The sequence below is a fragment of the Trichosurus vulpecula genome, chromosome 3 (assembly GCF_011100635.1).
Source record: "Trichosurus vulpecula isolate mTriVul1 chromosome 3, mTriVul1.pri, whole genome shotgun sequence".
NCBI classification, from domain to species: domain Eukaryota; kingdom Metazoa; phylum Chordata; class Mammalia; order Diprotodontia; family Phalangeridae; genus Trichosurus; species Trichosurus vulpecula.
The window spans coordinates 397,754,809-398,037,439 of NC_050575.1; the positions used below are offsets into that span (position 1 = coordinate 397,754,809).

The 282,631-nt window shown below is 45.9% G+C and overlaps 13 protein-coding genes, 1 non-coding gene and 4 pseudogenes across 15 annotated transcripts; 7 read left to right on the forward strand and 11 right to left on the reverse strand.

The window, feature by feature from the left end:
• Positions 1-12,690: 12,690 nt before the first annotated feature.
• Positions 12,691-20,393, reverse strand: LOC118841435 (fibulin-7-like). The gene is made up of 8 exons (XM_036748834.1): positions 20,328-20,393; positions 18,837-18,993; positions 17,588-17,758; positions 17,097-17,222; positions 16,253-16,375; positions 15,120-15,257; positions 13,928-14,066; positions 12,691-13,051 (listed from the first exon to the last, which is right to left on the reverse strand). Exons 1-8 carry the CDS (start codon positions 20,391-20,393, stop codon positions 12,691-12,693), a joined length of 1,281 nt encoding a protein of 426 aa, XP_036604729.1.
• A 4,588-nt stretch (positions 20,394-24,981) lies between these two features.
• CLEC18B (C-type lectin domain family 18 member B) lies at positions 24,982-47,844 on the forward strand. 2 transcript variants are annotated; one of them, XM_036751435.1, is made up of 12 exons: positions 24,982-25,099; positions 26,619-26,710; positions 33,809-34,042; positions 36,299-36,396; positions 37,029-37,150; positions 37,426-37,533; positions 40,849-40,941; positions 41,603-41,709; positions 43,732-43,861; positions 44,431-44,527; positions 46,556-46,647; positions 47,172-47,844. In XM_036751435.1, the coding sequence occupies exons 1-12, from the start codon at positions 24,982-24,984 to the stop codon at positions 47,207-47,209; spliced, it is 1,329 nt and encodes a 442-aa protein (XP_036607330.1). In that variant the 3' UTR covers positions 47,210-47,844. The 2 variants fall into 2 exon arrangements, with proteins under 2 accessions (XP_036607330.1, XP_036607331.1); XM_036751436.1 differs by lacking the exon at positions 33,809-34,042.
• A 5,527-nt stretch (positions 47,845-53,371) lies between these two features.
• LOC118842679 (heterogeneous nuclear ribonucleoprotein C-like) lies at positions 53,372-76,274 on the forward strand. Its single transcript, XM_036750074.1, has 7 exons — positions 53,372-53,765; positions 64,691-64,769; positions 71,983-72,033; positions 72,209-72,354; positions 72,792-72,905; positions 73,816-73,979; positions 75,064-76,274. Exons 1-7 carry the CDS (start codon positions 53,372-53,374, stop codon positions 75,100-75,102), a joined length of 987 nt encoding a protein of 328 aa, XP_036605969.1. The 3' UTR covers positions 75,103-76,274.
• TRNAG-GCC lies at positions 67,900-67,970 on the reverse strand. Its single transcript has one exon. It is a non-coding gene; the product is annotated as a tRNA-Gly (tRNA).
• A 1,106-nt stretch (positions 76,275-77,380) lies between the features above and the next one.
• On the reverse strand, positions 77,381-78,920 carry EXOSC6 (exosome component 6). The gene has a single exon (XM_036748065.1). It carries the CDS (start codon positions 78,881-78,883, stop codon positions 77,906-77,908), a length of 978 nt encoding a protein of 325 aa, XP_036603960.1. The 5' UTR covers positions 78,884-78,920; the 3' UTR covers positions 77,381-77,905.
• Positions 78,921-82,189: 3,269 nt separating this feature from the next.
• AARS1 (alanyl-tRNA synthetase 1) lies at positions 82,190-105,527 on the reverse strand. Its single transcript, XM_036748066.1, has 22 exons — positions 105,283-105,527; positions 104,766-104,850; positions 104,002-104,165; positions 102,746-102,934; positions 102,357-102,502; positions 97,821-98,012; positions 96,844-96,988; positions 95,992-96,137; positions 94,041-94,149; positions 93,075-93,225; positions 92,647-92,771; positions 92,367-92,511; positions 90,444-90,622; positions 90,022-90,135; positions 88,776-88,982; positions 88,243-88,427; positions 85,241-85,349; positions 84,615-84,728; positions 84,030-84,149; positions 83,814-83,900; positions 83,037-83,150; positions 82,190-82,747 (listed from the first exon to the last, which is right to left on the reverse strand). Exons 3-22 carry the CDS (start codon positions 104,143-104,145, stop codon positions 82,562-82,564), a joined length of 2,907 nt encoding a protein of 968 aa, XP_036603961.1. The 5' UTR covers positions 104,146-104,165; positions 104,766-104,850; positions 105,283-105,527; the 3' UTR covers positions 82,190-82,561.
• An 11,522-nt stretch (positions 105,528-117,049) lies between these two features.
• Positions 117,050-147,876, forward strand: LOC118842980 (ATP-dependent RNA helicase DDX19B). The gene is made up of 12 exons (XM_036750338.1): positions 117,050-117,288; positions 126,498-126,546; positions 128,394-128,447; positions 130,441-130,576; positions 130,919-131,011; positions 136,177-136,279; positions 136,968-137,082; positions 138,925-139,102; positions 140,469-140,706; positions 141,122-141,284; positions 141,992-142,183; positions 142,579-147,876. Exons 1-12 carry the CDS (start codon positions 117,160-117,162, stop codon positions 142,638-142,640), a joined length of 1,512 nt encoding a protein of 503 aa, XP_036606233.1. The 5' UTR covers positions 117,050-117,159; the 3' UTR covers positions 142,641-147,876.
• A 2,284-nt stretch (positions 147,877-150,160) lies between these two features.
• On the forward strand, positions 150,161-193,559 carry LOC118842981 (ATP-dependent RNA helicase DDX19B-like). Its single transcript, XM_036750339.1, has 12 exons — positions 150,161-150,362; positions 169,551-169,599; positions 171,398-171,448; positions 172,379-172,514; positions 177,208-177,300; positions 179,869-179,971; positions 180,498-180,612; positions 185,918-186,095; positions 188,041-188,278; positions 189,093-189,255; positions 189,962-190,153; positions 190,549-193,559. The coding sequence occupies exons 1-12, from the start codon at positions 150,306-150,308 to the stop codon at positions 190,608-190,610; spliced, it is 1,437 nt and encodes a 478-aa protein (XP_036606234.1). The 5' UTR covers positions 150,161-150,305; the 3' UTR covers positions 190,611-193,559.
• Positions 193,560-206,468: 12,909 nt separating this feature from the next.
• LOC118844136 (probable ATP-dependent RNA helicase DDX41) lies at positions 206,469-208,658 on the reverse strand. The gene is given in 4 exon segments (XM_036751971.1): positions 206,469-206,689; positions 206,692-206,792; positions 206,794-207,117; positions 207,119-208,658. Coding segments are annotated over 4 exon segments (2,172 nt in total). The 5' UTR covers positions 208,651-208,658; the 3' UTR covers positions 206,469-206,474.
• Positions 208,659-219,569: 10,911 nt separating this feature from the next.
• LOC118842680 lies at positions 219,570-220,627 on the reverse strand (annotated as a pseudogene).
• Positions 220,628-221,312: 685 nt separating this feature from the next.
• Positions 221,313-223,315, reverse strand: LOC118842681 (annotated as a pseudogene).
• A 25-nt stretch (positions 223,316-223,340) lies between these two features.
• LOC118843361 (microfibrillar-associated protein 1-like) lies at positions 223,341-224,651 on the reverse strand. The gene has a single exon (XM_036750970.1). It carries the CDS (start codon positions 224,649-224,651, stop codon positions 223,341-223,343), a length of 1,311 nt encoding a protein of 436 aa, XP_036606865.1.
• A 15,272-nt stretch (positions 224,652-239,923) lies between these two features.
• Positions 239,924-241,420, reverse strand: LOC118844644 (nuclear respiratory factor 1-like). The gene has a single exon (XM_036752582.1). It carries the CDS (start codon positions 241,418-241,420, stop codon positions 239,924-239,926), a length of 1,497 nt encoding a protein of 498 aa, XP_036608477.1.
• An 8,901-nt stretch (positions 241,421-250,321) lies between these two features.
• Positions 250,322-260,627, forward strand: LOC118843543 (cyclin-dependent kinase 12-like). Its single transcript, XM_036751222.1, is given in 5 exon segments — positions 250,322-253,514; positions 257,582-257,596; positions 259,397-259,625; positions 259,627-259,747; positions 259,749-260,627. Coding segments are annotated over 5 exon segments (4,437 nt in total).
• Positions 260,628-261,495: 868 nt separating this feature from the next.
• Positions 261,496-262,194, forward strand: LOC118844634 (annotated as a pseudogene).
• Positions 262,195-262,379: 185 nt separating this feature from the next.
• Positions 262,380-263,515, forward strand: LOC118842682 (annotated as a pseudogene).
• A 7,724-nt stretch (positions 263,516-271,239) lies between these two features.
• On the reverse strand, positions 271,240-279,220 carry LOC118842683 (glutamine synthetase-like). Its single transcript, XM_036750076.1, has 2 exons — positions 279,173-279,220; positions 271,240-272,106 (listed from the first exon to the last, which is right to left on the reverse strand). The coding sequence occupies exons 1-2, from the start codon at positions 279,218-279,220 to the stop codon at positions 271,240-271,242; spliced, it is 915 nt and encodes a 304-aa protein (XP_036605971.1).
• Positions 279,221-280,496: 1,276 nt separating this feature from the next.
• LOC118844653 (mediator of RNA polymerase II transcription subunit 7-like) lies at positions 280,497-281,195 on the reverse strand. The gene has a single exon (XM_036752593.1). It carries the CDS (start codon positions 281,193-281,195, stop codon positions 280,497-280,499), a length of 699 nt encoding a protein of 232 aa, XP_036608488.1.
• Between the last annotated feature and the right edge of the window lie 1,436 nt (positions 281,196-282,631).

The following is a 282,631-nucleotide window of genomic DNA, read 5'->3' on the forward strand; positions in this document are numbered from 1 at the left end:
TGTGGTTGTTACTGTGTACAGTGTTCTGCTCCATAGCTCTTTCTCTGGATGTGTATAGCATCTCATGAGTCTTTTGGAATTATGGAGTCTGAATACAGAGTGAAGCATATTACTTTTCACTTTTTTTTTGTTTTTTCTTTCTTGTGGTTTCTCCCTTTTGTTCTGATTCTTCTTTCACAACATGACTAATGTGGAAATATGTTTAACATGATTGTATATGTATAGCCTATATCAGATTGCTTACCGTCTTGGGGAGGGAGGAGGGAAGGAAGTGAGGGAGAAAAATTTGGAACTCAGAATCATAAGAAAAAAAGTGAATGTTGAAGACTGTCTTTACATGTAATTGGAAAAAATACTGTTATACCAAAAAAAAAAAAGAGGATGAGGATGACAGAAAGGGAGAAGACCATGGAATGGGATCCCTTGTCCAGATAGAGGGATTAGCCTTGGTCAGGAGTAAGGCCACTTCATCAAGTGAGAAAGGGGTGAAGGAGGAGAGAGTGGCAGATGGCACCTGAGTGATCAGAAATGAGGAAGAGGAGAAAAGAGGGAGCTTACCATGAATGACTTCAATTTTTCTTTTAAAATATGAAGCAAGGTTCACACCTGGGAGAGTGGGGGGACAGGGAGGGTTTGAGGAGGAATAAGAGGGTTCAGAGGAGCTGCTGTGGAGACTGGGAAAGTCAGTTGATAAGGGAGGTAAAGTAGGATGGCCGAACAGTAGAGAGGGCCCAGTTGAGGTCATGTAACCTAAATTTGTAGGTTAGTGATTTGCTCCACCTTTGTTCAGCTGCCTGTGTGTAGTAGGCAAGAAGGTGGTCAGGGCAGAAGCACAGCCTGTGCCTCTTTCTAGCTGCCACCCAAGATGTTCCTGAAAGTAGGATTTGTTGCCAGTTTAATCATGGGAAGAGCAGAGGTAAATGAGCTGTAACTTGAATAAGCCAAGATTTTCCTGTGCTAGGGTGGATACCTCTTTCACAGCCCTGCAGGAGACTCCCCCTCCCCCTCTCCCCGCTTCTGTGTACCATCTGACTTTCTAGGGTACAGAATGTGTAGCCTCATGTTTTCTGTTCCCCCTGGGCAACCATGCACACTCTGCCTGCTGTGGTCTCTGAGCTGTCTCCATGAGCAGAGCTGATTAAACACCCTCCCTTTCTTCCTGTAAGTCTGAGATGGTCAAGACACAAAGCAGCTATACAGGGGTGAACTGGACCTGCCTCCTGAATCCTGGTTTGGCTCGGACATCTCAGGAACTGAGGCTTAACTTGCTCTGGCACTCAGCCTTTCTCTGGCTGGGCACCAAGAGATGCTGGCTGTTGCCAGATTTGAGGATCAAGAGAAGCCACCCTCCTTGCATGGTTAGTGAATGAGGCTTGCTGTTTCTTGAGCCCAGGAAGATTTTTGCCCTAGTAGCAGGCGCTACCTTTGCAATAATCTTCATCTTTCTCCTACCCCTCCCACTCAAATGGCTAAATTATTTCATCTTAGCCACAAAGCATGGTTGAGAGGGACCCAAATGTCAGCTCCACCCTCTAGAGGGCCTGGTTAGAAGTGGGAGTGTGTGGGGGAAGGAACATTTCCCAAAGCTCTTTCCTTCCCACCCAAACCGGCTTACCTCCTTTCAAATCCCCTCTCTCCTTTCTCAGTTCCCCAATAGGTCCCTAGGATAGGATAGGACAGCAAGATCAGGAGTGGCAAAAGACCGAGCGGGTGCTTCCAAAATACATGGAGAGCAGAAGGAATTTTGGAGTGACCCACAGAATGAACAATGCATTATGTCTTTTTTCTATGGTCAAGTAAGGGTTATCTATAATCAAATAACTTTATACTGTTATTCAGTTGTGTCCAACTCTTCATGCCCATCCTTCACACGGTTGCCAAATTGATATTTCTAAAATTCAAGAGTCGGTTCTTTTTAGACGACTCTGACCTTTTTGAATGCTCATATACTCCTATCTGTTATATCATGCCCATGTCAGTATTGTAGCTAATAGGAAAAGTATGGATTTTGCATCCCTAAAATGTTGGTGCCCAGCTGGTAAATTAGACTGATTGCCTTAGTGTGAGATCCTTAAGAACTGCCGGTCTTTAGGGCAAAGTTTGCCTGCTTGCCCAGAAATCCCAGACAGTCCACCTTAGATACCGAATCCTTCTCGCTAGAAGCCCCGCACTTGTTCAGGGCTGAATTGGTCCTATTTTCTTTACCCTTTAATTGAGCCTAGTTGTCCTATTGTTGAGTGAGGTTAAATTGCATGACGATTATCCTTGGAGTGGCATGGGTTCATTCAGAAATTCCAGGTGCCCTTTGGTATAGGGACCCAGAAGAAAATTCCCTAGAACTCCAAGGAGGTTACCTATGGTACAAGGACTCCTAAAAGGATTTGAATGTGCCCTGCATGGAAAAAACCACCTAGAGATTTTGTTTGGACTTTCAGTTGGATTTCCTACATATTTTTGAGATCTCTGGAGAAACTTGGGCTTCACCTATGTTTTTCAGGGACCCAGAGGAATTTTACAGCATTAACCCTACACTGTGAGTTTGAGGATCCAGAGCAAACAGGGTCCTGCTCTTAATACGGGGCTTCTTAACCATTTTTGTGCCATAAGTCCCCTTGGCTCTCTGAGTAAGGCCAGCTGGACCATGCAATCCCTTCTCAGAATAATGTTTTTTAACACATGAAACACATAGCATAAAGAAAACCAGTTACATCGAAATACAGTTTTCAAAATATGTTTTAGAAATAAGTTCATGGAGCTCAGCTTAAGAATTCCTGTCTTGGTGGAATAGAGAAAGGGTGAAGAGTCCCAGCTCCTCCCCCTCATCCCCATTCCACAAGAGTGGCAGCCAAATTTGCTTGGTTTACCACCTGAAGATAAGGAGGTGACTCCTAGGAGAGCCTGGCCCCCTTATTGCGCACAGAACTCCCCTGATCTGGGGAGCCCTCTAGGGAGTGGGTTTTCCTTAGGAAATAGGAAGTTCCTTTTCTTTTGAAGTTGGTTAGTTATTAGATCCAGCCTGTTTGGGGCAGGGGCTTCTAGAATAGATAGGCCTCTTTTGAGGGAAAAGGAGAGGACAAAGTATCCCAGTGCTCCCTAGACCCAGCACTGGTTTTGTGGTAGCACTTGGTGCCTGACGGAGATCAGAGTAGAGGAAAAGGGCAGGGGCGAGGACCTCAGTCCCACCTGGAGTCAGGGGACCCGTGTTGCTAATGAGCACCAAGCAAAACTGGTTTGATTTCTCACCTGAAGGAAAAGGTGGCGATTCCGTTTGAGGCAGATTTAGGAAGGCAAATTCACAGCTCTACAGGGAACACAGCAAAGAAGCAACAGAGGAGGGGAGAACTCAGTGAGAGGAGGAAGAGAACTAATTGAGTTCCTCACAAAGGAGAGAACAGAGTTCCCAGAAACCAGGAGGTGTGAGTTACCCCCCTTTGCTGTATCATGTGGCTCTAAACTTGAACTCTCTTTACCTGTGGTGCTTGTGGAAGAGACTTCCTGCCTGCATCCCTTCCTCCCTCCCTTCCTTCCCTCCCTCCTTCCTTCCTTCCTTCCTTCCTTCTTTCCTTTCCTCCCTCCCTTCCTTTCCTCCTTCCCTTGTCCCTCCCTCCCTCCCTCCCTCCTTCCTTCCTTCTTCCCCCTCCCTACTTCTTCCTTGTCCAGTCTTTCATATCAGTTCTTCATGCATTCTTCATTCCACTCAATCTGTCCTGCTGGTTGCTCTCCATAGATACCATTCCATCTCTCCCCTTTATGTAGGCCTGTGCTTCTTTCTCCCTTCCACCTCAGAATCCCTCACTTTCTTCCAAGCCCAGCTCAGGTGGCACCTCCTACCCCAACTCTCCCTTTGGAAACTTCCCCGTATTATTTTTTACATGCTTTGTATTTGCTTGCATACAAGTTGTGTCTTCCCAATAATGGAAGCTCTTTGGGGTTGAGGTTATTTTCATTTTTGTCTTTGCATTACTGGTGGGCAGCCCTGAGCAGACATTTAATAAATGCTTGGTGACTGATTGACAAGGATGAACCTTCTATGAGCTCAGGAGTTCATCTTGGCCAACTTTGATCTCCAGAGTCATTAAGGAATGGATTCCCATCCAAAAGTTACCGTCTTGGGGAAGACTTGCTTTTCTCTCTTTTTCCCCCTCCCCACCCCTTAAAAAACAAAAATGATGCCTGATGGCAGGTATCCTGAGAGAGTGTTTTTAAACTAGTCTCTTCCCAGCACGAGGCCATATGGAATGAGTTTTGGCCTGGGAGTGAGGACACTTCTGTTCTAATCCTAAACTGACCACTAAGTAGCAGCGTGGGCAAATCCCTTCACCTCTCAGCTTTCTCTTCTGTAAAAATAAGACAGTTGGCTGAGATGATCTCTGAGCTACCTTCCAGCCCTAACAGTGTCTGCTTCCCCTTTCCTCCCAGGAGCCCCAGAGGCCTCGTGGGGGCTGGCAGGAGACGCCAGCTGGACTGTGCAAACTCTGCAGCTCTTGGGCCCAGGCCCTTGGAACGGTTTACTGCTCCATAAGGCAGCCTTTGTAACTCGTGCTCCCCCTCCCCTTGCTTCACCCCTGCTGCTCACATCTTCCTTTCCAGGTGGACAAGGGCAGCTCTGTGTGAAGGGCAGAACCGAGCGGGGTGAAGTGAAGGTGAAGGAGGTTATGCTTATTAGGGTCAGAGCAAGGAGCTGAGGGGACACCCGCAAGGGTGGAACTGTAGGGGTTCTAGGTGGTGAAAGGCAACAGTTGTAGGGTCATAAGAGCTGGGAGGGACCTTCGAGCTCATCTTATCCAGTGGTTTTATTTTATAGATGAAAAGCAGAGGCTCAGAGGGGCACAGTGATTTGTCTAAACTACCAAGCATTCAAACTGTACCCCAGAGAGTGCAACTCCGATGGGCTGGCCACGTTGTTCAAAGGCCAAATATACACTTGCCAACGAGGCAAGCGCTTATATGGTGGTCTGAGGAAGCGACACAAGGACATTCTCGATTGTGTGACATGGAGACACTGGCACAGGATGGCCCAGCCTGGTGTGTCCTCATCAGGAAAGGTGCTGTGCTCTATAAGCAAAGCAGAACTGAAGCAGCTCAAAAGAAACATGAGATGCACAGATTTAGAGAATGCACCCCAAATGTTCACGCAGACTATTTGTGCCCGACCCGCGGTAGAGCCTTCTGAGCTTGTATTGGTCTGATCAGCCATGGTCGGACACACTGTAACTTGACTCTAACATAGTAGTGATGTCACTTTGGTCCTCTTCATTACAAAGGACAACAACCAACCAACGAACCAACCGACTTACCTAAATGATGTCACACAGTGGTTTATTTCTTCTCCCTAATACGATTTGTCCACAGCTATTCTTAACACAGTCATCACTTAGGACCTACTTATTCTAATCCCTCCCCTCTTCAGCCCGGTCAAAGTCCTACCCCTGGGCTGGGTAGGGATCTTCAAAAGTGCTGATATTAGTGATGTGTATTGCTGACTGTCTGTGTTCCCCATCTCCCTAAATCTTTTCATTTCTCTCCTTTTTCCTATATTCCCCCACTTAAGAGGCTATAGTCTAATCCTGGGTGAATCAAACTCCCTCTTCTAGTCTAAAACCTGGGCTGATGTTTAGGAAGGGGATGTCATCTTCTTCTCCCAACCCCCAACCTGGTCAGGTTTTAAGTGTTGGATTTTCCCCATGGGCATCTCATAATTGTCATTAATGTTCATTTTGACAGTTGATCATATTCTGTGTTGCATTTTATTTTATGATGAACTGCCTTGTGTTCTACTATAATTGTTTCTCATGTGTTAGATTATAAAATTAAGTATTTTAAAGCATTGGGCACTTTAGAGACATTTAATAAATATTTACTAGATAGATTCGTTTGTTAAACAAGGAGAGGCTATTGGTTAGTGGGAAGAGTGATGAACTTGGCAGATCTGCTTATCCAGCACTACCCTCTGTGCTGACCTCCAGTCTCGAATCTCCCACTGCCTGTTAGATATCTTGAACTGGATGTACCATAGACAGCTTAAATTCAGCATGTCCAAACCTGAACTCGTGCTCTTTCTTTCTAAACCCTCCTCTCTTCCAAACTTCTCTGTTACTGTCCAGAGCCCCACCATCCTCACAGGCTTACAACCTAGGGGTCCTCCTCTGCTCTTCGCTCTCTCTCTAACTGCCCCCCATATCCAAGCTGTCACCAAAGCCTGTTGATTTAGCTTTGCAGCATCTCCCACATGTGCTCCCTTCTCTCCTCTGACACTGCCACCTCATCAGTGCTGTAGCTGTGGGTGGGTCTGCCTGCCTCAGGTTTCTCCCCACTCTAGTCCATCTTCCCTTTGGCCACTAACGTGATTTTCCTAATCCTATCACCCCCCTACTCAGTAAATTCTGGTGGCTCCCAGGATCAAATACAAAATGCTCTGTTTGACTTTAAGACTTTTATAACCTAGCACCTCATGCCCATCACACACACACACACACACACACACACACTCACATACACCTCTTTCCAGTTTTATTACACCTTACATTCTCTTCTATTCAGTGTTGATGGTTTCTTTCCGGTTCTTTGAACAAGACTCTCCATCTCTCAACTCCGGGCATGTTCTCTGGCTGTCTCCCATGCCTGGAATCCTCTCCCCCTTCATCTTCTGGCTTCCTTCACTTCCTTCAAGTTCCAACTAAAACCCTACCTTCTATGGGACACCTTTCCCAATGCCTCTTCATTCTAGTGCCTCCCTCCCCTCCGTTAACTATTTCCTAGTTATCCCACCTATGGCTTGTTTGGACATAGTTGTTTGCATGCCGTCTCCCCCATTAGACTGGGGGGGCAATGATCATCTTTTGTCTTTTCCTTGTATCCCTAGCACTAGGCACACAGTGCCTAGACCACGGCAGGTGTGGTAAAGAGAGCTCTGGGCCTGGGGTCAGGAAGACCTGAGTTCAATTACGGCCTCAGACACTTATTAGCTGTGACTGTCAATTTACCTGTTTGCCTCAATTTCCTCAACTACAAAGCGGAGATTATAATAGCATCCTCACAGGGTTTTGTGATGATCAAAGAGGTAATATTTGTAAAAATATTACATGTTATAAATATCTTTTGTTGTTCAGTCGCTTTTCAGTCCCATCTGACTCTTTTTGACCCCATTTGGGGTTTTCTTGGTGAAGATCCTGGAGTGGTTTGCCATTTCCTTCTCCAATGTTATAAATATTACATATTATTTCTAAAATGCTTGGTGCCTGGCATTATTTAAATTCTTATTCTCTTCCCTGCCCCAGATAAGTGCATGTTGACTCGCCGACTCTAAACGAGCTGGGTTTGGCTATTGGCTCGGCCGCTTTCTAGCTGAGTGACCTTGGACAAATGATTTAACATTTCAAGCTTCAGTTTCATCTTGGAGGTCATCTAGTTAGATGGGACCTGTCTCACCAGCTTCTCCCCTCCCCTCTCCCGTCCATCCTCCTATGGCACAGGTCCGATCATGTCTCTGCCTGCTTAGGAAGCTTTTTTTAATGGTTCTCTATGGCTTCTAGGATAAAATATTGACTCTTCCATTTGGCATTTAAAACCGTTTGCGATCTGGTGTTGCCCTCTGTTCCCAAGTTAATTACATATTAATCACCATCATGTACTTAGATTGGCATGCATTATACTCTATCTTCTCTCTCCGTTTCTTTGCTAAGTAGTGAATGGCTCCTCACCACCATCTTTTAGAATCTTTGGCTCATTTTGGGTACCATCTCCTTAGGAGGCCCTTCTTTTTTTTTTTTCTTTTTTGGAGGGGGAAGGCAAGGCAATTGGGGTGTGTTAAGTGTCTGAGACTGGATTTGAACTCAGGTCCTCAGTACTCCAGGGCCGGTACTCACTGTGCCACCTACCTGCTCCATTTAGGAGCCCTTCTGGATATCCCCATATACTCCATATCCCTCCATTTAAAAAATTTTTCTAGTACTTTCTAGAAAATTTTATAATACGTTTGCTTATCTTGTATATTCTGTTTCCTTCCAGAAGAATGAAAGCCTCTTGAGAACAGGGATATTGTCCATTTTTGTGTCCCCAGTCCCTAGAATAGTGCCTGGCACAAAACAGACACTTAGGAAATGTTGGTCAGATTGAACTGAAAGGCTGGTCAGCTGCTACGTGGGCCCTCAAGTGCTAGACCACGGACAAAGGGGACTTTGGTGGCTGTGAACCAGGCTTGTCATATGTCCTTAGGAAATTCTGGGTTTTGATATTAACATAATTTATAATCTAAATTATATTCCCTGAGGATGAGCTGGGAGTCTGTCTCCTTAAATCTCCTTAAATCTAGAATCCGGTTGGCATAATATAGAGAATGTTAGTGCCTAGTGATAGGGGAGTAACCATCCTATGGGAGTGTCGTGTGAATTCAATGAACAAACAGAGAGAAAAACCCTTTACAAACTGCAAAGACCATAGAGAAGTGAGGGCTGAGGATGTGGACGGCTACAGTTAGGTTCTGGCAGTGAGGAGATGTGAAAGATGGGGTAGATGTGGCCGTGGTCTCTCCCTCATCCAGTAGTGAAGGGGGACCATCCTCTATCAGACTTCTGTTCAAAGGATGGACCGGGTCAGGCTTGACCCTCTGACCCTCCAGTGCCTAGGGATAGGCAGGTGCCTACTAAAGGCAGGCAGACGGCCCAGTGAATAGAACACTGCATCTAGAGTCGAGAAGACCAGAATTCAAATCTGGCCTCAGATACTTACTACCTTCCTGACCGTAGGCAAGTCACTTAATTTCTGCCTGCCACAGTTTTCCGGTCTGTAAAAAGGGGATTATGAAGCTCAAATGAGATGTTTGTAAGGCATTTTACAAACCTCAAAGCTCTATATCAATATTAGCTCTTATTACTATCATTACTGTGGTGGAGCCCCGGGGGAAAGTTCCTTCAGAGGATCCTAGTGGGAGCAAGGAACAGAAGATTCCCCAGGGATACACTGAATCTGGTGAGCGGAGTGGTCTGCCTGACACACAGTCACGGGGCGGGAGCGGAAGAGGCAGTCACTCTGGTCCCAGGCAAATATTCAGTTTCCACGTCTGGGCTTCTGGCGAGGGGGAGATAAGGGAAGACTTCCAGGAAGAGAGAAACAAGGCAGGGCAGGCCTGTTCCTTTTGTCTCAGAGACTTTCATTCCTCTCACACCCTGGTTTATGACCTTGGGATCATCCTCCATCCTCATTCTCTATCATCCCACAGATCAAAATCATTGCCAAATCTAAGTTCTTTCTCCATGACAGCTCTCCTATGTCTCCTTCTCTCCTCTCATGTAACCACACCATAGTTCAGGCCTTCATTGCCTCTTGCCTGGATTACTGCCCGGGTAATAAATTTTTCGTAATGTATTTCTCCTTGGCAATAATTTTATCGATCCCTTTTGTTTTTTCTTATTGTCATAATTTAATTACTTTATTCTTTATCTTTTTTGAGTTTCTTTTTTATAGTTTATTTATTTTTAGCTTTCAACATTCACTTCCATAAGATTTCGAGTTTTAAATTTCTCTCCCTTCCTTCCCCCCCTCCCCAAGATGGTGTGCAATCTGATAAAGGCTCTACTGATACATTCATATTAAACATATTTTCACATTAGTCATGAACCAGTGGGAGGAACCATGAGAAAGAAGAAACAAAATAAAACAATGAAAAAGAGGAGAGCAAACAGTATGCTTCCATCTGCATTCAGACTCCATAGATCTTTCTCTGGCTGTGGATGGCATTTTCCATCAGGGGTCTTTTGGAGTTGTCTTAGACCTTTCATTGCTGAGAAGAGATGTCTATCAGAGTCAGTCATGGCACAATGTGGCTGTTACTGTGTACAATATTCTCCTGGTTCTGTCCATTTTATTGATCCCTTTTGTAATAAATTTTATTGATGTCTTTTTTCACATGTCTAAATTTCCCCTTGTATCTTGCACCCACCCACCAAGACATAATAGTTTTCTACTTGGTTTCTCTGCCTCAAATATGTCCCCATTCCAACTTATCCTTCACAGAACTGCCAGAGTGATTTTCCTGAAGCGCAAGTCGGGCCGTGTCCCTCCCCTGCTCCCTACCCTCCAGTGGCTCCCTATCACCTCCAAGGTCAAATATATACTCCTCTACTTGATGTTTCAAGCCCTTTGCATCCTGCTCCTCCTTACTTTTCTGTTTCCTCTATGGTCCTGAAAGCTCTATATCAGTATTAGCTCTTATCACCATAGTGGAGCCCATCTATCTATCTATCCATATGTATGTGTGTGTGCATGTTATTTCAATTAATGAAATGTAAAGTCCTTGAGGGCCAGCATGATTTCACTTTTGTCTTTATCTTAGCACCCAGCACAGTGTTTGGCACTTAATAGGTGTTTAATACTTGATTTTCAGATGCTCAGTGTGGTTTGGTGGGTGGAGGTGAGAAGAAGTGGGCACGATGGAAACTTATGTTTGAGATGGAGAAGTTCATTCAGGATATGAAAGCTTGGGGAGCCCACCAGGCCTGTGCCTAACAAAGAGGAGGTAGAGACACATAGATGGGAGGCACTTTTGGACTGACTCTATCCCCTTCCTGAAGATCCTGCCCCAATCTAGAACTCAGTGACTCAAAAGGATGAGGCAGGGAAGAGTTCTATCAGTCCTGGTAAAGACTTTGCCTGAGACATCCCTGTTTAGGCTAAGATGGAGGAGTGGTGGGTTTTACCTTCCAAAGAGTAATGTGTGGGTTTCAGATGTGGCAGCCTGGGTTAGGGGACACAGCATCAGCCCACCGATGGGAAGACTTTGTTAGAGTCTGAATGCACAGGAGGTTAGGAGCTGGGGATGGGGTCCAGGGCTTGGGGTAGGCTTCCTTCTTTGCCAGAGCAGCATGAGGGAATATGGGATTGAACCAAACAAGGGAATGACAGAAGCTGCCTGAACCTTCCTATGGTGGCTGGGTTTCCCAGGGCTTATGGGCATCATTTCCCCGGCTCTCCCTCCGGACCCCATTGCCCTCTTTAGCCTCAGGAGATATGGACAGGTTTGGAGAAATATCGTGGTCCTGACTGGTGACAGAAAGAGGCTCTGTCTGGGTGGGAAAGGCAAGGCCGGATTCCAGGCCGGGTGATGTCACCTTGGGAAAGTCATGTCTTCCCACTGGTTCTCAGTTTCTCCCTTTGTGAATAAGGAGAATGATCTTTGCTTGACTTCTCTGTCCTTCCCTTCCATGATGCAGAGGGATGACAGGAAGACAAGATACAAGGGACTCTGGGCCACAAAGGTTCAAGATAAACTGAACAAGGATGTTTCCTAGGTTTTTGCAAGGGGGATGATGACAGGTCCCAGACACTGGGGCCTGAGATACTGGGCAGCACCAGTCTGGTCCATGTGTCCGATCGTTTTGGGAAATCCCTGTGCTCCCCTGGAATGTTGAGCTGAGATTGCATTGGCTGAGATCTACAGAGGCCGCCGTATTGGCATGCCCTGCGCTGGGGCCACACAAAGTACCTGGATCAATTCTGGAGTTCAGGGAACAGTGACCTAGGATTGAGCTTGTAAAGACAGGGAGGATGAGGATGATGTTGGTGATGAGAACTGGTGTTGGCAAATTGATTTAAGGTTTGCAAAACACTTTACATGAATAATTTCATGACTCTTGCAACACCCCTGTACGGTAGGCCTTATAGGAATTAGGACCCTCCCCCGTTTTACAGTTAAAGAAACTGAGGCTCAGAGAGGTTATATGATTTACCCTTGGTCCAACAGCTAGTGAGTGTCAGAAGCAGGATTTGAACCCACCCACATCTGGAGTCAAAGTCCAGAGCTCTACCAGGAGGTGGGGTACCCAAAGTAATAAGGGCTTGGTTTGGGGAGGGGGAATAGAGAGACGTGGAGGAACAACAGCAGGACATATAGAGGATGCTGGGAGAAGGTACCTGGATGAGAAAAAATTGCATATTGTATATAGTGGGGGACAAATAATTAGGTTGTGTGGGAGGCAATGAGTGGGGGCATATATTGATGTCGGCCATCCTGACTCCCAGTGATGGCTGTATGACTTCATATTCTCTTTTTCTTTTGTGATCTGGCCTCGGAAGGCCAGAATGACATCACTGGACTCCTTGCTCTCCTGGGATGGGTAGAAGGGATTCTGGTCCCTGTCCCAGAGGCTTTTAGTTTCCATAGTAACAGATGCATAGATCAGACATCCTCTTAACTCCGGGGTTATATCTTTGGGGGTTAAGGCCAACAAGCGATAGGTTCCTCCAGGCCTCTCAGTCCATTTTCAGAAATAATTGGTGTTTACCACTGGACCTTCTAATGGTCTGGAGGCTGGTTTTTCCTGGTGTGTTTTGGGTGAGGGTGGTGAGGGAAGCCAATAATATTTCTTCTGCAGAACCTGAATTATTTTAGGCTTTTATTTTCTTAGAAGCAGACAGGACCTAATTTTGTCTAATACTAGATGGGGAAACTGAGGCCCAGGGTAGGGGGAAGTGACTTTCTCAGGCTCCTACACGTCACAAATGGCAGTGAGCTCCGGAGAACCCAGGTGTTCACGGTTGTTGTCTTTCCCCTACCCTCCCTAGCATCCCAGCCCTGTGGTTCATGGCAAAGAGGAAGGAAGCAGGAACAGCAGCCGCTGCTTCTGTCTGTGGGTCTTAGCCCCAGCCTGGCATGAAGCAGCTGCGGACACGGGGAGGGCCCCCACCGCCGGCGAGCTAGAACTCGTAGGGGGAGATGAAAGCGGTGATCCTGAAGACGTGCTTGCCCAGCAGAACCTTCTTGGAGAGCTCGCTCATCTCCAGCTGCACCTCCAGCGTGGCGGGGCCCGGCACGGGGCTGGTCAGCACCAGCTCGCCCGTGTGCCGGTCTGAGCGCTGCACGGCGAAGGCCCCGAGGCCCCGGCCGCCCGTGATGGCGAAGCGCAGGCTGTCTCCGAGGAAGCGCGTGGTGGACATCCTGAAGAGCACGCGGGGCACCGTGCGGTTGGACGGCAGCGGCAGGTAGTGGAAGGAGATGGAGTTGGCCGCCTGGCGGCAGGCCTGGCTGTCCACCGGGCACGGGTTCCGCTCGCACTGGCTGGAGAGGGGCGGAGGGAGAGGGAGAGGCTGAGGGTCCCCTCCCCTCAGCCCCTCCTTCCTGGTGGTCTAGGGGCGGCCGGGAGGCCGGGCGGGGCCCCCTCTGCAACGGGGATAATAGCTACCTAGCATGTGCGTGCCCTTTAAAGTTGGCAAAGTGCTTTCCAAACATCCCCATTTTATCTTCGCCTTTCTTTGTATTCCTGGCACTTAGTAGGATTTTAAGAAATGAAAACCATCCTGGGGGGTAAGTGCTATCATAATCCTCGTTTTTACAGATAAGGAAACCCGGGCAGAGTGAAGAAAGTAAGTGATTTGAGCAGGGAAAGGGAAAGAGGGAAGAAGCATTTATTAAGCACCTACTATGTGCTAAGCACCTACTGTGTGCTTCGCACTCGACAGACATCTCATTTGTTAGACAGCTAGGAATCAGTCACTCGATAGGAGCTTAATACATCATTCCCTTTCCCTTGATCCTCACAACAGTCCTATAAGACATGCCATCAGTTATCTTCATTTTGCAGTTGAGGAAACCCCAAGCCGACAGTGATTAAGGTTTAAGCCCCAGCTAAAAGCCCAGGCTCCCCTGCAACGCTAGTGCTTTCCCCCTCGGATCGGCTCGCATTTGTCCCCCAGGCAGCCTCTTGGTATCTGTTTTTTCAACACGGTTTTTTCCTTTTCAGAGTATGAGCTCCTTGAGGGCAGAGACCTTTTCCCCTCCCTTTTCTTTGTATCCACGGTGCTTAGCACAGTGCCTGGCACATAGTAAGACTTGGATGATGGGCACCTCCCAAGACAGTGAAGTTGGGGGGGTAGGAGATGGAGGTGGGAGAGGGGAAGGGGGGAGCAAGACAGAAAGGTCCAGGAAGTCACTCACAAGGCTGATGTCTTCACGTAGCTGGTGTTGTGCCGGGGCCGGGGGCATTCTGGTCGCACGCACTGGAAGCCCCCAAAGACATTGATGCACAGCTCGCCCCGGCTACAGTTGTGCTGCTGGTCTGCACACTCATCCACATCTGGCCAAAAGGCAAGACAAACATTTCTTACCCCTCCTTAAGTCTTCCTCCCCTCCCCTCCACTTCCCTTCCCTCCCTTCCCACCTCATTCCCCCTCTCCCCTCCATTCCCCTCCCCTCCCCTCTCCTCTTCTCTCTCTCTCATTCCCTCCCTCCCTCTCTCTCTCTCCTTCTCCCTCCCCTCCCTCCCTTCCCTCCCTTCCCTCCTTCCCTCCTTCTCTCCCTCTCTTTTTCTCTTTCTTCCTTTTTGCTCTCTCTGTCTTTCTGTCTCTCCCCCTTTCCCTCTTTCTTCTGTCTCTCACACCACACACACACACACACATGTTTGGGGCTTATAGAGGACAAGAGAAGGTAGAAAGAAATATGGTACAATGGAAAGAGCTCTGAATTTTTGTATCCAAGGATCTGGGTTTGAATCTTGACTCTGCCGCTTGCTGCTATGGGACTTTGGACAAATCACTTGACTTTGCTGGTCTCCAGTTTCCTCATCTGTAAGATGAGGGGCCTCTATGGTCCCTTCGAGCTCTAACTCTATCCTCTGTTGATCCTCAGGATAACCCAGTCCTGCTGGATGGGCTGGATCTCCAAACAAGACCTTCTGATCCTTCTCAGCAAAGGCTTCCCAGCTCAGCCTTTCCTTGTGTCCAAGGTAAATTCACAGGGATAAGGGGAGAGGTCTCAGAGCAAGAACTAAGACTCCTGAGTTCTCATCCTAGATCACTCAATGCCCTACCCCCTCACCTCCATTTTCCCTTCTATACTGGGAGTAGGGAGCACAAAAGTCATTACCAAGCTCTTTGGGATATGGGGAAAGCCAACAAGAGACTGTCTCTGAGCCCTAAGGAGAGTTAGAGTGTACCATGTGATGTGCAGGATTACTCTCTAGAACAAGGAGTGAGAGGAGGGAAGGGAAGGAGATGGCACAGAGGGAAAGCCATGATGAAACAAGGCTCCCATAGAGGAAGTGCCTGAGGATCAAGGGTGCTCTCCCCACCTCCCACTCTGCTCCAATATCCCTTGGGGAGGAGAGTGGCACCTGGACAGAAGTACTCACCTTCACATGTGTTTTGGTCAGGGTTGAGCAGGTAGCCCTGGGGGCAGATACAACGGTAGGACCCAGGTAGGTTGACACAGCTGTGGACACAGATTCTGTTCTGGTGGTTCAACTGGAACATCTGGCACTCATCGACATCTGAGAAGGTGAGCAGCAGAGGGTTCAGATGACAAGGCAGCCCAAGAGCGCCTGCCTTCCTTCCCACCCCCTCCCACAAGACTGAAGCATCCCTGTGGCTGGTCACATCAGAGCCTCTAAAGCTGGAAGGGACCTTAGATAGACTAGAGTCCAACCCCTTCCATTTAAAAAATGAGGAACTGCAGCCCAGAGATATTGAGTTATCCAAGGTCAATCAATAAACAGCAGAGCTGAGATTTGAACGCAGGTCCTGAGACTCTTCATGGCTCTTTCCACTACATGCCATTGCTCAGAGCCATGGGTCTCCAAGATCCTGGCTAGAAGAGGTAGGACATGGTTGGGTTCTTTGTCTAGAATCCTATATGAAGCTTAGTTCCTCTGTTCCCCTTTCCCTCCTCCTAGGCTTCCCAGGCAGTGATGGTGCAATGGAGGGAGTATTAGGCTGGGGAAACCTGGAGACCCAGGTTCCAGTCCCAGGAATCCACTTGAGCAAGAATAAATCTGGAGGATGCTCCAGATGGTGGGGACACAACCAGATAGGCCAGTGCCTATGACTTTATTGGTATAGGCAACTCCCTGCCCTCGAGATACTTACTTTCTACTAAAGGGTTACAACTTGTGAATGTAAATGTAGGTAGGATAATTTGAGAGGAGAGAGAACCCTGACAACTTTTCTCAAAACCCTGGAGTCAACAAGTCAAGGGATTCCAGAGCTGGAGATGAGGAGGGAGGCGTTGCAGGCAGAGGGGCCCGTGCACAGGCATGAAAGAAAGGGATAGAGGGCCAAGGTATAGTTTGGCTCTGAACTGACTCGCTAAGGGACCTGGGGCAGGGCAGGGCCGGCCCCACTTCTGGGGACTCTGGTTTTGTTTTGTTTTTTCTATGAAATGACACTCTGTTGTCCTTTCTAGGACTAATGTCCTCTGACTCTCCAATCCTCTCCTTTCATTGAGGAGACACCCCTGTCCTCTGGGGGCATGTTTGGCCTTCCTCACCTTGACATAAGCCTCCAGCACGCATCTGGAAGCCGATGTCACAGCTGCACTGACGGGCACCCTGCCCATTCTCGGCACAGCGGGGCTGGCGGCTGAAGGACGAATTGCTCAGAGACACCCAGTCTGTGAGGAGTTGGGGGGGGGGGCAGGCAGAAGAGGTTACAGTCAGAGAGGGCAGCCTCCCCAGGGCCCCCTGCTCTGCATGGCTGAGCACAATGCCCAAGGGGGCTCGGCATGGGCCCTTGGGAGAAGGCTACACAAAGGGCCCCAGATTCAAGTTCTCTCTCAAGCCACCTAGGTCTTTCTAGGTTGGATGGTCAAAGTCCCCAAAGCATTATACTTGAAGAGGGAGATGCTGAGGGTCAGAGACCTCAGTGAGGGGAGGCCTAGGAATACGGGGTGCTGTAAGTCAAGACAGAGATCCTAGAGATTAGGATAAGGGGTATGTGTGCCCGTGTAAGATATGTTTGTCCACAGGGGCTCATGGAGAGCATGACTAGATGCCCAGCTTCCTTCAGGCCAGCATCCTGGGCTGTAACTTCTCAGGATCCCCCATGGTGCTTAGCACCAGACCAAGCATGGAGGATTCCCTCAGCTGATCCCTGTTGGATGGCTAAATATAGGAGAATCCCTTCCCAGCTCTGCCTGCAACTCCCATGCTTTCTCAGTTCCCCCTCAAATGACCTACTGTGGGGCCTGGTCTCTCTCTTGCCCCAGCCTTGGTATCAAGAACAGCATTGCCTCAAGGAGACAGAAGCTGCTTCTTGTCCCCTCTTGGAGGACTGGCAGTGAACCAGTTCCCTGTGGATGGTCCTGCAGGTGCAGGGGAGGCAGGGGCACTCACAGGAGGTGGCTGGGGTCTGGCAGTTGCTTCCGGTCCAGCCACTTGGACAGAGGCAGACGTATCGCTGCACATCATCCACACAGGTGCCCCCATTGGTGCAGGGCTGGCTGGCACAGTCATCAATACCTGGGGGCCAGGAGACAGAGTGGATTCTTTATCTCATGCCTATTCCTGCCCCAGAGAGCAGTTGGTATATCCTGGCCAAAAAACTGATCCCTGAAGTCTGATTTGTTCCTGGGATAGTCTAGTGGTAGGGACCTTGAAGGGAGGGATCTGTGCCTGGCGCCTGGGGATCGGGGTGAGGGGCGTGATCATCTGGAACCCATTCACTGGGGCCAAACCAAGAGCCTGGATCAGATGTAGCATTTAGGGCTGGGAGCCTATGCTCCCTTCATAGATCCAATATTCTCCAGCATTCATTTGCCCTGTGGTGACCCTTTTCACCACCCTCCAACACACCTGCCCATCCCTTATTGCTTTGAATACGTTACTCTTGCAAAAAGGCTGCTGTCCGCTCCATGTTCGGTTCTCCTGACACAACCGAGTCTCGGAGCCCACCAGCTGGAAGCCGGCATCACACAAGAAATGCACCTCATGTCCTATGCCCACTTTCTTCCCTAGCTTCCTGCCGTGTATTGGCATAGCCAGGTGGGGGCATGTCTCTGGGGTGAGGGGAAAATAAAAAAAAATTCACATTTATGCAACACTTTATTGCTGACAATTCTCCCAGCAACCTAATGAGTCAAGGTATTGCATATATACCATCCCATTTTATGGACGATGAAATGGAGGCACTTACCCAGGATGACTTACCCAGGGTCCCACAGTTAGGATTCAAACCCAAATGATGACTCAAAATCCAGAAATCATTCCGCTAGGTTGGAGAGGCTGTTAATATATTTTCTGTCCAAGCTTTGCTTCCTCTTGCCCTTGCAGAGGGTGCTTGGTCACAAAGGGCCAAGGTCTGAGGTTAGGAGGGCCCAGGTTTGGAGCCCACTTCAGACACTAATTGTGTGACCCTAAGCTAGTCACATAACCTCTCTGGGGCACAGTGCATCATCTGTAAAATGGGAGGGCTGACTTATTAACTTTGGCTGCAGCTCCAAGGTTGTGATTCCTCTGGCAAAGCATATGGGGGAGTGTGTGTGCAGGTATGGGGGGGCCAGGGGAGGGGACTAGATGCAGGCAAAAGGGGAGGAAATCCTTATTTTTTCAATTTTAAGAGTTATTGTTAGAGGAAAATCAGAACAGAATGGAAGCATGCTATATGGTCAGTTATCTACATCTATGGGAAACTTGTCCGGCCAAAGCAGAGGAGATTTCAAAATTGTGAATGACCTTAAAGGTCATCCATGCCAGCGCCACCCCCCAATTTACAGATAATGAAACTGAGGTCCTAAGATCAGAAGTGACTTCCCCAAGGTCATCATCCAGGCACTTCTAGTCAGCTTACCCAAATGGGAAGCAGTCCTCTTCCATTCACTTACATCTGCACCCCAACAGCCCCACCGATGCCCAAAACCTGGGGCCACAGAGAACAACTTAGTTCCATGTGGATGGTGTAGGCCACAAAAGGGCCTTTTGGGACCTGATAGCTGAGCAGCCGGGGCAGATCCACCCAGCCTCTAGCACCATTCAGGGCTCCCAATCCCCCTGGAAACCAAAGCCTCTCCCAGGTCAGTGCCAAGGCAGGCCCAGCCCCCTCCAGTGGCAGCTCACACCAGGGCCAAGCCTCGTTACCGTTCCTCCGTGTGGCCTGTTTGTGGACGTTCCCCTGGAGCATGGTGAGCTGCTTCCTGAGGCTACGCAGGCCCTGGAGCTGGGCAGCTTCCTGGGTGGACAGCAGTTTCTGCATCTGGCGGATAGTGGCCAGCACTGATCGCTTGCTCAGGCAGCCCTGGGGGATGGACGGTAGGAAGAGGGACACAGAAGCCACCGTCTGCCCTCTGGAAAGGACCACAGACGTCTAGAGGAGGGCTGCAGAGCTCCCTGGTGGAGGATCTGCTCCTTTGGGTCAAGGCAGTGCCCACCTCCTGTGGGCAGCTCAAAGGGTTCCGGGGCTTCTCCTTAACGGGACAAAACCCTGCCCCTCTGCTCCTAGTGTGCCCCCAAGTCCCTTCCTTCCCAGAGTTCCTCAGCCCTCTGGGGCCAAACTGGACCCTCTTCTCAACCTACTGCCCAGGTCAGAGGATCTCGAGGGAACTTAGAAGTCATCTGGTCCATTCCGCTCATTTCGCAAACGAGAAAACTGAGGCCCAAAGTCGAGAGGCAGCTAGGGGGCGCCACAGTGCATAGAATGCTGGACCTGGAGTCTAGAAGACCTGAGTTCAAATGCAGCCTCAGACTCTTCCTAGATATATGTCTCTGATGAGTCACTAAACCTTTGTCTGCCTCAGTTTCTTCATCTGTAAAATGGGGTTTTCTGACTCCAAGTTCCTTCAACCAATCCTTGTACAGCATGACCCAGTCCCTCTCTATTCTGGGTAACCTCCTCTGCACACACAACCATCTGGGGGGACTTTCAGCTAAGTCCACAGCTTTCCTAAAATGTGCCACCGAAGGCCAACTATCCAGTGATCCTCCAGAGCAGAGGACAGCAGACATCCCTCTCGTTTTCTGCATTTTGGACACCACTGTTGACTCACATTGTGCCTCAAGAGAGGCTCTCTGTCGCAAGATGGTAGAGCAGTAGATAGAGCGTGGGACTTGGGACTCAAGAAGATCTGAGTTTGAATCCTGCGCCAGACACTCCCTAGCTGTGTGGCCCTGAGCAAGTCATATAAACTCTCTTATTTTTATTTTCCTCCTCTGTAGAATGGGGATAATCATAGCATCTACCTCATAGGGATCGTTGTTAGGATCAAATGAGATAATGTGTAGGATACTTTGCAAATCTCAAGGTGCCATATGAGTGAGTGCTGGCTGTTATTATTAATATTATTGTCAAAGAGGGATAAACACATGAATGTCCATCTAACCTCTTCAGGACAAAGGTATCAGAGACCAATGGAAAAGAGCCTGGTCACGTTCAAGAAATCTGCATACCAGGTTTGATTCTTCACATTGACCTCTCGGTGCCTTGATGTGACCATTTGGAAAATGGGTGTGCTCGTTCAGTTCAGGATGTGCACCTTTGGGTGGGATCTGCCCAGATGCTGCTGCCTGATTGCTCCCCTGGGGGATGATTGATAAGAAGTCTTGGGGTAAAATGAGTGAAGGGTCTCCCCTTACCTGCCCATCACTGACAGGGACCTTCAGGAGGCTCAGGGTTATGAGAACCAGCAACCCAAACATCATTGTGTCTGGAGAGGTTCAGTGGGAGAGAGCCAATGTCTAGGTAGCCTGGAGGAGAGAAGAGAGAACACCCAGGGCCAGAGCATGGTTAGGGGTAGAGTATGAGGGTGGGGGCTAGTGGAGCCTTCTCCCAGAACTCTTACTTCATTCTGAAGCACAGAAGGCTGCCCCTTACTGGCAGGAGTTGGGGAAAAAGAAGGGAGTTGGGGGGTGGGGGTGGGGTGAGGAGCATAGCCAATGCTGGAATCCTCTCCCCAGGACCCGTCAGAGCAGCCTCCTGAATATCTGTGGTAAGGAGATGGTCACTGGTTTCAGAGAGCTTCTCCCAGGATTGCTTGAAATCCACTACCCTACCCTAAAGCTGGCAACTCTTTGCTTCTGCCTCCTGGAGGCATCTCCTGTGGGGTGTCCTTGGCTGGTCTCCAAAATGGGCATCTTCTGGCCCTCTCTGTACAGTCATCCTGCCTGACTCCAGTCTCATGGGGTCTAGTTAGGTGTCCCTCTCAGGCTGGGCTTCCCCAGGATCAGAACCTTGGAGCACATTCATTTTACACACAAGAGGTCCAAGATTCCTAGGCTCTCCTTCTCCCCCAAGGGCCCTCCCTCTCCCAAACAACTTACTGTGGTGAACCAGGCTGTATCCTGCCTGGGGGGCACAGCTGTGACCTGGGGGTCCCTGGGTGCTGTCCCCTCCTGCTGGTTGGCTGGTCCTTTGGTCTGCTCTGGAAGATGTTGCCACCTCTCTCGCTCTGATTTTCCAACTTGAGGGGGCGGGGTTGGGGAGGGGCTGCCGCCTTCCCCCTCCAGGGTCCCCCCACCTACCACCAGAGATCTGCCTGTAAGGGAGGGGCTTGTGGGCAGGCCAGACTCCAAGGGGCCTGGGAGCCTTCTATAGTGTGTGTGTATTTGTGCCTGCATGGGAGGGGGGACCCTGAATTTTCTCCCCCACCACCCCAGAAACTTGTCCTCTCCTTCTTCCTGCCTGCATCAAGGGAGAAGGTGAGGCAGAGAGCAGAGAAGCCACAAGCTTGTTTGGGTTAAGGTCTCTCCCTGAGTCCTTGGCCTGGCACCAGGCTCTTACTCCTGTGGCTATGATGGAGAAGGGCAAGAGGGATCCTGGAGGCTGGTCTCATCCATTAGCATATGCTTATGGAGTCCTACTATGTGCAGCACCCTGGGCCAAGCTCTGCGGGGAATACAAAGAAAAATGAGAATCAGGGGAGCTGAGAAGTAACAATATTCAAGACAGTGTGTGCTGAGTGAGTGAGGAACAGACTGAGATCAGAGAAGGAAGAAGATGAGAAAGGCCCCCATGAACCCCCAAAAGGTGGAACCCCAGGACGTGGGGCTGGCATGGGAATGGTGAAGGGTTAGGGAATCCTTCCCGTCCTTCTGCCAGCAAGGCAGCGCCATGGACTCTCCGTGGAGGCTTTTAATGGCAGCTAGTCCTCGGGAGGCTGGCGTGGAACATTCCCATGTTGGAAAGAAAACCTGAGGGGAATTCCAGAAGGATGAGGAATCCCCGGGGTCCTACTGAGCTACCAAGGTCCTACTGAGGTGGCCAGTCATTGTCTAGACTCACCATCTCCATCTGTCAGGCCAGTGTTCCTTCCACCACCGGCAGGCACAGAGACTAACCCAAACCATCTGGATTCAGAATTCTCACCATGTTCCTCCCCTCCCTACTCAGGATGATTAGGGGCTGGGCATACACAGAATAAACCAATACCCCCTCTCAATTAGGCCACTCGATGGTTCAGTGGGGAGAGCACTAGATTTGCCCAGTCAGAAAGGACCAAGTTCAAAGTCTGCCTCAAACACCCATTAGCTACATGACCCTGGCCAGGAGACTCCCCCTGTCTTAGCTGGTTCCTCTATTGGCCCCTACCCCCCAGTGTTGTGTGCATCAGATAAGATTATGTAATATTCTACAAACCTCAACATCCTGTTAGTCTTATGATCAGAGAAGACGATATGTACATTTGTAAGGATATAAAGATAAATACAAATTGATGGGGACAGAGAAGAAACCCTGGTTTCATCTTGCCCTCGTCCGCCTTTCAGCATTTGTACATTGTCCTAACTCCAGCCCCCCGCCCCCACCCCCATCTCTTCCGTATGTATCTTGTATGCATACAGTTGCTTATGTGCTGTATGCTCCATTAGACTGTAAACTCCTTGAAGGCAGGGACTGTTTTTGCTTTTCATTGTATTCTCAGGGCTTAGCCCAGTGCTTGGTATGCAGTAAGCATTTAATAAATGCTTGTTAACTGACTGACTGAAGTGTGGGTTGGAGTAGCTAGCAATTGAGGCTCCTTCTAACTCTGAGATGTCAGGGTTCTGTGATCTTTGAACCTCGGGCTTGTTCCCGAGAGCCCTGACATGGAGGACAGTTGCCCTAGAAAGGGTCATTAGCATCTGGGGCCCCGGTGCTCTGGCCCTGGGCCTGTCAGCCTGGAAGGGAGAGGAGCTGGCAAGGGACTGAGTGAGAGGCTTGCGGCTGTTGCTTCTGCCAAGTCTGCCCAGCCCCACACACTGTGCCCATTCAAAGGAAAAGAATCACCCATTCACACCCAGTGGGGGAACTGCTGGCAATGCCACTTCTCTATCAGAGAGGGAATGGTGCTCTCTGCTGGTGAGAGGTGGGAGTGGCTGCGTCTCCCTGGGACACACACCTGGTGCTCATCCTTCCTGATTCTGAGCCACAAGGTCAGCAGGTCCTAGATGCAGAACTGGAGAATACCTCAGGTGACCTTAGACACCTAGTCCAACCCTATCATTTTAGAGATAAGGACCCCAAAGCCCACAGTCAGTGTGTCAGGATTTGAACTCAGGTCCTTGGACTGGACCACCTCTCCAAGGCTCCAGGTGAATGGAGGAGCAAATCTCCCCTTGGACAATGATGCAGAAATCCCCAATATAATTTCCTTTTAGAAATTATTATGTTACTGTGAACAGAATGGTACCATAAATTTCATTCAAAAATTTCATAACATCCATAAGATCTCGAAAGAGCTTTTAAGTAGTTTTGGTAATTAATATGAAAGAATTTTTTGGGGCGAGGCAAAGAATATTAAATTCTGACCTTGCCAGGAGCTAAAAACTAGAGGAGAGAAGTAACTTTCTTGTTACTTAGTGGCAAGGCTGTTTGTCACTGCCTGCTTTGGGTGTTGCAGCATGGATATATAATCTACCCACTTCCCCACTCCCTACCCCCACCCCAACTGCAGAGCAGAGAGCTCTGGGCCGGGAGTCCTTGCCTGCAAGGAGATTCATTGATCACCCTCCCTTTGGGAAGAAGGATGCAGGGGAGAGCCCACCTCCCACCATTACTGGGCTGTCCCACACTGACATTTTGGGCCCCAGGAAGGGGAAAGGAAAGAAGTGACAAGCATTTATTAGGCCCCTTCCCCGACAAGTAGCATCTCATTTGGGAGCAATCCCCCTACGGTCGGACTAGCCCAGAGGGGATTTGTGGCCTGGGGCCTATGGGGCCCAGGTGTCCCTTCCACCCCAGCAACATCCCCCAGGTCATCTGTCCCCAGCCCCTAGAAGCACCAAAGAAACCTGGCCACCCAGCCTGGCTTGGTGCAATCGTGCCTGAAACAGCTCTTTGTTGGACTCAGCTCTGACTTTACCTGTCTTTTTCTCCTGTTCCTCTTAACCAAGACTTTTTTCTTGCTACCTCCCAGGGGCACCACATCACAGAATTGGACTGGGATCCAGCTCCCTTCCTCTGTGGCCTCGACAGCCTAGATTCACATGAGAGCTGAAGCAGCCCCTCTGCTCCCGCCTCAGATGCCCCTTGGCATCAGTACAATCCTGACCCTGCTCCCCTCTGCCCCATTCTCCCACCTCCACTATTCCCTTCCCAGCCCTCCCAGGAGCTGGGTCCTTCCAACCTTGGGAAGGGAGCTGCCTGCCCCTTTCAGATGGCACATGGTGTGCTGTTACCTTCTGCCCATGTTTAATTCATGGCAAGGTTGGGGCGAGCTTCCTGGGAAAGAGAACTCCCTTGGGGTCTTGCCCAGCCCTTCCAATCTCCCACCGTAACTGGCCCTCCTAATCCCCAATATTCTTCTCTTTGACCTGGAGGGGGTTAAGGGGTACCCCTTGGCAGGAGCGGGTGAATGGGCTCAGATGCTATAGCAAGCACCCCTAGCCCTGCGATCCATTCATTAATCCTCTGCCTTGGAATGTCTTCCAGCCAATCAGCAGGGGCCTCTGGGACTCCCCAGCATTCTAATAATGCTCCAATGATTAGCAGGGGCCGGGTCAGTGCACACTGGGCTGGGTGGCCAGGCGGGGAGGACAGAGGGGTTTCTGCAGGCTCTCTCTGTCTCAATTTTGCCTCTCTCCTTTCAAGAAGCCAGCAACTGTTGGACAGAGTGATTACTCAACAGTCTCTCCCTTTTGTCCCTCCCTGCCCAGCCCAGACTGTCTAAAGTTTTGAATAGACTTTAGTGCTTGGGAACCTGCTCTGGGAAAAGGGACAAGAAAACAGAGACAGGCATAGCTCAGAGCCCCAGTGACGCTCTCGCTGCCCAGCCCTGTACCAATACATCCAGTGCCCAAGTGAGAGCTGCCTCACATGCAGGGACCATGGGGGTTGCGCCAGAGGCTCCTGACCTTGCTCCTGAGTTTTCTTCACTTTACCTGGGCAGAAATCCAAACGCCCCAGCTGCAGAAGGAGGTTCCTCTATATCAAGGTAATAGGGGTTGGGGAGAAGGGAGGTATGGGATCTTTGGAAGTCTGGCTTGTGGAGGAAGAGGGTGGGAGATGTTGCAAGCCCCACAGGATGGGATGCAGGGACCAGAGAGAGCCCTTCTCTCTCCCAGGGCACAGGTCTGATCCCCTAGGGACCACTTCGTGGGATTTCCCTGAAGCAGAGCCCTGAATGGAGGTTAGAGGCCAGAGGGTCTGGGAAGGATCAGGACAGGATGGTGGCCCACCACCTTTTCTCTTGGCTGTGCTCTGAGTGCCCACCAGATGCTTCCTCCTGTGACCTCTGAAGCCCAGAGGTACTTGGACCCATTTCAAGGCTGGGCTCAATTCAGTTTAGCTTTCTGACCTAAAATGAACAACCAGAAGACCAGGGCAGACCCTGGGGCTCAAGGGGAGACAAGTGCGAGAAGTGTGGCTCCACTGAGGGCTGAGGACTAAGCTTCCAAGGGTCCCCCTCCCTCTTGTTCTGGGCAGGCTGTTTCCACACTCCCTGCCCCACTCCCGCAGCCTCCACCTTCAGGTGGAAGGAGATGGTCCAAGAAGAGGAAAACCTTCAAGAATATGGGTTGGGGTAGTGGGGGTAGAAACATTTCAATCCATGGGATCGTAGATTTAGAGGCAAGAAGGCACTTTTGAGACCAGCTGCCCTGTGCCCTCTCCCATTTTTCAGAGGAAGCAGAAGCTTAAAGGTTAAATGACTTGCCCGAAGTCACAGAGGTGAAAAAGCCAGGATTTGAACATACTTTAAAATCCAGTTTTTTTTTCCCCACTGAAAGCTGCTGGGGAAGTCGGCCAGATCTATGCAAATCAGATCCCACTCTATGGAAATTTCTGGGGAGTTGGGTTGGGGGATTTCATGTGTTCAGACATGGGGTCTCTTAATCTGGAAGCATTCCTACCATCTCCCACGGCCTGCAGCCTGGATTCCTCATCTTCCCTGCTTCCTAGATTGTTTCTATGGGGCCTCCCCGGTCCATGTGTGGGCTGGGAGGAGGGGCAGGGAGTGGTACTAAGAATCCGTGTATCCTTGGGGTTCCAGGAGGAGCCACTTGTCATCTCTTTCTTCCTGCCTATGGGTCCTCATGTGGACAGTCTTTTGGGCTTTCCTGTATTCCTTCCTGGCATTCCTCAGGTCCTTGGGGACGATGTACCCTATTTCTTCTGACCCATTCCCCTCTGCTATCCCCTGAGTGCTCCCCCAGAAAGAAATGCCCTCGCAGCCTCAGCCTCTGGCCCCCCTCTCTGTCTCTGTCCCTTTGTGTCCTGCTTCCAATGAGAGGTTGATCTTCCCCACCCCTTCCTCCTCCCTGTCTCCCCCTTCCCCATCACCATGGAGATCTGCCTGCCTCCTGTTGCAATCTGGGAGACAAGTGTCGAGGCCCTGCTGCTCCAGGAGACCCGCTGGGTTCCGGGCTTTGAATCAGCCTCCCTGCTTCCTTGACTGACTCTGGCCTTTCTGTCTGTCTGTCTGTCTCCCTTTGCTCCACCACTGCCCATCCCAGCCCTGAGCTTGAAGGAAAGTTTCTTGCTTCTTGCCCTACACAACAGACTTCGGAGCAAGGTCCACCCCCCGGCTGCCAACATGCAGAGAATGGTGAGTAGTCAGAATAATTAATAATGATGATGACGATGACGATAGCTAGCATTTACATAGCTATGTCCTGGATCAGTGTAAATTTCTGACTCACCTTGAAGTGAGAGCATGCATTCAAATTCACACTATTTAAAGTTATAATTATATAAAATATGGCTATTGGTTCCAGCTCAACACAGTGACATACGCAGTGAAAATTCAAACAATGCAATGACTTGACCTCCGGTTATTTGCACTAATCAGGACTTGGATGTTTTTTCATATCATAATCATGAATGCATAACTTTTTTCCTGCCTCCCTACTGCACTAGCGAAAGGCTTCACCGTCCCACCCCACTCTCCCTAGCCTCCAGAATTGACCTGAAAGGGCTGGAAAAAGGCAGTGAGGATGACCCAAGGTGTTGTAAAATAGAAGCCCAGCATGAGGAAAGGCTAAAGGAATTGAGAATGTTTGTTTACTGGTAGAGAGAAAGCTGAATTCCATCCAATTCAGTAAAGATTTAACCAAACACCTACTGTGTAGAGGTCAGTCAAAAGCTGGCTAAGTCATGGAGGAGAAGCAAAATGTAGCTAAAACATAGTCTCTGCCCTCAGGGAACCTACAGTCTAGAAAGGATAGTCTGTAATCTGTCAACAAGCATTTATTTAGGCATCGTGGGAGGTTCTGAATTTACTAGGAAAAAGCAAAAAAAGGTCCTCGTCTTCAAGGATCTTACGTTCTAACATGAACGGGGACAATGTTTGCATGTAGAAATGAATGTGTATATTATACAGATATGTAATATATACACATATATACATATGTACATGTATATGCATGTGTGTGCACACACATACACTATGTAAACAAAATGAATGCAGGGTTGTTTGGGGAGGGAGTGCATCAACTGCTGGGTGGATCAGGAAGCCAAGCATGGTATCTTAACTGACTCATCTGTCCCCCGGGCCATTAGGGGCTCTCTGCACACAGTAGATACTGAATGTTTACTGAATGAATAATAAATGTAAAATATCGTGTAAGTGCTTTGGAGGAACTCAAACAAAGGCTATGTGAGAAAGAGTGAGGGTGGCTATGGGATCTATCAATGCCCTCTCCCTGTTCCTCAGTTGAACTTAAGGTGTTAGCAGTCTTTAATTCCACTGAGGCTGGGCTGGCATTGAAGCAGGCAGCTTTCCCACAAAGGAGGTCTGTTGAACTTGTTACTGAGGGGAGCACACAGATCTTCTCTCCTTGGGGAGGGTTGGGGTGAGCCTATCTGTCTGCTTGTCTGCCCCAGTCCTGCCTAGAGTCAGGGGGAATGGACTGGGGTCTCACCCCCACCTCCTGTGAACTGGGGCAGTGAGTGGCCTGGTGATCCTGGCCAAGATATGCAGGTGATGAGGCCATATATTCTCCTGGAGAGATCCAGGATCCCTATACTCTGGGGAGGTGATGGAGATCATGCTCAGCTTTGCTAGAGGCCAGGCCTAGGGCCCCAGAATTGTTTCTCCCTCTTCCCACTCCCTGGTGGCTGAGCTCTCCGTGCTTAGCTCCAGACCTCATGCTTCATCGACCCTGTCAGAATTAGTTCCAGCTAGGGGAGTGTGTGTGTGTGTGTGTGTGTGTGTGTGTGTGTGTGTGGTGGGAAGAGTGGGAGAGGGGGCATCTGAAACTCTCAGGAGGACTGGATCCTTCCTGCCCCTGTAGCAAATAAAAATAGCTAGCATTTATATAACTAGCTTTTTAAGGTTGGCAAAGCACTGTATATGTATTATCTCATCTGATCCTCATAACACCCCTTCCCAGATACAACCTCCTATCTGGAGCCAGATGAAGGCTTGGACAAACTGCTGAGCTAGGGATGGGTATGGAGGTGTGAGAGAGAGAGTAGGGTCTAAATCTCCACATGGGAACCACATATATATATATATATATATATATATATATATATATATATATATATACACACACACACACACATATATATATACACACATACACACACACACACACACACACACACACACACACACACATATATATATATATATATATATATATATATATATATATATATATATATATATATATATATCTATATATATGTCCAGGGAGGAAGCTGTGGCAAGGTCTTTGGGTGGGACTGACTTCTTGAGGTTCTCTTCCTGAACAAATCATCCTGGGGATCTCTCATATGATCCTAGAAGCCCACACCCAGCTTATTTGTCTATCTTGACCGTCACTTGGCTCCAGAGATGGGGTGTCAGTAAATGATGAAAGTAAGGATGGTCCAGTGGGCGGGGGACCTAACTTAGGGAACTATGGAGGAATCTAGTTGCTGTAAACAGCCCAGGGAGGGCTTGGTCAAGGGGACCAGGGATAGTTGGATCTATCTCATACATCAGCCAGGAGCTTCTGAAGTGGGAGCACCCCCACAGCTTCCTGTCTCCATAGTTTGCTCTCTTCTTGGAAGATTTCCTAAGAGTGTCTGTGTCTACCTGGGCTTCCAGGCTGAGGATTTTTCCTCCTACAAGGGCTGGGAGGGAAGAAACTGTATCGCCTCCTGTTTTCCCTTGTACTGGGAGGAGGGGAGGCATTCAACTACAATTTCAGATGAGGGAGACTCTAGGCAAGGGTACCTGAAGCCCACCCTGGCTTGATCTATGGGGGAGATGCCCAGAAAATGTGTCACCTCCAGGCTCTAGTCCCAAAGAGACCTCCCATCTGACTCAGGGTGAGTAAAGGCAGGGGCATGGCCCCAGGGTTCTTGCTCCTGGGCCCTGGTACAATGGTTAACTAGGCCCTGGGTATGGGGAGCTCCCAAAGGGTGGGAGGGGTTCTCCCTAGCTGCTTCCCTAGGGAGTGAGCATTCAAAGTCACCATCCAGCTGGCTAGTTCAGCCCCCAGCTGTGGAGGCTGGGAGACAGGCCATAAATGCCTTCCCAGCTCAGCGATGACCTTGAATGCCTGGAGGTGAAGTTCCCAGGAGGTGGGGGTGGGAGAATCCTGTCTCCTTAGTTCCCAGGTCTTCACTCCCTCTCATGTTGCTAAGCTCACTTGAGACTCCTTGGTGTATATAGTCCCAGAATCAGGGTCACCACCAAGGTCAAAGAACCTGGAGCTGTCCATGGTAGAACATGTCCACTACTGTGGACCACCAGAAACACCTATTAACCTTCATGTGCACACACTCAAAGCACCCTCCCCCCGCCCCCAGTGCCATTAGTATTCGAACCCCCCACATAACCTACGTCCTCCTGCAAACTCCTGTAAATACTCACAAGCCCTACCACCTATATATATGCATATACACAAATACATTCCTCCTTACCTCCATAAACCGTCTCCACATACACATTCTGCCCACTCACAAACCCATACACATACTTACTTCATTTTATTTTATTTCCAGTTCCAAATTATCTCCCTCCTTTCTCCTCTCCCCCACCCATGGAAAAAGCAAGAAAAGCAAAAGCCTTTGCAAACATGTATAGTCACGCAAAATAAATTCCTGTACTAGCCATGTCAAGAAAAAGAAGAAGAAGAAGAAAAGAAAAAAAGATAGAAAAATATATTTCAATCTGCACTCTGAGCCTATCAGTTCTCTATCTGGAGGTGGATAATGTGTTTCATCATGAGTCCTTTGAAATTGGGGTTGGTTGTTATGTTGATCAAAGATACCAAGTCTTTCAGAATTGATGACCATAAATTGTTCTTCTGGTTCTGCTTAATTCATTTTGTGTCAGTTCATACGGGTCCCCCCAGGTTTTTTCTGAAACTATCCATTCATCATTTCTTATAGCATAATACTATTCCATTGCATTCCTATACCATAACTTGTTCAACCATTCCCTGACTGATGGACATCTCCTCAGTTTCCAATTCTTTGCCACCACAAAAAAGAGCTGCCATAAATATTTCTGTGCATATGGATTCTTTCCCTCTATCTTTGATCTCTTTGGGGGTACAGACTTAGTAGTGGAATTGCTGGGTCAAAGAATATGCAGAGTTTAATAGCTTTTGGGGACTAGTTCTAAATTATTTTCCAGAATGCTTGGACTAGTTCATAGCTCCATAATCCATGCATTAGTGTCCTTGTTTTCTCATAGCCAATCCAGCATTTATCATTTTTCTTTTTTTGTTATCTTAGTCAATCTGATGGGTAATATGGTGGTGCCTCAGAGTTGTTCTAATTTGCATTTTTCTAATTATTAGTAATTTAGAGTATTTTTTCATATGGCAATTGAGATTTTGGATTTCTTGCTTTGAAAACTGCCTATTTATATCCTTTGACCATTTGTCAATTAAAGAATGGCTTTTCTTCTTTTAAATTTGAATCAGTTCCCTCTATATCTTAGAAATTTATCAGAGAACTTACTACAAAGATTTTTACCCCCAAAATTTCCTTATTTTCTTTTAATTTTAGCTACTTTGATTTTGATCTCTTCTGGGGCTAAATTTTTAATTTTATGCAATCAAAATTATACTTTTTGTTTTTTGTGGACCTCTATTTGGTCACAAATTCTTCTTCTATCCATAGATCTGCCAGGTAATTTCTTCAACTCTGCACTCCAACTCTCCAATTTGCTTATGATGTTATCTTTTTTTTTACTAAATCATATAGCCATTTTGAGCTGTGAGATGTTGGTCTATACCTTACCTCTGTCCGACTACTTTCCAATTTTCCCCATAGTTTTTGTTAAATAGCTAGGATCTTTGGGTTTATCAAGTAGTAGGTACTTGTGCTCACTTGCTTCTGCCTATTGAAAACCTAATCTGCTCTGCTGATCAGTCTCTGTATTTCTTACCCAGTGCCAAATGGCTTTGATGATTACAGCTTTGTAGTATAGTTTGAGATCTGATACTGCTAGGTCACCTACCTTACCATTTTAAAAATTGATTCCTTTGATATTCTTGACCTTTTGTTCTTCTAGATGAGTTTTATTATTTTTTTCTAGCTCTATAAAATAATTCTTTAAGGGAAGTTTGATTGGCATGGTACTGAATAAGTAAATTTATTTAGGTAATGTAATTTGTATTATGTTGGCCCATGCACAGTGAATATTTCTCCAGTTATTTAGATCCATCTTTATCTGTCTTGGCAAGTAGACTCCCAAGTACTTTATACTGTCTGTAGTTATTTTAAATGGCATTCCTCTTTCTAATTCTTCCTACTAGATATTGTTGGTAATACACAGAAATATGGATGATTTGTGGGTTTATTTTATATCTTGCAACTTTGTTGAAGTTGGTAAGTGTTTTGATTAGTTTTTTTAGTTGACTCTCTAGGGTTCTCTAAGTAAACCATCTTACCATCTGCCAAAAAACACATACTTCATAAAAAATTATTTTGAACTGAAGCAGTGCCAAATAAAAGGAACATTTCCATAGTCATAGTAGAACAGAAAAATGAGGGTTGCACATGGATTTGTGACTATTATATACAGCTGGCTTTTCTTTTCAAGTGTAGGACAGGCTCTGGGGTTATTATCCCAAACCTTCATTTATACTGGCAGGTGGGGTCCCCAGAGGGAAGTTGCTCCTTCTCCCCTCTAGGTGTCTCTGATTTAGAGAGGATGGTTTTCTAATGCTTTTGCTCACAAGCTCTCAACAGTATGCTTCCCCCATTGAATATCCTTTGATATAAACTGGCCAACCAGATGCTACTAGCTTTTAGAACTGTGTATTTACTAAAGTGCTATAGTAAGTAAGAGCAGTTAGTATAAAAATCCACCCCCCAAAAGTCTGGGACCTATTCTTCAGCAAGTGTATACAGGGTCCAAGGGAAAGTGGGTTCAAACTTATAGCACACATAGCAAACAGGTTAACTCTTCTTTTCTTCATGGAGCCTTCTTAATGTTCCCCCTTAGCCAGGCATGATGCTAAATGCTGGAATGAGTCTTCGCTCTGAGGGTCAGAACAAAACTTCATTGATGGTAATGTAGATATTATTCATATAGGTTCTGTCACAATCATTTTAGAATCACAGTAAGAAAAAAGGAAGAGCCCCTAGAGGTCATTCAGTACTTAGGTGGAAACAGTTCTGTTTCTCATTCTGCAAAGTCCAGAGAGCCCTGGTCACTTTCCGGGTGAGGCAGCTACCAAGAACATCAGAACTTCTCTGTGTGGTGAATATGTAGCTGAACAGGGGTTAGCTCTGGGGGAGCTGACAGAGACAGTTCTAGGACACACAGCATGAAAGTCACCCTCAAATGAACTTTTAAAGACAAATTCAGTTGTGTGTTTTGGGTGGGGAGGAAACTGCCTTCTGGTTCCTATTTTAACTGGTGATCCTTGCTAATTAGTTAGTAAGCCGAGTTGTTGACGAAGTCCACATTTCGTCACTCCTCTCATAATCTGGGGATTGATGTAAATACAAAAGGCATCTATAAACATTCATTTAAAAATTATTTCATTTTAATGAAATTTAACTTCATTTAAAAAAGAAATAAATAAAATGGATTTCTGTGCCCTGAGCCGAAGACCTGTTTGCTCCACCTTAGCTGTGGCCCTCTTTGGAGGTCTCAGCCTTTCTGGGTATTTATTTTCCATTTACTCCCTAGGGAATATGAATCCTTTCTCCTCATCTATCTTAAGGAGGCAGTGTTGTGTGTGTGTGTGTGTGTGTGTGTGTGTGTGTGTGTGTGTGTTAGATGGAGTTGGGGAGGGTGTAAGGTCAATGAAGAACAACTGCTATCATTTTATGTGCAAGAAGGAGCATATGCCTGGGAGAGGAGAAAAAAGTCTATCTCCGGGACTAGTGGATACTTACAAAGCAGGAAACCAAATTAATTAAATTTAATTATTTTAATTAATTCAATTGAATTAATTAAAGCTAGTTTAAAAGGTTCAGGGGTTTTGTGATATATGGTAACTCAATTCTGGAACTGGATCGAAGGTACATGGTCTATGGGGAATGTAACATAGATGTGAATTTGTGATCTTTTCTAGTAGAACAATGATCCTACTGAGACCTTGAACTCTGTGCAGCCTGAATAGGTTGACAGGGAGAGTCTGGGTGCTAGACCCATGTGTCTCTCCTCTCCTTGCACTCCCCCTCACCACTAGAACTCCAAGGGGCCTGCTGTCTGAGTCCTCTGTCTCTGCCTCTTTTGCAGGATTGGAGTGATCAGCTGGCCAGGCTGGCCCAGGAGCAGGCAGCCCAGTGTTCAGCCCAGGCTTTGCTCCCTGCCCGGGTCCAGGCCCTGCAGGTAGGCTGGAATGTGCAGCTCCTGCCGGCTGGGGCTGCCTCCTTCACCGATGTGATCACTTCGTGGTTTCGAGAGGGGCAACGGTACACCTACTCGGCTGCTCAGTGTGCCAGCAACTTGACCTGTGCTCACTACACTCAGGTAGGTGCCCACTTGGGACCCAATGGCCTGTTTTCCCAGGGATTCAATTCAAACACCAACTCAAGGTCACAGGGTAAATAGACCCAGAGCTGGAAAAGACCTCAGAGGCCATCTAATCCAGGTCCCTTATTTTACTGAAGGGGAAATCGAGGCTCAGACAAATGAAGTGACTAGCCCAGAGTCACACAGATAAAATTTGAATCCAGGTCCCCTGAATTCAGAATCTTTGCTCTTTCCACTTCATTGCCTCTCATTGGTGGGTGGACTTTTTAATCTATAATGAATACTTCTTATAGTAAGAGGCAGGGCAGCTGGGTGGTACAGTGAATAGAGTGTTGGGCCAGGAGTCAGGAGGATCTGAGTTCAAATCTGGGCCTCAGACACTTCCTTGCTGTATGACCCTGGGCAAGCCACTTAACTCTGTTTGCCTCAGTTTCCTCATCTGTAAAATGAACTGGAGAAGGAAATGGCAAACCACTCCAGGATCTCTGCCAAGAAAACCCCAAATGGAATTACAAAGAGTCCAACATGACTGAAGAACATATAAAATGTAATAGTAAGAGGCAGCATAGCATAGTGGCTAGAAAGCCTCCTCTAGAGTTTGGAAGACCTGAGTTTAAGTCTGTCTTCAGACATATTCTGAGTAATTGACTTTGGGGCAAGTTAACCTCTCATAGCCCTAATCATCTTTCTAAGACTATAGCACTAATTAACTTATTTTTAACATTCATTTAAAAAAAATTGAGTTCCAAATTCTCTCCCTCCTTCCTGCCCCCACCCCAGCCTGTGAGAAAGCAAGTGATAGTTTATCAGTTATACAGACAGTCTTAGAGTAGCTGCTGATCAACACTGGTATAGGGAGTTGCCTTATCTGGAGTTTCCTACACCAAAAATATCACTAGTCCAGACAGATGATGATGATGGTGATGATGATGATGATGATGGTGATGGTGGTGGTGATGGTGGTGATGATGATGGTGGTGGTGGTGGTGATGATGGTGGTGGTGGTGATGATGATGGTGGTGATGATGGTGATGGTGGTGATGGTGGTGGTGATGGTGGTGATGATGATGGTGGTGGTGGTGGTGATGATGGTGGTGATGATGGTGGTGATGGTGGTGGTGATGATGATGATGGTGGTGATGGTGATGATGATGGTGGTGATGATGGTGATGGTGGTGATGGTGGTGGTGGTGGTGATGATGATGATGATGATGATAGCTAAGAGCACAGGGTGCTGGACTTGGATTCAAGAAGACCTGAGTTAAAAAAAATTAAAAAAAGAAGACCTGAGTTCAAATCCTGCCTCTAACACTTACTAGCTATGCGACCCTGAGCAAATCACTTAATTTCTCTGGGCTTCAGTTTCTTCGTCTGTAAAATGGGGATAATATCAGCTTCGATTTCCCAGTGCTGTGAGAGTCAAACGACATAGTAGATGTAAGGTGCTTTGCAAACCTTCAAGTGCTAGATAAATACTAGCCATTATTTATAAGTAATAATAACTTATAATAAATAATATATGTATCTTACGTGTCTGTATAATTTATAATATATAATATTATTTAAGATTAAATTAAGAACACAACTTCATTCAGCTCAATTAACATTTAGTAAGCATCTACTCTCCTGACTACCTTTTTTTTTTGGAGGCAATAGGGGTTAAGTGACTTGCCCAGAGTCACACAGCTAGTTAAGTGTCTGAGGCTGGATTTGAACTCAGATCCTCCTGACTCCAGGGCCAGTGCTCTACCCACTACACCCCCTAGCATACCATCTTACTTTCATGACTTTGAGCAAGTCACTTTAACTCTATGGGCCTCAGTTTCCTCATCTATAAAATGGAAAAGCTGGACTAGAACATCTCTGCTCTAAATTCATGCTGTGCAGAGCACCCTGGTCTTCCTAGCCTCTCATGCTCCCTGCCTGCCTGGGTCACCCCACGCCACCTTTTCTACCCATTGCTGTCCCTCTCTTCTTTCAAATTTCAACTCCAGACTCATTTAGTTCCCTCAGGAAGTTTTCCCTGACAAGCTCTACCCAAATCTGTGTGTTGGGGATGAGGAGGGGAGGGATATGGAAGTTGAGATGTGCTCTTCTTTCTGGTTGCCTTTGTGTGGTTCCAGCTTGAAAGACCCTCAGCATATCTTCTCTGGGGGGCAGATTGGGACACGCCCAGGAGGGGCAGAGAATGGGGATGGGGAGTGGACCAAGTCCAGTGACTCTAAGCCTGTGGACCCTCTCTTTCTCCGGCAGCTTGTGTGGGCCACCTCAAGCCAGCTGGGCTGTGCGAAACACCTGTGCACTGTGGGCCTCATGGAGATGGAAGCATTTGCTTGTGCCTATTCTCCTGGGTAAGGTCTCCCCATATCTGGGCCTGGCGGTGGTGTTGTTCATCCCCCGTCCATTCTTCTGGGACTGTCTGTCCTTGTGGGCATCAGACAAAAGGGACTTGTACCTTTTGCAATTTTCCAGTTGTTGGTGGGGAGGAGGGGAAGAGTCAGCCCACAATGAATGTTCTCTACTTGTCCCCCGCCCTCCCATCCAGGTCACCAGATCCTTCATAGCATCATAGATCTAGACATAGAAGGGCCCACAGGGACTAGCTAGTCGACTGTCATATCCCCTTGGGCATTAGTCTGCTGAAGCCCATGGACCCCTTCGCAGAATCCTGTTTTTAAATGATAAAATAAAATACAAAAGATTACAAGGGAACCAATTTTATTGGAATGTAGTTATAATATTTCAAAAAACAAATTCACAGACCCCCCAGAAATGTATCCATAGGACCTCAGGTTAAGGATCCTTGATTCTAATCCAACTTTCTCATTTTAGTTGAGGAAATTAGGCCCCAGACATAGTTAATGACTTGACCACAGTCACACACGGTACATGGTACATGGTAGAAGGGTCAGAGAATGAGAATATATGGCTTTGAATCCAGAGCTCTTTCAATGCCCCTGAGCCGCTGTGCTCTCTCATGTAGGGGCAACTGGGAGATGAATGGGAAGACCATCGTCCCATACAAAAAAGGGGCCTGGTGTTCGCTCTGCACTGCTGGTGTTTCAGGCTGTTTCAAAGCCTGGGATCATGGTGGCGGGCTCTGTGGTGAGTCTTCCCCCAGCTCTTTCTGCCCCTCTTCTTACTCCCCCCTGATGACCCAGAGGAAGCTAAATCTTCCGGATGGAAGTGATGTGCCCATTCAGATGAGTAGCCAGTGATTTCTACCCTTGTCTTTCCTCTGTTGATATCACCTAGGATGCCATCAGTCCCCAGAAATGTCACCCTGACAATATTGGCATCTTTGGAGTTGGCCTAGTCTGGTGGGGTTATATGCTGTGCCTAAGCCCCACCCATTCATTCCCTGTGCCCTCTCTGATCAGAGGTACCCAGAAACCCGTGTCGGATGAGTTGCCGGAACAATGGACATCTCAATGTCAGCACCTGTCACTGTGACTGCCCCTCAGGTTACACTGGCAGGTACTGCCAAGGTGAGGAGGGTCCTTGATGTCTGTGGGTAGTACATGGTCTAGACTGAACAAAGATGGCGGGGCACAGAGAGCCTAGGACTCAGTGTACAGGGGGCATCCATGGGTAATGGAACTATGTGGTATGGGAGCCAACTCAACTCAACAGTATGTAACTGGCAGATGTGGGACACAAAACAAAATGGAAAATGGTTCCTGTCCTTGAGGAGCTTCCATACTACTGGCAGGATGCAACATTCACCCAAATAGGAGGGACAGAGACAGAGAGACAGACAGAGAGAGACGGAGAGACAAAGATAGAAAGACAGACACAGAGAGACACACAGACAGAGACAAAGACAGCAAGAGGGACGGGGACAGAGATACACAGACATAGAGAGACAAGAAGATAGAGAGACAGGGAGAGAAGGAAGGGCAGAAGGAGGGAGGGATGGAGGGACAGACAAAGAGAGAGAGAGGAAGAAAAAGAGACAGAGATAGATGTACAGAGAGGAACAGAGAGAGAAGAAGAGAGGAGAGAGAGAAGGAGAGAGAGAAAGAGGAGGGATACAGAGAGAGAAGGGTGGAGGAAAGGAGGGACAGACAGAGAGAGGGAGAGAGGGAGGGAGGGAGAGAGAGGAAAAGAGAGAGGGAGGGAGGGAGAAAGAGACAGAGAGGGAGGGAGGAAGGAGGGGGAGGAAGAAGAGAGAGAGAGAGAGAGAGAGAGAGAGAGAGAGAGAGAGAGAGCGCACCAGAGAGTAGTCTTAAAGGAAGCTAAGGATTCTTAGAGACCAAGATTATCCAAGTCTCTCTAAGGAAATAGAGTTGTAACTAGATTTTCTTTTCACTTGGGGCAAACACAGAGGGCTTCTTGTTGTCGGTGGTAGTAGTGGTATTTCTTTTTGGAGATGGCATAGCCACAGAGGAAAGTCTGACTACGTGTGAATACTAGGAGACAGAGGGTCTGGAGAGATAGCTGGACCCAGGGGAAGGAGAGCCCAGGGACCAGACCCCGGGGTTGGTTGCTGTGCTGTCTAAAACATCCCAATAAGGCACAGAGACAGTGGTCACTGTGGGGAGGATGCAGATGTTCCTGGGGAGGGAACCCAAGGGACGAAGTGACTCCTCCAGATGTTGATGCTTGGGGCAAAGCTTCACTTGCTCTGGGAGGAAGGGTGTTCTAGGCATATTCTAGGGAAGAACTTGTTCAAAACCATGGAGTTAGGAGACGGAATGCAAAGTTTGGGGAAAATATGTTGGCCAGTTTGACTGGACCATAGAATGCATAAAAGGGGATAATGTGAAATGAGTATAGAAAAATACACTGAATCTTGATTGTGAAAGACTTAAAGGCAAAGCTAAAGGATTTATATTTTATCCTAACGGTAATAGGGAGCTACTGAAATTCTTGAAGAGGAGAGTCCCATGATCAGATCTTGTCCTTTAGGGTTATTTTGACAGCTATGTGGACAAGAGAGATGGGAAGTAGGAAGTCTAATTAGAAGACTTTTGCAATAGTTTAGGCAAGAGCCAAAAAAGGGAATAGGCTGGAGAGATTTTATGGAAGTAGAATTAATAAGACTTGGCAAAGGGAGAGGGAAGCATCAAGAATGGGCGACTGGAAAGATGGTGGTGTCCTTGGAAGAAAGAAGCAAGCTTGGAGACAGAACAGGTTTCGGTCAAAGATAATGAGTTCTGTTTGGGGCATGATGAGTTGGAGATGTCAATGGTATATTGAGATGGAGATGTCTTGCAGGCACTTGACTGTGCGGAGCTGGCATTCAATAAATGTTTACCAAATGCCTACTATGTGCCAGGCAGGCAGCTAGGTGGTACAGTGGATAGACTTCCAGGCCTATAGTCAGGAAGACTCATCTTTGTGAATTCAAATCTGACCTCTGGCATTTGCTAACTGTGTGACCCTGGGCAAGTCACTTAACTTTGCTTGCCTCAGTTTCCTCAACTGCAAAATGAGCTGGAGAAGGAAATGGCAGACCACTCCAGTATCTTTGCCAAGAAAACCCCAAATGGGGTCAAGAAGAGTCAGACAGGACTGAAAAATGTGAGGCACTGTGCTTCTAGGAAGGCACTAGAATTAGTGTTCGAGAGAGAAGAAATTAGGGTTGGATATATAGATTGTATGGCTGTGATAATTTAATAATTGTATGGGCACTGGACCTTAAGTTAGGAGTTCAAATTCTGCTTCAGACACTTATTTGTGGTGTGACCTTTGGCAACATCTGTCTGCCTCAGTTTCCTCCTGTGTAAAATGGGGATAATAATACCTCCCAGGGTTGTTGTGAGGATCAAATAGATATTTGTAAAGGATTTTGCTAACCTTGAAGTGAGAGCTAATATGATTATTATAAGAGGTTCTAGGACAAAACACAGAAAGCCCCCCACCCCGTGATCAGAGGGTGGGATATAAATAATGATCCAGCAAAGAACAAGAAGGTGTGGCCAGACAGGTAGGAGAAGGACCAAGAGAGAGAAATGTCATGGAAGCCAAGGGAGGAGAGGATGTTCAGAAGGAAATGGTTGTTATATATATCTTCGAATGCTGACAGAAGTCCAAAAGGATGACAGCTGAGAAAAGACCATTGGCTTTATCAATTAAGAGACAATTGGTCACTTTGCAGAAGAGCAGTTTCAGTCTAGGGGTGTAGTGGGCTTCCAGATTGAAAAAGGTTGAAAATTGAGTACGAGGTGAGGAAGGGGGCGGGGTGGGGGAGGAATGCACTAAGCTGTAACTGGTAATTTCAGCACCTGGGACAACTACCGCCCTGGGCAAGGAATACCAACGGGGGCAAGCAGCAGGAAATGAGCCCTCAAATTCACTTTGCCATTCATGATGTGAAAGAATTCAGTTGAGTTGGAGGGAAGAATTAATTACTCAGGTGACTCAGAGTTGGAAGGCACCCCTTAAGGTCATGGGATTCCCTACTTTCTTCTCACCAAAGTGGCTTCCCTCCCACACAACCTATGGGAGGGGAGATAGAATTGGGATCCATACTCACCCGAAAATTGGATGCTGTCCTCTGTACCCTTCACTAGCCTTGTCCAATGTTTGAGGGGTCCTACTCCCCCATCTCCTTCTAGCCTGCCTGAGGAGGATGCAGCTGTTGAATTTTTCACTCTTCTCAATTTTCCACCCTGGGCTGGATAGGGCTTTGGGAAGTAATGAGGGTGGACTTTTTAGGGAGATCAGGGTGGGGTTAATACTGACACAAACAAAACGATGTTCTATGGGTGTTTGAGCTTTGGAGGCAGGGGTCAGGGATGGGGGTGCAGACTGGCCTGGGTCAGGGCCAGCTTGTCCATGCTTTGGGTACTTTACAGTGCGGTGCAGTGTCCAGTGTCAACATGGCCGGTTCCGGGAAGAAGAGTGCTCCTGTCTCTGCGATGTTGGCTATGGTGGAGCTGAGTGTGCAAGTGAGTGTGGCTTTCCAAATCCTTCTCTCTAAAGCCAGATCAAGCCTGGGTCTCTGGATCCTCTCTCAGAAATCAAGGAAAGCAGGACTTGCCTGCTGAAACTTTTCCAGGACTCTCTATGTACGTAGCTTCCTGATCATGGGGGAAAGCTTCCCTTTCCAGCCTCATTAATGCCTTTTCCCCCTTCTCACACTCAGTGGTTCAGCCAAACTGTCCCTCTGGCTGTTCCTTATATGTAGCACTTAATTTTCTGTCTCCCAGCCTTTCCGCTGGCTGTACCCTGTGCCTGGAATGCACTCTCTCTTCACTTCTCAGAGAATCCTTCTCACTTCAATTACCACCTTCTACATGAAGCTTTCCCTGATTCCTCCCAATTGCCTCCCAGACAACCTCATGTCTATTTTGTATTTATTATTCTTTGTGTATTGATACATGGACATGTGGTCTCCCTTGAAATAGAATGGAAACTCCTTGAGAGCAGGGACTGTTCCACTTTTGTCTCTTTGGCCCTAGAGCCTGCCGCAGTGCCTGGCATATAGTAAGTGCTTACTAAATGCTTGTCAGTGGACTGACATAGCCCTCAGAGCAGCCCAGGTGCTCCCTGTCCTGACCTCACATCAAGGCATATGTGCACACAAGGGCCCACACTCTTTTTTCTCAGTCAAGGTCCAGTTCCCCTTCCATGCCTGTGACCTTTGGATAGATGGCAGCTGCTTCATGATCTCCCCTGAGGCAGACACATACTATGGGTCCAAGAATAAATGTCAGGTAAAGCTTGTTCTGGTGGGCCCTCTAGGGTGGGGGTAAGGTCCTGGGCTTTTCTGGGGCCTGAAGGAAAGGAAAGGTGGGTTTGCAGCCCCTAGCAAAATGCCTCTTACAGAGTGGATACTTAATAAATATTTTCTGAATGTGAATCTGAATCCTCTGGGGAGAAGCTAAAGCCTCTAAACTGCTGATGTCATGGAATTAAGCCCCAAGAGAATGAACAACAAGCCCTTTGGTGTGATGGCAGGGTCTTCTCCAGTGCCAGACCTTATTCAGGTGCTTCTATCTATTTAGAATGGAGTTGGCCTATTTCCTCAGGCTAGGGTGTGGCTCATGGAGGCCAGTGTGATACAGGGGGAAGAAGGCTGGATTTGGAGTCAGAGTCCTGGCTCTGTCAATTAATACCATTGGGACCCTGGGCAAGGCACTTAACCCGTTTGCCTCAGTTTCTTTAACTGTAAAGTGGGGATAATAGCACTTACCTTGAAGGGTTATCGTGAGGACCAAATGAGATTTGGTACGTAAAGTGCTTAGCACAGTGCCTGGCACATAGTAGGTCTTATAGAAATGCTTATTCCTCCCCTTATTCTCTTGATTACCGGTCCCAGAGGGCCAACATCAAGGAAGCTACTTTAGCCAATCAGCTTTTAGGAGATTTGAGGAGATGCAGCCTCTGATCTTAAAGAATTCAACAGTCCCATAGAAGAGACAAGCTGTCTAACTCAATTTAATTCAACCAATATAAATTACTACCTGCCAAGCACTGTGCCAAGTGCTGGGGATACAAAGATGAATCAGTCCTTGCCCTGGAGAAGCTGACATTTTCCCTGCCAATGTCTGTGTAACCGATTCTGTCGGTGCTCGGATTGCAGGATTATGTTGAGTAATTGGGGGATGTATTGATCAGTTGACAAACAGGCCCTTTAAAGGTGGAGAGAGAGAAGACAACCGTCAGGACAGTGTGTGTATTCTGCTGGGACCTGCACCTGTGTTAGGAAGACTCAGGGGAGAAAGACCTCTCCTCACACTCTAATTGTCTAAAATCCAGCTTCAGGGCAAATGGAAAGGCCTGGAAGTCCTAAGGGTGCAGCAGTGGGGAGGATGCGATGCCCAGGGGTCATTAATTAACTCAAGTAGGCCAGACCACCGCTCTGGGGGACGATAGGGTTGGGAGGTAGGACACATGGTTAAAGCCTGGAGGACCTTAGGAGGCAATGACAGGAGACACGCTAAACCCTGGTGGTCCTTCATCTCACTGGAAGGAATAGAATTGTTGACTCCCATCCCATCCAAGGAGTGATGAGTCAAGCAGCCTAGATGCAGGACAGGGGGTGGAGCCCCTGGTGGTGATGCTTCATGGCATCCCCATGAGCAGACATTGGATTTAGATACATGGTTGGCCCTTACTGACTGCCTGGTCCCAGGGGCTCTGGGAGGGGGGAGGTAACTTCTTAACAATAACAAACTACAATAATAATATCCAGCATTTATATGGAGCTTTAAGTTTTGCAAAGTGCTCTACAAATATTCCATTTGATCCTCCCCAAAATCATGGGAGGGAGGTTCTCTCATTATCTTTGCTTTATAGATGAGGAAGCTGAGGCAGGCAGAGGTTAACTGACTTGCCTAGGGTGGCTTAGCTAGCAAGTGTCTGTTCTCAAAGAGGGACAGGACATCAAGGAGGCGATGCTGTGACTTGTAAGTGAATTGGATTTCAGTGAGTGAGAGCTGTGCAAAGTCACCAGCCTCACTTGTCTCCTCCAGAGCCATCTGGGTCTGGTGGCCAGATATAGATCAGGATGACTGGAGATGGCCCCCAGCAAGTGTCTGAGACAAGATTTGAATTCAAGTCTTCTTGACTCCAGGTCTAGCACCACATATTTGGGGAAATCCACTGAAATTTTTTTGATCTTTTTGAGGGTGGATAATGGATGGGGTCTCTTGGGGTCTTTCTAAGGAGAAGCCCAGAGACACCTTGGGTTCCCTGGGTAAGATGATACCAGTGACAGGGTTAGTAACTTGTAGGAGAAGGGTGGAATGCTGGCTCAGATTGAGAATCAAAAAGTCCAGGACATCCTTGCCTTCTACCTGGGACGCCTGGAAACCACCAACGAGGTGACAGATGCTGACTTTGAGACCAGGAACTTCTGGATTGGTGAGCATGGTGGCTGGAAATGACGGGGTAGGAATTGGGCCTTGGAGACTCCCCCAAATCACTCCTGCCCACTTAGGGTTCTGTAATTACACTTAGGGATGCTGGAATAGGGGTGAGTGGATCCTACAATTCTAGCCATGTGGAGATGAGATGGGGATTAAGAGCAAGAGATGAGGGAAGGGTTAGAACAAGGAGATTAGGAATCTGGCCAGCTGTTGGGTCAATAACCTTCACTGGGAAGGGCTGAGAGGAGAAGAAGAAATGTCTTCCAGCCGAGATCAGGCAGGTTGACAAAGGGTACAAAGAGGGGGAGAGGGAAGGAGGGGAGCCAGTGAGTGTGAGTGGGAGAGGTTCAGGGGCTTCAGCAGTGGCCAAGAGCCCTTCAAAGAAGACATGTAAAGAGAATAGTGAAGGAAAAGGGGACATGGGGCCCATAGACTCAAGACAATAGAGCAGTCCCTCCTAATCCCTTCCTTCAGTATTGATTTAGGGTGGAGGTAGAGGCAAAAATAGGGACCCCAAGAGTGACATGTGGTACAACTGACCTGATGGTGTTGTGCTTATTCTAGGACTGACCTACAAGACCTCCAAGGACTCTTTCCGTTGGGCCACGGGAGAGCGTTACTCCTTCACCAGCTTTGCCTTTGGCCAGCCAGACAACCAGGGGTAAGAAAGTATGGGGTAGGGGCCGGGGTGTGCTGGTAAATGTTTAACAATCAGCTTTCCAGGGGAAGAAAAGTATGTGTGTGTTTGTGTGTGTGTATATATAAAACACTATCCTACAATCAGCTCTCAATTCCTTGTTTTGTTCATTGTTTGGACTTAAAAAAGTGATGGAGAAAATGCCAATAATGTTGTGTGTGTATGTGTGTGTGTATTTATGATATTATACATAGTTATATATGATATATAATATATAAATTTTTAAGTTTCATATGTTAACTTATTATTAACTTAAGTTATTAACTTAAAAGTGTGTCAGGGATAGATCTCTCTCACATTAATAGATGATAGATAATATACATTAGACATACACATGTATGCATTATGATATACATTATATCTATATCCACAGACACACACACACACATACATGTGATATATAATATATAAACTTTTAAGTTTAATCTGCATCATTAACATTTCCTCCACGACTTCCTCAAGTCCAGACAATCAACAAACCATGAATCAAGAGTGAATGTGTAGGGCAGTTTCAAAGGCCCATCCTGCTAATGGATTAGCTTCTGTAAGGAGGGGTGTCCCAGGGCCAGGGGCTATTCCAAGTTAGGCGGTGGTCAAAATCTCTACGCTGTCTACTGTCCGGTCTTTGTCCCGCCTACCCTCACACCATTGGGTAATTGGCCGATATTGCCACTAAGATGCATGTATGATACAGTCCCTGCCCTGAGAGATTTCTCCATTTAACTAGAAAACAAAACCAGAAAACCAGGATACAATTAGAAAACAAGACAAAATAATATTTCATTCAATTTGATTCAACAAATGTTAACTATGTACAAGACACCGTGCTAGGTTGCAAGCAAAAATGAAAGTCTATGCCCTCAAGGACTTTACATTCTCCTGGGGATACACCTCATATATGGAGCAGTAAAATTTGAGGAGGATGAGAATACCAGCACCTTGGGGAATTAGGAAAGGCTTCACAGAGATTCCAAGACTTCAGGGAAGATACGGATTTTGACCGGTAGAGATGAGGGGGAGTGCACTCTGGGCACAGGAAGCTCTGTGTACATTTAGAGACAGAACATGAAAGGTTGGGTCTGGAGAAGTAGTGGTCCCGTGGTCAGAATGTGGAGCTGGTTCATAGATGATATTTACAATGTGCCTGCTTCGTGGATAGGCCCATACTAGGGACCATCTGTCTCCAAACTTGCTGTGGTCTCCACATCATCTGGGGGCCTGAGAGTTGGGGAGAGGAAGGAGGCAGAACAGGGGTTTCAAGAGCCCCATCCCCAGCCCTGCTTCCTCTCTAAGTTTACCTTCCCATGTTCCTTTTCCCCATTAGAATACTGAGCTCCTTGAGGGCAGAGACTGTGTTTTTGCCTTTCTTTGAATCTCCATTGCTTAGCATAGTGCTTGACGCCAGGTAATACCTTCATCGATGTCCAGACCATCCATTCCCTTGGGCACAGGGTCTTGGTTCTAATGGCTAGCTAGTATTTCTACTGGGCAGTATGCAGAACCCTTTACATGGGTTATCTCACTTGGTTCCTCTGTCCCTTTCTCTCATCCTGTCACCACTTTCCCCACAAGGCAGGAGGAGACCTTGTCAGCATGGCTAAACATTGGAGGAGGTGATGGTGGAATAGGGGTGCTTTGTTGCCTGAAATTTTTTTTTTGGAAATTCTTTTTACAAAATGGATGAGAATTTTTCCAGAGCCCTCCCTGAATCCTCTGAAAACAGCTTTGAATGTTCTCAGGCCTGGGGTGGTGTGGTAGGAGGCTAGAGACAGGCTTGCTGCGGGCTGGCAACTTTCAGTAACTAGCAGGGTTCTTCCCTCCCTGCTCCTGCACTGGCTAGCCCTATGGATCTTAGCAGAGGCAGCATCTTCTGCATTGCAGACCACTTAGTCCCCTATAGATCCATAATCTGAGAATTGGAAGGTTTCCCAAATCTCCACCCAGATCACTCCCCATGGGACGATTCTCAGTTCCCTGTCTGGGACCCTACAGGTTTGGGAACTGTGTGGAGCTGCAGGCATCTGCTGCATTCAATTGGAATGACCAGCGCTGCAAAACCCGAAACCGCTATATCTGCCAGTTTGGTGAGTGGCCCCTTGACCCCCAAGCTGTCCTAGGTCTCCCTCCTCCATTGGCTGATCCTAGAATTCCTCCCTGGACCTTCCTCCTTCCTTCCCTCTGATTCTCACTGTGAAGGCTCTTCTGGGTAGACAGCTAGGCCCCCTTGGTTCTTCTTAGTTCTCTAGGTCTAGCAGGGTTATCAGAGATTATAGGGAGGTGGGAGAATCCCTAGGTCAGTTCAGGCATAGAAATGATCTTCTCTGTGCCCTGGGCTGACAGTCTGAAATGATTCTGTTATGAGAGCATGAAGCATCCGTAGCAGGTAAAAGTCGCAGTCTAGGGGCAACATTGGGTCCCTTGGCTAGAACACACCCCTCCTTACAGGGGGGGCCTCCATTTCCTCTTTCCTATGTCTCCTGATGGACGTGACTTTCCCACTGTGAACCTCACTAAATGCACCCTGCCTTTTAGCCTGGTCTGTTTGAAATGGGCTCCCCAAGTGAGTTCCAAGTGGATCCTTGACACTTGGCTCTGGTATCTTGCACAGCCCAGGAGCACATTTCCCAGTGGGACGTGAAGCCCTGAGGTGGGAGCTCCCGTCATTTCTGCCAGCCTCCAGCCCATCCCTCCTTCCCTTGCCCCAAGCCCTTGGCACCCATCTGGAAGAAGATGATTCAGGCAGCTCAGAAGATGATTCTGGAACAAGGATACCCCGCCCCCGACATCTGCCGTGCTCATTTGGCATCTTTGTATCTCCTTGAAAGAGAAATGGGGCCCAGGGAATGAGGCAGAAGACTCACTGACCACCAGGGAAGGGGTGTGTGTGAGAGGAGGGCTGAGTGAAGCTGGTATAGGGCAGGTGGAAATAACCATTAGAGGCTCCTAGTCACTAACCACCCCACCCTCCCTCTCCCCTCTTGAACACAGGGTAAGAGGGGTTTCTGGGCCAGGTCTTTCTCTTAATGTTTTCTGTTGTGGTATCCTACCTTTTGCTTCTACTGGTTTATAGGGAGAGCCAAGAAATATGTGCCAGGCGCAGCCCTGGCCATCCCGGAAGGATCTGCCGCACACCATAAACACTGCTCTTTAGATCATTCAATGCTCTTGACAGGAAGCATGGGCAGAGAGACCACTCCCCAACCCCCTCTGTTTGTGTGATAGTAAGTCTAGGTACTAGGACCTGGCTAGTCATGGTATTGGGCAAGGAATATAGCAAAGCAGCATCCGTGGGCACTTAGAATGTACTTTGTGAAGTAATAAACTAATTTATGCCTAAACTGATGGTGTTTTCTTTGCTCTTGGGGCTCGCTTGTCTCTGGGCCTGAAGAACTGAATCATTTACAGGCTTTGGAATGGGGCCACTTACTTCTCTTCCACACCCACACAACTGAAGGAGTCACTGGGGGTTAAGAGAGAAACATAGAGACAGGTCAGGATGAGAGATGGGAGGGGGGAGTCTTAGCCTGATGACAAGAGCAGCCACATCTGAGAGCTACATCTAGCTCTGGAGCAGCGGAGTGTGTGTGTGTGTCTGTGTGTGTCTGTGTGTGTCTGTGTGTGTGTGTGTGTCTGTATGTGTGTGTTTGTGTCTGTGTGTGTGTGTCTGTGTGTGTGTGTGTCTGTTTGTGTGTGTGTGTGTGTGTGTGTGTGTGTGTGTGTGTATGAGAGAGAGTGTGTGTGTGTGTGATGGTCCCCTTTGGCAGTCATCATGGGGACGCCTCAGGACCCTTCCTCTCAATGATGCATTGCAATTCACAATATAAAATACACAGGAGTACAAAGGAAACCAATTATATTGAGATGATTTTTTTTCCATCCAGGCTCGTAGACACCCTGAAGTCTATTGACAGACGCAGGCTAAAAACCTTTGCTCTTGAGCCAGGAGAGACCTTAGAGATCAGCTGTTTCCACTTGAAGAATCTCGGGGCTGAGCAGTTAAAGGACTCCTTTAACAAAGCACTTTGAATCTAGGTCCTGTCATGCAATAGAAAGAGTACTTGGTTTGTAGTCTGTGACTTTGAGTTCTAATTCTGACTCTGCCACTCACTACCTAACTGACTTTAGGTGAATCAATCAAGTAAGCATTTGTTTAAACAAAAAACAAACAAACTGTGAGCCAAGCAAGGCACTAGGTGCTGGAAATACAAAGACAAAGATGAAAAAGGTGACAAGCGTCCTCATGAAAGGGAGACAACATGTAATCATAGTCACAAAATAAATACAAGGCAATTGGTGGGGGAGAGGCCCCAGGCCAGGCTCCACGGAGCAGGTGGTATGAACTGAGCTTTGAGGGATGCTAGAGAGCCTCAGAGGTGAAAGGAGGAGGGAGGCATTCCAGGCATGGGGGACTGCCTGTGCCAAGGCATGATGGAATAGTGTGTGAGGAACAAGAACAAGCATTTATTAAGTGCCCACTGTATACCTAGATGCTAGGGATACAAAGAAAGGCAAAAAACATGGTCTTGGCCATCAAGGAACTCCCGATCAAACAATATATCTAATGACAAACAATACATCAATCAAACCAATGACTAATAACTATATACGAGCAAGACATGGAGATTGAGCTGGAGATCACCCAAGAGGGAGGGCCCTAGCACTGAAGAAAAGGCTCCTTGAGGGAGGTGGGATTTTGGTTAAAGCTTAAAGGAGGCCAGGGAACCTAGGAACTGGAGATGAGGACGGGCAGCAGTGCAGGAGTGGGGGACAGCCAGAGACAGCGCCTGCAGCTGAATGATGGGGTAGCTCATTTGAAGAACGAGGTCATTGGATCATAGGGTATATGGATGGGGAGGAAGGTAAGGAGGGCTTGCAAAGCCAGACAACAAAGAACAGCAGGAAAGCCTTTGTTTGAAGTGTGAAAAGCAGATTAATAAGAGCAGAAAGGTAGAGAGCCAAATCCTCAAGGTCTCTAAATGCTAGATAAAGGGGTTTGCATTTGAGTTTTAGAAGCAGTGGGGAGCCACCCGGGTTTATTGAGAGGGCCAGCAACACAGTCAGCCCTGTACTTTAGGGAAATCATCTTGGCAGCTTTGTGGAGGGATCGATGGGGGATGGGAGAGATGAGGCAGGGAAACCAGTTAGGAGGCTGTGCCAATAGTAGAGGCAAGAGGGCCTCAACTAGCGTGATGTGAGTGGAAAAGAAATGGATTTGAGAGATGCTATGGAGGTAGAATCGATAAGACTCATCATCACCATCATCCTCATCATACCTAACACTTACACACAGCTCTCATCTGCCCTGGGAGCTAGGCGCTATTATTATATGCTGGAGGAAACAGAGAAGCCCAGGGGTTAAGTGACTTGCCCAATGTCACACAGCTAGTATCTGAAGTAAAATTTGAACTCGGGTCTTCCTGACCCCAAGCCCAGCACTCACAGTCACTCTGACACCTAGCTGACAACCGATAGGCTATGTGGAGTGAAGTGGATTAAATTAGATGACCTTGAAGGGTCAGCCCTCACAGCTGTAATTCTCTGCAGCCAATTCTGTGTCCCTTGACTCTTGTCCCAAAGTATGGCTGGCAAATAAGGGAGTATGTGACTTAAGGGGTGTCTTTGAAGAGGAGCAGGGTTGAGTCTGTCCCTTTGGGATAAGTAGCGGGAGAACCTGCAGGTAGCTAGGTCGGGGGTCTGATTCTGGGGCTCCCTGAGTAAGTGAATGGCTCAAGGTGCCAACCTCTGATTCTGTAGAACCAATGATTATCTCAAGGACGCTAGAGGGCACCCCAGGCTCTTAGTAACCCCAGCAAAGGCCCTGGGAGTTGCCCTCTCCATCACCTACACACCTGGTTGTTAATGAAACAGTGCACAAATATCTGTTGAGCCCCAGAGTGCTTGGCACAGGGCCAGGCGCCAGGCAGGGTATATGAACACGAGAGTAAGAAAAATTGTTACTTGTGTGTCCTCAGGCAAGTCACCATGCCTCTTTGGGCCTTGGTTTCCAAATTTGTAAAATGATGAGGTCCCTTCTACCTGTAAAATTTATAATCCTTATGATAAACCACAAAACTGGAAAGAGACCTTGGAGATCTACTTCATCCTGCCCTCCCCTTCAATATCTTCCCCAGCTATAATTTTTCTGATGGCTGAAAGCAAGGAAACGTTAGTGGCAGTCATCAGAATCTACACCTTCCCTCCCTCCAAGTGCTTCAAAGCACTTTCTCTTTTGACCCTTACATAACCATCCTGTGACAGAGATTAGGGATGGTGTAATGATCTCCACTTATAGTTGCAAAAAACAGACTCAGGAAGGTTAGATCATTCCCCCAAGGTCACACATTTCCCAGTGTTGAAGTGTGGGCTATAATTTGGATTTTCTGTCTCCTAGTTGGAGGGTCTTTCCAGTATGAGAAATGTAGCCAGGTAGAGAGCTTTAAGCATCTTTTTTGGGGACCCCCCCACTGCTTCCTAATTTATTTGCCCAGTCAATCACGGTTTTTACACGTGTGTGTCCTTGCTGGCATATGTTTGAGCACTCATTCCTTATTTTAAAAAATTTTTAAATCTGAATTTAAATACCCAAAAAGAGTATTTCCATAGACATAGCAGAACACATCAGATGATTCTATATAAAATTTTGAATTTCCATTTCATATGGCTTGATTTTTTAAAAGCACATAAATTCTACATATTATTTCCAAATTTGTTCTGCTTATCTGTGCTTCCTCCTAATTTGATTATTCATTTTTGCAGTGACAGGAGGAGAGTGGAGGGAAGGGGCGTATTTGACCCTAATATTCCAACCCTTCTTTCCTGCTCATCCCAAGTCCTAACAGAGTCTCCATCCAATCTCCCCTAGAGGAAACCTATATCTCATCTTCTCAAGGTGTTGTCACCAGTACAGTGGAGCATCTCTGCTCCCAAGGTGAATGATCCTTTTTTCCAAAACCTTAACAAACCCACCACATGCAGTTATCTGGTCTGGTGGGCTCAGCAATGTTGCCTGGTCTGTGAAATACCTTAAACTTTGTGAAGGGGGAGAGTATATATTTTCCTCCTCCCGCCTCTTTTGATTTCTCCTCTGTTCTCCTATCGACCTCACTTCTTCCTTCCATTCCTCCTCCCTCCCCCCACAGAAAGCCAAGGCATGACGGATAGTTGTTGGCCTTAATCTGGAGGATGCCTTATGAAGATGGATGTGTAGGCCACTGGTTCCTCTTTGTCAGGCTTCAGTAACTTTTAATTTATTCTCCTCACCCCCATGTTTTCAATCTTCTTCCTGTCTCAATCAGTTTAAGCTGTGATGTTTCCCCCCACCCAGTCCATACCCAGTCCATGGGTTCACATGTTCACACGTATGAAAGGCTGCATGCACTCGTATTGACATATCCACATCTGGGCGAAAACCACCCATCTAATTGCAACAGAAACAATGTCACAGGGTGTTTGTTGCATAGATGAGGCTGAGCCCCAGCACCCAGCACCTAGTAGGTGCTTAATAAATGTTTGTTGATCAATTGATCCCTTGACAAACAGAGGAGCATTGGAAAAAAAATAGGAAAACCATCCTGAGAGACCAAGGGTGCTCCGTGGTTGGAAGGTCAGAATTCAGAGCCCATTTTTAAGCTAATCCCCACATTGTTCAGAAACTGGGACCTAGGGAGATTAGATGAATTGTCCAAAGAGACACGGCTAATTAGTGGCAGTCCCAGGACAGGGGTCCAGGTCCCCTGACGGGTCCCCTATTCCTTCCACAATCTTCCCCCACCCATGGCAAGACAACAGCGGTGGGGCGGGGGGCACCAATAGAGGCAGGGGGCGGACATTGACTACGGGGGAGGGGTGGAAATTGATTCCTTCCGCACGTCACTTATTCCACCCCGTCTGTAACCTGGGATTGACTCTGCAATTCAGAGCAGCTGACCTTCATCAGGGCCGTGGTCTTTTCAAGGTGCGAAGTATGTTCACTGACCGGAGATGGAGAGATGGAGAATCACTCCCTGCCTGCCCATCTCCCTCGAGCCCAGCCAGCAAAAAGGGGAGGAGCCCTCCAAGCTCTGTCTTCTCTGACTCATCCGAGTCTTTGCTAGGGAAGCAGGCCCAACAGTGGCTAACGGCTGGGGCCTCCTGATTCTCGTCTATTCCGGTAGAAACCCGGCACAGGTGGGCATGAGGTTTGGGTAATGTGCGTGAGGTGCTCCGCAAACCCGAGAGGCTAGCTAGACGTCAGCTAATCGAATTGTTTTTTTATTGCATTCACACCAAGATTAACATCCTTCCCACCCGGACGAAATAGCCAGGGAAATGCATGTGGATTCATAACGGGGACACGCTTGTGCACTCCTGGGTGTGCAGGGCTGCGCCTGGGGGCGTCGCGTCGAGAAGCAGACATGCACGCGTGTGAATATGCACGCGTGGCTCCAGAGCCAGGGCTCACGCATGCAGCACACTTAGAGGGACGGTGGTGCCCAGGACGCACGCATGCATGCACGCGCGGGTCTCTCGGGAGGCACGGCTGAGCACGCACGCACGCACAGGTGAGTGCTCGCAGGTGTCTGCACGAGGGAGGCCGCGGACCGCTCGGCCCCCTCCCGCCCGCCCGCTCCTCGCGGGCAGCCCCGCCTTCCCCGGGAGCTGGCGCCCGGCCCCGCCCCCTTCCCCCGAGCTCCGCCAGCCCCGCCCCTCGGGCCGAGCCTCGGCCGCCGCCGCCGCGGGGGAGGGGAGGCGAAGAGGGGGAGGAGGAGGGGGAGGAGGGAGGCCGCCCGCCGCCCCCGCCCTCCCTGCGCGCTCCTCCGCGGCGGCCCCATGTCCCCGGGCCCGAAACCCCGCGGCGGGCGGCCCCCCCCGCGCGCGGCCGAGGTGGGGCGCCTCGTGTCCCCGCCCCGCGCCGCCGCGCTCCCCCGCGCCCGCCGGGGACATGGTACGTTCCAGTGGCCCCGCGCTCAGCCCCGCCGGGGGGGCTTCGGCGGCGGCGGGGAGGACGCGGCGGCGGCGGCGGCGGACGAGGGGCCCGGGCTGGGGCTGGCGAGCCGGGGCCGAGGGCGCAGCAGCGAGCCGAGAGCCGCCCCTCCGCCTCCCCGGGCCACGGCCACGGCCGGCAGCAGCAGCGGCGGCGGCGGCCTCGCCCCTCGCTGGCACCCGGCGGGCCCCCCGCGGGCTGGCATGACTCTGTTCGGCAGCGAAGAAGCGTGTCGGAGATGTGAGTGCCGCGCGTGGGCGGGCGCGTGGGCGCGGGCGGGGGGCGCGGGCCGGGAGCGCGCGGCGCGGCCCCCTCCCGGGACGGAAGGCCGCAGCATGCGGGAGCGCGCGGTGCGCCCCTCCCCCTCCTGGCCGGCCCCACGCGCGAGCTCCGCGGGGCCTTTGTTCGCGGGGCGGGGGCCCCGCCGGGACCGTTGGGGGGCGGCGGTTAGCGGGGCCGGGCCCGTGGGGGTGGGCCGGGAGGACCGCCCCGCCCCCTCGCCCTGCCCCGGCCGTCTCCTCCCCCCGCATCTCCTTGAAGTTCGTCCTTTCCCCGGGGAAACTGAGGCCGCGGGGGCCCGGGTGCGGCGCGTGCCCCGGGCCTTCGAGTCCGGACCATGGCCCACGTGCGGGACTCGCGGGTGACCTTGGGCGGGACCCTCGCCGGCCCGTCCGTAGAACGGGCTTCCGAAGGACGAGGCCGGGGTCCTGGGCGGTGAGACCCTCGGCTTTCCGTGAGGACCCCCCCCCCCCAGCTCAGCGTGGGGTTGAGGCACCGAGGACAGAGGAGGGAGTGAGCATGCTGGAGCCCAGGAGGGGAGGGAGGGCCCCTGGTCCCGCCTCGGCCCATCCTTGACCCAGGATAACAAGTGGGTCCGAGCCGTGTCCATCGGGCCAAAAACAGCGCGTTCGGTTGGTAGAGGTGGCACATTAATGGGCTCGGATGGGCCTCAGCTTCTACATCTGTAAAATGGGTCGATGACTTGACCAGCAGCAGGCCCCTTCCAGCTCTGACTCTGTGATCCAGTATGGACCAAGCAGAAGCTAACCGGCCCGGTGTGTAACAGCAGCCTCGTCATGGTCTCCACTCGATCAGGCCTTTTTACACCCGTTGGTACAAATGCATCTCTGAGTCTTCCTGAGTGTATTTAATTTCAAGAAAACTCCTCACTGTGTGGAAATCAGAACTTGAAAACACGTACACTCCGGGGCCCTGACTGCCTGCACGAAGGGACGAATTCGCAGCAGACAGCTGCCCTCCTGCACGTGAAATGGTTAGCAGAAACACAGAGTCAATCCTCAGCTTCTCCCCTCCGAAGGAAGGACGGACAGACGGATGCTTGTCCCTCGCTGCTTGTCCTTGCCTCCCTTCCCCGTGGTGCTAGGTGAGAGGGTGTCTCACGCAGCTGTTACCTGGTTCTGAGGCCGCTGTCCACAGGCCCCCATGGGCAGTTTGGCCGGTGAACAAACAACTTCCCCGAGGGACAGGAACAGTCGAGATCAGCCAAGCGTGTTTGATGCTGACTTGCCCTTGTTAGAGGTCTGGGGTTCCCCAGCCTCTGAGCACTGGAGGAAGCCAGGCCCACAAGAGACATGAAGAATACATTGGCTCCATTTTGTTCTTGCCGTGGTTAAAGGTGAAAACCGGCTCCTTTTGTAGTCGACTTAGTTTGGACTGCCCACTGTGGGGGGTCTTTCCTCAGAGAGGGCTCTCTGCGGCTCATTAGTTTGTAATCTTTTATCTGTTGTGCTGGGCTTTCTGCCCCAACTGCCGGGGAAAACCCGTGCTCTGCAGCCAACTTTTCATCTAAAACATTCCATCCTTTGTCCGCCTCGCCTTCCTCCTCACATTTTTCACCCCTCTTGCTCATCCTTATTCTTGGAGTTGTGTGCCCTCTCATCTCTGCACCAGGCAGGATGTCTGGCCCAAGTTTCTCACATCTTTCTTAGACTCCCCCCTCTGCTTTTGTAGGGCTGGGGGATGGGATTTGGTGGGGAGAGGAAATCTGCAGGAATCCGTGATAGACGAGGTGTCCCTGAGCTATGCCTCCAGCAAGGGAATGGTTGGTGCTGAGTTACGGCATTTCTTTGGCCATGGATGATAAGGATGTGGCAGAGTCATAGGGTGGGCCTCGAGTTCCAGTCCCATCTCTGCTCCTTGTTACCCAGGTGCTGCTGAGCAAGCTTGGGGCCTTCATTGTCCAATAGATTAAGCACCTCCAGATCAGACCCCATGCTCCTACGCTTGTAGCATCTGGGCAGAGGGAAGGAAGCTAAGCGGCCGGTCGGTGCAACTGGGAGGGTAAGTCAAGAATGAGAAGAAGCTGGTGGGAAGAATGACCAATTAGGAGCCCATAAGCCCAGGCTCTGGCATTCACTGTCCCTGGGGTCTGACCTTTAGCATTTGGTATAGCCTCTGATTGTCCCTCTTTTGAAGGCAATTGCAGACTCTCAGAGTTAGAAGGACCTGATGCAGAGTGCCCTCTGTGGCACCCCTTAGAGGGGTCATCCAGGCTTCCCTGGAAGGCCCTCCCTGTGAGAGGGAACCCAGCACTTCCTGAGGCACACCACTCTACCTTTCAGTTTAGCAAAGAGTGCCTGTTGTAGGCAAGGTAAGGAGCTTGTGTGGCCTAGTGGATAGAGGGCTGCTCTGGGTGTCAGGAAGGCCCAGGGTCAAATCCTGCCTCTGACCCAGATTAGCTCTGTGGCCATGGGCAAGTCAGCCTCTTGTCCACCCCAGGCAGACAAGCTCCAGACTACAAAGTATAGAAGGGCTGCAGCTCTGTATTGGTGAAGGGAGTCCCCACCCCAGGAGCCCCTCCCCAGATGCAATCAGGGTTCAGCCAGGTGCTAGGGATCACAGAGGCCTTCCTTGTCTTCTGGGAGCTTACTTACACATAGTGCTTAACAAATCCTTTCTCAGTCAGTTCATTCGTTCCCTGGAGGGATAAGCTGTGGATGTAATTATTAGGAAGGCGGTCTAGTATCAGACCCAAAGTTGCCCTTTGCCAGCCTCCTCTTCGTTCTAGATCTGCACTTTTGAGAGGAGCAGCCAGCCTAATCTTCCACATTCAAATACTGGATGACAGTGGCCAGTGCCTCCCCGAATCTCCAACATGCAACCACTACCAGGGCTGAGGAACCTGCAGCAGGTGGAAAGCCTGTGTCTCTGTGGTGGGGCTAATGCTTTCCTCCTTTCATAGCAATATTGTGAAAATTCATGATAGTATGCAACATTCCTTGAGTTCTTCAGAAGAAAAATAATGGCCAAGAAATTCTGGTTCGAATTATGGCTGGGTGCTTTAGCTCTGGAGCCTTGTCCTGCAGGACCCCTTGCCTTAAGTTCTTTTACCCTCGGTGGCAGGAGTTTTTCGCTCAGGATCTTTGGACCCCCCCTCTACCCCATCCCAGATGGAGGTCTGTGAACCTGGGGGAAATGACACCTTATTTTCTCTAATCTCTAAATGAAATGAGCATTACCTTTAAATATTTAAATATGACTGAGAAGGAGCCCTCTGGCTTCACCAGCCTTCCAAAAGTTGAGGTGAAATGTTCCTGCTCTAGGGTCCTTTTTGCTTTGCCCCCTTACCTGTCTGTCTTGCTGCTCTTCATATCTCACTGTCACACTCCTCTTCCTTAGCTATTCCCTACAGTGTCTACCCCTTGGGGAGTCCCAGAGGGGCGGGGCCAGCTACCGGCTTCTGCCTGTTTCACAGGTTGCCCCTAGGGTCCTTTTGGCTCTTTGGCCTGGCTGGACCTGCAGGTTCAGTCTTTGACAGAATTGTTCTCAGGGAAGTGGATCAGCCCATCTCGGGATTTAACCTATGGCCTCATTAGCCCCCTCCTTCACCTAGCTGACCTAACTCACCAGTTCAGTGTATTCAACCTGCTATATATAAAATAGATATTTGTCATAGAGGGGTCAGGGAGAGTTTGAAGTTCACAGACAATAAAAACATTAATATTACTTTAGTTTTACTAAGTTACTAATTTCAGCCTCTGGTTTTAAAAGGACCGATGTGGACCCAGGATTGTCCTCCTGTGTGGGGCACTGCACAGGGAAGGACCAAGGCTCCTGCTGATATTTACAAGCAGAGGAACTGGACAGATGTGGAAATCAGACCCAAGTGTAAGAGACTACTGGCAGGGAGGTGTTTGGCCCGTCAGCACCTGTGTGGCACAGATTGCCATGGCTTCCTCAGTGTGGGGTCTCCCTCCACAGATACCAATTACAGCCCCTCTCCAGCTGGTTAATTGTCTTAAAAAGTTGCCAGGGTCCAAAAATTGATCCCACCATGTACAGCTAAGGCATGGTGAGTCTTTCCAACTGGGCTCAGATAACATAGTTTGTCCTGGGGCCTGTGCTCATAAATTTAGAGCTGGAGAGTGTCTTACCTTCTAGTTCAACCACCTGCCTCATTTTACAGGTGAGGAAACTGAGGAAGGTGATGTTCAGTGACTTAATCAAGACCTCGAAGCTAGCAGGTGTTGGAGTTAGAATTTGAACACGAGTCTTCCTGACTGCTTATAGTGTTCTGGCCACTGCATCCTGCTGACTCTCAAGGGAGGGGTGAAAGTCTGGTCCATAGCTTACAGAGTTAATCTAGACTCTCTTTTCTCATCCATTGCTTACACCAGGCAGATCTAGGGTCAGGCAGCGAATGTCAGCGGAAGGATGGTCGAGGAATGCAGGGCACAGATAAATCCCTAACTGAGGCAGCCAGCGCCCAGGGAGTCGAATGTGATTCTGTCTGTGTGCCTGCCCTGTGCTTTCTGTCCCAGCCCTTTTCTATTGGGGTCTAGACCCTGTTCCCCTTGAAGTGTCAGAAAAGGAGGGAGCACCGCAAGCAGGGATGTCAGGCCAACCTGAAGTAGCTGTTTGTGCTTAAGTGAGGCCAGCTGGGCTCAGAAGGGCACACAGCTCCCGTGCGTTCTCTGGCCTTCGGTGGCCAGCAGCAGAGACCGCAGGCTTTTTGTGCCGAGCTTTCAGATTTGTTACGGGGATACTACTAAGGAAAGCTGACATGGAATGTGCAGGATGTTGGAGAGGAACAGGGGGAGAGTAGGCCTTTGGTATGATCACTGGTAGAAATACTAATGATGATAGCATCCCTTATGTATTGCTTTAAGGTTTGCAAAGCATTTTACCGATATTCTCTCATTGGATCCTCACAACAACTCTGCGAGGTAGGTGGATTATCCCCATTTTACAGATGAGGAAACCAAGGCAGGCAGAGGTTAAGTGATTTGCCCAGGGTCACTTGAAGCTAGTGTCTGAGGCCAGATTTGAACTCAAGAATTAATAATCCCAGGTCCAGTGTTGTACCATCTAGCTGCCAGGACCTAGGCAGCTAAGACTGAACCATGCAGGTGGGACCTTGAGAAAGTGAGTCAGTAAGCATTCATTAAGCACCCATTATGTGCCAGGCATTGTACAAAGAAAGCCCTCAAGTTCACAATCTATGTAGAAGACAACAAGCAAACGTGGACAAAAGCTCTTGATAGGATAAAGAGGAAATCCCTAACAAAGAGAAGGCACTAGAATTAAGAGGGGGTAGAAAAGGGGCTCTACTTACTTCACAGGGTGGTTGGGATCACCTAGCATGAGACGGTGGCTATGGAAGTATTTGGCCAATAGGAGGTACTTAGCAATGCCCGTTGACATGTTTACCTATGAAGATAGAAGAAAGGACCCTTCATTCCCCAAAGGGAACTGAAGCTTGGCTTCTTCCTGATACCTCTTGTCCTCCCTTCCCCTCCCCTGCCCCAAGCCCCCCAATCAGTGAGGTGTCTCATTGAGAAGCACAGTTTTTGAGGCTGGATTCAACCAGTGAACTTTGAAAGCCAGCAGAAGAAAAGATGATGGAATGATTAGGACCAGAGCGTGCTTTGAAAGGCCAGTTGTATAAGAAGTGACATTGAGGGTGGGAAGAAGCCACTGAATAGGAGAAATTCCTTCTAGGAAGAGAGGTAGGAAAGCAGTGAGCTTTCTGTTATGATGCTTGTCCAGCCTGGGACTGTAGATGGACAGACAGACACAGAAGAGCTCCAAAATGTTGGAGAATAGGTTTCTCTAAATTAATGGCTTTCTCATCCAAGGTGAGAAAGATAGACAAAGTCAAAGATACACAAGGTCAGAGGATAGAAGCAATTTTCAAAATTTCCATAAACAGCCATGTGAAAGATCAGTCTAGATTAAAAAGACGCACATTAAGAAAATTTTGAGGCTTTAGACTCATACTCAACAAATTGTCAAAGATGATAAACTGAAAATAAGTATCAGAGGGGCTGTGGAAAGTCAAGACACTCAGATGTTGGTGAAGCTGTGAAGTGGCCCAACTGTTCTTGAAAACAGTTTGAATTATGTGAGAAAAGGCTCTAAACTGTTCCCATCCTTGGTTACTTCAGGGCCACATTTCAAGGCAGTCAAAGACAGAAAGCCCCAATATATACATGCTTATTAAAAGCAGCACTTTGTAAAGACTAGAAACAAAGTGGGTACCCATCAATTGGGGAAAAACAGAACAAATTGTCAAATTTGGAATGGAATGGGTTAATATTGTGCCATAAGAGGTGGCAGCTAATTCACTTAGACGGTAAGTTACAGAACAGTTGCAGATCTCCATTGGTAGTGGGACTTTCTCACCTGAGTGTCACAGATTCGGCCATTTCCCTCCTCCAAAAATGAACTCTATGGCAAACACCAAATTATCAGTATAGCCTGGGTGTTGACAGACTTCTCGGTCTCTCTGGGCTCTTGTCCCCTCTAGGCTCAGTCCCTCTGCATCTCATACTGATATTCACACTTGAAGGTTGGGGTCCCCTAGAAGGGTGTCTGCTACTTTGGGTTCTAGAGCTAACCCTTATGGGCAGCCAACCTCCTGAGCCCCCAGCAGTGTGCTTACACAAGAAATTTAGAGAAATATGGAAAAGTCTGTACGTGAAGTAAGAGGAGCCAGGAGAACAGTAACCACAATTACAGAAAAAAAAGACTATAAAAGGAAGCCCAATTGAGTGATCTTGTGGTCCCTGGGAGCAGAGGATGAAACATCCGTCCTTTCTTTTGGCAGAGAGGTAGAGAACTCTTTGTGTGTCATGTGCATGGTCCCTGTGTGTCCAGTGCTGGGGGAGTGTATTTGGAAATGATGAATATGAGAACAAAAGGCATCAGGAAAAAAAATTTTAAGTAAGGTGCCCAAGAAGTGCTCATGCAGCCTTTTCTTAAAGACTTCTGTTGAGGGGAGACCTGCCACCTGCCAAGGCAGCTGATTCCACTTTGGAATAGTCTCAATGATCAGGAAGTCTTCCCTTATGCCAAGCCTCACTTTGCCCCTTGACACTTCCATTTTTGGCTGCCACTTTTGCTGTCTGGTCCCTCTACTCCATGCTGGCTGCTCAGGTATCTGAAGTCGAGGGAGGGTCAGCATTGAAAGGCTTGCTTCAAGGAGATGCGTTTCACTGGTGTGAGTGCTGCCTCCACTAACAAAGATAGCACCACCTTGTCGCCTGAGCCACAGATCTTGAGTTGCAGTGGCTGCAGAATTAATCACCCACCACCCGGCTGGTTCTCTCCCCTTTCCCCATTGGTTCATTCGTCGGACTGGATGTCAAAGCTGTACCAAATCATTATTAGGTCAGATGTGGAAGGTAATTGGAGTGTTCCCTAGACAACTTGGTTTCTCTCCAGGGTTAAGTTCAAGAGCTGCTGTGACTATGAACAAGTAAATTAGCAGAAGACTCACCTTCCTAAGCCACCCAAGAAGGGATGGAGCTGGAATTCCAGGGAAGAAGTGATGACAGCTCGGGTGATCCTGGATTTGAAAGGAGGCCTGCAGAGATGTCGATGGCTTCCTCGGCTCTCCATTCGCCGCCCACTCTGTATTCCTTCTGTCTCCACCTGCAGAGTGTGTGTTATCTCTCCACCGTTGTAAGCTCCTTTGTCTTTGCTGAGTGCTTGTGAATGATCACCTGACTCCCAAAACAGCCTGGAGGATCTCTATGAGGAGTGTGGTCTTATGACCCTCAGGAGACATGTGGAAGAGATCTTGTGGATGTAGATTGAAGACTGGAAAGGCTGGAAGCTCTTGGTTCCCATGTGACATACCGTTAAGTGATGATGATGGCTTAGGGGCTCTGTGGAAGTGATGTCTCCCTTTGGCCCACCAGTCAGTGCTCAGGCCCCAATGACAGTACTGTGCGGGTTCGGAAGACGTGATATCCAGGGAAGAGTCTACTGAGTGCCCAGTGAAGGGTGGGGAGGGCTGCTCCCACCTTTGGAGGGGCCAGGCTCCTTGTTGACTCCTTGTTGAGACCTGTCTTCTGGGGGTCACCTAACTGGCGCTCTGCAGAGCTTTCTCCCCTTACACAGTGCTTTTCACACATAGGAGGCTCTGCAAAGATGTTAACTGAATGGAATCTTTGGTTGGTGTCTGGTGTGGCTTCACTCCCCACTTCCTGGAGCAGTGCCTCACACTTGATAAATGGTGGTGCATTTAGTGGACTTTATGCCCCAATCCGGAGAAACCTTCACATCTGTTCTTATTAGCAACCTGCTTAGGTACAGGTAGGACTTTAAGGATGGGTCTTGGCATCCTGCTCAAGCCCTAATTCTGGATTGGGTTCGTCAGCAGCCTGCCCTCTCCTTCTGCAAGGTATACTGGATGTCCTATAGATACCTCAAACTCAGCAGGTTCCCTCCAGACCCTCCCCCTGTTTCTATAGAAGGCATTACTTGGGGCCTCCCTGGGCCCACTTCTCCCCCCACACAGCCACCACCCTGGTGCAGACTCTGGACCAGGGCTCTCCCCTGAGGATACCCTTCACAATGACCTTTACAGGCTTCTCATGCTGCACTTGCAATCCAGCAACCCCAGCCTTCTTGCTGTTTCTTGATGCCCCAGCTCCGTCTCCAGACCTTTGCATTGGCTGCTCTCCATGCCTGGAATGCTCCCTCCTTACCTCTTCATCCTTCTAACTTCTCTGGTTTCCTTCAAAATTCAGCTCGGGCCCTTCCTTATCATGAGGCCTTTCTGGGTCACTTCTTCTTCAGACCACTCCCCCTTCCATTTACACTGTACAGATCTCGTACTTACTGCTAGAATGAGAGCTCCTTGAGGGCCAGAACTTAATTTTTTCCCTTCTTTGTATCCTGTTTTTAGGACTGCCTGGAATGTGGTAAGTGTTTAACAGATGATTATTGACTGATGGATAGCTGAAACTATCCATGGAAAACTGTTTTTTCTTTACTTCATAACCAGTTTACATCATGCCAGTAATCCTGTTTTTTGTCTATTAAAACAACTCTTGCTATGACAGTTCTCCGAGTTAAAGTGGTTTTAAGTATAAAGTGAATTGTTTCGTGGAGAGAACTGAAGTTAGATCTGGGTTCAAATCACAGCTCTGATCAAAGAGGGAAGAAAAGGACCCATGTGTACCAACATATTTATGGCAGGTCTTTTTGTGGTGGCAAAGAATTGGAAATAGAGGGGATGCCCATCACTGGGGAATGGCTGAACAAGTTGTGGTATGTGATTGTGATGGAGTGCTACTGTGCTGTAAGAAATGAAGAAGGGAATGGTTTCCTGAGAAACCTGGGAAGACTTGTATGAACTGATGCAGAGTGAAGTGACCAGAACTAGAAGAACAATGGGTACACAATTTCAACAACATTGTAAAGACAGACAGTGGTGAAAAGGATTCCTGGTGAAACATGCTGCCACTTCCTGACCGAGGTGACAGCTAGGAGGTGGGGTGGGGCTCAGGGAATATTTGGCCTGTGTGGGAATGTGTTTTTTTCTTGACTACATTTTTGTAAGTTTCATTTGTATTGTTTTTTCAATGGATGAGAAGGGTGGAGGTGGGAGGGAGAGAATTCTGAATAAAAATAAAATAAATTTGAATTACAAACGAATCACAGCCCTGTTACTAAATTCTGTGACATTGGACAAGCCCCTGCATCTTTTTGTGTCTTAATTCCCATCTGTAAAGTAAAGGAGTTGGATTAGATAATCCCTAAAGTCGTTTACAGCTCTAAACCTGTGGATGATCTCAATCTTAAACTGGTTTAAAAAAAATCCGAATTATTTTGGGGCTTCTGACTTGTCTTGTTAGTTTGTTGAATTTACAGGGTATTCCTAAAGTCTGGACACATAGGCAATTGACGGCATTGTGGAGTGACTGCATTGAGTTCACGTGAATCTTGCAAAGCATATCAACCTTTGCATCACAAATGATGGAAATCATATTGAAGATGTTATTTGTTAATATTCCAATTAAATAAAAATTTCATTCATTTCATTTCTTGAAAATACGCATTTTTGCCTATGTGTCCAGACTTTAGGAACACCCTATATTTCAGTAAAAACCAGGAAGGCAACCCCCTCCAATGTGTCCTCCGGCTCCTTTTTCAGAGAAACCCAAGCTTCAGTGTCTGGGTCCATCTGCACTTCTCAAATGGATGGTGGGACCCTCTGTGAGCTGATTGAGCCTCACACCTACAGCAGGATGCCCCCAGACACTGGGGTTGTTGCCTGTCCTGCACATTTGGGGCTTGGGAGGTTTCAAGCCCTCTTCTATTCAGCCCAGGAACTGCTTGGAGGGGGATGGGTGCCCAGGCCTGCCCCTGGAATGGGCAGGGCAGGGCAGGGGTGTGTGCTTCTCCAGCTCCACGATCTCCTGAGAGGAGCAACTCCTGAGCCTCTCCCTTTTTCAGCCTTTGCATTCTTTTCCGCCCAGAGCAGAAAAGGCGTAGATGGCGATTCTCACCTGCCCTTTGGTTCCTGGGCCTAGGAGAGGAGAGATGCAGGTCACTGACCTTAGGTTCGGGAGGAAACACCTATCTTTTCTCCTGGCAGTTTTCTTTTCTGAACTAAGCTTTTCCTGAAGGGCCAGTTGAGGTAGTTGTGGGTCTCAGATCCCAGAACCTAAAAGTCCTTTTGATTTGGGGAGGCCCTGGCCCGTGATCCCCAGAGAGGACTTAGAGATGCAACACAGCTTTGAGCTGAAGCCTCCAGCCACCTCCGATGTCATTAGGCATTTTTTACAAATTTCAGTTTCTTTGCTGAGCTCCTTCTCCTCCCCTCCCTAAAAGACCTGCCCACCCACCCTGCTAGCCTGCTTTCTCACGCTTCTGATTTGCTCTTTCTCCCTCCTTTTCTCTCTTTCTAGATTTAGACATGGCCAGAGACCCCAAGGGGAGCCGGGCCCGGCCTGGCCAGAAGCGACAGCACAGCGCTACCCTCTACCAGTGAGTGTCTTTCAGAGCTTTGGGGGCAAGCTGACTGAGGGGCCCAAGGAGAGCGGGGTGGGGAGGCCAGGGTGCTCTTCATTCCACTGTGTCTGGGGGCCCAGAGGCTACTCATTCCATATTCTTGACCCAGGGCAGAATCTCCCCCTCACCCCATGGCTGTTGATGCAACACAAAGCAGGGTTCTTCACCTCCCTCCCTGTTACCTCTGCTTCTAGGGCACATGAAGGAGTATGTGCTAGCCAGAAAGAGAGCTCTGAACCAGGTGGGACTGACTGGGAATGAAATTTTGGGGCTGATGGTTTTGAAGTGTTGTTCTGGCTGGATTCATGAAGCCAGGCAGGCTTTCCCCTCCAACTCCCCTGGAGATGTCTCCTTAGCTCTCTCCCATTGTCCCCCCACTTGACTCAGCCTATCCTGGGAAGGTGGGCAGAGGTGTCACCACCCTCCATGACCACCTGTGGCATTCATGAGTCTGCTTGGTTACTCAGTCTTCATTAGCCTTGGGGTAGGGAGTTGAGAAATCTTCTGATGGGGAAACAAATGGATGGTGGTGAGCCCAGCATGAAGTGAGAGCAGGCTTCCTTTTCATTAGGCTGCTGTGGAATGGGGAGGGGGAGGGAAGGGGAAGGAAGGGAGAAACTACCAAATGAAATCCGGCTGAGAGCCTTCTTGTGAGGGACAGCAGGGTTGGGCACATAGGCAGAGAGCCCAGGATGCCCATCTGGGCACTGTGAGTGTGAGCGGCTAACCTCCTGGGGCTCATTGCTTTGCTTGTTGCCATGGGGATGGCCCAGGCAGGGAGAGATCTGCTTTCTTTTTAATAGCCTCTTTTGCTGGCAGCTTTTTTTTCCTTGGTCAGTGATGGGAGCCAGCTCCAGCCAGTTAGATCCGTACACCTTCCCTCATTGGTCTGTTCTGTTGAGCGCTGCTGTCGGTCGTTCTTCATCGACCACACCTGTCCACCCCAATGTTCCCCCATCATTTCCATCTCCTGTCCTTCTGTTTGCCCATGTTTTTCTCCACACTGCCCTTCCTTCGAGGTGCTCCCCTCAGAGGGCTGCTGACTTGAACATTCATCGCTTGCCCTGTGGGATCAGATTGGGATGGGCAGGCAGAGGCAATTAGAGAAATGAAGGGAGAGGGAATGAAGGTGATTGTGGGTAGGTACTCTTGGCAATCACTCCAGAGTTTGTGGTGAGGAGGGTATGCTAGGTTTTCTGCTGGGGGCGTGGGGGGAAACGGACGCACGACGATGGACCTGTCACTGGTTCTGAGGGGAGACATCTCTGCAGGGGGAGGCATGTTGGGCTTTCTACCTTGGCATTGGTGAAGACCTCTTGACTGCTTGGTGATTGCATTTTGGTATTCTCTCATTCATCCCTCCATTGTTTATTAAGTGCCTACTGTGTATAGGGCACTGTATCATTGGGAGAGCTTCAGATTTTAGGTAAGTCATGATCCCCACCTTTGTGGAGCTTATAGTCTTTACCAAAGTAGGATTAAAGGAAAAAAATGAGATGATTTAAGGCTCAGTGAAAGATGGAATAGATTGTCCTACTATCTGTTCATGTATCTTTATTTCTCTTTCTTCCTTTTTATTCCTTTCCTCTTCTTGGGAAATCAGCAGCCCTGTATCAGATTAGGTTCAGCAATGCGAAGAATGTTATCAACACCCATCTATATCATAGCAGGCCCCCACACTGAAGTCAGAGACATGCCGAGCCATGGACCCAGACCTCTTATAGACGGGCCAAGAACAGGGCCATTGCTCGAGTAGTGCGTGCTGCTTCCTGAAGCACACATTTAATTAGCATCTCCTCCTTGATGATTCTCAAATCTACTTGTCCTGCCCCAATCTCTCTGCTGACCTCTGACCCCCCATCTCCAGCTGCCTTTCCGACATCTCACACTGGATGTCAGGTAGTCATCTTACATCACTATCTTTCCCCCTAAGCTCTCCGCCTTCCCACCTTCCCTATTCCTGTGGAGGGCAACACTATCCTCCCATCTCCCAGGCTCGCAAACTGGGAGTCCCCCAGGACTCCTGACTGTCTCTCACCCCTGTTTAGTACCCAAACTGTCACTTCACCTTTGGCATCTCCCAGATGTGCTCCCTTCTCTCCTCTGATACTGCCATCACTAGTATAGGCCCTGGTCACCTCACATCTGGACAACTGCACCAGCCTGCTGGGTGGCTCTGCCCATTACCAGTCTCTCCCTGCTCCAGTACATCCTCCTGTTAGCCACCAAAGTGTTTTCCTCAAGGTGTGCCTATGTCACCTCCCCCCACTCTTTAACTCAGTGAACTCCAGTGGCTCCCTCTCATTCTAGGATCAAACACAAAATCCTCTGGTTGTCGAAGCTCTTCATAACCTAGTCCCCTCCTACCTTTCCAGTCTTCTTATACTTCATTCCCCATTACGTTCTCTTCCATACAGTGACACTGGCTTCCTGGGTGAATTTCCCCCAAACAGAATGCTCTCCCCTTCCTCATTTCCCTGGCTTCCTTCAAGTCTCAATTAAAATCCATCTTTTACCAGAAATCTTTCCCAGCCCTTCTTAATTCTAGTGCCTTCCCTCTTTTCATGATTTCCTAGTTCTCCTGTACATAGTTTGTGTATATTGGCTTTACTTATTCTCTCCCATTAGACTGTGAGCTCCTTGAGGGCAGATACTGTCTTTTGCTTCTTTTTGTGTCCCCAGTAGGCTTAGCACAGTGCCTGGCATGTGGTAGATGCTTAAATGTTGATTGCCTGACTGACTACAGTGCTGAATCCTTGGCTAGTGTGTCCACACTGCTTTTCTTTTTTATTTGCTATGCTGCTGGCCCTGGGCTAAGTAGGGAAAGGTAGGAGCACACACATAAATGACTGGGGAGGAGGGGCGTCCTGCCCCAGGCCCTCTAAGAAATCCAAAGGGAAAGTCGTCACTGTTCCTGCTGATTGCTGTCAACTGGACCCTATTCTGGATGGGGCCCTTTCTTGCATGGTCTTTGGAACTGCTCCTTTTGGCAAAAACTCGCCTTCTCTGGGTGGCAGATTTAAGGGAGTGATGCTTTTAGCTTAGAACTCCAGAGACCAAATTTGAGAATGGAATGAGTGAAAAAAGCCTAAAAACTTCCAGCCCTTGCATTGGCCGGGAATCGAACCCGGGCCTCCCGCGTGGCAGGCGAGAATTCTACCACTGAACCACCAATGCTCCAGCTGTAGGGAAGCCTGCTCCCAGCTGCCCAAGTAGTTCGCCTGAGGCCCCCTGGTGCACAGCTGTGTGTCTGCAGCGGTAACTGCCCTGGAAGCGTCAGCGAGGGTTGGGGGAAGACCCTGGGGAGGGAACCAGCCTTCTGAGCGAGCTTTCAGCTTTCACGATCCTGAGCCCTGGGAAGAGCCCTAGCAAAGGGGTCACCAACTTTTCTTGTCCAGGTTTAGGTCCAGCCTTCAGTGCTTTTTGGGGCAGCTGGGATGGCCCCATTAGGTTGACTTCCCATTTCCCCAGGCTCCCACCCAGCTGTCACCTATCGTTCCTCCTGCTTTCCCACCCAAATTTCCTCCATCCAAAAGGCTTCCACAGTGACATTCTTCTAGTCCGCCCTCCCCAGGATTGGGCTGGCATTTGTCCCTGGTGAGAGAGGCTGCATGGACTTCTGTTTTTTCTCCCCTAGCTTCTTAAAAGCAGGGAAGATACCTTGAGCTTGCTTATTCTCGACTCTTTGAGCCCCCGAGGCAGCCTTGGAGAAAAGTTTAGGGAGCTCCCTCTGCTAATATGGGTCCTTCTTTGCTGTTATACCAGGGCCCTTTTCGTTTATTTGATTCCCGGAGCCCAACAGCCTTGACTAGATGGGGAGCCATCCTGAATCCCCCCAGGTGATCTCAGAGGTTCCCCATCAGATGACAGCCCCCCCCCCCGGCACGCCTCTTTTGGGGCTCCTAGTATCTCCGATACTGGTGCTTGGGGCTGGCTCTCCTTCCAAGACGATTTCTTGTAAGCCAGAATAAAAGAGAGGGGGGGAAAGCTCAGCAGAAGCTAACCAGGGCATCAGCTGAACTGGACAGCATTTTACCTGGCTCCCCGCCCCTGCACTAGAGCTGGCCATAGCGTGTAAGGGTGTCATTGGGTTTTGTAGTGTTTCTGTTCTTTCCATTTACGTGGTTGTCGGCATGTGTATTATTTACCTGCTCGACTTTCCATCGGTTCTGAAGCTTTCCCATGCTTCTCTGTATCCTTCACGTGAGAACAAATCATTTCTATAAAAATGCCCCATCCTGTGGTCCCCTTAACCAGGCTGGAAGCCACCTTTGGGGGAGGAGGCTGAAACAGGGCTGCCATTCAGCCAACCCTGAGGCTGCTCCTCTGCATTGGTGTGGGCCTCTGGGCCCCAGAGCCGAGAAGGAAGATGCCCCTGCCGCTCCAGATTCTGTTCTCCTGGGTAGTGGTTCTGTAGTTTGGTACCGACAGGATCTCTCTCATCAGTGACGTCAGGGAATCCAAGCCAATACAGCCGTCTTCTTCCATCCCTCTGTTGCTCGGGTCCAGCTGTTCTGTTCTCTCACTGCTAGGATGCATTTCTGTGGTGGGAGCAAACATCAGTTCTGCCAGTAGACTCTGGGATCAGAGATGATTAGCCCCAATGGGAATCCTGATGATGGCCCTGCTCCACCCAGGGTCCAGGTATGCTGTGGTTGAGCCATTTTGCCTTAGGGATCACTTTTCCCCCCTGAAAGTTGATTAGAAGTAATTAGTCTCTGGCCCTGGCCCCTCAAGCTGGCCCTCCAAGGGAGGAGATGGGGCTCCTTCTCTGACCCCTCGCTATTCCTGCAAGGCTCCACTTCATTGTTAAAATATGCAAACAGCCTCTTTATCTTGGACCCTCTACTGGCTTTGCTGTGTTTAAACGAACAATTTAGTTGTTTTTTTCAAATGTGTCTGACTCTCCGTGACCCCATTTGGGGTTTTCTTGGCAAAGATACTGGAGTAGTTTGCCATTTCCTTCTCCAGCTCATTTTACGGATGAAGAAACTGAGGCAAACAAAGTTAAGTGACTTGCCCAGAGTCACACAGCTAAGAAGGGTCTTCCTGACTCTAGGCTGCGCGCTCTGTGCGTGCACTCTGGCGCCACCTAGCGGCTAGTTTAATCAGAAGCCACACACTAAATACCAGTACAAAGGACTACATTTACAGAATAACTCCCTACATTAAATTAACTAGTGCCCATTCCTAAAGCACCAGAACACCTTTGCAGTTTCTCTCTGCCCCTCCGCTGCTTTTCTCCTTCTCTCAGTCCGGTTCTGCTTTTTTCACTTTTCATTAATTCACAAAGACCTTCCCAGTTTCTCTGTAATCCACACACTGGTCATTCGGCCTTACTTGCTTTTAGTTTTCCTTTGTGTCAGCGGACCCCAGTTTATTTAACTGTTGCCCTAGTGCCGGACGTTCAGATTAATTCCTGTCCTTTTCTAATGATAAAAATAACAGCAAGGAACAGCTGGGTGGTGCAGTGGGTAGAGTGCTGGAGTTGGGAGGACCTGAGTTCAAGTCCAGCCTCAGATACTTGGTAGCTGTGTGACCCTGGCCAAGTCACTTAACTCTGATTACATGTACCAGTTCACTTGAGTTAGAATCTGGGCCCTCCTTTTCCTCCATAGCAGGAGTGTTGCCAGCCTCCTTTTCCCAAGTCCCAGAGAATGGATCTTGGTCAGTAGTGAACATACACCACCTTTTCTCGTTCAGCCTGAATGATGGTGAGAGGTTTCGAATTCAAACTGAAGATTGCATGGAGATTGTCCGTCTCTACCCAAATTCAGTCAGTCTAGCTGTGAGCTTGGGTGGTCAGTGAAAGCCCCTGTCTCTGGGCACTGCCCTTCAGCTGAGATAGGGATCATTTTCTTTCTGTCCCTTCCTTCCAGCCCTCAGAGACTGGAACTAGCTGTGCTTTTTGAAAGAATCTTTGTCTTTCCAACCCGTAACCTAGTCATCCTGAAAACCATTTCCTCCTCTGGAGGTAGAGCCCAAAGCCCCAGCCCCAGAGCCGCCTCTCCCTGGTCTCACCTTAAACTGGGCTGTGTGTCACCAGATTTCTGACATAGGACTTAAAATCCTACTTCAACATCTGACAGGCTGGAGAGCGTAGATACCGACCCCTCTTAGCCCAGCGGCAGGGCCTCCTGATTCTCCCCGATCCCTGTCATGTCTTTGAGCAGTGAGATCACTTTGTACCCTTCTAGCCACAAGGCCTGGCCTCGTCTGGGCCTCAGCCTCTCAGCGTCCCCTGTCCTTTCATCTCAGACCAGAGTCACAGCTTTGGGGGAGCCTGGGCCCGGCGAGGACACTATACATGGGACGAGTCCACCCTCTTGAGTTAAGTTTGCAGCTCAGCCTCTGATTGTCTCTGTCCCTTTGCTGCTGAGTTTCACATTGGGGAGCTTGGCTTCTGCTCTTTGTTTGGTAGATAGCTTGGTCTCTGAGAAGCGGCATTGCTTGCATCGAGGGGGTTATCCGCTGTTGACTAACTCCTTCGCACAGCTCCCCCGTCCCTCCCTGTGCCCTGATGCCCCAGACTTTATCCCCACTTCCTTCCTTGCCTTGCCTTTCAGTCTGGGGTCTGCTGTCCTGCTGTGCTCCCCACAAAGAGGAAACAGCCTGACAGAGACAGGCAGGCAGCCTGCGTGGCATTGGGTGAAATGCAGGCTGTCTGGGGTGGGGGAGGTTCCCTCAAAGGCCTGTCCTGGCCCAGGTGGGTGAGAAGGAATGGAAGGTAGCCAGCCGCCCTCTGGGATAGGAGAGAATTGGAAACGAAGTCGGTGCCCATCGCCAAGACTGTAGGCCAGCCCGGATAGGGGTGCCGTGGAGGATTGAAATGATCAGGGTCCCCGACAACATGAGATGAAAAGATTACTAAGTTAGAAGGAAGCCGGACTCAGGCCATAGGAGAGACCCACGAAGATCCCAGAGAGCCCCCTCTCTCCTGTCTGAGGGGGCAGGGCTTGGACAGAGCTCCAGGGAGCACCCCTTGATGGGGGGGGGTTAAAGATCAAGGGCGCCTATAAAACTTTTTAAAAACGGAAGGCGCGGCCAGTTAGTTCCGAGTCTCTGAGCTATGACCTCGCTCCCCAGGTGCCTTCTCTTTCCCCTGATGTCACTAACTTCGGGGCCAGGTTAGGGGGCGTTTCTCTGGTGCTAGATGGTGACCTCCTTGTTTGGTCTGTTTCCTCTGCAGCAGTAACTGTGACCTGAACTATGAGCTGTATCGGGAAGACTTCCCCTACAGGTGGGTCCTCCCCCCCTCTCAGCTCACAGCGCCCCTTCCTGAGGCGAGGCGCTGCTGGAGGAGGAGCGCTCCCTCAGCCTGATGGCTTTCTAGGGAAAACAGGGTTGTGTGGCAGGCACCTGATCCTGTGCTGAGGCTTGAACTCCATCCAGGGAGCCTCCGCTGTGTTTTTTAGGGTGTATGAGTATCAGAGGATCCCCCCACTTATCAACCGAGCACCTGTCAAGAGCAGACGGACCCACATGGGCACAGGAGGCAAGAGTGGCCTCAACCCCCACATCCCTCCACGAAACAACAACCCACCCCCTGTCCGAACAAAGTGTAAGTGGGGAGCCTGAAGGCCCCGGGGTGGGGGATGTTCCCCGGGCGAGGAGTTAGGTGTCCCCAGAATCTGCCTGTGTGACTGTTTCCCCATAGTCAGGGAATATCCTCTGTTTCTTAGTCTGCTTCTCTAGGCGACCTGGATGACCTTCCCTTCCCCTCTGCTGCCACCCCCTAGAAGCCCTCCCCACTTAGAGTGGAACCGCAAGAGATTAGACGCTGAGGAAGAGGCCCAGACTTGATCCCATAGGACTATCTGTGTCCTAGCCTGAAAGCAGGAAGAGAGTTTGGCCCCTCTGGGACCCTCCCTCTCCCATCTCAGTTGGCTCCAGGCTCCAGGGACCTCCTCTGGGATCCTGGTGAGAAATCCCTGGTGCCTCAGCCTCAAGTTGAGCTCTGGGCCACATTTCTGAGCCTAAGCCACTGTTCTCCCACAGTAAGAGCTGAGGAGCTGCACTCCATCAAGGGGGAGCTGAGCCAGATCAAAGCCCAGGTGGACAGTCTGCTTGAGAGCCTGGAGCGAATGGATCAGCGGCGAGACCGGCTGGGAGGTAAAGGATCCTGAGAGGGTCCCTGAGTTGGGTGTCTGTCCTGCTGCCCTGCCCTGTACACGCCGGGGGCATCTGGTCCTGCACATGTACTCCCACTTCCCTGGTCTAGACTTTCTCCCCAGTACTTTTCTCCCTTCAGTCTGTCCTACAAATGTCCCCAGGCAATGCTTCCAGCAAGGTGCTGCCTTCTCTAAACAACTGGATAGAGAACTGGAGAAATTCCAGTCTTCTGTGGTTCATCTCAATAAATGGAATGCCTTCAGGCTTTACCCATGTCTCCTCTGATCCTCACAACAACCCTGGGCAGTCAGGGCTCTCACCATCTCCATTTTACAGATGGGAGGGCAGGCAGAGGTGGGGGGACTCGCCCAGTCATACAACTAGTAGGGGTCAGAAGCTCCATCTGAACCGTCCACAGCCCACCAAGCTGCAAAGATGCTACCTGAGTCTGGTTATAGTTTGGCTCCAACCTCATTTACTATTTCTTCCCAGCATGAATCCCACTCCAGGCCAGACTGGTTCCATTTTTTCACCAGAAACGCCAGTGCTGCATGTAGGGGGCAGGACCACAAGATGGGGCCCAATTTACCTGATCTGTATTTCCTTGACTACTTAACTACATTAATCTAGATTGACTTGCATAAGCAATGCAGAACAGGCTGTTTTTATGTTCGTGTTCTTTCCCAATTTGACTGTTGGTGGCAGGGATGGTGTAGACACCTGTGTATGCCTAGCATGGAGCAGTGATGACGGAGACGGTCCAGCTGCCAGTGTGCTAGTGCCGATGGGGCCCACATACCCAGGCATTGTGAGGAGTGGTAGAGACTGGTGGGGGACCAGGCACTGGTAACATTGCCCCAAAGCTGGGGGAGGCCTGATCCTTCTGATGAAGTTGGTTCTTTTTGCACAGGGCCCCAAGACAGTGAGAAGAAGGCAGCCTCAGCCGGTGGGGAATCTTCCAGTGCTTCGGCAGAGGCCCAGCGGGAGCCTCGGAGCAAAGAGAGCCCTGAGCCCCGAGCCCGTAGCCGAAGGGATGCTGACAGCGCCGAAGAGAGCACAGATACGGAGGAGGCGGTGAGGGTCTGTGCCCTTTGAATTCATTTCCCACCACACAATTGGTAGAGAACTGGGGCCAGACCCTTGGCTCACCAGTGACCCCAGGGACCTCAGGCATTCCTTAAAGGTCAAGGAACTGCACCAGCAGGACCTTGTTCCTCCCTAAATGTCCCAGCCAGAGCAGATTAGACTGGGGCTGCTCCCTCCCCACCCTCCCTATGGCCCCTGGGCTGGGGCGGGGAGGCAGTTAGCTCCTCCTGGAAGTACCATTTTCTCTTAGAACTGGAGGAGACAAGAAAATAAGAACATCCTCCTTCAGGGGGTGCCAGGTTTGGCTGGAGCTCCCTGTGACGGCCACATGAGGTTGATTTAGTATTTAAAAGCCTAAATTGTTCATGACTCTGTGAGCTGAGACACCCAAGGGCCAACCCAGAACAGGAAGGAGGCCAAGGTTGGGGGGGAGGGGGCGGTGCACAAAGCCAGGCCTGGAAGAACTCTTAATGGAGAGCCAAGCCCGTCATCCTTCCCAAGCTGCTTTTGAGAGAGACAGGTCAGCTTTCGGGCTCACTCAGGTCTGACTTAGAAGACACCTTAAGAGATGAGTTAGTTCAGATCTCCTCAGTTGAGAAGGTCTCCCCTCCCACCAGCTGGTTCAGTCAGACCTTTTATTGGGGTGGGGTGGGGAGGGGAGATAACATCGAACTGCCTGGAAGCTGAGGTTCTCGGGGGCTCAGCATGGCAGACCTATGATAGAATAGGGACTTGGCATGTGGTTGGACACAGATCCCTGTCTCCCATTCTGGTCTGTTCAGTTTCCTGTGGTTCCCCATTACACTGTGGGCCCTTTGCCCAGTGAAGGTCACCTTACTAGAGACATTTTCATTGTGGCTCATGAGACCAGTCTCTTCAAAAACTCTGAGTTAGACCTAAGATAGACTTTGGGGTCTTCTTGGAAGCAAGTTTTTAGAAGCCCATATCTGACTTAATTTTTTTTTTCCATACATTTGACTCTAAATAGCTCCTCCAAACCCTTGACTCAGGTTCTCTGAAAACAGCTGAGAACCCTGGGAAAGTGTAACTAAACTTTTTTTTCCCCTTACAGATGAAAAATCACACCTCAGACCCTGATGGGAGCCAGTAGAAGCCCTGGGGCCCCTGCTTTGGCCTCCCCAGCTCGGATCCTTTCCTTTTCCTGTATTTGTATTTCTTTGAGGCCTCCCAGCCAGTGCCACATGTCTTCTGCCCTCCAGTCTCCCTGCTGTTACAGTAGAGCTGGTTCCTCAGCCAGCCTTGTCTGCTCCTGACCATAGGAGCCTGCTGGGTGTCCTGCGTCTTCTACAGAACCCCGGGCAGAAGTCCCTGAGGTGCAGGCCTACGAGTATGGGTCTGGGGAGGCAGGAAAATCCAGCAGGTCTAGAATTTCCCTTTGAAAAAAACCAACCCTTCTTTCCTCTGTGCTGTTTTCCCCCATCCCATGAAAAAGGGGTTCCCTTGGTAGTACGACTTGGCAGGACAAGGCCATTTGGGGGCAGAGTCTAGGCAAACTCCTAGATTCCAAATTTTTCCTTCTTTTCCCTCACAAAGATGCTCCATGATGATTTTCGGTTCCCCACCCCTCCTGGGTACCCACTCATCATCTCTCCTTGGGGAAACATTCCTACTGGTGCCATCCCAGCTCCTTGATCTCTGGCAGTCGGCTTGTAACAGTATTGGCTCTTTTCCTGGGCCCAGCATAAAGTGGTTCCTTTAAGACGTCACCCAGGTTCTGCTCCCATTGTCAGCCATTTAATATACAACCCCCATGTTCCTTTGGGGGCTCCCTCAGCGTGAGGAGATGGGATCCATATTGTTCTGTACTGCCTCCAGTCCCCAAGAATGCCGGCCAAACCAAATGATGGACAGCTCTATCTCAGCTGCCTGGGCTTCACCAAGGTTTCCCCTTTTTCCAGGATCATGTGGCTTCAATGTTTTGCACTACTAGCCTTCATGTGACCCCTTTCTCTCCCCAGTTCCTGCAGAATTCCATACCCACAGTGGTGCATGGGAAATGAGTTGACAGGTGCATTTCTGCTCCGTAGAAGATAACAGTCGGGTCCTTGGTTGGTGTTGCCCTGGTTAACCCTGTGATTTCCCCACCCTCTTTCCCCCCATGCTGTCCTTTCAGAACAGGTGTAGTTCATTCTTATGTCCAGTTTCTAGCTTGTCTTTTTGCTGGTATGATACTGTGTCTGTATTTCAAATCTGCTCTGGAAAAGTGTATTGTGTTAAAAGGAAAAAAAAATTAAAAGTTTGTATTTCTTTTCTCTGGTTAAATGGGTGTTGGATGTGTTCCTTCTCTACCTCCCCGCCAACCATATTGTGGCCCAAGTGAATGGAAGCCTGTGGGCTCCCAAATCTCCTTTAATTATGTGCTGTAGAATTTGAAGATGTTACTGTTGAAAATCTCAGAGCCAGGCTCCCCTGTTAGTTCCCTGGGACTGCTCCAGAGTGTGAATCCTCAGGAGTAGGTCCAAATTAAGAACAGACAACTCTTGACAGCCTTAGAATTTTTGGAGATGCCAACATCTTTTGTCTGAGGGGGTAGGGAGAGTCTTCCCAGAAAGAGGTAAAATAGAAAAGCCTTTAGTGAGTAAAGTCAGCCCTGCAGAAATCCAGACCAACTAGGTGGGTAAAGCTGCTTCTTAGAAGGTTTTAGCTCCTTCAGACAGATAAGCTCATCTCATTAAAGCAGCACCGACCTCAAGCCATGTTACCCTTAAATTCGTTACAGGTTTGTCTCACCGCCACACTTAGCAATGCACAGTCTTGCTCTGGGTTCACCATCTGTCTGAGCAGGGACCAGGCTGGCAGTTCTAAAATCCCATTTCAAAGTGACTAAAGTAGAGCCTTCCTGCCTTTAGATACCTTCTCAGCGGTGCCTCAGTAAACTCAAAGGTGGCACTCTCTAGAGTCACACCTAACAACTGTGACCACCTGGGGATAAAAAGAGGTGACTTCAGTGAAACTAAATTTGGCCTCCGGGTGGTCCCAAGAACATTGGAGCAGGGCTGCTGCTGGCCTGCGAAAGATCTCTAGCAGGCTGCAGGTTGTGCAGTCCTGGTGTAGGTGGACAGGTGGTCCTTAGGCAGGTCTCACCATCTATGTGCCCTGCCTCAAGTCCTCCAGCACCCTTAGGGCTGCCAGGCTGGGCCTGGGCCCTGCAGTCAGGTGTGCCCCATTAGAGCACTAGCTCCTCCAGGGCGTTTTCCTCCCTTTTACCTATGCTTGGCACAGAGCAGCAATCCCTTAACTCTAATTTAGTCCAATCGGCCCTCAGAGGGGTAAAAGAGGAGAGGGTGCAGGTGACAGGCACCTCTTAGCCAGCCCCTGAAAACGAATTGAGAACCTCTCTGGCCCCAAGGAAGGCAGCAGAAAGCAGCTTGGAAAATACCAAACAATCTTTTAATCAACACGAACACAAAAAAACCGGCTTAGTGGCTCCAAAGTGCAATGTCCCGTCCCTGTGGTGCTCAGCCCCACGGCAGGCACGTGTGCAGTGGGATCCTGAAGGCTGCTGCAGGGCTGGAAGATGGTGGTGGGGTCTGGTCCCACCCTCCTGCCCACTCCACGAGATCAGCAGCCAGGGCTCTAGGTGTGGGCGGGGATCCCCGGGGGTAGTGAGGGTGCTGATGGTGGGGGGAGGGGGTCCTGGTCGCTGCCCTCCCACAAAGGCCACGGGGTCAGCGGCGTCTGGAGTCCCGATCCTGGATCCTGAGGCTGCTGCAGGGCTGGTGGTAGCTGAGAGGCAGGGGTCCCGGGGGTGGTGGTGCGGGGTCTGGTCCCCGTCCTCCGGCTCAGGCCACGGGGTCAGCAGCGTTGGGAGTCTAGATCCTGAGGCTGCTGCAGGGCTGGTGGTAGCTGAGGGATAGGAGGAGGGGGCGAGGGTCCGGTCCCAGTCCTCCGGCTCAGGCCACGGGGTCAGCGGGGTCGGTGGCCGCGTCGGGGGTCTGGCAGTCGGCAGCAGGGGCAGCATCCGCATCAGGCGCAACGGCGGCACCCTGGGGGGCCGCGGCGGCCACCTTCTCGTTGTCAGCTGGGGTACCTGGGCCCGCGCCCCCCCGGCGTCGGGCCGCCTTGAGCAGGCACTGCTGCAGCACCGGGTAGAGGCGCTGGCAGCCCTCCAGGCCCAGGCGCACGGCGTCCGCCCAGCTCTCGGCCGCGCAGGCCTCGCCGCTGCCCAGCAGGCCTGCCACCTGGTTGAGCACGGGCATGAGCGCCACGGTGAGGCTGGCGGCAGCGCGCTCCTCCTCGCGGCGCGTCGGGTCCAGCTGCCAGGCGGCGTCGGCGCCCGGCCCGCGGCTCAGCGCGCAGCCCACCACCAGGTCGTACATCTCGACGCCCGCGTCGGCCAGCGCTAGGCCCGCGGCCGTGAGCGCGGCGGCCAGCGCCGAGCCGCCGTCCTCCAGCAGCAGCGCGGACACCTCGAGCTGCGCGCGCGGGTAGCGGCCCAGGCGCACGGCAGGTTCCAGCGCCTCCTGCATGGCCAGCGCCAGCTCGCGCTCCTCCGCCCCGCCGCCGCCGCCCCCCGCCGCGCCCGCCGGCCGCCGCCGCCGCGGGCCCGAGAAGGGCGCCCGCCGGAAGTCGCACAGCAGGCGGCCGCCCGCGCTGCCCGCCGCCGCCGCGCGCTCCCCCTCCACCGGCCGCGGCCCGGACACGGCGCACAGCACCTTGGTGCGGCCTGCCTCCAGGTAGGCCGAGCCCTTGGCCTGGCTCAGCAGCCCGGCGCGCGCGTACACCGGCCGCAGCCGCGAGGGGTCCCGGGGCCCCGCCGCTCCCCCCTCCCCGTCATCGTCGTCGTCGTCGTCGGGCCCGGACCGCACCACGTACAGCGAGGGCGGCTGCGACTCCTCGGGCCCGCGGATGCGCCGGTGGTCCCCCGGCATGGCTGCGGCGCGTTGCTGCCGCCGCGTCCGAGGCCGCCGGCCGCTTCCGCTTCCGCTCGCCGCCGGCGTGGAGCCCTCGCTGCTTCCTCCCGCTTCGGAGAGCGCTGCTGCCCCCTGCTGCCCGGGGGATGGAGAGCTGCAGCGGGCTCCGAGTGCGCAGGCGCTTAGGGCCCGAGACGGCCACTCACGTGCACCTCCGAGGGCAACAACCGCGGACGCTCATGCACCCTGCGGGGAGGCAGCCAGGGCAACTGGGGGCTTTAATTGGTGGTAGCTGAGGGGCAGGAGGAGGGGGCAGGGGTCCCGGGGGTGCTAAAAAAGCCAATGCTTTTAGAATTGATGAGACTAGGCAAGCGGGACCCCTGACTGCCCTGTGGTAGCTGTTTCCCTCCACTTTAGAGTGGTATGTGTGGTGAGAAGCCAAGGATGTGGTTTGAACATCACAGACTGGAAGGATAACGGTGCCCGCCCAAGGCAGACATGCTCAGAGTTTGGAACAAGGACCAGTGTTCTGCTGGAGGGTCCCTCCCACTGGACACTTGTGTCCCTTCTCCACCCCCCACAATTTAGTCTCCCCTCAGTCCAGTGGAACTCGTGGTTTTCTTTGAGAGTCAGCCTGAGCATGGGCTGTGGATGGTGGCCTTCCCATCCCAGGTTGACTCGTCTGATCTTTTGTGTGGAAGGTTCTTGAGGGCCTTGTGAGGCTTGTCCAGCTTGTGGGCTTAATATTAAATGTTTGCTGTTTGGTAGCGCACAAACTCCTTGAAGGCAGGGACCGCACCCCAGCGATTTGTGTGGTGACTTGTACATAGTAGGTATTTCCTACTTTTTATTTCATTCATTCGTTCATTTGACTATCCCCGCAACCGCTGTCATGTATTTTCAGATCTCCCTTCTAAAGCCTCAGGGGTGCTGCATTATCATAGGCTTAACTCCCTAAGATGAGGATCCTGCTGCAGTCTCCTCACAAGAGCACACGCTGCAAGGTCAGCGACATGCAGACGTTAAAAGCAATCCATAAACATGCGCTCTCTCATCGCTGCAATGACCTTACCCACTTAACGCCCCCCAGGCATTTCTGCACAGAGGACAAGATGCTCGCACTGGACACCGAACATGTGCCTCCTGCTTTCCTGGCTGTTCATTGTGGGCCTCCCGATGCCCGCCATCCAAAACCTCCTGTCTTCCCATCCTCTTCACTTTAGGCCGAGGAAGCTGTGGCTGCTGAAGTCAGGCCCTCAGTCCCATTTGCCCTGTGACCCTGAGAGTCACTGATGATTCTCTTTCTCGTTTTCTGTCTTTCCCCATCCATTGGCTCCACCAGTATAATCTATAAACATCTCCCCCTCTTCCTAAGAAACCTAGACTTGACTGAAGGGGGTAAATAGTATCACCGAGAAATGGGAACAAGTTCACATTGACCAAATAACGTAAAGGAGAAAAACGCTGAAAGACGTCAGAACTCAGAACAAGGCAGTGACCGGTCATGGCATCAGACTGATGCAGGGTCCCCCCTTTTCCTTTTAGCAGACAGGGAGGTGATGGAGTCGATTGCAGGGTGAGGCATGCATTCCATCAATGTGCTTTGCTACAAGGAAGGACCTTTGTTTGAGGGGGAAGTGAGGGATAGGGAGTTGGTGAGTGAGAGTAAGGAAAAAATAACAGAAAAGCTCAGGAGTGGAAAACAATCAGGCAGGTTCATTATTATATTAAATTTAGTATACACTTTAAAGTTAAACTAACAGCTTTAGTTTCACACGCCTCTTTCCTGTTGTCTACTGAAATGTTCATTGTTGATCTTTTAAGTTCATAATTAAAAATATAAAGGTGATATTGAAACAAGATATGGATAATTTTTATTTTAAAGAATTGACTTGCCTAGTGTGGGCAGATAACCATTAGCTGCCCTTTGACGCTATGACTTGGAGGGCATGAGCTCTCTCGGGAAATCCCCCAAACGATCTTGGCCTTCAAACATGTGGCTCATTCTGGCCAGGCCTTGGAGTTAGTTCTGGGGAAGAATTTCCGATTTTCCTAGGAAGACGTGTATGAGCTAAAGAAATGGAACCAAAAGAGCAACATGCCACCGCCACTAGTGAACACACTAAGCCACAGTATTCGGGTTGATAACCTCATTTTGAATGATTCCGTTGCACAGACTACTAGACAAACTGGCTGCCTCTTCCCCTCCCTGACAGCTGAGCTCTTCTGCTTGGGGGCCTGTAACTCCACCCCACCCCACCCTTCTTCCATCTCTCATTTTCAGGACTCAGCCTGGTTGCATCTGTTCTCGGATCCCTTTTCTCGTACATGTTGTGTCCCTGGGAAGCATCTCTGGTCTGTGAAGGCAGTCATGAGCCTAGTGCTGCCACTTTGCTGAACACAATGGCTCCTCCTCATGGCTAGTTTCAGATTGAGACCAGGCTTATCCTAAGCTGCTTCTTAATTCTAAAGGAAGCTCAGCTGCTGCTTCTCCCCAGGATCAACTTGAGCCAAAAATCCAGGTGGTTGTATTCTCCTGGTGAACACAGGCTATGGAGGGCACAGCTTCAGACTGTCCAGGACTGAGAACATGCATCTCTGAGGACAGTTGGGTCAACAGAGCCCTGTTTTTTGGTTGCCATTCAGATGGCCCAGGTCCTACTTACCAGAAGGGGCTTAATCTCTTAAGAGAACACAATGCTCACCCCCAATCCCAGGCAGGAATTAGCCCAGGGAGGGCATTCCCTCTACTAGCATAGATCAGAGGCCAGCATCGACTCAGTTCATCATCTTAATGAGCTGCTGTGTGGGGCTGAAGGCAGTCAGTGACATGCCCAGGGTCACCTAGCATGTGCCAGAGGAGGGACCAGAGGCTATCCTTCCTGCCTCTGAAGTTTGTTCTCCCATTTAGTATGTGTGCCAGGGCTCTCTCAGCCAATGAGCTTTAAGAGAAGGCCTGGTGCCACAAGGACCCCCTCCTCTCCCCATCCCCTCTGCTACTATTGCTGGGATTCACAAGGTTTGGTTCAAGTTCTTTCCTTTCCTAGCCTAGAGAAGGAGCCCAGGGACAGAAGCAGGCCCTGGGAGCAGTAGCTTAGAGAAGAGGCTTTAGACCAGGGCCATTTTAAAAAGTCCCACCCACCCTGAGTTTCCCACAGGCACCTCCCCATCTCCTTTCTCTCCAGAAAGTTCCCTGGGACAACCAAATGGCTCTGGGGTCCCAGACTGTTTCCTGGAGGAGGCCTCATACCCAGTCCCTTCAACTAGCCCCTGAGACGAAGTATGTTGTAAAAGGCCAGCTTCAGACCATGAGCACAAGACATCAACATTCAATGCACGTGGTTCTTTAATTCTGGTACAGCCCTTTCTATGTCTACTCCCAGAGGAATGGTTCTGCTGGGATGGACACTCAGTGGCTGAGTCATGTTTGACAGCAGTCTGGGGGCTGGGAGGTGGAGGGGAGATAGCAGCAGCGTAGCCCAGGCTCCCAGGCAGAAGTAGTGTTCCAGGGCCCACGGGCTGAACATTTGGCCCTGAGGCAGAGACTGCTGGCTCCTGGGTCATGCTCCAGTTCTTGTTAGGGTGGCAGACGGTAGAGACAAAGGCATTACTTAAGATGTCTGAAGCTTTCCAATGCCACTGGCTGTGGTGAAGTGAGACCCCTGCCGGAGGACATGGGTGACTGCGCACGCCTGCTCAGTTCTTCAGGTCTCCCAGCCGAAGGTGGGCGAAGGATGTCGCGAGCCTCAGGGCCTCCTGCAGGCAGCCCACGTTCTTGCCTGTGGCCTGTGCCGACACGTCTTTGCCACCACCTTTGCCATCCATCAATCCTGACACCTGCTGCACCCACTCACTGGCCTTCAGGCCCCTGTTGGCTGCATTCTAGAAGAAAAAAAGGGGACTCGGGTGCTGTACTGCAGCAACGGAGATGCTGAGCTAAACACGGCAGGATGAAGAACCCATAGTCCTAGCACGACACCTGCCCCAAGAGACGTGCAAGCAGCACCCACCCACCCTCCCAATCTGCCCACCACAGACCAGGACAGTAGTCAAAGTTAGGATGCGAGGTCTAGCTGGGCCTTGGCCATGCAAACAGTTCCCATCTGCCTCAGGGGAGAATGAGTACAGGGCACTTCTGGCAGGGCCTGGTGAAGAAGGAACAACTTCATACCTGAGGAACTTGGCATAAACAAATGATCCTGTTAGCTTCATTATCCACAGTAAAGAGCATAGCAGAGGTCTCTGGGGAATGTGTCTTGAAAAGCTTCAGCGCTTCATTCAGGGCCTACAGAGACAAGAGCAGCTCAGGTGGTGGGAAGGTGAGCCGCCCAGGGCAGCCACTTTCTGCTAGAAGAGTTCTGAACCAGCAATATCGCCTCCCCGCCCTCCCCCCGCCAGTGGCCTCATGGGCTCTGGCTCTTCCAGGGCGACCCTGTCCTTGGCACTTCCTGGCTGCAGCACATTGTATTTCTACTGTACTTCCACATGGTAGGCACTAGAGGGATTTGCTACAATTTACTGGACTGGCAGCTCTTTTGGGGCACACCTGTCATAATGAAGACAGTTCCTGTTGAAGGCTGAACAATAAATCTGTTAATTAAATACTTATCTGTCTCCCCTCTCAGCCCTGGCAGCAGCTCCCTCTGCTCCAGAATGCCCCCTGTTGGTCCCACAGAGCAGGCTGTCAGATGCAAGTCTCTGCTCAGTTGCCCTTCAGTTTGGGTGTGGCCAAAGTCCAGAGCTAGTGTCCAGACTCCTACCCTGCCAAGGGCTGCTGTGTCCTGGAGCTCAGCAGAGCAGCAGGAAAGGAGAAAGGCTCCCTTTGGGCACATGAGCACAAGGGAAGGACACTGGACAAGCCTCTGCGCCCACATGAAGAAGGCTGGCCTGTGGCAATAGCTTCCTAGCTCGGGCATTCCCAACCATGAAATCAGTATGAATGAGTTGCCTTGGCTGAAGCACCGCTCTCCATCTCCATGATGACCAGGGGCTGATTGGGCTGACTTTCAATGAGCTGTTTGGTTCTCTCCAGCACCTGCAGATCAAACACAAAGACCAGCCTCAGGAGGCCGCAGAGTAGATGCATGTGGACCGCCACATCAGATGTGCAGGCTCTGTGCAGGCTGTCTCTTGCCTTTCTCCCATCTCCAGAGCCTAGACTCACCCTTTTCTGCACATCTGCTTTGTTGGCCCGGTCAAGGTCATCCATGACCTTCTTCAGTGTTTTGAGATTCTCTCTCAATTCATCCTTCTGCCACTGGGGAACAACGGTGGTGGCCAGCAGCTGAAACAAAGGCAGTCAGGATCAAGACCAGAGCGGGCTTCATGAATTCTGATGGCTTCACCCACCATGATCCTTAAGTTTTCCTCCAAGGAGGAGAAAAGGAGTAAGGACAGACATACTGATCCTGAAGCTAGCAGAGAATTCCCAAGAAAGATACTAATTTTCATGCAATCAGGAGTCAGTTACACAGAGAAAGAAGCAAAGAAAGAAAAAAATGCTGGAAGATTTGAGCTGCTACATGAAGGTGAATTTATGCAATAGGAAAAGTCCCATGGGGTGGGATTCGGAGTATCCCCGATGTTAAGAGAATGGTGGTCGGGTCAAGCAGCAGGCTGTATGCCCTCGGCGGCACGTGCCAGCCCTTCCCACACCTGGCTGCTGAGGACCCCTGACAGACCACTCCCACTTACTGATAGCCTGGGACTTTGCCAAAGAGAAGGCAGGAGAGGACAGGCTGAGCCATACCTCACCGAAGTCAGCAATCTCCCTCTGGATGTCCTTGTTTGGAGCTGTCTGGGCCTTCACTTTAGCTTCCAACTCAGACAAAGATGTCTTCAAGCTGTCTGCTTTTCTGAGTGCCTAGGACAGGTGAGGGAGACTTCAGGGAGAGAGGCTACAGAATCTAACAGACATTTCCCACCTTCAGCCCCACCACCTTCCAAATTTTTAGGTTATGACTGTACATAAACACCCATAATCGTACACCAGTGGGGAGGCTACCATCGCATACTACAAAGAAACACCCACAGGAACCATGAGCTCATGGTCAACACCACCTGCTCCTGAGGAAGAGGCCGCCATGTGCCTCTGCAGATGTCAGAGGAGCCCCACAAGCATGAGAATTACAAGGCCCGTTTAACCATCTTTGAAATTCACCATAGCAGCCAGTATTTCATAGGGCTTTGCACGTATGATCTTATTTGATTGGCATCGCAACCACCCTATGAGGTCAGTACTGTTATGCCCATTTTCTGGATGACACTGAGGCAGACAGTTCAGTGACCTGCCCAGGGTCGCTCAGCTAGTAAGCATCCCAAGCAGGATTTGAACTCAGGTCTAAAGGATTCCAGGCTCAGGCCCCTCCCACTCACCTTCTGAGCCTCAATGCCAGTGACGGCCACGATCCTGCGGATGCCCTTGGCAATGGCTTCTTCACTCACAATCACCAGGGCTCCGGCATGACTTGAATTCTGCAAGTGCCTAAAAGCAACCAAAACCTGGAATGAGGGACGAGCACGCAGGCACGTCTCTCTACCCTCCCCCCCCACCACCTTGGCCATTACACAGGACGTGCTTCATGCACACAGCTGCTCTGCCCACTCAAGGCCATGCCCACCTGGGATGGCCTCCTCCAGACGCCCATTGATCCAGCTCCACTCTGACCCACCAGCCCACAGTCAAGCATAAAGCCCAAGGAGGTCAAAGAGAGAAGGGCCCACGCACACCAAAGCAATCACTCATAGCAACACTTTCTCTACGAGCAAAGAACTGGAAACAAGGCAGATGTCCGTCAACTGGGAAACCGGTCAATGAGCGGAGGAGCACAAATGAAATGATTACCGTGCCATAAGGAACGATGAAGACAAAGAATGCAGCGTCACGCAAAGTCTCAGACACTGATTCAGAAACAACATAATGTGAGTGGAAAGAACAATCCAAAAGAAACAAAGCAACATGCTTATAACGACCACCCTTTGCCCCAAAGAAGGAAGGAGAAAATGCGCTTCCCTAGCTTCTCTGCGCTGGCAGAGAAGGATCCCCACCCCACTCTCTCTTCCCTCTTTGCTACCAGGATGGGGAGGGTGAAAAACCTGGAAACTAAGCTTACTGAACACCAAAAGAAATCAACTTTAAAAAAAGGCATCTGCTAGGTAAGTAGTGATAAAGTAGAAGCAGAAGAGTTGGAAATGAGAATGATGGGAGTCAGCAGCACAGGGGAGCAGGGAAAGCAGCAGGTTTAGACTCATTAGACCCGGGAGCTGATTCCAGCTCTGGGACCTCAGCTCTGCTGTCCCTCGGGAGGCCTACATACACCTTCCTCCTCTGTAAATAACTGGGCTCGTTTCTCTGCAAGTGCTGTGGTTGGTGAGCAGGTGGCAGTTCTGCCTGTGAACCCCAATTTTGGGTCTTCCAACTTGTTTATATAAAGTTCCTACCGTCTGAAACACGACAGTTCTCTGGCCATCAAGATGGCCATTTTGTGGGCTGCTCTGGGGATGTCTCTAGTTTTCTACATAATCCTAGAATGCTGAATTTGAAAGGGACCTGAGAAGTAATTTCATCCCATCTCATTACTTTACAGAAAACACTGTGGTCCCATCAGGGGAGCTAGTATGTGGCAGAAGTCAGATCCAACTCCAGATCTTCCACATCCAAGACCTTCCAAGCTAAGAAACAATTCAACCTTCACTAGTAAACATTTAAATGCTTCCCACAGGTAATGCACTGCACCAGCTCTTGAGAAGCTACAAACATAGGTAGAAGTCTGTACTCACTGTACCCATCAAGCATTCTATTAAGAATGCCTTGAATACATAAGCAGGTTATCACCCAGGAGAGAAGCATCCTGAGAATTATTCTGATGGCCCTCCTGGGAGGAAGGGGCCAGCAGCAGCACTAGGGTGGGGGGGTTTTAGTTTCTCTAAACTCCCCAGAAGGCTCAAAGCTGCCCCACTGAAGCAGAGGCAGGTAGAGAACAGAAATCTCAGAGAGATCTGGGCTCTGGCCAAGAGGCTTCCCCAAGCCTTTGTGAATAGAGGAAAGAACATCCCGTCATCAGGGCTATATAAATGAAAACAATCCAGAGGTATCACCACCTCCTACCCATCAAATTACCAGAGACAGGAAAATACCATGTTCAAGGGCTCTGGATAACAAGCATACTGCACTATTGGCAGGGCTATGAAGTGTTTCAATTTAGCTTTCTAAATTGAACTGTTTGCACCGTTTGTCCCAGAAACTCATAGTATGGGATTCCACTCCAATGTGGAAAATAAAAGGAAAAAAGACTACATGCAGAAACATTCATAGCAACGTTTTTTTTGGTAACAGAAAGAGGAAAATAAAATATATCCTCAATGAATGGGGAATAGCTGAACTTTGGTATATGAATGTAACAAGCTTTACTGTGCTATAAAAGCAGGCAGTGAGACTACTGGTGGTGTTCAGTCATTTTTCAGTTGTCTGACTCCTTGTGACCCCGTTTAGGATTTTCTTGACAAAGATACTGGAGGGGTTGGCCATTTCCTTCTCCAACTGATTTTACAGATGAGGAAGCTGAGGCAAACAAGCTGAGTGACTTGTCCAGGGTCACATAGCTAGTAAGTGTTTGAGGCCATATCTGAACTCAGGTCTTCCTGATTCCCAGCCCTGCATCCTATGCGCTATGGCACCACCGAGCTGCCCAGTAAGGCTATTACTTTACAAGTAACATGAACCTAATTAACAATCATTCATCACACACACACACACACACACACACACACACACACACACACACAAAAAACTATTAGGTGTCCTTTGGCATTTCTAATACATTAAAAGTTTGCTGAACTTTTTACAGGAATGTACTTTATACGGCGCTTGCTGGCTGTTACGTGAAACTAAACCAACCTGAAGAGTGAATGAATCCCCAGGTATTTTGCATCCTCCCCCGTCCCCCCAACCCTGCTCCAATTCTTAGTGGTCTCCAATCACTTCATAATGTAGCTCATAGTTCCTTTTACTAATTGGGTCTCCATAAAACTGAAATAGCTGCGCCATGTGAGCCGTGGTTAGAACTCTGATGAGCTGGTTCCACAGTGTACATGGGGTCTCAGAGACACCAGAGGCAGGTGGAGCTTTCTAAGGGCATTAGCTGGAGGTCAGGGAAGAGTATCCAGGACTTGGACAATAACTTCCAACTCTTCTAAGAAATAGCATTAGGTCTATTTTCAGTCACAGAGAAAGTGGCCAAGAGACCAAGTGGGTTCTGGATGTTAGGCCTGTGAGCCTCCTGTGACAATTACTGCTTCCCCCCAGAGGACCCTAAAACCCCACCAATTAACAGCGTTCATCCCCACCCATCACTCATACTGACTCCCAGAGCACTCACGTTCCCCCACAGAACTCCACTGAAGTGAGGGAGCCAGCGGGGCCCGAAGGGTCATCCAGAAGCGTGGCCACAGGAATGCCGATGGAGACAACACGCACAGGATCAGGATAGGTTTCATCAAAAACAGCCCGCAGCCCTTGGATGGCTTTGGCTGCTGCCAGAGGACAATTTTGGGCGTACACAGGCTACGAAGGGGAAGAAGCAGGTAGAGAGGGGGACATGAGAATGTGAAAGGTGTTCTGGGGGCGCAACAGTGTTCATGAAGGCAAGGTGAGAATGGAAGATAGGCTCCTCTAAATCTCCAAACCCATTTCTATTGATGGCTTTCCCTGTCTGGGCCTCCCAATTAAATAAAGAGGCCATCTAAGCTGCAGAAAATGATGGATAGGGAAATCTTTGGGTGGGGAGGAATTTATAGACTAGGGAGCCCAGGGGCCTGATTAGCTCCTGAGGCCAGGAGATGGCAAGGGAAAGGACGGTGGAGGCACAGGTCAAGGCCTGAGGGGCTGAAGTGCAAGAACCAACACACAAACCATGGCGGCCTCTATCAGTGCATTAACAATCTTTTCCGTCTCCTTGATCTGCTGGGTGGACATGGCTCCCTTGGCAGTGAAGTCAAAGCGCAGTCGGTCTGGTGCAACCAGGGAGCCCTTCTGGTCCGCCTTGCCTAGCACAGAGCGCAAGGCAAAGTTCAGGATGTGGGTGGCGGTGTGGTTGCTCATGACAGGCCTTCGTCGGGGCTGTTGGGGAAAGAGGTCGTAGGAATCACAGCACAGTGCTAACACAGGGTGGAGTTCCAGGGTTTGTCAGGGGTAACTGAGATTAAGAGAATAAAAGTGTCAAGGGTCCTATCCTCTCCCCGACCCCAAACCAGGAAGAAGTCATTACAAAAATGAGAAAATAACTCTGTAGGATTTACTTCAGGGTAAAGACTTAGTAAACCTCTGTTATTTCTCTTTTTTTTGTTTGTTTTGTCTTTTTTGGAAGGGGGAAGGCAGAGCAATTGGGGTTAAGTGACTTGCCCAAGGTCACACAGCTAGTAAGTGTGTCAATTATATGAGGCTGGATTTGAACTCAGGTCCTCCTGACTCCAGGGCCGGTGCTTACTCACTGTGACCTAGCTGCCCCAACCTCTGTTATTTCATTAATTACAATTAGCAATACCTACTGTAATGGATTGCAATTAATTGCAATTAATCAATAAACATTTATAAACTACCTAATAATTCACTGGTAGCACAGTGCATAGAGGAATGGTCCTGGAGTCAGGAGTTCAAATCTAGCCTGACACATACTAGGGATAACAACAGCACCTGCCTCTTGGCGGTTGTTACAAGGATCAAACAAGGCAGTATCTGTAAAGTGCTGAGTACAGGGCCTGACTCCAAGGAGGAGTCCCTTTCTCCCCTCCCTCCCTCTCTTCCTGACGGTGTGCCAGGCGCTGTGGGTACAAAGAAGCAAAGGCAAGCACGGCCTCAAAGGACCTTCCATTCTAATGGCAGACCACATCCCTCAAGCTGGCAGATAACAGAACAGACAGAACATACCAAAGGAAGCCTTGGGAGGGGAGGTGCTGAATGCTGCCAGAGAAGTCACCTCCCCTTGTTTTTGGTGGGGCCCCGTGGGGGAACACTGTACATAGTGACCAACAGGTTTAATACCTCAGCTGGCTGTCCTGAACCCTTTTCTGTCTTCTTTTTATTATGAGAGATGGCTCTCAGGGAGGGGGCTGAGAGACGGATATAGTGGGAAATGTAAGTGATGTGAAAAACAACTCACCTCGTCAATGAAAAGCCGGACGTGATCGCCCACTCTCAGACTCCCATAGACTGTTCCTATGTGGAGCACGTATCCTCCTCGAACCTGAACATCTTTGACTGTGAACTCAGTTTTCTAAAAGGAGCAAAGAGTGAGTTTTAACAAAACAGACCAATAACTGATCCATCGGCATCCATAGTCAATCATCGTAAGTGGAAAAGGGAATACACTAGACTTGAGGGAGCACCTGAGAAACTGGCATGAATTACCTTCCTCTCAATGTGTGTAGAACCTCGGTCTGGTGTCTAGCACCACGGCCCCTGCCCCCAGCCCAGCAGCACCCTCGGGACCACCACCCCAGACGTCCACCTTGCTCGCTTGCTTCAGCAGGACAGAGCTGGCCTCTCAGGAGCTGCCTCTGTCCGCCTGACAGGCCCACTTACGTCCTCACTGCTGTCATCCTCCTTCACCATGAAGCCCTCATCATAGATCTGCCCTCCTTGCTCAGCATAGAAACAGGTCTTATCTAGCACCACGCCACACTCTTGGCCAGTGGACACTTCATCCACAAACATCTTCTCCCTGCGCAGGGCCTGCACCGTGGCCACTGGACTCTCAAACTCTACAGTACAAGAGGGGAAAGTCTGTAACTTGGCTGTCACACGTCAGGCTGTGTCTGTGCCCTCATTATCCCATTTACGGCACGAGCTCCTGGAGCTCCCTAAGAGTGCCTGCCATTCTCAGTACCGCCCCATTTCTAAGCAGAAGCTGGTTAGGCATGGAACAGAACAAAGGGCACTGGGAGCCAGGCCTCCTGAGTACTAATCTCAGCTCTGCCATCAACCAGTCAGGTGACTGCAGGCAAGCTACCTCCCCTTTTTAGGTCGGTTTCCCCATTTGTAAGATGATGGAGAGGAGGTACAGATTTCCACAGATTTCTTCCAACTAGAATTCTAGACTTGGGGTCTTTGGTACAATCTGAGATTGGAGAATGGCTAAACAAATTGTGGTATATGAATGTAATGGAATACTGTTGTGCTATAAGAAATGAGGAACAGACGGACTTCATAAGAACTTGGAGAGTCTTATATGATCTGATGCTGAGTGAGGCGAGCAGAACCAGGAGAACATTAAATGTGATTAGAGACACACGGTATCTGTAAAGACTAACTTTGATAGACTTGGCTGTTGTCATCAATGCAAGGTTCTAAGACAGCTCTAAAAGACTCATGATGGAAAAAGCTGTGCACATCCGGAGGAAGAATTACAGAGTCTGAGTGCAGATTGAAGCAAACTATTTGTCCTTTTTTTTTTAAAACTTTATTTTCTTTTTGGTTTTGTTACATCTTTCTCATGGTTCATTTCATTGGTTATAATTCTTCTTTACAATTTGATTATTGGGAAAAGAAGTTTAATGTGAAAGTATATGTAGAACCTATATCAGATTACATGCTGTCTGGGGCAGGGGGAGAGAAAATTTGGAACTCAAAAACTCATGGAATTGAATGTTGTAAACCAAAAAAAAAAAAAAAAAACTAATTAAAAATACCATGAGGGCAGCTAGGTGGCACAGTGAGTAGAGCACTGGCCCTGCAGTCAGGAGGACCTGAGTTCAAATCTGGCCTCAGACACTTGACATGTGTACTAGCTGTGTGACCTTGGGCAAGTCACTTAACCCCAATTGCCCTGCCCCCCCCCAACCCAGATTTTATATGCCATCTTGGAAATAGGGGGGAGGATAGAAATGGGGAGAAAATTTGTAACTCAAAATCTTGTGGAAATCAATGTTGAAAACTAAAATATTAAATAAAATCACTAATACATAAAAAAAATCATGAGAAACCTCAAAAAAAGTGCTTAATAGGTTTTATTGATTTATTTATTGACAGGTTAACAACTTCAACATTTGTTGAGAGTTGGCTTAAGCAAGGCACTGTGCTAGGCCCTGCTAAGGCATTTATATTGTGTCAGGTTATCTCCCACTTTCAGTCACTATATGGGGGATATAACAGAGACTGTTAAGGACCTAGTTTAAGCTATAGGAAAAAAATATAGCAAAATTCAACTACAGCCTAATAAATTAAAACAAAATTAAAAAAACCAAACAACTCCACAAAGTGTCTATAAACATAGAGGTTCTCACTGCCACCTATATTCTTCTCAATTTGTGCCCATTATCCTAATTGTTAGGATTAATAGCCAAGTGTATACTGAAGGCTAAAACCAGAGCATCCATGCTGGTTCTAGCAGATGCAGCTAACCCTGCCATACAAGAAACAAAGAAATGGAGTTCAACGAAGTCAGATCATTCGGAAGACCAGCAATGAAGTCAAAGGGATAGAAGGGGCATAAACAGAGCAACATACCGTAAGTGCCGCTGGAGTCTGACTGGTAATTATACTTCAGTGAGTCATCCGTGACTTCAAGACCTTTGACTCGAAGCTCTTCAATGGCATAAATGTCCAGCATGATGTGATCTTCTCCTCCAGCTCCCTTGCTCTGGGACTTTAGCTGACAATGACAATAAGAAGTATGGGCCACACATACAGCTTTGCACCGATTCAAGCTCCCTCAGGAAGCCCAGGGAGAGCAGGTGGGGCCTTGCAAAGGGATGGGGGTGGGGCACACCCGCTCGTTGCCATCTACCTGGGCCAGTTTCCTCTCCTCCTCAAAGCCATCCATATCCACAACCAGGCCCTTCTCCTCAGCGATCAGTCCAGTGAGATCCACCGGAAAACCATACGTATCATAGAGTAGCCACGCTGTGTCGCCTGTGAGGAACATGGGCCCAAACAGAAAGTGGACGTTGCAGCAGGAAGAACTGATGAGCTGGCTCCTCTTTTACCCAGAGGAAGTGGGAAGTGATAAAAGGGAAGGAAGACTGGCATATCAGAGTGTGATCACCATCAGGTCTATTGAATTCTCTGGAATCTTTCTTCCTGGGAAGGATTCCCCAACTTACCCAATGGGTACTTTAACCAAGCTGAAACTGAACTCTTAGTGGTCATAGCAGCCAGCAGTCACTGGTTTGAAAGTGAGGCTTGGATAGGAAAGCTAAGAAAATGGGTCCTTACCGGGAATTGTCTTGCCTTCTCCCAGACTCTGTATCTTCCTGTCCAGAATGCGCCGCCCTCTGCTCAGGGTCTTCAAAAACTGTCCCTCTTCTTCATTAATGATGTCCTTCACCATATCTGGGTCCTTCTTTAGCTCAGGAAAGGCATCACCCTGTTGTAGGAGAAACAAAGAGGTGGTGTCTGGGGAAGCCACAGAGCCCATGATGACTGTTGGCCAACACGGCCCCACTCGGAGCACCATATTTCCCCACGTATAAGATGTACCCTTTTTCAAAAAATTTGGGGTCTAAATACTGGGTGCGTCTTATACAGTGGTTGTGAATTTTTTTTTACTTGCATTTCCCGCTTTTTTGTGCTTGTTGTCTTTGCGCTCATTGTTTCACATGTTACTGGTATACGAAGTTACGTTCTGCCACGTTCTGCCCAGAAATGGCTCAGAAAAGATTTTTGTATGGTGCTGAATTCAAGTTAAAAGTGATCTAGTTTGCAAAAGTGAATGGAAATTGTGCTGCTGAACTAAGTTTGATCCTCCTCCAACTGAGAAAACACTCTGAGACTGGCTACGGGAAGAAGAAACCCTACTGAAGACCCCAAGGAAGAAGGCCAAGAGAGGCAAGTCAGCAAAATGACCTGATTTAGAGAGGGAATTGAAGATATGGATTGAAGAGCAAAGGGCAACTGGAAGTCCTGTGTCCACAAAGATGGCTCGGCATGAGGCAAGAAGAACTGCTGATGAAAAAGAAGTTACTGATTTCAAAGGAGACACAATTGGTGCTTCAGGTTCATGAAACAGAATGGACTAAGCATGCAGACTTGCCCAAAAGATGCCTGAAAGCTACGAGCAGATGAATAAAACTTGAGTTCAATAACTATGTAATACATTTTTTTTCAAATTTCAGGCCCCAAAACTAAGGTGTGTCTTATACATGGGGAAATATGGTACTTGCTTTAGGAGAAGAGACATACCAGTGACTGGATAACTACATCCACGAGTGTAGCAAAGAAACCCCTTTTGGCATTGAGTTTCTCGTGGGAGTATCGAATTGCTCGCCGGAGAATCCGCCTCAGCACATACCTGGGAGGAGAGAGGGCTCGGTCAAGTACTGAGAGATGCTCCAAGCCAGATTCTTTCTAGCTCTTCCGGAAACTCACCTCAACAATTCAAATAAACTTTTTGTTCCCTTTCCTTTTAGAAGGCTTTTTTTCACCCATTCTATGATATTTTCCCAGGTCATCCCTACTGCTTCTAGCACAGTGACATTTATAAATAAACCCAAAAGGTTCAAAGCCATGCAACAATGGCCACCTTGTCTCCATGTCAAGTGCACTCTAATGAACACTGAGGGAAGATCAGAAAGTGCAGGCAATACCACACCTATATTACACCAGCACGTCCTGGTCCTGCAAGGAAACTTTCCATGACCTCAAGTCCTTTAGGCCCAATTCCTCTGGTTTTCAAGCACTAGCACCACATATAGGGTTTTCTCCCATAGCTAAAAATCTATATTCTATATACTTTATGTTGATGATTCTCAGAATTACTTATCCAGCCTTCACCCCTCTCCTAACTTCCAGAACTGCACCATAGACATAGAATCGTCCCACAGATGTCTTAAACTCAACGTGGCCAAAAGAATTCATGTCTTTCCTCCTAAACCCTCCCCATTTCCAAGGACACCACCGTCTTCTCAAGGTTCACAAGCTAGGCTATGCCACCCTCAGCAACTCATTCTCTCTCACCCCCAAGTTCAAGCTGTTGCCAAAGCCTGTCAACCTGACTTTTATAACAATCTCTGGTATGCGCCCCCTTCACTGCTCTGACATGGCTGCCACCCTGGTAAAGGCCATCATTGATTTATACTTGTATCACTCCAATAGCCACTGGCTGGTCTGCTTGCCAAGTCTCTCCCCACTCCTGTCCATCTTCCACTCAGCTGCCAAAATGATCCTAAAATACGGCTCTGACCTCGTCACTCTCCTACTCAGTAAACCCCAGTGACTCCCTATCACCTCAAGGATCACAGATGAAATCCTGTTTCAGTGTCCTTCCAAACCTGATTCTTCTCTTACCTTTCCAGTCATATACACCTTATTTCTCCTCTTCATATACACTGTGACCCCATGACATGGGCTTCCCTGCTGTTCTTCTCACAAGACCTATACCTGGAATGCTCTCCCCCTCACCTCTGTCTCTTAGCTTCCTTCGGATCCTGGCTAAAATGTCAGCATCTGTGAGAAGCCTCTCCTGATCCCCCTTCCTCTGCTGATTAGCTCTAATTTATCCTGCCTATACCTGGTTTGCTCAGAGTTGTTTGCATGATGTCCCCTCCTTTAGATTGTGATCTCCTGGAGGGTAAAGACTGCTTTTGTCATTCTTTGTAAACCCAGGGTGGTGGCTCTGGAGGAGAAAGTGAGGCTGGTGACCTTGCACAGCCCTCCCTCTCAAATCAAAGACAACTGCAAGTCATGTCATCCTCTCTGTGATGTCATGGTCCTCTTCAAGAATGAAGGATAAGCACAACAATAATCCCCAGGGTTTAGTACAGTGCCTGGCACCTAGCAGATGCTCAATATCCTTAACTGCATAGAAGTAACTGGTTTTTAGATTTCTTAACTTTAGTTTTTCAGTATATTTCACATAGATGACAAAAACTGGCTTAAAGGAAAAAACGACCTTTCTTATCAGAAATGCTTTCTCCATACTATACTAGGTTGGCATAAACAGATAAACAAAGGAACAAACAAATAAATGAAATCCTATTACTTTGTACTTAAGAGGGATCTAAATGGCAGGGAATCTTTGGAGACTTGCTGAAATTCTTCTCCCTTAGCCCATGATCAGGCACAGAATTCCCCCTCCCTGTAGCATCCAAACATCAGCCTGGTAAGGAGCTGTTCAGGCCACCTTTATGCTTACCCTCGGCCCGTATTGTCAGGTCTGCCCCCATCGGTCAGAGCCACTGTGATGGTACGTGCATGGTCAGCTAACACACGGTATGCCATGTCTATCCCGTCCACATCATCAGCACCAACACACCCTGTGTATGGCCGAACCCCAGTGCCCTGTAAGATAAATACAGCCAAGTACTTCAGGATCAGTGCCCAGAGAAGAATCGGGAGGAATGATGGTTTCCTTCAAGCATTTGCTGAATAGAAGATGAATTAGGTTTATTTTGTTTGGCTCAGAGGACAGACCCAGGACCAAGGGGGAATGCTGCAAAGAAGCTGTCCCCGGGGGGTCTGCCCTCTTTAGAGGTCTTCAAGCAGAGGCAGGATGGACGTCTCTCTGGTATGTTCCAGCCATGTCTGACTCTGTGACCCCATTTGGGTGTCTGAGGCCGCATCTGAACCTGAGTCAAGGCCTGGCGCTCTTTGCACTACGGTGCTGCTTAGCTGCCCTGCTTTAGGACACAGCTTAGATGAAATGGCTGCTAAGGACCCCTCCAAGTCACACATGCTTAATGATGCTCCTGAATCACGCCCTAAGTCATCAGCAAGGGAGGTGTCAAAGGACTGCTTGGAAAAGGACCCCGTGGCCCTGGCTACACAGCAGTGTGGAGGGCACACAGTATGAGGCTCTTCAAGAGCAGAGATTGTGCTGGAGTCACGCTCTTCTGCCCCACCTCACAGCACAGTGATCTGCATACAGTAGGAGCTTAACAAATTGTTGATGAATGAATGACTCTTTGGCCACACTGCTGAGCCTGAGGAAAAAAGGAACCACCATCTATTTTGGCCGAGCCAGTAGGGATGGGATGCAGCCTCCTACCTTCTGAATGGCTTCAAAGTAGGGGACGAACAGGTCTGTATCGTAGTTGGACATCTTGTTCTGTAACACGGATACCAGGCGCTCCAGGCCCATTCCTGTATCAATGCTTTTCTTGGGAAGAGGTTTCAGGCTGCCGTCAGTTTCCCTGCATGATTCAGAAAAGGTCAAAGATGAGACAGGGGATTCAGGCTGCTGTCATCCAAGTCCCAGCCTTTGAAATACAAACTGTGATCATTTGTTTTTCCATGACAGGAACAGAGCTGAGGTAAAATGAGCTTCTAAAAAGTTAGCTTTAAAATAGCAAGCTTAAGTCAAAATGAGACTTCAGGGGAAACTTTATGACCTAAAACAGAATTTGGTTAAGATGATAGGTAGCCATCATTTGAGATGAGAACATTCCAATTAAAAAAACAAACCTGACCTTATTTTTTGGGGTGGGGGTGGGGAAGTAGGGCAGAAAAACATAATAAAATGAAAAGCCCCTCCTCCAATGGGATGATTCCATTCCTTTAGTATTTTCCCCATTTTAGCAGCAATATCCACAAAGGGAAAGCTTCAGCTCAGGATAGCTCCCAGATGGTAAGATGGGAGAACCATCTCAGCTACCAATCTCATATTTCTAGCTTTGTTTTTCCTTTTCTTGGTGGAGTCTGAAAGATCCTACATCTAGTAAAATTGTGGGCCAGACTTTTGATTTTTTGCTATGGGGCACTTCTAGGATGGAACCTCCTTCTCCCAACGCAGATCACTATATGCCCTGCAACTTCCAGTCTTAGAGAGATACTTGGGGTAGTGAGAAGCAAAGTGATTTTGCCCAGGGCCACAAAGTCTATATGTAAGAAGCAGGATTTGAACCCAGATTTCCAAGTGAGGCTGGCCCTCTCCATCTACACCTTCATGCCATGCACTGGTTGTCTCACAGCAAACATTTGGAATTTCTGAAATGCTCCCATGAGTGAAACAAGGCAGCACATCACCTGTTGAACTGGATAAACACCAGATTCCAAATCTCCAGCACATAAGGGTCATCCTGATTGACGAGATGTGAGGCGTCCCGGCCACCAATCCGGTCATAGTGGATTTCACTGCAGGGTCCGCAGGGGCCCGTGTCACCCATTTCCCAGAAGTTATCCTTCATGTTGCCAGGAAGAATCTTGCCATGATCCAGCCTGCCCAAAGAGATCCAGGATCAAAGAAATAGAACCACACCAACCTAATTCAGGTCTGGGCAATGACTAACAGGAAGGGACTCCATCTTAGGCAGATGAAATCTGTAAAGCCAGCTATAAACAACAGATGCTCACGATGACATTGCTGGGGGAGGGGGGGAGGGAGGGTGAACTGGCACACTGGTTTTAAAATAGGGCTTTATACAGTAAGAGCCACCAAATGGTGCCTATCCTCAGACAAACATTTGCTAAGGCCCTAACACGGGCTGAGGGCTGTGGGAGACACTTTGATTTGTGTGAGCCGGGAACCACACTGCAGAGACACAGCTATCTAAAAAAGAGAGAGCACACTGCCCCCTGAGGGGGTCAGGCAAGGCTTCACAGAAATGGCCATGCCTAAGTCCTGAATGAAGTCTCTGGAAGGGCACAGATGAGGAGGGAGTGAATTCCAGGCCTGGGGAAAGGTACAGTGGTAAGAGAGAAGATGGCTAGTTTGGGGCAGCAGTGTGAGTGTGCAGAGGGAAATGGTGTGAAGCGATAAAGAAATGTGGGTAGGAGCCAGACTGGGGAGACCTGCCATGGTACGCTGAGGAACCCAGGGTTTTTCCTGGATAAAATACACACTACCACTCAAGAGTTTGGAGCATCAGACCTGTGATTGAGGAAGGTGACTTTGAAACCTGGGTGGAGGATGAACGAGAGAGGGCTGAGAGTGGAAGCAGAAAAGAACGGTGAGAGGTTATTATAATAGGCCAGAGGGGATGGGATGAGAGCCCAAGCTAAGGTTTTAACAGTGTAGTAAATACAAGAGGGTCGTGAGAGGGAAGGGGGAGAACATAAATGAAAAACAAAAACATTTTAAAAAAGAGAATCAAGACTTTGACTCTCTTTTTAATGACTTTGCCATGATTTCTCTACATTGAGGATTCCCAAATCACCTCCAGCCTTGACCTCTCAACTGTGCTTCAGTTCTGCATTTCTACTTAAATGTTCCATAGTCACCTCAAATTTAACATCCCTAGAACTAAAATAATCCTTATCTCGCCACCCCAAACTAGCTTTCTCTCTCAGCTTCTCCACTGGACATACTATCACTGTTTAAGTCTCTCAGGCTATAAAACTCCAGAAGTGATTACTTTGCCATCTATACCATCCTCTATATCCAATTTTAAAAAAATCCTATTGTTTCTTCATCATATCTGCTGGCTTCACTTTTTCCTCTTAATTCCCACTGCCTGCTCTTTAGTTTGAGACTTCATCACATCAGTCTTCCATTGAGTCTTAGTTGGTCTCTTTCTTCTTCTATTCCATTTCCTCTTTCTCTTCTGAATAACAGTTCCAGGAGAAAATTTTTGTAAACCCCCTTTCCACCACTTCACTCCCCTGCTGAAGACAAAATGACTACCACATCAAATCTAAATTCCTCTACCCAGCTTCCAAGATCTTCCATAACCTGTCTTATCCTCCTTATCCTAAATATAAGAACTTTTAAAATAATTGCATAGTGCTTTATATTTTCCAAAGCACATCAAATTCACCATTTCATTTAGGACTTAAAGCCCTGTATGACAGGGTGGGAATATCTGATAAACAGACAGAGGTTGACTGCCTCCTCCAAGATCATGCAGCTCAGAAATGAGGGGCTCAGGACTAGAACTCTTGTCTATCTCAACCTCACCTCATCACACATGGGATCTGACTCAACGAGACCTTCCATCTGTTCATGCTGCTGACCATGTTCTCCCGTACGTGGGATGCCTTTCCTCTTCTTCAAATGCTATCAATGCTTCAAAACCAATTTGAATCACACCCACTCCACAATCATGCTTCTCTTTTTCTGAGCCCTCATAGAAATTACAGCCTGCACAACAGTTTAGTCCTTAACAATATGCTCTCTTCTATGGTTCTCCAGCTGCTTCATGAACGCTTATTCTCTCCCCAACGAGATTATAGTTTTCCGACATTTCATCTCTTCATTCTAGTCCTGAGCTTGTTCAATAAATGCTGCTTGATTGACTAAAGTCACTCTGATGATCTGTCACTTTCTGCTTCTTTCAGCATGGGCTCTTTCATCTTCCTCCTAAAGAGCTTCAAATTCCCTCACAACAGCCATAGAGGGTAGCAATCTCACAGGGACACAGTATCCTTTCCCTACTCTTGGTTCCTAATCACCAAACTATGTCTTCCCATCAAAGGAATTCTATCCATTGAAAAAGAATGAGAGTGGGGTAGGGTGGGGTGGGGCAATTAAAGAAACAATCAGGCCTGATGGAAATCCCTCCTTTTGTCACCTCTCCCTCAGAGAAGCAAAGTGGTTACTACAAGGATATTCAAAGACAGAACATGGTTCGGGTTTCTTGGGAAAGGAGAAGTACAGATTTGCCCCATTAGTTAGGTTGCTACTTTTTCATCCAGATGTGTGGTCTATGAAAGCTGCTAACATTGATACAGCACTGCTTATGTGCTAGGCACTGTGTTAAGTGCTTTATAATTATGATCTCCTCTGATGCTCACAAAGAACTGCAGGACTCAGACACTTGATTCATTTTGCTCCTTTGATTTGGACCCTCCAAAGTTTGAATTGCTTTTGTCACCATCTCAGCTCACAGACCAGTGATTTTAATGCTTTTGCAGTAACAGCTGCTAATCCCAGCCTCTATCCCATTCTGAAAATTGTTAGAGCTCCTATTTGGTTCTAAGTTAAAGAAAGTTACCAAATTTGCGGAGTTTTATTTCTCCAAAGGAGGACTTTTTGCAGTATTCTGAATTGTGTGAAAATAGGATCATAGACTTAGAGCTTAGAGGGACCATATAAGCCATCTAGTCTAAAACCTCCAACTTTCAGCTGAGGAAACTTAAGACTGGAGAGGTTAAGTTCTGGGAAGGGCTGTTGTGCCCAGTGTTGTGGGCCAAGACATAGGTAGAATTAGAGAGAGAAGTTACCTCTCCACATCCTCCTACCACATTGGATGGGATTGTTGGAAGCAAGGAAGTTGTGGCACAGATTTGGGCCAGTACTTTTGGCTTTGATCTGTTTTACTCCCCAAACTACTTTTAACTCCCTTGGGAAATGTCTCTACCTGAAGGCACTGGAATGTTTTCAATAAAAGGGCTGTTTGAACCCTTGGGCTCTGAGTGATCCATAGGTGCAAAAGGAGAAGTGGGCCACCCTTCCTGCCAGAGCATAAGGGTCCTCCTGCCCTGAAAGCCACTAGAAAGTCTGAGGGTGTGAGGGATGGAGGAAAGTAGGAAAGGGGACTGAGGACAGCCTTCCCAAACCTCTTGGCTTCTTGGTACTTCTGTTCCTAATGGTAAAATGAAAGGAACACCCCTCTCTCTCTCCTTACCAGACCATTGTGAGGACAAAGGAGAGAATATGGTACTCTTCAGAAGAGAGAAACTAACACCGAGAGAAGCAGAAAGTGGGACATTAGGACTTCACAGGTAGGTAAGTGAGTGAATGTATGTGACAGAGTGAGAGAGTGAGAGAGAGACTGTGTGTGTGTCTGTCTGTCTGTCTGTACACAGAATAGCTGCAGCTCTGCCCTGAGTCCCACCTCAGGGGAAGTTCCTGCACCGATGAAATCAGAGGCCTAGACAAAAGAAGCACATACACATACATCTTCATCAAGTGCTCAGCCCTTGACAACCAGGTTGTTGTTGACTATTTAGACACAGGCTTAGAAAGTTAAGGAAACACAGGGCTTCAATGCGAAGATATATCGGATTCCATGCCATCTTGGGGAGGGAAGGGGGGAGGGGAGGGAGGGAAGAAAATCTGGAACTCAAAATTATGTAGAACTGAGTGTTGTAAACTATAAAATAAAAAAAAATCATCAAAATAGAACAACAAAAAAAGGAAACACAGGGCTTAATTATAAGCTGTGGTTTTCTGGAAGTTACAGTATGTTTTCTTTTTAAAGGGGGAAGGCAGGGCAATTGGGTTTAAGTGACTTGCCCAAGGCCACACACCAAGTGTCTGGATTTGAACTCAGGTCCTCCTGACTCCAGAGCTGGTGATGTATTTACTGCGCCACCTAGTTGCCCCTACAGTATGTTTTAAAGGCATTTTTTGGGTCCTCTTACTTTCTTTCCCTGTCCCTCCTTGGTACCTTTACGTTTCCACACAGGACAAATTGGTCTCATATCAAAAACTAACAAGAGAGTGTTGCGCAAGAAGCAGGCAAGGTGTGTACCAAGGGACAAAGACAAATTCCCCAAAACATGAAACTGACAATGATGATGCAAGAGAAATGGCACAAACACCAAGAGAAATAGCCATTCTCTGGGTGAAAAGACACTTCGCGCTCATTTATATTTTCAGTGGCTTGGACACATTCTTACCCCAAATTTTGCCAGATCTGCTTGCATTCTAAGTCTGGTTCTAAACCAGCTGCTTCATTTCCTCCGAAGTAGGTGACATACAGTCTATCAAGGGGGATGCCAAACTCTTGGGTAAGAAGCTCCAAAGCCAACTTACAGGCAAGTTCCTGCATAAAGGACAAGGAAAGTGAATGGAACTAATCATTTTGTGCTGATACCGCACACCCCCCCCCCCCCCGGGGCAGAGATCGAAAGTCATTGATGTTCAGGGAAGAACATTATAAGAAACTCATGTGGGAAACCAGGAGTTATCCAAGTATAGGTTCCCTGAGATGCTTTTTTCTATTGCAAAAACTAACAAGGTGACTCTCTCAATCCACATGGCCATACTGTTCAAAAGAATAGTTTACCTTAAAATAATCCCCAAAAGACCATGAGCCCAACATCTCGAAGAAGGTGTGGTGATAAACATCCTTCCCCACGTCATCCAGGTCGTTGTGCTTGCCCCCTGCTCGGATACACTTCTGGGTGTTGGCAGCTCTGCTCAACTTGGCCATAGGGTGAGAGGGATCAATTGTGTTGAGGAAGATGGGTTTGTACTAGAGGGAAAAAGGGGAGAAATTGCAACTTCAGAAACTACTTAAAATCTGTGTCTCAAAAGTAGGGTTATACACATCAGGCTCACACACACACGCTTGAAAATGCTACTCTTTATCCAGGTTTCCAAAGGCTATGATAAAAGAAAAAATTGTGGAGACACTCAGATAATAGAAAATGTTTCTATAAGGTTGGGGCAGTTTTCACTGCCCTTCTACTTCTGATGAAGAATGGTCTGGGGAGAAAGAAAATTCCAGCCTGTCCTACAGCAAAGATGCCAGAGAAACATGAATCTCATTACTGATATTTAACAAACTCTCTCCAGACAAAAACTAGTTCATCTGTCTAGAAAGTACCCAAGGGTACCAGTATGAGAAATTATGGAATTCTTTGAATATACCTGGTAACAGGAACAGCATTTAAAGAAAATTTATTCCCAAAGATCTGTTATTAAAACATATTCCTCAAAACAGTGAGGCATAATCAAAGACTGCAACTCAAAGAACTTTCAAGCTAGAAGGGAGTCAGGCCCATCTCCTCATCTAAGGCCCGAAGGGGGAAAGGCGCTAGTTCCCACAGCCAGGCAATCAATCATGGAGCTGAAACTCCAGGATCAGTCCACATGACCACAATTCCTCTTCTTAAATGAGATATACAATAATTCAGAAGGACAAGGTTAGAAGCACAAGGTATGGCAGAAAGAGCACTGGCTTGTGTAGTTAGAGGTGCCAGGGTCAGATCCCATTTACACGTCTTAGCTATATGAGAAATGCTTTTGGTCAAATGACCTAACCTCTCCAGTCTGTTTCCTCAACAAAGTTGGAGATTTTGGACTTATATGGTCTCTCCAAGCTCTAAATCTATGACCTTCCTTTGGAGAAACAAAACCTCCAAATTTTGGTAACTTTCTTTAACTTAGAACCAAATGGGAACTATAAGAATATTCAGAATGAGATGTAGTAATGAGACTAGTAATAATCATGTCTCTTCTCCTCCCGTTATTTTTGTAGATGAAACATCTTAAGAAAAGCAAATAATCACAGAACTCCCCATCCTGTGGGAAGCCTACCTGGTTCATACCAGCATTGGTAAAAAGAAGGGTGGGATCGTCCAATGGAATTGTGGAAGATGAGTGGACGTAGGTGTGTTGGTTTCTCTTGAAGAAATCAATAAATCGCTGCCGTATTTCATTGGCAGTTAATGTCGACTCCATCTTGGCAGTATTACCCAAAGCTGACCAGAGAGACAGAGGAACTGAATGTTAACAGGACTGGGAGCTATTAAAGGACCACTTTACACGAGGTTCTGGGATCTCAAGCCAAGTCAAATCAGGACATAGAAAATTATACTATTCAATCCCAGAACTGCTGAAGAGCCCCAAATGGCAATCTTTGCAATCAGTCGTGGAATTATTTTCTGACTACCAATGACTCTAAGTTTTATTCCTCTTTCCCCCCTAAACAAGAATGACGTGAAGGCTGGGCCCCAGAGCACTTGGGGACAGGCTTGAAGACAGCACGCCCCCATGTTAGGCCTCTAAGCTCCGCAGAGAGATAAACAGCAGAAAAAAGGCAAACTTTCCTTCAGAGACAAGCTTGTGGAAAGGTTCTGGAGGCACCACGGGGGGAATCGTGGTATGAAAAGAGCCAGGGCTGGGGGAACCCGAGCGGTCATTCAGCTCGCTGGGCAGGGGAGGGATTTATTTAGACATGAAGGTGACACAAAGCCCAAGGCTATCCACTGACACGGCGCCATCTCCCTTAGCCTCCCGGCTAGTGACCACTGCCTATTTCTCGGCCCTCACATTGGCTCTTACCCGGGGCGCAAACCCACCTTCTGCCCAGCGCCCTGGACCAGCCGAGAAAGCCTACGGGCTCCTTCCCCGGATACTGGGTTTAAATGCACCAACCAGCTGCAACTGTAAAAGAAACCGATCCGATTGCCAACAGTTGTAGACGCCGGCCCCAGGCTGGGGGATGGGGGGGGGGCCTCGAGGCCAGGCGCGCTAAAGCCAAGTGACGCTGCTGGTGTAGACGCTCCTCCAGGTAGCGTCCCCCTCTCTCCTCCCCTCCCCGTAAGCCCTTGCGGAGAACGGAGCGCGGCCTAAGGAAAGGGCCTCGGAGGCCGAAAGAAGCCTGGCCTTCCACGCCGCGGCCCCGACCCGGCTGCTCGGGCGCCGAACCCCGGCCGCCGCTGCTTCCACTCCCCAGCCCACGGGCTCCTCGGACCCGGCTCCCTGTCCCCGGGGGGCGCTGCGGGGCCCGCGTCTCTCCTCCACACCGGCCCAGCAGCCCAGTCCCGGCCCGCTCCCACCGCCCCTGCCACCCTCCGGCAGACTCGAGGCCGTTACCGAGGCAGGACCAGGAATCTCGTATCCTTCAGCTACAGCGCCCACCGACCCCACACAAGCCGCGCCGGCCTCCCTGCCCGTCCTCCAATCCGAGCGACAAGACGAGAGCGAAGGGGCGGCTCCCCTAGCCACAGCGAGCGCCGATTGGGTCTCTGCCTCGCCAATCAATCCCGGCATCCACTTCTGCTCGTACTGCGGCATGCGCGGACGCATCGCTAGCCGGCTGATGCAATGGCGCCGAAAGTGGCGGGGCGGGGCCTGTCACGTGACGCTGACGCCCGGTGGCGCCGAGACCGAGGCCGCCATTTTCCTTTGCGGAGAGATGGGGCTCCTAGAGCTTTGGCTTCGGCCGGTACGGGTGACTGGTGCCTTAAGTTCAGTAATTGGACAGAATACGGCCGCCTCGACCTCGCGTGGTTATGACTTAGGGCCACCAGGGAGGATCGAGGGATGAAGGCCCCGAGCTGAGGCCAGGAAAGGGCGCCAGTTTGAGGTCTCGGGCCTGACCTCGAGGCCCAGGCGGGGAAAGGCTCCCGGAGCAGCCAGATCCTCATGTGAAGGCCCGAGGGGCTAAGTCTCCCCCCTTCCGAGCCCCCCAATGTCCGCCGGCAGCCCTAGGGCTTGGGGAGGGGCCTTGGGTCACTGCTGGGCCTCAGGGAAAACCCAGCTCCCCCCCCCTCCCTTTCTCCTCCCCTCACCTACCAATCCCCAGTCCTCACTCCCCTCTCCCTCCCCTTCGCGTACCTCTCACCTCCTCCCTCCCCTCCCTATCCCTTCCCCCTCTCCCTCCCCGCTCTGGCCCTCCCTTCCAAGCCCAGAACCTGACACTTACAGATGAGATGCGAGGGGCTCTCGGAGAGAAGGGGAGGCCGAAGTGGGGAGCAGGAGCATTTCAGGCCCGAGAGACAGGGTAAAGGCCCGGAGGCTGGAGGTGGAGCTAGTACAGCCAGAAGGAGGGCACAACCAACGTAATCCTGGTACAGAAAAGGTATGAAAGGGTTCTCAGAAGCAGATCTTAAGATCACCGAGCCAGGGCTGGTTCCAGGTTGTTTTTTTACTGAGGGGGAATAAAGTGAAACAAGACAGGGAAGGTGGGAAGCGGCAAGGTTTGGAAGGATTTTATCTTTGATTCTGGAGGTAAATGGGAGCCATTGAAGTTCAGTGCGTTTGGGAATGACATGAAGTCGAAGACTTGGGCTTGAGATCCCTTTGGCAGCTGAATGGAAGCTGGATTGGAAGGGGGGGGGGAGGCAGAGACAGAGACAGACAGACACGGAGACCAGCCCGAAGGCTACTGGAATAGCTCAGGTGTGAAGTAAAAGAAGTAATGTTGTTTTCAGTCTGCCTGTAAGTTGTTTTTCCTCAGTCCAACATGAGCTCCTTGAGATCAGGGACTCTTCCATTAGGCTTTGAATCCCAGGTGCCAAGCATGGTCTTGGCACAAAACAAACGGTAAAACGTACAGCAGTTATGCAAAGGTAAATCCTATTTTCTTGGCTTCCAGTTCTGCTTTCAGAAAGAACATTAATTCTTTCAGTGGTCATAGGAACAAATTTGAAGGCATGTTCTCCAGTCTTCTAATTCAGGATGGCACTCTTCCACTTAGAAAAGTGTCTTTAACACCGTTGTGGCATGCCCTGAAGGTGCACTTGAGGTAGATATAGAATTGGAAGCTAAGAGAATATTATTTACCTTTGCATAACTGCTGTACATTTTAAAGTTTGTTTTAACAATCAATCAAATATTTATTAGGTGCTTGTTTTGTGCCAAGATCATGCCAGGCACCAGGGATTCAAAGACAATAATGGAATAGCCCCTGATTTCAAGGAGCTTATATTGAATTGAGGAAAAACAATTTATAAGCAGATTGAAAAAAAATACAAGATACATAGAGTAAATCCAAGGTAATGGGGGTAGAAGGGTGGGGTGAGGAGGAAAGGGGAAGAACTAGTAGCTCAGGGAATCAGGAAGAGCCTTCTCTGGGAAATAGAGTGCCCTTAACTTGTTTGACCTTCATTCTCAAAGAGGACCATGACATCAGGAAGGTGATGCCACGACTTGCAAGTGAATTGGATTTAAGTGAGGGAAGGCTGTGTAAAGTCAGCAGCCTCACTTTCTCTCATCTAGGTCCAATGGCAAGCTATAGATCAGGTTGACTAGAGACGGCCCTGGATGCAGTGAGAGACCTTGGCCTTTTAAAGCTGAGGTTTTTCCCAGGTCTTAGTTTGGCCCATTCAGTGATTATGGCTAGGTAAGAAATGAGGCAAAGACTGGCCTCTTTTACCTAGTCAAAAAAAACCAAAAACCCAAAACTTAATCTTGAAGGGAGTTCAGTATTATGGTGGTTGAAAGATGAAATGACTGAGGAAACAAAGGTTCCAGCTTCTGAGCATATCAGTTTATTAAGCAGTGCATGCCAATTGCATAACAAATCAGGGTCAGACCTCAGTTTAGAGCTGGACCCCAAATACAGGCACGAGACAGACTTTTATGCGTTAAAAACAAGTTATTAAGACCAATTAATTAAAAGAAAACAACCAAGATACAAAATTAGGTAATCTAATTTCTAATTGAAGGAAAGATTAGGGACTTTCCAAGTTGGGAGAAGTAGAGCAAACAGGTGTAATTCCCTGAAATCAGAAAAAGATGTCGTAAGAGTCTGTGAACGATCAAAGGAACATGGAACGATAACTGATTGATCAGTACTGGGCCAGTTTTCAGATAAGACATATGGGTTGCTTGAGATGTACAATTGTGAGAAAAGTCCTTGTATCATTCTTTGGAACTGACCCCGTTTTTGGTCAGCATAACTGAGATTGTTAGGGGTTTCTTGGTGGTTGTCCTTCATTCTTGAAAAGGACCATAATGACTTTGCTATGTTAGAGTCAAGTTACAGTGTATCTGACTGTGGCTGATCAATATGAGCTCGGAAGGCTCTGCCACAAGTCAGCTACAAACAATCCATGTGAAGATATGGGGTGGATTCTCCAAATTTGCCCATCTCGTGTTTCTTTTGAGTTACTTCAATTCTGCTTTGCTGATAGAGCATAGCACCTTCTCTGATGAGGGCATGCCAGGCTGGGTGGTCCTGTGTCAGTGTCTCCCCTGTCACACAATTGGTTCCAGAGTTCTTCAGAGAGACCTTGAGAGTGTCCTTGTATCCCTTTTTCTGACCCGCATGTGAGCCCTTGCCTTGTGTGACTTCTCCATAAAATAGTCTTTTTGGCAAGTGTTTGGCATTTGAACAGCGTGGCCAGCCCATCAGAGTTGCTCTTTCTTCAGTAGTTTGAGTGTTTGGCAGTTTAGTTTGAGAAAGGACTTTAGTGTCTGGCACCTTATCTTGTTAGGTGATCTTTAGAGTGTTCCTAAGACAGTTCAGATGGAAGTGATTCAGTCTCCTGGCATAGCGATGGTAGACTGTCTAGGTTTCCCAGGCTTACAACAATGAGGTCAGCACACCAGCTCTGTAGACCTTCAGGTTGTTAGTCAGTCTAATACCTCTTCTCTCCCATACTTTCCTTCGGAGCCTCCCAAGCACTGAGCTAGTTCTGGTAATGTGTGTGTCTACCTCATTATCAGTGTGGACATCCCTGGAAACTACAGTGCCAGAGTAAGTGAACTTACCCACTGTATTCAAAATTGCTCTATCTGCTGTAACTGCTGGTTCCATGGATGGTGTGGTGCTGGCTGGTGGAGCACTTGTGTTTTCTTGGTGTTAAGTGTTGGGCCAAAATGAACACAAGCAGCAGAGAATTGATCCATACTTTGCTGCATCTCAGCTTCAGAGGCTGCATTGCATCTACAATGTCATCCACAAACAAAAAATTATGCTTTGTCACTCCTTCCACTTTGTTTTTGGCTTGTAGCCTTTTCAAGTTGAAGAATTTAATGTCGGTGAGATGGCTGACCTTGATGCCGTGTTCATCCTCATCGAAGGCATTTGACAGCAGAGCTGAAAACATCATGCTGAAAAAGCACAGGAGCAAGCACACAGCCTTGTTTCACTCCATTGGTGACTGGGAAAGCTCAAGAACATGGTCCATTATCCAAGCATGCTGTCATGAAATTGATGTTTCATACTGATGAACTTCTCTGGGCAACCAAATTTTGATATAATTTTCCATAAGTCCTCATGACTGACAGTATCAAAGGCTTTGGTCAGATCAACAAACATTGTGTACAACAAATGTTGTCTCTTCTGCTCCTGGCATTTCTCCTGGTGTTGTCAGGCAGCACTCTATCAGCCATTCCTCGGCCCTTTCTAAAGCCTCACTGGCTCTCCGGTAGATTACCATCTTCCAAGTGAAGGATCAACCTACTAAGGAGGACTCTGGCAAAAATCTTGCCAGCAGTGACTGAGAGAGAGACACTGACCAACCCCCACCTCCCATCCCCTTGTGATTATCACAGGATAATCTATTTCCTTTACTTTTATAGAGATGGACAATGGAGGCATCCCTTGAACTGCTGGGGGATAACCTCCTCTTGCCGTAAAAACCAGAAAATTTCAGTCAGTTTTTGTGTGTGAGCAATGGACCCTCCACTTGTAAATATTCTGGGTGATTCTAGAGATTTCTAAGCAGCAGGTAGAATTGGTCCCAGCTTCCCAGTCATGCAGAACTAGGTTCAAACAATGCAACAAAGTCCTCTCTCAGTTCCCACAATTCAATAAAGTTTTCTCACGAGACAGAAATTGGACTAGATCCATCGTTGAAAAGAAATGGAAGTGATTTAGGTCCAGAATTGAGTGACAGGATGGAATTAGCATGGTTCACTCAGTTCCCACTGCCACTTGTTTTAATGCACTCAATTCCCCCAACCCATTCCCCCCATGGATCACTTGCTTATTTGCCAAATCTATAAGGATTTTCATATATTCATATATGTAAGTCAGGTTACATATCAGACTACTTAGAAGGCTCACAATGGACTAATTTTGAGAGAAGAGATTTACATATTACCAAGAAAACTTAAACAAAAATGCAGTGAAACAAAAGGTCAAAGCAATACAATGATGATCATCAGTATTAAGTAACATCATGTCTCCTTGCATCCCAGTAACCCACTCCAAATGCCCATTTAATCAGCACATTTTGCCCTGAGGCCCGGATGTCCCAGATAGTTTTCTGGTCCTTGGATATCTCCTCTTGGACATTTGGGAATAGGCCTCATTCTCAGGGCAGTTCTGAAGGGAACTCTGCTTCTCTGGTTCCAAAACTTGTAGAGATTCCTAGGAGCTTACCTTGTTAGGCCAACAGACTATTACACACATGAAATAGATAAGTGGCAAAACGAGGCAGTGTATGACAAATGTTTAAATGAGTATAAATAATAAGTACCGTAGGAATTCATAGAATTCTAAAACTTGGGGCTGAAAAGGACTTGCTAAGTCATCCAGGCCTCCCCCTTGCTTTAGGAGGTGAACGTGAGCTGAGGAGAGAAAGGAAGGCTTTGTAGAAGAATTGAGACTTAACTTGCCCCTTGAATTGAGACTTTAAACGTAAAATGAAGGATGGTAGGGTTTGTGGAGGAACTTAGCAGTGTAGCTGGAGGAGAGAGTTCCAGTTTAATTAAAGCTAAGTTAAGAAAAGTGGTATTGAAGCCATACTGTAAAGGCCTCAGTAGCCATGCTTAGGGGGCTCCCAGGTTCTTTTCTGCCAGTGTTTTCCAGGAGCAGATGATACATCAGTAACTGGACCTTTAAACAAGTGGGGAACAAGTTCTTTGATGCCTCACTTTCACTTGGCAGCCCCTTGGCTCCCTTCACACAAGGTTCATAAGAGCTGGGTGACAGGCTGTGTTGGTAAACAAAATGGGCTCTTAGCACTCAGTTCAACCAAGTGCCCCTTGAAGAGTTTGGCCTTTGTTTCCTTGATTAGATTTGGCAGTCCTTGGTGACCTCCTTGCCTAAGGGGAGGGCCTAGTTTACACATGAGTTTGAGTGACATGTTTGAGACATCAGAGGCTTTTTGACCACGTGGGTTTAAGTCTCCTCTTTGTGACTATTCTAGGTCACATGGGTGAGTTGCATGTGTGACTCACCCTTGACCCTTAAAAAGATATAAAACCAGGGGTTTGGCGTTCTCTTTTTCGGAGCTCTTACCCACAGCCATGGTGGCATGCATGACTCTGGGCCAGCCCATGTAATGAGCTCTCAGGCTGAACCTGGATGTTGGTAACCATGAATTGTATTGGGTCTATCTGTCAATGTTTGTAATTTGTTCGTATTTGCTCTGAAGTTCAGGGTGCTGGCTTTTTCCCCTGAACTAAGTGAGTGATATTTGTATGCTGCATTAAAGTAAACTTGTCAACCCCTTAACATTGCTTTCCTTAGTAAAGCAGACCAAAAGAACCTGGGCTTTGGCAGCATTCTTATTGTTGGGCTTGTGTGGGTCTTTCACTCCCACAACAGCTGCTAGCTGGATTGTTGAAACACAGGCACTTCTCAGAGGTCATCTATCTCTGTCTGGTTTTGTGGTGTCAGACCCAAATAGAAACAGGTCCCTGTGGCTGCATGTGGATTTAGAAAATCACAAATGAATGGTGTCCATGTTAGATTTTAATTTTTGTCAAACATTTCCTGGTTCCAGTTTAATTTGTTTCTACAGCACTCAGGAGGAGGAGCATTTGGCAGTGAGTTTGGATACCTCCTTAATTTTAAAGATGAGGAAACTGAGGCCTAAAGGAAGATTAGGTGACAAGGTCATAGAGGTAATAAGTAACAAAACCTAGATTCAGACCCATCTAAAGGAAAAAAACATGGTTGTGGAAAGTTAGAAAATGAATAGGAATTAGCTATAGCCAAATTTAATTGTTGAATATTCCGTCGGCTATAAATTGATTTAAGCTGCAGGGGTGGAGAACCTGTGGCCTTGAGGCCACGTGTGGCCCTCTAGGTCCTCTAGTGGGGACCTTTGACTGAATCCAAACTTCACAGAACAAATCCCCTTCATAAAAGGATTTTTTCTGTAAAACTTAGACACAGTCAAAAGGGCATACCCTAGGACCTAGAGGGCCACATGTGGACCTGAGGCCACAGGTTACCCACCCCTGAAAGGGTGATACGACTGACCTTGCATATATGTATGCTGTCTCTAAAAGCTAATTCTGGTCGGCTAGACTGGCAGAAAGTCTCTCATGCTAATCCTTATTAACTTCACTTAGAGAGGAGAATGCTTCTCCACCCTCACTATACTCTCCTGCTTGGCTGCCCAGACTTTTGTTCTTCCCCAGCCCTTTGAAGTGTGTCCTAGAGCTGACCTGGCCTTGTTTATGACCTTGTGGGCAGTCGATGTCATAGTATTGACTAAGCTAATGATCCAGGTCTCAGAAGAAAGGCTCTTTCTCCTTTGCCTCAGGAACAGGGTGGTGGTGGGGGTGGTGCTACTGCCCTCATTCAGGTGCCTGGCTTGGCAGATGTGTATTAAGGGATTGCCTCTCAGGCTCTCCCCAGGACTTGGTGCTAGACTAGGGAGTGGTCACAAGCCCTGCTAGGCCTAAACTGCTTAGGGAAGGCTTCTGAGGAGCTCCAAAGTCTGCCCTTCCCTTCTCTGCCACCCACAGGCCTCTCTTGTTCCCCCAGGTCTAGGGCTGGCCGAGCCTCCTCAAGATGTCTACTTCACCAAGGACTAGCAGCTTTTGAGACACCTTCCCTGGCCCTGATTGGCTGTCCCGGCCCATCCATCTTTCTCCTGGCCAATGACAGCCTCCTTCATACCTGGGCCCTGCCAAAGGTGGCAGTTGGAGGTGCTCTAACTGCCGTTGTCCAGGGGGTAGCTGTGGAGGCCATGGCCGGCAGGAGTGGCCGAGCCCGAGGCAGGGCGCTGGGCCTCTTCTCCCTGGCCCTGCCTGTGGGGGACGTAAGTGTAGTTGGGGCATGTGGGTTCTGGGGAGTGTGGGGGAACCTAAGTGTTGTTGGGGAGGAGAAGAAGGAGGAGCAGGAGGGAGGCCCAGACCCAGGCCTAGGGGCAGCCCACTCAGGCCTCTCAGGCTGAGCCCTTCTGAAGTCACCCCGTGTCAGCTTCTTAGATGAGGAAGGAAGAAAGGGAGTGTGGAATAATCCCTGGGTCCAAGATCTTGGGGTCTAGCCCCCTCATTTTACTGATGAGAAAACCGAAGTAGAAAAAGGGTCAATGACTTGTGTCAACCTGAAAGTTTGGTTAAAGGAGGCAAACAAGCTAGGTGATATGTAAATTCGTATTGTTTATTCCCTTAAAGCTAGCAGAATACATACATGTGTGGAGCCAGATGAAATCTGACTGTCTGAACAAAAGAACGAGAAGGTTTAAATACATTTTATAACAGTCCCAACTCAGCATGTCTGTTACTCAAATTTATGATCTCCATGTATGTTTAACCATGATACAAAAAAAGGACTTTTCTTAATTGAATAGGTTGTAAATACATAAGAGAGTTGACAAAGTGTCAATTGAAATTACAACCCAGGATCTCTGTGTTTAATTTACCATTAACGTGCCATAACATAGTATATGCCTATAGAAGATTAAGATAAGAAAAAGTCCCATTGTTCAAGATAGTGTCTTGGGTTAATGGTCTCATCTTTAATGGCCATGAACAGAGGAAAGAATGCTCTTAAGTCAGCCCCATCTAGGTTTATTGACGGTATTCTCTGAGTTTACTCAGATAACAAAGAAGCTGTTAGGTTCAGGCTCTTCTTCTAGTTGATTAGTTCGGGCTCTGGCCCTTATTGAGGTTATTAAATTGATATTAAATGATTATCACTAGACAGCAGTCACACAGGCTCGTAAGTGTCTGGAGTGGGATTTGAACTTGGGCCTGATCTAGCCACCAGTTGTTCAGTGCCCTAACCTACAACAATAGGAGACAGGAAGAATCCTGTCATTACCAGCTCTACAAGGTCTCCAGGGCACTTGGAGACTGTCAAACTGAGTTAAGATGAAATCACATTTGAGTCTACATGGCCTGAGTTAAAAAGAAATTGAAAAGAACAACTAGAAAAGATCGGAACCTAGTGGGGGGGAAAAGTCAAGTATTAGCAGGCTCCCTCTCTTCTTCTGAGGTGCTGGGTGATAGTAGTGCTGTTTATTCCCTTTTTCTGTGTTGGTGAGTCTGAACATCTAGGTAGTTGGAGTGTTTAAAGTGGGAAGGAGGGAGAAGAGTTGCAGGGTAATTATTGTTCCTCAGTCCTCCTTCCTACAAAATGAACAGCACAGTGTTCAGAGATTTCATTAGATTCTAATAGTACCAAGAAAATATTTGTTGTTCAGCTTTGCTCACTGTAGAGACAACAAAATAAGCTATCCCTCAGGTTTGCCACAGAAGATTTTAGAACTTGGAGGTGAAGGTGCCTGAGAGGGCATCTAGACCCATCTCTTCTTTTTAAGTGTATAAGGTATTCCAAAGGTTTTAGTGCAGTTTTAAATTTTAACTTCAGAATCACTTAAATGCTACAACTTAAAAAAAAATCCCTCAAAAGTTAAATATTTAAATTTCTGTTATGCTTTATTGAATTTTGAATATTTAGTTTTAATGAGACATGGCAATAAATTTTTTGTTAGTTTGTAGCATTTATACTTCTGAAGTTATTAAACTTAAAATTGCATTTTAGGGGAAACTTGTATATTAAATTCAACACGTAACTTTCAAAAGCTGCCTTGCTGTACTTCTGGCTCCCCTTCTGTTCTCTTCTGTGTGTTCAAAAAAACTTTCAATACTTCCCATTTCCTTTCTTCCTTCCTTCTACCTGACAATTCTAGCCCTAGCCTCCCTCTCCTTCCCCACCCCCATTAGAAAAAAAAGAAAAAAAAACCATTGTAACAAAAAATATGCAGAGTAAAGCAAAACATATTCCGATGTCCAAAAATATTTTGAGTCCCATCACCTTTCTGTTAGGAGGTCGGTAGCATATTTCATCACCAGTCCTCTGGAAATGTGTTTAGTTATTGCATAGATCAGAGTTCTTAAGTCTTTCAAAGTTTTTTCTTTAAAGGCTTATTTTATAAATTGTTGTCTTTTATTTTAAAAAATAAATTTTTATTATCTTTTACTTCATATTGCAAATATTTTTCCTGTTATTCCTATCCTTTCCTGCTCCCATAGATATAACAAAATATATATTTTTTGAAGACAAAGGGGAAAAAGAGAGAAAAAATCAGCAAAATTGATCAACAAATCCAAAAATTTTGTTATTTGTAATGTTACAACTTTCACTTTTGATTGTGGTGATTATTCTTTATATTTACCTTATTGTTGTCCTAGTATGTGTTGTTTTGTTTGCTCCGCCTCATTCTGTGTCAATTCATGTAAATCTTTATCATATTTGTAGTTTCTTCAGCATAGTAATATTATATTTGCCTACCACAGTTTATCCCAGCATCCCCAATCATAGCTCTGTTCATTTCATTCCATATCAGTTCATATAAGTATTCCAAGATTTCTCTGAAACTGCCTCTTTCATCATGTCTTTTGGTGCAGTAATATTCAATTGCATTCATATAATTTATTCAGCCATTCCACAATTGAAGGGCAATCCCTTAGTTTTCAGTTCTTTGCTATAACCAAAAGAGCTTCTATAAACATTTTTTTGTACATACCAGTTCCTTTTTCTCTTCCTTGATGTATTTGAGGTATAGACCTAGTGGTAGCATCTATGGGTATATGCACAGTTCATTGACTTCCGAGGCACATTGCCAAGTTGTTTTCTTAAATGTTTGAATCAATGCACAGTTCCACTGATGACGGCACATTAATGTGCTTGTTTCCCTCAAGCCCCCAGTGATTGTGATGGGTGTGAGGTGGAACCTTAGCGTTTTTATTTTTATTTCTTTAATTACTAGTTGGAGAATCTTTTCATATTCTTGTTGACAGCTTGGATTCTTTCTTTTGAAAATTATCTGTTCATATCTTATTTATCTTTGACCTACTAGGGAATGACTCTTGTTTTATAAATTTGATTTAGTTCCTTATATATTATGAATGTGAGACCTTTATCAGATAAACTTGTTGCAAAGATTTTCTTCTCCAGTTAACCATTTCCCTTATAATCTTACCTCCATTGGTTTTGCTTGTGCAAAACTTTATTTTATGTAATCAAAATGTCACCTGTTTGGTCATGAACTCTTCCCTTATTGATAATTGTGAAGGTATTTTCTTCCTTGCTCCAGTGATTTGTTTTTGATAAAATCTTTAATATCTAAATCAAGTTTCTATGGGATTGGTTGGTCTGCACCAAACATCTGCTAGATTGCTCTCTGCTTTTCCCATTGTTTTTGGTGAAATTGTGAGTTCTTACCCTGGGATTTGGAAGTCTTTGTGTTTATCAGAGAGTATACTACTGTATTCATTTGCTTCTGTATGCATTGATAAGTTCCTCTATTTTTAAATCATGCTAAAATATTCTCGATCATCACTTTTTTTTTGTAGCATAATTTGACATCTGGTCATGCCAAACTCCTTTCCTTGCTTTTTTTTTTTTTTCATTATTTTTCTTGAGGTTCTTGACTTTTTGTCCCCCATCCTCGGATTTACTGATGAGAAAATTGAGGCAAAGAGCAGCCTTCCCCAGGATTACACAGTTTATAAGCGTCAGTGCCAGATTTGAGGTGGAAACCAAAGTTGCCTCGATTTATTTGCACTTCTCTCATTATCAGTGATTTGGAGCCCCTTTTCGAAAACTAGGCTGGACAGCTGGATCTCCTTCTTTGAAAACAGCTGGTTCCTCTCACCGCCCCCGATGAGCTGGAAGAGGCATGGCCCGGCTTCTGGGGGCGGGCCCGGGGGCGTGGCCCGGCGCCCCGGAACGGAAGTGGCAGCCCCGTGCCCAGCCCCGTGCCCATCCCTGCTGCCAAGAACCGGTGCTCCCCGGCCCTCCCGCCTTCTCCCCACCTCACATTGCTCATGGGTTCCCCAGTGCCGGCCCCGGACCCCTCCCAGCGGCGGCCGTCCAGCCCAGGCCACCGGCACGGAGCCATGACCACCGACTCGTGGGCCCTGGCGGTGGACGAGCAGGAGGCGGCGGCCGAGTCGGTGAGCTGGCTTTGCCTGTCACGGAGCCTGGGCCCTGCGGAGCCGGGGCGGCCGAGGAGGGTGGGCGGGCGGGAGGCTGGGAGACCGGGGCCGGCGCCCCCAAGATCGCGTTCTCTCTCCCTCCTCCTTTGTATTGGGGAAGAAGAGAAGAGCCAAAGCCCCGTGACCGATGGGCGCAGCGGGGCTCGGTCGTGCCCTGCTGTGTGTCAGTCCGCTCCGTCAGTCCATCACCTGCGTCGGGGGGTGGGCAGCCTCTAGGGAGGTGTTAGGCCCGGGCTCTCGGAAATGGTGTGAGCTTGGTGCTAGGTCTTACCCAGCCACCTTTGGTCTGAGTACCTTCCTTCCCTTAAAAATGGGTAAAGCCCCTGGCACACCTGTGCTGTATTTGAGGACAGAACGGCTTCATTTTTGTTTATGTATACCCCGTTTATGTATATGGTTTGTAGTAGGATCCTTGATAAATACTGGTTGATTGATTAATTTCATCCGCTTAACGGGCAGTGTCGATTTTGCTCTGTTCTCACTTATATACTAAAACTCCTCTCCATTTTCCCTCCCAAATATATATATATATATTTTTGCAATGTTTCTCATTGGTCTTAAGTGAAGAACTGGTAGATAGCCCTGATTTTGGACCAACTCTCACGTTGTGTATTTTCAAAGTCCCTGAAAAAGATCTCATCATTGGAGTGTGCTGATTATTGAAATTCTACTAGTAGAAATCCATTGCTTTGGGTTTTGTGTCCTGGTAACATACCAGTACCCTTGGGATTGGTAACAGGTAACCATCATCTGTTATTTAACATTGTAACATTGAGTGGTTTATAAAACACTTTTGACTTTGCAGGCTTTAATGGAAGGAGAGAGATGTAAAGTAGGAGCAGTGCTGATTGAGGACAGTTCTGCTTGGGTGGGTGGACATGGTCTTCTGTATGGACCTTAGGACAAAGGAAAGATGGTTTAGAAAAGGCTAGTAGGTGGGTGCTTAAGGTTTCCAACCCTTTCAGTTTTGGCTGAGGTCAGCACCAGTTAGTTTAAATTTTCTGCCTTTCCTATAGGGGGCAGTTCCATAGAACTAATGCTATGAGGTTCATCCAATAATTGTTTAGCAAGAAGGAAAACGTAGATCTGTCTTTGTGATCTCTGAATTTTAGGATTTCTTAAGTGCTTGGATAAAAGCCAGTTGAAAGTTTGTAGTTGTGATAACACAGTGCTTTGATAGGTTTCATGTTGTCTTTTCAGTTTGCCGGTTAATTTCCAGAGGTAGAAAATGTTTCCACAGAGATTTGTAACATTTAGTTCTTTTCCTTTGGTCAAAATAAATAGAGCGTAGGAGGGTAATTTAGGAGCAACTGTGCTTCTTATACTCCTTAAGTGTTGGAATTCAGCATGTCATCACTAGAGTGAGGGAAAATAGCATTGGAGGAGAAAGAGTTTAGTGAGGGGTAAAGCAGGCTTTGCTTTACAGGTCTGTGAGAGCGTGGTTTACATGTTCTAAGGTCCATGGAGCCAAGTGGCCATTCTGTACTTTTGGGTTGTGTTGGGACTTTTACAGAATGCCAGAAAAATTTAACTTATTTTATTATTACTATATTTTTACCTGAAAATTGTATTCCAAATTTTATAATTTGGTGCAAATCTATTTGTTTAGTAGGAAGGATGATACATCAAATAATAGTATATCTTCTATTGAAAAGGTCTGAAAATGGTATACTCAACATTGTTAGTGATAAATATTTGCAAAGCATTAGACATCAATGTTTATTGAAAGAAATATAGTTTGAGTAATTTATGATAAGTAAGATATATTATTTATTTGGATCGGTATTCAAACATTGTCATTGTTTGTTATATTATAAGTATTAAAATAGGCATCCTCAAACTTCTATAGCAAAGAGTAGTAGATTGACATAAATAGTTTAGAAAGACTGCCTCTTAAATTTATTTGTACACTAATTTACCAAGATAGCCATCATTCAGCCATATCCTTTACCAGCAATATTTCATCAATATATAGTTTAGTATTTTTTTCCTTCCTGACTTCCCTTGTAGATTTTATTCTCATAGATACCAAAATAGACAGATAAGTGGAAGTGCTGTTGTCACCTGTCTTTTTCTTCAGTAGGGTTAGGTCTTCTCCATGCCCAACTGATCAACAAATGAAATTATTTTCTTGCCCTTCCCCTCCTTCCACCCTAATCTTGAATGAGTGTTGAAAATATCCACCAGCTGTTAAAAATGTATTAATTAGCCTTGGCCTGTTCTGGAGAGTGATTTTTAAATATTACTTGATTATGATGACTTTTTAAAGTACTTATTTCACAGTATGATGGTGTTGTTAGAGTCTTTTTAATTCTTCAAAATATCTCTCATTTTTGTTTTTGATTGATTGCTCATTTGATAGCATTCCTTATCCAGAGGGAAAAACTATCTTCTTAAACTCACAGAAACCTGACTCACTCCAGAAGACATTGCATTCCAGACTATATTCTACAGCACTAGTTGCACTTTCTCAAGTTTACTGGGACACACTGGCCAGTAAGATGAGTAAGCGTATTCCTTACTTCTCATTGCCTCTTCTAGACTTTCCTTATGTCCCCATAAAAGAGCAGCTTCTTTTCTTTGAGATTCGCTCTATGCATCTATATCATCCTATCTAAATTCTTGTTGCAATCTTTATTAGCTTCTGAGTCATTCTCCCTTCTTTGTCAAGGAATTCAGTGTCTGACTCACAGTTGTCTTCTCCCACTCAACCACAAACTTACGAACTTCAATACATTTCTTAATGTTCCCTTAAACATCTTGACCTTCTAGTTCATTAGCCTCAATTCATAGTACCTACTCATTCACTGTACCTTAGCCAAACATAGAGTTGGATGGTCATACCTTTGATCTTGTTATCCATAACTGTACAACCCAACTCAGTATTGTTTTGCATTTTTTTCCTTGGCATAGACTGTTATGCATACTTGGGATGCACTTCTTATGCTTCTAAGAAGACTTACCTTTTTCGGGCCCAACTTAGGTGATATTCTTACAGGAGGCTTTCTTGATCCTTCTGGTTGTTAGTGCTTTCTTCCTTCTCAAATTATCTGTAGTATTTAGCTCTTCTCATATTAAAGGCCCCAGTAGAAGGGAAGCTCCTTGAGGGCTGTATCGAAGTGCCTGTTAACCTAGCCCTTCCTTCTTTTTCTGTCTTCTTACACATCTTCAAACAGTAATACAGGCCTTCTTGCTGCTTATCGAACGAGAGAGTTTCTTGTATCTTCTCTCCCCGTCCTCCAAGCCTGGAATGCTTTTCCTCTTCTCCAACTATTGGCTTCCTTCAAGTCTCAATTTAAATCCCATCTTGGACAGGAAATCTTTCCCAACCCCTCTTAATTCTCATGTCTTCTCTCTTTTAATTATTTCCTTTTTTCCTGTATACAGTTTGTACATATTTGTTTGCTTGTTGTCTCATATATTGGATTTTGAGTTAAGGTCAGGGACCGTCTTTTGCCTCTTTTTGTATCCCCACTGTTTATAGCGCAGTGACTGATACATGAGACTTAACAAATACTTATTAAGTCAAAACAACATAATCGGATATGATTGGTGCTTAATGATAGTTTGTTGAATGAATGAAATGAATATAGCTTGCCTAGCAGGCCAGGTTCTCTCTCTCCAACTTTCATCTTCTTTACTTTCAATTCCTTATTAACTACTTTATTAACTCCTTTATTTCGCAGTTTAAAGACTATTCTCTTTGGAAGAAAAAAAACATAAATAAAATAGGAATTGAGTAGCTCAGTACTCCCACTGTCATCCATTATCTTCATCTTCCCTATCCTGAGCAGCCATCTTGTTGCTTTTCTGATACTTCTATTGCCCTTATATACTTAGTTTAAAAGCATAAAAACAAGAAACACTTTGTCTTGTCCTTTGTATGCATTGCTAGCCTCAGTTCATTCTGAAGATTAAAGATCCTGATACTCTTCTTACAGGACTGTTCTATTCTATGTTGTATTCATCTTTAGTTTATCTGGTTTTGCTTTTGTCTTTTGTACTTTTAAAAATTTAAAAATTTGAGTTGGTTAATGAATTCACTCTGTACCTATCATGTTCTCTTTACACTGGTCTCTCTTTTCCTATTCCATTAGTATCTTTTTTGCTTCTATCCTCTGAATTCTCATTCAGTTCTCTTGGGTTGATTTCCCATGTATAATATTAGGCCAATGGATTGTATTCTACCTGTCCTTTGTCGAGCCCTTCCTAATACTTTTCATTGTCTTTATTGTACTAGATTGGAGAGGAAACATGGAACATAGGTATTGAATTATATACCTTAAACTACATAAAGGAAATGTCATCTCCTTGACAGCAGAGGCTATTAACTTTTTGTTTTTGTATCTCCAGTCCCTGGCACAGTACAACACTTTGCATATAGTAGGGACTTAGCAAATGCTTGTTAAATTGTAATATAGGATCTTATGTATTTGATTTGGCCAGTTGCTTCTTAAGAGTGAAAAGATAGAATGTTTAGTTCGTGTTGTAGCTGAAGGACTGCTTACTAAAAGGATACAATATTTGTAAGCATGGCACTATGACAGATAAATTTGAGTCTTCTGGCTGTCCAAAGTAAGTAAGTAGTTCACTTAGTTCCTTAGTTTCTTAACATAACTGGTTTATAACCATTCATGCTTTTAAATGCTATTTTCTAGACTTGGCATTCTTTGACCACCTTTCCCATACACCTTGGTAAGGCCATGTACAATGGATGCCTCCACTTCTCTTACTCCCCTTGTAACTCTGCAGTCTGGCTTCTGACCTCATTATTCAACTGAAACTACTTTTTCCAAAGACCAATTATAACTTTTTATGTGTTAATTTATTTTTAGTTTTCAACATTCACTTCCACAAGATTTTGAGTTCCGAATTTCCCCCCATCTCTCCCCTCTCCCCACCCCAAGACAGGGTGCATTCTGATTGCTACTTTCTCCAATCTGCCCTCCCTTCTATTACCTCCCCCCCATCCCCTTCCTTCTATTTTCTTGTAGGGCAAGATAGATTTCTATACTCCCATTGCCTGTATTTCTTATTTCCCAGTTGCATGTAGAAACAATTTTTAACATTCATTTTTAAAACTTTGAGATTCACCTTCTCTCCTTTCTTCCCTACCCACCACCATTGAGAAGGCAAGCAATTTGATGTAGGTCATACATGTACAGTTATGTAAAACAATTCCATAATAGTCATGTTGTGAAAGACTAACTATATTTCCCTCCATCTTATCCTGCCACCCATTTATTCTGTTCTCTCCTCGAACACTGTCCCACCTCAAAAGTGTTTTCTTCTGATTACCCCTCCCCCTTCTGCCCTATTTTCTATCATTTCCCTCCCCCTGCATCCTCTCCTTCCCCCCTACTTTCCTGTAGGGTAAGATAGATTTCCATACCCAATTGAGTGTGTATGTTATTCCTCCTTCAGCCCAATCTGATGGAAGTAAGATTCACTCATTCCCTCTTACCTCCTCCCCACTTCCCCTCACTGTAAAAGTTTTTTCTTGCCTCTTTTATGTGAGATAGTTTACTCCATTCTACCTCTCCCTTTCTCCTTCTCCCAGTATATTCCTCTCACACCTTAATTTTATTTTTTAGATATCATCCCTTCATATTCCACTCACCCTGTACCCGTTGCCTATATGTATGTTCCCCCCAACTACCCTAATACTGAGAAAGGTGTCATGAGTTAGAAATATCATCTTTCCATGTAGGATGGTAAACAGTTCAACACTTAATAAGTCCCTTATGACTTCTCTTTCCTGTTAACCTTTTCATGCTTCTCTTGAATCTTGTATTAGAAAGTCACATTTTCTATTCAGCTCTGCTCTTTTCATCAAGAATGCTTTAAAGTCCTCTATTTCATTGAATAGCTATTCTTTCCCTTGAAGTATTATACTCAGTCTTGCTGGGTAGGTGATTCTTGGTTTTAATCCTAGCTCCTCTGACCTCCAGAATATCATATTCCAGGCCCTCCGATCCCTTAATGTAGAAGCTACTAAATCTTGTGTTATCCTGATTGTGTTTCCACAATACTTGAATTGTTTCTTTCTGGCTGCTTGCAATATTTTCTCCTTGACCTGGAAACTCTGGGATTTGGCTACAATATTTCTAGGAGTTTTCCTTTTGGGATCTCTTTCAAGAGGTGATTAATAGATTCTTTCAATTTCTCTTTTCCCTTCTGGTTCTAGAATATCTCTCTCTATTATTTCACTTGGTCATCTCTCCAGCTCTTGTGGATTCTGTTATCATCTCTGTGTTGATGTTTCTCAGATAGATTTGTCCAGCCCTAACCTCTCTTCCTGGGCAGCTAGGTGGCATAGTAAATAGAGCACTGGCCTGGAGTCAGGAACACCTGGGGTCATATCTAGCCTCAGACTAGCTGTGTGACCCTGGGCAAGTCACTTAACCCTGTTTGCTTCAATTCTTCATCTGTAAAATGATCTGGAGAAGGAAATGGCAAACTGCTCCAGTATCTTTGCCAAGAAAACCCCAAATGGGGTCATGAAGAGTAGACACAACTGAAATGACTCAACAACAACTACCACCACCTCTCTCCTGACTTCTAAACTCATATCTCTAATTGCCTATTGGCCATCTCAAACTGGATGTCTTGTAGGCCTCTTAAACTTAACATGTCCAAAACTGAACTCATCATCTTTTCCCCAGTCCCTCTCCTTTTTCCTGACTTTCCTATTAGAATCAAGGACACCACTATCTTCCCAGTCACTCAGGATCATGATTTAGGTAGTAATCTTCAACTCCTCATTTTCTTCCTCCTTATTTCTAATCAGTTGCTAAGTCCTGTTGAGTTTTCCTCTGTGACATCTGTAGCTAGTATACCCTCTCTTCTCTCCGCTGACATCGCCACCACCCTGGTGCAGACTGTCGTCACCTCACACTTGGATTATTACAGTAGCCTGCTGGTTGGTCTCCCTACTTCTGGTCTTTCCTCATCCCAGTCCATCCCCCTCAGTGGTCAAAGTGATCTTCCTAAAGCTCGGGTCTGGCCATGTCATGCAGTCATTCAGTATACTCCAACAACTCCCTATTAGTTCTAAGATCAAATATAAAATCCTCATAATCCAGGCCCTTCTACTTTTCCAATCTTTGTATACTTTGTTTCCTTCCACATGTTTTGCAGTTGAGCATTACTGGCTTCCTCGCTATTTCTTGCACAATATACTCCATGTCCTGATTCAGTCCATTTTTATTTCCCCATGTTTGGAATTCTCTCTCCTCATTTCTATTTCTTTAAGGTCCCAGCTGAAATCTCACTATCCTTTTCTCTGTGATTCTAGCTTCATTTTACCCTATACATATCCCTTTTGTACATAGCTATTTGCATGTTGTCTCCCCCATTAGACTGTGGGTTCCTTGAGGACAGGGTCTGGTTTTTGCCCTTCTTTGCCCAGTGCTTAGCACAGTGCCCATCACATAATAAAGCTTAATGAATCCTTGTGGACTTGACTCCCACCTCATCATCCTGGGCCATCTCCAGTTGTCTTCATCTATATCTAGCTACTGGACCCAGATGGATCTGGAGGAGAAAGTGAGGCTGGTGACTTTGCAACACCCCTCTCTCACTTAAAACCAATTCCCTTGCAAGTTAAGGCACCATCTTTCTGATGTCATGGTCCTCTTTCTTAAGAATCTCTTTGAGAATAAGCAACCAGCAACAACAACAGCCTCATCGTCACTCTCGGTGGCCTCTGCCCCTCTGATGGGAGAGTTAGAGGGAGGAGCAAAGAACTCCCAGAGCTCGAATTGAAGGAGAGCTCCTAGGCCAGCCATCTGATAACTTCATTTTTTATGTTTTATATGCCCAGCATTGAGCTTAGTGCCTGGCACATAAGGGGTGCTTAGTGATGTTTATTGATTGATTTGCTTTGTCAGCCTGCCATCCAGCATTGCAGGTGGCATTAGCTACTTTTTGTTTGCAATATCAGAGAAATGACAACTTGGATCATATCAGATGAAATTCAGCAAATATTTATTAAGCACCTGCTGTGTGTGGATATTGTGTTAGGCACTGGAGATACAAGAGTGATAGTCTCTTTCCTCAGGGAGCTTATATTCTACTGGGAAGGTAAAATATGCTCATAGACGATTAACTAGAGGATATATTGCAGTTTTAGAGGTGAGGAAAGACCAACAACTAAGAGAGTCAGGAGAAACCCATTGTAGGAGCTGGCCCTTTAGTCATATTTTGAAGGGAGATAGAGGATTCTGGGAGATGAGGAAGAGGGGGAGCATTCCAGGCTGGCAGGTGGAATACGGAAGGTTGTGTCCAGGGAAGAGCAGGTAGGCCATTTTGGTAAGATTGTATGTCTGAGAGGTATCACAGTGCTCAGCCTAGAAAAATAGGCTGGAGCCAGGCTGTGAGGAGCTTTACGTGCCAAACAAAGGACACTAAGTTTTGTTTGTTTATCCAAGAGCCAGCAGGGAGTCACTGAAACATTTTTGCAGGAGAGTGACATAGACCTGTGCTTTAGGAATACTAATTTGGCAGCAATTTGTGGAGTGCATTAGATAAAGGAGAGACTGACTGAAGGGAGACCAATTAGAAAACAGAGATGACGAGGGTTCTGGATGGGGATGCTTAGGCCATGTGAGGGCATGTGTTAAGAGAGAATGGACAAAACTTGGGCACTGACTGGATGTGAGGGGTGAGTGAGAGTGAAGAGTCAAGGATGATTCCCAGGTTGTGAACCCAGGACACTAAAACTGGGAAATTAGGATGAAAATTAGCTGTGTATACGTTTGGGAGTTAGCTCAGTAGAGATTATATTTCAGTCCATCGGGTGACCGATGAGATTGAGAGGGAAACTCTTCAAATGGAAAGGAATAGTGCCTCATGTCCTGACTGATTGTAAGAGAAATGTTTTGAATAATTGGCAAATTCATGAATTATAGTCCTGTTTAGGGAGCATTAGTTGAAAAAAAGGTTTGAGTTTGAACTGTTAAAAAAATCATTTTTCATCCTACTATTAAACTTAAGGAAAATTTACTCTAGCATTTTTTCCTCCAACTTTTAAGCAAAGAAGTTCCCCAGGACAAACCAGTGACCTTGATATGTTTTGGGGTTAGATTGTTTTAGTCTCTCTCAGAGCTAAAAATATTTGGGTAGATAATGGTCCTGACACATTTCACTTTTATTTTTCCATGTAGTTGAGCAACTTACATCTGAAAGAAGAGAGAGTCAAACCAGATACCAATGGTAAGTAGCTAGTAATTATAAACAGAGCTAAAAATGAAATGTGGTTTCCTTCAAGGTGTTTTTCTCTGAACTTATAGCAATCATATAGAAACAGTTTGTATTATGCATAGCACTTGATAAATGTCATTGTCAGGTTTAACCCCACCCCTAATCCCAAACTAGATTTTTATAAGGAAACCTTAATATATTTATGTAGATACTCACTTGGCCTTTGATAACTGAATGTAATGCCAATGTTGTGGGGTTTTTATTTGTAATATTTCTTTTTAATTAGGAAGAATAGAACAATCAATGTGTGAGCAACCGAAGAAAATACTTCTTTCTATTATTTTGACATCAAGTTTCTCAAGCGGGAAATTGGGGGGGTGGTGGAAATCTCTGTAGCAAGTTTTTCTGATAAAGGTATGATTTCTAAGATAGATAGGGAACTAAGTCGGATCTGTAGGGATTAGAGCCATTCCCCAATTCATAAATGGTCAAAGGATATGAATAGGTAGTTTTTGGAGAAAGAAATCCAAATTCTTAATACCCATATGAAAAAATGCACCAAATCACTGGTAATTGGAGAAATGCAAATCAGAATTCTTCTGAGGCACTGCCTTATGCCCATCAGATAGGCAAAGTTGACAGAAGAGGAAAGTGACTGATGTTAAAGGGGCTGCAACCCAAACAGGTATGTTAATGTACTTTTGGTGGTACTGTGAACTGGTCCAACCATTTTGCAAACAATTTGGAACTATGACAAAAAAGCTGTTATTAACTGAGTATACCCTTTGACCTAGCAGTAGCACTACTAGGTGTGTACTCCCATGTAACAGCAACCACACTGGCATACTCACGATGGCTGCTAGCACAAGTTCTTTGATCTGCTTTTCTAAAGGAAAGCAACTTTAAAGGGATCAACAATCTTACTTTAATTAAACATATATATCATTCACTTAGTTCAGGAAAAAGTCAGCACTCTGAACTTCAGAGAAAATGCAAAGAGAGATTACAAGCTGAAATTACAAACAGAGAAATTAGCACAGATCAACAGACAGATCTAACTATCTGACCACAGCAATACATACATAGTTACCAGAGAGAGAAGCACCAACATCTGGATTTTCAAAGCTGGGGGTGTTCCTTAACGGTTACCCAGAGTGGCCAAATCACATGAACATTCTTCTAATGAGTGATCCCCCAAAGCAAAGTGCTAACCTCAGAGTATATATACACTTCTCAGAGCCAGAGGGCATCACAACCTTCTTAACCCAGTGCCTAATTAGAAATTAGCAAAAGGTGTGTGCCTTCCTACAAACAAGCCTCCCCTAATCAAGCTTCCCTTAATGGGCTCCACGTGAGGTCTATTAATGGGTGGGGAAGATCTTCTATTCCATTAACATTATACCCCGAAAAGATCAAAGAAAGAAGAAAAGAACCCATATGTACAAATATATTTATGGCAACTCTTTTGTAGTGGCAAAGAACTGGAAACTTGGGGAATGCTCATCAGTTGGGGAGTGACTATACCAGCTATGCTATGTGAATGTGATAGAATACTATGGTGTTGATAAATCTTTAGGTCTTGCTAGGGACGTTTTAGAGAGGCTTTAAATATATGCAAATATAATACTTAAGGGCATTTTGTTAGTTTGGTAACCTACAAACATATGTATAGGATTGTGTTTGTTATATTGTATAGAACAGTAACAACCAGGAAAAATTAGGGGTGGAGGTGAGGTAAGAAAGGAGAACATTTTTTCTCCCTAGGTTTCCCATCTCTAGTTTGGCACAAGATTTAAATTGTCTTAACTCTTAGATGTAGGATATGCTTTTAACTAATAATCTTTTGTCCAATTCTTCAGGTACTATTGTCAAATCCAATGAAAATGTAGAAAAGACAGATGAAGAGGAGAAAGGTAACTATAGTTTTAAGGTAGAGAAGGAGTAAAAGCATTCTATGGATTAAATTCTTAAATTTAAAATAAAGAATTGGACTTATTTGTAAGGCTTCATTTTAACAAGTAACAATATGAATCACAGGACAAATAAAGAAGCCCTAATATTATAATATGTTAAAGGGATTGTACTAATGATCTGTATCTAAAGTAAGTTGATATGATCTTTAGCATCAAATATTTACTGAATCTCTGACCTTGCCCTACCAAGCCTCAGCCTTGGATTACTCTGCTATCTCTTACCTTTGTGTTACTGAATGAAGCTAGAGCAAATCATGAAACTGTGCTGACTGGGTCCACTATAGATCTGTGTTATATAATCTCAACTAGGCCCTCATTGCAGCAAGGGAATCCTTTTATATTTTCCTAATTGAGTAATTATTCCACTCACCACAGCAAATTTTCCAAACCTTTTCTTCTTAAACTCCCATAGCTCCCATTTCCTCTACCCTCCAGGCTGAGAATCTTGCCTCATATTTCATTGAATAAATTGAGGTGATTCATTGAGAGCTGCCTCTTTTCCTGTCCTCATCTCACATCACTTATACCTTCTGTTACTATCTCCTCCTTCTCTTCTGTCTCACATGAAGAGGTGGCTCTTCTCCTTGCCAAGCAAAACACCTGCACCTGCTCAGAAGATCCCATTCCACCCTGCCTTGTCTAGAAAAATGCCTTTTCTGTCATCCTCACTCTTGCACTAGTCTCCAATGGTTCCCTGTCTACTGGCTACTTCTCTACTACCTATAATCATGCCCTTGACTCCTCTGTCCTCTAAAAACCTCTCTTGATCGATCATCCCTGCTAGATGTTGTCCTATATCTCTTCTTTCTTTTGTAGCCAAACTTCTTGAGAAGACTAAGTTCAATTGATGCCTCCACCTCCTTTCCTCGCACTCTCTTCCTATCTATCAAAGACATCCCCATCCTTCTAGTTGCTTAGGCTCACAACCTCACATCCTCAACAGTTGCCAAGTCCTGTTGATTTTTGCTTTATGATTACACTCTCTTCTCTGACACTGCCACGACCCTGGTGCAGACACTCACCACCTCACTCCTGGGCTATTGCAATAGTCTGATAGCTGGTCTCCTTGCCTCAAGTCTCTCCCCATTCCAGTTAATCCTCCATTCAGCTGTCAGATTGATCTTCCTAAAGCACACCTCTCACACCCACACCCATACACCACTCCAAAAATTCAGTAAACTCCAGTAGCTTCTTACTGCCTCCAGGATGAAATATAAAATTCTTTTGTTTGTCTTTTAAAGCTTTTCATTACCTGACTGTTACCTGCCTCTCCAGTCTTCTTATATCCCTGCACTCCCCACCTTGTACTCTGTATTCCTGTGACACTGGCCTCCTTGTCATTCTTCTCACAAGACACCCCATGTCTTGATTCAGTTCATGTTTCCTCATCCCCTTTAATGTTTAGTAAGTGCCTTTCCTCTGTGGATTCTTTTTTATTTTTTCTGGGGGGGGGTAATGTGTGTGGGGTGTAGTGTTTGTACCTAATTAGACTGTTGTACCCCATTAGACTGTTGAGCTCCTTGAGAGGGGAATTGTGTTTTGCCTTTTTTGTTTCCCCAGCACTTACAATTTTTTTTAAATCCCCACACAAAAAAAGTGAAGTTATAAGTATCAAAGAAATAATTGGCCTGTGTGACAAGGTATTTATAGATAAGACATCATTACATCATATGAATTTTACTTGTTCTTTGTAAGTTTTCCATTCTGGTAGTTTGAAGTTTGTGGGGAAGACAAAGGAAGGAGTAGATGGGCAGAGATTGTAGGGGAGAAAGGGAGGGTAGAAGAGGAAAAGTATTGCTAAGGAAGAGCATGAAGGAGAAATACGAACGAATGTTGTGGTTACTATAACATTTAACCACACATGAACTGAATTTATTTTGGTTTTCATAAATCACTTTTTATCATTATTATAAAGCTATTTTCTTCACCATAGAGGATAGAGCTGCCCAGTCATTGCTAAATAAGCTGATCAGAAACAATCTTGTCGATAACACCAATCAAGTAGAGGTCCTCCAGCGGGATCCAAATTCCCCCCTCTATTCAGTGAAGTCTTTTGAAGAGCTGCGGCTGTAAGTATGTTGTCTTTCTAAATATTGTTAGTCTGTCATGGCCATAACTCTACCTTCCACCACAAATATAGGCACTCCATTCAATATTCAGCCTTCCATATAATCTAGTGAAGATTTAAGTGCCAGATGACTAGATGTATGTATTCTTTCATCACAGTAAAATAGTTTCCTAATATCTTGGAAATTATGATAGATTAGCAGATATACTTGTTTTTTTGAAATAGTAAAGTTTTTAATTAAATGTAGATGTTTTAGATAATGTGCATGTTCTTATCTGAGTGTAAGTGTGACTTTTAGTGCTGACAATTACAAGTAAAATGTATATCATTATCATTTTTACAGGAAACCTCAGCTTCTACAAGGAGTCTATGCCATGGGTTTCAACCGACCATCTAAAATACAAGAAAATGCATTACCTATGATGCTTGCTGAACCGTATGTATACAATTGCAGTTTAGCCCTTTTACAGTGTCCTTTTATAACTCCTTTCATTAGTGTTAACTTTTCCAAAGAACTGAAAAGATTGTTTTAGAAAGTCTGATTTCTACAGCATGACTTAGAATGAGTATAATTCTGAAGAGTATCTAGTATCATTAATGGGCATTTTAAATGGCAAAACTTGATACACACAATCATTTCAGTTTTGAGTGCCCCCTTTTGCTTTTTTAGAAAGGTATTTCTGGTCCTATTTTAACTTGGAATATTCAACTTTCACTTATACTAAAACAGTGAGACCTTTATCAGAGAAACTTGATGTAAAATGTTTTTCCCAGTTACTATTTCCTTTCTAATCTTAGCTGCATTGGTTTTGTTTGTGCAAAACCTTTTTTAATTTCATGTTATCAAAATTATTCATTTTACTTTCTGTAATCCTATCCGTTGTTTGATTATGAAGTCTTGCCTTATCCACAGATTTGACAGGTAAATGTTTCCATGCCCTTTAATTTGCAATACTGTTACCCTTTATGTCTAAATCATGTACTCTTTTTTGACTTTATTTTAGCATATGGTATGAGATGTTGACCTATCCCTAGTTTCTGCCAGACTGCTTTCAAGTTTTCCCAGCAGTTTTTGTCATATAGTGAATTCTTGCACCAATAGCTGGGATCCTTGGGTTTATCAAACACTCTGTTACTGTGGTCATTTACTTCTGTACATTGTGTGCCTAATCTGTTTCACTCAGCAAACACTATATTTCTTTACCAGTATTAGATTGTTTGATGATTGCTTCTTTGATGTGTAGTTTGAGATCTGACACTTTGGCCTCCTTCCTTCACTTTTTTTTCCATTAGTTTCCTTAATATTTTTGACCTTTTGTTCTTCCAGATGAATTTTCTTACTATTTTTTCTAATTCTATAAAATAATTCTTTGGTAATTTCATTGGCATGGTACTGAGTGAGTAAATTAATTTAAGTAGTATTGTCAATTTTAGGCTTGGCCTACTCATGAACAATCAATATTTCTCTGATTTTTTCAGTCTGTCTTTATTTGTGTGAAAAATATTTTGTAATTGTGTTCCTATAGTCCCTACATTTGTTTTGGCAGGTAGATTCCCAAGTATTTTATATGGTCTACAGTTATTTTAAATGGAAATTCTCTTTCTGTCTCCTACTGGGTTTTGTTGGCAATATCTAAAAATGGTAGTGATTTCTGTGGGGTTATTTTATATCCTGCAACTTTGCTAAAGTTATTAATTATTTCAAGTAGTTTTTTAGTTGATTCTTTAGGATTCTCTAAGTATATCATTTGCAAAGAGTGATACTTTTGTTTCCTTATTCCTTATTCTTATTCCTTCAATTTCTTTTTGTTGTTTTATTTTTATAGCTAGCATTTCTAGTACCATATTGAATAATAACGATGATAATAGACAACCTTGTTTTACCCCTGATCTTATTGGAAAGATTTCTATTTTATTCTTCTTATAGATAATGCTTGGTCTTGATTTTAGATAGATACTACTTAACATTTTAAGAAAAGCTCCATTTGGGGGGCAGAGCCAAGATGGGCGGCTAGAAAGCAGGGACTTGCGTGAGCTCCCTCCCAGGTCCCTCCAAAAACCTATAAAAATGGCTCTGAACAAATTCTAGAACTGCAGAACCCACAAAATAGCAGAGGGAAGCAGGGCTCCAGCCCAGTACAGCCTGGATGGTCGCTAGGTAAGGTCTATTGCACGGAACTGGGAGTGGAGTGGAGCAGAGCCCAGCGTGAACTGTGTCTGGACCAACCACACCGGGAGCCTGGCGGAACAGGCCCTAGTGCCCTGAATCAGTGAGCTGTGGCAGTTACCAGACTTCTCAACCCACAAACACAAAGGCAACAGAGAAGAACTGCAGAAGCCACGAAATAGCAGAGGGAAGCAGGGCTCCAGTCCAGGACAGCCTGGATGGTTGCTGGGTACGGTGTATTGCATATGGAGCTGGAGCAAAGCTGAGCAGAGCCCAGTGTAGGCTGTGCCAGGACCAACCAGACCAGGAGCTGGTCGAAACAGGCCCTACTGCTCTGAATCAGTGAGCTGTGGCAGTTACCAGACTTCTCAACCCACAAACACCAAATACAACAGAGAAGGTTAGTGGGAAAAGCTGCGGGGACAGAGTGAAGGAGTTTGTGGTTTGGCCACCACCCCGGGGCTGGTGGGGGAGGTGCAGCTACAGAACTACAGCTGCAGTTGCTTCTGGTCCCAGGCCCACCCTGTGGGAGGAATTAAGTGGCAGATCAGAGCAGGAGTGCAGAGCCTGCTTAAGATCTGAGTTCAGTCTGGGTTGGCGGTTCTTGGGGGAGGAAGAATGCTGGTGTGGCAGAGCTGGCTGTATAGAAATAGCTCTGAAAACAACAGCGCATCCCCTCAAGCTTGGAACAAAGTACTCTTTACTCTAGAAGTAGTCATACCTCAACGAAAAACTCAAGGGTCAAGTAGTTGGCTGGGAACATGGCCAGGCAGAGAAAACAGACTCAGATTCAGACCCAGACTTTGGAATCTTTCTTTGGTGACAAAGAAGACAAAAACCAACAGCCAGAAGAAGTCGTCAAAGTCAAAGAGCCTACATCAAAAGCCTCCAAGAAAAACATGAACTGGTTTCAGGCCATGGAAGAGCTCAAAAAGAATTTGGAAAAGCAAGTTAGAGAAGTAGAGGAAAAATTGGGAAGAGAAATGAGAGTGATGCAAGAAAACCATGAAAAACAAGTCAATGACTTGCTAAAGGAGACCCAAAAAAATACTGATGAAAACAACACCTTAAAAAATAGACTAACTCAAATGTCAAAAGAGCTCCAAAAATGAGAAGAATGCCTTGAAAGGTAGAATTGGCCAAATGGAAAAGGAGGTCCAAAAGACCACTGAAGAAAATACTACCTTAAAAAATAGATTGGAGCAAGTGGAAGCTAGTGACTTTATGAGAAACCAAGATATTGTAAAACAGAACCAAAAGACTGAAAAAGTGGAAGACAATGTGAAATATCTCATTGGAAAAACCACTGACCTGGAAAATAGACCCAGGAGAGATAATTTAAAAATTATTGGACTACCTGAAAGCCATGATCAAAAAAAAGAGCCTATATATCATCTTTCAAGAAATTATCAAGGAGAACTGCCCTGAAATTCTAGAGCCAGAGGGTAAAATAGAAATTGAAAGACTCCACAGATCACCTCCTGAAAAAGATCCCAAAAAGAAAACTCCTAGAAATATTGTTGCCAAATTCCAGAGCTCCCAGATCAAGGAGAAAATACTGCAAGCAGCCAGAAAGAAATAATTTGAGTATTGTGGAAACACAATCAGAATAATACAAGATGTAGCAGCTTCTACATTAAGGGATCGAAGGGATTGGAATACTATATTCTGGAGGTCAACGGACCTAGGATTAAAACCAAGAATCACCTACCCAGCAAAACTGAGTGTCATGCTCCAAGGCAAAATATGGATTTTCAAGAAAATAAAGGACTTTCAAGCTTTTTCAGTGAAAAGAATAGAATAGAAAATTTGCTGAATAGAAAATTTGACTTTCAAACACCAGAATCAAGAGAAGCATGAAAAGGTAAACAAGAGAGAGAAATCACAAGGGACTTACTAAAGTTGAACTGTTTTGTTTGCATTCTTACATGGAAAGATGATGTGTATGATTCATGAGACCTCAGTATTAGGGTAGCTGAAGGGAATATACGTACATATATACATATATACATAGACAGAGGGCACAGGGTGAGCTGAATATGAAGGGATGATATCTAAAAAAAATCACATTAAGGGATGAGAGAGGAATATATTGAGAGAGGGAGAAAGGGAGAGATAGAATGGGGTAAATTATCTCGCATAAAAGTGGCAAGAAAAAAGCAGTTCTGTAGGAAGGGTGGAGGGGGCAGGTGAGGGGGAATGAGTGAATCTTGCTCACATCGGATTTGACCTGAGGAGGGAATATCATACACACTGAATTGGGTATCTTACCCCACAGGAAAGAAGGAGGAAGAAGATAAAAAAGGGGGATGATAGAAGGGGGGGCAGATGGGGGAGGAGGTAATCAAAAACAAACACTTTTGAAAAGGGACAGGGTCAAGGGAGAAAATTGAATAAAGGGATCCCCCTTTAGGTTAGGAAAGGAGCAAAATATAGTTAGTCTTTCACAACATGAGTATTGTGGAAGGGTTTTACATAATGGTACACACATGGCCTATGTTGAATTGCTTCCCTTCTTAGGGAGGGTGGGTGGGGAGGAAAGAGGGGAGAGAATTTGGAACTCAAAGTTTTAAAAACAGATGTTCAAAAACAAACAAAAAAAATTTTGCATGCAACTAGGAAATAAATTACACAGGCAATGGGGCGTAGAAATTTATCTTGCCCTACGAGAGAAGAAGGGAAAAGGGGATGGGAGGGGAGTGGGGTGACAGAAGGTAAGGCTGACTGGGGAACAGGGCAAGCAGAATATATGCCATCTTGGAGTGGGCAGGAGGGTAGAAATGGGGAGAAAATTTGTAATTCAAACCCTTGTGAAAATCAATGCTGAAAACGAAATATATTAAATAAATAAATTAAAAAAAGAAAAGCTTCATTCCTGTGCTTTTTAGTGTTTTTAATAGAAATGGGTGTTGTCAAAAGTTTTTTCTACATCTGTTGATATAATCACGTGATTTTCATATGGTTAATTATGCTTATAGTTTTCAGAATATTGAACCAGCTCTGCATTCCTGGTATAAATCCAACCTGCACATAGTATATAATCTTTGTGATATATTACTGTAATCTCCTTGTTGGTATTTTATTTACAAATTTTGCATACACGACTAATATAGAATATTTTGCATGACTTCATGTGTATAAAATTGATATTATATTGCTTGCTTCTCAGGTGGGGGAGGGGCTAGAGGGAAGAACAATTTAGAACTCAAATAAATAGTTCACTTTTTTAAAAATAAAGTTTTTACATCAAAATTTATTAAGAAATTGATCTGTATTTTTCTTTCCTCTGTTTTTCTGCTCGCTGGTTTAGATATCAAAACCATATTGTGTCATAGAAGGAATTTGATAGGACTCCTTCTTTACCTGTTTTTTTTCCCTAATAAGTTTTTAAAAAATTTAAGCTCTTTTCTAATTCCTGCCCTGTCTTAACCTAGCCCACAGAACCTGATAGCCCAGTCTCAGTCTGGTACTGGCAAAACAGCTGCATTTGTCCTGGCTATGCTCAGCCAAGTGGAACCTTTGAATAGATACCCCCAGGTAAGGGTTTGGTGAATAAGTGTTCCCTGCCTCGCATGAATTTGTAGAACTGTTGCCATATGATGGATAAAGGACTGGTGTCTCAGTTCCTTTAATAGTAAGTATTCTAGGACTCCCTAAGCAGTGGATCATATTTTACCAGTGTATCTGGAAGATCTTCCTGGTCAGTTGCTAAGCTGTTACACGGTCCCTTCTCTACTACCACCCCTTAGAGAGAACAGCTATTAGTGGTATCTTCCTCACTTCCTCAATAAACCTTGGGACAAGGCAAAATAATTCTTCTCTAGGGTTAAGGTAGAGAGTCACCTCTACAATGATGCCTCAGACAGCTCAGGCAAGAGGTTTATAGTTCTTTGATCCCTCCCCTGAGTAGAACAGATACTAAAATAGTAGGAGGTGAGCAGTTCTGTGAGTCGAGGCTCACAGATTTAAGGCAGGCTTCTAGTAGCTAGAAGAAATGTAGATGGTGTGTGTTGTAATTTACAGTCTGAGAAAAATTCCCTCTTAATGTTGTTTAGCCTTGGTTGGTGGGGTCACTAGGAAAGGTTAAGATCACTAAGTAACCTTGCCCCAATAAGACAAAATGTCCAAATGTTTCCTTGAACTATGTACTAAGGAATCCTCTGTTGCTGAATGACTTTGTTAAATTACAAGGTGCATGTCTTATTTTGTATTATTTTCTTTTCAGTGTTTGTGTCTCTCACCGACATATGAGCTGGCACTTCAGACAGGAAAGGTGATTGAACAGATGGGCAAATTTTATCCAGAACTTAAACTTGCTTATGCTGTTCGAGGCAATAAGTGTGAGTATACAAGGAGGATGATACAATATTTAAGCTAAAAAAAAATTATATTGGAATATGTGTAATGTTAGATTTTTTGAATGCCTTGGTTAGTTTTGCCAAACTATTTCTTTTCTCTTTTTTATTTTTTTAAGGGTTGGTTTATCTAGATGGGGGAAGGGCAAGGGAAATACAGGTAATGTAAAAACAAGAGATAATCAAAAATTTATTAAATAAAAAGAACTATAAGAAAACAGTGGAGAAATTTTCCTCCTATGCTATAAATAAAGCTTGAAGAACCATTAAAAGGCAATAAATATGTCAGTGATGCCTTAAGTAAGCTGTTAGTAATGCACAGTTAACTTGCACTTGAGATGAGAAAAATAAAACAAAATAAAACCTGCTACAAGGTATTTTATCAGTATCAAATCTCAAACTGTTCTACAAAGGATAATCATTAAAACTTTTTGGTACTGGTTCTGACAGAAATTTCATGAGTGGAACTGATGAGTTAGTATAGCATACAGAAATAAACAAAAATGAGCCATCAAGTCCTGGTTACTGGGGAAAGGACTTACTAGTTAATAAAAACTGCCAAGAAAACTGAGCCTGTAATCTGACAGAAATTAAGTTGGGCCAGTCTACCAAGGCAAGTTCCACATATATACATGACTTAGATATGCAAAGTCCTGTCGTAAACAAATTAGAACTCATAGAACCAGAAGCAAGCATGGTCTGGGTGGGGAGTAATGAGGAGGCATATCTGAAGGCCATGCCATTTTTTTTTTTTTAGGGCAAATGAAACTGAGTTTGAAAAAGATGAGTGATAGAGCTGTGATGGGGGTTGACTAAAAAGAGATCCATGTCAGCTCTTTGCTTTTAAGACAAGGGGGACATTTTATTTTTTCCCTTTCATAGTTTTCTTCTTTTTGTGTTCTTTTCCTCAAACAACATAGTGCTGGTTTTAGCCTGGTAAATCTGTGTGTTGATCATAGAAAATTTGAGAAATACTTTTTTTTTACATTTTGACCTACATAAATTCTTGGTCTCATATAAGTTGCCTTTACTGTCCAAGGCCATTATGAACTCACTGCTCAAGGAAATCTGAAACTTTCACTCAGATAAGCTCAGATTCTGTCTCCCTTATTTTTTCACTGAAGTTTTAAAAGTATTTTCATTTTTAAATTTTATATTTCTTTTATCATCATCTTGACAAACATCAACATTCATCAACATTTCAGTTTACAAAGAAGCTTGTATATCAAATTGTAGATCTCTGTTACAACCAGCTTATTTGTGGACTAGGCTATAGAAAGCGACAATGAAAAGGATGGTTAAGACATGAGACATTTTAGAGAGAGAATTGATCGGACTGGGTGACTGGTTATAGAGGCAGTATGGCCTAAGAAAGATAGAGTGCAAACTTGCATTCAGGATGACCAGGGTTTGAACATGGCCTCAGACACTGATACACTGTACAAGCCACTTATGTTTGATGAGCCCCAATTCCTCAGCAATAAATGGGATGTTACCAAAGTACTTACTTCCAAGGGTGGTTATGAGGAGCAAATGAAATGAGATATATATAAAGGGAATTTACAACATTAAAGGGCCGTATACACGCTTGCTATTGTTGTTGTCATTGTTAATATAAAACAGGAAAACTTATATGCACTTTTTCTCTACCTCCTTGCTTGTTTGGTCTTTAATTTCTTTTTATCCAGTGTTTGTGAACACTTAAATGCTATAGTAATAATCTGTCCTTCCGTTTAAGATAGCTTTGTTCAAGTATATCTGTGTAATTTTTTAAATTATCATCTGATAATGGAAACTATGATGGAAAATTTATTGTTGACTCAACAGTAGAAAGAGGTCAGAAGATCAGTGAGCAGATTGTAATTGGTACCCCTGGCACAGTTCTGGATTGGTGCTCCAAGTTGAAATTCATTGATCCCAAAAAGATCAAGGTGTTTGTTCTGGATGAAGCTGACGTGATGATAGCTACTCAAGGCCATCAGGATCAGAGTATCCGCATCCAGAGGTATGATGTGCTTTTGGGAATAGGGGGAGGAAATTTTCCTAGAGGAAACTAGCTCAGAATGTAAGACTACAGATCATTTTTTGTGATTGCTTCTGTAACTCTAAAACCCACCTTTACCATCCTTGTGCACAGGTGCCATTGTTGTTCAGTGGTTTAAGTCATGCCTGACTCTTTGTGACCCCATTTGGGTTTTCTTGGCAGAGATACTGGAGTGGTTTGCCATTTCCTTCTCCAGTTAATTTTATAGTTGAGGAAACTGAGGCAAACAGGGTTAAGTGACTTGCCCAGAGTCACATAGCTAGTGTCTGAGGCTAGATTTGAACTCAGGTCCTCCTGATTCCAGGCCCAGTGCTCTGTCCATTGCATCATTTAGCTGCCCTTAATTTGTTCACAGAGAAGATGTTAAATTAGTAGATTGAGTAAACAAAGGTGGTTGAGTCTTTGTATATCTTTATAAATAGATGTAACTTCATTTGTTTGGAATAATTTAATTATGATGCAGTCTTAAACCACGAGGAATGATTCAATGACTTCTCCATAACTTTTAGGTATTCCTCAGGAAAGACGTAAAAGGGAATGCACATTAATTATTCATCCCAGGTTTTTTGAATGAATAACCAAAATTGTTATCTGGAATGGTCTACCTCACTAGATTAAAAGAAGCAAATTTTTATTTTTTTGTGTGGTGTTTCAGTAACTATTGCCTAGCAATATTTGCGTTTTTTTGTGGTGAACCTAGTAAGCTTTGTGATAAATTAATTTGAAGAATGTTTAAAAAGCCACTTAGGATGCCCAATGTCACCAGTATTATTCAATATTGTATTAGAAATGCTAGCAATAGAAATAAGAGAACAAAAAGACATCAAAGGAATCAGAATGGGCAGTTAGAAGTAATAAAATAATCTCTTTTTGCAGACAAGATTATGATATACTTGGAAAATCCTAGAGATTCAACTGAAAAGCTGGTTGAAAACAATAATTTTAACAAAGTAGCAGGATATAAAATAAACCCACATAATCATCTGGAACTGGAAATTGAGGGGATGACCATCAATTGGGGAATGACTAAGCAAGTTATGGCTTATGGTTGTAATGGAATACTGTTGTGCTATAAGAAATGACAAATAGGATGGCTTTAGGGTAGGATCTATGTCCTTGAATCCTGCTTATCCATTTTTTGGCTCCTTTGAGTCCTAGGATGAAATGAGAGACTTGGGGAATCCTTATTCTCTGCCATGTGTTGCACTGCCACAGCTATACAACATTCTGGGACGTAAAGAACATAGTACTCTGTGAGGGCAGTGCATTCTGTATTCCTCCATTTGAAGACTTTAGTTAATACTGAGTAACGTGGCTTGCCTCCTAGGATGCTCCCTAAAGCTTGTCAGATGCTGCTTTTCTCTGCTACCTTTGAAGATTCCGTGTGGAAATTTGCACGAAAAGTTGTCCCAGACCCAAACATCATCAAACTAAAACGAGAGGAAGAGACATTGGATACCATTAAACAGTATTATGTGATGTGCAATAATCGAGATGAGAAGTTTCAAGCCCTTTGTAATCTTTATGGGGCCATCACTATTGCTCAAGCCATGATCTTCTGTCATGTGAGTAGTATCCAGCTCTAACACCAAGTAGGTAAAATTCAACTTGTGTGTTGTCGGTTTGGCCATTGCCTTTTCAGTCAGAAATTCATTTACTAAAGAGAAAAGGGTTTCTGATTATCATAGTAAGAGGAGAAATTCTCTGGAGCCTCAGAGTTTATCATTAATGTAAGGAAAAACTAGGGGAAAACTAAACCCATGTGTAGTTTCTCTTTTTTGCAGTTGTGCAAAAAAAGCTCCAAAATATAGATTCTTCCAAATTATTTTTGAAACACTCAGAGGCATTTAAATAATTTTAACTCTCAGTTGCCTTCAGAATTAGAGCCTTCATTTATTTCAGTGACACAAAGCCATCTTTTGCAGGTGTCTTAATTTTTTTTGCAGGTGTTTCCATTTTAAAAAATTCTTTTCACTCCAGACCCGCAAAACAGCTGGTTGGCTGGCAGCTGAACTGTCCAAAGAAGGCCACCAGGTGGCCCTCCTGAGTGGCGAAATGATGGTGGAACAGAGAGCTGCTGTGATTGAGCGTTTCCGAGAGGGCAAGGAGAAAGTGTTGGTGACTACCAATGTGTGTGCTCGAGGTGAGAAGAGAGGCCTGGGGGCTTAGGAGAGAACAGGAGGGAGGCTGTGATCCCCTTTCTAGCAAGGGCAGTTTGGGTTTTCCCAGAGCCTCAATCCGCAGCTCCCTCTGCCTTTGCAGAAATGGTCTGCTGGGGATTGAATTGCCCTCCATGGCAATGCTGAGCATGTGGTCATTTCCCCCCAGGCTCCAAAGGTGACATCTGAGCCTTCAGGCGGTTTCCATGGTGGTTTGTCTAGGATCAGCAGCTAGATGATCCTATAGGAATTTTCTGTTCTGGAGAGCTCCTGATCTTAAGCTGTAGGAGAAGAGAACTTCCTCAGCTCCCTGATCCAGGGTGTGGCTTCTAGGTTTTCCTACTTGCCTCACATTTGCCTCATATCATACTTGCTGCTTAAGTAGCTCCAGTATTGGCTGTGGCAAATTGATAGCATGAGGCATTTAGAGATGGAACTCCCTCTTCTCTAGACTATCCTCCAGGGGGGTCTGGGAGAAATCTTTGAGTCTTTCACACTAGAGAATCATTTTGGGTAGCTCTGATCCTTTTGGTAGTATGCATTTAGGTTGTACTGTTTTATGCCCATAAGGCCCTGCATCTTGTTTTGTGGGTGCCAGCTGCTGGTGCTAGACTCTCAGAGATTAGACTGTGGGTGTCATGCACTTTTTTGTCTGCTTTCCCTGTCTGTCTTCCATCTTCCTGCCCTGTAGGAATCGATGTTGAACAGGTGTCTGTGGTTATCAACTTTGACCTGCCAGTGGACAAGGATGGGAATCCAGACAACGAGACGTACCTTCATCGGATTGGGCGCACGGGGCGCTTTGGCAAACGAGGCCTGGCCGTGAACATGGTGGACAGCAAACACAGCATGAACATTCTCAACAGAATCCAAGAACATTTCAGTGAGTGTCCCAGAGCATCTGCCCTCTGTGTCCCATTGGCTGTGAAGTGGGCAAGCTCTTGGAGCTCTTGGGCAAAGGCCTGGGTCTCTCATCTGCCATCCCCCTTCTTGTTGTTAGAGAAGTAGGGATGGGAGAGAAGAGCAGGGTCCACTCTTTTGTCCCAGGGCCAAAGCCCTCACACAAGAAGGTCCGGGTTGTCTTGTGGTGCTTGATGTCATGCTCACTTAAGTTAAGGTCTCATCAGTCAAATGAAGAAGGAACATCTTTGTCGGTAGTTGGAGATTTCTTTTAGGTGAAGCAGAGGTTGGTAGGTTGTCTTTGTGTTGCAACAGTAGCTGAAATAGACCCTCCAAGGTGGCCCTATTTTGATTCTCTCTGGTTTAATTTCTTTTCAGATAAGAAGATAGAGAGACTGGACACCGATGATCTGGATGAGATTGAGAAAATAGCCAACTGAAAAGCATTGGCTAGAGTTGACCTACACCCTCTGGATGTGCATCTTCAGCTCCATTTGGACTGTTTTTTTTTTTTTTTCCAAATTGGCACAATTCTCAGCCAGTCACCAAAAAGGACTAAGGCGGGAATACATAGAAATTACCTACCTCATTTCAAATTACGTTTGGACTTGACAAAAAAAAAATTGTGCAAATAATGGAGGGTAGTAGAAAGAGAAAAAAAGTTTACATGAGCTCGTAAGATTAGGCATGAATACACAGAAATTACCTTTTTGGCAAATTTCTTTCTTATTTAAAGTTTATGTGTACTAATTTTAAATGTAAACTAAGGACTTGTCAAAGCTTTAGTTAGTCTCTGACTCTTGGTCCCCTTGTGGTAGCATATAGATGTCTCTTCTTTTGCCTGGGGTAGGCATATATTAGTGTATGTACCTGTCTGCATCTTCTTGCAAAATTGACATTGTAGAAGTGAGGAGGAAAGTGAGTAGTAGGAGCTATATAGTGCCAGCCACCAGGGCAGAGCCATCCTTCAGTCTTTGATTGGGTGGGATAAGGGAATCAGATGCATCTTATGAGTTAAGATTTCCTAGGCTAGGATGATGGAGCAAATCTGGCATCCCTTTACCTTTGCTATTTCCAATCGGGCAAAGCAAGAAGGAATTGGCTAAAGATTGACAAGTACTTAAATTTGGAGCCTTTTTTTGCATTTAGGTTTCTTTCCCAGGGTCCTATCTTAACCTCTCTCTCAGGATGCACTTAAGGGACTGACTGGTATACTGGCATGAGTCAGTATAAATGCTGGTGTAGCATTGTAGGTGCCATTCTACTCCATATGGCTGTTTTGCTGGTGTCTGGTAGACAGTATCCTTCTAGCATCCCTAAAATGCCCAGGATCCTTCCCCAGTAACAAATGGTCTTGGATCTGTTCCTCTTCAGCGGAACCAAACACTAAAGTCTCTGCTTCTGTGACTAGGCTGGAAAAGTCAGAAGGAAGTATTTGAATGAAATTGGAAGAGACCATGGACACCATGGCCAGCAGTGGCCACATATTGTCATTCTGGCATTGCTGTCCAGATCTAAAAGGTAAGGCTTAGGAGGAATCAGCCATGATATAAGATATCCTTTCCAAATATTTATTCTGATTTGGTGACTGAGGCGGTTAGTATATAAATGCCTGCAGTCATAATAGAAGTGGACTAGGCATGCCCTTTTGATGACCTGTTTTATCTCCAGGCCTAATTTCAGGCTTATATTTATACCTTACTCATCAGTGATAACCAAAAAACCACCCTGGGGCCATCTGGCACTGAAATTTTTACACTGGTAATAGTAATTTGCTCTTTATGTTATCTGAACTGGACCGTATAGCCTCTTTCAAAAATGACAGGACAGGAGCAGTGTGGAGCCCTAACAAGGATTAACAGCTGTCTGTGTGCTCCAATGCTGCCATCTTCCTGTGTCCCCAGAATTGGATATTTCAATGTAGATTTTTCTTCTATAGGGTCCTTCAAGAAGAAAAATCCCTATTCTATTGAAAAATAGCCCAGACTGGTGTTTCTCAAAATAGCATGGCCTTCCTAAGCTTCTCACATCCAAAGAAAGGACGGGGGAGCATAGCTGTTCGGTGGACACAAGGCATTTTGGTGGTCCTGATTTCCTAAACAAAAGAGATCCAAAGGAAAGGGAGGAAGAACCACTACAGCTTTTCCAGAAATGCTGCTGCTTCTCTGAGCCCACTTTCTCAACCCCAAAGGAGTAGTTATTTTTACCTTTGAAGAATTGCCCCAGACACCAGATACACTCACTATAAATGGATTCTGAGCTCCTCTAGCTAGGGTGGTAGATGTGCAAGACTGTATCTATGACGTCTGCTCATGGCACAGTTTGCTTTATAGGTGTCCCCGTCTGTTGGGTTAGGAAGCTTCTTTCTCTCCTGTATACTGTTGGTGAGAGGTGCAGCCGTAGGATCCTTTGATAGCATCTCCAGTCTGAGAATGGGCATATCTTAATATCTGCTCTTTTGAGTCCTAATCAGTATAGGCTGCGCTTAGATAAGAAAGCTGATCCATCATCTTCAGCCTTTCAGTTGATCTTTCTGAACATTTTTTCTTGACTTCCTTGATGCTTTTGGTCCCATTTTCCTTCCTTGCCTTTTTGCCCAACCCCATTCTTAAACACAAGAGAATTTCAAGCTAATCTTTACCTTTCCTCTTCATAGGTGAAGCTAAACGGACAGAAGGATGCTTTGGTTCAGTTGGGTTGAGATCATTGTCTAACCTGACGGAAATCTGGTTAAGGGATAGGGAGAACAGGCTTCCTGCTAGGGTGTTGAATGTCTCTCCCAACATATATCTCAGCTGCTATTTTATCTTGCACATCTAAGAGAGAAAACAGTAGAGGACAAGGGCCAGTGAGCCTCCAAAGGATTCTCTAGCAGGAGGGAAATTGGTCTAGGAGGGGTGACTGGATCTGGTCTTTTTTCTCCCTTGAATAGTATGTGCTGCTCCTTTATTGTTGGTTTCTTATCTTCACCTTTTCTGTCAAGCTTCTTCAGAGGGCCCAGGAACTGTGGACTATTGCTACCTCCATGTGGATGATGGCTTTCTTAATGAAATCTGCTAAGGCATTGTAGGGCAGGAGCATATATGGCAGGGAAGAGAGAAAAATGAATACAGCAGTTCGGATCAGTTTCTGCTTCTGACCTGTGCCTTTAAGCAGAGTTGCTAATTAGCCCTGGTTAGAACTCTGTATGTGCTGCCTGTCAATAGAAAAATGTCTTCATTGGCCACTTGAGTTATCATATATGACTGTATGGATAAGAAATGCCTAATTGTATGTCCATTCCTTGCTTTGTTATAGTGATAGATTTTAACCAATTATGAATAAAATGTTACTAAGTTTTTTTTTAATTTGTCAATATAGGAAGATAGGGAACAACATAGTCTTGGTTGCTGGATTTTATTTCATTAACTCTCTGCTGTTGACTAGTGTTGACACATAGCTTTTGAGATTTGTGTATCTGCTGAAATTATTATTCTGTACCTTTAACTCTAGGGTGGCCACTGTATCAAAGACATAATTCACAGAAACTCAAATCACAAGGACGTTTTGGTCAACCCCTTTTGGGGGCCTTACATTCCTGATGTCTGATTAAAACAAACAAAAGGATATTGGCGCTGCAAGTTCTTCAGGAAAAAAAGGCATTTAAAGCAAAATAAAACATCGTGATGTTCCACCTTCTCAGCCCAGGGAATGGAGATGGATGAGGCTTCAGGGTTGTTTTATTACTACTTATTTTTTTTTTTAAATTAACATCAAGACTGTTGTATAATGGTCCAGGAATTGAGAGAAATTTTTTTTTTAAATTGTGAGATTAGTCAGGGAAGACTTCATGAAAGAGGTGAATTTTGAATTTGTTCTTGAAAGAGCAGCATAGAGTTTGGAGTAACAGGAACTGGAAGGGCATGCTAAGCAGACAGATGCTGAGTCCGTGCGGAGCTAATGAGAGAAGGATAAACATGGGGTTTATACTGAGTGAATCCTGGAGAACAGATTAGATATACGAAGTATAAAACCTTATCGAGGCAGAGGAATTGGAACTTGGTAGTTGGTGGGAAATCATAAATCCTTAAGGGAGTAAAATGATGGGCTTGGTCTTCTAGGAAGATTAATATGGAGAAAATGAGGGTCAGCCGCAGAGGTCCTGGTCTTACACATATGTATGTGCTCAGTATCTCACTGATGCCTTGGCCTGATAAGCTCCCTTGATGTTGGGGCCTACTAGGGGAGAAGACCTAACAATAATAGCTTTAATTGCAGAGTGGAGGAGAAATTGAGGGAAGCCTTTCAGGTACATTTTAGCTCTCAGACCCTCAGATTTTAAATACTTTAACCCCCTTCAACTTTACTTTCAACTGAAGGAACCTAAGTGGGAGGGAAGGAAAGGCCAGCCTGAGGACCTTCCTTGTAAGTAGCCTTGTGTCCCAGCATTGGGAGTGAGGGCATAAGAGATTGTCAAAGGGGTATTTTCTGCACTCCAGGAGCTTTTTGAACTTTTTAGGACCCCTATCTAGAGATGAATACTTTTGGGTTAATTGCACTGCAGTGTGACTAGACCTCAGCTCTCCACACAATTTACTGAACTAGAGGAGATAAGAGAATATCCAGTCTATGGGTTCTGTTACCCCAGGAACTGCATGCTCTTTGTTGTACCTCTGAACCTGTTTATTATTCCTCCTCGAAACCAGGAATGAATGAAAACTCAACCACATTTTTTATGCACAGAAACACTTTGGTTAAACCAAAGGCCTGTCTCTGCATTGAATTCCAGGGGAGGATTCCATTCCAGGTCAAGAGAAACACTTGGATGGTTTGCTTAGGATGCACTCAGCCATGCCAGCCCAATGGAAGTAGGCCAATTCTCAATGATGTGTTGGTTGTTAATTTTATTAACCTATAAGCTGAACTGAATCATACTGTGACAGACAAATGTTTTATTTTTTGAACAATACAGTCAATGATTTTTCACTTCTCTGGACAGTACTCCCTTGTGTCATTCATTGTTGCCTTTTTCTGAACACCTTGAGTCCTGGAGGGGATCTTGGCTAACTTCTGGCCCTGCAAAGTACAGAAACTGACATAGTTACAAGTGAATCTCGCTACATGCCCCATCAATCAATCTCTCTGGGCGAGTCAGTGCTAATAGTTTTCTTAGGCTATCTGTTCACATTTATGTGCCAAATACAAAGCCACTCGGAAATACTTCCCAAATTTAAGTAACCTAGGCCTTCTGCTTTGGAGCATGCTAGAGAGTTAAGATGTCATGTAGAATAATAAGTTAGATTGGGAGTATTTTATTCTGGAGTCATTTGTGGGGACTGCCTTCTTAAAATGTCAAGTTTATTTATCCAGTGAAAGTCTAGTCTTCAAACTCATAGTGGCTTTTATTTATAGAATGGGTTGTATATGAGCAGTGAAAAGATCATTTAGATTTCACATCTGTCACGTGTTTCCTGAACCTACTGCTTGAGAAATCCCATATTTCCTCTTAGTGCCCCATTTCACCCACTATAAGATGGTTTGTGAAATGTTTTATTTATCACTCTTCAGAAGCTTTACAAGTGTGAATGAATTAATAGATTGTAAGCTCCTTGAGAGTAGGGATTGTCTCAGTCTTTGTATTCCCAGCACAGTGCCTGATACATAGTAGGTGCTTAATAAATGTTGATTGATTTATTGATTGGTGGATTCTTTTTAAGTTGCTGCTGCCAGGGGAAAGTTCCAAGGACTTGACATTATCACCATTATTTTAATTACAGTCAACAGGATAATTCTCTGTAGCTATTTGCCCAAAAGGAAAAACAAGACATTATAGGTTTCTTTCCCTTATTGAAGACCAATAAAATGCTCCTTCTTGTCTTTTTCTCAGGTCAGATCCTTTCACACAGTTACTACTTCTGCCCCAAGATGTCTACCCAGAAGAGGGCAGGCTGCTCTTGGTACCCTTTCCCCTCACCTGTTTGGCTGTCCCGGCCTATCCGTCTGACCACAGTCTATGGTCCTCCCCAAAGCCTGGGTCCAGTGGCAGCTGAAGCTATTGAAAGTGCCACTGCTGGGGGGGGGGGGGCAGGGGATGTAAGTATTGCTTTTGAGGATGAGAATGATGGGGAGGCTAAGTCAAAATGGATCCTATCTAGCCTCAGGCCCCTTTCTCTCTCACCCCATAGTTGATAGAAATGTGGAGGAGTAAGAGCTGTGCTTTATGGGCTCCATTTTATAGAAAGCTGGAGGAAGGTGTGGGGGTCAGAAAATGGACATTGGGACCCCTTGTCGACTAAAGAATCATTGAATTACTTTGATTGATTGATCTAATTGGTCTGAGGACCTGCAAGCTTTCTGTGTGACCTTGCACAGTGATTTCCTCCTCCCACCCCCAACTTCCCTTTCTCCATTTTCTCCTCTGTAAAATGAAGAGGTTTGGGCTGGATGATCTCAGGTCCCCAGACCCTACAAACTTGGACCTCAAATGTAAAATCTTCCTAAGTAGACTAAGTTTAAGTCTTCAACTTATTTTCATATCAAGGAATCAGTGAAATGGAAAGATCCTGGGACCAGGGGACTTGCTTCACGAAGATGGAGTTTTAGAACACCAATTAGTATATTCTGAATCTTTAGAGAGGTTGGGATGGAAAAGAATTTCTAACTATATTATGGGGTTCCTATTGAGCTAGAGGCCTAGTGTCATCAATACTGCCCTACAACTTAACTGCCAATGGCAAGGGGTCTTTGTCATTGATTTGCCCTCAGTCCATCAGTTTTGGAGAGAGGAGCTCAGCAGTGGTGCCATGACTTGTTTGCATTAACTTTGAAGACTGATTTCTCCATTGTGGTTGACCAGTTGGGGGGGCCCCTATCATAGAGGCATATGGATGCACCCCCTTAATCTACTTGATTTAAGGAGCTACCTAAGGAGCTTGGGTATCATTTCCCTTAGTGATGTGGGAGTTAAATGAATACAGAGTAATTCCTGGAATAATCTAGTCCTTAGACTAACCCCAAATTGTTGTAGAGAAATTCAAGTTAAAATACAGTTAATCCTATCATTAGACTTAGGGACCTACCTAAAATTGAAAGTCTACTTTAAATAAAATAGCAGTATAACCCAGTGGGAAGATAGGTGGTGCATTGGGCTGGGAATCACTGGCCTCAGACACTAGCTGTGTGACCCTGGGCAAGTCACTTAACCCTGTTTGCCTCAATTTCTTCATTTGTCAAAAGAGCAAGAGAATTAAATGGCAAACCACTCCAGCATCTTTGCCAAGAAAACCCCAAATGGGGTCAGGAAGAGCCAGAGACGGCAGAAAAACCACCAATTATTACTTAATAATAGGGCCAAACAAATTGGAAAACTGAGTTTAAAAGATTGTGTTTTGGTGGGTGTGGCTTGGCCCTATAATTTCATTGATGTAGAGAACTCTCAGTGGAGGGGCTCCCACATGTTTAGCCAGGGTGACACGGCTGTACTGTGTCCCAAGAGGAATTCGAGTCCAGAGCTTCCTGACTGGGATGCTGTCTAGCCAGTACACTCAGCTACCTCTACGGGATCAATAACGCATTATTAGAATACTTATGTGCGCTGGGACTGGGGACCAAGGCTTGTTCGTTGTGGGAAGCAAGTCGGCCGTTCCTCGGGACATCGGCCTGTATTCCGCCCCACTCTCCCCTCCCCCCGAGGAGGAAGCGTCCTGGGTGCCGAGATTTCCCTCCCATTTGGGGCCGCGGTATGGGACATGTGAAAGCTGCAAAAGACCCAGCCAGCTTTGCACCCTCTGATGGCCGAGCCAGCAGATTTCTGGACTGGGCTAATAGGGCTCCCCGGCGCTGTGGCTGTGCGAGATGGGGCCGGCGCTTCCGGTCGGAGCGGCGCCGGGCCGGAAGCGGCGGCTGAGCTGCCCGCCTGTCCGAGGGGGTGGGGCTGGGCGGGGGCGGGTTCTGCGCCGGCGCAGTGCGGCTTCCCGGCGCGGCGCCCCGCCTCCTCGGCTCCCGCCATCGCTCCCCGCCAGTCTTCTTCTGCCCGCGGCGCCATTGCCAGTGTGTGCGTGTCCCCGCACGGTACCGCGTCGAACCTGCTCCGCCGCGTCCAGCCGCCGCACCGCTCCCTCTGGACCATGGCCACCGACTCGTGGGCCCTGGCGGTGGACGAACAGGAGGCGGCTGCCGAGTCCGTGAGTGGCCGCGTCTGGGGCGGGGGGCCGGGGGCGGGGTCGGCGGGGGTCGGCGGGGCTGGGGCGGGCGGTGGCACCTGGGCAGCGCGAGCAGCCCCCGAGCCCGCGGCGTGCACTTCTGTGTCCGTCCCTGTGCAGCAGGGTTTGGGCAGGCGGGGGGGGGGGTGTCAGTCTTCTCGGCCCAGGACGCGGCGGCCGTCCTTCGCGTTTTAGGGGCGCCTCAGGGGAGCCCGAGTTCAAATCCTGCCTCTGCTTAAACTGTCACCGACTCTTGGTGACATCTCTGTGACCCGGAGCAGAGCCCTTAACCTCCCAGCCTCAGTTTCCTCTTCTGTAAAATGGAGATACTAATGGCACCGAGCGCAGATGACCTAGCTGTAAAAGAGCCTCAAGTGAACGGCAGCCGGGGTCATTCTGCACGGCCTTGCACCGACGCCTCATTAAGCCTTTACTTACAACAAAACGTTTCTGGAAGATCACCGTAATTTCTGACGGCTGTGCCGCCTCTCCCCCATCCCCCGCCCCCCCAGGAGAGGAGGAGGTAGAGTGCTCATCTACCCTCTTAATGGCCGTTACCATTAACCAAACGTCCTGTAAAAACCTGACTCTTAAAGCGCATTCTCCACTAGATGAGTGGCCACAGGATAGGAACAAGGGGTTTATGTTTCTTCTTTTCATTAGTGTCTTGTTGGCTGTATGATTGTTTCATACAGAAAAAATATTCAAATCACCAGTACTAAGAGAAATAGATTTTTTTGAACCGCCGAGGTTTCAACTTGTACACCTTAGAAAACGTGATAAAAGATGGAAAGTCTGTTTTAGGGATTGTTGGGATTTTTATCTAATCTGGAAACATTATTACATTTTTCATAACCTGACCCAGCAATTCTTCTACTGGGGATGTCCAATACATACCGGGGGTTTCTTACCAGCGCTTTTTGTGGTAGCAAAAAAAAAGAGGTAGAAACAAAGCCGGGGCACAATAGGTGGAGATGCACACACCCCCACCAACCCATCCACCGCGTTTTAAAGAAGAGCAGTTAAGAAAAAATGGAAGAAACTGAGCAAAGAAGGTGTAGTGACTACAAATAATGTAAGTGAAAACAATATTGAAAGGCAACTGAATGGAGATTAAATGCAATGGACCAATATTGATTGCAGAAAACCTGATGAAACACTCCTCCCTTTTCGTGGAATAGGGGTCTCGGCACCACATGTGACATACAGTCATGTGAGTCACCCTATTGGTTAGTTTAGCTGCAGTGTTTCCGTTTATTCATCAGGAGGGCTCTGGCAGGGGGCTAGGGGAAAGATTGACTCTGAGTTCTCTTTCCAGCCTCAGATCTGTGCTCCTGACATATACTCGGCATGCTCACCCTTCTCACTTACTCATCTCACACTTAGTTCCACCCAGGCTGAGCTTTAATGCCACCTCAAGAGGTTTTTTGTGATTTTCGCAATGTAGTCATCTTGTCTCTCCACCCTCAGTCTCCCAAACACATCCCAGAGAATTTCTCGGTGTTTAATCAGATATTTGTATGTCCCCTCAGAGTAGGCACAGTGCTAGGCACTGAGGAATAGAAATGATTGAGATGTAAAAACCCCCACAAAAATGTCAAACTTTTTTTTTCCCCCAGAGCTTACATTGAATGCCTGGCTGAGCATCAGCTGTAAGAGAGTAACTTAATGAAGTACCTAGAGCTGAGAATTTGGGAATTTCCTGTCTAATGATTCAACATGAGATCATTTGCAAAATTGATTCTCTCCCTCTAGGCTTGTTTTTGAATCTTTTGTTGAAGCTGTGAAGTGAATCTTTAGTTCTGGTATTATGTGTGGTCCTGAGTTCATGTCCAAGCTTACTTTGTCTGCAGCTCTATAGATGAGTTTTATCAAATTTGCTTACTTGAGACTTGCCTTTCCAATATAGACAGTTAATTTTAAAGATAATGAAGTTATTTCTGATTTTGTTCGTGAGGGTAGAGATGTCGAAATAGTCTAAAATAATAGATTTTAAAACTGATAGGAAGCTTGAATTGAATTTTTGAGTATAAGTCAGAGAGGAGTGGATGGTGAGTAGTTATGTGTAAAAAGCAAGTTGTTTAGTCCATTTTGGCCAAATTGGAACAAGAACCATACTTTTCTAGTAACATCATCCAAATCACATATAGTATCTCTATGGACTGTATTAAAGCCCATTTATGAAAAACACAGTTACTAGACTCATTAACAGCTTGGCTTGTTCACTGAATGGTTCCTTCCCTCGGAAACAAACCACAGACTTTAGAGCCACTGACTGACTGTAAGTGTCGAAGGAGGCATAGCTCACTAAAGCAGAGTGTCTGGTGTGTGCGCTTTGGGGATCTGACTTCTTTGTGTAGGGGGTCTTTTCATGGCCCTAAAGGACTATCAGAAATAATAATTATAAACTAACTGCCTTCCATATTACTACACTTATAAATTTTTCACAAGTTTTTTTTGACAGCAAAATTTGATTTAACACTATAGTTCAGTGGCAGGGCAGGCGATGTGAAAGTTGGGCAGACATTGAAAAACTAGGAGCAACAATGTTGCCCTTTTTTGTATCAGAGAAATTGAGTATTTCATTGTTCAGGTCTGCAGTAAAGCAGTTTTGTTAAGGAGTCTGTGGAAGCTAATGTTTTTGAATAAAGAAAGATCACTTTGACACCTTGTATATCTATCTTGTTCTGTGTTTCTTTGAGAGACAGAACTTTTATTTTCTGATTCCTTAGTTTTCCCAAAGGATCTTCTAGTGCAGGGTACCCACATGAAATGGGTACCCTTAGGACAACTAAAAATGGGCCCAGAAATTTCTTCAAGAGCAAGTGTCTGGGAATTTAAAGTACAGAAGTTATTGGCCCCTTCTCTCCCTCCTCCCTCTCTCTTCTTCCCCTCCCTCTCTTCTTTCTCCCCTCTCCTTTTTTCTCTCTCCCTCCCCTCCCTTTCTCCTTTCCATCCCTCTCATCCCTCTCCCCCCTTTTCTCCTTCTTTCCTCCCTTATTTCTTCCTCTCTTCCCCCTTCCCTTCTTTCTTTGATTAAGCAGAAAGAATGTTGGGTATTTGGGGTATCTAGATTTCTAACAGATGCTAGGTGTGCCAAACCACTAATGTTTCTGAATTTATGAACCATGAAAAAGAAGCCCATGATTTCGATTTTGTGAAGGGTTCAGTGGGGTAGAGGGTGGCAGAATTAATTGCTGCTGTTTGTCCTTTGTTCTTGAAAAGGACAATGACGTCTGGAAGGTGATGCCATGACATGAAAGTAAATTTGATGTGAGGGAGGGCTGTGCAAGTCACCAGCCTCACTTTCTCCTCCAGAGCCGTCTGGGTCCAGTGGTCAGATATAGATGAAGACAACTGGAGATGGCCCAGGATGCAGTGGGGATCCTTGGCCTTTTCAAGCTAAGGTCCTTAACAGGCCTCAGGCAAAGCATATTCAGTGAGTTAGGCTTAATAAATTAAGCAAAGAATGGCCTCTTAAAAAAAACCAACTAAAAATAAATTAATTAAAAAAATTGGTCTGAGAGGGGAAGACCCTCAGGGTTTCTGGCCAAAACAGGAACAGTTGCCATTTACATTCATTCTGAGCCAATCTGGGCACAATGACTAAGTAGGGCTTGGCCTGGGGCCTGTTATTGGCCTATCAATGAGAGCCAGAGGGATTTGGAGTTGAGGCTGGTCTTTAAGAGAAAAGAAGAAAAAAAAAAGTCTCAGATTAAAAATTTACATTGTCTTTGGGTCGGGCACCTACCGGTAAGGGTGTGATATCTTCTGTGACTGAGGGAAAGAAAAGAAAGAAGGAAGGCTGTGTTCAGCTGGCCAGTTCCAGTTTGTTCTCCCATGAGCAGCTCCTTTTCCACTCACAGAGGTGGCTTTTTGTCCTTCATTCTTGAAGAGAACTGCCTGCTTTAGTTTTAGACTATGTCCTCAAAATGTTTACGGGCTAAAAAAGACCTCAGTGTCCTGGGACATTCTACTGCCGTGTTTATTGTTTAGTGAGATTTATTTGATATCTAAGAAACCTGTTCTGCTCTAGTTCCTAAATGGTTTTCTCTGTTAGTGACATTGTAAGGAAGGGAAGTTAAAGCTGTTCAACTTTTACTTTTTGTTATTGTTTTAGTGAGCAGATATTTTAAATGAATGAGAGCCTTTATTCTACTTCCTTTTCTGATTCTCTGCTTTCTGTTATAAAGTCCTTGAGAACTAAATGCATTTAAAAATTTTTCTTTCTTTTTTCCTCTTTTCTTTTCCTCCCCTTTTCCTTCCCCTCCCCCCTTTCCTCCCCCCCCTTGCCGCTCCCCCCCCCTCCACTCGCCCCCGTTCTTCTCCCCCCCCCTGTCCTCTCCCCCCCTTTCCTCTCCCCCCCTTTCCTCTCCCCCCCTTTCCTCTCCCCCCTTTCCTCTCCCCCCTTTCCTCTCCCCCCTTTCCTCTCCCCCCTTTCCTCTCCCCCCTTTCCTCTCCCCCCTTTCCTCTCCCCCCTTTCCTCTCCCCCCTTTCCTCTCCCCCCCTTTCCGCCCCCCTCCTTTCCCCTCCCCCCCTCTCCCCCCCCCCCCTTTCCCCCCCCCCCGTCCCCTCCCCCTTTCCCCCCCCCCTTTCCCCTCCCCCCTTTCCCCTCCCCCCTTTCCCCTCCCCCCTTTCCCCTCCCCCCTTTCCCCTCCCCCCTTTCCCCTCCCCCTCCCCCCTTTCCCCTCCCCCTCCCCCCTTTCCTCTCCCCCTCCCCCCTCTCCCCTCCCTCCCCCTCCCTCCCCCTCCCTCCTTTCCTGCCCATTTTTTCCCAGTCTGGGCCAATTGGCTCCTCCTTTGGCAACCTGGCCCCTCCTAGGAAGCTACCATACTGGCATCACACCTGACAGACATTAGCCCTACTTGAGTACTTAAGTGATCCATCAGCCTTATCTGCCCTGGTTTGACATTTGTTATGTGCCTACCAGGTGCCAGGCACTGCAACAGGGAGTGCAGGTGTGTGCCACTGATGCTGTTTGGGGTTTGCTGGAAACCCTGAAATGTCAGGGTACAGGGCATTCCTCACCTGGAATGAATTCACAACTGAAGCCTTCTCCCAGTCAAATGACAAGGTTTATTGTAACTCCAATAGTAGTAGGCAGGGTTCCTAGGGAACCTGCAACTTAATGGAGGTGAGACTGATTATATACAAAAAGGGACAGTGAAAGTGATATGGTTTGAGGTTGCTGGAAACCCTGGAATGTGTTGGTACAGTGTAACATCTGCCTGGAATGAATTCACGCACTCAAACTTTCTTCCACTTTACCATGACGAGGTTTATTGTAATGCCTAGATTCCTAGGAAATCTGTAGCTTCATGGGAATGAAAATGATACTTTTATTAAAAAAAAAATGTGAGAAGATTTGGATGGCATTAAGGAGTGGTAAATAGCCTGGGGGATCCAGGTGCAGACAGTGAAAGGAGTTAAGTAGTCTTGGGTAGGTTGGGAGAGCCACTATGAAAGGTGGGCTAGAATGGGCCTGATTCTTAGGATAAGGCAGGGACTGGGTTGCTGAAATGTATGGGGAAAATTCTGGGTCCAGGTCCCATCACCCATCACAGGATCTGGAAGGGATTAAGGAGTGGTAAGTGTCTGGGGTGGGCCAGGTGAAATGGTGATAGGACTATCAAGTAGGCTAATTAGGTGATCTAGTTGGGATTCAGGAGTGGTCTGTATATACAGGTGGCCTGGGGTGGACTGAGGCACCAGTGATCTGGGCTGCTGAAATGTCTGGGAAAATCCAAGGATTTCGTTGGTTTCAAAAACATGGTCTTTTCCTTTTAGGGGTCCAGGTCCCATCACCACCACACTCATCTAAATGTATTTTTCACGAAGACACTGAATCTGATGAAAATCAAATGATAATTGACTTATTTTAGTAATGTGGGATTTAGAACTGGAAGAGACCTTAGAATTAAACTAGTTAGTTCAACCCTCTCATTTTACTGATGAGGAAACAGGCTTAGAGAGCTTAAAGTGCCTTACCCAGAGCAACAGAAGTGGGATTTAAACCTGCTTCCTTCCACAGCAAACCCAATGCCCTTTCCACTACTACACAACTGCCATGCTCGATGAGTGTGAAGGATGCCTACATCAAACTTAAAAGAGGACTTCCAAGGCCATAACATTCCTAACTTTCTCCAATACCACCTGCCCCCCACACAGAGCTTCACTCTGACCTCTGCCTCTGTTAATTGCTTTGTAGGTAGTTTGCATTTATTTATCTCTTCTCCTGCTGTTTTATGTAAGCTGTTTGAGGACAGGAACTCTTTTCTTTTTCCTTTTTCTTGGTATCCTAGGGCCTTTGGTACAGTGCCTGGAAAATAAATAGTAAGTGTTTAATAATTGCTTAATCAAACATTTGTTAAGGGTCTACTATGTGCTAAGAAATATGCTAAAGATATAAAAAAAAGCAAGCGACCCTTCCCTCAAGGAGCTCACAATCTGATAGGAGAGAGTAAGCAAAACCAGTATACTATGTACAGAAGAACTAGGAAATCATGAAAAGAGGGAAGGCACTAGAATTAAGAAGGGCCAGGAAAAATTTCTTGTAAAAGATGGATTTTAATTGGGACTTGAAGGAAGCCAGGGAAATGAGGAAAGGAAGAGCATTCCGTTTGGGGGAAACTCACCCAGGAGGCCAGTGTCACTGTATGGAAGAGAATGTAATGGGGAATGAAGTATAAGAAGACTGGAAAGGTAGGAGGGGACTAGGTTATGAAGAGCTTCGACAACCAGAGGATTTTGTATTTGGTCCTAGGATGAGAGAGTGCCACTGGAGTTTAGGGAGTGGGGTGGGGAGAGGTGACATGGGCACACCTGGGCATACTTGAGGAAAACACTTTGGCGGTGAACAGGAGGATGGACTGGAGCAGGGAGAGACTGGTGATGGGCAGAGCCACCCAGCAGGCTGTTGGAGTTGTCCAGACATGGTGACCAGGGCCTGTACTAGTGATGGTGGTATCAGAGGAGAGAAGGGGGCACATTTGGGAGTGTCAAATGGACTGAGGTAGCCTCTAACCTGTGGATGGAGAGCAGAGCAGAGCAGGCTAGAGACAGGAGAGTCGTGCAGAACTGAGCAAGGACATGTGTGCCAGAGCCCTGCCCCTAGTCGGGGGGACCTGAGGCAGTGTGGTCAGAACTCAGGACTTAAGAGACAAGTTTGATTCATAGCTGATCATAGTTCATGTGCTTGTCCAAACTCTGAGAATACCTAGTGCTGGTCAAAGCAAGGCGATAGTTATATGATTTTGCCAGAGGGTAAGCGCAAAGGATTATTGTTATGCCAAGCTCAGGGCACAGCTTGCTTGCTGGGCCTTAGCTTTGGAAAATGGGGTGTCTGCCGATATTTTGATAGGAGATGCCGCATAAGTGGAGCCTGTGTTGCCACTTATGTGGCCTTGGCAACAACTTGGATATTTGGGGGGGGGTGCGGTGAGAGATAAGTGAAGAGTCCTGGATGACTTCTAGGTTGTGAGCCTCAGGGTTGGGAGGATGGCGTCACCCTCTAGTAACAGGGAAGTTAGGAGTGGAGGAGGATTTTGGAGAAATAATGATTTTTAAGGTGTCTGTACGTCCAGTTTGAGGTGTCTGAAAGGTAGTTGGAGATGCAAGATTAGAGGACGGTAGAGAGATTGAGGCAGGACAGGTAGATTTGAAAATCAGCAGGTAGACATGGTAATTAAATCCTTGGGCGCTGATGAGATCACCAAGTGAAGTAGTGCAGAGGGAGAAGAGAAGAGGGCCCAATTAGAACCCTATGGGACACCTGGGGTAAGTGAGTGTGGTTTGGATAAGAATCCAGCAGAGGAAACTGAGGCGGAGAGCCAAGAGAGGGGCGTCCTGAAAACCTAGGGAGAAGAAGGGGGTGAACAGTGTCACAGGCTGCAGAGAGGTCAAGGAGAATGAGGACTGAGAAAAGGCCATTGGATTTGGTATATAGACCATTGTTCACTTTGGAGGGAGTACTGTTAATGGACTGGTAAGGTCAGAAGCCACGTTGTGAAGGATTAAGGAGCAAGTGAGACCAGGGTGAAGGAGGAGAGAGTGGCAGAAGGTCCCTGCGTGATAGGAGATGAGGAAGAGGGGAGAAGAGGGAGCTCATGGCAAGCAGACTTAGTTTTTTTCTGTAAAATATGAGCCAGTGTTCTCAGCTGAGAGGGTGGGGAGCAGAGCCATGGGAAATTTGAGGAGGGATGAAAAGGTTTGGAAGAGCTGTTGTGGAGAATGGGATAGTAATAAGTTGGTAAAAGAGGTGTAGAAAGATTGCCTAGCAATGTGAGGTCCCAGTTGAAGTTGTGTGACATAAACTTGTAGTGGACCCACTGAGAAAGGGTAGCATGATTTTCTCCAACTGTGTCAAGTTCAGATTTGACCTCAGACACTTCCTAGCTGTGTGACCCTGGGCAAGTCACTTCACCCTGTTTGCCTCAGTTTCCTCACATATCAAGTGAGCTGGAGAAGGAAATGGAAAGCCACCTCAGTTATCTTTGCCCAGAAAACCCCAAATGGGATCATAAGAGATTCGGATGCGACTGAACAACAAAAAATACTTTAGTGCAGGCTGCTTCATTTTATCTTTGCAATTATATGGCGAAGTAGTCAGGGAAGTATTATCATCCCCCATTTTATTGATAAAGGCCTGAATAAGGGTGTCAGCTATGTGAACAGAGAAAGGAGGAGATAGGAAGACGTCATGGTTGTAGAAATAAGATTTTGTGCCTGAATGGATATGTGGAATTCGAGAGTGAGGAGTCAGATATGATGCCAAAGCTGAGAAATGCACCCTGCTGACTAGGATGGGGAGAGGTCGTTTTTCACTAGTACGTTTGTAAGCTGCTGCTGCTTTGGATGCCTGGAAGTAGTTAACTTAGAAACTGCTCCTGCCTAAAATGCAGGCAGTAAAGAACTTGAATAGTGTAGGGGAGGGCCTCTGTTGGAGGGTGATCAAGGGAGGTATAGTTGGAGACAAGGGCCCCACACAACCCACCTTCCCACCCTCTGATTAGTAACACACACTCGACATTGCTCCCACCTTGTAGGCCACTGGCTTGTACTATCCTATGTAGACTTTTAGCTTGGTATTTAAGCCTTCTCAAATCTCGTTCCTTCTCTCCAGTCTGCTCCTCGTCATGCAACTGACATTCTAACTACTACTACTGTTCCCTGAACTCAGCACACATTGCCTTTGAGGTAGATGGATGGATGGATTGATCGATCCATCGATGGATCCAAACATTTATTAATCTCTCACTAAATCTTGGGCACTGTGCTAAGCACTTCAGATACAAATACAAGAAGTAAGACAGCTTCTGCTCCAAGGAACTTACGTTCTTCCCCACTCCCCCCCCCCCCCCCCCCCCCCCCAATTTGCAGTCAATTTAACAGTCCTTTCTCTGGAGGTAGATAACATTCATCAAGTGTCTTTTGGAATTGTCTTAGATCAGGCCCACTGTTCTCCTTATGCAGCCCACCTACAGGTATAGAAATTTACATAAATGCTTAAGTAAAGGAAGCCGAGCTACTGCAGAGCTCTTAGTAAAATGGCAAATCAAAATATATTGTCTGTTGTTTCAATTAAAACCTAAGGTTGGACAGCCCTGTCTTAGATCATTATATTGATCAGAGTAAGCTAAGTCTTTCATAGTTGATCATCATTCCGATACTGCTATTACTATGTACGATGATCTGGTTCTGCTCACTTCGCTTTGTATCAGTTCATGTAAGTCTTTCCAGGTTTTTCTGAAATGCTCCTCATCATTTCTTATAGTACAACAAATTCCATCACAATCATATAGCACCATGTGTTCAGCCACTCCCCAATTCATGGGCATCCCCTCAATTTCCGATTCTTTGCCACCACAAAAAGAGTTGCTATAAATATTTTTGTACATGTGGGTCCTTTTCTCTTTTCTTGGATCTCTCTGGGATAAAGACCTAGTAATAGTAGTAGTAGTATTGCTGGGTCAAAGGGTATGCACGGTTTGTTAGCCCTTTGGGCATTCTAATGGAGAAAGACATCATATTAAGGGGAGCCAGAAAGAGTGCTGAGGACAGTTCTGCCACTGCAAACAGACAATATATTTTAACTGAAGTGAGGTGTGGTCCTGATTCTGGTCAAGATAAAGCAAAAGTTTGCTGATCTAAGCTCGGGGACCCAGGGGCTCAGTCCAAGGTGTCTGTGGAGGGTGCCCAGCAGGACAGGGGATGAGGATGATGTTTGGAGTGGTGGCAACATGCATGCTGAGGAGACAGCTGGGAAGGATGGAGGAGGGTCTGGGCACCGCAAGGGAAAGCAAGCTTATTAAAGCAGGGGCCCTGGAGGAAGGGATGGGAGGGGGAAAGTCTCTATTGTAACCTTCCCTAGTACCTTCTCAGAATCAGGATGTTTCTTCAAAGCACAACATGGCTCATCTCTTCCCTGAAGCTTTCACTTGGCTGCTCCTTCACTCTGATTGTTAGTGCTCTCCTCAGTTTACAAGTTGTATATCCTCCAGTAGAATGTAGCTACTTGAGGCCAAGGATTGTGTTGTTTTGTTGTACCAGAAGCGAGCTAGACACACCACAGAGTATAAGTTTTAAATGGAGAATTTATTAGCCGACGACCATTGGGGTTTGCTACCCAAATCAATGGCCCCGTGTTGGGGTGAAGGTGTGGCTTTTATAGGACATACGGGTACAGAGGTTAATTATCTCATGGAACCTACAGGCCAGGTCACAGGGTGGGGGAAACAGGAACAAAGGGTCCTGACTGATCAAAAGATTCTGATAGGTTATGGTTAAGTGGGATAATCTTATTGACATTCCTTGGAGGAGTCACAGGGCCCCAGGGATATCTGCTAAATGCTGAAGAGATCTGAGTCCATTCTTTCTGGGTGTGCTTGTCAGTAGCTAGGGGGTTTCTCTGGGGTTCCTAACAGTAACTGATTTTTTCAGTATTACATTTCCCACTTTCTTTTATGGAGGTGTTCAAATCTTTGAAAAAAAAAAAAAGGAACGACCTGAAGGGGGCCAACTAAAATGCTAAGCAGGGGTGAGCCTGGGGAAGGCATGCATTTTGATAATAACCATAAAGGGCAAGGCTCAGGCAGAGATTCTGGCCCAATGATAATGCCAGGCCGATGGCCCCAGGGGAAGGCCAGACCTAGTTGGAAGACTCAAGGAGAGCCCAAGGAGCCTCCCGGGTACTGCACTCCAGAGATTTAAAAAAAAGGTATAAAACTTTCACATTTCCCCCTTTTGGTCAAAGGCAAACTGAAAGTTTCCCCTAAAGACCAATTAAGGTATGGAAAAAAAAAAACTCTATCTTCCTCAGGGGTGAAGTTCTAAAATCCTTATCTAGGTAGAGTCAGGTTTTCCCTTTTCTGTGTTTGAACATCCCCAGGGATGGGCAGAAATTGTAAACTAATTGTAAGCAAGCAGAGGGAACATAATATTAAAATTCAGGAAAACAGTCTTGGGAACAGAAGGACTCAGAAGGGAAAGAGCAAGTCTTTGCTCAGGTTCTGGTTCTGGATCCTGTGAGAAATGCCGTCTGCATCTGATGCTGTCCCTCTCAGGCTCTTTGGAATCGCAGGGCAAGGTCTCCTATAAGCCCAGATGTCCACTCCTCACATGGGGCTCCCAGAATGCATGTGATTTGATGATTAAGAGAAAAAAAGCACAACACAGGTCCCAGCCATGCAGGGCCAAGTTCAAACGAATACAATAAGTAGTTCAGTATCCCAGCCACACAGGGCTGAGTCCAAACAATTACAATAAAGTTTTTTCATAATTTACCAAACTGCACAATTACATTGAGTCAGGTACAGACTTAGATGATTCACAATAGAGGGGGAGATTTGCATGTCACATGTTTTACATTTACAAATTAGATAACCAAAAAAACTTAAACAGGAACCACACAAAGTAATGCAATCATTACTAACAATCATATATAACACCATAAACTTTTAGCCATGCCATGTCTTTTTGATGGCATTTACAAATGGTCACAAACCATTCTTAACAAATTTAAAGCTGTTTCTGATTTAATTCCAGCGCTTAACTGCACATTTTGTATACAAAGTAACTTTAAATTACAGTTACATATTTACAATGTCCATTCAAGCAGCCCTTTTAAATCCCAGATGCCTGATTGTAGTTATCTGGTCCCTTGATAGTAAAAGAGAGTTCTGCTTCTCTAGTTCAGATCTAGAAATTCTCAGACAATTTTAACTTAATATAACTTACAGATACTTTACAAAGGAGATATATTTTCACTTGTACCGCTATCCTATACAATTTTCTTGTGCTAGCATCCAAATTTAAGATCTTATTACCAAAACACACTTATCAGCTTCAATTTCCAGAACTGATAAATTTTGGAGCCAATCATACACATCTGTATATAATTCTTAGGGGAATCAATCTGATCCTATTGCCTTTTTAAAATTCGCTATCCCTTCCTTTTATTAGACATTAATCACATTACATCTTTGCCTTATTGCTTTGTCTAATCATTTCCCCCCTTTGCAGGATGTTATCTCTATATTATTTCAATGTTTTATTTGGCCATGAACATAGGTTAAAACTGTAAGCTATTCATACCTGTATCCTATTACAATAACTCAGAGATATTTCAATATTCATCTATTACCTAACAGATTTAGCATAGTGCTTACAAAACCTCTTGATAATATGAATTTGGTATGAAACAAAAGAAAGGGACAATGTCATATATCTTAACAGAAGGAAAGAACTTCCTTAGCTCTGATTCCAGGCATGAGTCATATCTGATAGCCAATCATATAGTCACCAGGTGCTGAAAGCAGGGCTTAGGAGTAACCAGGTGGGGACTTTCCTTTTCAGAAAGGAAATAGCAGAATTGGGAAATAGAGTCAGGAAGATCCTGCCTAGGCCGTGTCCAAGATCGTCTTCAAAACTGTTTCCTAGGCACAGACATCCACCTTTAAAGTTCTCAGCTTATAATGCCTGCCATACTATTACTGGCTTCACGTGACCTATTCCTGTAATCAGAGCTTAAAACAATATTAAATTGTATTCCCATAAAATCTTAAATAGCAAATAAATATCCTTCAGATGAGGCTGCCCAAATTTCATTGAGCTAATAATTATCAAATCAAGCTACATAACTTTTCCACCTTCTAAATACTTCCTCACACTTACTTCCAACTTACTTATACCATCTGGAACTATCATTCTCAGGACAGGGGAGGCTTAGCTAACTCCCATTTGTCCCCAAACTGTTATCTGCCTTTCCTATTTTCCCTCAACCTTAATTTACCTTTCCAAATCTTTCAAACCCATTACTCAGTCTTCCTTTACATTTCAACCATAAGACAAAACAACTCACAAGTTAGTACTTTTACTGAAAATCTCATTCCAGCTTCTTAAACACACAAAAAGGGGATTTGTTTTTCGTGTTAACTCATTCTAAAGGAAAGGAACACTTATTAAAGAGATCTGCCACCTCATCTCCCCCTGAGGGTGGGTTCTTCTCCATCAGATGGCAGACTTCACTAATTAAACTACCAGACCAAACCCATCTCAAGTCTTAGTCTAATCTTATCAGTTTTTAAGAAGCCAGGTTGGAGGCTTTTCAGTAAAACTCAAATTCCAGTAATTGCTGCCCCTCCCCCTTTCTTCCCTTCTGACCAGTGGGCTAAGGTGAAATTCTAAACTAAGGGCAGGGAGGAATAAAGAATGTAGACCTCCTTATAGACCATTTTTCAAAAGTATTTTCCCTTCTTTAAAACAGTTTAAAATTTTATTCTGATGTAAAAAGAAATACTCACTAAACCTTTCTGAACAGAATTATTTAGAAGGTTTTAGAATGATAGACCTCTATCTCCTTCTCTTTCCTTAAAGCAAATTAACCACTTAAAAACTAGAATTCATTAACTAAGTTGGTGCCAAATGTCCTCATTCGTAAATATTGCACAGATTTCCTAGATATTACAAAATTCCTTAGTCAAAACGTGTTGTAATGTGGAGGACACTTAGTTTTATAATTACATACCCAATTAAATTAGCTTTATCACAATAACAAAGTCTATCAGGACTTTAAAAGCTTTGTCCAATAGGAATCCCTCTACTCTGAAAACTTTTACACAAGATTGAATATCCAAACGTCCTTGGTTCAGTTAACAACCTCAATTTCTTAATTAAGTGCAATTCTTAATCTAACAACATCCAGATTATAAGAGAAATTATTTTTCTAACAGCATAGGTAATGCGATGTTAACCAATTTGCATAATATAACAAATTTAGAAATAAGTACACCACAAGTAATTATCATGTATTTAAAAACTTGAAACAGATTCTAATTAATTACCAATCTAGTGATCCTGAGTTGGATAAGCAAATCAAATCTGGTTCGTAACCACTAGTGGTAACATTTAATTTCTAAGGCCCAATACTCTCAGCATTGGAAAAAAAAAAGATTACTGTTTATAAAACCACATTTTAACAGTTTGCAATGTGTCCTGAATTGACAGAGATTACAAGAGGACCTAACAAGGCCTTTGTATAAATAGTTGATTTATAACAAGAACAATTTCAACTGAACTTCCAGACAAAACTTGGAGGTAATAATTTCTTAGGTTACAGCAATTGTCCAACTTTTTAACCTAATGCACCTTTAACAAAATTTATACTATAGAAATGTAATAATGCCCTGAACATTATTATGTATGTAAAATTTGAACTACTCATTTTAGTCTAGGTAAATACATTTCTAAACCAAATATGACAGTTTAAAATTACCAACTTTTCATCACATTCTTTAAAAGCATTCAATTCACATATATCAAACTCAGATTAAATTCACATAATGGTCTTCTCAAATTACACAATCTAAGAGAATGTTAGAAGTACAATATAATTTTAGAAATACAGAAACAATAAATTTCAGATGACATTAATTGCATTTCCAGATTATCACATATAGGAATTGTTGATCCTGTTACTTCTGGTATTTTTATATTAATACATTAATATATAAATACATGCATCACATATATTAATACATTAACATCTTAAATACACTTTATTTAGCTGTATATTCTGGCCCAGGTATTAGGAACTTTTGCCTGACCATGAATGAACTTATGAGGAAAGAAAGTGAACCAGATTTCCTCTTTAGGGATATGACCTCCAATCTTCCCACACCTCAACACAAAACAGAAAACCAATAGCATGGGTCAATTGAGGGCTAAACAGGTCCCCTCAGAGGAAAGAAAAGTGAACCAGATTTCCTCCTCAGGGATATGACCCCCAATCTCCCCACACCCCAACACAAAACAGAAAACCAATAGCATGGGTCAATTGAGGGCTAAACAGGTCCCCTCAGAGGAAAGAAAAGTGAACCAGATTTCCTCCTCAGGGATATGACCCCCAATCTCCCCACACCCCAGCAGGGGGGAAACAGGCATCACAGCCTCCCAACTCTGCACACTCTTCTCGTCAGGGTTATCGTGTTAACAGAGACCAGAATGGCTAGCCCCAAAATAGAAAAACTTACCTCTAGAGGTCTGAAAACAAGAATTCTCCGTAGGCCGAAAAGGGACAGGTCAGCAAAGAGCCCATTCTCTGAGACCGTCACCCCACATCAGAGTCCTGGGAAAAGAAATCCCCAGGAGCCAGCCCTCTGAAGTGAGAGAAGGTGGATCGGGGGCAGAGACTCCCTGTTGAGGTCCGAAATTCTGTGTGTGTCTCCAGGGCGGTAACACGAAATACCACCTCATCTCACTGGGGCCTCCAAAATGTTGTACCAGAAGCGAGCGAGACACGCCACAGAGTATAAGTTTTAAATGGAGAATTTATTAGCTGGTGACCATTGGGGTTTGCTACCCAAATCAATGGGGTGAAGGTGTGGCTTTTATAGGACATAGAGGTACAGAGGTTAATTATCTCCTGGAACCTACAGGCCAGGTCACAGGGTGGGGGGAACAGGAACAAAGGGTCCTGACTGATCAAAAGATTCTGATAGGTTATGGTTAAGTGGGATAATCTTATTGACATTTCTTGGTGGAGTCACGGAGCCCCAGGGATATCTACTAGACAGAAAGGGTCTGCCAGGTTATCCTTCAGTGGGATGGTCCTATCTATTGACATTCCTTGGAGGAGTCACAGGGCCCCAGGGATATCTGCTAAATGCTGAAGAGATCTGAGTCCATTCTTTCTGGGTGTGCTTGTCAGTAGCTAGGGGGTTTCTCCGGGGTTCCTAACAGTAACTGATTTTTCCAGTGTTACAGTTTATGGCTTAATCCCAAGGCAGGTCAACAAGTGTTCATTCAGTTCCTGCTCTGTGCTAAGCACTGGGGATGCAAAGAAAGACAAAAACCAGAGTCCTTGCTCTCCAGGAGCTCAAAATGTAAGGGGGGAGGCAACAATATGGACCAGTAGGATAAACTGGAGCTGGAATCACAGTCTGGGAAAGGCTTCTGGTAGAAGCCAGAGAAACCATGGGAAGAGTCAGTGGGGAGGGAGACAGGGAAGAGATTCCAGGCATGGGAAACAGCCAGTGAAAAAGGTACCCAGTAGAGTGTCTAGTGGGAGGAACAGCAAGGAGGCCAGAGGGGGCCAGGTTATGAAGGACTCCAAATACCACACAGAGGATTTTGTGTATTTGATCCAGAAGAGGATAAGGAGTCAACCACTGGAGCTAACTGAGTAAAGGGTCAACATGGTGGGACAGTTGCTTTAGGAAATCACTTTGGTGGCTGAATGGAGGGTGGATTGGAGTAGAGAGAGACTTGGGGCAGGCAGACCCACCAACGGGTTATTGCAGTAGTCTAGGCATGAGGTCATGAGGGCCTGCACCAGGGGAGTGGCAGTGTCAGAGGAGGGAAGGGGGTGTATTTGAGAGAAGTTATGAAAATAGAGGGGCAGCTAGGCATCTCAGTGACTAGAGTTCCAGACTTGGAGTCAGGAAGACTCATCTTCATGAATTAAGATCTGGCCTCAGACACTGCATAATTCTGAGAGCCTGGGCAAGTCACTTAACCCTGCTTGCCTCAGTTCCTTCTCTGTCAAATGAGCTGGAGAAGGAAATGGCAAACCCCTCCAAGATCTTTGTCAAGAAAACCCCAAATGGATTCAGGAAGAGTAAGTAGAACACAACAGAACCACAGTGAAAATAGAATTGATAGGACTTGGCCGTAGATCGGATGTGGGGAAAAGAGCCTGAGGAATTGAGCATGATGCCTAAATCACAAGTGCCTGGTGACTGGAAGTTGAGGAAGAAGGGAGGGTTTGGGGGAAAGAGTTTGGGTCAGACACACGTGTCGAATTTGTTTTCCATTAGGCAGTTGGAGATGGGAGTCTGGAGGTTGTGAGAGAGGCTAGAGCTGGATGCGTTCATCTTAGGTGGATCAGGGCTCTCTCAGTGTCTTGCTGATATTAGCGTTCTAATGTTAGTCAGTTTAGAAGCAGTGCAGCCTAGTGGAGGGAACATGGGGTTTGGAGTCTGGAGATGGTTTCAAGACCTGGGTCGGCCCCAGGGCAGCTGAATGACCTTAGGCAATTTGGAAGAGTCAGTCAATAAACATTTATTAAGGGCCATACTGGACTGAGCTTATGGGCCCAGGATCTGAGGCCACATGCCAGCTCTGTTACCATGTGACCTTGGGGGTGAGGCAGGGAATCTCTGAACTAAAGAGGGGGATGAGATCACCTCAAAGGGCTGTTCTCTCACCAGAGCTCCCATCCTTTAAGTCACTTAACTTCTCTGATCTCTAAAATGAAGATGATACTGTTAGAGGCTTGTCAGGAGGAAAGCTCTTTTAAACTATGTAGCAAGCCTCGTATACCTGTGAATTATTGTTACACCTATTGGTAGAGCTGTCCTTTTGTATGGAACCAGCAGTGAAGAATGACAGTCCTGAAGATCTTATAGAATGATGTGCTTCAGCAGGTCACGCTAGCCAAGCTTCATATTCCTCATCTGTAAAATGGGGGCTGAAACATCTGCCCTGCCTACCCCCAAGGGTGTTGGGAGGGAAACACATTACAACTGATCATGTGCTAAATAAACGTGAGCTGTTACTGTCACAATAATGAATCAGGCAATAAACATTTATGAAGCACCTACTATGTGCCAGGCACTGTGTGTACTGAGCACTGGGAATACAAAAAGAGCCAAAAGCCTTCAGAGAGTTCACACAATCTAATGGGGGAGAGAGACAAACTACATACAGGATAAACAGGAAATAATTAGCAGAGGGGATGCACTAGAATTAATTGGGGCTGGAGAAGGTTTCCAGAAAAAGATGAGATTTCAGTTGGATCTTGAAGAAAGCCAGGGAAGCCAGGAGGGAGAAATGTGGAGGGGAGAGCATTTGGGACATGGGGGACAGCCAGAGAAAATGCTTGGAGCCACGAGAGAGAGTGTCTGGTTCTTTATCTTGATAGCAAAATAGTTCCCAAAGTCATGAATCAAAACTGTTTCTGGCCTAAAGTTCTCCATGAATATGGGCTAACAATGACCAGAAACAAATAGTAGCCACTGTGGACTATACTAGGGTCTTAGGTGGTATTGAAACCAGGCCCGAGCAAAGTAAAACACTAAGCCCTAGTTTATTCGCCAACTGATGTTCCTTTCAATTTTTCATGTGATTTTGAGGTTCATTGGGGAAAGTTGAAGTAAATGGGTGTATCTGGGATGTTTAAATGATGTACTTTTCCAAGTCACAGGTAGTATTGTATTTCGGAAAGTTTTTGGAGGTGGTCTTTACCTATGTGATTTCACCACTGGTGTGGAAACTATGTACCTTTGAGTCTTTGAGATGCCTGAGGCATCCAGAGGTTCTGTGACTTGGGCTTTGGTCACATGGCAGGATGCATCAGAGGCAGGGTTTGAACCTAGGTTTTCCTAATGCCCTGACCCAACCTCCATCCACTTAAAACTTCTGCCTCACCCAAGAGGGTATAGCTGACAAAATCAACTAGGTTTATAAGTCATGAAGCAAAAATGGAAACAGGCACTGTAAACACACAAGGTAAAATCTGACCTACAAATCATTTGTCCCTCCCGGTCTAAAGGCGTTGTTCTGTAGTCAGTGATTATTTCTGCCTCCACCTCCCCTGGGGAGACTCTTAGGCCTGGAAGTCTCTGTTTGATTCAGCAATTTGCCTGAAACTTTCCCTTTTGTTCTCCACTTAGTTGAGCAGCTTGCATATCAAGGAAGAGAAAATCAAACCAGATGCCAATGGTGAGTAGTTAGTAACCATAAGCCCATGTAAAAGTCGATATATTTGCCTTGGAGATTTGAATTTGTAACAGCCACAGTGTTGGGAACTCCTAGTTAGGAAACCCCCTATACAATTAACCAACAAGTGCATGTCCTCCCTCCTCCCCAGTCAACTCCAGGGGCTCCCTAGTGCCTGGAGGATAAATTATGAACCCCTCTGTTTACCCTTTGAAGCCCTTCCCAACCTGGCCCCAATCTATTTCTAGCTTCATTGAACATTACTCCCCCTTCCCACACTCCAATCAAACTGGCGATCTCTGTTCCTCACATGTGACACTCCATCTCCTGTCTTCCATGGTTGAACTGCACTCCCCTCTCGCCTCCACTTGAGTCCCTTTCTTCATGACTATCTGGAGATTCAAATTCTGTCTTCTCCATGAAGTCTTCGTGATCCCCCAACAGCCTTCCTTTTCCAGCTCCTTTGTATTTAACTCCCTTATATTTACTCATTTTATTCTGTTATTAGAATATAGACCTAAATATGACTTGTCTTCCTTGTGAAGATCTAAGGTATTTCCCTAGTATTGGTTTCATTTATTGGACTTGTCTTTCCAGTTCCTGGCATGCATTAGGCTTAAATAAATGCTTGTTGATTGATTGAATATAGATGGGGAACTCCTTTGGGATTTTTGTCCCAGAGGCTTGTCTGGGATCCTAAGAAGTGAAGGGATTTGCTAAGAATCACACAGGCTGTTAAGGGTGGAACTTGAACCCTGATCTCTCTGCCCAAGGCTGTCCTGCCATCTACTATGCCAAACTGCCTCTCTACAAAGTTTCAAATGTATAGATAGGTAAATAGTGATGGTCTTTATCTCATCAGAGAGAGAGAGTGTATTCCTGTGTGCGACATATAAAAAGTTCAGGAGACATAATTTCTGGTTAATTAATCATTTTATTAATTATTGCTAACAGATAAAGGGGTCAGTGGCACCCTTAAATGCCAAAGACCTCTTGTGGAACCCACTGGAAGAGTGAGTGTTCCTGAGGGTGGCAATTAACTCTGATTGCTTAGTAATTAATGAGAAAAATGAATATTATGAGAAGTGGACCCATTCTAATGAGGGGCTTTAATCACGCTCTCTTTTAGACTAACCCCAACCTCAGGCAATCTAGACAAAGGGTATATGTACCCCAACCCAAGCCTGAGTAGAACACAGTGGGCCAGAATTCACCTTAGAGTAAATTCTTTGTAAGGTTCTCTAGTTGGGCCTCCCACCCATGGTATACCTGGGGATTTGAGCAATCTCATCATCCATTGACAGTGTCCTTCAATTCAATGTAATTCAGTAATTGATTATTAATATAAGAGAGAAATAATCATCTCTTTCCTTTGTGTTCGAGTGTGTGTGTACATGTATGTATGTGTGTGTACATACACATACATTATACTGGAAACTCAAAATGTCCAGTTATTGAAGCTTTATTAGATTGTAGATGCTTTAGCTGCTGATTTATTTAATGGTGTTAGGAAAATGCTAGTGTTGGATTTGAGGAACAAAAACTCCAATTTTATGAGCTAATTTTTGCTCCATGTGCCAGTACCTTATATTTATGACCACATGAATTAGTGATACCTACATTTTACTACTGATAATAAATTTATAATGATTCTCTTCATTTGGGATGGCTAAAATGGCCCAAGTGTGGCTAGCAGAGGGTCTCCTCCATTGGATAACTCTGAAATGAAATCTGTGATAGTGTTTAAATGACCGCATCTGTAACAGGACCTTGAATGACAGCAGTTGTGTTTCTGATACAGGTATTGTCAAAACTGATGAGAATTCAGGGAAGACAGATGAAGAAGAGAAAGGTAACTTGGGCATTCTTACAGTGGAAAAGAAATTAGAAAGATTCTGGGAATTAAGTTCTAAAAGAGTAAAATAGGATGTTCCTTCAAAGCGTTTTTTTAGAATTTTATTTTGACAAATAACTTAGACTCTTTTATTAAGTATTGACTGAGTACCTGCTCTCCAGGGCAGCTAGGTGGCACAGAGGATCGAGTGCTGGGTTTGGAGTCAGGCAAACTCATCTTCGTGAGTTCAAATCTGGCCTCAGACATTTAGTAGTGGTATGACCCTGGACAAGTGACTTCATCCTATTTGTCTCAGTGTCCTCATCTGTAAAATGAGCTGGAGAGGGAAATGTCAAACCACTCCAGTGTGTCTGCCAAGAAAGCCCCAAATGTGGTCACGAAGAGTCAGACAGACTAAAAACGATTGAAGAAGAACACCTCCTCTCTGCAAGGCCCTGCAGAGAGGAACATGATGAGTAGAATGTAATCCTTGCTCTTAAGGAGCTCGTGTCATAGGTCTGGTAGCACAAAGTCCTAAGGCCCTGAAACAGTCTAGAGATGAGATCCATCTTCTTAGTAGACTTCCAAATAATAGTCAGCTAATGTTTGTGGAGAGATAGTGACGTGCACAGTGTGACAGTGCTGGACCAAAGTTTGAAGATGTCAGCTCTGCCCATTAAATAATTTACTGTTTTTTGCACTTTTTGTGCAAAACTTGCTTATTTTCCAAGTTTGATTTATAGGTTGGAGTTTTGAATGAGGCTAAAATGAGAAGTGAAAAATTTAACTCTGAGTAATAGGAGAAAAGTCCTAAGGAGGAGCTGTCGGCAGACCCCAGGACCGGAACTGGAATTGCAGAGCTGCACAGACATGAGTGGGTGGGTTAGGTGGGTGGACGTCATTGCTTGTAACCAGTTTGATTGGCTGGACCTGTCATCCCACTTGTAGAGGACAGAGCTGCTCAGTCCTTGCTCAACAAGCTGATCAGAAGCAACCTTGTGGATAACACCAATCAAGTGGAGGTCCTTCAGCGGGATCCGAACTCCCCACTCTATTCAGTGAAGTCTTTTGAAGAACTTCGGCTGTAAGTATCACTTGTCTTGTTCTCCCCATCCCCCATACCCAAGAAGAACTTTGCTTTCCAGAAGTTAGGGTGGGATTTTGATACAGTACAGCTAATTAGAGAGATTGGCCCAGCCTGGATCAAGTGGGGGACCTCTTTTGTAAAGCTTTCAGTGCTATGGAAATGTAAATCAGACTAGTTATCACATCAGAGTGTGTTTTTTATTGTTGGACATTGTCACTAAAACGAGATTTGAGGTACCTCAGCCTAAAAGACTAGATTTCTAAATGAAAATAACTAATAACTTCTTGTTGGACTAGGGCTGTTTTAGCTGCAGTTACACATTCTGTTTCCTGAGCATATGTAGGGATCACTCTCTTCACTTTTTCCATCTGTTGTGTCCTTCCTTCCCTGGCTTTCTGGACACTGTCCTCTTGATTCTCTTTCTGCCCTTTGGCCTCTCCTCCTCTGTCTTCTTTACTAGAGTGACATCTTAATCAGGTACCCTGAAAAGGTTCCATTCTGGACCATCCTGGACCCCAGGCTCTTCTTTCTCAGTGCCCTAGTCAGCTCCCATGAGCTTACAGATGATCTCTGTGCTAGTGATCCCTAGATGCAGAGACCAACTGATTATGGGGTATTTCCTACGGGATGTCCTTTGCCGTCTCAGCAGCAGCATGTCTGTAGCAGCTGGTTGTCTTGCCCACTCTTCGTGTTCCCGCAGCTTTGTGACTGTGCTGTCCTTCTTGATTCCTCCCTCTCTCATGCCATGTCACCTGTTGGTTCTGGCCATTTCTAGGTCTACAGCACCTCTCCACTCACATAGCTGTCCCTCTTGCCTCCTTATCTGTTGGTCACTGCCTCCAGTGTCTTCTACACTCCACACCCCCTCCGTGCAGCTACTGAGCTGCCACTGGCCTGGGTAGTCAGCCCCACTGATAAGCCCCCTTTGTTTGGCAAGCCTGCCTCCCTTTCACGGAACCATATGATCTGGCCAAATTGCCTTCTTTCTGCCTCTTGTTCCTGTCCCCGTGCCCAGAATGCTGTCTCTCATCTCCGCCAGTCAGAGTCCCCAGTTTCCTCTAAGATTCACCTCTCTGTTGGAATCTTTCCTGCTTCTCCCCCAAATTATTTTGTGTCTCTTTTATGTGTGTGTCTTTTTGGATTCATTGGCTCCCTCGATAGGATGTAAGCTCCTTGAGGGCAAGGGCTGTTTGTGTCCTTAGTGCAGGCAGCACAGAGCCTGGGCCACATCAGGTCCATGGGTGGCCATGCTGTGGTAGGTATCTCACATTAGCAGAGGACCATGCGAGGAGCAACCCCGGGCGCAGCAGGCTGGCTGCTTAGGCACTGATGCTCATTGCAGGCCAGGAGGAGTTGCCTTGTACTACCACTGTCTTAGTGCTGTTTCCTGGTCACCAGCTGCCCCTCCTTGTCCAAGAGACATCTCCTAGGGATTCTCCCTTGTCAGACATTTCTACTTCTCCTTCTTGCTGGAAAACAAACTCCTTTTCATTAATACCATCCTTTGGTCCTTCAGGCCTTTCCTAGGAGGAGTTGTAGGATGATCCCTGGGTGTTGTATTGGCAGCCTCGGGGAGAGAACAATGACTGTGGACCTACCCTTAGCCACTTCCCAGAAGAATCTGCCCTGTTCCTTATAAGTCCTTGGCATTTGTTGTTTTTAATTGGCTAAGATTGTACTTGAGTCATCTTCCCCAGTGCTTCCATGAAGAAGGAACATGTCTTTGAGTATAGAGACAAGGTAGACATAAATAATTACTGAACAAAAATAATATGCATAACTACCGATGTCATATTCTTATGATAAAGTGCTCAAATGTGAGAGCAGCAGAAAATCCAGACTGTGTGAGGTGTTAGTTATGTATTACAGACTCAAAACTGAAAGCAGTCTTTTTTCAAATCTCTTAGAATTTTGTCTGGGTCTCTTATTTTATTCCACTTGTATATCATACTTACAGTCATATCCTTGTTTTGCCTCGCTTTCCCAGTTAGATGGCAGATCTTTGAGAGTAGAAGCTGTAATGCTTTCATCCATCTAGCCTTCTAACACCAAGTACAGCCTTGCACAAAGCAAAGGAATGCTATGTGTTATTGAACTGAACTTGGTGTCCAAACCAGACTGCCAGGGTCTTTACCCTCAAGATCTGCACGCAGCCCCTTTCCCACTGTTACTGAAGCTCTGGTTGTCTTTCCCATTAGAATATAAACTCCATGAGAGAAGGAGTTGTCTTGCTTGTTGGTATCTGTGTCCCCAGAGTTTTGTAAGGTTCATAATCCGTGCACTTAAAGCACTCCCTTTGGGCAAGGCTACGGTGCTGGGACTGCCTAGACTATACCTTTGTTAATACCACTTATGTATTTTAAGAGCATTTAAGTGGAGCTTAGTGGACCCTGATCAGGTTGCTAATGAAAAATTGACAGTTAAGATCAAAGAGTAGCTCTGTTAGAGATTCTTTTTCTTTTAATATACTTTTTCAGACATATTCCACTTTGTCCTCCTTGTTTAACCTCTAAGTGGCCACACAAGCCAGCAGTTGGTTGCCTAGGGCCAGGCTTATTCTGAGATTTGTCTTTCACTGCTCCTTTTCCAAACTGGAGAAGAATTTGTCATTGATAATTCCACCTTTTTTATTTTTTAAAAGAATGAGTTCTTTTATAATATTGACAAAAATTTGTGTCCTTGAAAGACAGATTTTCTCGTGTTTTGCTCTGGTCACTAGCTAAATGGATACAGAATTAAGCTTGGATTTGATAATGCACTTGGTTTGTTTTATGTTTAAATATATAATTTTTTGTGTCAAAGGAAAGTGGTTAATGGTGGGAGCACTCAGACTGAGGCTTCATTCTGTAACTCCTCCTGTATCCTTGGCAACAGGTTCAGAAAACGGAGCTTTGTGGCACTCCACTTTCAAATGGAAGGCACTGAAAGGTTCTACTTGGAGAGGCTGCAGGCAGAATGTTTTCTTAAAAAGCCTGTAAATTCCAAATAAGACGTAGGGGAAAAAATGCATACTCCTAAACGTGGGTGGTTTGGGTTAGTATGCAATTAAAGGGACTGACTGGCAACTGACTGGCAGGACTAGCTAAAGGACGACTCTCACTGTCTCCTCTAGCTGCTTATTTCTTTTTCTTTTCCTTGATATTTGGTAAATAGGAACTACCTGTTTGTGAAATCAGATGAAGATCAAATCAACATTTTTGCTACTGTGAAAGAAAACTATGCTGCATTTTAGCCAGAATCTATCCGAGACAGTTTATTAACGTGCAGGTATTTCTGCTTTGAGAAAGGACTCGGGTTACCGCTGCCAATCAGAATGCTCCCTCCCAAGCAACTACCAACATACATTTTATGGTGATTAGGAAACAGCAGAGTAGAACTACAGGTATACAATTTAAGTTTAGTGTTTTGCTAGCACACAATCAGAAAAAATACTTTTAACAGATCTAATTACTCCTTGATTGTCAGTTAAGCTTAAGTTTATGTTATTTCAGCATATTCAAGAGTTAATGTATTTTTTAATGCAACAGATATTCTTGAGCCATAAAGTTCAATTAAAATTACTTTAATTGTTGGAAATTAAGAAAACATAATGTAATAGTTTTTTTAAAGTATAAAATGCAGCTCCCACTCCACAGTCTTTGAATCAGAAACTGAAGAAAGTGACCTCTAGGCTGCTGGAGCTCAGGAAGAGATTTCTGACTACCTTCTCCTTCCCCAGTCCAGTCCAATACTGCAGTTCAAACTGGGGGCTACCACAGCCCCCGGAACCTGCCCAAGGTCCCATTACCACCTTTGTTCCCCCTTTCAGTCTGATCAAAGGCAAACAAAGATATCCTTTTTTTACTTAAATTAAGCAAAGACATTTCCAATCTGCTTGGTCACCATAGATAAGAATAAATCTCTTTCAGAGAATTAAGATCCCTCCCTGAAATTATCTTCTCTTATAAGGAGGGGAGATTGGGCCTTTGATTCAGGTGAGACCTAGGCTTCAAACTAGATTATTGTCATTGTATTATAATCTTTTACAACACAACTTGGGCCGTAGTGTCATATGCTTCCTCACCCTGATCTACATCTGACTGTACTGTAGAGTGTCTGTACTGAGAGTAATCAAAAGTGCAGTACTATTTTATAAAACAATATTATTTTTATAATGAGAAATAACTTCAATTTAAATATTTGTTCTTTTCCAACTTCTTGCTATGAATTACTTGATAATCACCACTCCTGCAATTTCCAAGAAAGACTCGACATCCAGCCCTGGCTTGCTTTGTGGTGGATGGAAATTTATTTGTTGCCTTGAAAAAAAATGAGTTATGGGGCAGCTAGGTGGCTGGCTCAGTGAGTAGAGCACCAGCTCTGGAGTCAGGAGGACTTGAGTTCAAATCCGGCCTCAGACACTTGACACACTAGCTGTGTGACCTTGGGCAAGTCACTTAACCCCAATTGCCCAGCCTTCCCCCCTGCAAAAAAAAAAAGATAAAAAATTAGTTATTCTGGATTTTCTAAGTTAAAGAAGCTGTTGAAGGTTGAAATTGTGAGAGACGGTGCTGTTAATGTCCTGGAGAAGTGTTTGCTGCTAGCACTAGGGACCACTTCTTGCTAGATGGGCAGTAAACAATAGAAAATGTTTAATTATCACTTACCTGTTGTGATTTGGAATGATGACTCATTTTTATATTCCTTCCAGGAAACCACAGCTTCTGCAGGGGGTCTATGCTATGGGCTTTAACCGGCCATCTAAGATACAAGAGAACGCACTACCCATGATGCTTGCCGAACCGTACGTATCTAGACACTTTAGTCCTTTCATAATGTAGTTTTAATTCTTTCCAAATGCAGGCTATTTTCAGTAGTATGGTTTAGCTAGTATAGGCCACAGATTAATATTATTATTAAGACCGGAGACTTAAGAGTCTATAGAGTATTTTTAATGCATTACTAACCTGAAATATTTAACTTCTACTTTTGCAAAACTTAAACTATTAATGAAACAAAGATATATTTCGTAGAAATATAGGGTAGCTAGAGCATGATGTAGGAGTCTGTGATATCCATGGGAGGGATATAGATAATGGGTTAGGAAGCAGAGAGGAGGCATCTCAGGATTGCTGGTATCTCTGAGAAAGTTTTAAAAGGTAAAGAACTGAAATGACAGTCGGAGAAATTGTCAAAGAAAGCTTTCTCAAATTGGTAATAATAGATAGCAGTAATACCCAAGTGGAAAGCAGCACTGAAGAGGACTGGACACCTGCATTGTCACTGTTAACACCAGGGAAAAAAACCAGACATACAGGAGGAGTCTGGGAACCCTGGAGCATGGGCTGACCCGAGCCATAGAGGATGAGGGACAAATGGGAGATTGGGAAACAGAGGCAAAAATCACTGGTGAGATTATCTGACCAACAGAGCTCAGTGTGCTTGACGGATGTGAGAAATGAGAGACAGAAATATTCAAAAGGGGTCTTGGAAGAATAATCAGAACTCCCACTCCTAATTAGGTATTTGAAAGAACTCACCCTTTCCAAACAAAGACAAATCTGTTGCTAACAAAATTAAGAACCCTCGGAGTAACATTGACCAAATCGCCAGATGTTTCAGAAGTTTTCAGAGAAAAAGAAAAAAGAAAAGAGGGAGGATGAAAGAGAGAGAGGAGCAGGGAACAGGGCAGGGGAGTCCACAGCAGAGCTTCATGCGAGTCTTCTTGATAAAGGGAAACTCCAGGTTAAAAAATCTTCATTGCTAGGAATAAAATGCAGGAGAATGTTCTTTAGAGTAGGTTCATTGAGTTAATGTTGGCTTAATCATAAGAGTAATAAGAATATCAGTATGAAGAATAGACAAACTTGATAATTAAAAATGACAACGAATTGATTTTAAAACAGAATTCATTAGTATGATATTTACAAGAAACACATTTAATCCTGAAATATTTAAGTGTTTTAAAAGAAAGGGTGTTAAAATTTTAAAGTATCTCAGTTTGGAATACATACCCACCCATAATTTTGTGGTGAAATGCATAAAGGAAAACCTCAAACTTGCAAGAAAAAATGGCTTCTTGCTATTTCCTAATCAAGAAGTAGGAAATGTTAACCCCTCCCTGTAATTATGTGATAAATTCAACAAGAAAGATGAATGAGAAAGAATATATTATGGAGGTGAGCAAAGTATTAAAACAAGAACTAATAGACCTTGAAAGAAGTGACTCAGCAAAAGAGAAGCTATAAATAGAATAACGTTACATTAAAAAACAACCATTTGGAGACAACATAGAGAATGTTAAGGATACAACTGATGTAGTGCCAAAGAGCAGATTTAGAGCAAAATTGTGAATGTGGATAAGTCAGCAGGACTTGGCAGCTGTTTAGATGTTAAGGTGAAGGAGAAGGAATCAAGGATGGCTCCAGAATAGCAAACTTGGGTAATTGAAAGGATATCAAACAAAGGTCTGATTGAGCTCTAGAGTTTATAAGGAACTGATACATATCCAATAGGCTCCCCTCAGAGGAATAATTTTCTAGGAGTATGAACAGATAATTTTTGAAGCAGGAAATACAAAGTGAAATATTCAAATTTTCAGAGAAATACAAAATCAAGGCAGCCTTGAGATACGTCATCTTCTCCCCACTAAAATGATCTTCCCCTCCTCCTGAATAGAAAAAAAATGTTTAAAAATCAGGGACAGTGGAGAAATGGGTCCTCTAATACATTATTGGTATGATTATAGAGTGATGTAAAGATTTTGGAAAATAATCTTGCAATACATATAGTAAGAAGCCCAAAGGTGCTCACACTTCCTGTCCCCACAATTTCTATTACTAGGGCCTTAATCATAAAAAAAGCTAAGAGGACCTGGGCTTTGCAAAAATAATTTTAAAAAACAGCTAGAAAACAATGTCTATGCCAACAGTTGGAAAATGACTGAATAAATTATAGTTAATTGATGGGATAGAGTATTGTAGCCCTAGAGCAACACGAAATGATCCAGACTAAGTCAGCAGACCCAGAATTGTAGAAAGAATCATAGACTTTGTGCTTAAAAGAAAAAGAAAGCCAAAGGTAATAGAACTTCAGACAGACTTGGAAAGGGACATAGACTAGGTTTCTGTGTTTGTTGTCTGCTAATTTATTTGTTTCAACTTTGTTAAATATTAGGGGTTTTATGTAAGACTTTCTCTTTTTCTCTATTTGATTATTTGTATTTATAAGAAAAAACTAAAAAAAGAAAGAAATCTAGTTTTGGTACAGAGTTGGTGTTTAAATTCATCTTCACACCAATCCTTGAACGTAGGCTGTTAGGTGTTTTAAAAACAAAATTGATTTTTGAGATTCCTGCTCTGTCTTGACACAGCCCACAGAACTTGATTGCCCAGTCTCAGTCTGGTACTGGTAAAACAGCTGCCTTCGTCCTGGCTATGCTCAGCCAAGTGGAACCACTGAACAAATACCCCCAGGTAAGGGTTTGGTGGGTGAGGGTTCCCTGACCAATGCGCCGTTGGAGAGCCTTGGAGGGAGGGGGAAGCTTCCGACTGGAATCCCAAGCCCTTTCTTTGTTCAGGCAGATTTGAGCAATTCTTTGGCCTGAGCTGTGATTATATTAGAAAAGTTATATCTATATCTACATCTATCTATCCAAAAAGAGATGTCACAACAGCAGTGATAAGGTGCTCTGTGAGTGTTTGCCCAAGTCAGGCTGCCTGTGCAGAAGTGCCATAACGCTGGAGTTGCCACCTTGCTATGGTACAACCAAAAGAGTGTACTGTAATCAAAAGATGGGGGTAGGAGGGGATTTGTCCCTTGTCCTTCGTTGCGTTTGTGGTTGGGGTTATGGAAGAGTAAAAATCCCTCTGTCCCTGCTTGCCCCAGCTCCTGAAAAGAAGTGTTTGAGTGCTGTGATGTAATAAACAGTAGGAGGCTTCCCTACTCAATGGCTCTGCCAAAATACCCTAGGTATCTTAACTGGTACCTTTTGTTTTGCAGTGTTTGTGCCTCTCACCCACTTATGAGCTGGCTCTTCAGACGGGAAAGGTGATTGAACAGATGGGCAAATTTTATCCAGAACTTAAGCTGGCTTACGCTGTCCGAGGCAACAAGTGTGAGTATCGTTTTTAAAGGCTGTTCGAGATAACAGGGGATTGAGGGGCCTTGAACACGTGCTGGTGAAATTCAAAGAACATTCAAGACGCACAAATATCAACGTTGAAAAGATGCCGTTGGCTTGAAGTGACTTGTACTTTGGATGAAAGAAATCAAACGCTAAGAAATCCTCTGGGAGGGTCTTGTGAAATGTTCAGAGTGTGGTCAGTAACTGAGGTGCTGCTTTTTCAGCAGAGGAGGGATTGATGTAGTTAAAGCCAGACCAAGAATCTTGCTAGTTTTTATTTCCTTTGGGCAGGTATGTTAGAATGTTGTATGGTTAGAGATGGGTACACCCAGGGTCATTCAAAAACTATTGTTTGAAAAAGGTTGGAGAATCCTGAACTAAAATGATATTTACCTCAAATCCCTTTCCTCAGTTTAACAGCTGCACAAGGCAATCCCTTGGCTCGTGAGCCCACGAAGCATAGTTGGACTACAGCTGTCTTCAAAAAGAATCTGAGTTAAACTGGTCAGGAAATTTTCACTAAGCAAGGTAGAAGCTGAGCTAGTTTCAGGAGGTTGAGTAGGGTTTGTCTGGGCAGGCAAGAGGGAGAAGGGCATTCTAGGCCAAAGAAATGACATTGACAGGGTCACAGAGGCAGGGAGATTGTCACGTGATGGAGGATAGTGGAGAGACGGATGTGAATAGGTAGAGCTGCTGTGGGACACACTAGGTAATTGTGGCAGATAGTTCTTTCTTCCATTTTTTAAAAAATCTTTAAAAAAAATATCTTTTTTTAAAAAAAATCATTTAAAAAAGATTTTAAAAAAATCTTTTTTCTTTCTTTTTAAAAAATTTACCTTCATGCCAGAAAGGTACATGACACAGTGGATAGAGAGCCAGTCTCAAAACCAGGAAGACTTTGTACCTGCTGTATGACCCTAGACAAGTCATTTAACCTTTGCAGGAAAGGTGCCCACCTGCATTGGGAGGAGTTTTCTCACCTGAAGTTCCATATTCTAATGACATCACAAAACATAAACTGATTGTATTACCCATCCCCTTGCTCAGTCAACTCCATTGACTCCCTGTTTGCACTAAGATCAACTATGTATTCCCATGTTTGGGATTTAAAGCTTTTTAGACTATGGCTCCTTCCTCCTTCTTTGTATCCAACACTCTCTTCCTTGCATTCTACACGCCAACTACCATACTGTCTTGTTGGCTCTTCCTCAGACACCACCCTTCATTTCTTGGTGCCCTTGCTCTGCTGTCTCCCTCCTAATTTCCACCCTAGAGAACCCCTAATTGCTTTCACACCTTCACAAAACCTTTCTTGATTCCCCAGCTGCTCATACCCTGTCTCCCAAAGCTACTTTCTATTGTTCAGCTTATCTCCTCCATTAGCTTTCTATTGTTCAGCTTATCTCCTCTAAGCTCCCTAAGGGCAGGGAATGTGTCACCAGTCAACACATCAGTCACATCTAATGGTATATGCAATATCCACACAATCGACACCTATAATCTCTTACCTCTAAAAATGAGGGAGAGAGACCCATTTTCTTAGGGCCAAGCTTGGTCATCATAATTAGTTTTTAAATTTAATTTAGATTTTTTCTTCTTTGCATTGAGAAAGTGATATTGTGTATTGTTTTCTGTTTCTGCTTTCTTTATTCTGCTTCTCTGAATTCTTTTGCAGTTTTCATTGTTTTTCGTGGTCCAGTAATGTTCTATTATGTTCCTGTAGATGCCAGGCCCTTTGCTGAGCTTTGGGAACATAAAAACAAGCAAAAGACTTTGCCCTCATAGAGCTTCCGTTGTAGTGGAGAAAGCCAGCACACAAATGGAAGCTAAAAACCTGAGGAGTGGGGTGTGGGGATGAAGGTACCTGGGCTGGGGCCATGGTTGTGGAGTCCCACAGGAACAGAACTGGCAGCAGAATGAGGGCAGGAGACTTTCAGAAGCACTCATCATCAATGGGAGCTAGCCTGGCTTGGTGTAACGATAGTCCAGGCTGAGGAGGGCTGGGCCAGGTCTGAGGGAAGGTCCAGGATGAGATAGCAGCAGAGGCCAGAGTGTTAGGAGCCGATCCAGAAGGGCTTTCTTCCCAGTTCGATCTTGGTGCATATGGAATCTTTGTCTTTTGAATTATTTGGAGCACTTGTCCAGCAATGGTGCTCTGGGCCGTTTTAGTCACTTCTTTTTTCATCAAGTAGCATAATTCCCAGTTGCTTTTTAGAATGGCTGAACCTATTAAAGATTTTTCATTGTCAGTTGAGAATCCGACAAGATGAGTCCGAAAGCAGTGTGCCAAGTGGGTTGGAGACATTTGTTAAACCTGAAAATTTGGTTGAAGGAAACAACAGAGCTAGGTGATAGAAAAATCCATGTTGTTTATTATTTTCCCTTAAAGCATAGCTAAGCTAGCTTACTTGTACGTACAATGAGTCAGAGCATAAGCTCTGGCTGTCTGAACAAAGCAATGAGAAAACTTATATACGTTATTTTAGCAGACCTAGCAAGCCTGTATTACCTCACATTTATGACCCCCATGTATGTTTAACCATGATACAAGAAGAGGATTTTCCTTAATTGAAGAGAGTTGTAAAGGATGTTGACAAAAGTCAGTTGAAACTACAGCCCAGTGTCTCTGTGTCTCATTACATTCCATAACATAGTATATATCTGTAGAATATTAAGCAAGGTAATCTCTCTTGGGGTAGGGTCTCATCCTTTAATGACTATCAGGGGTAAGAATGTCCTTAGGTCAGTCTAATCTGGCCTTGTTGACAGAGGTAAGGGTATTTATTACCTGAGCAAACTTTTAGAGAGAACAAAGAAGCCCAGGTCCTGGATCTTCATCCAATTACTCATTAATTCAGGCTCTGGGCCTAGTTGAAATTAAAAATGATATAAAATGGTATAAAACGTTGCACATTTCCTCCTTTTGGTCATAAGGCAAACTGAAAGCTTCACCTGAAGACCAATTAAGGTATGGAAAAACCTCTCTCTTCCTCAGGGGTGAAGTTCTAAAAATCCTTATCTAGGTGGATTCAGGTTTTTTTTTTCTTTCTGTGGTTGGACATCCCCAGAGATGGACAGTAATTGTAAACAAGCAGAGGGAGTAAGTTACAAGGAGTAATAAGCCAAAGACACCAAAAGTACAGGTAAACAGTCTTGGGAATGCAAGGGACTCAGAAAGGGAGCTGTCCTTCGTACAGGTTCTGGTCCAGTGTCTTGGGAGAGGCTGCCTGCGTCTGATGCTGTCCCCTTCAGGCTCTTTGAAACCGGAGGGCAAGGTCTCCTATGGGCTCAGATGTCCACTCGGGAGCAGGGGCAGATGTGACAGAAGGATCAAGGAGTCCATATCCACAAGTTGGCAGCTGTAGAAGTAGTCAGATCTGACAGGAGCTCCCAGAACACATATTTGATAATTGAGAGAAAAACAGCACAACATAGGTCCCAGCCACGCAGGGCTAAGTTCAAACAAATACAATAAATGGTTCAGTATCCCAGCCACACAGGACTGAGTTTAAACAATTACAATAAAGTTTTTCTCACAATTCACAAAACTGCACAATTACATTAAGTACAGACCAAACCACTTGGACAGTTCACAATAGAGGGGGAAATTTGCATGTCCATGTTTTACATTTGCATATTAGATAGCCAAGAAAACTTAAACATGAACCATACAGAGTAATGCAATCATTATTAACAATGTTGACTAACATTAAATTCCTTGTATCCCCGTACATATACCATCATAAACCTTTAGTCATGCCATGTCTCTTTGATTTACAAAATAATCCACAAACCATTCTTAACAAAGCTAAAAATGTTTCTGATTTAATTCCAGCAATTAATTGCATAATTTGTATACAAAGTAACTTTAAATCCCAGTTACATGTTTCCAATGTCCATTTAAAGCAACAATTTTTTCAAATGCCTGATTGTAGTTATCTGGTTCCTGGATAGTAAAAGAGAGTTCTGCTGCTCTGGTTCAGATCTAGACATTCTCAGACAATTCTTACTTAATGTAACTTAGTACAATCACTTAAATTTGGCTCTCCTTTTTTAAACTTCAGAGTATTTCAGTTTATATATCATCTGCTGTTTTTAACCTTACCTAATTTTGTACCTGGTATAAGAATCCTTTAAAATATGAAGGTCCAAACATAAATTGAACTCATCTTCCTTTTAAAATTATCAGACAGATACTTTACAAAGGAGATATAATTTCACTTGTAACAATATCTTATACAATTTTGCGCAAAAATCCACATTTAAGATCTTATTACCAACACACACTTATTAGCTTGAATTTCCATGATTGATAAATTTTGGAGCCAGTCATACACATCTGTATATAATTCTTAGAGGAATTAATCTGATCCTATTGCTTTTTCTCAAAATTTGCTATCCTATTTAATTAGACATTTATCACATTACATCTTTGCCTTATTACTTTGTCTAATCATTTCCTCCTTTTGGAGGATGTTATCTCTATATCCTTCTAATCTTTATTTGGTCATAAACATAGGTTAAAATTGTAAGCTATTCATTCCTGTATCCTATTATAATAACTCAGAGATATTCCAATATCCATCTATTACCTAATAGATTTAGCATTGTGCTTACAAAACTTCCTGATAATATTCAATGAAAGAAACGAGGGACTATGTCATATATCTTAATGGAAGGAAAGAACTTCCTTAACTCTGTTTGATTCCAGGCATGAGTCATATCTGATAGCCAATCTTATAGTCACCAGGTGCTGAAAGCAGGGCTTAGGAGTAACCAGGTGGGGACTTTCCTTTTCAGAAAGGAAATAGCAGAGTTGGGAAATAAAGTCAGGAAGATCCTGCCTAGGCCGTGTCCAAGGTCGTCTTCACAACTGTTTCCCAGGCACAGACATCCACTTTTAAAGTTCTCTTTAAATGCTGCGTCTCTGATGTAGTCATCCAAATGTAAATAGCTCAGGCCTCAGCCAGAATGGCAGTGGTGAAAAGGAGGGTGAGGAGAGAGGGGATATCCCAGGGATAAAGTATCAACCTGTGGAGGCTGCCTCTAGAGGGCAAAGGAGAATTCACTGGGCTGCAGTTTTGCTTCTTGTGTTTCTGTCTAGGTTTAAATGCCACCTTGAAAATCCAGCCTGCCATCAACAGGTTTTCCTTTTTCTTCTCTGTGGCTTTGTGGGAACACTTCTGGGACCATGTGATCATTCTGTGGGACTCAAGGGAAAAGGTGTGTGGAAAAACTCAGAAACTGTTTGATGACTAAAAGCAATCTCATGGGGAACTGGTTTTTGCTTCAACAGTAGAAAGAGGCCAGAAGATCAGTGAGCAGATTGTAATTGGCACCCCTGGCACTGTTTTGGATTGGTGCTCCAAGCTGAAGTTCATTGACCCCAAAAAGATCAAGGTGTTTGTTCTGGATGAAGCTGACGTGATGATAGCCACCCAAGGCCATCAGGATCAGAGTATCCGCATCCAGAGGTACAAGACACTGTTGGGGTTTGGGGCAGGAAATCTAGAGGAAACTAGCTCTGCTCCAAAAGCCGCCTTCTCTCCCCTGGGACCTGGACACTGAAGCATTTGCTGAACCAAGAGGATGGTCACTTACTAAGAGAGGCTAGAAAAGTTCCTAGTGTAGCATTACCGATTGCAGATTGTATTCCTTGGGCATGTTAGTTGTGATATCTGTTGAAGACAGTGACAGAATGAGTGAGACTCTTCACCTCCTCTTAATCTTTATAGTGGTAGCTTAGCACTGCTTCCAAAGTAGAAGGACTAATTATAAATACAGGGATTCATTTATTATGTCTGGCCCACCCACAGTTGGAGTTTCCATTTGAACTTCAGCATTTGATTTATGTGACTATTCTTCCCCTTGCCCTTCCCAGCATCCTAGTCCCCTGCAGCTGACAGCACAAGGCCGTCTACTTTGTCAGCCACTCCCCTCCCCACTAACCGTTCTGGAGCATGTGCCATAGGAGGAGAAGAATCCTCCTGGGGTTGGCGCTTGGGCAAGGGATGGCCAAAGTGTCCTGCTGGCAACAGCTTGACCATGCCCTGAAGGAAGAGTGGGGGGAGGCCTTTTGTGTTCCCTTGAAGCCAGTTTGCCATCTTCTTGTGTTTAACAGGAGAGTAAGATTAGTTCTGGCTTGGCTGCTAGCCAGGTGGATACTCTTGGGTAAGAACAAATGCTCTGGGCTCATTTCTTCATTGATAAGGGAAAGGAGGGACTGTCTTCCATAACTTGGAAGGCCCGTTTTAGCTCTTAACTTAGAAGATTCTGTGAGCTGAGCACTGTGGCTGCTGCCTGGCCATCTCCAGCCTGCAGGGAGCTGTCCATGGTGGTGCTTTCCCTGGAGGGAAAATAAACCATGGGCTTGCACTGCACTTCATTTTTTCTCTAGCATTTATTTATGCCTTTTGTTTTTCCACTACTGTTGTTTCTGAGATCACACCATTTCCACAACAGCATGTGTCTGAGTCAGTGTCTGGTGCCCCAAACCCTGGTTTACTGCTGCTGCTGCTCAGGCAGTGAAACTCTCTGTGACAACATGAATCATTGTGGATAATTTGCTTAATGACTTTTATTGCAGTTTTCATTTGCATTATTGTAGTCATTGTAGATATTGTTCTTCTGGTTTTGTTTTCTTCATTCTTAAGTTCACAAGTATTCACACATTTCTTTTGAGTTCTTGGCATGTCATCATTTCTTACATGCAATCATATTCCATTATTTTCATAGAACACAGTTTATTCAGCCATCCTTCCATGGATATCCAGTTTTGTTTGCAGTTTTTATTTTCTCTGTGACCTCTTTGGGAAATATGCCCAGCAATCCTGGGTCAAAGGATATAAACAATGTAGTGACTTTTATCATGTAATTCCATATGATTTTCCAAAATGATTGGAACAATTCTCAGCTCTGCCAACGTTTTGTTATGTCTGTTATCCCAAAGCCTTCCACCACTGAAGATTTCCATCTTTTATTATCTTTTTTCAGTTTAATAGGTGTAAGGTCATTTGATCTTTACCACTTCCTCATGAACAAAGTAGAGACTGAATTATTTTTGCCCTTTTATAGAAAAGGAAACCCAGATAGAAATTAAGTGACTTGTCCGAGCTCACACACCTAGCTAATCATTGCTAAATCTGGGATTGGAATTGTGATTCTCCTGACTTCCTGGCTCATTATTTTCTATGTCTGAGACTTGAATGTTGCTCAGGAATTTTCCTTTTGACCTGCAGCCAGAAAATTCAAATTAATACTAGGTAACTAGAGGGTGACATAGCTTGCCTATACTATCATGCTTCTAGATACAGGCTAAGAAATAAGAAATATGATATGATAGCAAGTTAGGGCCATTCACTGACCTCTCTTACTTTCCAGTTCAGAATGCTGATGAGTGTGCATGGGCTTGCCTTCTAGGATGCTGCCTAAGGATTGCCAGATGCTGCTTTTCTCTGCCACCTTCGAAGATTCTGTGTGGAGGTTTGCTCAGAAGGTTGTCCCAGACCCAAACATCATCAAACTGAAGCGAGAAGAGGAAACATTAGATACCATTAAGCAGTATTACGTTCTGTGCAATAACCGGGATGAGAAGTTCCAGGCACTTTGTAATCTCTATGGGGCTATCACCATTGCACAAGCCATGATCTTCTGTCATGTGAGTAGCACTCAGCAGGGCACAGGCATAATAACAAATAGGAAAAAATTATGTCCTCTCCCTTTTCAGCGCAGAAATTCATTTTAGTTACTAAACAAGTGCTGCTGCTGATGATAGGAAGAAAGGAAACTTTCAGGAGGTGTCATCCTTCCCCAGGGCTATCATTGACTTGGAAAGGGGAAGATACATTTTGGGCAGAAGCAGAAAAAATGGAACTTAACTGGTCTTTATTATTAGTAGTACTTAGATAAGTATTATTTGTAAAGCCTCTTTATTTTTAAATTAATTATTTTACTTTTTTTTCTTTTTAGTTTATAACGCTCATCTCCACAAGTTTTTGAGTTCCAAATTTCTCCCCCCTTCTTCCCTTTCCCCCAAGCTAGCATGTGATCTGATATAGGTTCTACATGTACCTTCACATTAGACTTATTTTCTCAATAATCAAGTTGTAAAGAAAATGAAATGAACCGTGAGAAAGATGAAACAAAAGCCTCTTACTTTAATGATATCTCTTTGATGTGGTAGCCCCATTCAGCATGCATCCACACCTGTTCAGGCTACACAGTTCTTGTTTGGGTTTCCTATTAATCCACCAAAGAGGATCCACTCAATGCACTGGAGGCTTTTTCTAAGTCTTTCAGTGTATCTTTGGGGAAAAGGTCCTAAATACCCCGGTGAAAAAAATTTTGAAACATCTTGAAAGATTTCAGAGACTTGACTTTGGTTGTTTAATTCAAGGGTGAAGTCTTCATTTAACTTAATGATTGAAACCACTTTCCAGTATATTCATTTTATCAAATTCTTTTCACTCCAGACCCGCAAAACAGCTGGTTGGCTGGCAGCTGAACTGTCCAAAGAAGGCCACCAGGTGGCCCTCCTGAGTGGCGAAATGATGGTGGAACAGAGAGCTGCTGTGATTGAGCGTTTCCGAGAGGGCAAGGAGAAAGTGTTGGTGACTACCAATGTGTGTGCTCGAGGTGAGAAGAGAGGCCTGGGGGCTTAGGAGAGAACAGGAGGGAGGCTGTGATCCCCTTTCTAGCAAGGGCAGTTTGGTTTTCCCAGAGCCTCAATCCGCAGCTCCCTCTGCCTTTGCAGAAATGGTCTGCTGGGGATTGAATTGCCCTCCATGGCAATGCTGAGCATGTGGTCATTTCCCCCCAGGCTCCAAAGGTGACATCTGAGTCTTCAGGTGGTTTCCATGGTGGTTTGTCTAGGATCAGCAGCTAGATGATCCTATAGGAATTTTCTGTTCTGGAGAGCTCCTGATCTTAAGCTGTAGGAGAAGAGAACTTCCTCAGCTCCCTGATCCAGGGTGTGGCTTCTAGGTTTTCCTACTTGCCTCATATTTGCCTCATATCATACTTGCTGCTTAAGTAGCTCCAGTATTGGCTGTGGCAAATTGATAGCATGAGGCATTTAGAGATGGAACTCCCTCTTCTCTAGACTATCCTCCAGGGGGGTCTGGGAGAAATCTTTGAGTCTTTCACACTAGAGAATCATTTTGGGTAGCTCTGATCCTTTTGGTAGTATGCATTTAGGTTGTACTGTTTTATGCCCATAAGGCCCTGCATCTTGTTTTGTGGGTGCCAGCTGCTGGTGCTAGACTCTCAGAGATTAGACTGTGGGTGTCATGCACTTTTTTGTCTGCTTTCCCTGTCTGTCTTCCATCTTCCTGCCCTGTAGGAATCGATGTTGAACAGGTGTCTGTGGTTATCAACTTTGACCTGCCAGTGGACAAGGATGGGAATCCAGACAACGAGACGTACCTTCATCGGATTGGGCGCACGGGGCGCTTTGGCAAGCGAGGCCTGGCCGTGAACATGGTGGACAGCAAACACAGCATGAACATTCTCAACAGAATCCAAGAACATTTCAGTGAGTGTCCCAGAGCATCTGCCCTCTGTGTCCCATTGGCTGTGAAGTGGGCAAGCTCTTGGAGCTCTTGGGCAAAGGCCTGGGTCTCTCATCTGCCATCCCCCTTCTTGTTGTTAGAGAAGTAGGGATGGGAGAGAAGAGCAGGGTCCACTCCTTTGTCCCAGGGCCAAAGCCCTCACACAAGAAGGTCCGGGTTGTCTTGTGGTGCTTGATGTCATGCTCACTTAAGTTAAGGTCTCATCAGTCAGATGAAGAAGGAACATCTTTGTCGGTAGTTGGAGATTTCTTTTAGGTGAAGCAGAGGTTGGTAGGTTGTCTTTGTGTTGCAACAGTAGCTGAAATAGACCCTCCAAGGTGGCCCTATTTTGATTCTCTCTGGTTTAATTTCTTTTCAGATAAGAAGATAGAGAGACTGGACACCGATGATCTGGATGAGATTGAGAAAATAGCCAACTGAAAAGCATTGGCTAGAGTTGACCTACACCCTCTGGATGTGCATCTTCAGCTCCATTTGGACTGTTTTTTTTTTTTTTTCAAATTGGCACAATTCTCAGCCAGTCACCAAAAAGGACTAAGGCGGGAATACATAGAAATTACCTACCTCATTTCAAATTACGTTTGGACTTGACAGAAAAAAATTGTGCAAATAATGGAGGGAGGTAGAAAGAGGAAAAAAATGTTTACACAAGCTTTTATGATTAGGTATAAATGGACAGAAATTACCTTTTGAACAAATCTATTTTAAACAACAACAAAAACAAAAAAGCCATTGTGTTCCCATCTTAAAGCTCTACTTAGAGAACTGTTAAATCTATCGATAATTTGGCTTCCAGTATCCACTGTGGTAGCATCTGGTTCTATTCTCTATTTCAAAGTGAGACAAGAATATCTTAAGGTGCCAACCAGTCTACGCAAACTGCCAAGGGGATGGAGCTGAGGTAACAACTGATAGAAAAGGCAGAGCTAAGAGGGGCCTCCTGGACAGCTTCAAAGCCAAAACGAATTGGAGAGAGGTCCCCAGCTGGGATGGAGCAGCTCTTTTCTCCCTGCTACCCACAGCACGAAGAAATTGTTTTGGTAATGAAAAGGACCCATCAGATCAGTAAAGGGGCTAAACCTCAGGCTGGAGGTTGGCTTCTACAATGTTCCAGTATCAATTCAGCAACATTATCATGGAATCATAGTGGCCCTATTCCAGTGCCAGGTCAGTTATACTATGTAGTCCCCAAAATGCCGAGGACTACAGGAAATGCCCCATGGAGGTGGGGGCAGATCATCTTAGGACTTGGGCTCTCCACCGGAACATTGAAGGCAGCAGGTCTCTGCCTCTGTGACTTGAAGATAGGAGACCTGGAAGAGGGACATAGCAGTAGGACACCATCACCACCACAGCAGTTTTGAGAGTTACATGCCTTCATTGTCTTGGCAAGGTGGCCCAGTTTTCTCAATGAAAATCATGTCAGATATAGGACATCACTGTGGCCTCTAATATATGTACTGAAGAAAGGTTTCTACCAACAGTAGCAATAGAAGTGGCTGGGCCAGCAAGGACAGCAAGGGTCTTTAAATGTCCACCCTCTTCAACTGGGACCTCCACTTCCCTCACCAGCCCTCTCTCTCCTTCCTGGCTATAGGGTGGCCATCGGTGAATTCTCATGTTTTATCTAATTCTGAAGGTTCTCAGACCATCCCTGGTCTCTTCTTGATAACCAGATGGAAGACCACCCCTAGCTGGGGAGGTAGTAAAGACATGGAAAGGTGGGGGCAATGAGAAGTCATGACAGATTTCTGAAGTAACCGAGTGCCTGCTCCCAAACCCAGAGTAGGACAGCTCAGTTGCCATCATCCCTCCTTAGGACCTTGGGGAAGAAGTGATCAGCTCTCTGGGGAGAAACCTAGCCCAGATCCAGAGGTTTTCCTGGATGGTGGGATTCCATATTCCACAGCCAAACCCAGCTGCTCTTAGAGGAAGAGAACCCAACTTCAACAACCAGTTGACCTATTCAAATCAGTCCTGTGGGAAGAACTCACCACCACCTCCTCCCCTGTGTTTGGTTTCTTTTGCCAGTGTGAGACATGGGCTGGTAGAATGTCCAAGGCTCATATACGTGTTGCTGGGAACCATGTTTGTGAAGAGGTTTGGGTAATGGGACCTACCTATTCTCAAGCCTCTGTGCACCTGGTGCAATAGGAGCCAAATGGATTGTCCTTTGGGTTTCTTCCGCAGCGTCAGCTCCTTGCTTTCTCCTTAGTGCTTTGCTGGAGGGGGAGTGGGGAAATTCCTGAAGTCATGGCCTTCTGCAGTCTGCCTCTGGCCTCACATCACCTGTTGCTTCTTCCAACATCGGGGGTGGATTGTGACCTCTGGACGGAGACTAAAGTCTTATTTCTGATCTGTTTAGTCATTGCCCTTGCTGAACGCTTTTTGAGTTTCTGCTTGCTTTGATTTTCTTTCTGCCTCTTCTCCTCAGTCCTCTCCACGCCCTAGGAAATCTCATGACAGTCTTAACTTCTTCCTGTCCACGGGTGGAATTGAGCCAGGGATTATGTTGCTCTTCTGCAGAGATAGGGAAGCAAAAGAGCTATAACCTATTTTGAATTAAATATTATCTGGGAGAAGGTGAAAAGGGAGAAAATCAGGCTAACTCCCCTGATTGAAAGGGCCTCAGTTTCTCCTGTAGATTTTAGACTTGAGCGGGGAAACCAGAAAGTGTTGTAAAGAAAACACTGGTAGCTGCTGGTCTCTGTCTTTAGAAAAGGTCAAGTAAGAATGGGAAGCACCTGCCACCCTATCTCTGGCTTTGTCTGGATATTGTTTTTATCATGGTGATGTTTCCCCAATCTCTAAAAAGAAATCCTATCAGAACACCAGCATCACTTCAGATACACAGTGTCTATACTGCAGGAAAATGTGGTCTCTAGAGGTGTGGATGCATCTTCCATATTTTCCCTAGTATCAGCTCCTTGCGCTCTCCTCTTTGTGTCTTTGCTAGAGATTGGGGGTTGGGAAGAGGAGTTATGGACCATCTCTGCTTCTGGGAAAGTCTATGACTACCTTGATGAATCCTTAGGTTATTTCCTGGGCACTTTAGCAGGGAGAAGAGGCTTTGGTGTCTCCTAACCCAGTGGACTGAGTTGGAAGAGTTGGTTTCTTTTTGGGGAAGCGGCATCTTACACACTTTTAGCAGAACGGCTGGCCTGTGGTGGGTATTCTCACAAGATAACAATCAGTAAAAGATTCTGTTGTCTTTGATAACTTGAGGGTCACATATTGATTATACGGTTAAGAAATACTTCATTGTAGATCTCCTTTCCACTTATGTTAATAGATTTTAACCAATTATGAAAATCCTGTCACTAAATTATTCACAATCTAGTTTTTAATAGTGAAACCGAATCAGTAATACTTGAGTGTTTCGATCTCTTTCCATGGGTCTACCGCTGTTCACATCATTTGGGGTTTAGGGGTGGGATACAAAAAGGGCATTTGCTGTCATTCAGGCATTGAGGATCTTGCTGAAAAGACAACATCGGCATCCATGAAACAACCAGACCAAGGACATTTTTCTTTCTTAAATGTTTTCTCCCCTGTTTGTGTCCTTTCTCCTGGCCCATGCGCCCCCTGGCCAGAGCTTTCCACCTTCTGACCTGTGTCTCATCCCTCATGTTTTTGGAGGTGCTTGGCTGCTCTCAAAATGACCATTCCTGGTTTCATCCTGACATACCTGTTGTTTGCAAGTCCAGGTGCTAGCCATTGAGGCAAATAATAAGACAGGATCAGCTTAGGACCTTGTAGGAATGGGTACACAACAGATCAATTCCCGTTGGTTTTCACAATGTTGGCCACAGCCCTAGGTGAATTGCACACCATCATAGCATTTACAGCATGAAAGCGCCTTGGGGATCACTCAGAACCACACCTTTACCTTATAGCTGAGGAAGCTCAGGATCCTAGAGAGGAGCTGACGTGGTCTCACACACACACACGAAGTGGAGTTGGTTTCTCTTTGGAAAATATATGCAATGCAATAGGGGAGAAATTTGATAAGAATAGGCCGCTGAAGATTTCTTCAAGCCAGTTGCAAAGTGTGGCTGATATTTGGACCAGTATTCTAAAATTAAGTGGAATATAAATGAGTAAGAAGAGAGCAAAGCACTACGAGGGTATTATCTTACCTAAGGCGTTTAGGCTGTATTGTGTTAATTGTTGTTTAAAGTATGACCTACTGAGTAACTATACTGAGGATGGAGAAGAACTGGCTTCAGGATGCCCAGCCTCATTGGAAGGTGCAGACAAGTGCGTAAGGGGGTCAGGATGGAGATCTCTGCAGGATAAAATGGCTCCACTTGGTAGAATTGCATCTGAGAAAAGTGATGGGGGTGGGGGTCTCTACTCCCTTCTCCCAACTGAAGTTGGCCATTCCCTCATAGTCTAGCACTTGACCTCTCCTTTGTCCTTGATGAGAATATAGTATTGACTGAGTTCAAGTGACAGCTCGTCTTGGGCCAGTCACATAACCTCTGGGATTGCATTAGATAATCTCCAAGTCCTCTTCCAGCTTTAAAGTTTTGGCCCATTTTCCCTACTATTATGGGCAAATGTTTTGTCTTAGATTGTAAGCTCTGTGAGGGTAGAGATTGGGATTTTTGTCTTTATCGCCACTACCTAGCACCTACTGGCTTAATAAACACTTATGAAATTGAACATGCATGCCAGGTGGACAGGAAAGACACCAGCCTGAATGCAAACTCTAAGGCCTGAAGGGTAATTAAGGGTGGGTCAATTGTTGGACACATTGAATGCCAGTAAAAAAAAAAAAAGGAATAGGGGGTCTGGGGGGGATATAAATGGCTGGCAACAATGGCGGGGGAACAATTTTGACCGTGGAAACTACATGAGGGGACCAGAGGGAGACTGAAGGCAAGGAGACAAATAAGAGGGTGATGGCCGTCCTCAAGTCCTAAGGGGTTTAGGATCTAAACTCCAGTTTTGTTGGTGAGAGTAGAGAGGTAGGGGCCCATTTTACAGGAGCATTGCTGAGGAAACGACCTGAGAATTTTGTTTCTTAACCTAGTGGTACCTTCTATAGGGTCCAGGACAGACATAGTTTCCTAAGAGCTCATAGATACTAAGCAGAGCAAACAAAGCATGAAGGACTTTGGGTTGAAAGAGAACATAGTTTAGATCCTGAGATCACCTCGGTAGTTCCCATAAGCTTGACCTGGTGGGTCTAGAACATCATTTTCCCCCGATCTTCATAAGTGAACTCACATTGTGTAGAATATCTTGGTTGATTTGGGTTTATCCCGCCAAGAGGAAGAGAGGTAAAAGGAGAACATGAAAGCAGGAATCTAGGGACCCATCCAGGGCCTCTTAACAGGTGAGTAGGTAAGGCGAATGCCTTGTATATTTTTGAAATGTCTGTCTGGAAGGTCCTTATCACATTTAGACATGGAAAGTTGAAATACTGAGAAAGTCTATGACTTTCTATGGGCAAAAGTATAGGGACCCACAGGGGGAGAGATGATGTACATGTTAAGGTGATGTCAATATTAAACCTGTGGATTGGGGTGGGGGCAGCTATTCAAATGGCTCTTGGTTCTGGACATAGGATGTTGGGGTCTAGGGAATTGCCTATGGAAGATCTTCATGGATGCTATTGTCAGCTGTCTCATCTGTTTTGGTCAAAGGTAACAGAAGGGATTCTCTGGGCTTCACCTTGGTGGGAGGTGTTCTCAGCTGATTATTCAGGGTCCATTATGGTCAAAGGGGGAAGAGTGGAAGTGATTTGCTGGGGATGATGTTGGGTGTGGGGCGGGGTGCTCTCAGCTGTCTCTTCATGGTCAGTGATGGTCAAAGGGAGAACAGTTGAATGAATTTACACCCTGGGGACGATGTTGGGAGGTGTCCTGAGCTAAAAAAGGATAACAATGAAAGGAATCCCTTGGGGATGATGCTATGTTCTCAGATATCTCTTCATTGTTCATGATGATCAAAAGGGGAAGAGTTAAAGCTATTCCAAGAGCATGGTGTTGGGAGGCATTCTAAGCTACGTCTTCATTGTGATGGTCAAAGAAGGAACAGTGCAAGGGATTTCCTGGAAATGAAATTTCGGGGGGGGGGGAGGGGCGGGGAATGGTTCTCAGCCATCAATTTGTTGTGTTAGTAAAAGGAATAAAAGTGAAAGGATCCCCTGAGAATGACCTTGGGGATGGTTCTCTGCTGTCTTCATGACTCATGTTGGTAAATGCTCTACTAGTAGAAGGGATTTCCTGGTGTTAATACTGGAGGGTATTCTTATCTGTCTCTTGCTGAATGTCAGGAAGGGGTATTGCCTGGCATGGGTTGATTTGGGGTGGATGATGGGGGTGGAGAGCTGTGCTCCTGGGTCATGTGGCTTGGTCTGTAACTAAAAGGGCTTGAGGTCCACAGAGTGGCCTACAGGGGGACCCTGAGGGATGTTCTTCTAGGTCATATCTTTGGTGAGGGTGATCAAAAGGCTTGGGATTTATCCTGGGACTCACTTTCAGGTGCCTCATGTCCATAGAAGGGGCAACAGTAAACTTGGTGCTCTGGAATTTATCTTGGAGGTGGTCTCAGCCATCTCTTCCTTGTTTGCCTTGGCAAAAGAATAAGAGTGGAAGTGATGCCCTCAGGTTGATCTTGGTGGGGGGGGAGGGAATGGGCTTACCTCCCTATTCATCACCATTGTGTTAAGAGCTTTAATAATAAAATAGATGTGGGGTTAATAATGGGGATCGTTCTCATCTGTTCCCAGATGCTGGCTCTAGGGAAGCTGTATTGGCTGGGATGGGATGATCTGTGGTGCATGTTGGAAGGTGTTCTCCTGAGTGAAGTGATTTGAGAGATGAGAGGCCTTGGGTTCCAGGGGATGTCTTGGTATGGACGTTTTGGGGTATTGTATATTTTTAGTTTGGGACATGCTGCTGCCGAGGGATGACATAGGGCGGATGGTGAGGTAGGAAGTAAGCTGTGTTATGCTCTGTCCTGTTGTTTGGGACATTCAAATAGTTTGAGGTCCAAGTGATCTCCTTGGGTGGACCCTGAGGGATGTTCTCTTGGGTCAGATGGTTTAGTTTATAGATAAGTGGGCTTGGAATCACTAGGATGTCTTGGGGTGGACCTTGGGAGGTGTTCTCCTGTGTGTCTTCTCTCAGGGTATAGAGAAGAGGCACTTGCTGCCATGGTATGACCAGGGGTGGGGCTTGTTGGATGCTCCCAGATGCGGTGTGGTTTTGGCTCTAGATAAGATAAGATGGGCTTGGGGTCCATGGGATTGCCTGTAGTGGCTCCTGGGGCCTGTTCTGGCCCGTTTCTCTGTTCTCCCTGTGGTGAGTGGAAGGTCCATTCAAAATGACCACCTAGGTAGTCCCTGACCCCGCCAGGGAGGAATCCACCCCACCTTGGCGTGAGGTTCCAACTGTATACCCCTGTGAAAGTGAGAAGGAAAGAGATAGACATGGTTGGAGGTGTGTTCTTAGAAGCTCTCTCTCCATGTGCTCCTGTCCCGGTTTCTTCCCCCAGGTGGGGCTTCAGGTGGACCCCAGGGACACATGTATTATTAGCCAAGGGGAGAGGCATGGAAAGGACTTTACCCTGATAGGCTCTTCTGGTATCCTCCGGTGAGGGCAGGATCCCTTGAGGTGTCCTGCCTGGGCAGTGTGGGCCTCCTAAATCTCTTTTTCCTCTACTTCCTTCAGGGTTCATAGTCTGTGGGCTCAGCATCAGGGACTTCATACCCAGGGCCTTCATGCCAGGCATGTGTGAAGGGAAGGACTTTTTTCAAGCCTTCATAAAATGGTCAGGGCATGAGTTTCCCTGCCTTTTCTGCTTGGCCTCCTGGAGAGACCAGTATAAGTGTTCTAAAGAGAGCATCATTTGCCGACACTGCACTCAGCTTTTCTGCTCACCCTCTTTGTGTAATTGGCTGGGTACAACCCTGTAGATCACCTGGAGTCTCTTCCTGCATTCCCTCATATCCTGGACGTGAGGGGAGGCCCACACATCCAGCAGGACTCGAATGGAGTCTGGGCTCCATGCATCCCTTTAAGGCACAGATGAGTGAGGGTTCTGACTTCTTCCAGTGACTGGAGGAGACATGAGGAAATGGTTAGAGCTCTGGACAGCCTACACTAATAGTGAATGGGTGTGTCCGAGGCCTAGATGCCATCCTCTGTGACCCTGAGACTCGATGGGGTCTCCAGGAAGCAGGGCAAACATGCTGAGCCCAAGTTTGAGCCCTCCCCTCCATTTCCTATAGCCCTTAGGACCTGGTGCCTTCCTTCTTTGAGGTCTTACATGAAGGGTGTGATATTGGAGTTGGATTTCAAAGACTCCATTACACCTTTCCCCAGTCACCCCCCCACACAACTCTGTGATGTCACTAATTCCAGTACTTTAATGAGAGGCAATGAAACCGGGACATCCTTGACACTGGCACTTCCCTCTGCCCTTGCCTCACAGCTGGGCCCCATCCTACAAATAAAGATCTCTGAGGCTGCAAGCTCTAAGAGGTCTAGGGATTTGCCCAAGGCCCCACAGCCAGCACATTGCAGAGGTAGGTCTTGAAGTCAGGCCTTCCTGGATTGCAGGCTGGCTTGCAGCTGTCTAAGGTTCTATGCAGTTTAGAAATGAATGAGGATGTTCATGCAATGGGGGATTGGGTCACTGCTTACCAGTGCCAGGGATTGTACCTCCTCCACTCCCTGGCCTTCCATCCTTGCATGAGGAGGGAGGCCTCAATGGGCAGGCTGAGGTTGGGGTCGAGGATCCATTTAGGGATTTAAGAAACCCAGACTGTCTCAGTGCAGAGGATGGTACCTGAAGCTTCTGCAGGTCATTCTGGGGTCACCGCTGTACTGTTGCCCTCCTTGGGAATTGGACGATTCATTTTGTAAAGTAGGTCAGCCATTTTTCTGGTGATCCTGGCAGGAAGAGACCAGATTAAGTCTTCTGAGACACTGACCATTCTCCAGGTGACCCTGGGGAAGGAAGGATCCATTCAGAGAAGGACAGTTTGGCTGCTTCTCCTATTGCCTCCCATTGATTGGAGGCTCCTTCATGGGAGGCAATAAAGACGTTTCCATGGGCCTTTATGAATTGCTGACCACACGGCTCACATCCAACTTGTGGGGGAGGGAGGTTTGCCATTTTCTAGATGGGGAAAGAGCCTCAGCTTGGTCATGTGACATGGCCTCGATCACACAGGAACTCAGGGTGACAGCTTCGACTCCATTTGATTGGAGGACTTCAGATTTTCCCTTCCCTTACAGTCCCAGCTGCCCATTTCCCCATGGCCCTCTGTGAGGGCTGAAAGGAGGGGAAAATGTCCTAAGCATGAGCTCTGCCAGCCTTATTCTGAGGAGTTGAACCCTACCCTCATAATGTTCCCCTGATGTCAGAAAGGAAAGCAGCATCAGTCCAGCCTATTCCCTAATGAGAATGCCCAAACACATCAGGTTCCAAATCTTCTCCCAGGCTTTGCAAATAGCCCTGCCTTGAAGGGGAACCATTTACTTCTCTGCCTCCTTCCCTCATGTTATTGAACAGTTTCCAACCTGAGGAACTTTTTTCCTGCTATTATTATGTTATTATATTTATATAATATAATATATATTAGATATGTCTATATATATAACATATATGATTATTATTATATATTTTTTAACCTTTAACTTTAATTTGCATCATTTCAAAAGAATATATAAATTTTTTTTTCAAAAGATGCATCTTAAATTTAACAGTTTATTATCAATTTGTAGGGTTTTTCTTTGAAATTTTGATTATACAATATTTCATCATGCAACTGTATGGTATATTGTAAACAAAGTCATTACATGCACGTATTCCTGCCGATGCATGCTGGACTGCCAACAATTGCCTGTTAAGACCTGTTGGCAGACTTGATCACTGATGGGTTATAACTTGCATTTTGTGTGTTTATTTGGAAAATAATGTAATCACTCTGACTTTGCATCTTTGGGGACTCCTTGGAAATGTCTCAGTTGAGGGTCATCCAGAAATTGCAGGCACCGTGGACATCGTGCAACCTCTCTGTGTGCTGTATTTTTAGCTGAGGTAGATTCTTTTGGAGGAGGCCTTTTCTTAGCTTGAGGCTTCATTTCCTTCTCAGCACGTCCCCTAGAAGTTTCTTCCTCAGCTGAACAGGTAACTTCAGAAGATGCCTTCTGTTTAGTGCCTCCGTCATCCAAAAGAAGTCCTTGTTTGAAAGGAGGCCCTCCAGAAGATGTCTGTAGCACAGTAGAGCTCATGGTGGCAAGGAAAGAGATAAACGTGGTTGATACCCAGGGCCTTCATGCCAGGCATGTGTGAAGGGAAGGACTTTTTTCAAGCCTCCATAAAATGGTCAAGGCATGAGTTTCCCTGCCTTTTCTGGTTGGCCTCCTGGAGAGACCAGTATAAGTGTTCTAAAGAGAGCATCATTTGCCGACACTGCACCCAGCTTTTCTGCACACCCTCTTTGTGTAATCGGCTGGGTACAGCCCTGTAGATCACCCGGAGTCTTTTCCTGGATTTCCTCATATCCTGGACATGAGGGGAGGCCCACACATCCAGCAGGACTCGAATGGAGTCTGGGCTCCATGCATCCCTTTAAGGCACAGATGAGTGAGGGTTCTGACTTCTTCCAGTGACTGGAGGAGACATGAGGAAATGGTTAGAGCTCTGGACAGCCTACACTAATAGTGAATGGGTGTGTCCGAGGCCTAGATGCCATCCTCTGTGACCCTGAGACTCGATGGGGTCTCCAGGAAGCAGGGCAGACATGCTGAGCCCAAGTTTGAGCCCTCCCCTCCATTTCCTATAGTCCTTAGGACCTGGTGCCTTCCTTCTTTGAGGTCTTACATGAAGGGTGTGATATTGGAGTTGGATTTCAAAGACTCCATTACACCTTTCCCCAGTCACCCCCCACACAACTCTGTGATGTCACTAATTCCAGCACTTTAATGAGAGGCAATGAAACCGGGACATCCTTGACACTGGCACTTCCCTCTACCCTTGCCTCATAGCTGGGCCCTGTGCTACAAATAAAGGTCTCAGTGGCCTCAAGCTCTGAGAGGTCAAGGGATTTGCCCAAGGCTTCACAGCCAGTAGGTGTCAGAGGCAGGTCTTGAATCGAGGTCATTCCTTGTTTCTCTTGGCAAAGGACAAAGAGTGGAAGTTATCCTCTCCGGTTGAACATGGGGTGGGGGATGGTCTTACCTCACTATTCATCACCATTACGTTAAGACCTTTAATAGCAAAAGAGATCTTGTGGGTTGATCGTGAAGCTGTTGTCATCTGTTTCCAGATGCTGGCTCTAGGGAAGCTGTATTGGCTGTTATGGGAGGATCTGTGGTGCATGTTGGAAAGTCGTTCTCCTGAGAGAAGTGATTTGAGAGATGAGAGGCCTTGGGGACCAGGGGATGTCTTGGAATGGAACTTTTATGATGTTTTCCTGTGTTTCTTCATTTGGGACATACTAGCTGCCAAGGGATGACGTGGGGTGGACCTTGAGGTCGGAAGTAAGCTGTGTTATGCTCTGTCATGTTGTTTGGGACATTCAAATAGTTTGAGGTCGAAGTGATCTCCTTGGGTGGACCGTGAGGTGTGTTCTCTTGGGTCACATGGTTTAGTTTATAGATAAGTGGGCTTGGGATCACTGGGATATCTTGGGGTGGACCTTGGGAGGTGTTCTCCTGTGTGTCTTCTCTCAGGGTATAGAGAAGAGGCATTGGCTGCCATGGTATGACCAGGGGTAGGGCTTGTTGGATGCTCCCAGATGTGGTATGGTTTTGGCTCTAGATAAGATAAGATGGGCTTGGGGTCCATGGGATTGCCTGTAGTGGCTCCTGGGGCCTGTTCTGGCCCGTTTCTCTGTTCTCCCTGTGGTGAGTGGAAGGTCCATTCAAAATGACCACCTAGGTAGTCCCTGACCCCGCCAGGGAGGAATCCACCCCACCTTGGCGTGAGGTTCCAACTGTATGCCCCTGTGAAAGTGAGAAGGAAAGAGATAGACATGGTTGGAGGTGTGTTCTTAGAAGCTCTCTCTCCATGTGCTCCTGTCCCGGTTTCTTCCCCCAGGTGGGGCTTCAGGTGGACCCCAGGGACACATGTATTATTAGCCAAGGGGAGAGGCATGGAAAGGACTCTACTCTGATAGGCTCTTCTGGTATCCTCCAGTGAGGGCAGGATCCCTTGAGGTGTCCTGCCTGGGCAGTGTGGGCCTCCTAAATCTCTTTTTCCTCTACTTCCTTCAGGGTTCATAGTCTGTGGGCTCAGCATCAGGGACTTCATACTCAAGGCCTTCATGCCAGGCTGGTACAAAGTCCAAGGTCTGGTCCCCATAGTATGTGTTCGGATATATGGGTATTTATGGGAACCCTGTGTATGAAGAGGTTTGGGTAATGGGAGCTGCCTATTCTCAAGCTAATTTCTGCACCAATTGCAGTAAAGAAGACTTAGAGTATCACCTATGAATTCTTCCAATCCTAACATGTGAGGGGCTGTTGTCTTTGGATGAAAAATATAGTCAGAGTGGTTCTTTTTTCTTTCTCATAAATTTTATTTCACTAGTATATCCCAATTACATGAAAAACATTTTTGACATTCACTGTTTAAAAGTTCATGTTGTAAATGCTCTGTCTTCTTCCCTCCACACACATCCCAAGAAGGTATCGATGATATATGTGAAATCATGCAAAACATATTTCCATATGATGCATGTTACAAAAGAAAACATATGCACATATAAACACACAAAAAGGAAAAACAATAAAAGTGGGAAAAGGATGCCTCAGCTGGCAATCAGAGTTCTTCATTTCTCTCTGGAGGTGGAGAGAATATTTCCTTGCGAGTCTTTTAGCATTTTCTTTGTCAGAGTAGTTTCATCTTTCAAACTGATCACCATCCAATATGGCTGTAACTGTGTAGTGTCCTCCTGGTTCTGCTGAATTAACTTTACATCACTTCATGTAAAACTTCACAGGTTTTTCTGAAAAGAAATCTGCTCCTTTCTAACAGTCCATTGAGTCCAAGTTCTCCTAATCTAATTAGTTGCTCTTTTTCTGTCCTTCTCCTCCCATTGGTTGCTTCTGCCCACATCACCTTCATCCTTTCCAGGCTATGAGGAGTTATAAACATTAAAAAACTTCCAAGGACAAACTCTTCAAAGATGTAAGAATTGACCTTATTGGTGGTGGGAGATACAAAGAGGAAAGGGAATTGTGGCCATCCCTCAAACTGACCTGTTCAGAAGACCACCTCTTGCAGGGACCTGAAGTGAAGGACCAGAAATGGCCTATCAGGAATGAATGTCCAGCTCCCTTTGTGCACACAAATCCTTAAGGGAATCAAAGAAAGGAGATCTCTGCAGGTTGGAGTCATTGGGAAGAACTGAGTGAGCTTCTCCAACCTGGTAGGCTAGCAAGTGAAAAAGCCGTGAGGATCAGTCTCTGACCCCCTTCCCCCAGTTGGAATTGGTCTTTCCCTCCTCATAGTCCTTAGCACTTTATCTGGACCTCTCTATTGTACTTGCTAGAATGTAATATTTGAAGAGTCAAACACTCTGGTGTCAACTATCAGCTCTGCATTAACCACCCTGTGCCTTGGTTTCTCCATCTGTCATGTTAGAGGGTTGCATGAGATAATCTTTAAGGTAACTTCTACCATATAGAATACTTGGGGAGAAATTTTGACTGTAGAGACTGTATGTGAAGTGGGGCAAGAGCCTGGAAGCAGAGAGATAATGACGGCATTGGCCCTCATCAGGTCCTAAAGGAATAAGGATCTAAGGTAGAGTTTTGGTCATGAGAAGAGAGAATTAAGTGCCATTTGAGGGGGAGAATTGCTCAGGAAAGGCTGATAGGACATGACAATTTTATTTCTTAGCTTCGTGATACTTGAGGGGAAAGGATAGACATGGTTTCCTAAGAGCTCACAGACAATATGCAGAGCAAACATGCCATGAAGGACTTTGGGTTGGAAGAGGACATAGTTTAGATCTCATGTGCTCCAGTGACCAGAGATCCTGGTTCAGTCTCCTCCCTCAATTCTCATCACACATACTTCCTACTTAACCTTGGTTTATTCTTCTACATGCGGGATGGCTCCACCATTTCCCCCATCTCCAAACAGATGACTTTTTAAAATTTATGGAATGTCTCATTTTCTTTAGACAAATTGAGCCAGGAGGAGGTGTGGTAAAATGAGGACATGAAGGCAGGAGTGTAGGGACGCAGCCGAAGTCTCCAACAGCAAGACTTCTTCTCCCAAGTAGGTAACATGAATGCCTTGTGTCTCTGAGAAAATTATGTCTGTACCTTTATGTTCCTGTCACATTTGGATATAGAAATGGGGAAAGAAATTCAGAGCCGGGTGGAAGAATTGTGGGGGTCCATGTGAGGAGGGAAGATGGGATGGACACATTAAATTTGGAGGTGTGAGGTAGTATTCAAAGGTCCCTTGATCCTGGGTAGAGGATTTTGGGGTGTAGGAGATCTCCTGAGGAGTATGACCTTGGGAGTTATTGTCAGCTGTCTCCTGATTCTGGATTGAATCAAGAGTTGGCACAGTCTGTGGGATCAGTGTTGTTTCATCTTGGGAACTGTTTCCAACTGTCTCTTCATGGTCCATGTTGAGCAAAGTGGTTACCTGAGGTCTGTCTTGGGAGATGCACTGACCTGCCTCTTCATCTTCCATGATGTCAGAAACAGGAATAGCAGTAGGGATGTCCTTGGGTTGAACATAGCAGTTGTTCTCAACGGTCCCTTGATGCTGGATATAGGGAAGTTGTACAGGCTGAAAGGGAGTGATTTCTGATGCAACTTGGAATATATGCTCTTGGGTGAACTGATGTAAGAAAGAGATGATTGGTCCTGGGGTCCATGGACTCTCCTGTGGTATCCATTGGGGGATGTTTCCATTGGTCATTTGGTGTGGAACGCAGACAAAAGTACTGGGGGTCCATGGGATAGACTGTGGTGGTTGTTGGGGGCTGTTCTTGTCTGTCTCTCTGCTTTCTTCTTGGTCAATGGAGGCTCCATTCGAAAAGATCACTGGAGGTAGCACCTGACCCAGCCAGGGAGGAGTCCAAAGTGGCGTGGGGTTGCAACCATATGCTCCTGTGAAAGTGACAAGAGGTAACAGCGTTCTAAAGACTGAGGTATCCACCTTGGGCAGTGTAGCCCTTTTTTTTCTTTTTTGAGGGAAAAAGGGGTCTGAATTCAACCCGATTGAGTTTTTTATTCTTGGGAAAGTTATTCCAAATTGTGCAGTTTTAAAATAAATATTTGCTTCATGACACTTTACTGATTAGATTTTTATGAAAACAAACTAGAAACAACTTGAAAAAACTTTCCTCAACTTATAATTAAACTCACTTTTAAATTATTTAAATGTTAAGCTCTGAACATGCTATGGGGCATTTTCTGTAGCTCAAAATATAACCTCGTTTGTGAAGGACCAACAAAAATAAACTAAAGATGAAATTACATTAAGAGAACTGTTTGCAACCTAACTTAGATGTATTTAGTTTTCTTCAGAAAAATGCCAACTCTACCCTATTTTTCAAAAGAAGTAAATCTGTGGATTCAGCTCGAGCCAGTAGGCAACACTTCACCTGTTCTGTTCACCTGTAGTTAAGAACTTAGGTGTTTTTTTTTAATCAATAAAAATTTATTTTAAACAAGATACTGGGCCTAGAAGCCTACAAGAAAGGGGAGTGTCAAGCAGGACCCGGCCCTCCTCTTTTGGGACTCAAGATACTTTTCATCCCTCACTCCTACAATCAACTTTATGGAAGGATTTGGGAGGCAGACAGTTATAATACAATGGACAGGAAACATCACTTAAAAGCAGAAACCAACCTGCCTTCCCTCACCTCACAATTTTCCAGGCTGGTTCCATCTACTAATTATGGTCCTGGGGGAGGGGGCAGAGTTTAGGAAAAAGAAACAGAAGGCTGGGAGATAGGTAAGCAGAAGCCCAGTTAGAGACCCACGTAGTGGGCCACCTCACAACTTAAGAAATGTGCATCTACTCCCTCTAGTTTTGGACCTGACCAAGAGGGAGCCTCTGGGGGAGAGGAATGAGGAGTCAGCACAGGGCTGCACAACAGCCTAGTCCAAGCGTTGAAATCCATACTTGCCTCAGCCTGCTTGTCCAGGGCATAAAGGTGAGGCTGAAGGGTGGGGGGTGGGGGAAAGAGAGGAGAGGGCTTCTATGAATGGCAGTGACAGAGCCAGAGCGCACAAAGTACCGTCTTCCACGTTGAGATGCAGTATGGAGCCAGAAGACCTGGGTTCAAATCCTAGTTTTGACATCTCCAACTGAGAGGATCAAAGCCTCAGAGTTTCTTTCTAAAATGGAGCTCACACTCCTTCCCTCCCACTGCCTTTTCATAGGGTTATTTTGAGAAAGGTGCTTCACAGTCCTTGTATTTATTATAAAGAGTGAGTTCAGTACTTCTGATTTAATAGGTGGCAGCCCTGGACAAGGAAGAGATGAAAAGGTGGAAGCAGCAGTCGTCTGGGGGCAGGGCAGGGCCAGCCCAGGCAGAAAGCCCAGGCGGCCTCTCCCGGAGGGCTGCTGGCACCTGCACTCCTGGCTCCAGTCCTGCGGGGGCTCAGAAGTCCATGGAGCTGTGGGCCAGGTAGTCCTTGCGGCCGATGTTGCTGACCTGTGTGGTCTGCATGGCCTCCAGCTTGGGGCAATCAGTGATGCGATGGCCCAGACCCCCACAGAAGGTGCAGCCTCTCTCTCCTCCAATCAACACCATGGACTCGTCCCCACAGGGTAGGGGCTGCAGCACAGGAGGCACCTTCTGCTTGGCTTCAAGCAGGAGGGCTTTGAGATCCATGAGTACAGACTCGTCACAGGCCTTGTTGATAAAGGTGGTGGCGATACCAGTGTTCCCCGAGCGCCCTGTCCTGCCAATCCGATGAACGTAATTCTCCATCTCCTCAGGCATATCGTAGTTGATGACGTGCTGAATGGCTGGAAAGTCCAGGCCCTTGGAGGCCACATCGGTGGCCACTAAGACGTCTTTCTTGCCACCCCGGAATGCCTCAATGGCCTTGGTCCGTTCTTCTTGATCTTTGCCTCCATGGATGGCTACAGCCTCCACTCCCTTGAGAAGCAAGTATTCATGGATGGCATCCACATCTGCCTTCTTCTCTGCAAAGATCAGCACTGGTGGAGGCGTCTTTTGCAGACACTCCAGCAAGTACACCATCTTGGCCTCTTCTTTCACATACTCCACCTCCTGGATGATGTCCAAGCTAGCCGCGCCTGCCCGGCCCACGTTGATGGTGACAGGCTTTACCAGGGCACTCTTAGCAAAGTTTTGGATCTTTCTGGGCATGGTAGCGCTGAAAAGCAGTGTCTGTCGCTGGCCCTTGAAGTAGGAGAAGATGGTTCGGATGTCCCCCTCAAAGCCCATGTCAATCATGCGGTCAGCCTCATCCAGGGCCAGGTAGCGGCAGATGTCCAGACTCATCATCTTCTTCTGCAGCAGGTCCGTGAGACGCCCAGGGGTGGCCACCATCATGTGCACCCCATGCCGGATGGTTTCCATCTGCTCCTTGACTGACATGCCCCCAATGCAGAGGGCACAGCGCAAGGGGGGCGAGCCGTCTTCCTGTAGCAGCCAACAGTAATACTCCAAGATGCCGTGGGTCTGACGGGCCAGTTCTCTTGAAGGGCAGATAATGAGCCCGTAGGGCCCCTCCCTCTTGGAGAATGGTAATCTTTTCTCCTGCTCCAGGCAAAACATGATGAGAGGCAGGGTGAACACCAATGTCTTGCCAGAGCCAGTGAACGCAATACCGATCATGTCACGGCCAGAAAGGATGGTAGGGATGCCCTGGATCTGAATAGGAGTGGGGTGTTGGATTCCCTTCTTCTTCAGGCCCCTCAGAATGGCTGCAGGAAACTTCATTTCCTTGAAGCTCTTGAGGGGGGGCGGAATCCCCTCTCCTTCCACCAAGATGTGGTACTTCTCACGAACACGGTCATGCCGGGCTTCAGACATGCTCAGCACGTATGGAGGGGCCTTCCAACTGGTTTTGATGGGATCATCATAGGTGATTCCTTTCGCCATCTCTTTCACCGACATGAGAGCTCGGCCCTCTGCCACACTTTCCAAGATCTTCTCTTCCTCTTTCAGCTGCTTCTCCTTGGCAGACTCTTTCCGGGCTTCTGCCTTCTCCTTCAGGTGCCGGTGCTGGTCCAGGAGGCTGACATTGGACTGGGGGCCCAGTGGAATGTCATCTTCGTCGCCTCGGGGCTCACTGCCGCTGTCTTTCTGCTCCTCCTCCGCCGCTCCCTTCCGCCGCATCTGCAGCAACTTCTGTAGCATTTGCTGCTTTCTCCGCTTGACAGGCACATAAGGCACATAGTCCTCATCCTCTGACAGGCGCCCTGCTGTGTCATCCTCCTCCTCTCGAGGTCTCTTCCTATCCGTTTCCGGCTCCTCCATGTTTCGAGCACCAGTCACGTGGCCAAGAACTTAGGTTTAAAAAAAAAAAAATTCCCAGCCTGTAAATGCATAACGTCATGATCAGGCAAATTTATATTTCTATACAAGTTTCAAGAGTATCAAGCAAGACAATGTCATACAATTTTTGGCTACATAACCCCACCCCATCCCCCAAAAGTTTGTACGACAAATTTTTAAAAGACTTCACGGCCTTTCGTTCGTTTCATCAATTAAGATACACAAAGCAGCATCTTTCTCTATGATCTGGTCTCTTCTGTGACTAGAATTTTCTCGCTGTTCATTTTGTCCAATGCAATTTGCACTGGTCTTGAGACAGCCAGCAGAAGATCATCTCACGAACCGTGAAGGAAGTAGAGGAAAAAGAGGGGAAATGTCTGACCAGAGAGGTCTCGGTTTACCCAGGTTTCCTGACTCCCCTTCTCCTTTCAGCACAACATGCCCCGTCATTCAGGCCTTGAAGCAAACACCACTGATGCTATTGCCTCCACGGACTCAAGCCTAGGTCAGTTCCTGAATGAACATGAGCAACTCTCCATTTCCTTCTCCTGATCTCTAGCCCCAAGTCCCTCCAGGAGCGGCACTGCAATCCAACCATCCTCAGCACTAACCCTCAGGAGGCATAAGGGGGATCCATCGAAGCCCAAGGAAGTCCGTGGCCAGACTTCGCCTTACCTTTCGCCTTGGAAAAAGTGGCTGGAGCTGGTTCTGCTGAAGCTGCCTCCTCCAATCAGGACTTTCTCAGACTGAGTTCCCTCAGACTTATATTGGTCCTGTAAGGAGATCTGAGAGGTGAGTTCTCACCTGATCTCAGCAGTCCTATTGGAAGCCTGCTTGACACCTTAGCTAGTTAAGGACTAGCAGCTGTGAACACCAAGGCCCTTCCCAGTCCTCCACCTCTTTCCCTCCTTCCCAGTCCTAGTCCCAAGGCCCTTCCCAGTCCTCCACCTCTTTCCCTCCTCCCTGAGGATTAATCAGAAAAAGTTTTTAAGGATCTGTAGAGTTCTTGAAAATACCAAGTAAGAGGGATCATCAACAAGCCCCTTGGCACCTAGTTGTCTTGAGAACAAAGGTTAAAGGGAAGGAAAGTTTGCCAAGCATGTCTTTTTTTACTCTTATGCCTTAGATCCAAACCCCAAATGGTGTTCTGAGAATGTCAGAGTTGGAAAGGACCGCATAGTTCAGTCCAACCTATTTTTGAATAAGAATGCACAAGCACAACAGGTTCAAAATGTCTTCTCTCAGACTTTGCCCATAGCCCTCCCTTAAGGGACAACCACTATCCTGTCCTCTTACCCTACCATGTTTGGACACCTTTCAAGGTGAAGAAGTTTTTCCTCATATCAAAATTTAGTGTGCCTCTTTGCCACCACAAACCTTTGCTCCCAGGTCTGCCCTCTTGGGACAAGCAGATGACAAATTCCCGTTCCAGGCCGCAGCCTTCTGAATATTTGAAGATAACTATGTATACCTCAGGTCCTCACTTCTCCAAGGCAAAAATCTCCTGCACTTTAAACTCTCATGACAAGAGCTTGAGGGACTTCCCTGTGCTGGTTGCTCTCCTCTGGAAACTAAATAATGAAAATGCTGTGGTGCCCAGCACTGAACATAATACTGTATATGTGCTCTGACCAGGGATGGTCATTGGGGGTTGGCTTTGGTGACTTTTCTCTCCCTAAGGAACACAGATGGAGAGCTGGAAAGGATGTTAGAGGCCATCTGAGCCATGCTTGCCCCAGCCCCATTTGTGGACGAGGAAAGGGGGGCTTAGAAAAAGTCAGGGTCATTGCTAATATCCTATAGGTGATAAGCATCGGGGTATAAGAGCTCAGGTCTTTGGCCTCCAAATCCAGAGACATTTCATGAGGTTCCGTGGCACTCCAGAGTCAGCTACCTCTTCATACTGTGTTGGTCAAAGGGGCAACCGTTCATGAAATCTCAAGTTCACCTTGTTGGGAGGTGTTCTGAGGTGTCTCTTCATTGTCTGTGACAGTAAAAAAAAAGGGGGGGGGCGGCAACAGTGGAAGAACTCCCCTGGGGATGAAGCTGGGAGTGTGATCAGCCATCTTTTCATTTTCTCTGTAAGTAAGAAGGATAACAGTGAAAGGGATCCTCTAGGGTTTGTCTTGGGGGTGATTCTCTGCCGTCTCTTCATTATCCATGCTGATGAAACCTCTACCAGTAGAAGGGATCTCCTGGTGTGGATACTGGAGGGTATTTTCATTTGTCTCTTGCTGAATGTCAGGAAGGGGTATTGCCTGGCATGGGTTGATTTGGGGTGGATGATGGGAGTGGGGAGCTGTGCTCCTGGGTCATGTGGTTTGGTCTGTAACTAAAAGGGCTTGAGGTCCACAGGATGGCCTACAGGGGGACCCCGAGGGATGTTCTTCTAGGTCATGTCTTTGGTGAGGGTGATCATAAGGCTTGGGATTTATCCTGGGACTCATTTTCAGGTGCCTGTTAATTAGTCATGTCCATAGAAGGGACAACAGTAAACTTGGTGCTCTGGAATTTATCTTGGAGGTGGTCTCAGCCATATCTTCCTTGTTTCTCTTGGCAAAAGACAAAGAGTGGAAGTTATCCTCTCCGGTCGAACATGGGGTGGGGGATGGTCTTACCTCCCTATTCATCACCAGTACGTTAAGAGCTTTAATAGTAAAAGAGATCTTGTGGGTTGATCGTGAAGCTGTTGTCATCTGTTTCTAGATGCTGGCTCTAGGGAAGCTGTATTGGCTGTTATGGGAGGATCTGTGGTGCCTGTTGGAAATTTGTTCTCCTGAGTGAAGAGATTTGAGAGACGAGAGGCCTTGGGGACCAGGGGATGTCTTGGAATGGAACTTTTATGATGTTTTCCTGTGTTTCTTCATTTGGGATGTACTGGCTACCAAGGGATGACGTGGGGTGGACCTTGAGGTCGGAAGTAAGCTGTGTTATGCTCTGACATGTTGTTTGGGTCATTCAAATAGTTTGAGTTCGAAGTGATCTCCTTGGGTGGACCGTGAGGTGCGTTCTCTTGGGTCACATGGTTTAGTTTATAGATAAGTGGATCACTGGGATGTCTTGGGGTGGACCTTGGGAGGTGTTCTCCTGTGTGTCTTCTCTCAGGGTATAGAGAAGAGGCACCGGCTGCCATGGTATGCCCAGGGGTGGGGCTTGTTGGTGTGGTGTGGTTGTGGTGTGGTTTTGGCCATAGATAAGATAAGATGGGCTTGGGGTCCATGGGATTGCCTGTAGTGGCTCCTGGGGCCTGTTCTGGCCCGTTTCTCTGTTCTCCCTGTGGTGAGTGGAAGGTCCATTCAAAATGACCACTTAGGTAGTCTCTGACCCCGCCAGGGAGGAATCCACCCCACCTTGGTGTGAGGTTCCAACTGTATGCCCCTGTGAAAGTGACAAGGAAAGAGATAAACATGGTTGGAAGTGTGTTCTTAGAAGCTCTCTCTCCATGTGCTCCTGTCCCGGTTTCTTCCCCCAGGTGGGGCTTCAGGTGGACCCCCGGGACGCATGTATTATTAGCCAAGGGGAGAGGCATGGAAAGGACTCTACCCTGATAGGCTCTTCTGGTATCCTCCAGTGAGGGCAGGATCCCTTGAGGTGTCCTGCCTGGGCAGTGTGGGCCTCCTAAATCTCTTTTTCCTCTACTTCCTTCAGGGTTCATAGTCTGTGGGCTCAGCATCAGGGACTTCATACCCAGGGCCTTCATGCCAGGCATGTGTGAAGGGAAGGACTTTTTTCAAGCCTTCATAAAATGGTCAGGGCATGACTTTCCTTGCCTTTTCTGGTTGGCCTCCTGGAGAGACCAGTATAAGTGTTTTAAAGAGAGCATCATTTGCTGACACTGCACCCAGCTTTTCTGCACACCCTCTTTGTGTGTCCGGCTGGGTATAGCCCTGTAGATCACCCAGGATCTCTTCCTGGATTCCCTCATAGCCTGGACATGAGGGGAGGCCCACATATCCAGGAGGACTTGAATGGACTCTAGGTTCCCTGCGTCTCCTTGAGGAGCAGATGGGTGAGGCGTCTGGCTTCTTCCAGTGGCTGGAGGAGACATGATGAAGCGGTTAGAGCTCTGGATAGCCTATGGTAACAGTGATTAGGTATGCCCCAGGCATAGATGCCATCGCGTATGGTCTCATAGATGGGTGGTCATTCCAGGAAGCAGGCTAGACATGCTGAGTCCAGGCTTGTGGCCTGCTCTCCTTTTCCTATAGCCCTTTGGACCTGGTACCTTCCTGTTTTGAGGGAGTGATACTGGAGTTGGATTTCAAAGGCACCATTACACCCCTCTGAAGTCACCCCAGACAAAAGTCTGTGAGGTCATCAATCCCAGTACTTTAATGAGAGGGAGTGAAACTGAGGTCTCCTTGACACTGTCTCTTCCCTCTGCCCTTGCCTCACAGCTGGGCCCCATCCTACAAATAAAGATCTCTGGGGCTGCAAGCTCTAAGAGGTCTAGGGATTTGCCCAAGGCCCCACAGCCAGCACATTGCAGAGGCAGGTCTTGAAGCCAGGCCTTCCTGAATTGCAGGCTGGCTTGCTGCTGTCTAAGGTTCTATGCAGTTTTGAAATGAATGAGGATGTTCATGCCAATGGGGGATTGGGTCACTGCTTACCAGTGCCAGGGGTTGTACCTCCTCCACTCCCTGGCCTTCCATTCTTGCATGAGGAGGGAGGCCTCAATGGGCAGGCTGACATTGGGGTCGAGGATCCATTTAGGGATTTAAGAAACCCAGACTGTCTCAGTGCAGAGGATGGTACCTGAAGCTTCTTCAGGTCATTCTGGGGTCACCGCTGTACTGTTGCCCTCCTTGGGAATTGGACGATTCATTTTGTAAAGTAGGTCAGCCATTTTTCTGGTGATCCTGGCAGGAAGAGACCAGATTAAGTCTTCTGAGACACTGACCATTCTCCAGGTGACCCTGGGGAAGGAAGGATCCATTCAGAGAAGGACAGTTTGGCTGCTTCTCCTATTGCCTCCCATTGATTGGAGGCTCCTTCATGGGAAGCAATAGAGACGTCTCCATGGGCCTTTATGAATTGCTGACCACACGGCTCACATCCAACTTGTGGGGGAGGGAGGTTTGCCATTTTCTAGATGGGGAAAGAGCCTCAGCTTGGTCATGTGACATGGCCTTGATCACACAGGAACTCAGGGTGACAGCTTCGACTCCATTTGATTGGAGGACTTCAGGTTTTCCCTTCCCCTACAGTCCCAGCTGCCCATTTCCCCATGGCCCTCTGTGAGGGCTGAAAGGAGGGGAAAATGTCCTAAGCATGAGCTCTGCCAGCCTTATTCTGAGGAGTTGAACCCTACCCTCATAATGTTCCCCTAATGTCAGAAAGGAAAGCAGCATCAGTCCAGCCTATTCCCTAATGAGAATGCCCAAACACATCAGGTTCCAAATCTTCTCCCAGGCTTTGCAAATAGCCCTGCCTTGAAGGGGAACCACTTACTTCTCTGCCCCCTTCCCTCATGTTATTGAACAGTTTCCAACCTGAGGAACTTTTTTCCTGCTATTATTATGTTATTATATTTATATAATATAATATATATTAGATATGTCTATATGTATAACATATATGATTATTATTATTATATATTTTTTAACCTTTAACTTTTTAATTTGCATCATTTCAAAAGAATATATAAATTTTTTTTTCAAAAGATGCACCTTAAATTTAACAGTTTATTATCAATTTGTAGGGTTTTTCTTTGAAATTTTGATTATACAATATTTCATCATGCAACTGTATGGTATATTGTAAACAAAGTCATTACATGCACGTATTCCTGCCGATGCATGCTGGACTGCCAACAATTGCCTGTTAAGACCTGTTGGCAGACTTGATCACTGATGGGTTATAACTTGCATTTTGTGTGTTTATTTGGAAAATAATGTAATCACTCTGACTTTGCATCTTTGGGGACTCCTTGGAAATGTCTCAGTTGAGGGTCGTCCAGAAATTGCAGGCACCGTGGACATCGTGCAACCTCTCTGTGTGCTGTATTTTTAGCTGAGGTAGATTCTTTTGGAGGAGGCCTTTTCTTAGCTTGAGGCTTCATTTCCTTCTCAGCATGTCCCCTAGAAGTTTCTTCCTCAGCTGAACAGGTAACTTCAGAAGATGCCTTCTGTTTAGTGCCTCTGTCATCCAAAAGAAGTCCTTGTTTGAAAGGAGGCCCTCCAGAAGATGTCTGTAGCACAGTAGAGCTCATGGTGGCAAGGAAAGAGATAAACGTGGTTGATACCCAGGGCCTTCATGCCAGGCATGTGTGAAGGGAAGGACTTTTTTCAAGCCTCCATAAAATGGTCAAGGCATGAGTTTCCCTGCCTTTTCTGGTTGGCCTCCTGGAGAGACCAGTATAAGTGTTCTGAAGAGAGCATCATTTGCCGACACTGCACCCAGCTTTTCTGCACACCCTCTTTGTGTAATCGGCTGGGTATAGCCCTGTAGATCACCCGGGATCTCTTCCTGGATTTCCTCATATCCTGGACATGAGGGGAGGCCCACACATCCAGCAGGACTCGAATGGACTCTGCGTTCCATGGGTCTCCTTGGGAAGCAAAAGGTTGAGGTCTCTAGCTTCTTCCAGTGAGTGGAGGCGACATGAGGAAATGGTTAGAGCTCTGGACAGCCTGCGGTAATATTGAACGGGTCCATCCCAGCCCTAGAATCAGGTTGTATATGCTGAGTCCAAGCTTGGACCCTGCTAGCCCTTTCCTATAGCACTTTTGACTTGGTGCTTTCCTGGCTTGAGGTCAGACTGAAGTGAGTGATAGTGACAACTTGGACTCATTTGGAGGGCTTTAGTTTTTCCCTTCCACTGTAGTCCTAGCTGCCCATTTCTCCATGCCCCTGTGTGAAGGCTAAAAGGAGGGGGAAGTTACCTAATCATGTGTTTTTTGCCAATCTTATTCTGAAGGCTTGGATCCCCACCCTTATAATGTAGATGCTGCATGGTCCCATGTAAGCCTGACTATACTTCCATGATATTTAATTTGTTTCTTCCTGGCTCCTTGCAGTATTTTCTCTTTGACCTGATAATTTTGGAATTTGGCTATAACATTCCTTGGCATTTTCAGTTTGGGATGTCTGTCAGAAAGTAATAGGTAGATTCTTTTGATGACTATTTTACCTCTGGTTCTAGGACCTCACGGCAGCATATAGGGGAACATCCTTTATACTTTTTATTATCAGAACTCTCAAATCTGTCATGTGTCCTCTGGTTTATTATTATCTCAGTTGTGGTCAATATTTGGAAATTTTTGTTCATCTGCCATCAACCCCTGGGCTGGGCGGTGTTGTCTTTCCTATTCCCTAACAGTTCATCTCCTTATCACACCTCTTTCTTCTCCTGTGAACAAAATGTTCATAATGGCCATCATGTCAGACCAGCTATAAAAACTGTCTCAAGAACTTGTCTAGTTGTACAGACATCTCTCAGGGATCCTCTGTAAGAGTCTTCATTTCTTTTTTTGAAATTTCTTACATCTATAGTAGTTTGGGTACATTTACAAACCAAATTTCTCCTTGTTCCACAGGGAACTATCAGAAGGAGTAAAGAGCCTCTGAGGATTTGGTTCCACAAAGAGGGCATTCTTCTCCAATGTGAGAGGGAAATTCTGAATATCTTGTCTACACCGATCTAATTCCTGATGTAACCTGCAGTGGGGGGATGTACTAGGGGTGACACTGAGTGTAGTAGGACCAGTAGCAGTCTTACAACCTCTAGTCCTGTTGTTCTCAGCATCATCTGGGCCTAATAATTCTTCTGAACCTATTAAATTTTGTCCTGGTAAATCTGGGGGTACATATTAAATGAATCTCCATTTTGTCTTTGATTTGTCTGATCTGTAGATTTAAGTGGGTCATATTGTTTGGTCCATGAAAGGACTTGAGTACCACAGGACCAAGAAGGAGCCCCTGAGGGACATTCTCCTAAGTCAGGTCTTTTGTGAGAGTGGATTTCTTTTTTCTTTTCAGTACCAAGTCACTTTAATGGGATGCAAATGGTGGTAGTTTTGGTACAGATTATGAAAAGGGTAGATAACCAAAATATATACATGCACTGAAAGGAGTCATGCCCACGGTTCCCAGGTGTGGGGGAAACCAGGTGTGGCTTAACTCTCCTTGTCTCTGTCTCCAAGGGCCTGGTTGCCAAAGAGTTATTCTGCCATGCCAGAATTGGGGCTCCCCTTTTGCGCAGGTTGGTTACGTGATCACCCAGTTGTTTGATGGACTTTACCTGTTCATCCAGGTAGTGGGTTTCAATGAAATCATATAAACGGGGATCATTATTGTCAGTTGCCAGCTTGTGTAATTCCAGTAGTGTCTTACCGACATTTATTTCAAGTGCAGAGCACACTGTATTGGATTCAGCCCCCTCTCCCAACCATGTGGGCCTGGTTTCTTGATATCTTGCAGAAAAAGATCCAACCACCACATCAGTTTGAGTTTCATCAGCTTCTCAGCATATTCCCTCTCCTGGTGGGTTTGGTCTAGGAAGTACTTGGCAAAGTTCTCTAATGCCACATCACCTCAGTCCAAGTAGTAAGACATGGGTGGGTAGATGTAGGAGGCGTAGCCCTCCAGGTTGATCTGCTGGTTGATGGTGTCCTTCAGAGTCCTGGTGGTAGTTTTGCCCCACCTGAGAGGGGGCCAATGTGGTCATGGCGGCAGTGATGGGGGAAGTGGGAGGAGGTGGCAGAGGCAGCGATGACGGGGGTGGGGTGTGTGTGTGGGGGGGCAGGTGACTGAGCAGACGGCTGCTGCTCAAACCCTAGGACTGAAGAAGTGTTGGTTAGTGGAGGTGAACATAGAGTGGTGGCTAAGGGAGGCTCTGACTGGAAATCAAGCAGCAGGTTCTGTTCAAGCATTGCTGAAACAAGAAACCACAGTGACTCCACTTCTCTGTGCTTGTGGCCTGGAGTTGGATTTCAAAGGCACCATTATACCCTTCCCAAGTTCCCTGCCCCCACACAGCTCTGTGAGATTACCAATGCCAGTACTTTAATGAGAGGGAATGAAACTGGGATCTGCCTGACACTGGCACTTCTCTCTGCTCTTGTCTTGCAGCTGGCTCCCATTCCTACAAATAAATGTCTCAGGGGCTTTGAGATCTGAGAGGCCAGGGCTCCACAGCCAGTAGGTTTCAGAGGCAGGCCTTGAAGCCAGGACTTCGTGGACTGGAGGCTGGCTTGCTGCTGTCCAAGGTTCTACCCAGTTTAGAAGTGAATGAGGATGTTCATGCCAATGGGGGATTGGGTCACTGCTTCCCACTGCCAGGGATTGCACTTCCTCTCTTCCCTGGCCTTCCATCCTTGGGTGAGGGGGAGGCCTCAATGGGAAGATGAGTTTGGGGTAAAGGATGGATCTGAGATTCAAAGAACCCAGACTGTACAGGGGCAGGGGATGGTACCTGAAGCTTCTTTTATTTTTTCAATTATGCTTATTTAGAGGTAGGAAAGGTTAAGACAAAAAAGGCAAAATTAAGCACATTCTAATGACTAGAAATGTACTGCCATGCCCACAAGTCTTCTGGTAGTCCAAAGAGATTATAGCAATTGTCTAAACTTTATAGTGGTTTCTTCATTATTTTGAATTTTTTTTTCATAGATTTTGTTCACAGTATTTTAAACTATGCCTAATTGAGAAATGGTTCCTGGGTGGAAATTCTTAAAAATGACCTATTAGTTTCTGGGATTGTCAAACAAAAATACAAGGTAAAGGTTTGAAATGAATGCATATAAATTTCTTTTTCCGTATTTGGTTTCAATCATAAACAGTAACAGCTCCAAAAAGGCCAACATATTAGAACTAGTCTCTTCTGACTAAACTAACTTCATAGCTCGCCTACTTAAAAGCTTGGGACCCTTGGGCTGTAAAGAAGGAACAGGGGAAAGGAGAAAGGGGAAATGTCTTACAAAGGCAAATAGCATTCTTCTTGCCTGCCTTAATTTTGTATCAGTTCACTGAGGGCTCTCAAGAAATAACCAGACTCCTTTTAAGTTACTAGTACAGTAAACAAATGCATTCAATCTGACCAGAAACAGTTGAAGTCATAAGACTTCAGTGCACATTTGCAAGAAAACTAGCAAAGCAGACATATTCTAGCCACACGAGGAAGACTGGCTCAGGAACAAATGCTATTGCTAATGAAGGGAATTGAAGCACTTAGATATAGCACTGAAATCCATTTATTCTTTTCACTGTGTAAAGGAAGTAGAAAAGCAAGTCAAAATAGATTTTCTTTGAAAGTCATTCAACTTTCCCTCCTTTCTTATGAGTAGTCAATGACCTCCTAACTTCTCGGGAATCTATTCCAGGGTTTTGATCTCTACAGAGGAATTCCTTTGTTTTTTTTTCAGGTTTTGGGGGGTTTGGATCGTTGGCTTCTTAGATTTGCCAGTGGCTGGAGTCAACTTCAGCTTGATAGAATCTTTGGCAATCTGTTCTGGAGTCTCCAGAGCCTTGGAGGCCTTTCTCTTTTTACCACGAGTTTTAGTGTGTGGTGTTTCAGTGCTGAGCCTCTCTTCTGTAGAGCTTTGTAGAGCTTTCTGAAGCCCTGGGTGCTTTGGAGGAGATGATGCTTGAATTGGAACTAGCTGTGGAAGCTCATCCTCAGTGTCAGGCTCTGCTTTGCCCTCCTTTTCTGCCTCTAGGTCTTGACCATCCAAAACACACTCCTTTTCAGGTTTCATTGCAGTCTGAGTAGGCTTGGTGGCCACTTTGTGGCCTTGGTTTTTCTTTTTGCTTTTCTGAGAAGCCAAATGGGAGACAAATGAAGAAAAGACTGGAAGGGAAAGAGATTTTTTTTTCTTTCTAAAAAAATTTATTTTGGGTATTAATTTAAGAAAAGGGGGCAGGAGGGAAGGAAGAAGGGAAGAGGGATGGGATCTGTGGGGCTATGTGGGCATGCCCTCCTTGTCCTCTCTCTGCATCTGCTCCATCAGCTGTTGCTGCTCTGCTGCCTGACACATGTGCATCATGATGAGGCTCTCATAGTCCCTCTCTGACAGCACAGAACCCTGTGACAGTCCTGAGTGGCTGGAACCATCACTGCTCACCGCTCCCTGTGGCTGACCCTCCAGCCAGGAGATCTTCAGAGGGTTATTGACAAGGCCCACCTCATTCTTGACAGGAGCCAGTACCACAGCCTTGACAGAAGCAAATTCCACCACAGCACTCCCCGTCTTCTTACTGGAGATGACCAGGTTGAGCACTTCACCATACTTCTGCAGAATCCTCAAGAGGACATCCTTGGAGTAACCACCTTTGGTCTCGTCCTCTTTTTTGCACTTCCATTTTAGCTTCAGTTTAGGTGTTCCTTTGCCTTCATGATTTTCTGTCTTTCCTCTTAATCTCTGTTCCTGGTCTTGGTGTATCTGCTCCTGGATCAGCCTCTGTTGTTCTTCCAGCTGCTGGGAGCCGCCTTCTTCTAGGCTTGCGATCTCTTGTTCTAATGTCCTGATGCTTCGATTGTCTTCCTCTACCTCACTCCCTTGGGCCTGGAATTGCCTCTCCTGGGCCTCAAGATCAAGCTTCACTTTCTTCCTTGTCTCATCAAGTTTCTGAGTCCTCTCAGCCGCCTGCTTCTTGGCTTTCCTGACCTTGTTGTATGCCGCCCAGGCTGCAGCATCCAAGCTGGTGGAAGAGCTCAGCTGCTTCGGGATTATCTGGATTTTTGTCTGGATGGCAAGTGAGGGCCTTTTGTCAGTATGCTTTTTTCACCTCCTTGTCGGCCACCTTCTCCCAGACTCCCAGGAGCGCGTACAGGTCCATTTGCAACAACTCCTTGGTCACCACCAGGGTCCTGACCCCAGAAACTGGTGTCTTCCTGCAGGGAAAGAGATTCTTCTGTTTTCAGGTGTACAGTTTTTACACTCTCCCACTTCTTGGGAAGCTTTTCTGAGAGCACATCTGTAGCAGCAACAATATTTTCCACTAGGTGATCCACAGGCATTCCTGTGTGACCCTGTTTCAGCAATCCAGCTAGCAGCTTCTGTGGGGGTGTAAGATCCACCCACAACCAGCACCCAGAAAGCTGCCAACACACTGCAAAAGCACAGGTTCTTTTGATCTGCTTTATTAAGGAAAGCAATGTTAAAGGGGCTGACAAGCTTACTTTAATTCAGCATACAAATATCATTCACTTAGTTCAGGGGGAAAAATCCAGCACCCTAAACTTCAGAACAAAATACAAAGTATAAACATCAACAGACAGACCTTGTCTGATTCAAATCCCAATACATAGTTACCAGAGTTTAACAAAGTCTCCATGTCCTGGTTACAAGCTGGAGGGCCCTTAGCTACAGCTGCCAGGAGTCTCTGCATCAGCACACCAGCACAAGTGAAAGCCCTGCGCAAATGGCTCTGTCCTCTCTTCTTATAGGGCTTTAGACGTCATCAAACATCATCAAATGTCATCTGAATGACCAGAACTTAGGCTGCTATGATTGACTCTTGAGTTGCTGTCCCCAAGAGATACGGAAGCTGCATTTTCTAAGTTTTATTAAGAAAATGAAATCCAAAGTGTTCCTTCTCAAGGAGGTGATGGCTGGGACCCTAGGGGAAAAAGTCCTGGACTTGGAGCTGCTGGGGCTCCCAAAGGTGTTAGCTGGGAAGGGCAAGGCCAGGCCATCTGGTACTGGGTAAAGGGGAAGATGGGATCCTTGAGGAATCAGTTCCAGAAGCCTAGAATCCATATTTGGCTTGGGTCTGCCGACGGCTAAGCTCGTTCTCTGACCAGGTATTCTTCAGCTCCAACTCTCGCTCCTTAGCCTGGTGAATCAGATATGGGATTTGATGTTTTCGCCTCTGCTGGCCTGTTGGCTGCTCACCCTTCTTCTTGCTGAATGACTTCATAGTTTTTTCTTCTGTCAGGGACTTGGTCATCCACTGCTGGGCCCCACTGAGCTGGTCATCCCCTTTGATCTCCACAAAGTTAATCTCCTCCCTTCCTCGGTTCCTCTTGCCCTGAAGCCGCTTGAACGCTTCATCATCAATGAAAGAGGTGTCTGGGGTAATCTCCTGGGGGGAGCTAAGGCTGGATCAGACTCAGGGTAGTAGCCACTACTGTAATAGTCCTGACAGTAAACGCCAGTGGCATTAGCGTCACCATATGTAGGGAACTGGTTGTCTGGCTGACTGCTGTAGTCATCCCCAGGCTTAGGCATCCAGGGAGCCCCACTTGAGCCAGCCACCATCTTGAATTCAAGGGGAGCGTTGGCTGCATCGTCCTGAAAAGTGGGATCTGGCTCTGTGCCTGGGGGTGGCTCTTCAGAAGCAGCAGGGACAGGGTAAGGGTATGGCTCAGCTCCAGGAGGCTCAGCCTTGTCTGGAAGAGAGAAGTTCTCAGGGGCTACTTCCTCATCACCGTCATCCTCCTCTTGTGTGATCGGCTTTGTCACTTGTAGGGCAGCACTCTTGGCAGCTGCTTTGATGGCTGAGTGTGATGGGGTAGCAGTGGTGGCACCCACAACAGGGGCAGAGGAGGAAGTAGAAGAAGCAGATTTGGTCTTGGGGGCTGGTTTGGAGAGCTTGGTGTCGGCAGAGACATCAGTGGGTTTTCGAGAGAAAGCATAGGGCAGGAGCGATCAGTTAGTCTCTTTTGTGGCCAGGTTTTTGGGTTGGGAAGCAAAGCTGATGAACCTGTCCCTTCACCAGATCCCTGAAGAGCAGTTTCCTTCTTTGTAGGTTCATCTTCCTCTGAATCTGAATGTCCCTGGTGCAGCTCGGGGGCCACGATCCATACCGGCTCTCTAGTCCTCTTCTTTGGCTTGGGGGGCCCCCTCTGATTGGAGGGGGCAGATTGAGGCCTGGAGCCCGTGGCAGGGGCAGCCTCAGCCCCAGCCCCTCTCCCACCCCCGCTGCTTCTGCCAGACTGAGGCCCAGGGGCAGGGGGAAGCCACCTAGGCCGAAGGGCAGTGGGGGTGGGGGCTGGGGTGGGGACTGCAGCTGGGGGTCTCCAGCTGGCGGCGGGGAAAGACTGGGGGCAGCAGCTGGGGAGGTGGGGGCAGCAGGGTAGGACCCTTGGTGGTGGTGGGGGAGGGAGGCGAGGAGGCCCCCCAGGCTAGGTCCAGCGGCTGGGGCTGAGGTGGCCGCCTCTTTTTTTTTTTTTTTTTTTTTTTTTTTGGTAAAAGAGTACGCATTTTTATTTTATAAGTTAAGGGTCGTTATATCTGAATTTAAATTTTTATGTGCACAATAACGTTCATGGGGCGACTGTATTATAGACTGTGGCAATACATTTATAGTAGGTGAAATAACATTCAAGTGCAGAGAAACAGACAAGGTAGGACAGTGTTAAAAACAGGTTTTTTAATAAGCTTAAGTTCCCTATTAGTATTTCTTCCAACTCTAAGGAGATGCTGTATTATTTCTTTGTAACCCATGGTCCCAACTTGAGATGCAGAGTTTGTATGAGAAGTGATGAAACCAAGTCTGGGATCCAGTCACCAAGCCCAGGCTTAGGCTCATGACCTGGATATTACTTTTCAGCATTAAAATTTCCTCTTGCAGTGCCTTGTTTTAGGGTCCCTTTGGAATCATAAAAAAGGTGCTAGGCTCAAAAGGTGCGAGACAGGAAGTTCTGCTTGACCAATCTTGGAAAAAAAAAACCACCCCAAAACAAACTTTCCCCTGTGTCCATAGTCAGGGAAGTAGGTGGTTGAATTCTAAGTAGTTTTCCTCTTCTTGGCAGATGGCCTCTCAAATACATCTCGTACCCCAGCTGCTTTTTGCTTGAAGAATTTGGTATTTTGGGCATTCTCTTGACTCCAAGCTGAATCAAAGGACGTGGTATCTTGATCCACAAGGTGGGTGTATTTGGTTCTGCCTGACCGTCCAAAGTTCTTGACCTGCATAACTTTTGGGAGAGTAGTCTTATTGAAATGATCCTCCAGGGTGGGAGCACTGAAATCTCTCTTGTATACTTCCTCATCTTCCTCCATGAAGAAAGCACCCCGGTGATAGTACTTCTGCAAGAACTTGTATTTGCCCTTGACAGCTTTGTTGGTGATAACTTTGCCGTTTGCTCGGAGTTCAGCTCGTCTTTCCTCTTCTGTCAGGTTTCGCATTCTTTCAATCTCTGCTTTCTCCTTCTCCATGGCTCCTCGATCCTCTCTGTCCCGTTTGATTCGTTTTAGTTCCCGAACTTTCCATGCCTCATATTCCTCCTCATCGTTCTCGTCATCTGTATTGAGTGCATCTAGGGCAGCGAGGGAACGTTTATTTTCCTTCAGTTCCTTCTTTGTCTCCTCTTCCACGATCTTGAGTGTGTACTTGCGCCTCTCCTCAGCCAGACGTTTTGCTTCCTGCTCCAACTCCTTTTGTTTCAGTGCTTCTGCCTCACGCTCTCGAACTGTTACCCGGTCCTTCTTCCGAATGAAGACTGGCTTGAGGCGAGGTTCCATTTCATCCTCACTATCAGTATATTCTTCATACTCGGACTCGGATTCTGATTCTGATTCTTCACCAGAATGCCCTTCATCCTCCACTTCCATGACTTCCATTTCCTCATTTTTCCTCTCCTGTGCTCGTTGACGCATCATGCCACGCCGCCACTCAATTTCCTCCTCACCAATTTCTTCCTCACTACTGTCCTCTCGCTCCATTCGCCTCGCATCTCCTTCTACTTCAGAATCACTTTCTCCCACCGCTTCAGGCTCTACTATCTTCCTATGCCGGGCCAACCTTTCTTCAACATCTTCATTGATGCAGTTGTATAAACGCCGAAGGCGGGGATCACTAGGTGAATCCTCTTCCTGTTCCTCAGGTTCTGCTTCTTGCTCCTTGGCTTTCTTGATGAACTGAAATTCTCCATCCTCCTCATCTGAGGACTCCATAGGCGCATAGTCTGGCCTCTTCCCGGACATATACCGTTTCACCTTCACTTTCTCCATTGAAATGTCCCCTTTCTCATTGCGAACTGGGACGGCCCCCGCCGTGCAATGAATGGGGGGCTGCTTCATGAGGGCGCTCGACATGATGGCAATAGGATGGGAGGACCCACCTGCTCCTCTCTTGATCTTGTCTTGGAGAAAGTGCCTTGCAGCTAGGTATCGCAGCAGAGTAGAGCGCCAGCACTGGAGTCAGGAGGACCTGAGTTAAAATCTGGCCTCAGACACTTGACACAATCCTAGCTGTGTGATCCTGAGCAAATCACTTAAGCCCAACTGCCTTGCCTTCCCGCCTCCAAATAAAAGGTGCTTTGGAGCTGGTCCTGCCGAAGCTGCCTCCTCCAACCAGGAGTTTGTCAGACTGAGTTCCCTCAGGCTTATATTGGTCCTGTAAGTACTTCTGAGAGGCGAGTTCTCACCTAATCTCAGCAATCCTATTGGCAGCTGGCTTGACACCTTAGCTACTTGAGGACTAGCAGTTGTGAACACCAAGGCACTCCCCAGTCCTAGACCTCTTTCTCTCTTCTGGGAGGATTAATCAGAAAAAATCTTTAAGGATTTGTAGAGTTTGAAAAATGAGAAAAAGCGGTCTTCTTCAGGTGTTGGGAAGAAACTCATTAGCACCTACTTGTCTATAAAAAAATCAAATATGTCACATCTATTCTCTGATCAGTTACTGTCCTGCTAGGCATGGCACTAGGGCTGGGCTCTCCTTGCACATCCCAGATCCTGCCCTCAGAGGACTTCCTCTCTCCATAGACATTCACTTTATGCAATACTTAGAGACCCTTAGGATGCAGCCTGGTGGGAACCATAGGACCTTGACTGCAGGGTATTTAAGGCAAATGGGATGGAGAAATTGAGAATGTCAGGTCTCAAAGTAACCTTAGCAAGTGAAGCATTGAATGTCTCACATGGAGAGCACCACATATCTTGAAGGCCAGGGCTAGAATGCCCGTGGAATATCAGAGATAGGAGGGATATTAGCTGCCTTGGCCAATTCTCTTCTCTTACAGAGCAGTAATCTACAACTCCATTGCCTGGATCCTGGAAAATACACAAGGGTTTCTATTTTTGCCTTAGACTGCAATGAAGGTGATTGACACCTGAAAGGGAACTTAGTGATTAAGTGGACAAATAGGTAACAAAATAAATACAAAGCTTGATGAAACATCGATGGTGTTACTTTGTGGTTTCTAGGTCAATGTGCACCCATAGGGAACTTTTTGTAGAATTTTGTGCTGTTTTTAATTTGAGTTTGACACCCTCAATTTATTCCCAGCCCTTCCTTGGGCAGGGGCAAATAACTACTGTCTTTCCCATTTCTTTAGTAGTAAATTCCTCCAAGTTCTTCCCCACCACCTCCACACATTCCCTGTTTAGCCCTGAGGGAATCACTCAATTAAAACAAATTGCTAACACCTGAAACAGCCAAAGCATCTACCTGAGTATGTTCTCAATCTTGCTGTAAACCTTCATGCCAGAAAAAGGAGCTAGTGGCTATTTTTATACTTTTCATCTCCTTCTCCCAGGGAGGGCCAAGGAAACCTCCAAAAACTAACACTTCAGTGATCCTCCCTACCATCCCACACTTCCAGGTGAAAGGAGAATCTTAGATTAGGGGATGGATGGGATAATAAAGTCCAACCCTCTTATGTGACAGATGAAGAAACTGAGGCCCAAACAACAAGCTGTCCAAATGTCACACCAGTAGCAAATGGCAGAGTCTGAAAACACACCAAGCTTCTGTGCCTACTGGACCTTGCGCATAGCAGATCAAACAATATTAATTTGAGACAACCATTGGAGATTCACCAGTCCAACCCATTCCATAGATGATCTAGAGAGGGGGTGGCTGTCAGTGGAACCCCGTCTTCTGGCTCCTCTAACTTTTTCAGTTTCACCAGGCACAGACATTCAACTCCCTGAGCACATAATAGGGCTACCATGGCATACACTGATTCAAATCTTCTGCTAATGGATAACCGATAGCAATCTGATAACTCTCCCTTTGACTCCCTTGCTCCCCCACCTCCAATTTCCTCTAGAACCTGGTCAGCCAACCCAGTACCCTCACCAAAGCAGACCTGGGGACACAGGAGCCAGGTCCCCAGAACCCAGGCTTCCCCTGACATTGTTGTGCTGAAAAAAAGCAAGCAAGACCCGGATATAAATTTAGATATGGATTTATTAAAGCATGTGACTGTTCGGAGTAATTACTCAAATCGAACAGCCCTGAGCAAAGGGAAAGAAAGAGTATTTAAAGGGAAAGAACACAATTAGATTTCCGTGGAGATGGGAACACAAACAGTGGGACAAGCTGAGGCAGGATCATTTCCATGGAGATGGGGACACAAACAGTGGGACAAGCTGAGGCAGGATCATTTCTGTGGAGAGGGGGACAGTGGGACAAGCTGAGACAGGATGGAGAAACTGAAAAGGGGGGGGGTAGGGCATAACATTCCCCACTTTCTTTTCAAAGTGTGTCGATTATTTGACACGTTCTCAGGGGATCTGTCACAAGAATCGCAGGACTGGGATTTGCAAATTGATAATGGAGATCCCTAATCAATAGTAGTTTAACAGTTTATGCGGGACTTGGCAAATTGCAGAAAACGATTAATGAGGCAGGGGACCACAACCAGAGCTATAATGAAGAGGAGGAAGGGGCCAGCCAGGGTTGTCACCAGGGTAGTGAGCCAAGGGGATCTACAGAACAGGGACTGATACCAGTTCTCAGACTTTTCCAGCTCCCTTTGTCTATTGGCAATATTTTGGCGTACCAACCTCAGATTTTCTTGCACCACCCCAGAGTTGTTAGCATAGAAACAACAAGCCTCTCCCAGGGCCATACATAGGCCACCCTGCTTGAGAAAAAGGTCAAGGCCTCTGTGGTTCTGGAGCGACACCTCCACCAGTGAGTCCACATGTTTTTCTAGGACTGAGATAGACTGCTCTATGTCGGAGAGGTCAGTGTTTACCTGTGCACTTACGGCCTTATAGTTGAGATCCTCTTTGACTAGGGCTGCCGTCCCAGTGGTGGAGCCCACAAGCCCCAGGCCCACTAAGATGGGGATGAGGGGTGGTATTGCTCACCTTTTACGATAACTCAGTTGCCCTTTGGGGGAAAAATAGCACCAGCCTTCCTCACCTGGGAGGAGGGAGACCCGGGGAACTATGGCCACCAAGATGCACAGGGGGCCCTCTGGGTGTTGTTGGTGTCTGAGGAACACAGTAGCAGAGACACACTGGGTAAGGCCATCGTGACATGCCCACCAGGCTCCTGGAGGGGCCAGGAAGTAGTCTGAGCTAGAGGCCTGAATCTCCTGAGTTTGTTTGCAAATGGAGCTGTACTGAGAACTGGATGAAGTGGTGTTAGATGATGTAAGGCAAAGGCCTGTTCCCTGTACATCCCCAAGGGTGAGCCGTGGTTGGTTCTACTCGCAGTTCTCCGTGTTGGAGGTAGGAGTGATGGAGGCATTTAGTGCCACCACTACATAGTAAGGAGGCTGGGGCTTAACACAGATCCAACAATTTTTGCCCAGTATGTGGTTAGAACTGTTAAGTGTCTTATGAACAGCTGATAAAAGGGCAAGCAAGGAACCTGATAGGTATGGGGTTCCTGAGTAATAGGTGTTGGGGCATGGATGGCTAGGTTCTTTAATGGGGCAGGGATGGTCAGGTCCCCTATTGGGCCAATGGGACAGGGGCCTGGTAAAGGCTTCTTGGTCACGGTCTCTCCCACGCCTGGCAACCCCATGGTCACCCAAGAGATAATAATGAGTCCCAGTACCTGAGAGATCGGGCCTCTCTAAGCAGGGTCAAAAGGGTTTTAGGACAATAAGATTGAGTTTGGGGTGCCAGGGGTCGGACTTGATTGTATGGATATGGAGTAATGGGTCCGAAGGTTGGTTCGAGCCCCTAATGCTGTCCGGTGGGACACACAGGGAGTCACTAGGGACAGTTGAGGGGAGATTGCAGGCTGTGACACAAGGGCAGGCACATGTGGTTGGGCATCTTGAAGTAGAACAGAGCAGGTAGCCTGCATCTGCTGGTGGGCCCTCAAAAAGGGTATTGAGGGGGAGATGTATGTCTTCGTGACTTTGGAAAGTCCAGGACTGTTTGTTCCCTGTAGTGATTACCCAAGTAGAGCTTAGCTTGGGGGCATGGGGATTGCCAGGGACCATGGAAGGGGTTAATAGGAAGATTAAGAAGGAGATCAGAACAGTCTTAGCTTTAGGGGGTTGTTGAGGGGCTCTGCCTTTCATTGTGCAGATGTAGCTGCTTTCACACGGCTGTGGTGGAGCCAGACAGGAATGGAGTTCACCTTGAATGCAGATGGGGTGGTCAGGATGACAGTGTAAGAGTCCTTCCACTTAGGCTAGAGACCAGAGGCTGTATGTTTTCGGGTTAGGACAGAGTCCTCAGGCTGGAAGCAGTGGAGGTGGTCAGAAGTTGGAGTAGGTGGGGCTTCCTGGGCAGATTTATGAAGCTGAGACTGGGTATGTTGCAGACCCTGTAGGAACTTAATGAGGGAAACGTTAATAGGAGGGAGCTGGGGGCGCCCAAAAAGAATTTCAAAGGGGTCAAACCTAGTTTATTAGGGGTGCATTGGCTGCAGAGCAAGGTCAGAGGGAATAGAGTGACCCAGTTTTCCTGGGTTTCCAGGACAAGTTTAGATAGAAACTGTTTAAGGGTGTGGTTTGCTCATTCAACCTGACCAGAGCTCTGGGGCCGTGGGCACACCTCAAGATACTTTGGCACCAAAGCTGGGGCCATTATCTGAGCCAATGCTAAGGGGAAGGCTGAAATGGGGGATCAATTCATTCAAGAGTTTCCTTACAACCATTGGGGCTATCTCTTTCTTCAGTAAAGACCAAAAGTCATTTAAAACCTGCTGCTGGTGGTTTGACTTCAGCAAAATCCATTTCCCAATGGTCCCCTGGTTGCAGCCCCACCCCCAGTGGAGCTGTCTTTGTCTGTTTGGCGTTCACTTGGGCACAGGATGCACATCTGGTGACTCTGCTGGTAAGGATGTTGTCTAGGTGGGGGATGTAATATCTGTCCCTGAGTAGCTTCCCCCCCGGGGTGCGATCTGATGGAGTCTTCCTACCCAATCCCTCCCCAAGGCCTCAGGAACAAAAGTTTGGCCGTCTCCCAAAACTCACCACCCGGACTCCTTCTTCCCCCCCTTTTTCTCTTTTGGCCGCAAAAGAATCATCCGAGGGTGAATAGGAGGCAGGAGGGGGGGCAGAGGGGAGGGGGTCTGAAACAAGAAGAAGGGGGGCAGCTTCCGAGAGGGGTGCTGCCCGGGCAGTGGCTGCGCGGTTGCCAGTTGCTTCAGGGGATTCGCTGAGTTGATGGCTCAGGCAGTGAACAAGAGAAACTTGAGAGGACAGCCAAATAGAGTCCAGGAGGGTGAGGATCTTCCCGCTGCCTCTGACTGTCCTACTGGAAGATGTGAGGGGGCCCCGTTCTTTGTAAATAGACAGAAAAATCGTCGGAGTCAGGAAGGAGAGTGGCAGGGTTAAGGGCTGAAGACTTAGAAGGGGTAGGACGTGGGCTGATCTGCCACAAAAAGATGAATGGGCTTAGTGATGTCAGGGAGAGCAAATGCAGGGGCATAGGTGAAGGACCTTTTTAGGGAGTCAGAGGGGTTTTTGTTCCTCCGGGGTCCAGACTATTGGGCCAGACCCAGCAGTAGAAGAGTAAAGGGGTTTAGCAAGCTCAGCAAACCCAAGGATCCAGCAGTTCACGGACCTGCTTCTCGGTAGTAGGAACAGGAATGTTTAGGATGGCTTGGATACGAGCTTAAGAAAGAGAGATTTCTGGCCTCAAGGCAGCGCCCAAGGTAGGAAACAGAGGTGCAACAGATCTTCTTGGTAGCCAAGGGAATTTAAAAGAGACAGAAGAGAGTGAGTAGCTTGAAAGCAACCATCCTCAGTGGATGTAGCTAACAAGAGATCATTAACATACTGAATGAGGGAGCAAGAAGGGTTAGATTCCTGGAAAGGCAAGAGATTCAGGTGGAAGGCTTCATAAAAGAAGGTGGGGGAATTTTTGAAACCCTGAGGCAACCTTACTCAGGTCAGCTGGCCAGAGAAGCCCGAAAAAGGGTCAACCCAGGTAAAAGCAAAAAGGGGCTGACTTGCAGGAGCCAAAGGAATGGAGAAGAAAGCGTCCTTAAGACAGTGTACACAGTGTGGGTGGGTAGCAAGAGGGGGAGGAGGGTGTAAGGATGGCTTATTAACCTCCCGAAGATCTTGCACTGGCCGAAAGTCAGAAGTGCCAGGCTTTTTAACAGGAAGCAGAAGGGTGTTCCAGGTGTACCGGCACGGGACAAGGATGCCAGCCTCCTTGAGGCTGGAAATATGGAGAGCTACTGAGGAAAGAGAACGAATTCGTCTGGAGGCTAGAAAAGCAGTTTTGGGTCCTGGGGGAGGGTCACTGGAGGAGAGAAAAGCAGAGAGCTATGCCCCTGTGGGCTTCAGAAGACATGGGATACTGATGAATAGAAACTGGAGAGGCTGTGGTTAGGAGCCAGGAGGGTTAGATTTGGCCCAAACCCCAGGGACCAGGGCAAAAAAGGGCGGTCCAGGTGGGGGCTGGCAGAAGCTGACTTGGTTGTCTCATGAAGGAGGAACTCAACATAAGAAGGGCAGGTCGGGAGGGGAGGGCAACACAGAGGAGCGTCTAGGTCCAGGGAGGCTGACTCACCAGGTTTCACAAATTGACAATAATAGCAGTTTCTGACAAATACCTTTTCTTTTTAAAGCTTCTACCTGGACCTGACAATCAAATTTTAATTTTTAAAAGAATATCCTCAAAGCCAATTATTAAAAATTAGTCCTACTGACTTTAAAAGCCAGGTTCAGAGGTCAGCTAGTTCCTGACTCCACTGTTCTCTTTCTTTCAGTAAAACTTCCACTTCCAGGCTTTTCCCAACTTATTGTACAAATAGGGATCCAAGTACTGCTGTTACAAAACCTGGAAGTTCATAACTTCTTAAATTAAACTTCTTTAAAAGACATGGTCATATGATCCTAATCCATTCATTATTTTAACAGTACAATTGTCAATCTAACAACACTTAGAGAAATTGTTTCTCTAACAACACAGATGAACCAAAAGTTGTTACCTAGGAACATGAACTTAATTTGTTATCAAGAAATATAACAAAATTTTAGAAATACAACAATATCATAAACAGATGTCATGTATTTAAACCTTTTAAAATCTTAATTAATTAATTACCAATCTGGCTGGATGTATTTTCACCTTCATCTTATCACCATTGACATAAACTTCACTTCTGAGAAAATTCACATATGAAGCAATTCTATTTAACTTGAATGTTTGTTTTTGCCAATCAATATACTAAATAACTTTACAATTAAGAATACTATTACAATTTGGAATCACCTGTTATAACCAGGTCAGTTTAAAGTGACATACTGGACCAATATTCATGTTAAATTTAATAGAACCTACTCACAGATCTAGTCCAAAGGGTGGGTGGACATAATCCTCTTCCATCTCTCTATAACTTCATCTATTGGGTTTTTAACTCAGGCTATCAAGCCTTTTACTCTAAGCTGCTTGCTCAAGATTTTTCTGAAGATTTTTAATTTACTAATCTTCCACTTTTTATCACAGTCTCTCTTTTCCTTTTCCCATAAACTTTAGTGAGAAGCAGTAAATGAGCTCTAATTTATCTTAAGCATTAAATTAGGAATGACACATTTTCACTTTTCACTTCTTTTCTGGTTGGGTCCCATTACACAAAAACTTTTTCTCCTTTATGTAGGCAGAAAAAGGGTTAAAATACCTCTCTAGCTGTTTCCCTTTTTGATCTTAGGGAGGAGTTAACTCTTCCTTATCTTGAAACTTAGTGATTAAGTAGGGAAGTAGGTGACCAAAGAAATATAAAGTACTACAACATGTCAATGATGCTACTTTGTGGTATCTAGGTCAATGTGCACCCACTGGGACCTTTTGTAAATTTGTGGGCCACCATTTTTATTTGAGTTTGACGGCCATTCTCACTCTCAGCCCCTCCTTGGGCAGGAACAAATAACTACTGTCTTTCATTCCCTGTTTATTGTTTGTTTGTTTTTCAGGGGGGAAAGTCAGGGCAATTGGGGTTAAGTGACTTGCCCAAGGTCACACAGCCAGTAAGTGTGCCAGGTGTCTGAGGCTGGATTTGAACTCAGGTCTTCCTGACACCAGGGCCAGGGCTCTACTCACTGTAATTAGCTACCCCTTTCATTCCCTGTTTAGCCCTGAGGGAGGTACTCAATTAAAACAAATTGCTTACACCTGAAGCAGCCAAAGCATCTACCTGAGTATGTTCTCAATCATGCTGTAAACTCCTATGCCTGAAAAAGAAGCTAGTGGCCATTTTCACGATTTCCATCCCTTTCCCCAAGGGAGGGCTAAGAAAACCTCCAAAAACCAACTCTGCAGTAATCCTCCCTACCACCCCACATTTCTAGCTGAAAGGAGATCCACCATTCTATACTCCATTCTATAGATCATCTAGAGAGGGGGTGACTGTCAGTGGAATCAGGTCTCCTGGCTCCTCTGAGTCTTTCAGTTTCACCAGACCCAGTCATTCAAATCCCTGAGCACACAGCAGGGCCACCATGGCATACACTGATTTACATTGTCTTCTGATAATTGATAACTGACAGGAATCTGATAAGTCTCCCTTTGACTCCCTTGCTCCCCCACCTCCAATTCCCTTCAGACACTGGTCAGTGTGTTGGTAAGCAAAATGTGCTCTTGGCACTTAGTTGGCTTTTGTTTCCTTTAAGTAATTTAGTGTATTTCACTGAGCCTTACTAGGTGCTAAGCCCCAGGCCCAAACCCCTATTAGGTGTAAAACCTATATGAGTGTGACTTGGTAACCAAGGTGGGGCCCCAGGTGGGGCTAACTAAGGGAGGGCCTAGTTTACACATGAGTTTGAGTGACAGGTTTGGGACATCAGAGGCTTTTAGACCATGTGGGTTTAAGTCGCCTCTTTGTGACGATTCTAGGTCACGTGGGTGAGTCGAATGTGTGAGGCACCCCTGACACTGAAAAAGATATAAAACCAGGGTTTGGCTTTCTCTTCTTTGGAGCTCTTAGCCACAGCAGTGGTGGCGTGAGTGACTCTGGGCCAGCCCATGTTATGAGCTCCCAGGCTGAACCCAGATTTTGGTAACTATGAATCTGTATTTGGTCTGTCTCACTCGTGCTGGTGTGCTGATGATGAGACTCTGGGCAGCTGTAGCTAAGAGCCCTTCAGCTTGTAACCCGGATGCTGGGACTTTGTTAAACTCTGGTAACTATGTATTGGGATTTGAATCAGACAAGGTCTGTCTGTCGATGTTTGTATTTTGTTCTGAAGTTCAGGGTACTGGACTTTTCCCCTGAACTAAGTGAGTGATATTTGTATGCTGTATGCAGAGTGATATTTGTAAGCTTGTCAACCCCTTAACGTAGCTTTCCTTAGTTAAGCAGATCAAAAGAACCTGTGCTTTTGTAGCGTGCTGGTAGCGTTCTTGTTGTTGGGCTTGGGTTGGTCTTACACCCCCACAACAGCTGCTAGCTGGATTGTTGAAACAGTCAGGCAACCCAGCACCCTCACCAAAGCAGGCTTGGGAACAAAGGAGCCAGGTCCTCAGAACCCAGGCTTCCCCTGACATTTGGCCTTGGAGAAGGTGCCTCCTGATTGCTGCTATTTTTCCAGCTGTCTCCTCAAACAGGGATTTGCTCAGGCTGACTTTCCTCAGGCTTGTATAGGCCCTGTAACTGTGCTGAAGAGCTGGTCCCAGAAATCCAGTCTGCAGCCCATTGGGACCAGCCTGAGCTCCTTAGTGACTAGTGAGTAGAGAAAGACCCTTCCCCAGTCCTGGACTTTGTTCAGTCTCAGTGAGGAATGAGGCAGCTATAGCCCTTTGGCATCTCCAGAGATCTTTAGGACTCTAGACAAAAGACATCCTTAGCTCTTTGTAACAAGCCATTTAGTTCCTACTTGGACATGAATCATTCATCAAGTATCTCTGTATCTAGGTGGGGAAACCTCCTCAGCTCATTCAAGTGGATTGACCCCCCATCTCCCAGTAACTAAGTGTCAGTGACTTAGGATCAATTCTCTTTTTCTCCCCCTCGAAGTCCCAGATAGGTCTCCTTATCCATTCCCCCTCCACATTCCTGGTTCTGAAAAATACAAGGAGGGGACAATTGGGGGTGGAGGGATGTTCCTGAGCTAGGCCTCTGCCATGCTGGCATCCCCTGAGGACATGGACCCCATGCCTACTTAAGGCTCCCAGAATATCTGAGTTAGGAAGGTCCTCAGAGTAAAGTGAGAGCAACCCTGTCCCTGAAGAAGATCCCCCCACAAGCTGCCCAACAGGGAGCCTCCCAACCTGGGCCTGAGCACCTCCAGCAAGGAATCACCAGCAGTTTCTAACAGATCCTTGAGCTCCTACTTCTAAATAAATCAGTCTTGAAGTAGTGAATGACCAGCTACTCTGGAACCTGATAGGAAGATTTCTGAGGTCACTGAGTGCCTGCTCCCAAACCCAGGATAGAATAGCTCAGATGCCATTAGCTCTATTTAGAGCCTTGGAGAAGTGATCAGCTAACTGGGGAAAAACCTAGCCCAGACACAAAATGCTTCCAGTGTGATGGGGTTCCATGTTCCATGATCAAGCTCAGCCTGTCTTAGAGAGAGAGAACCCATTTTCAACAACCAATTGGCCTGTTCAAAATAATTCTGTGGAAAGAAGTCACCACAGACACCTCTCTGTCTGGTTTCTTTTGGTAGCATGGGAAATAGCCTGGTAGAATGTCCAAAGTCTGGTTCCCATAGTGTGTGCTGACACACATGGGTATTTCTGGGAACCCTGTCTAGGAAGAGGTTAGGGTCGTGGGACCTGCGTATTTTCATGCTTCCTTCTTCACCCACTGTAGTAGATAAGACTTCAAGTATCCCCTATGACTCCTTCCAATCCTAACATGTAAGGGGCTGTTGTCCTTGGATGGAAAATAGAGTCAGAGGGATTCTTTTTTCTTTCTAATAAATTTTATATCACTAGTATTTCCCAATTACATGAAAAATATTTTTAACACTTATTTTCTATGAATTTCTGTTGTAAATACTCTGTCTTATTCCCTCCACCCACATCTTGAGAACACAAGCGATATGATATCGATGATACATGGGAAATCATGCAAAACATATTTCCATATGATTCATGTTACAAAAGAACACACACACACACACATATGAAAAGGAAACACAATGAAAGTGGGAAAGGGATGCTTCAATTTCCAGTCACAGTTTATCATTTCTCTCTGGAGGTGGAGGGAATTTTTGATCCTGGGTCTTTTAGCATTGTCTTTGTCAGAGTAGCTTTATCTTTCAAACTGATCATCATATAATATTGCTGTTACTAGGTACAGTGTCCTTATGGTTCTGCTCAATTCACTTTGCATCAGTTCACTTAAAACTTCACTTTTTCTGGACAAAAGATCTGCTCCTTTCTAATAGCATATTGATTAAGAATTGTCCTAATCTAATTAGTTGCTCTTTTTCTGATCTTCTGCTCCCTTTGGTTGCTGCTGCCCACCTCACCCACATCCTTTCCTGGCTAGAAATAGGAATTCTCATTTAAAAAAATTCCAAGGGCTAAGTCTTCAAAGATGTAGGAACTGACCTTAGCAGGTGCAGGACATACAAGCAGCAAAAGTAGTTGTGGTCACCTCTCAAACTGCCCTGCTCAGAAGACCACCTCTTACAGGGAGCTGAAGTGAAGGACCAGAGGTCCTAGAAAGAATGAATGTGCAGCTCCCTTGGGGCACACACATCCTGAAGGGAATCAGAGAAAGGAGATGTCTGCAGGTTGGAGTCATTGGGAAGAACTGAGTGAGCTGCTCCAACCTGGCAGAGTAGCATTTGAAAAAGGTGTAAGGGTCAGTCTCTCCATCCGCTTCTCTCAGTTGCAATTCGTGTTTCCCTCCTCATAGTCCTTGGCACTTTATCTGGACCTCTCCTTTGTCCTTGTCACAAGGTAACATTTACAGTCAAAGACCCTGGGGTCAAATATCAGCTCTGCTTAAGCCACTTGTTGAAGCTCTCTGCTTCTGTTTCTCCACCTGTCAAATTAATGGGTTGCATGAGATCATCTTTAAGGTAACTTCCACCACATAGAAGACTTGGGGAGAAATCTTGACTGCAGAAATGGGAGCCTGGAGGCAGAGAGATGAGAGGAATGGCCTTCATCAGGTCCTAAAGGGATAAGGATCTAAGGTTGAGTTTTTGGCATGAGAACAGTTAGGTGCCCATCAGAGGGAGAGAATGACTAAGAAAAGGCTGATAGGACCTGAGAGTTTTATTTCTGAGCTTCTTGGTGCCTGAGAGGAAAGGATAGACATGGTTTCCTAAGAGCTCATAGACAATAAGCAGAGCAAACATGCCATGAGGGACTTAGGGTTGGAAGAGGACATAGTTTAGATCTCATGTGCTTCAGTGGCCAGAGATCCTGGCTCAGCCTCCAGGAGGAGGAAGTACCAATGGTGCAGCTGAGCTCCCCCTCAATTCCCATCATATGGAACTCCTATTTAGTCTTGGTTGATTCTCCTACATGCGGGATGGCCCCACCATTTCCCCCATCTCCAAACAGATGTTTCTCAAAATTTGTGGAATGTCTTAGTTTATTTGACATATTCAGCCAGGAGGAGGAGAGGTAAAATGAGGACATGAAAGCAGGAATTTAGGGGCCCAGCCAACATTTCCAACAGCAAGTCCTCTCCCAAGTAGGTAACATGAATGCCTTGTGCCTTTGAGAAAATTACACTGTACTTTTAGGTTCCTATCACATGTGGATATAGAAATGGGGAAAGAAATTCATAGGTGGGAAGAAGAATTCTGGGTATGCATGAAGGTAGGGCAGTGGGGATGGACACATTAAGTCTGGATGTGGGAGATGGTATCCGTAGGTCACTTGATTCTGGGTAGAGGATTTTGGGGTGTAGGAGATCTCCTGTGGAGTATGAGCTTGAGAGTTGTTGTCAGCTTTCTCCTGATTGTGGATTGAATCAAGAGTTGGCACAGCCTGTGAGATCAGTGCTGTTGTGTCTTGGGAACTGTTTTCAACTGGTTCTTCATGGTCCATATTAATGAAAGACATATCAGTGGAATGGATTCCCTGGGGTCTATCTTGGGAGATATGCTGACCTGACTCTTCATCTTCCATGTCAGAAACAGGAACAGAAGTAAGGATGTCCTTGGGTTGAACATGGGCGTTGTCCTCAATGGTCCCTTGATCCTGGATATAGGGAAGTTGTACAGGCTGAAATGGGGTGATTTCTGGTGGAAGCTGGAATACATGCTCTTGGGTGAACTGATCTGAGAAAGAGATGAGAGGTCTTGGGGTCCATGGAATCTCCTGTGGTATCCATTGGGGGATGTTCCAATTGATCATTTCGTTTGGGCCACAGACAAAAGTGCTGGGGGTTGATGGGATAGCCTGTGGTGGTTCTTGGGGGCCGTTCTTGTCTGTCTTTCTGTTTTCCTCTTGGGCAATGGAGGCTTCATTCCAAGTGCTTACCTGAGGTAGCACCTGAACCAGCCAGGGAGGAGTCCAAACTGGCATGGTGTTCCAACTGTATGCCCCTGTGAAAGTGACAAGAGGGAAAAGGATTCAAAAGTCTAATTCTAGAAGCTCTCTCCCCATGGCCCCCTGTCCTTGTGCTGGCTCCAGGTGGGGCTTCAGATGGACCCCATGGTGTCATGTTAATGGAATACAAAGACCTTTCCTGTCCATTAATAGGCCTACTGTGTTAACCACAAGTGTTCAATCATGGATGTCTTGCTGTTTTGAACTCTGGCCCGGCTGTGATACATCCTGAGCTGCATAGAGCCCACTGGGGGAGGAACTTGCATGCTGAAATTTCCCCTGAGCTAGTGAATGATATATGTGGTTAATTAGAGTAAGGTTGTTGAGCCCTTTAAAGTTGCCTTTCCTTTAGAAAAGCAGATCAAAGAACCTGTGCCAGCAGGCCATCCTGGGTGTGTCAGGCTGCTTGCTGTTACACATGATCACCTGTCTTATTAGCCAAGGGGGAGAGTCATAGGAAGGACTTCGTTTAGTCTGACCCTTCTGGTGTCCTTCAGGGAGGGCAGGGACTGTGAGTCTTGGTCCCTTGAGGTGTCTTTCCTGGGTAGTGTGGCCCTGCTGAACCCATTTTCCCAGTGCTTACCTGAGGGTTCATAGGCTGTGGGCTCAGCCTCAGGGACTTCTTGTCCAGGACCTTCATGGCAGACATGTGTGAAGGGCAGGACTTTTTCCAGGCCTTCATAAAATGGGCAGGGGATGGGCTCACCCTGCCTTTTGTGGTTGGCCTCCTGGATAGTCCAGTATAAGTCTTCTAAAGAGACCATCATTTGCCAACACTGCCGCCAGCTTCTCTGTATACCCTCCTTATGTTATCTCCTGGCTATAGCTCTGTAGATTACTGAGAGTCTCTTCCTGGATTCCCTCATAGCCTGGATATGAGGGGAGGCCCACACATCCAATAGAACTTGAATTGACTCTGGGCTCCATGGGTCCCCTTTGGGTGCAAACTGATGAGACCTCTGGCTTCTTCCAGTGGCTGAAAGAGACACGACAAAATTCTTAGAGTTCTAGACAGGCTACATTAACATTGACTGTGTCCATCTGAGGGCCTAGATGCCATCGTCTAAGATCCTGTGGATGGATGGGGGCTCCAGGAATCAGGCCAGACATGCTGAGTCCAAGCTTGAGCCCTGCTCTGCATTTGCAAGAGCTCTTTGGAACTGGCACCTTCCTGCTGTGAGGTCTGACATGAAGGCAGTGATATTGGAGTCAGATTTTCTTTATTTTTCTTTTTTTTTTTGATTTCATACAGCTAGTTTAATGTGGGTTTCTCATATAGATATATACATATACACACACATATATATATTCCATATATATGTAAACGTGTATATACCTATGTACACATATACATATATTTTTCCAGACACACACACACACACACACATATACATGTTTCCGCAGAAACGAGTCCTGCCATAATTTAGCTTTTTCTGGACAATGAAATCAACAACGCTGCATTTAACTCCACTGCATCAGAAAATCAAGAGTGGTACTTTAAAAAAAATGCCGTTTCAGGTGTCCTCTGCTCCCCCGCCTTTACTTCCTTTAAAAAAAAGGATAACAAAACTTGCTTCCAAAGTCGGGAGACTTAATGGCTCCTGATTGCACTTCTGCAAACATGTACAAAACTTCTTTGTTGTAGAATAGAAAATGACCCCATGATCCAGGCCAGTGTCACTGTTCCAATGTCACCACCTCCACAGCCTGGCCATACATGGTGAAGCACTGTCTGCTATCCTTATAGTCACAGGTGCCATGGCCACCTGAACGGGTCCATTCCCTTGGGCCAGGCTGGTCATCACAGTCCGATACATGCTCAATGGAATCTGCACCAAGCCATTAGCATCCTGGACTCCAGTAAGTGCTCCTGGGGCTGCTGCGGTTTCTCCAGACAGGACGATCTGTCCTTCCCCTTGCAGTGTGGCCTCAGCCAGTGTGGTGACAGTGTGGGCGGCGGCTTCACTGTTGAGAGCCATGGTGACAGTGGCTTCTTGCTGTATCTCCTGAGAAGCTGCCACAGCTGCCTCTAACAATGATGCCACTGCCTGGGTTGCTTCTGAGGCCTGTGTTGTCTGGATGGTCATCTCACCTCCCAGGAATGTGGCCCAATTTTGTTCTCCCTCTCCATCAGTTACTGCAGAGTAATTCACTTGGGCAGCAGTGACAGTGGTGGGTAATTCAGAAGCATCAGCCAAAGTGGCTACTGTTGCTCCTGTACCAACCTGGCTAAGTGAAACAGTGCCGTCAGGATTGCTAAAGGTCTGGACCACGGTCTGGGAGGGTACCAGGTATGCTGTACTATGTGTTGCTATGGCCTGTTGTTGTGTTTGCTGATCTTCAAAAGTGTACAACAAGTCTTCCTGCCCGTGTTGTTTATAGCAATTTTTGACTATCGTCCGTAGTGCCTGGGTCCATGACACCCTCTCTTTCTGTTCTTCCGTTCGGACATCACTTCGGACATTTGCCCATGGGATGTCCTCTGGCCACCATATCGGTTTACAACTCTCCTTCCCCCATCCTGGCTTCCCACGGCCTGTGGAGTACTTTAGCATTTCTGGGATGAATGCCCGAAGCTGAGCCTGGGTCATCTTGTCCACAGAGACAGGAATTCCATCGATGGTGAGAGGCGGCAGCTCGGAGTTAACCTCCTGCGGTGCAGGGGTGTGTTCTGCTAAGGCTGATTCCAAGTCTTCAAGGATCATGCTCTTGTACTTACGCACCACATTCTCCAAAGGTGCTGCACCAAACACTTTAAAAACAGGGTTGCGTTTTGAGGGAGAGATACATAGGACAATAGCTTGCTGTCCCACTCGCGTTGTATATTCATCTAGTGTAGCTCGAAGTTTCCTTAGCAATCGAGTCTGCTGCCTCTTCCGGATGGAAGGATTAGATTCAAAGACATGGGGTTGTTTTCGTTTCTTTCCTGTTGCCACAGCAGCAGCAGCTGCCATTCCCACAGGACCTGCTGCGGCCAGGTGAGCTGTCACTTCGTCAGCAGCAGTAGAGTTGAGGATGTCCGAATCATCATAGGAGGTGTCCTCGGGAGAAGAAGGGGAGTCTTCATCAGCATTCAGCATGCTGTGTTCTGTGTAGGTGGCTACATGGACCTGCTGTACTTGCTGGGCCACTGCATGAGCCTTGATGGTAGCCATATGTTCTGTCTGGGTCACTCCGTGCTCTTCCATGAATAAATACTCAGAGCGGCTGCGCTACTGTGGGCCTGTGCCGTGGAGACTGCCGGAGTCATATTTTCAAAGGCACCATTACACCCTTCCCTAGTTCCCACCCACCTACAACTCTGTGATGTCACCCATGCCAACATTTCCGGGAGAGGGGAAGGAACTGGGATCTGCTTGACACTGCCACTTCCCTCTACCCTTGCCTCACAGCTGTGCCCCATCCTACAAATGAAGGTCTCAGGGACCTCAAGCTCTGAGAGGTCAAGGGACTTGTCCAAGGCTCCACATCCAGTAGGTTTCAGAGGCAGGCCTTGAAGCCACATTTTTGTGGTTTGGAGGCTGTCTTGCTGCTCCCCAACAAGGGTGTACCTAGTTTACAGATAAATGAGGATGTTCATGTCAACGGGGGATTGGGTCTCTGATCTCCAGTGCCAGGGATGGCAGATCCTCTCTTCCCTGGCCCTCCATCCTTGGGTGAGGGGGAGGCCTCAATGGGAAGGTGTGTTTGGGGTAAAGCATGGACTTGGGATTCAAGGAACCCAGACTGTCTGAAGGCAGGGGATGGTACCTGAAGCTTCTGCAGGAGACTCTGGGGCTGCTGCTTGAGTCTCTTGCTCTTCAGAAACTGAACCATTCATTTGATGATATACTTCTGCCGTAGTTCTAGTGATCCTGTAGTGAATAGACAAGGTTGAAGCCTTCTCAGACACAGAACATTGTCCTGAAAACAAATTATTAAGTTTTTCCTGACATCGAGCTTTAATTTCTTTCTTTGCAACCACCACCCAAGGCTCCCAGATCTGCCATAAGGAGATAACCAGGAATCACATTCTATTTCCAGGTTACAGCCTCTCAAATATGGAAAGGTAGCTGTATTTACACCAAGTCTTACCCAAGGTAAGGAGCCCCTGTTCATTCAACTCCCATGGCAGGAGCTTGAGGTGCTGCCCCTACTGGCTGCTCTCCTCTGGACACTCTCTAGCTTCTGAAGGCTAAAACATAGTGCCCACCACTGACCATATTAGTGCAGATGTGCTCTGCCCAGGGAAGGCAAACTCTGACCCTGGGGATCTGTCATGGAACCTTCTCTCTTTCTAAGGACACCGAGTCAGATCTGGAAGAGTTATAGAGACCCTCTGAGCCCCGCCTAGCGCGCACCCTTCCTTTACAGCAGAGTAAAATGAGGGTCAGAGAAGACAGAGGACATGTCTAAGATCCTGTAGGGAGGAAGCATCAGCCTGACAATCCAGATCCTTGGCTTCAAAATCCAGACTTTCCACAGCCTCCCTAGCCCTCAACAGGCAGGAATATTCACTTGAGACCAATGTTATAGAGTCTCAGAATGTCAGTGACATCCCCAAGGTGGTACAAATGGAAAGTGGCAGAGATAGGATGTACAGCCAGTCCTCTGTGTATTGGCTGCAGGTCAGATCAGACCAAATATGATTTCCACAGAGGACATTGTCTATTTGTCCATTATATATATGGGGAACCAGAGGCTCTGGAGGGGAAATGTCTGACCAGCTAGGTCTTGGTAGACCTGGGTCTCCTGACTCCCCTTCACCTTTCACTTCAACAGACACAGTCCTTCAGGCTTTTAAGCAAACACCACTGCTGCTATTGCCTGCATGGACTCAAGCCTAGGTCAGAACCTGAATGGACATGAGCAACTGTCCATTTCCTTCTGATCTCTAGCCCCAAGTCCCTCCAGGAGCTGGACTGAAATCCAACCATCCTCAACACTAATCCTCAGGAGGCATAAGAGGGAGTCCATTGAAGCCCAAGGAAGTCCATGCCCAGGATTACCCTTACCTGTTCTCTTGAAGAAGGTGCCTTGGAGCTGGTCCTGCTGAAGCTGCCTCCTCCAACCAGGAGTTTGTCAGACTGAGTTCCCTCAGGCTTCTATTGGTCCTGTAAGTACATTTGAGAGATGAGTTCTCACCTGATCTCAGTAATCCTATTGGCAGCTGGCTTGACACCTTACCTACTTAAGGACTAGCAGTTGTGAACACCAAGGCACTCCCCAGTCCTAGACCTCTTTCCTTCTTCTGTAAGGATTAATTGGAAGAAGTCTTTAAGCATCTGTAGTGTTTGAAAAATGAGAAAAAGGGGTCATCTTCAGGTCTTGGGAAATAGCTCATTAGCACCTACTTGTCTATAAATCAATAAATCAAATATGTCACATCTATTCTCTGATCAGTTACTGTCCTGCTAGGCATGGCACTAGGGCTGGGCTCTTCTTGCATATCTGTACATATACATATACATTCACATTTTGCTATACTTAGAGACCCTTAGGTAAAAGCCTGGTGGGAAGCAAAGGACTTTGACTGCTGCATGTTCAAGCCAAAAGGGATTGACAAATTGAGAATGTGAGGTCTGAAAGGGACCTTAGGAAGTGACCCATAGAATGTCCCACATGGAGAGGACCACATATCTTGAGGGCCAGGGCTTGAAACCTCATGGAATATTATTGGGTTAGCTCCAAGTATGCTAGGCTAAGTATTATAAGCCATTGCTTTGAAGATTTCTCACTTTAAGATCTTAGGTAGAGGGGTAGCTAGGTGGTGCAGTGAGTAGATCACTAGCCTTGGAGTCAGTAGGACCTGAGTTCAAATCCAGCCTCAGACACTTGACACACTTACTAGCTGTGTGATCTTGGCAAGTCACTTAACCCCAATTGCCCTCCCTTCCCCTCTTCAAAAAAAAAAAGATTCTAGGTGGAGGACTGGTTTTTGTCCTAGGCAGAAGCCTAAGGAGTCGGGTCAGGTGCTGGCGAGGAGTGGCCCCCTCTCCTCAAGGGAAATCCTTCAGTTTTCCCAGAATACAAAAAGAGTTCCTACAAAAGTTCTCAACTTGTATAGAACATTCACTGAACATCCCACTAGCCACCATGTTCCTAGTACCTGACCCCACACTATACACTCCGCAAAGAACTTAAACACTATACTGGAAAAGTGGGTGAGCACAAGTCCCAGATGCTTATCTAACTTCTCAAGTATGAGACTGGAGAAGGGTCTTTCTCTATTCAGTGGTCACTAACTACCTAAGGCTGGTTCCAAAAAGCTGCTGACTGAATTCCTGGGATCACTCACTCTTCAACATAGTTACAGGGCTTATATAAACCTGAGGAAAGTTAGCTGATGAACATTGCTGTTTGAGGAGGCACTTTGATGAGGAGCACCAGCCACCAAGCTGGAGGCACCTTCTCTAATGTAAAATGTCTGGGGAAGGCTAGGTTGTGGGGGCCGGGCTCCTGTATCCCCAGGCCTGCTTTGGTGAGGGTGCTAGGTTGGCTGACCAGTTTCTGGAGGGAATTGGAGCTGGGGAGCAAGGGAGTCAAAGGGAGAATTATTAGATTCCTTTCAGGGTCTGACCTAGACTTGAATCAGTGTATTTAATAGCAGCCCTACTATGTGCTCAGTGAATTTATTGACTAGACCCAGTGAAACTGAAAGAGTCAGAGGATCCAGGAGTCCTGGTTCCACTAACAGCCACCCCCTCTCTAGATCTACTATGGAATGGAATGGACTGGTGGATCTCCAATGGTCCTTTCAAATTAACACTGTGTGACCTCCTATATGCTACAGTCAGTGGGCATAGGACCTTGGTGTGTTTTCAAACTGTCTTTGGCTACTGGTGTGACCTTTGGACAGCTTCTTGTTTAGACCGGTTTCTTAATCTGTCACATGAGAGGGTTGGACTTTATTATCCCATCCATCCCCTAATCTAGCATCTTCCTTTCAGCTAGAAGTTTGGGGGGGGGGTAGGGAGGCTCACTGAAGAGTTAGTCTTTGGAGGTTTCCTTGGCCCTTTCTTGGAGAAAGGGGTGGAAAGTATAAAAATGGCCACTAGCAGCTTTTTCTGGCATGAGGGTTTACAGCAAGATTGAGAACATACTCAGGTAGATGCTTTGGCTGTTTCAGGTGTTAGCAATTTGCTTTAATTGAGTGCCTCCCTGGAGGCTAAACAGGAAATGTGTGGAGGTGGTGGAGAGGAATTTGGAGGAATTTACTACTAAAGAAATGGGAAAGACAGTAGTTATTTGCCCCTGCCCAAGGAAGGGATGGGAATAAATCATGGGTTTCTAACTCAAATTTAAAAAAAAGCCGTAAAAATCTACAAAAAGATCCCAGTGGGTGCACGTTGACCTAGATACCACAAAGTAACATCATCAGTATTTTATTGCACTTTATATTTCTTTTGTCACCTACTTCCCTACTTAATCACTAAGTTCCCTTTCAGGTCTCAATCACCTTGATTGGAGTCTAAGGGGGAAATAGAAACCCTTGTATTTTTCAGGATCCAGCAATGGAGTTGCACATTACTGCTTGGTAAGAGAAGAGAATTGGCCAAGGCATGCTAACATCCCTCCTATCTCTGATATTCCACGGGCATTCTACCCCTGGCCATCAAGATATGTGGTGCTCTCCATGTGGTTCATTCTATGCTTCACTTGCTAAGGTCCCTTTCAGACCTGACGTTCTCAACTTGTCAGTCCCTTTTGGCTTGAACATGCTACAGTCAAGGTATGGTTCCTACAAGGCTTTGACCTAAAGGTCTCTAAGTATTGCATAAAGTGAATGTATATGTAGAGAAGAAATCCTCTGAGTGCAGGATCCCTTGGACTGGGATATGCAAGGAGAGCCCAGCCCTAGTGCCATGCCTAGCAGGACAGTAAGTGATCAGAGAATAGATGAGATATATTTGATTTATTGACTTATAGACAAGTAGGTGTTAATGAGCTGGTTCCTAAGACCTGAAGATGACCCCTTTTTTTCTAACTTTTTCAAACTCTACAGATCCTTAAAGACTTTTCCTGATTAATCCTTACAGAAGAAGGAAAGAGGCCTAGGACTGGGGAGGGCCTTGGTGTTCACAACTGCTAGTCCTTAACTAGCTAAGGTGTCAAGCACACTGCCAATAGGATTGCTGAGATGAGGTGAGAACTTACCTCACAGATCTACTCACAGGAGCAATATAAGCCTGAGGGAATTCAGTCTGACAAACACCTGGTTGGAGGAGGCAGCTTCAGCAGGACCAGCTCCAAGGCACTTTCTCCAAGAGAAAAGGTAATGGTAAGCCTGGTCATGGACTTCCTTGGGCTTCAATGGACTCCTGAGGGTTAGAGTGATGAGGACAGTTGGATTGCAGTCCAGGTCCTGGAGGGTCTTGGGGTAGAGATCAGAAGGAACTGTCCATTCAGTTTCTGACCTAGGCTTGAGTCCATGGAGGCCAATACCACATGGCATCTGGGAGCATCCAACAAGGCCCACCCCTGGTCATACCATGGCAGCCAGTGCCTCTTCTCTATACCCTGAGAGAAGACACACAGGAGAACACCTCCCAAGGTCCACCCCAAGACATCCCAGTGATCCCAAACCCAGTTATCTATATCCCAAACCAAGTGACCCAAGAAAACATCCCTCTGGGTCCACCCAAGGAGATCACTTGGACCTCAAACTATTTGAATGTCCCAAACAACAGGACAGAGCATAACACAGCTTACTTCCTACCTCAAGGTCCACCCTATGTCATCCCTCAGCAGCCAGTATGTCCCAAATCAAAAAACATACAATACCCCAAAAGGTCCATATCAAGACATCCCCTGGAACCCAAGGCCTCTCATCTCTCAAATCACTTTACTCAGGAGAACACCTTCCAACATGCACCACAGATCATCCCATCCCATCCCAGCCAATACAGCTTCCCTAGAGCCAGCATCTGGGAACAGATGAGAATGATCCCCATTATTAACCCCACATCTATTTTACTATTAAAGCTCTTAACACAATGGTGATGAATAGGGAGGTAAGCCCATTCCCCCACCCCAAGATCAACCTGAGGGCATCACTTCCACTCTTACTCTTTTGCCAAGACAAACAAGGAAGAGATAGCTGAGACCACCTCCAAGATAAATTCCAGAGCACCAAGTTTACTGTTGCCCCTTCTATGGACATGACTAATTAACAGGCACCTGAAAGTGAGTCCCAGGATAAATCCCAAGCCTCATGATCACCCTCACCAAAGATATGACCTAGAAGAACATCCCTCGGGGTCCCCCTGTAGGCCATCCTGTGGACCTCAAGCCCTTTTAGTTACAGACCAAACCACATGACCCAGGAGCACAGCTCCCCACCCCCATCATCCACCCCAAATCAACCCATGCCAGGCAATACCCCTTCCTGACATTCAGCAAGAGACAGATGAGAATACCCTCCAGTATCCACACCAGGAGATCCCTTCTACTGGTAGAGGTTTCATCAACATGGATAACGAAGAGACGGCAGAGAATCACCCCCAAGACAAACCCTAGAGGATCCCTTTCACTGTTACCCTTCTTACTTACAGAGAAAATGAAAAGATGGCTGATCACACTCCCAGCTTCATCCCCAGGGGAGTTCTTCCCCTTTTGCTCCCCCCTTTTTTTACTATCACAGACAATGAAGAGATACCTCAGAACACCTCCCACCGGGTGAACTTGAGATTTCATGAATGGTTGCCCCTTTGACCACCACAGTATGAAGAAGTAGCTGACTCTGGAGTGCCATGGAACCTCATGAAATGTCTCTGGATTTGGAGGCCAAGGGCCTGAGCTCTTACACCCCAATGCTTATCACCTATAGGATGTTAGCAATGACCCTGACCTTGTCTAAGCCCCCTTTTCCTTGTCCACAAATGGGGCTGGGGGCAAGCATGGCTCAGATGGCCTCTAACATTTCTTCCAGCTCTCTATCTGTGTTCCTTAGGGAGAGAAAAGTCACCAAAGCCAACCCCCAAAGGCCATCCCTGGTCAGAGCACATATACAGTATTATGTTCAGTGCTGGGCACCATAGCATTTTCATTATTTAGTTTCCAGAGGAGAGCAACCAGCACAGGGAAGTCCCTCAAGCTCTTGTCATGAGAGTTTAAAGTGCAGGAGATTTTTGCCTTGGAGAAGTGAAGACCTGAGGTAGACATAGTTATCTTCAAATATTCAGAAGGCTGTGGCCTGGAACGGGAATTTGACATCTGCTTGTCCCAAGAGGGCAGACCTGGGAGCAATGGGTTGTGGTGGCAAAGAGGCACACTAAATTTTGATATGAGGAAGAACTTCTTCACATTGAAAGGTGTCCAAACATGGTAGGGTAAGAGGACAGGATAGTGGTTGTCCCTTAAGGGAGGGCTATGGGCAAAGTCTGAGAGAAGACATTTTGAACCTGTTGTGCTTGTGCATTCTTATTCAAAAATAGGTTGGACTGAACTATGCGGTCCTTTCCAACTCTGACATTCTCAGAACACCATTTGGGGTTTGGATCTAAGGCCTAAGAATAAGAGTAAAAAAAGACATGCTTGGCAAACTTTCCTTCCCTTTAACCTTTGTTCTCAAGACAACTAGGTGCCAAGGGGCTTGTTGATGATCCCTCTTACTTGGTATTTTCAAGAACTCTACAGATCCTTAAAAACTTTTTCTGATTAATCCTCAGGAAGGAGGGAAAGAGGTGGAGGACTGGGAAGGGCCTTGGTGTTCACAACTGCTAGTCCTTAAGTAGCTAAGGTGTCAAGCAGGCTTCCAATAGGATTGCTGAGATCAATTGAGAACTCACCTCTCAGATCTCCTTACAGGACCAATATAAGTCTGAGGGAACTCAGTCTGAGAAAGTCCTGATTGGAGGAGGCAGCTTCAGCAGAACCAGCTCCAGCCACTTTTTCCAAGGCAAAAGGTAAGGGGAAGTCTGGGCACTGACTTCCTTGGGCTTCGATGGATCCCCCTTATGCCTCCTGAGGGTTAGTGCTGAGGATGGTTGGATTGCAGTGCAGCTCCTGGAGGGACTTGGGGCTAGAGCTCAGGAGAAGGAGATGGAGAGTTGCTCATGTTCACTCAGGGTCTGACCTAGGCTTGTCCATGGAGGCAATAGCATCAGTGGTGTTTGCTTAAAGGCCTGAATGATGGGGCATGTTGTACTGAAAGGAGAAGGGGAGTCAGGAGACCTGGGTAAACCAAGACCTCACTGGTCAGACATTTCCCCTCTTTTTCCTCTACTTCCTTCGCGGTTCATAAGACAATTTTCTGCAGACTGCCTCAAGACCAGTGCAAATGGCTTGTTGATGGAGACTCACCAGAGTGCCACCTCCTCAGGATCGAGGGAGGGAAGGGAACTTGCAATGAGCGCTGAGATGACCTTTATGATACGACCTTTAGGAATCAGAGGCTGGAGAAGGTGTAAGCTGCAGGCAAGCAGCGTCCAACAGTGACCAGTGGGACAAGGCACAGACAAGCAGCATCCAGGAAGGTCCAACAGGATCCAGTAAAGACTTCTTTGAGGCCAAGATCAGCAGGAGCAACACAGAAACAAACTAATCAGCATGCCTTCAGAGAGGTACCTGGATCTTTCAAAATGGGTGAACCGGTGTGTGTGAGTGTGAGAGTGTGTGTGAGAGTGAGTGTGTGTGAGGGAGGTCTGAGGCAAGGGGAGCGGGTAGTGACTTCCCCAGGAAGGAGGGACAAAGGGGGGGTGCCTAGACCTCGGGCCCCCAGCCTCAGGAGGCCTCAGGGCGAGCCGGGCTGCCGGCTGGGGGAGGGCCCGGGCAGCCCTCACAGACAGGCCCGCTCGGAGACCGAGGCGGCCCCAGAGCTCCAGAGGGCTGGGCTGGCCACCCCCACCCCCTGCGGGGCGGGAGCCTCTGCCTCTTCAGCCTTTGAGGAGCTTTTTTTTTTCTGCCTTCCCCTCCCCGGCGCTCTGCCCTCCACCTCATGTAGGAAGGGACTGAGGTGTAGGGAGGGAGGGGGGCCAGGGTGGGCGCCTTCTTCCCCCACCCCTCTTCAGGAGGAGACTCTTTGCTGGGCGTGAGTTTGGGGGAGGGTGGGGATTGACTTTGGGGATTCAGGGGGATTCCTCTCCCCTCTTGAAGTTAGGGGAAGGGGAATGCCCAATTCAGAGAGACATGGGGGCAAGAAGGATGGGGGTGGAGGGAGTTCAGGGGCCATGCATCCATCATCTCTGGTTGGTGGTGGCAGCTCAAACAGCAGAGAGCAGCATAGACTTGTGTCCAAACACAAGAGGCACAAGTCCAAGTACTCCAAAAACATAGGCTCTCTGGCCCCTGAAGCAGCCCCACTGAGCACCATGATCAAGCCCCTGGTGGAGTACGATGACATCAGCTCTGATTCAGACACCTTCTCTGATGACAGGGCCTTCAAGCTAGACAGAAGAGATAATGATGATCGTCGGGGTACCGATAGGAGTGATCGGCTCCACAAACATCGCCATCACCAGCACAGGCGTATCAGAGAGCTATTGAAAACCAAGCAGATAGAGAAGGAAAAGAAGGTGGAAAAAAACCAAGAAGCCTCCAGCAAGTCAGTGTCCACGAAGGACCGAGTTTCTTGGACTTCGAAAGGACAGAACGAAGAGAATGATGACTATGGGAAGGCACTAGTATCCAAGAGTAGCAGTAACAAGGAATCCAGGTCAGCCAAATTCCATAAGGAGAAGACCCCAAAAGAACGAGAGTTAAAGTCTGGACACAAAGATCGTTCTAAAAGTCATCGGAAAAGAGACCCACCCAAAAGCTACAAATCAGTAGATAGCCCCAAATGCAGATCCAGGAGCCCTCACAGAAAATGGTCTGACAGCCCTAAGCAGGATGACAGCCCTTCTGGAGCATCATACAGCCAGGAGTTTGATGTTAGTCCTCCAAGGTCTCATACCTCCAGCAACTATGATTCCTACAAGAAGAGTGGGTCCTCAAAAAGACAGTCAACTAGTCCACCTTACAGAGAACCATCGGCTTACCAGTCCAGCACCCATTCACCCAGTCCATACAGTAGGCGACAGAGGTCAGTGAGTCCATACAACAGGAGGCGATCATCCAACTATGAGAGGGGAAGTGGTTCGTATGGTGGTCGTTCGCCTAGTCCCTACAGCCAAAGACGGTCTAGCAGCCCATTTGTGACCAAGCGTTCTGTGAGTCGGAGCCCTCTTCCCAGGAAATCAGTGAAGTCTAGAAGCAGAAGTCCTGTATATTCTAGACATTCATCTTCCCACAGCAAAAAGAAGCGATTTGGTTCATGCAGTCGACATTCTAGTATCTCACCTACCAGGCTACCTTTAAACTCCAGCCTGGGAGCTGAGCTCAGCAGAAAGAAGAAGGAAAGAGCAGCTGCAGCAGCTGCTGCAAAAGTGGACGGAAAAGAGGTGAAGGGGTCACCTGTAGTTTTGACTAAAAAAGAAAACATCTCAGGAGAGGCTAAAGAATCAAGCCTTGAGTCTAAAAAGTTATCTAGAGTTTTAAAATCTGAAAAATCTGCTTCAGATACAGAATTGGTAAACTTAACACATCTGAATACAGAGATTAAAACTGGAAAAGTAAAATTAGATGAGAACTCTGAGAAGCATCTGGTTTCTACTAAAGACTTGAAATCACAGGGATCAAAGGACTCTAAACCCATAGCATTGAAAGAAGAGATTGTGGCCCCAAAGGAATCAGAGACAGTGGAAAAAGAGGCTCTTCCGCCTTTCACTGCAATTACTTCTCCACCCCCTCTACCGACTACCACCCCTCTATCTCAGACGCCTCCCCTGCCACCTTTGCCTCCATTACCTGCTGTTCCACATCAACCACCTCTGCCACTTCTCCAACCAACTTTTAGTCAGGTCTCTAATTCTGTCACCCCAACTTTGTCATCTACTCACCCAAGGACATCTGCTCTATCCTCTCAGGCAAACTCTCAGCCCCTTGTACAGGTTTCTATGAAGACACAGGTGTCTTTGACAGCTGCTATTCCACACCTGAAAACTTCAACTTTGCCTCCTCTGCCACTTCCACCCTTACTTCTTGGGGAGGATGACTTGGATAGTCCAAAGGAGAGTCTTCCTCCAAAACCTATGAAGAAGGAGAAGGAACGAAGAATTCGGCATTTACTCATGGACCTTCCTCTTCCTCCAGAGCTCCCTGGTGGTGATCCATCTCCCCCAGATTCTCCAGAACCAAAGGCTGTCACCCCACCTCAGCAACCATGTAAGAAGAGACCAAAAATCTGTTGCCCACGTTATGGGGAAAGGAGACAAGCAGAAAGTGATTGGGGCAAGAACTGCGTGGACAAGTTTGATATAATTGGAATTATTGGGGAAGGAACATATGGACAAGTATACAAAGCCAAGGACAAAGATACAGGAGAGCTAGTAGCCCTAAAGAAGGTGCGACTAGACAATGAGAAAGAGGGCTTCCCAATAACAGCCATTCGTGAGATCAAAATTCTTCGACAGCTGATCCACCGGAGTGTTGTTAACATGAAGGAAATTGTCACAGATAAACAAGATGCACTGGATTTCAAGAGGGACAAAGGTGCCTTTTACCTTGTATTTGAATACATGGACCATGACTTAATGGGGCTGCTAGAATCTGGATTAGTACATTTTTCTGAGGACCATATCAAGTCTTTCATGAAACAGCTAATGGAAGGGCTGGATTATTGCCACAAAAAGAACTTCCTACATCGGGATATTAAATGTTCCAACATTTTGCTAAACAACAGTGGACAGATCAAGCTGGCAGATTTTGGACTTGCTCGACTGTATAGCTCTGAAGAGAGTCGTCCTTACTCAAATAAAGTCATTACGTTATGGTATCGACCGCCAGAACTGCTGCTAGGAGAGGAGCGCTACACACCAGCCATTGATGTTTGGAGTTGTGGTTGCATCCTTGGGGAACTGTTTACAAAGAAGCCTATTTTTCAAGCTAATCTGGAGCTGGCTCAGCTCGAACTAATCAGTCGGCTCTGCGGCAGCCCCTGTCCAGCTGTGTGGCCTGATGTTATTAAGCTGCCCTACTTCAGCACAATGAAACTGAAAAAGCAGTACCGCAGGCGTTTGCGTGAGGAATTCTGTTTTATTCCTTCGGCTGCTCTAGACTTGCTCGACCACATGCTGACACTGGATCCTAACAAGCGTTGCACCGCTGAGCAGGCCCTGCAGAGTGACTTTCTTAGGGATGTTGAGCTCAGCAAAATGGCTCCTCCAGACCTCCCCCACTGGCAGGATTGCCATGAACTATGGGGCAAGAAACGACGGCGACAGAGGCAGAGTGGCATTGTGGTGGAGGACCTGCCTGTAGGGAGTTAGTGCCGACCCCGGGGCTGCTCGGACCCTAGCGCTTGGCCTGTTTCCTGAGTAAAACCAGACAGGCTTAGTAGGAGTTGGAACGGTAGACGCCCGGAGGAAAGACTTCTGTCCCTAACAGCCCCCACCTCTTGCTCTGATAGCCATCCTTTCTCATGCAGGCAGAGTCCATCCACCAAGGACTCACAAGCCCAGTAGGAGGAACACAGCTGGCCACTACCTAATGCTCTTGAACCAGTGCCTAACACAAACATGCTTTAATTAATGGGAACTTCTTTGATACTTTACAAGGGCATCCTGCCCCGTGTCTCACATAGCTCATACAGTTCTGATAATCAGTTTGTATCCTGCCCGAGCCTTCCCAGGCCTCTTTAGATACTGTAGAACAGCACTCCCCTCCTGTTCCCAGCCTTCCCTGTCACTGTAGACTAGCACTCCCCTCCTGTTCCCATACTCCTGTGGAAAACACCTCACCACAGCCCTAGTTTTCCCATACGCTTGTAGGCAGCATAGTTTACTATAATCTAGATTCTTCCCACCAGATATCGCTACTAATCTAAGTGCAACAATACATTACTGAAGCATATCTCTTTTCCCATGCTTTCATCCCCTTGAACACCTGCTTCTGCTTATGTAGTGCAAAAACCTATAAATATGGATAATGGCTTCCAATAAATCGGAGTTATAACCATCATTGCTCCCGCCTCATCATTGCGTACTGAGATAGGGCAACTTGCTGGTCAAGACCCTAGCATCTGGCGCCACGTGGGGCTCAGGGGAAAAACTGCGCCAGGGATAAGGGCCCCACATTCCGTGAGACCCCTCGACCTCACTGAGGGAAGGTCTCCTCGGCTGCCATGGAGCCGAGTCACTCACGGAAAATACATTTTACTCAGCTCGCCCGGGAGGGAAGGACAAGTCTCCAGTTCGCAACCTGAAAGCAGGGCAACGACACCGTAAGACTTTCGGTCGAGGTAAGAGCCGAGGCCTTACCAATGGGGCTATCTGCATCCTTCACAGAATGTCAGGACTTAGAGACATTCTGTAGAATAATTTATAAGCTTAGCAAGAAACAAGGATGCATGATTCACATTAGAAAAATTAGGGATTTCATAAACGTTCTTAAGGCAGTCTTTCCTTGGATGGAGCAGCACCCCCCTGTCACCGTGGAGGAGGATAAGGGGGCAAACGAAAGGACGGTGGGGCAGTTCTCTGTCTGCTCAAACTACCCCCTTGATCCGCATGCAAAAACCTCTCAAAACATACCGGCAAAAACAAAAAGGGGGAGTTAGGGGCACCACACCACAACAGGGTTAGACTCCAAGGACAACATACCAGAAAAAAGCAATTTAGTATATGATTCGGAGGAAAGAATGAAGTTTCCTTCAGCCCCTTCCCCAACTCCTTAATATAAATCCATTTAAGCATGGTACCTGGCCTCTGTTACATCAGAGGGCCAAGCATTTTGTATATAGGATTCAAAAAATCCCGTTTTTTTTTGTCTGTGTCTGTGTTCTGTGTCTGCGTTTCTGTGTGAGTGTGTAATCTGACACCCTGTAATGTCCACTATCTCTTTCTCTCCCTCCCTGGCTCCAGAAGAGCAGGAGGGCGGGGGAGAGAGAAAGAGAGACAAAACTGTCTTCTTGTTTATACGGTTTAAAATTGCTAGAAGTAATGCTCTTTCTTTATCCATTCATTCCAAATGTGGCCAGTTTGGATATGATGAGAGATAAGAAAGAAAGCGGGAACTTTTCCCTGAAATTTATAGTAAATGTGTTACTCCTGATTTGATGCTTAAGATAAAGTCAGAATTTCTTATACCATTTGGCACTAAGGCAAATTCGGAAAATGCATGGATTTCATATAAAGAGACACTCTGAGTCTCCCAGTACAAGGAGAAGGGACAAGGCGCCACTGGATTCTTTTTTCCAGAGTCCCACTCACTTTTGACTGGCAAATTCAAAGTTCTCACTTCCAAAAAAGTTTTTAAGGAGTAAACACAGAAGTGAAATTTACTCAAGTTAAAAGTAGAACCATTAAGATCTTTTCACCTGTCTTGGACTAAGCCAGGGCTGCAATAAATGACAGAGCAGCAAAAAATGCTTTAGCAGATTCTGTTAACCACAGATAATCTGGTGAAGCACAGGAAACCTTTTTCAAAATGATAATACACGTATGAATGTGAAGAAAAATCAGCTTATATGACAAAAGATATTCTGTATCCCCCTCCAATCTGTAGACTCCTTGTGGGAGAATTCCAGCTCAATGTCAGAAGTATATACAAAGATGTTTTAATTCGTGTGTGGTTAATGAGAATTGCCATGGGACTAGTAAAAATAAAAAAATTGGAAAATATTCTAAAACATGAAGTATTATAAACGTGAAGGTATTAAATAGATCTGTAGAGTTAATAAGTACTTTTCCACTTTAGTAACCCTCATTCCTACTTTTTGAAACAACTGATTTAAAGCTTCTAAAACAGAGAAATAAAAGCCGAACGTGAGAACCAGTCTGAACATATTTTACTCAAAAGACTGTTACTTACTGTATTCCTGAGAAATAAAAATACTTCTTCAGATAGGAATTATCTCCATAGATATTACCGGGACCGCTCGGGTGAAAACATTTCTAGCTTGCTGTGATTTTCCTACATTTGCTACTTGGAAAGTTTAAAAAGTGATTTGGCTGCAAATATACATTAGAGGGTTGGCTCCTTTTCAAAATAGTTGCCCTGTGTACTAGCTGCTTTTTCTTATCTAGGCCCTTTATTCTGAGGTGTCTTTCACCTAAAAGTTCTAATATAAATTAAATCTTAGTAACATAGAAACTGCAGAAAATAAAATAGGCGTGGCAAGGAAGCCTCTATTCTCTGTTCTCGACTTTGCTACTTTGTTGCCTTCTCATATCCCACTGACAACAACCCTGCACCTCTGGGCACCCTGAAGCCCACACTTCCAGGCAATAGGTTAATGGAGAAACCTCTCCTCCTAAGACCCCAAGTCCTTGCTCCCATACTACCAGAACCTTTGCTCGTAGTCTCCCAAACCTAGCAACCTCTATTAGAAAGTAAAGGTCCCTCAGGGACCCTCCTCAATGACCCCCTAGACCTTTAATTCAGGTGCTGGACTCTGCAGCTTCTCAGCACCCCCCAGTCCGCAACCAGGCTCTGCAACTGTGAGGAGAAAAGAAAAGCCTCTACGCTTGGTAAGTCCAATAGACGTAATGATTTGGGAATGCAATTAATGTCATCTGAAATTTTTCTGTTTGTACTATTATTATACTTCTGAATTGTAGTAAAATTCTCCTCTACTATAAAATTTAAGTGACTAGAAGTAAGATTAGACAAAGCCAGAATGTTTTATTCTATCTTATTGGGTATGACACCTGTCTCTGCTTTTTCCTTCTATAGCAAATTTCTGTGATCAGAACAAGTAGTTAGTATAAGATATAAGCTCTTTTGTGTTATATTACTAGGCAATCTGATCTTATTTTTATCTAGAACTAGAACATGTGCAGAAATTTATACAAACTGTTTAAGACTCACTTTAAGATGTTCTCTTTGTTTATAAGGATTCTAAGAGCAGTATACAACATCATTTTGACTTAGAAACTTGTGGTATTTAGGAATTCTACAATAACTAGAAACTTTGTTTGCTATAATGCTTTGGGATTAGTGTTACTTATGGACTTTTGCACCAATTTAGTAAAGCTTTATGAAGAAAGATAGAAATGCATATGAGCCACATAGGGCTCACTTTTTAATTGATCCTTAAGCAATGTGAGAATGTTATTTTGTTGTTTCATTAATATCATGCTCATTGCTGACTTAAAATTTGTTACAATTACTAATGATGATGATAGTAAGAAAAACGTTTTGTGGTTTAGTTTGTAAACGCCATCAAAGGAACATAAAGATTGGGGATGGTACTTTAACATTGTGCTAAGATTGCTCTTGTAGGAGAATGGACAGAAAGCTGGTTCCTGCAAGAAGAAAAAGAGCTTCTGCAGAAGGGAGCCGAGGCCCAAGGGACCGGGGAGCAGCAGGAGCAGCTGCCAGCCCTTGAGGGGGGAGCAGGAGAGGTGGCAGGCAAGTGGGTGCGGCAGGAGAAGAAGAGATTACTGAGTGAACCAGAGGAGAAGGCCAAGGACGTTGCAGTGCCTCAGCTCAGCCCGGAGCTCATCAGTCAATTGTGCCGGTTTCTTTCCCCGAACCCGTACTTTGAGAGCTTCTGCAATCGAAGGGTCCAGGACGTATTTGACCAGAGTAAACTGCAGCATCAAACACCTAAAACAACTCCAAAAGACTTATGAATGAAGCAGACTGTTGACTGTTTAAAAAATAAAAAAAAATAAAAATAAAAAAATAAAAAGGGGGGGAAGGGGATTATGTGGAATATTGAAGTTTCTGCGCCCTTGTAGGCGTATCCCTTCTTGTACCCCTCCCTCTTTCTTCCACTTCCCTGACCTGTCTGTATACCACACACAGAATCAGGTTGCCCAAGCACACACTCTCCAGGATCTTATGCATAACGTCTCCTTAGGTTTTGAGACGCAAGCCCACATAGATAGGTCATTTTATCAAGCCATTAACACCCTTAGACAGGCAGTCATGAAACTAGAAGAGGAAATAGAGCTGATAGAATTTAACCAACAGCTGAAGTGTGATTATTGCAACCCCTCTTATTGTGTCACCCCCCAGAATACTATGCCACTGAATGGGACTGGGATAAGATCAAAAATCAATTACATGGGCTCTGGTACACTAATGTGTCCTTAGATATCACAGACCTCTATGAGCTTGCTACTTCCATCGGTGAGGCAAGTTTCCAGGACCTGTCCCCTGATAAGTTTTCCAAAAAGTTCCTTAATTTCTTCCGGCATCCCTGGTCTCCTTGGGGATGGCTGGAACGTACATTGATCAGTGTTGCCTTAGGCTGTGTTGCATAGCTCTTCTTTTGTGTCTGCTGCCTTGCTGACATCCTCCATCACCACTCTAAAGCATGATATTTGGAGACTACATGCTGAGCACTTGCCTTGTTCGGGAGGTGCTGCATTGTAAATTAAAAGGGGGGGAATTGTAGGGAGTTAGTGCCGACCCCGGGGCTGCTCGGACCCTAGCGCTTGGCCTGTTTCCTGAGTAAAACCAGACAGGCTTAGTAGGAGTTGGAACGGTAGACGCCCAGAGGAAAGACTTCCGTCCCTAACAGCCCCCCTTAACAGCACCCACCTCTTGCCCTGATAGCCATCCTTTCTCATGCAGGCAGAGTCCATCCACCAAGGACTCACAAGCCCAGTAGGAGGAACACAGCTGGCCACTACCTAATGCTCTTGAACCAGTGCCTAACACAAACATGCTTTAATTAATGGGAACTTCTTTGATACTTTACAAGGGCATCCTGCCCCGTGTCCCACATAGCTCATACAGTTCTGATAATCAGTTTGTATCCTGCCCGAGCCTTCCCAGGCCTCTTTAGATACTGTAGAACAGCACTCCCCTCCTGTTCCCAGCCTTCCCTGTCACTGTAGACTAGCACTCCCCTCCTGTTCCCATACTCCTGTGGAAAACACCTCACCACAGCCCTAGTTTTCCCATACGCTTGTAGGCAGCATAGTTTACTATAATCTAGATTCTTCCCACCAGATATCGCTACTAATCTAAGTGCAACAATACATTACTGAAGCACATCTCTTTTCCCATGCTTTCATCCCCTTGAACACCTGCTTCTGCTTATGTAGTGCAAAAACCTATAAATATGGATAATGGCTTCCAATAAATCGGAGTTATAACCATCATTGCTCCCGCCTCATCATTGCGTACTGAGATAGGGCAACTTGCTGGTCAAGACCCTAGCACCTGCCTCTGTCCAAAATCTCTAAAAGAAACTACCTCAGGAGCAAATGTGGAGCCTGTGAAGAACAACAGTCCAGAAGCACCACCCCAGCCTGCTGCTGTCAAGGGGGACCCTGGGGCTGGGGATGCAATAGACCTTGGTGACTTCACACAGCAGCTGAATCAAAGTGAGCTGGCAGTGTTACTGAACCTGCTGCAGAGCCAGACTGACCTGAGCATCCCTCAGATGGCACAGCTGCTTAATGTCCATTCCAACCCAGCAGCTAGAAGCCCTGAACCAATCCATCAATGCCCTCAATGAAGCCACGTCCCAGCATCAGGACTCTGAGCATGTGGCCCCAGAGGAGACTGTGAAGGAGCCCCCTCATCCCGTGGTAGCCCAAGCCCTCAGCAGAGCAGACAACCCCTGAAGCATCTGGCACACCAGGTGACATGCAGAATGTGCTGGCAGTCCTCCTGAGTCAGCTGATGAAAACCCGGGAACCAACAGGCAGCCTCGAGGAAAACAATGGAGAAAAGAGCAGTGGGCCACAGGGGCCCCGAAGAACTCCCACAATACCACAGGAGGCAGCAGAGAAGAGACCCCCTGAACCCCCAGGACCTCCACCGCTGCCACCTCCACCCCCTCTGAGTGAAGGTGATCTTTCCAGCGCCCCCCAAGAGTTGAACCCAGCTATGACAGCCGCTCTACTACAGCTTTTGTCCCAGCCTGAAACGGAACCTTCTGGCCACCTGCCACATGAGCACCAGGCATTGAGACCTATGGAATATTCTACCAGACCCCATCCAAGTAGGACTTACGGAGGCACTGAGGGGCCTGAATCAGGGTTCAGTGCTACTGACATTGATGAGCGCAATTCCAGCCCAGCCTTGTCAGAACCTTTGGCCCAGACCCTGGCGAAGAGCAGGGCTTTCTCGGGCTCTGTGAGCCATCTTGGGGAGTCGAGCAGTTACCAGGGCACGGGGTCAGTGCAGTTCCCAGGGGACCAGGACCTCCGATTTGCCAGGGTCCCCTTAGCATTACATTCAGTGGTTGGGCAGCCATTCCTGAAAGCCGAGGGAAGCAACAATACAGTGGTCCACACAGAGGCCAAATTGCAAAACTATGGGGTACTTGGGCCAGGGGCCACTGGGGCCAGTGGTTCAGGAGCCGGCCTTAACTGGGGAGCCCAAGCACAGGCTACTGCTTATGGAAAGCTCTATTGGGGGTCTGGGAGAGTCCCACCAAGAGGGGCAAGAGGGAGAGGAGTTCCTTATTAACCAAGAGACTGGTTTCCTGAAAGACTCCTTCCCTTTCCATCCCTTCTTTCTCTCCTCTGAACCTTTTAATGAAATTGTTTGCCAGATTGAGGTAATCGTCTGCATTGGACTACTACAAAGCTGTTTGTCTTATTTCTTGCTCAGTTGCTGCTAGCGGGAGTTCTACATACATACTGATGTGGGCATTTTGCTTGCCAGACCCCCTTTACTAGGCTGGGGCCAGAGCATGAACAACTTCAGCTCTAGCTGGCAGATGCTGGTGAAAGGGTTTGGGGAGGGTCATTAAATTGGAAACTAAATGTTTTAGCAGCTCAGAACCTGCCCTACTTGGACAGGAAATAGAAAAAATAGTAACAGCTCTGAGGCAAAAGTCAGAGAGGAGGCTCTTTTGTTTTTGTTCCCTCCACCCTTCTACCTCTTAAGTGATTTCCCCCCCAGTCTTCTATTTTATAATTTTAAAAAATGAAGTTCAGAAAATTCAGTCTTCTGCATTGAGCAAAACTGGGAATGATTTGGCTGGTTTAAGAACATGCACCCTCCCATCTGCCACCCCAACCTTTTGCTTTTAAGTGAAACTCTTTTTCTGTTAAGCTGCTAGACACATCTCTTTTTCTGATAAATTTTCTGTCCCCAAAGTTTGTTCCATGTATGCCTTCTCTCCCTGCATCTGAAGCAGGTTGCAGAATGTGATTGTACTGGGCAAACATGGACTTTTTCCTCCCTTCCTTTTTTGCCCCATTTTGGAAGGGCCTTTTTTTTTTTAAAGACATGTGTGGGGAAATTGAACGTTTTAGAAGCTCAAGAGCCTGGGATGATTCTTTAACTTTTTTGAAATAAAGGAAAGGAAATTGAAATCCCCCCCGCCAAAATGGGTGAACCTCAGCAAGTGAGTGCACTCCCTCCACCCCCCATGCAATACATCAAGGAATATACAGATGAAAACATCCGGAAAGGTCTAGCTCCAAAGCCTCCACCTCCAATAAAGGACAGTTACATGATGTTTGGCAATCAGTTCCAGCGTGATAACCTTATCATCCACCCTTTGGAAAGTCAGGGCATTGAAGGACTTCACCCTATGCAGTTTGATCATAAGAAAGAGCTAAGAAAACTCAATATGTCTATCCTTATTAACTTTTTAGATCTTCTAGATATCTTGATTAGGAGTCCTGGGTGCATAAAACGAGAAGAGAAGCTGGAAGATCTGAAGCTGCTTTTTGTCCATGTGCATCATCTCATAAATTAATATCGACCCCATCAAGCAAGGGAGACACTGAGAGTCATGATGGAAGTACAGAAAAGGCAGCACCTCCAAACAGCTGAAAGGTTACAGAAGCACTTGGAAAGAGTTATTGAAATGATCCAGAATTGCCTGGCTTCTTTGCCTGATGATTTGCCCCATACAGAAGGAGGGATGAGGTTAAAAACTGACCCAATGGATACTGATGACAGCAAAAATTGTATTGGAGAAAATGAACAGCGAGAAAATTGTAGTCACAGAAGAGACCAGATCATAGAGAAAGATGCTGCTTTGTGTATCTTAATTGATGAAACAAACGAAAGGCCGTGAAGTCTTTTAAAAATTTGTTGTACAAACTTTTGGGGGATGGGGTGGGGTTATGTAGCCAAAAATTGTATGACATTGTCTTGCTTGATACTCTTGAAACTTGTATAGAAATATAAATTTGCCTGATCATGACGTTATGCATTTACAAGCTGGGAATTGTTTTTTTTTTTTAAACCTAAGTTCTTGGCCACGTGACTGGTGCTCGAAACATGGAGGAGCCAGAAATGGATAGGAAGAGACCTCGAGAGGAGGAGGATGACACAGCAGGGCGCCTGTCAGAGGATGAGGACTATGTGCCTTATGTGCCTGTCAAGCGGAGAAAGCAGCAAATGCTACAGAAGTTGCTGCAGATGCGGTGGAAGGGAGCGGCAGAGGAGGAGCAGAAAGACAGAGGCGTTAAGCCCTGAGGAGACAAAGATGACATTCCACTGGGCCCCCAGTCCAATGTCAGCCTCCTCGACCAGCACCGGCACCTGAAGGAGAAGGCAGAAACCTGGAAAGAGTCAGCCAAGGAGAAGCAGCTGAAAGAGGAAGAGAAGATCTTGGAAAGTGTGGCAGAGGGCCGAGCTCTCATGTCGGTGAAAGAGATGGCAAAAGGAGTCACCTATGATGATCCCATCAAAACTAGTTGGAAGGCCCCTCGATACGTGCTGAGCATGTCTGAAGCCTGGCATGACCTTTTCGTAAGAAGTACCACATCTTGGTGGAAGGAAAGGGGATTCTTCCCCCCTCAAGAGCTTCAAGGAAATGAAGTTTCCTGCAGCCATTCTGAGGGGCCTGAAGAAGAAGGGAATCCACCACCCCACTCCTATTCAGATCCAGGGCATCCCTACCATCCTTTCTGGCCGTGACAGGATCGGTATTGCGTTCACTGGCTCTGGCAAGACATTGGCGTTCACCCTGCCTCTCATCATGTTTTGCCTGGAACAGGAGAAAAGATTACCATTCTCCAAGAGCGAGGGGCCCTACGGACTCATTATCTGCCCTTCAAAAGAACTGGCCCGTCAGACCCACGGCATCTTGGAGTATTACTGTCGGCTGCTACAGGAAGACGGCTCGCCCCCCCTTGCGCTGTGCCCTCTGCATTGGGGGCATGTCAGTCAAGGAGCAGATGGAAACCATCTGGCATGGGGTGCATATGATGGTGGCCACCCCTGGGGGTCTCATGGACCTGCTGCAGAAGAAGATGATGAGTCTGGACATCTGCCGCTACCTGGCCCTGGATGAGACTCACCGGATGATTGACATGGACTTTGAGGGAGACATCCGAACCATCTTCTCCTACTTCAAGGGCCAGTGACAGACACTGTTTGGGGTCATATAAATGAATATGGGCATAATGAAAAATTTTGGCAACAGTAAAAGGTATCTACACACACAAAAACCAAAACTTAATTCAAAATCAGACATGTAATGAAACCAAGGCGTCTCTGTCACTGCTTGCCCATGTTGCATTGTGCAACTTCACTGCAGCCTTGGCTCTGAACACACAACCTGTGCACTTTGCAGTTCACATACCACCACGCCACACAACACCAACAAATGCTGCCAGAAATACTTCAGCTCAGTTTCTAGACTACTGTATGGTTTGAATTGCAGTGTTTTTAATGTATATACAAAGTTTTATTGCAGCAAATAAAGACAAAACCCTTGAAGAATATTTATCCACCATCACCCCTGTATGTGCATATAAGTGTGAACATTCATTTTTTAAATTAAGCACAAATGTAATTTCATACACTAAAGTTAGTATCTAGTTGAGAAATTATCAGTAATATTCATTTATATGTTAGAAAAAAATATTTTTTGGTTATAGATAAGTGGCTAAATTTAGACAGGAGACGTAAAAATACTGATGACAAAGCAGCAGAGTCTTTCCTACCAGGTTGTGTTACACCTAAATTGATAAGGGAAAAAACCCTATGTTGAATCATGTGGCTCTCAAGAGGGAAAAGTTTAAACAGATTATTGAAATTGAAAGATGAAATGGTTATATTTTTGACTAAGCAGAAATCCAATTTTGTTATTTTTTTCATAATGACTTACAGTTTTCAAAACTTATTTGTCACAATTTAAAAAAAACTCGATGATTGAAATAAGTCACTTCAAGGAAATAAATGACATATGTTAGAAGTTAAAATTGAAAACTTTACTAAAAATGAATATATGTAAGAATAGGGTGCAAAATGGTTCTTTAGAAATGTTTACAACAACAGATGATTTTATCATTGAAAATAACATTCCCAGGGATTTGATTGTAAGAGTTGTAACTGATCATCTGAAATCCTGGAGACACAGTTTCAAAAATACTTCCCTTCAAATTTTGATTTAAAAAAAACAGGTTGGGTACATAAACCATAGTCAATTGAGATAAAAAAAATATGAGTCATCTGCCAGTCAAGAAGAATTGTCCGAGTTATCAACAAACACAGGTTTAAAACTTGAGTTTCCTAGAAAATCAGTTCAATGAATTTTGGCTTGGGATTAGGACAGAATTTCCAACAATTTCTGAAATCGCCCACAACATAAATCTGTCATTTTGTACTCTGTATTTATACGAAGTGGGCATTTTCAGCTTTGGCAATTATGAAGTCAAAATATTGATCAATTGTGAAAAATGTTGAAGATGGTTTACATACTGCAGTATGAAAAATTCCACCAAGATTCAATCCTTTATGTAAAAATAAAAAAGCACATCCATCTCATGAGTATGCAAACCCTTAGGGTTGAAGGCACAAGCTGGAATACTGTGTGCCTTGATTGGTCCCCATGAAGGCTTGGGGGAAATCTGTGTTTGCCCCATAGAGACTTTAGGGGATTTGGGATTTGGCAATGCTGTGCCTGTCTCAATTGACCCTACTGAGATGTAGGGGTAGTTGCCCCCTCCCCACTTTTTTGTCAGCATCTGCAAGAAAGGAGATACAGGAGTGCAATAGGAGTTGGTGCTACCACTATCACCAACCCCTTTGAGAAGACTAGACTAGAATAAAGTAAAATTATTAACCCTTCCAAAGCTGTCTTCCTATCCATCCTGTCTGACCAGATGTTTTAACAACCCAGCTAGCAGCTTCTGTGGGGGTGTAAGATGCACCCAGGACGCTGCCGGGATGCCAGAAAAGCACAGGTTCTTTTTATCTGCTTAAACAAGGAAAGCACGGTGAAGGGTTTGACCAGCTTACTTTAATCCAGCATTCAGTTAGCATACAGACAACATTCATTTAGTTCAGGGGAAAAGGCCAGCATTCAGTTAGCATTAAGTTAGTTCAGGGGAGCATACAGACAAGCATCAAGAGATATATCAAATACAGATTCACGTACTTCAGGGGAAAAGAGCCAGCACCCTGAGGTTCAAAACATTCATTTAGTTCAGGGGAAAAAAACCAGCAACCCGAACCTCAAAACTAAAATACAAACAAGTTACAAGTATCAACAGACAGACCCAATACAATTCATAGTTACCAACATCTGGGCTCGGCCCCAGAGCAAGGGCTGGCCCAGAGTCATGCTTGCTTGCCGCTGCTTCCCACACCAACCGGAAGAGGAAAGAGAGCTCTTCAAGCTGTCCTCTCCCCTCTTATAGGGTTTTTGACATCATCAAGTGCCGCCTGAATGACCAGGGCCGATTGGTTCTTGAGTTGGCCCCTCCCCCTAGGGTAGACGTTAACACCTCCCCTCAGCCAGCCCCATGACTCATCACACAGGAAGTTGCTTCCTGGCATGCTCTCTGGGCTTCCTGCCCCGGAAGAGCAAGCCACAGTGTCCGGAGGCTCAATGAGGTAAGCTGAGTCATTCAAAGAAAACAAAGGCCATTCTGGTTACACCAGAGCAAGAGTAAATCTGTGCTAGTAGCCCTCCTGTGTGTTTACTTATCTTACACTAGGTCATATGGTAAAAGCTAGCTCAAACCTTATAGCACTCGTAAGAGTTTCAAATTAGGAAGCTCTACACCAGAGAATTTACATTTTCCATAATTCTTGCTGCTCCTAACCTTACCTAAACCAGGTACTTGATTGAGACATTGCCAACAACTGGCTGAAGGAAGAATCTAAAAGAATCTATGAGGATTGGACTTGTAAGACATGCTATTCCAGTTTAAAAACCTGACATTTATGAATGTAATTATTTCAGCTATGGTGTAAGAGTTCTTTGTAATTGGGAGTTTTCTGAAAAAAAAATTCCACCATACCTATTCCCTCTAATTATTTACTCTATCCACTTTTGGCTGTGTTGTGCTTCTCAGCACTAAGGCACTCAAGTGCCTTTGATTGAGTCTTGCCTTTGTTTGTAGGAAGGCGCACAACCTTTTGCTAATTAGGTCAGGAGTGGTGTGAAGCCCTTAACAGGTGTGAAATACTGGGGTCCTGCGAAAGGGTATAGAAAGGAGTTTCTCTTTCATTGGATTATGAACAGAATTGAAAGAAGAAAAAATTAAAAAGAAAAATATTTGCAAAATGTTATATTATTTTATCAGCCCTGCTGATCATATGTTCTAATATTCTGAAGTTATGTGATTTGAGAAACAGGAAACTTCCAGGCTTTCCTACATAGTCTAGATGAAGTTTCATCAAAGACTATTTCACTATCACTTCATAAAATTGCAGAACTATTGATCAAGTGATTAGTGGTTATTATGACAAGGTTAAAAACTATTAAGTATTTACATGCATATATTTTCAAGGGAAAATTGATCATTGATTACTGTGTGGGAAAAGGTACAAAGAAAACCTTATAAAATGACCTTATCTGTAAAGTTACAAGGTTTCTTGGTACCATCTAGTCATAAACCCTTGTCAACCCTTTAGGAGAGTTTGCTGTGTTGTGGAATTCTTACTGAGTAAATGGGATATAAACATTCCTTCCTCAAAATGAAGGGTGAAATTTTCAAACTTGCTCATAATGTAGTGTGAGTTTCACCCCAGTTTTTTGTCTCTTACTTGTGAAAGTGATTAAATTATTCCTGAAATAATGTATGCTGAAGTCATGTCTTGATCCATCTTAGTCCAAACAGACTCCAGCCTTACAAATTTTATTTTTTATAGTGTTGATATTAGTTTAGTGTTGATATTAGATTAAGTGTTGATATTCCTGAAGATTTGGATGTCTATTAGTCTGAAAGTTGACAGAAATTGGCCAGTGTCGTTTTTCCAGGTGTTTGAGTAAATTATCCTATATTCATTGCCTAGGTGAAAGTATAGATTATAATGATTATATTGGATACTTTTATACCAGGATGACTAGAGGAGAAATAGAATGAGCAGAACAGGATATTGGTTTCCTAAGAGCTCATACAATAAGCAACGCAAACATGCCATGAAGGACTTTGGGTTGGAAGAGGACACAGTTTAGATCTCATGTGCTCCAGTGGCCAGAGATCCTGTCCCAGTCTCCAGGAGGAGGACCTATCAATGGTACAGCTGAGCTCCCCTCTCAATTCCTGTCAGATTTTTCTCCAATCTCCAGACAAATGACATCTCAAAATTTGTGGAATGTCTTAGCTTATGTAGATGTATCAAACCAGGAAGAAGAGAGGTAAAATGAGGACATGAAAACAGGACCCAGCCAAGGTCTCCAAGAGGCAAGTGCTCTCCAAAGTAGGCAACATGAATACCTTGGTTTTTTGAGAAAATTATGTCTTAATTATGTCTTATGTTTTAAGTTCCTATAACGTTTGGATACAGAAATGGGGAAAGAAATTCAGAGGTCAGGGAAGAACAGTGGGGGTTCATCTGAGTAGGGAAATGGAGCTGGAGACATTAAACCTGGATGTGGGAGGTAGTATTCATAGGTCCCTTGATTCTGAATGCAGGATTTGGAGGTGTAGGAGATCTCCTGTGGAGTATGAGCTTGGGAGTTGTGGTCAGCTATCTCCTGATTCTGGATTGTTTCAAGTGTTGGCAGAGTTTGTGGGATCAATGCTGTTTGGTCTTGGGAATTGTATGTAACTGGCTCTTCACAGTCCCTGTGGAACAAAGGGGTTCCCTGGGGTCTATCCTGGGACAAACACTGACCTGTCTTTTCATCTTCCAGGATGTCAGAAACAGGAATAGCTGAAGGGATGTCCTGATGTTGAAAATGGGGGTTGTTCTTAACAGTCCCTTTTTTTGCTGGAGATAGAGAAGTTGTACAGGCTGAAATGGGATGATCTTTGGTGGATGGTGGAACTTATTCCCCTGGGTGATTTCATTTGAGAGAGAGATGAGAGGCTTTGGGGTTGAAGGAGCCTCTTGTGGTATCCATTGGGGATGTTCCCATTGGTCATTTGGCTTGGGACATAGATCAAAGTGCTGGGCGTCCATGGGATAGCCTGTGGTGGCTCCTGGGGGGAGCCATTCTTGTCTGTCTCTCTGTTCTCCCCTTTGGGCAATGGAAATCACCTTCCAAGTGATCACCTGAGGTAGCACCTGACCCAGCCAGGGAGGAGTCCAGGCTGGCATGGGGTTCCAAGTGTATGCCCCTGCGAAAGTGACAAGAGGAAAAAGGATTCAAAAGACTATTCCTAGAAGCTCTCTCCCATGGCCCCTTGTCCTTTACTGGTTCCCAGGTGGGCCTTCAGATGGACCCCCTGGTCAGAGCCAAGGGAAGTACTTCACCCAGCTGGCCTGTCCTGCTGTCCAACAGGGAAGGCAGGTACTGTGAATCTTGGGTCCCCTGAGGTGTCTTGCCTGGACAGTGTGGCCCTGATAAATCCTTTTTCTGAGTACATACAAGAAGGTTCATAGCCTGTGGGCTCAGCATGAGGGACTTCATGGCCAAGACCTTCATGCCAGGCATGTGTGAAGGCATGTGTGACTTTTTTCAAGCCTTCACAAAATGGGCAATGGATGGCTTTACCTTGCATTCTGTTCGGCCTCCTGGATAGTCCAGTACAACTCTTCCAAAGATAACATCATTTCCTGACATTGTACCCAGTTTCTCTGCACACCATCCTCATTGTACCTCCTGGCAATAACCCTGTAGATCACCCAGAGTCTCTTCCTGGCTTCCCTCATACCCTGGATATGATGAAAGGCTCACATATCCAATAGGACTGAAATGGACTCTAGGCTCCATAGGTTCCCTTGGTTTACAGAAGGATGAGGCCTCTGGCTTCTTCCAGTAACTGAAAGAGACACAAAGAAATGGTTAGAACTCTAGACAGCCTGCACTAACAGTGATTGGGTCCATCCTAGGCCCTAGATGCCATCCTCTAAGATCATGTGGATGGATGGGGACTCCAGTAGTTAGGCCAGACATGTTGAGTCCAAGCTTGAGCACTGCTCTGCATTTGCCATTGTTCTTTGGAACTGGTGCCTTCCTGCTCTGAGGTCTGACATAAAGGCAGTGATATTAGAGTCAGATTTTCAATGGCACCATTACACCTTTCCCTAGTTCCCACCCACCCACAACTCTGTGATGTCACCAATGCCAGTATTTTAAGGAGAAGGAATGAAACTGGGATCTTCTTGACACAGGCACTTCCCTCTGCCCTTGTATTGTAGCTGGGTTCCATTTCTACAAATACAGGTCTCAGGGGCCTCAAGCTCTGAGAGGTCAAGGGACTTGCCCAAGGCTCCACAGCCAGTAGGTTTCAGAGGCAGGCCTTGAAGACAGGCCTTCCTGGCCTGCAGGCTGGCTTGCTGCTGTCCAAGGGTCTACCTAGTTTACAAATGAATGAGGATGTTCATGCCAATGGAGGATTGGATCACAGCTGACCAGTGCCAGGGATTGCACCTCCTCTCTTCCCTGGCCTTCCATCCTGGGATGTGGGGTCAATGGGAAGGTGCGGTTGGGGTAAAGGATGTCTCTGCGGTTCAAGGAACCCAGACAGTCCAAGGGCAGGGGATGGTACCTGAAGCTTCTGCAGAAGAATGTGGTGTTGCTGCTCTACTCTCTTGCTCCTCATCAATCAAATTATCAATTTTGTGATGTACTTCTGCCATATTTCTAGTGCTTCTGCAGGGCAAAGACAAGACTTAAGCCTTCTCAGACTCAGAACATTCTTCCTTAAAACAAGTTCTTAAGTTTTTACAGACATCAAGCCTTAATTTCCTTCTTTGCAGTCATTCCCCCCCCCCCCACCCCATCCCTCCCTGCTCCCACATCTGCCATAAGGGAAGAACCAAGAATTGAATTCTTTTTCCAGGTCACAACCTCTCAAATATGTGAAGGTGGCTGTGTCTACACCAAGTCTTCTCCAAGGGAAAGATCCCTGTTCCTTCAACTCCTATGGCAGGTGCTTGAGGTGCTGCCCCTGCTGGCTACCCTCCTCTGGACACTCTCCAGCTTCTGGAGGCCCTCAAGGCTAAAACCTGCTACCCACCACTGGGTGTATTAGTGCAGGTGTGCTCTGCCCATGGAGGGCACACTCTGCCCCTGAGGACTGGCTATGGAGGCTTTTCTCTTTCTGAGGACACAGGATCAGATTTGGAAAGAGTCTCAGAAGCCATCTGAGCCCAGCCTAATGCCCACATTTCATTAACAGAGAAGGAAGCTGAGGCCTAGAGAAGGCAGAGGACATTTCTAAGATCCTCTTGGGAGGAAGCATCAACCTGAGAAGCCAGATCCTTGGCCTCAGAACCCAAAGACATTTTCACTGCCTTCCTAACACTGTAAATATAGGGATATTCACTTCAGTCCAAAGTCAGATAACCTTAGAATATCATGACATCCCCAAAGTGGACCAAGTGGAATGTGGCAGAGATAGGATGCACAGCCAGGTCTTCTGTGTATTAGTCTCAAGTCAGGGAAAGACTACTTTTAGTTTATGGAAAGAACATTGACTATTAGTACATCATTTAGGTGGGGAGCCAGAGTCTGAGGAAGGGAAATGTCTTACCAGGGAGTTCTTGGTAGAACCAGGTCTCCTGACTTTTCTTCTCCTTTCAATTCAACAGACCCAGTCATTCTGGCTTTTAAGCAAACACTACTGCTGCTCTTGCATCCATGCACTCAAGCCTAGGTCAGAATCTGAATGGACATGAGCAACTCTTCATTTCTTGCTCCTGATCTCTAGCCCCAAGTCCCTCCAGGAGATGGATGGCAATCCAACCATCCTCAACACTCTAACCCTCAGGAGACAAAAGGGGGATTTATTGAAGTCCAAGGAAGTCCATGGCCAGGCAACCTTTTGCATTGGAGAAAGTGATTGGAGCTGGTCCTGCTGAAGCTGTCTCCTCCAACCAGGAGTTTCCCATACTGATTCTCCTTAGATGTATAGGGGTCCTGTAAGTGGATCTGAGAGGTGAATTTAGTATGGCAACCAGCTCCATTCCAGTTCCCAGGGATTGGTTTGGGATCAAACGTTACAATCATTCCAAAATCTTCACACACTCGATGGAGGATGAAGCGGGCGATCCAGAGGTGATCTCCCATTTCAATCCCTTCACAGGGTCCTATCTGGAACTCCCACTGAGCTGGCATTACTTCAGCATTTGTCCCTGCAATTTTGACTCCGGCATATAGACAAGCACGGTAATGAGCTTCTGCTATATCTCTTCCGTAGGCTTTATCAGCTCCCACGCCGCAGTAATATGGACCCTGGGGCCCAGGGAACCCATTGGAAGGCCAACCAAAAGGGTGTCCATCTGTTCCCATGAGAGTATACTCTTGCTCCATACCAAACCAGGGTTTCTGGTTGGCCACCATATCCATTATCCGTTTACAGGTATGCCTCAAATTGGTCTCTGCAGGCTTGCGGTTATACTTGAAAACTTCACAGAAAACCAGTTTGTTGGGGTCCTTTCGGAAGGGGTCTCGGAACAGAGCAGCAGGAACAAGGTACATGTCACTGTTAGAGCCTTCGGACTGAAAAGTGCTAGAGCCATCAAAATTCCATTCAGGTAGTTCATCAATGCTCTTAAATTTGGATGTTACCACAAGAAGATTGTATAAGATAGTAATACAAGTGAAATTGTACCTCCTTTGTAAAGTATCTGTCTGATAATTTTAAAAGGGAAGATGAGTTCAATTTGTGGTTAGACCTTGTATTTTAAAGGGATTCCTATACCAGGTACAAAATTTAGGTAAGGTTAGAAACAGTAGATGATGTATGAACTGAAATACTCCGAAGTTTTAAAAAAGGAGAGGCAGATTTAAGTGATTATAGTAAGTTATATTAGTTTAGAATTGTCTGAGAATTTCTAGATCTGAACCAGAAAAGCAGAACTCTCTTTTACTATCAAGGGACCAGATAAGTACAATCAGGCATCTGGGATTTAAAAGTGCTGCTTTGAATGGACATTGTGAATATGTAACTGTGATTTAAAGTTACTTTGTGTACAAAATGTGCTGGAATTAAATCAGAAACATTTTAAGCCTTGTTAAGAATGGTTTGTGGATTATTTTGTAAACACTGTCAAAGAGACATGGCACGGCTAAAAGTTTATGATGTTATATGTACTGTGTTACTGGGATACGAGGAATTTTTTTTTCTAATTTAAATTTATTTATTTAACATATTTAGTTTTCAGCATTGATTTTCACAACAGTTTGAATTACAAATTTTCTCCCCATTTCTACCCTCCCCCCCACTCCAAGATGGCATATATTCTGGTTGCCCTGTTCCCCAGTCAGCCCTCCCCTCTATCACCCCTCTCCCCTCTCATCCCCTTTTCCCTTCCTGTCTTGTAGGGCAAGATAAACTTCTACACCCCATTGCCTGTGTATCTTATTTTCTAGTTGCATGCAAAATCTTTTTTTTTGTTTTTGAACATCTGTTTTTAAAACTTTGAGTTCCAAATTCTCTCCCCTCTTCCCTTCCCACCCACCCTCCCTAAGAAGTCAAGCAATTCAACCTAGGCCACACATGTATTATTATGTATAACCCTTCCACAATATTCATGTTGTGAAAGACTAACTATATTTTGCTCCTTCCCAACCCATCCCGCTTTATTGAATTTTCTCCCTTGACCCTGTCCTCTTTCCAAAGTGTTTGTTTTTGATTACCTACACCCCCATCTGCCCTCCCCTCCATCATACCCCCCTTTTATTTTTTTTATCTTCCTCCCTCTTCTTTCCTGTGGGGTAAGATACCCAATTGAGTATGCATGGTATTCCCTCCTCAGGCCAAATCTGATGAGAGCAAGGTTCACTCATTCCCCCCTCACCTGCCCTCTCCCCTCCTCCCACAGAACTGCTTCCTCTTGCCACCTCTATGTGAGATAATCCACCCCACTCTATCTCTCCCTATCTCCCTATCTCAGTATGTTGCCCTCTCATCCCTTAATTTGATTTTATTTCTTTTAGATATCTTCCCTTTATCTTCAACTCACCCTGTGTCTGCTCTCTCTTATATATATATATATATATATATATATATATGTATATATATATATATACACATACACACACAGATATATACATACATACACATTCACCTATATATACATAAACATATATATATATATATATATATATATATATGCATATTCCCTTCAGCTACCCTAATACTGACGTCTCATGTATCATACACATCATCTTTCCATGTAGGAATGTAAACAAAACAGTTCAACTTTAGTAAGTCCCTTGCAATTTCTGTTTCTTGATTACCTTTTCATGCTTCTCTTGATTCTTGTGTTTGAAAGTCAAATTTTCTATTCAGGGTCTTTTCAGGGAGAAAGCTTGAAAGTCCTCTATTTTATTGAAAATCCATATTTTGCCTTGGAGCATGATACTCAGTTTTGCTGGGTAGGTGATTCTAGGTTTTAATCCTAGCTCCATTGACCTCCAGAATATCATATTCCCTTCGATCTCTTAATGTAGAAGCTGCCAGATCTTGGGTTATTCTGATTGTGTTTCCACAATACTCAAATTGTTTCTTTCTGGCTGCTTGCAGTATTTTCTCCTTGATCTGGGAGCTCTGGAATTTGGCAACAATATTCCTTGGAGATTTCTTTTTGGGATCTATTTGAGGAGGCAATCGATGGATTCTTTCAATTTCTATTTTTCCCTGTGGCTCTAGAATATCAGGGCAGTTCTCCTTGATAATTTCTTGAAAGATGATATCTAGGCTCTTTTTTGATCATGGCTTGTCCCAGGCCATGGAAGAGCTCAAAAAGGATTTGGAAAAGCAAGTTAGAGAAGTAGAGGAAAAATTGGGAAGATAAATGAGAAGGATGCGAGAAAACCATGAAAAACAAGTCAATGACTTGCTAAAGGAGACCCAAAAAGATATGAGGAATTTAATGTTAGTCAGCATTGTTAATAATGATTGCATTACTCTGTATGGTTCATGTTTAAGTTTTCTTGGTTATCTGATGTGTAAATGTAAACCATGTGACATGCAAATCTCCCCCTCTATTGTGAACCATCTAGGTGGTTTGGTCTGTACCTGACTCAATGTGATTGTGAAGTTTTGTGAATTATGGGAAAAACTTTACTGTAATTGTTTAAACTCAGCCCTGTGTGGCTGGGACCTATGTTGTGTTTTTTCTCTCAGTCATCAAATCATATGTGTTCTGGGAGCTCCTCTTAGGTGGGTATCGACTCCTTGATCCTTCTGTCACATCTGAGGACTGTCCCTGCTCCCGAGTGGACATTTGAGCCCATAGGAGACCTTGCCCTCCGGTTTCAAAGAGCCTGAAGGGGACAGCATCAGACACAGGCAGCCCCTCCCGAGACTCTGGACCAGAACCTGTACGAAAGACAGCTCCCTTTCTGAGTCCTTGCATTCCCAAGACGGTTCTTCCTGTATTTTTAGTATTTTTAGCTATTATGCTCCCTCTGCTTGTACAATTTTTGCCCATCCCTGGGGACGTCCAAACACAGAAAAGAAAAAAAACCTGACTCCACCTAGATAAGGATTTTTAGAACTTCACCCATGAGGCAGATAGAGGTTTTTCCATACCTTAATTGGTCTTTAGGTGAAACTTTCAGTTTGCCTTTGACCAAAAGGGGGAAATGTGGAACGTTTTATACCATTTTGTATCATTTTTAATTTCAACCAGACCCAGAGCTTGAATTAATGAGTAACTGGAAGAAGACCCAGGACCTAGGCTTCTTTGTTCTCTAAACTTTGCTCAGGAAATACCCCTACCTCTGTCGACAAGGCCAGATCAGACTGACTTAAGGACATTTTTTCCCCTGTTAGCCATTAAGGGATGAGAACCTAATCCTGAGAGGAGCACCTCGTTTAATGTTTTGCAGGTATATGCAAACTGGCCCTTGTCAGCACTCTTGTCTTTGCAGACTTTTCACTTGGTATGTTGATGGGGGGAGAGCACAGGCTTTGGGAGTCCTAGCGCAGTCCTTGGGACCTGGCCCCAGGCCAGTTGCCTGTTTTCAGAACAGTTGGACTTCATGGCTGCTACAGCCACTCTGGTTGAGGGGGCTTCTGAATTTCTACCTGGGTCTTGCCCTCTATTGTTGCTGTGTGCATGCCTTCAGTTGCTTCCCAACCCCCTTTCATTGTGGGCTCTGCTTTGCAAGATGCGTTTGGGGAGTTTTTACTGCAGACCTATGCACCTGGGACCAGCCTAAGCTGACATTGAGTGATTTTCAGGGGAACCAATGTCCCCCCCTGGCTCACCACCCTACTAGTGCTTTGGCTGGCCCCCTCATTTTATTGATCCTGGCCATAACTACAGGTCCCTGATTACTTTCTTATATCTCAAACCTAATTCATTCTTGTGAAAATTCTGTCCCTGTCCAGATCAGGTCGTTCCTTTTTGAAAGGTTTGAATAGCTCCATAAAGAGAAGTGGGGAATGTGGTATTGGAGAAATCAAGGAGAACCCTGCCCCCAGCCCCTAACTAAAACCCCAGTTTGCATAATAAAGTATGGACTCAGAACTTTTGGCATTTAGCAAATGTCCCTGGGGCTCCGTGACTCCTCCAAGGAATGTCAATAGATAAGATTATCCCACTTAATGATAACCTGTCAGAATCTTTGATCTGTCAGGACCTTTGTTCCTGTTCCCCCAGACCACCCTGTGACCTGGCCTGTAAACTTCAAGAGATAATTAGCTACTGCACCCTGTATTTTCTATATAAACTATTTCTTTACCCCAACCCAGGGCCATTATGATTTGGGTTGATCATCCTTGAATGGACGCTGGCTAATAAATTCTCCATTTAAAACTTATACTCAGTGGAGTGTCTCACTCACCCTTGCTATAACAATATGACCTTGGATCACTCTTTATCTGGTCACACAAGAAAGACAGGAAGACAGCTTTGGAGGGGATAATAATCTTACTTTATTCTCAACTAGTCCTCTCAAAGAAGTTGCCGGTAATGGTAGCCCCAACTCCTATAGCATGCCCACATTTCATTGAGAGAGGAGGAAACTGAGGCCTAGAGAAGGCAAAGGACATTTCTAAGATCCTCTGGGGAAGAAAAGGAAAGGTGGGGGCAAAGAAAAGATTGACAGGAAGATTTCTGAGGCCACTGAGTGCCTGCTCCCAAACCCAGAGTAGGACAGCTCAGTTGCCACAGTCCCTCCTTAGGGCCCTGGAGAATAAGTGATCAGCAACTTGGGAAAAAATCTAGCCCAGAACCAGAGTCTTTCCTATCTGGTGGTGTTTCATATTCATGACCAAACCCAGCCTCTCTGAGAGAGAGAACCCAATCTCAGCAACCTGATTTCCTTCCTCGGGAAGGAAATCACCACCAGAAAAGAAACTTCTCTGTCTGGTTTCTTTTGTCAACATGGTAAATAGGCTGGTAGAAAGTCCAAGGCCTGGCCCCATAGTATGTGCTGGGATATATGGATTTTTAATGGAACCCTGTCTATGAAGAGGTTTGGGTAATGGGAGCTGCCTATTCTCAAGCTAATTTCTGCACCAATTGTAGTAAAGAAGACATAAAGTATCACCTATGAATTCTTCCAGTCCTAACATGTGAGGGACTGTTGTCTTTGGATGGAAAATAGAGTCAGAGTGGTTCTTTTTTCTTTCTAATAAATTTTATTTCACTAGTATATCCCAATTACATGAAAAACATTTTTGACATTCACTGTTTAAAAATTAATGTTGTAAATGCTCTGTCTTCTTCCCTCCACACACATCTCAAGAAGGCAAGCAATAGGGTATTGATGATATATGTGAAGTCATGCAAAACATATTTCCATATGATGCATGTTACAAAAGAAAACATATGCACATATAAACACACAAAAAGGAAAAACAATAAAAGTGGGAAAAGGATGTCTCAGCTGGCAATCAGAGTTCATCATTTCTCTCTGGAGGTGGAGAGAATATTTCCTTGTGGGTCTTTTAGCATTTTCTTTGTCAGAGTAGCTTCATCTTTCGAACTGATCACCATCCAATATGGCTCTTACTGTGTAGTGTCCTCCTGGTTCTGCTGAATTAACTTTACATCACTTCATGTAAAACTTCACAGGTTTTTCTGAAAAGAAATCTGCTCCTTTCTAACAGTCCATTGAGTCAAAGTTCTCCTAATCTAATTAGTTGCTCTTTTTCTGTCCTTCTCCTCCCATTGGTTGCTTCTGCCCACATCACCTTCATCCTTTCCAGGCTATGAGGAGTTATAAACATTAAAAAACTTCCAAGGACAAACTCTTCAAAGATGTAAGAATTGCCCTTATTGGTGGTGGGAGATACAAAGAGCAAAGGGAATTGTGGCCACCTCTCAAACTGACCTGTTCAGAAGACCACCTCTTGCAGGGACCTGAAGTGAAGGACCAGAAATGGCCTATCAGGAATGAATGTCCAGCTCCCTTTGTGCACACAAATCCTTAAGGGAATCAGAGAAAGGAGATCTCTGCAGATTGGAGTCATTGGGAAGAACTGAGTGAGCTTCTCCAACCTGGTAGACTAGCAAGTGAAAAAGCCGTGAGGATCAGTCTCTGACCCCCTTCTCCCAGTTGGAATTGGTCTTTCCCTCCTCATAGTCCTTAGCACTTCATCTGGACCTCTCTATTGTATTTTCTAGAATATAATATTTGAAGAGTCAAACACTCTGGTGTCAACTATCAGCTCTGCATAAACCACCCTGTGCCTTGGTTTCTCCATCTGTCATGTTAGAGGGTTGCATGAGATAATCTTTAAGGTAACTTCTACCATATAGAATACTTGGGGAGAAATCTTGACTGCAGAGACTGTATGTGAAGTGGGGCAAGAGCCTGGAGGCAGAGAGATAATGAGGGCATTGGCCCTCATCAGGCCCTAAAGGAATAAGGATATAAGGTAGAGTTTTGGTCATGAGAAGAGAGAATTAAGTGCCATTTGAGGGGGAGAATTGCTCAGGAAAGGCTGATAGTACATGACAATTTTATTTCTTAGTTTATTGGTACTTGAGGGGAAAGGATAGACATGGTTTCCTAAGAGCTCACAGACAATATGCAGAGCAAACATGCCATGAAGGACTTTGGGTTGGAAGAGGACATAGTTTAGATCTCATGTGCTCCAGTGACCAGAGATCCTGGTTCAGCCTCCTCCCTCGATTCTCATCACCCATACCTCCTACTTACCCTTGGTTTATTCTTTTACATGTGGGATGGCTCCACCATTTCCCCCATCTCCAAACAAATGACTTTTTAAAATTTGTGGAATGTCTCGTTTTCTTTAAACAAATTGAGCCAGGAGGAGGTGTGGTAAAATGAGGACATGAAGGCAGGAGTCTAGGGACACAGCCGAGGTCTCCAACAGCAAGACTTCTTCTCCCAAGTAGGTAACATGAATGCCTTGTGTCTCTGAGAAAATTATGTCTGTACCTTTATGTTCCTGTCACATTTGGATATAGAAATGGGGAAAGAAATTCAGAGCCGGGTGGAAGAATTGTGGGGGTCCATGTGAGGAGGGAAGATGGAATGGACACATTAAATCTGGATGTGTGAGGTAGTATTCAAAGGTCCCTTGATCCTGGGTAGAGGATTTTGGGGTGTAGGAGATCTCCTGAGGAGTATGACCTTGGGAGTTATTGTCAGCTGTCTCCTGATTCTGGATTGAATCAAGAGTTGGCACAGTTTGTGGGATCAGCGTTGTTTCATCTTGGGAACTGTTTCCAACTGTCTCTTCATGGTCCATGTTGAGCAAAGTGGTTACCTGAGGTCTGTCTTGGAAGATACAGTGACCTGCCTCTTCATCTTCCATGATGTCAGAAACAGGAATAGCAGTAGGGATGTCCTTGGGTTGAACATAGCAGTTGTTCTCAACGGTCCCTTGATGCTGGATATAGGGAAGTTGTACAGGCTGAAACGGGGTGATTTCTGGTGGAACTTGGAATATATGCTCTTGGGTGAACTGATGTAAGAAAGAGATGATTGGTCCTGGGGTCCATGGAATCTCCTGTGGTATCCATTAGGGGATGTTTCCTTTAGAATGCAGACAAAAGTACTGGGAGTCCATGGGATAGACTGTGGTGGTTGTTGGGGGCTGTTCTTGTCTGTCTCTCTGTTCTTTTCTTGGTCAATGGAGGCTCCATTCGAAAAGATCACTGGAGGTAGCACCTGACCCAGCCAGGGAGGAGTCCAAAGTGGCATGGGGTTGCAACCGTATGCTCCTGTGAAAGTGACTAGAGGTAACAGTGTTCAAAAGACTATTCCTAGAAGCTCTCTGCCCATGTCCCAGTATCCTTGTGCTGTCTCCCAGGGGGGGCTTCAGATGGACCCCAAAGTCACCTGTATTGTTAGGCAAGGGGAGAGCCATGAAAAGGATGTTTCCCCGATGGCTCTTTCTGTTGCCAACCAGCAAGATCAGAGACCCTTGCCCTTGGGTCCCCTGAGGTATCCACCTTGGGCAGTGTAGCCCTTTTTTTTGAGGGAAAAAAGGGTCTGAATTCAACCTGATCGAGTTTTCTATTCTTGGGTAAGTTATTCCAAATTGTGCAGTTTTAAAATAAATATTTGCTTCATGACACTTTACTGATTAGATTTTTATGAAAACAAACTACAAACAACTTGAAAAAACTTTCCTCAACTTATAATTAAACTCACTTTTAAATTATTTAAATGTTAAGCTCTGAACATGCTATGGGGCATTTTCTGTAGCTCAAAATATAACCTCGTTTGTGAAGGACCAACAAAAATAAACTAAAGATGAAATTACATTAAGAGACCTGTTTGCAACCTAACTTAGATGTATTTAGTTTTCTTCAGAAAAATGCCAACTGTACCCTATTTTTCAAAAGAAGTAAATCTGTGGATTCAGCCCAAGCCATTAGGCAACACTTCACCTGTTCTGTTCACGTGTAGTTAAGAACTTAGGTTAAAAAAAATTCCCAGCCTGTAAATGCATAACGTCATGATCAGGCAAATTTACATTTCTATACAAGTTTCAAGAGTATCAAGCAAGACAATGTCATACAATTTTTGGCTACATAACCCCACCCCATCCCCCCAAATTTTGTACAACAAATTTTTAAAAGACTTCATGGCATTTCATTCATTTCATCAATTAAGATACACAAAGCAGCATCTTTCTCCATGATCTGGTCTCTTCTGTGACTAGTATTTTCTCGCTGTTCATTTTCTCCAATACAATTTTTGCTGCCATCAGTATCCATTGGGTCAGTTTTTAACCTCATCCCTCCTTCCGTATGGGGCAAATCATCAGGCAAAGAAGCCAGGCAATTCTGGATCATTTCAATAACTCTTTCCAAGTGCTTCTGTAACCTTTCAGCTGTTTGGAGGCGCTGCCTTTTCTGTACTTCCATCATGACTCTCAGTGTCTCCCTTGCTTGAAGGGGTCGATATTCATTTATAAGATGATGCACATGGACAAAAAGCAGCTTCAGGTCTTCCAGCTTTTCTTCTCGTTTTATGCTCCCAGGACTCCTAATCAAGATATCTAGAAGATCTAAGAAGTTAATAAGGATAGACATATTGAGTTTTCTTAGCTCTTTCTTATGATCAAACTGCATAGGGTGAAGTCGTTCAATGCCCTGACTTTCCAAAGGGCGGATGATATGGTCATCACACTGGAACTGAGTGCCAAACATCATGTAACTGTCCTTTATTGGAGGTGGAGGCTTAGGAGCTAGACCTTTCCGGATGTTTTCATCTGTATATTCCTTGATGTATTGCATTGGGGGTGGAGGGAGTGCACTCACTTGCTGAGGTTCACCCATTTTGAAAGATCCAGGTACCTCTCTGAAGGCATGCTGATTAGTTTGTTTCTGTGTTGCTCCTGCTGATCTTGCCCTCAAAGAAGTCTTTACTGGATCCTGTTGGACCTTCCTGGATGCTGCTTGTCTGTGCCTTGTCCCACTGGTCACTGTTGGACGCTGCTTACCTGCAGCTTGCACCTTCTCCAACCTCTGATTCCTAAAGGTCGTATGTCTCATCTCAGCGCTCATCGAACGTTCCCTTCCCTCCCTAGATCCTGAGGAGGTGGCATTCTGGTGAGTCTCCATCAACAAGCAATTTGCAGTGGTCTTGAGACAGTCTGCAGAAAATTGTCTTAATGGAGACTGAAGAGCAGGGCGAAGGCCAAGGGCTTTAACGCTGGGGTTTTTATGGTCCTTGGGATGCAGAAGGGTGAGGCCTCGGGCTTCTTGCAGTGGCTGTAAGAGATATGAAGAAATGATTAGAGCTCTGCACAGCCTATGCTAACAGTGATCAGGTCCATCCAAGGCCTAGATGCCATTTTCTGTGATCGTGTGGATCCAGGAAGCAGACCAGACATGCTGAGTCAAAGCTTGAGTCCTGCTTTCCTTTTACTATAGGAAGAAGGACCTTTGGACCTGGTGCCTTCCTGCTTTGAGGTCAGACATGTAGGCAGTGATATTAGAGTCAGATTTTCAAGAGCACCATTATACCCTTCCTTAGTTCCCACACACCCACAGCCCTGTGATGTCACCAATGCCAGCATTTTAAGAAGAGGGAATGAAAATGGGATATCCTTGACACTGGCACTTTCTTCTGCCCTTGTCTTGTAGCTGGGTCCCACTTCTACAAACCAAGGTCTCAGGGGTCTCAAGCTCTGAGAGGTCAAGTGACTTGCCCAAAGCTCCATAGCCAGTAGGTTTCAGAGACAGGCCTTGAAGCCAGGCCTTCCTGGCCTGGAGGCTGGCTTGCTTACTCTCCAACAAGGTTCTACCCAGTTTAGAAATGAATGAAGATATTCATGCCAGTGGGGGATTGGGTCACTGCTCCCCAGTGCCAGCAAGTGCACTTCCTCTACTCCCTACCCTTCCATCCTTGGGTGAGGGGGAGGCCTCAATGGGAAGGTGAGGTTGGGGTAAAGGATGGATTTGGGATTCAAGGAACCCAGACTGTCTAAGGGCAGGGCAGGGTACCTGAAGCTTCTGCAGGAGAATCTGGGGTTGCTGCTTGACTCTTTTGCTCCTCAGAAATTGAACAATTCATTTTATGATGTACTTCTGCATTTTTCTGGTGATCTTGTAGGGGAGGAGACAAGGTGTAAGCTTTCTCAGACACAGAAAATTCTCCTTGACAAGTTTTGAAGTGTTTCCTGATATTAAGCCTAAATTTCCTTCTTTGAAACCACCAACCAAGGCCCCCAGATCTGCCACAAGGAAACTACCAGGAATCACATTCCTTT

What these genes read in the sequence shown, in the direction of transcription:
- LOC118842980 (XM_036750338.1), top strand. Translation starts at nt 117,160, where the DNA reads ATGGGTTCCCCAGTGCCGGCCCCGGACCCCTCCCAGCGGCGGCCGTCC. An exon ending in TGCTGTTCGAGGCAATAAGT is followed by an intron (nt 137,083 to 138,924) that starts GTGAGTATACAA and finishes TTGACTCAACAG; the next exon opens with TAGAAAGAGGTCAGAAGATC. An exon ending in TACCAATGTGTGTGCTCGAG is followed by an intron (nt 141,285 to 141,991) that starts GTGAGAAGAGAG and finishes CCTGCCCTGTAG; the next exon opens with GAATCGATGTTGAACAGGTG.
- CLEC18B (XM_036751435.1), top strand. Translation starts at nt 24,982, where the DNA reads ATGCAGGGACCATGGGGGTTGCGCCAGAGGCTCCTGACCTTGCTCCTG. An exon ending in CCTGTGCTCACTACACTCAG is followed by an intron (nt 34,043 to 36,298) that starts GTAGGTGCCCAC and finishes TTTCTCCGGCAG; the next exon opens with CTTGTGTGGGCCACCTCAAG. An exon ending in CCGCTATATCTGCCAGTTTG is followed by an intron (nt 46,648 to 47,171) that starts GTGAGTGGCCCC and finishes TATCTTGCACAG; the next exon opens with CCCAGGAGCACATTTCCCAG.
- LOC118842679 (XM_036750074.1), top strand. Translation starts at nt 53,372, where the DNA reads ATGTCCCCGGGCCCGAAACCCCGCGGCGGGCGGCCCCCCCCGCGCGCG. An exon ending in CGGGAAGACTTCCCCTACAG is followed by an intron (nt 72,034 to 72,208) that starts GTGGGTCCTCCC and finishes TGTGTTTTTTAG; the next exon opens with GGTGTATGAGTATCAGAGGA. An exon ending in GCGGCGAGACCGGCTGGGAG is followed by an intron (nt 72,906 to 73,815) that starts GTAAAGGATCCT and finishes CTTTTTGCACAG; the next exon opens with GGCCCCAAGACAGTGAGAAG.
- LOC118844644 (XM_036752582.1), bottom strand. Translation starts at nt 241,420, where the DNA reads ATGGAAGAGCACGGAGTGACCCAGACAGAACATATGGCTACCATCAAG.
- AARS1 (XM_036748066.1), bottom strand. Translation starts at nt 104,145, where the DNA reads ATGGAGTCGACATTAACTGCCAATGAAATACGGCAGCGATTTATTGAT. An exon ending in CCAATGCTGGTATGAACCAG is followed by an intron (nt 102,935 to 104,001) that starts GTAGGCTTCCCA and finishes TTTTCCCTCTAG; the next exon opens with TACAAACCCATCTTCCTCAA. An exon ending in AGAAGGCAAGACAATTCCCG is followed by an intron (nt 92,772 to 93,074) that starts GTAAGGACCCAT and finishes TGTTCCTCACAG; the next exon opens with GCGACACAGCGTGGCTACTC.
- LOC118842683 (XM_036750076.1), bottom strand. Translation starts at nt 279,220, where the DNA reads ATGGAAGATGAAGAGGCAGGTCACTGTATCTTCCAAGACAGACCTCAG. An exon ending in TCTTCCAAGACAGACCTCAG is followed by an intron (nt 272,107 to 279,172) that starts GTAACCACTTTG and finishes TAAAATTATCAG; the next exon opens with ACAGATACTTTACAAAGGAG.
- LOC118843361 (XM_036750970.1), bottom strand. Translation starts at nt 224,651, where the DNA reads ATGTCGAGCGCCCTCATGAAGCAGCCCCCCATTCATTGCACGGCGGGG.
- LOC118844653 (XM_036752593.1), bottom strand. Translation starts at nt 281,195, where the DNA reads ATGGGTGAACCTCAGCAAGTGAGTGCACTCCCTCCACCCCCAATGCAA.
- LOC118842981 (XM_036750339.1), top strand. Translation starts at nt 150,306, where the DNA reads ATGGCCACCGACTCGTGGGCCCTGGCGGTGGACGAACAGGAGGCGGCT. An exon ending in TACCAATGTGTGTGCTCGAG is followed by an intron (nt 189,256 to 189,961) that starts GTGAGAAGAGAG and finishes CCTGCCCTGTAG; the next exon opens with GAATCGATGTTGAACAGGTG. An exon ending in CAGAATCCAAGAACATTTCA is followed by an intron (nt 190,154 to 190,548) that starts GTGAGTGTCCCA and finishes ATTTCTTTTCAG; the next exon opens with ATAAGAAGATAGAGAGACTG.
- LOC118841435 (XM_036748834.1), bottom strand. Translation starts at nt 20,393, where the DNA reads ATGATGTTTGGGTTGCTGGTTCTCATAACCCTGAGCCTCCTGAAGGTC. An exon ending in ACAGGCCACACGGAGGAACG is followed by an intron (nt 17,759 to 18,836) that starts GTAACGAGGCTT and finishes CCCTCACCCCAG; the next exon opens with AGACATGCCCCCACCTGGCT. An exon ending in TGACCAAAACACATGTGAAG is followed by an intron (nt 14,067 to 15,119) that starts GTGAGTACTTCT and finishes CCTTTTGGCCAG; the next exon opens with ATGTGGATGAGTGTGCAGAC.
- EXOSC6 (XM_036748065.1), bottom strand. Translation starts at nt 78,883, where the DNA reads ATGCCGGGGGACCACCGGCGCATCCGCGGGCCCGAGGAGTCGCAGCCG.